Source organism: Fringilla coelebs (assembly GCF_963513975.1).
Source record: "Fringilla coelebs genome assembly, chromosome: 6".
NCBI lineage: Eukaryota > Metazoa > Chordata > Aves > Passeriformes > Fringillidae > Fringilla > Fringilla coelebs.
Window position 1 is genome coordinate 27,524,359 of NC_140034.1, and position 288,358 is coordinate 27,812,716.

The 288,358-nt window shown below is 36.5% G+C and overlaps 1 protein-coding gene across 2 annotated transcripts; it reads left to right on the forward strand.

The window, feature by feature from the left end:
* Positions 1-107,546: 107,546 nt before the first annotated feature.
* On the forward strand, positions 107,547-222,092 carry PRKD1 (protein kinase D1). 2 transcript variants are annotated; one of them, XM_084207529.1, is made up of 19 exons: positions 107,547-107,872; positions 164,371-164,509; positions 179,442-179,573; positions 180,284-180,444; positions 183,138-183,161; positions 192,377-192,587; positions 194,245-194,322; positions 197,227-197,431; positions 199,850-199,973; positions 200,740-200,817; positions 201,399-201,678; positions 203,982-204,034; positions 205,114-205,186; positions 206,103-206,209; positions 206,632-206,793; positions 208,114-208,212; positions 209,256-209,523; positions 218,998-219,083; positions 221,239-222,092. In XM_084207529.1, the coding sequence occupies exons 1-19, from the start codon at positions 107,684-107,686 to the stop codon at positions 221,455-221,457; spliced, it is 2,688 nt and encodes an 895-aa protein (XP_084063655.1). In that variant the 5' UTR covers positions 107,547-107,683; the 3' UTR covers positions 221,458-222,092. The 2 variants fall into 2 exon arrangements, with proteins under 2 accessions (XP_084063655.1, XP_084063656.1); XM_084207530.1 differs by lacking the exon at positions 183,138-183,161.
* Positions 222,093-288,358: the final 66,266 nt, after the last annotated feature.

The window sequence follows — 288,358 nt, forward strand, 5'->3', positions numbered from 1 at the left end:
TGGGGACCAACTAACTGAAAAGCAGCTTTGTGGAAAATGACATCCAAGACTCAGTGAATACAACACTGACTTGTGAAGCAGCAATGAACCCTTGAGGAAAAGGTGGTATCACGGTTAATGGTATTATGGATTGCATGAGGACAACTGTCACTACCAGGTTGAGGCAGGTAGTAATTTTCAAAGATTTTCAATCTTTCCCCTTAATTCAACACTGTTGAGGCCTTCTCTGAAGTATTGTATCAATTTCTAGGTGACTCAGTACTACAGAGACCTGGAGCTACTAGAGAGACATCAGTGCAGACCCACTAAGATGGTTAAGGCACTGGAGCACAGCTTCTAAGATGAGAGGCTGAGCAAGATGAGACTCTTCAGCCTGGAGATGAGATGGCTTGGGAGGATCTTAACAACGTATTTAAATACCTGAAGGAGAATTCAAAGAAGATAGATCCAGGCTCTATTTAGTAGTGCCTGGTGATAGGAAAGTGGGCAAAAACTGAAACATAGGATGTTCCATATGAGTACAACAGTACATGTTTGTTTGTTTTTTACTGTGAGGGTGACTGAACAATAGGACAGGTTGCCCATGGACATTGTGGAATCTCCATTCCTGAATGTGGTCAAAAAACAACAAACAAAACAACAAAAAAAAAAAAAGAAAAAAAAAGAAAAAAAAAAAAGAAAAAGCATTTTGGGCATGGTCCTGGGCATCCTGCTCTTGTTGGCCCTTCTTGAGCAGGGCAGTTAGACCATATGACCTCTAGAGATCCCTTCCAAAACCAATTGTCCTCTGATTCTGTAAATGTGATCTGTCAACTTAATTACTAAAACCTGCCTTTTGGCTTTTGCGAATGTACATACAACTTGGTCCAGAAATAGCTTTAAGAAAAACCTTCTATTAAGAATTCAACTATACCTAACTTTTGCTCCTAAGATCACATTCTGCAAAACAGGTCAACCTAGATACATGATAGAAAGGTACTGGTATGACATATAGGTGAACATGTAGTTAAGAGAAGATGCTCATTTTATATGTATTTTACATATGTAAAGTATAACTAAGTCTGATCTCTATGTAGATTTTTTTAAAGGTACAAACCACAAATAACTTCTGATAATAAAAAGGCAAGAATAGGGGATCAGAATGAAGCGTAAGATATGTAAAAGAGTACTCATTTAGAAGAGGAAAAAAGCAATTTCAGTAACATATTCTATCAAAAAGGCTTTTCAAAAGCTTCATCCTCTATAGTAACATTTCTTTTTTTCCCAACAAATCTATGATTTCTCAGGTTGCAATGAGTCATGTCATGTAACTGAATGTGTCACTTCCAACTGCGATATGATGAGAAACAACATAACAAAAAGTGACAAGATTTAACATGACAAGTAAGAATGAAATGCTACAGTGGTAAACACCAGTTTTCAGCAATTTGGTATGTCATGTTTTTAAAAAGGACACCTAACAGTATGGTTCTCATATAATAATCACAGCTCCTGACAAACAGAATTACTTAGTTTTCAAAGATTCATGTTTTCAGACAACCCAATGGTGATTATATTTTGATATGCAGCTGAAAGATGGATTTTTGGCTCAATTAACACTGATATACCCAAGAAAATTAACCATCACTGTGAGCTAAAAACAAAGGTGTTTACTGTAATCAGCTGAAATAGGACAAACTTGTTTAACCAATAATTGCAATTTATATTATTGATAAGGAGAACTGCTTAGAAGAATAATGTCACTGCTCATTTCACAGCAGCTTGTAACAGCATACGATTTCTTTGTGATATCAGGTATAAGCTATCATCTGCTAGGCAAATTTCCAGGTAAAGAAAAAAAGTAAAAAAAATTTCTAATTCATCAGTGCAGAGATTGAAAATTGAAAACTTTAATCCAGACTGGAACCGAAAAGACAAAAACATTAAATCTGGTAGGCAGGAAGGGAAAAAACAAATTGGGAAGAATCAACAAACTTATAGGAAAGAAGAAGCTAAGTTTCACTATAGAAATTTGTATTTTGAAAAGTTTCAAAATATTGGTTTAAAATTAGTATCTCTTATTTTTGCAGCATAAAAAATATATGAAATATAGGTTACACAGTAAACAACAATATTACTGCTGCTATGTCATAGCATGAAACTGCAGTTGAAATAAAAAAGGAAGTTTGTTAGTGTTCTGAATTAAACCTTTTCTGGATCACAGTGTCCTTGTTTTACTGAGACAGTTTCTTTTATGACATTGAAAGTGTAAAATAAAGACTTTGCTATTAGAAACAGAGATCTAAGTAGTTCCCTCCAAAGAGCTGGAAATATTTCAGTCATCTACTTAATGATACAGAAATCTATGTCAACACTGTCTATCCCAAGCTTGCTCTACAAATTTTTTTTTCATTCTTCAGAACTTGATATTCTAACAAAATAAACTATGATTTTCACTACAGGGTACTTAGTAGATTGTAAGAAGCAAATACATCTTTAAATGTGAGTAGGTCTAGTTCTCTGATTGTTTCAAGATCAAGTTTTCAACCTTTCTGGTGTTTGGCAAAGTTTGTTATAAATAGATGTGGGAAATTCAAGGATTTCTGATTTTCAAAATCCTAAAAAGAATATTCTTTCTTTCTAGATTTTTAAATTTTATTTAACAGTAAACTCACTTGAAACTACCAAAACTCTTGTATTCGGTAAACTTTTTTGCTACCAAATGGTAGAGATAAAGAAGCTAGAAAAATACCCAAGAATCACTACTGCAATTTAATTGCATCCTTGGTGTCTCTGAGGATGATGCATGTATCACCCTCAGTGAACAAGCATCTGTCTGGGTTTTTTTCTATTTTGCAATTACAATCAATGATATGGAAGTCCTACAAAAGTTTTCATTGCACTGGAATAACTTACTTGAGTATGGTCACTGGTGAAACGTACAAAAACAAATTCACAAATAAAAAAGGAATTTATTCAACCTTCAGATCATACTAATGAAGTTTACATTCACTACCAGAAAGGAGCTAACGAAGCCTTTGAACAACAAGAATTATGAGGACACAAACAATTTTACTTAGATCCTATGATTCTTCCCTTAGATGATCACAAAATGCTGCAACTATGTGCCTAATTTAAAACAGACCAACATTACACAAGCCATAGGGCAGGAACTTGGCCAAAGTGCCTAACTGACAATCTTAGTACAGAAATGTGAGCAGGTGTCCCTTGGGAATCTAAACATTAGTACATTGAGACAGTAACTTCCACTGTGTGTGGCTTTTAAAGTTCTGGCATTACAACCTTTGTCTGGAAAGAAAATAAATGCAGACTAGAAGTTTGCCAGACCTAGACAGAAGTAAATACAAACCACTACTCCTTCCTTCTATTACACATTCAGGATTGCAGATAGGCTTACTGAAGGTAAAGCATGTCATAACTATCAACCAGAGCTCTCACATTTTGAGAAATGCCTGTGTTTTACAGCTAGGCAGTCACACTTGCAGGCAACAGTATTACTGCTGTGATTACAATACACTGCAGTGTTACAGGTCACTAAACCATAAGGTATTCAAGCTTTTTCCCCTTCAGTTTGATTGTATATATCTAGGAGAGACACATGCTGGAATTAAAATCTAACTCTGATCCACCAGTCTGTGAGCAATGTTTAGGTCTAAAAAAGATGTTCCATTTAGGTGCCATAATTGTCAAGTACTGATAGCGCCTACCACAGATGGGGAGCTGGTATGGCCATAGCTCCTATCAGCTGCAGCCTTCGGTGCTGCTTCCCCATCCTCATTGCCAGGATTGCCTCTGCTGACACACCACAGTTGTGTTGTTACTGCTGCTTTTCAGACTCTGAGTTTGGAGCAAGAGCTCACATCGAAGCACTTATCTGGTTCTCTTCTTGAGAAAAGGTCTAGCATGTGTTGTCAGTATCTGTTCATTTCTTAGAGGTTTTCCAAAGAATTATGGTTAAGGTCCTCTATCTATCCATAATTTCCTTGAGCTGCCAGAAAGTTTTTGGCACTCCCCCAGAAATATGCTTCCACAAGTTCTGCTAAGATTCTCAGAGCAGATTTGCCTACCTAGAGCAGAATATCAGAAGATGAGCTGAAGCTGTACAGCTAATGTGGAAACAGTGTACCACTGGCTCCTAAATATGAAAGCACACCAATGTTAAAGGCTCTGCAATACAAGTCCAAGACAGCTTAGCTTTTGATCATACCTTTCAGGGAATATTTCCCAACTTTTCCTAAAGTCATGCTGCCATACAGTAAAGAATACAAAATTAAATGTATCTAGAAGAACAAGAAAATAGGAATGGGGTTCTTTGCCCAGGAGTTTGCTTGTGTGGGAAGAAGGACTTTTGGATTCTGACATCTATAGTTAGGCTCTTGTATTTTTTATGGACTTGTCATTAATTAAAATTGTGGAGGAAAGGGGAGGTAGCAGACTATTTAAATTAATTTTTAAATGTGAATTGAAGTTTCCACATTAGTGTGCTCATCATGAAAAATATTATTTTGATATTCAGTAGCAAATGAATAACAGACTTTTAAAAAATTATATGTATTTTAAATTTTGCCTCTCCAGACATATTTTACTGTCTTGACATTTGAAATTTGATGTAGACTACAGAAATATAAGGCCATGAAATGGTCAGTTCTTTGATGGAATTTTTGCTTGGAGTTTCAGCATACATTTAATGGTTCTCAAAAAAAAAAAGGCAAAAAAGCACTTTCAAGGGGCTTAGAAGGACACTTCATAGAAGGCTTCATTTATCATTATCCTTTTCTGTCTAGCACTTTCCATGCAGACAGGAAGATAATGCAGAATGGAGATGAGACCATCCTACTAAGTAGTAATACCGTATTGCATGAAAACACTTTATTGCCTCTATTTGCTCAATTCAGACAGTAAAAGTAAAGCAGTGATCAATAGAATTTCTAAGCTTAACCCAGCCATATGAGATTCAGAAAGAGTTCCTCAGGAAATTCTGTATTAAATGAAAATTCTGTGCAGACAAGGGTAGCATAATTAGCATGCTGCATACGTACCTATAAAATAATTTAATTCTTAGGATTTATGAATTAGAATTCCTAATCATAAATTTCTCAGCAATATCTGTAAATGTAGTGTTTTATTAGAAGAAGGTATGTTGATTCTTTGTTTGATGTGGGTGTTAATTTGGAATTGAAATGCTGTAAAACATGAAAACTATGATCTCAGAAAGATTACCAAAAAAGTACCAATGAAAACACTCCCCATTTCTTCAAAATGACTGAAGAAAATAAAAATGAACCATCTTGCTAACTGTGCACACTTTTGATCCCTTTATTTATCCTTCAGCACCAAATTTGTAAAACGAGGATACAAAGCGATGTTCATCACTCTTATTTCTATGTAGGCTGGTTTTGAGACCTGCATTTTATAAGCCCACTGTCACACGAAAAGAAAAAGCCATTTTAATGACTCAAATTCAATATTGGTTTTTTGAAATGACAATTATATTGCACAAGATATGAGCATAATTTCTAGTTGTTTGAATAGTATTTTGAGTTCTTCTAGATCACTAATCCTACTGTCTTATATACTTGAATATTGCTTAGAAAAATATGAATCTTTGAGGATTTATTTTTATTTTTTTTATTTTATAACCTCTACTGACAAGAATGCCTTTAAATAATTTTAAAAATACAAAAAATTCTTAATTGCTTTTATTTTGATATCTCGTTAAGTGCTTTAAACAATTGGGCTATTTTCAAACAAATGTTTGAAGTGGCTAAGGCTCATGTAATACATGTAATATATTTTTTCCCCAAGATGTTTCTTCTCATCTCTATTTCATGAGGTTTTTTTTTTTTAGTTTTATACTTGTGATCTGAACACATTCACACTGTTGTTGGGTAACTTGTGTCTGATTCATGGACAGGGAGTAAACTAGAAAATTCTAAGTCATAATTCTGGCTTAAAACATATGCAAAAATATATCTATAGTTTTGTCCTTTTATATGCATTTTATAGTTTGTATTAATCTTTATTGTTTATATTTCAAGTCTGCAGGACCTGTTTCCATACACTTAACAAGAGAGAATATAAATCTAATTTTGTTCAGTCCTTTAATTATGACAACGTTTTCATATTTTGTGTCTCAACTGGACTGCCTAAGCATTTTTTATGATTATTTAAAACTTGAACTTTTCTTTTTGAGTCACGCACATAATTTTTAATCACTAACTGTAGCTCATGCAAAAAAAGTAACAGCTTGCTACTTGTATGAGTCAGAATCTAAACAGAGCTATTTAAAAATCATTTGGAAAATGTGTTATTAGCTAATTAGCATAATGTAGTTATAGAGAAGATATACAATCTAACATGTTTCACTGAATCAGTTCATAAACAAAAACTGCAATTAGCTACCATTTCCTTTGCATTATTATTTTCCTTGAGATCCTATCATATGGCCAAGCGAACCTAACAGTGTTGTCAAACAGATTTCAGATGTGAAATGCCATGCTGCAGTTAGAGCACACCTTTCATTTTTCATGTATTACATTCCAACACTTTCTACTGAAACGTTTGCACCAAATTTATGCTTCATGTCTTAATAACTTTATAATTACTTATAGGCATAAGAAAAGATATCTTATTCTAGCTTACTATTTCAACTTAAATTGTCTAGGTTAAAAATCTGAAACAGAAATACCGAGCAAGAAAGAATGATTTGTTTTTTCTAGACTCAATGCTGAGTTGAATTTGTGTTGAATTTAAAAACGCACCAAAATGGGAAAATCATCAACTTCTAATGGCTATTTTAATTAGTTGTAAGAATTTTGCTCCAAAACTGATTAGTTGTATCCATTTGATCATCATATGGATTCTATGTGAAGCAATAACAGATAACAGTCCATAAGGCTTGACTGGTCTCTGAAATTTTCACTCATCTGTGAAATTTAGCATATCTTACAAAGCTTGGCCACATTCTCCTTGAAGTCAGCAGAGATTACAAGGTATGCACCTTCTTCTAGAATCCCTAAACTCACCCGTAAGGCCTGAGAGATTTCAGGGATAATTTCCTGACATTCATAGACTATCTCTACATCCTAGTTACACTATGTTCCCTGGGCCTCTGGAGAAGAAGAATGAAAGGCTTTTAGCGACCATCTAAAATTGCCCTGATCTACACAGACATCTGATATAGTCACATAAAAACCAGCACAGAAACCAGGATGGGGGAGGAAAATGAAACAAAAGATAGTTACATTATAAACGCAAAATAATTTTGGATTTTGAAAATAAAGTTTATAACAGTGTAAAAAAGTGATACCATCTGTGTTCAGGGTGAATATTGTATTTATTTCCAAGAAAAAGGACAAATTTATTTTAAAAAAAATCTCGAGGCCACACTGACTGATGTGTTAGTGATACTTAATATGCCCGTGGTGAGGCCAAATTTTAACTGATTTTAGACTACAGAAGCATCAGGAACATCAAACAACATTTGTCTGAAGCTTTGTAAAGTATTTTTCAAAAAAATGTAGTATAATTGTAAAGCTATTTTAGAGGAGAATACTACCTGTCACTGGGCATCTGTGGTTATTAAACTGTTCCCAACATGTCATCTTTTGCAACTCTGGCTTATGAAGACAGAAAATAATTAGGTTTTTTTTTTTTTTTAAATCAGAGTTCCCAAGCATTTCATCTTGCAAATATCTAGATTTCCTGGTCTTGTGCCTTGTGTTCAGTGACAGTGCTACAGATGGTCTGGGTAACCTCACAGACAATCTTCTAACTGAGATCTTATCCTGATTCTTCAGATTTCTTCCCAAGGCACATGCTAATTGTTTTTTATGACTGCCTTTCAATATTTTCTAGTAGACAGACAACATCCTGCATTATGTTGATTGCAGTAAAAATGAAATTGAAGATTCATTTTCCTTGTTTTTTAGGTCAAGTTTTAAGATTAAATGATGAAAACTTAGACATTAGTAGTAATGGACATTATAAACAAGAAGAAAAATGCTGAATGTACATCCAATTAAAATAAACACATGTATTTAATTAAAAAAAAAAAACAACAAGGCATATAGGCAAAGGAAAATACCAGCAGCTGTTGAGGAGGACTCATAAGTGTAAACTGAACTGAGAGGGAAGGATTGAGGGAATATTAAGGTGAACTCCAAGACTAGTGTTTAATGCTCATCATCTTCCTTTTGCAATGTTGAAATAAATTAACTTCATTGTGAAGAAGGAAGATCTCATTAGTCAGTGGATTTTCTGCTCTTGTCAGTACCTGACCTTCAAATTTGGTCTGCATGGTCATGCACTAGTTCAGACAGCTGCACAGGATTTTGCTGGTATAAAGACCGATTGGACAGTTCCTTGGCAAAATCATGGACATTCTTATGTTGCTCCAAACAGTACTTCCTCAAGGTGAGCTAAAGAACTCTCACTGATAAAGCACTAGTACTGTAAAAAACAGACTTACTGTTATCCAAAAGGCCATCTTCCTCTGAGACAAAAAAGACTGGATCTGAGGAGATCAATATGTAAATCACGTTACTATAATGTACCAGTTACAGTGAACATCCCCAAACTATATACAAGTAGTTAATAAAGACGTTACTATAGTTTTTCTGAGATATTCAGAGTTTCAGCTTGGACATACCATCAGTTTTACATCTTTCATAGCACAGAAACTTTTAACTCCAACAGGAATCACCTTCTAGGTTTAGTCTGCCAACCTAGCCACACAATGTATTTTTTTCATAGTCTCTTTGTGAGGAACAAATTTAAAATGATTTAATGAGTAAGCCTATGTTGTGCAATGACTGGAAACATAGATTCCCTCAGCAATTTCCATCAAAATGCAAAGAATCACTGCTTTCTCACCCAGTTTCTGTGTAATTATCAATTCATTTGGCATCATTGTAATAATTATCACAGTAATTAAAAAACTGGAATTTGTATGAAGACCACAAATCCATGTGCCTAATCCTATAAAATTATCAACAGTCCAAATGAAACATACCAGACAAACTAGTTTCCAGGTTATACTGTGTTTTGGAGATTCTCATGATACCGTAACAATATAAATACATTTTCCAAGAAAGGAAGACACCATTTTTTAAAATACCAATTGAATACTATTTAAAAATGTACATGAAAGAAACACCAAACTCTGTTTGGTTTCTAGAAGCTCTTGCTTATGTCCTAAAAAATCACTGAAATTATTAATTATACTCTGAAAGATGAACAGAACTTTGCACCTCAAATCATCAAAATTAGGAAGCCAGGCTCCATCAATTTCCTTGTATAGGCAATGGAAAGAGCTTGTCCCCAGCGAGAATTCCTAACAGTTCTCTGAGATATACTCTGAAAGAATCTCTTCTCCATTTGCAGTTGCACAGAACATATGGAAACTGTCCTGCTAAAGCAGGAACTATAAGTAGTAATTTTGTCATCACATAGAATAGCCCACTTGCCTGTTTCCAGACAAGTAAATCCCTCCGCAGTATGTTATAGAGAAATCACTGGCAGTGGTGCTTTTTAATTATTGGCTTATTTCACTTTTATCTGCAACCATACTGCACAATTATATTTCACTGAGAGGGCATAGATGGGACACTACTGCTATTACTACTGTAACTGCTCTTCAGGAGCTCATTACCTCCAGGTGCAAGGAAAACCAATCTCAAAGCCCAATTTTTCACCCATGCAAGACTGGTATTATCTGGACCCACAGCTGCAAGCCTGCTTCAGAAGAAGTTAATTTCAATTAACTGGTCCGTTCAGATCCTGTGTTCCACTGGACCTGAGAATCAGGACTTCTATGTAAAACTGAAGATGTACTTGAAGAGGTGTTGAGGTTTAGGATTCCCTCCTTTTGTTTCTTTCTCTCAGGGAATTTTCTCTGTATGTGTTGCCAGGAGACAATAATGACCAGGGTACTTAAGAGAGACAAAAGAATCCACCACGCTCAGGGGTGGAGGCCACTTAGCTGCACTCCTCATAGTTGACAATTTCTCTCAGAGGGCGGAGCTACTGCAGGAATTGGGCTGAGAAAAAAGGGGCTGGGAAAAAGGGGCAGCTGCTAGCTCCTTCTTGCTCACTTGCATTCGGAAGGGAAGGAGGCTGTAGTTGCTGTGGGAAGAATTCACCATCACTGCGAGGTTCTGTCTCCAGCTGCCTTCTACGGTGAGTGGAGAGCGGGCCTTGCACTGGGACCTTATAAACACCCCAGCTCTCCAAACAAAGGACTCCTCACCATCTGCTACAGCTGTGGAGTTTCTGCTGCCTCTTGCTCGCTGCCCTGGCTGAGCTCGCCCTGCTGCTCCGAGGCTCCTGCTGCAGCCCCTTGTCGCCATTCAGCCCGGCCGCCATGCCGCACGGTCCCTCAGCGCCCCCTGCAGGCGCGGCGGAATCACCGCACCCGCCCCGCCCACCGGGACCAGCAGCGCCCCTGCTGGCTGTGCCCGGAACTGCACCGGAGGGGAAGGGCCCGCGGCCGAGCGGGCTGGGGCCGGTCCGGGGCCTGCTTGGGGTTCGTGCTAGAGCTGCCGTGTTTTTTTTTGCTTTATCATACATCCCAGTAAAGAACTGTTGTTCCTAGCCTCCTGTCTTCGCCTGAGAGCCCCCCGTTTTCAAAGTTATAGTAACTTGGAGGGAAAGGGGCTAAATTTTCCATCCCTGGGGAGGCTCCTGCTTTCCTTAGCAGACATCTGTCTTTCAAACCAAGACAAGAGGAAATGCTTTCTCACAATCTAGGAAACCAAAGTAAGAGCTCTTCATTCTTTGCAATGTTTAAAAATAATTCAGACCTAAATTACTGTCTAGGTAAAGTTATTTTGCGCTGGAGCTCTCCAGCTCCATATGGCTAATGCTTTTCAAATACAGCTGCTTTTGAATCTCAATTGACTATGACTGGATATGTTCCTTATCCAAGTTAAAAATTTCTAATGCTTCATTTTTGCTTAGGGAAGGAAATAAAAAAGAGTTACAGCAGTAAAAATAATTAGTGGAAAATTTCAAATATCTATAACCTAGAAAAGATGAAGCCATTTTGAAATTAGGCAAGTATGAGACCTGACAAAATAATGGGGATAGATGATTCTCACCACCTACACAACAGGAGATGAGGATGGAGTGGCTGATAACAGAAATACTGAAATATATTTTGTAGCATGTTTGCTTTCCTTCTAAGTTTGTAAAATCATCACAAAAATAGCAGAATACTTGTAGCAGATAGGTAAGCAAGACTGAAGTATAACGATGAGAAAAAAGAAATAGGTTCAGACTGCCCTTTATGGATCAGAAATAATTAGGCAACTTGAAACTTATGAGTTTTTTTTCTTTAGGCTGTATTTATTCATTGCTTATATATTGACTTCTCTGATTAGGTTGAAGGGCGGTAAAAAAGAAGCAAATAATAAAAGTTTAAAATGGGAGTTCTTTGGAAGATATTTGTTGGGGGGATGCTGTGCAGAGACTCCGAGTCTTAGCCATTCAGGAAGAAAGTTACACTTTGCAAGAAGCATTAGTTAGCTTTTTCTATAACTCACCTGAGATCATTCTGCTTAGTTCACTAAATACATGTTGCCTTGCCTACAATCTACAGAACCTCTTTCCTGTATCTAGTCCATTAATTTCTGTTAAGGATTGGGAGTGGGTTTTTTTTCATTAACTACACGAGGGGTCCCAAATCTGTTATCCAGGTTTTTCAGGTGGAAAAGCTATGTTCCTCTGTCAGCGTTGCCAACGAACCTGCTCACACACACAAACTGGGGCCTGAATGTGTTACTGTCTACTCTTGCCTAAATGATTCAAGAACATCTTCGTTCTGTTTCTGGCAGCTGCTTAGAGGGTGACCTCTTCATACTCCAGGACTGCAGCATTAGCAAGTACAAGAGAAGAAGAAAGCTTAAAGGAGCATTTTTTAATCTTGGTGGAAGAGCACTAAACCCTGATGGAAGAGGCAATGAAGGACTTAACTGCAGGATTTCTATCTCATAATAGGGTAAAATAAGATATTCTCTACTAGATAAGATATTCTCAAATAGATATTACTTTGTCTAGTAGTAAAATCTTAGATGCTATTTCATACACCTGAAACAAGAACTGTTACTGCAGAAAATCCTCTAGACATGAAAAACTGAGGAAATAATTTCTTAAGTTTAGGGGACTTTGAGGGAAAGGATTATACACACTTCAGTGAAGTTTTTGACTACACATTTCTGTCTGGAAAATAAACCTTGTTTTTCTTTTCTCAACAACACACATTTGTTTATTTTCCTCTTTGCACTTTCATATCTAGAGGTTATTTTTCTTGGATATTTTTTGAAATGAAACTAATATTTTGCAAAAGAAATTCCCAGTTTTCTAAGGATTTTAATTTCTTGATGAAGTCAGTTATACTGGATATGTTACATAATAAATGGCAATGCTGTGACAAGAAGATGTAATCAGGGTCAAACAGTCATGTCTAAGTTCATACATGCACATAAATATATGCATTAATAATATTTACTTGCATACATAAACAAAGATTTTTAAAGCAGTGTGCTTATTGAATTGCACATTGAATCTGAACTTGCAAGTGTAATGCAAACAGTGGATCAAAACTCTGCTTGAAAATGCATAATGGAGGGTGAAAAAATAAGCCCAGTTTATATTTAAGAAAAAAAAAAATCCTGCTATTTTAATTATTATATAAGGCGTAAATTGGGATTTAGATTATGCTCTACACATTGATTCAAGATAGCCCGAAACTAAAGTTTTTGAGATTTAATTTTCTGTTGCTATTAATGAATATTACAACAGTAGCTGCCCCCTGTGGCTTAATATAAAAAGCAGTGTATATACCTAGCACAACATTTGCAGACCTCCTCAGTTTTCTGTTTTTAATGTGATGAAAAATTGTACAAGTAACAAAGGAAAATGTCATGGTAACTAAAACATTTCCTATACATGTATTTTAGAGGGAAGCTAAATCAAAGGTCTTCAAAGAATTACTAGGGTTCTTTCTAGGAGGTTATTGACAAATATGTAGTTTGTCTTCTGAGTTTGTGCCTCTTTCACAGATTGGTGTATTTGTGATCCCACAGGCAGGAATAAGTGTCTGTAATTCATTTCTCCTTGTTAACTAGTGTGCTTTTGTGTGTAGGATGATTGACAGCAAACTCGGCTTAGTCCCAACGGATGAGCTTGTTAGCAAAACCCTAGCATCCTATCTCTAATAAAGCATATCAGCAGTACATTTTGTCCTATCTATTAGCCTCTCTGTTTCTTTTTTGTGAAAAGCTGAGTGTCCCTTTGAAGCAATGACAAATAAACCCCTGAACTGAAGTGCTAGGCTGCCTTATGGACAGCTGGATAGTAAATGTCACACCGTGTATAGAATGCCTATTATCAGAGTGAGCCATTTGTTCCATTCCTTTCAGTATCTTAATGTAATACAAAATTGCTAAATCAAGCCCCATGTCTGTGACAGAACATAATTAATGAGAAAGCAGGAGCCAATTCAACACTCTTTATTGGGACCTAATTGGCTCAGGCAACAGAGTTGTCACTCAACAAGAGACTTCCTTTAAAGCAATTTTGTTCTTGGTTGTATTACAGAGCCTATTAAATTGTCCCCTCCTTGATCACACAAAGAAGTATCTGCATGCAATAATTAGCTTTTCCAAGGGGATTTTTTTTAACTCTTTCAATAATAGCACATTTTCAAGCACTGCTGGAGGAAACACAGCACAGGGATATGTGCAGCCTCTGGACTGAATAATTGTAATACATGCATTTTGGGAAAGCCTGTGAGGATTGCATCAAAGCTCTGGCCATAATGGGGTGGCCTGGTTTCAGAGAAGGTTGTAGGTCAAGCTGGGCACCTGATATTGCATTCTGTGCAAACTGTTCAGCTGAAGGAGCAAGTGAAAATATAGAGGTATGGATTGTTTAACTGAGTGCTTGCTTTCTGACAAAATATTAAGCCACCATGAGGAATGAGAGGTCTTATTTCTCAGTGCCAGTATCTGCAGATTCTAATACCACCATCAGTAGCCATTTATTTTGAGTAAGAATCAAAGCCTGGGAGCCTTTTTTCAGCAATTATCCATCAGAATTTCCTGGGCTTTGTGTCTTAATCAGTAAATTATGGGAGCATAAACCAGGAAGTCTATTAGTTTTAAGAGACATTATTTATTTGCCACCCAAAGAACAAATTGGAGTCACACCTTGGAGTTAAGCTATACATAAATTGTACCTAAGGAAGAAGGAATTCTAGAACGTGGTTCTGTGACCTCCAAAAGCATAGATTTCTGCAACTAGTCAAAAGACAACTTACTCAAACACAAAATACATCACTGATTAAAGGTCAGTGATTTAACCACCATAAAAAATGTTCAGAAAGGTTCACTATGTCTGTAGAAAAATTGAACATATTTTCCAGAAAATTTCAGCTGCGGCTACTAAGCCTCATAAGAACTTATTTGAAAATCAGACAACAAAATGGGAGGGATCCTGAATCAGTTGAATATCTCTGTGTTTAGAAAGGCTTATCATAAGTTCAACTTCACATTCTCTGTTCAGTTTGGAGTTAAAGATAGTATTGAAGTGAAGGACATGGCCCATATTTTTTCTCAAAATTGTCACATCATGTGTAACATATTAATAGGTATGTAAATTGCTGTGTTAGTTGTTAGTCTTGGAGAAAGCTAAGTATAAGAAATCAGTGTATTTGAAGTTTAACAATCACAACATTTTAATTCTTCCCTCTTATGTCCCCCAAAGACTGGAATGATGTGACTAATCATATAAATAATAGTGTATTATCACTTATTTTCTCCAGGGTAAAAATTCCAGGGATTTCAAAGGGAATTACAAAAACAGAATTAAAGGAATGTAGGATGTTGTTTTTCCCAAAGAAATGTGTGTTTAATGTTTTATCTGCAGTTATATTAAGCAATTGTGATGAACGTGTTTTGATTTGCACATTTTATGTAGCTTTTTTAGTAGTAGGAGTTCATTTACATCTGCTCTAATATGCAAACTACAACATAGCCACTGCTTTGAAGGCTCAGCTAGAAGACAATACATGAATATATTACAAAACCTATTTTTTTCAAATTTAATAATGTGCAAGACAAGATCCTAAGTGCAAATGCTAATCAGCAATGTCCTTTCACAGGTGATTCATGAAGTCTCTGAAAGCATATCTTCTGAGTGCAGTTTTATTAGCTTATTCTAGTAACGAGTAAAAATGATTACAAAGACTTACATAATCTAATTTTCCTTAATTAATCACATTCAATCAATATTATAAAAATAACATTGTATGTTATGATTAATTCTACATGGTATAGAATACTAATGTGTACTGAAGAATTAAAAAAATTACAGCATGGGCATCTACTGAGAAGAATTTGACAAGTCAAATTAGAATAATAAAAAATAAACATTTAAATTGAAATATTTTACCAAACAAATATTATGTGGAAAAATAGTAATGGAAAAGATATTTTGGGAATATATTCAAAACAGCAGTGATTGAAATATTTTATCTAATGAAACAGTTCTCTGATGTTTAATTTTCATTCAAAAAGTACTTGGGCTCCTAAGTGAATTGCCAAGCTTCTGTAGTTTTGGGCATCATAACTGTATAACATGAGTTGGATGCCGTGCTGTTTGAATATAACACAAGACCAAAAGGCTGTTTCTCATTTCAGAAAATCTTGGTATCCAGATATTAGTAACAGTCTCCTGACAACACATAGGCTCAAGTTAGATATCTCCGCATGTCTGCGCTTGAAAGGTCATTGTCACTGATGACATAAAAATGAGGTCTAATCAAGAGAGAAATATGACATCATTTGGTTATCAGTGCAAACAGAACTAGAATGTGTGATTCCAGGACTGGTGGTTATTAATACTTCAGCAACTGAAAAAAGACAATCCATATTAGTATTGTGTCTCTATTTAATGCATAAGGACAGCATCTTGCATCTACATTAGCTGACAGTGGCTAAGAATAGACAAGAATTAGATGTGTGTTTTTGTGAGCTATATAAACAAAGTTATTATGATGCATAAAAAACCATTGTTTAGGTCTGTAAGTTTTTCCTCCTTACATATGCGAGGACCTCACAACAGATGTCTCAATAAGGACTAGTTTACATAGTGGCTTTGAACTGTTTCCTTGTTTTGATAAACAAAGCATTGTTGTAATTAGTAAATTGGGCAAAAAAGTCTGAGTCAGGACAGAAATCCTTCCATCATTTCTTGTGTCTAGTATTATCCTGTAATAGTCCACAATGTTATCCTAGGAAAACGATGACAAATTCCTTAGCATACAGTTTTCCAGAATATTTTGAAAATGTCATCTTTTTCATGTAAATACTGTCTTCTTTCTTCATCTCATATTAATACTTCTCCTAGTATCTTGGTCCCCAGTTGCATAATTTTACATAGGTCATTATATTTCAGAAACAAAAATATTGAACACTCTAAGCAGTCTTGGATTTCCAGGCACTAACTCTGAGGGAGTCTGCAACCTCTGAATCTGTCATGTAACCAGACTTTTCTTCAGCACAAAGTATGATTAAAAGTAATAACACATGTCATACCACTGTGGCAATGCCAACACAGAGGATGCGTTTCTACAGAACAGATGGTACTTGCAATGCTAAGAAGTCTATTCTCTTCATTTTACCTCATTGTTGCTTGGCTTCTGTGCCTTCTCACACACGTCACACATTTGAAAGTGTGCACAATGTCCTCTTTCTAAAGGGCATGAGCATATGAACTCATATAAACAAGATCAGAATGCAGATTAATTTATCTAGAGCATAATTCAATATAGATTTAAAAATAATAATAATATTTTAGCAGCAGAACCCTATAGCTATTATTTTAACATCTAAGGAATTTATAATTTTGAAAACTGGGAAAGGTAGTACTCATTAAAAAAACCTAGCAGGAATCAGTTCACCTACTATGTACAGATAGTAGTGTGAAATATAGCAGTTTCAAGAAGTGCTGAGTAAACTACGTTACAATTTAGACTGAGCATTATGAAGAATAATTTAAAAAACAAAAGAGGTGTGAGGCATGCAGAATTCTGTCAGACCTTCATCCAAAATTGATACTCTTGTAAAAAAAAGGGACAAAATGATTTTAAGAGTTTTTAAAATATTCACAAATTGGCATATCTGGTATTTCAGTAACTGAGAGTAAGATTGCAAGGCAAGAAGCTACACCTATATGGAACCTAAGGAAAGAGCATTATATATTATACAATCAGTAAAATATCTTCAAGGCCTTCAATTTCCTTCAAAGATATGTAAAACCTCTAAATTAATGTTTTTGCAGATTTTGCAGATCACAAACTGAGGAAGAAAGACTTCAATGTGTACAGAAGGAAGGTACTGTTCTGGGTTATGACTCAGTAAGTCTGCTCAGTAAGTGTCCTGCTCCAGCAGTTTTTCTACTTGTTTATTTCTCAGCACATGAAATGATGTTCAGTCCATGAGCATAATACTCTCAGATATTGTATGAAGAATCAGGAAGAGTTGGAGCAACTTCAGGAAGCAAGCAGCAATAGTCTGCTGTGTATGCACCAAAACTAGTCTATTAAGGAGTGAGTCTGTATATGGTATAATAATAAAATATTGTTTCTTTCTTGATCAGCAAGGGTGTGAATAATGGCTCTGAAAGCCAGCTTGTGCATACTTTTGGCAGACTGAAAATTACACAAATAACCTGAAAATAGGGCAAAATTAACTGCCATGTTATCCGTGTGTTACCTGAAAAATTCTGACAGCCTGCTTAATCCTCTTCTATGGCTGCCTGTGGGGTCCCTGTACTAAGAGATATGTGATATTCAGCCTGAATAAGTCTTGGGAAAATGCTAGCATATGTAGAACCTATATTTTAATGTCATCTTCAACATTCTCCATAATTTTTTCTGCAATCAGTATAGTCTAAAGGGACCTGTTATAATAAAGTGGTCAGCCTGTTACATCTGCTTATCTTGATGGCAAGACAGACAATATTGTTAATTGCATGGTATATGAGAGAATTTTCACAATGGCCTCTACAACACAGTGACTCACAAATTATACAAATATTTTCCTTCATATTTTTTTTCCTGCTAATTGACTTTGTTTTCTTTCTCTTTGACTCATATTCCCAGGAAGAAAACATCTTGTAAATCACTGGCCTTTATTGTATTATGTCTGAAATTTAGGCAGGACACAAAAAGTGGGCAAATATAAATTATTCTGACCTTTTTTATCTACTCATTTAAGGGATCTTGACTTTTTTGAACTTTGCTTCTGTAGACAAGACTTCTGTAGCTAAGAGAATAAGTAGCAATTTGTATGAATATGCCAGGGTAAAATAATAACTTGTTAATCTCAAGCCCTTGGATCATTCCAAAGCAGCAGAAATCCTTGAGGCTTACTATAGTCTCAGTGTTGAACCTGTATATTACAAGTTATGATCCCTGTAAACAGAAGGCACTTTGTCATGTTCCCCCCCATTGTTTTTCTTACTGTGACATTCTAAACAGACTTCTGGGATCTCTTGGCAAATTCAGTGCATTATTGGTGATCCCTTTCCTGGTAGATGCTTCTTGTCAGCCTAGGGAACAAAAAAAATGAATATGAGGAACATGAATAAAACTTCTTCAAAAGCTGACATAGGCATTGACTATGGGTTAAAGTTCTTCCCACAGCTCATCGGTGGGGAAGAAAATGACGTAAGCATTGCACTTCTTTCGACCTTTGGGTACATTTTTCATTTTGGCTAGGAATTCTATGTGAAAAGTATTTTATCATCTCAACAGTTTTTAAAATAACTATAAAAACAGTTCACCCTCAGACAACACATAAGGCTTTATTTGGGAAAGAGAATTAGTACGATAAAGTTGACAGTCTCTCTTTATTCAGGAGAGATTCAGCAAGCTGTTACTACTTCTGTTTTGAACAAGAAACATTAAAAAATTGTTATTTCACTGAAATGCAAGGTTACAAGGTAGACTTTGAAGAGTAAGGAGTTTCTATGGCGCTAAAAAGTGAATGTGAGCATATCTGTGTGCAAATCACCTGGGAAAAGACAAAGTCAGAGAAATAATCAAAATGCCATAGAGACAAAAAGGTAAAATGGCCCTGAAGAAAGACTGGAAATGCCTCTGAGGAGAGGAATCCTGGGAAAATACTGAGAGATGTGAGAAGACAAATTGTCTCTAGCTATTTGATTCATGCTGTGTTCTTAGAAAGAAGGTTTTGTGAATTCTTTGTAAATGAACATGGTCTATCAAATAATTTCTCTTTCCTCTAATGGAAATAGTTCAAAGCATTTCACTGGTTATGTGTTAATATCAAAGGGATGTAATTGCTATTGGATTCTCTTCCAGAAAAGCCACACATGAAACTGTTTAGTGAAAACAGCTTGGGGGTAGAGGCTCAGCTAATCCCACTTACGTAGATATTTAGAAAGGAATTTACATGATAAGACTCTGAACAGTTCAGTGCTCACTATATGATATTTGTGCATGAAGATTTAATAAAGGGTGTGTAAATTTCCAGGCCAAACCCTCAAATAGTTGTGGATTGAGGAGCCATTGTGACAATAATTCATGACACAAAGAAAAATGTTAGAAAATTATATTTCCTATAATTTCTGATTAACTTTTAGGAAAACCCCCTCTGATTATGTAATTTTAAAAGGTTTAAGCTGCCTTAGAATTTTCACTAAGTTCTATCACTTCTCCAGACAAGAGTAAGAAATTAATTGATTTGTAGAAAACAAATTTAAAAACCCCCTCAGTCACAGCAATAATTTGATTTATATGGGAATGTAATCTCCAGACAGCCATCATGTTATATCCAGATATGTATCTTATTATTCTGTATACATAACTGGGATTTATTGAGGTGACATGTTTTTGTATTTATTTTTAAAAACCATGCTATTTTATTAAAATTAATTAGATCTACTGCATTATTAAATATGGAACATAGACCATAATATAATTTCATATAGCTAGACTGTTTTATGTTCTCAGATGGGGTTAGTGAGTAATATAGCACATGGAATTTATGAAATAGCAAAGTTGAACTGTATGTTTATAACAGGATCCTGTCTACCAGCTTTTCATCCCATTCTCTATGTTCACTGCTGAAGAAAGAAAATTATATTCAACATTTTGTAAAATCCAGGTTCTTTATTAAACACTGTTACATGTGTGTGAATTAACTTGTTTTTAAATACTGAAAATTCTTCAAATCAAGGGTGTTAAGATACAGAGAAAAACTGAAGAACCTTAGTCTAGGACTTGAAACTGCTGTAATAAGAGCACCAAGAATTTCAAACACTGTTATGTTCATTAGAGAGGGATTGAGAGATGTTTATAGTTTAAATAAAATAATATCATATAATTAGTAGACTAATGAATCTCATGTAGACGTGACACACATATTATCAATGTCAAATACATAAAGTCTTACAAACAATTAAGCAATTTTAGTAGTCCATTTTGCTAATGCAAGGCTAAAACATTTCCAAGTTTATTCAAGAAGCAGCCAAAACAATTAAATATTTTTTCAAATGTTGTGTTCTTCACAATTTTTCTATTCTAGCATTTGTGATAACTGGAACTGAAACCTGTGGATTTCTTGGTATTTCAGAGTATTAGTACAAAGGAGAACATGACTGTGTGATGACTAAGGAAAATTGTCCTTTGATCAGGTAAAACTTTATATAAAGAAAAGGAACATCAAATTTTTGTAAATATACTGGATATTCTATTCTTAAGTGTTTTAGTATAAATCAGGGTATTAAAAATACTTACACAATTTTAATGTGCAGTTATATTGACAATTATTATTTAAGCAGGCATTAGAACAAAAAGAATTCAGAAAATTCGCAAGGAATGTGAAATATGTCCTTATAAAATTGGTGATTAAGAAATCCACAAAGCCACTGACTTCAGTTTCTCATTAATTTCTTACTCTGTTTCCCTCAAATAGTGCTACTTTTATTTTATGTTGGCCACTCCTTTTACACACTACAGTGTCTTTATCTTCAAACTAAATTACGTTTAGGATTTTAAAAATCTCATTGACATGTAAAACTATTACAAAGATGTACTTCCAAATACTACTCAGGGACCCTGATGGCAAACACGGTGATCCAAACAACTATTATGGCATTACAGCATTTGCTATTCCAAACTGCATCAAGGCACATCATTTCCCATCTTTCTCAGTATGTATTAGTATTGGTTATTAATCTCAAAGACTTGTGGTTTGCTATAGTGTCTTTTTATATATTTCTAGACTTTAACTTAGAATTTTCAAAGTATTAATTTTTTTTTTGTACCTTCTCATGTGAATGCATTGCATTCGCAGACATTTGAAAAAGGACACAAGCTCTTTTCAGCAACTCACATCAAAACCAGTATACAGCCGAGTAACTTTCAAATGAACCCTAGAATGACACATTTGTCAAAGGCACTTCTTGAGATACCAGTTTAGTCTTCCTCATACCACTAAATTACACAGCCATTATGACTTGCAACATGCAAATTAGCAGTCAAGGAAGAATGGAGATTAACTGATGAGATTGCAAGTAATAGCCTCGTAAAATTAATTAGTATTTTGGCTTAACTTTAGGTTCAAAAAAGTCAAGATCAAAATGTTTAATATCTTTTTTCAAGTGGAAGACAATACTTGACATAAACAGCGACAATATTTGACATAAACAGCTACATTTTCAGAAAAGTTTGATTTTTCTCTGAAAATCAGATCCCCTTGTTGTAATGCACCTTCATTGGGTCCTGATTTAATGGCAAATGAGCCATTTGAGCCATGAGCTCTTTGCGTCTTCCTTTTTCCCTTTGTGGTAGGATTGCTTTTTCCCTTATTCGGAACTTTTGTCTATTGTCCTATTGTTTCTACTAGTATCTATTGTACTGCTTCCTGCATTTCTATGCCTTTCCTACAATGAAGCATAGTGGCATTTCAGAATTTTGCTAAAATAAAAATTAAGTAGTAGATACCATCTTTCAATTTTTACACTGTCTGCTAAATAAGGCTTCAAAATTAAAAGCCAAAAAAATCCAATATTATGTCCTAATTTATAAAAATATGAAATATATATAAGTAAAAAACATACAGTTTATGACCGTCAGTATACAAATATGGAACAAGTTTCTTGAATAAAAATACCAAGAACATTTTTATGTGAACATGTGAGTCTTCAATGACATAATAACGGAATTGTTCCATTGTTATTTTCACAGTGCAATACAAAGTACAACCCTGTCCTTTCTTCTGGAGAGCCAGACTCAAAAGTGCAATATCCATACTACCTGAACTTGGAGAAAAGTATTTAAAGCATTTCTGCCAGTCTATAATGATAGTGAAAGCAGAAGTCAGTGCAGTGAAGAATCATAAGGTATTCAGAACTAGTGTTACATTCTGATAACTATTTTATTTCTAGATGTATGTATTATGAAATATTTTGATTTGAATCACTTTGAGGTAATACAGTTTACCTTGTTTCTTCTTTCTGATTGACCTGGAATGGGGACATTAATCATCTTTTACTGATCAGATGGCACTGCTTAAAAATCCCATCATTGACTGCATGCCATCACTGAGGAGAACAGAAAAAATCATGTGGATGAGTCAAAAAATAAAAAGCAAATGTAAAAATACTTCAATCAACCATCAACCATCATACTTTAATAGCATATTATTCTGCGTGTTATCTGGAAATGACTGAAGGAAAAAACCCCATTAAGTAAACTGGCCACCATTTGACAAAAACATTTTCACCTTCTGATTGTGGAGGTTAGTCAAAACTGCAAGAATAAATTGGCATGTCAGATTTATGCATGTGATAAAACACTATTTTATAACATTAGAAATGACAAATCATACAGATTTTCTAAGCTCAATTCTCCACAGTATTAAGCAGAATTACTGGACCCTCCCAAAACTTGATGCCAACTTTCATGGAGAAACTTTCAAATTAGTTGATATTTATTCTTTTTGTTTTTTCTTTTGTGCTGCTTTTACAGACCATGAAATTATTTGTTGAGGGGTTTCTTTAAATACATGATTAAGTCATCTTTTCTGATCTTTTACCAGCATTATCAATGAATTCTGGAACAGTCCGGTAACAATAAATTTACTGGATCTGCATGATGAATAGTAATAACATACTACAGAAAATGTCAGACTTTTTACAGACTTCCACTAAGTGGACAAAAACATTACAATTACAGCAGCTTTCATAAACTCAGCTATTTCAGTAACTAAGATTAAAAAAATAGTCTAGTTGCTTCCTGTAGTCGTTCCTACTGCAATTCCATCTGAAAGACACTGATCTCTTCTCTTTGGAAACTAGTGATGGCCCAAGGGAATGGCATGGAGCTGTTTCAGAGGGGGTTTAAGTTGGATACCAGCATGAGATTCTTCCCTCAGAGGGTGGTTGGGCACTGGCACAGGCTCCCCAGGGAAGGGGTCACAGCACCAGCCTGGGAGAGCTCAAGAAGTGTTTGGACAATGCTCTCAGGCACAGGGTGTGACTCCTGAGGTGTCCTGGGCAGGGCCAGGAGCTGGACTCGATGATCCATTTGGGTGCCTTCCAACTCAGAATATTTTAGGATTCAGTGATTCTATGAAAGATGCTGCACTGAAACACACAGGCAAAAATAAATTGAATTGGATGACTTACTAAAATACATTTAGAAGAGTCCTTGTCAACGTTCCCATTCCTGGGAATTTCAGGTTCTGAGACCTGTTGTGTTTTGTAATATGGCACCTCAGTTTAAAAAGAAAAAAAAATTAAATTGTCCCTTCTGAAAACTGATTAGTAGAAAACACTGACATAGTAAGTTGAAAAATTCTTTCAACAATGAAAACTGAAGATTGCTCAATTAAGTGAGCTGTATTTTCAAAGCATGCATTTTTGTTGAAAAAATTCATACTTTGCAGAGAGAAAAGCAGGTTAAAATCAAAATATGGTGAATTTCAAACGGCTGTTCTGGAGTAGAAGAAGACAGATTTTTCTCTGCCAAGAAAAATGTGCAGTAATCTATGCATCAGCTTTCACAGACCTTCCATCTCCATAAGAAAAGTTCTGCAGACACCAGTTCAAGCTCTGACCTAAATTTTGAGGGAGCTGTACTGAAATCCACCATGGAGGAATCCACAGATTTCTAACTGTTTCGAAGAACAATATATGGCCACTGTGTACAGTATGCAAATAGACTCCAGTTTCTGGCTCTGTGATCTGAGCTATTGAAAAATTAGTCATATTGCTCAAGAAAAATAGAATCCATGCTCACAGTTCGAGAGGATGTCAGTAACAGCTTGTCTTGAATTTCAATGCTGTTTGGACAAAGCCTTAAGCACTTTTTTGAAGAAAACACAAAAAAATTATTGTTTCAATTTATAAAATTTTCTTTAAAATTCAAACTGTCACTCAATGACCCTAATCTTGAATTTAGCAATATAAGTGTCTTGTAGGGAAGTTCCAGCTAAAAAGAAATCAATATTTCAGTATAATAGAGCTATTTCTAACTCCTGTTCTCCAATGAAATGCCATCTTTCTGATAACCAGTCATCTATTTTACATCTACTATCAAGAGCTAGAATTAACATCTTGCTGGGAATATCAAGGCAAGTCTTCACTGACACAAAGGTAAGCAGATCATACATGCTGGAAAATATTTACCCACATTCAAACATGAATTTGGTTTATCTCTATTTGATTTCCTATTGGGCATATTTTCTGTGAATATGTAGATAATCTAGACACACTGTGTAAAACCTTCTTGGCACAGCTTATATCTGAAAGGAACCTCATCATAAAGCCACTTTACAACCAACTAAACTAGGTTTAGAAATCAGAAAGAACTTTTATCTTCTGCTTATTGGTCTACAAGATTATAAAATCTTAAAATTGGTCATAAAGTAGGAAAAAATGTTTCTGGAAATTAAGTGTATTGTAATGCTGACATGACGTATTAATCACAAATCAAGAAGATTAATTTATTACTAAGTATTATGCATTATACAGGTATTGTCACCTCAAATTTGTGCACAGAACTAGAGTTAGAAAATTTGAATGAGAAATTTGAGGATATTTTGAGATTCTTTTGTCAGATGTTTCATTCCATAGAAATCATGCATACTCAGAATCTTTCAATAACGCAGGTTGGGAGGTATCTCTGGATATTTTGTATTCCAGTCTTCTATGCAAAGCAGGGTCAACTTTGAAGTCAGAACCAAATTCTAAAGTAAATTTCCAGTTGAATTTTTAAATATATGCAAGCATGGACATGTCACAACTTCTCTGCCAACTTTGCATCCCATAATTCTGATGTGGGAGCTATCAGCCATTTGCATGAAAAGTAGCATTGAGTGATCTTACAAATGTTCACCTCCTCAGCTCAGTGAGTAGAAAGAAAAAAGAAAGACTGCTCCGACAATGGACAGCTCTCTGTGGACATAAAATTATTTTTCTAATAAGTTACTCTTTTGGAATCTCCCCTGATATAGGAAATATACCTTTAACAGTTACTGAAGACTCAGAAATGATGATTAAAAATGGGCTATAGCTGCTGCTGATTTTAAGGTGTGTTATATCCGAAATAGCTGTCCTTTGGTAAATTTCTGTAAAGGGGGTTGGCCATTAGATTATAGAGTCTTTGAAATGCACAGAATTTAATAGTCCAAATTATGTCTTTCTTTTTTTTTTTAATTCTATATTCTCTAGGCTGCAGATGACTTCCTCTAGGAAAATCATATCAACATCAAATAGGCCCTTTGTCCTTTCACTGTTCCCACTGTAAAATGGACTATAGGAGCTTATCCCCCTGGATAAAACTGATTTAACATATGTGCAACCATAATAAGCACTTCTTCTCATCACCTGTTAAAAAGTTGGAAATTATTCAGTAAAAAACACTTTGAAAAAGAACACAGAAATGAAAGTTATTATTTCTTGTTTTCTTCAAATTTGATGCAAATGTAACTGTGGAAGTCCCCTCAGCTTCTTACTGAAAATAAACTGTGAATTCATTCGTAAATAGACACTGTGACTTTCCTCTTTAGCCTCATGTGGCTGCCCCAAACTGCTCTTTTTGGAGCACACCTGGGTTGCCGAAATGACATGCATCGTATATATAATTTAAAATGGGATCTGTAATAAAATACATTCAAGCATCTGCCTTTGCACTTTGCTTGTACTGTTCTACTGCATCTCTTTACAAGCACTTTACAGAAAACATTTAAAATCACATTGTACTAGTACTGTCAATCATGTAAATTATCTTTCATTTCAATTCGAAAAATGTTGGTGGTGGACTCTGAGTCATTTTCTGTATCATCAGTAGAGATAAAATTAAAGAGAATGAAGCAGAGTCATGAACAAAATTTAGCAAGAGCTATGAAGAAATAGGAACTACCCTTAGATATACTGCAATATTAGAATACAAAATATCTTATTACAACACAGGTAAATGAGTCACACAAAAATGTAAGCTTATAACTATAGTTGAAACTTAGAACCATGGGGATATATATCAAAGACTGAATGTGTGGTTACTACAAAAGTCCAGAGGAGTAAAAGACTCCATTATATTTCTGATAATAATTTTTAAAATGAAAAATTGCAGAAAAGCAATTCCAAACTAATCTATTAGAGGAAAAGAAGGAAAAGAAAGGTTGTTACTAAAAAAATTTCCAACAGAAAGCTTGATCAAAACTTCCCTGTCTACATAGCTTTCAGAAATATGCAAACAAAATTAGTCCAAAGCAGGTTTGACACATGAAGAAAATAATAATAAACCTCCAACATATATGTGTAGATTTGCTCTAGATTGATCACAGTCCCTACAGATGAAGAAAAATTAAGATAATCATCAAACAGCAGCTGGAAATCCAACAGTGTTTTTACTTTTATTTTCAACATATGCTTGTAAATGCCAGTAAATTTTAGAGGAAAAGACAAACCATGATACTTAGGTCTTTATCCTATATAAAAGCTGAATTGGTTTAATAAAAATTCATTGCTTCAAGAACAGGATTAAAAATAAATATATTCACACGCCCTCTAATAAACTGAAAAAATGCTACCCTAGATTTTTGGTTGTGATATCAGTAATCCTGTCAATATTTTCCCCTGCAAATGGCAGGCTAAAACCCCAAACTTTTTTGCATTCATTTAAGCATTCTGAAGCATTTGAAAATTGACAGACTACAACTCATCTTGAATTTTGGTGATTACAAATCAAGACAATACACAGTGGTATTGGCTAAGCTGATAAAAGGGATGGAATCACAGAAATTATTCAGGTTCTATGAACCATTGCTACACAGTCGCTGGGTACAGTGCCTGTGTGGCACTATGTTAAAGACTGAGACTGGCTCTATTTTACATAAGCCAAGGAATGGAAAGAAAGTATTAAAGGGAATCTGGCTACCAAAATGATTCCATCTATTATCTTTGGGAAAGGCACAACTGAAAAAAGGGTGTACTAGGAGAGAAGTCATCTTCAGAGAGAAAAGGTAAAGCAATATTAGGAGCAAAAGTGGTGGAGGAACTTAAAGTGAAATCCAATTCAAGAAGAGAATTTCAGTGCTCAAACATCTGGGGAAAGGTATAGCTACATTAAAAGGAGTAGGATGGTTAATGGTTTGGGCTAAGAGGCCAAGTACCAAATGCTTGACTTTCTGGAGTACTGCCAAGAAAATGCATTTCTTAGAATAATAACCAGGTTTGTCCTAGTACAGTGAATTCATTTAAGGCTCAAGTATATTGTCATAACTGAGATTTTAAAAAAATGCATAGGCAGTAATTCCAAAATGGGTAAGATTACCAGAGAAATGGTAATGGTAGCTGTTCTTTCTCCTAAAGAATATTGAGATTAAAAAATGCAATTGGGCCTCAATAATGGTGTCAGTTCAGGAGTGAATCTGATGCATTAGATCAAGGAATGCAACTGGGGCTTCAGAAATGTCCTTGTTTTTAATTTCAGACTGTAGTATAAATTCTAAGATATTTTCATTGTCACTCATCTATACTACTACTAAAAAATTTCTGGTGAAGTCAAGCCTTTAATTTAACTTTCATGACTCCATGATTAACGTGCTTGTAATGATCTTATTCTTGTGCTAATAAAAGTAGAGTCGCACATAATACTGGGAAGAATGAAGGTCATGGTAGAAGAACCTGGCCTTCTTCCACAAAGGTGGAACAAGAGATGATGTAGGTATCAATATCATACTTTGAAACTAGATTCAAATTGTTTCTAAGGTGAAACTTATACTAATTTCCAAAAGTTCACAAACCCACTACTCAGCTGGCATGAGTCCTTGTTGACAAACCCGGGACTGACTAAGAGGGATAACACAACTATGCTAGCAAAACAAGTATTGAGAAGTATTGGCAGAATTGAGGAATTCTGCCTGCAACTGTCTCGAGACAGTACTACCCTTCATTTTAATATCACAATATCTAGCATGATTATATAACCTAAAGAAAATCCCATACAACTTTGTAGAAGCACAACCCAAATGAGTAAAACTGAAAATATGCCAACCTGCTATTAATAACTGACAGACTTGGATAGTAACTGCTGTTAATAGTTTCTCAGATTGTTTTGGGAAGAAGACAGCATGTCACCAAGCTTCTAGGTAAGGCTAGTTTACAAGACAAGCTAAACAGAAGGCTTGCTGTAGAAGCAATACACAACACTGTCATTACAAAAGCTTCATGTTTGGCAGAACAATCATTCTCCCCTTTGATCCTGGTTTCTGTAAGACCCTGCAATTTTCAGACAGCTATGGCACAAGATCAAGGTCAATAGTATTTTTTTAAGATAACATTTTTAACAAAAGGATAGAAGCACAGAAACAGCCAGGCAGCAGTTGCACATGTGGCATTCATGTTTTGTAATAATTTCAGTTTGAATCCTGCCAATATCACTTCATCTCAAGCCACTTGCTGGGACGCTGAGCACATCCATCCTCTCCTGTAGGCGTTATTTCTACCCAACAAAGAGACTGTGCTTGGCTCCAGAGACTGTTAGTCTTCAGTTTCATGGGCACAAAAACAATTCAAAATGTACTATGAATAGTGAATAGGAAAAAACAAACCCTTAGCTGTCAGTAGCAAGCAAAGCATCATGGAGGGCCTCTCCATTAGTAGATAGCTGTCTTGTAAAAAAAATCCTTGGCAGAAACAGGACTTGGAGCACGTTCAAGGAAGGAAATTTTCTAGAAAGATTTAATGATTTTCCAGAGATTATTCTGAGATTTTTTGACTAATCTTCAATCATTTTTGGTAGCTCACTTATATCTTACAAAATTTCATAAACTTTCTACCTGCAGATTTGGTGGTACAATAGTTACCATCATAAACATTTAAAGATAGTATTTCTGAATAGGAAAGTACACTGGATAAACCTAGCTTCTGTTCTTAAAAAAACCCCAAACTCAGTATGCATAAAGAAATACAGATTAAAAAAAAAGGCTACAATAAAAATGCAGTTACTTAAATCAGAGTGGAAAAATATTTTGGAACATACCTTAATTACATTTTTTTTCTTCACATAGCACAGAGTTCATCCCTAATACTGCTGTGACCAATATTGCTGTAACACAATTGCAGAGCTTGCAGAACATTGTGTGCAATGGAAGATGCTCATGGGCCTTCATGTACACAGATCACTCAAATGCTCAATCTTACACTGTGTGCATCAGATATCCTATTTTTTTCTGAGATCATGTGTAATTTAAGAATTGTCTTCAGCCTTTTAAAGAGCAGTCTGCATGTTCCCCAGACCTAGGGACTAGTATATGACATGACACCCTTCTGGAGGCTCCCCCAGCACAGGTAGGAAGGGGAGGATCCTCTGCAGGTTTAAGAACCACCACATAACACCTGTTCCTTCTAATAAGTATAATAAACTGGAGCAGCAGGTTGTACTTCCCAGAGACAAAATATTCCTTTGTCTGATGTGAAGCTTAACATAAATTATGAAGAAAGATTTCTCTCTCTCCAAAAAACAGCATGGAGAGGTCAATGCTTTTCAATTTCAGCAGAAGCTCATCTTCATCTTTACTACATGTATTTCACTATATTCCTGGGAAGAACACACAGAAGAAAAACACCTGAAAAGAAGCCATATAGCAGCATGTGATGGGTTATGTCTCCAGACTATCTGATGTGTGTCAGTTTAGGGGCAGGCTGTGCATTGAGGAAATAAAAAAAAAATCACTTCAAGACTATCATTGCACCTTTGCTTGTACTCAACATTTGGTAAATTGAGAGGACAACCACGCTATCCTATGAGCTACAACAGCAACAGATGTCCTAAGTATTGCACTCTCAGTACAATCTGGATACAAAGGACTGAGATAGCTTTCAGCACTGTAGAAAAGAAAAGGTTATACATTTGTTTAAATTTATGCTCAGATCCACAAATAATATATTGTCAGCATACACTTCATCATTATGCATATCCTTCTAGAGAAGAAATTCTTCCAGGGACTTGTGACAATATGTACCTTGCTGATGGATTACTTGGTCAAAAACCTGATATTACTTTTCTGCTCAGTGGTACAATGCAGTATGCTCAATACAATAATGGGCCATTATCTCTTGTTTTCTAAAAGATGCCTTGAACTGCAGATAGAAACTTACATCTCATTATAGCCTTTGCTATGTTAATGTAAAAATCCAAAACACTGCTGCCTCTGCTGGAAGGTGGATTTTTCATTTTAGGTTTTTACACTTTGTAAAGCACTACTAAAAGCAAACCATTTTTTGTTTAAAGGAGCTCTACTGACATGGTTGAAAGATTATACCTAAGCTTCTTCCACTGAAAGTGTGCGTATCTTATATCCAAGTACCATGCACTTGCGTCTCAGTTACACTGAATTTCCTTCTAGATTTTAAGTTTTTTCTCATGCTGCCCTCTGATTACCCAAATTGTTGAGTAGTTAACAGTGAACTGAACTGTTTCAGCAATAATGGTGCATTTTACTTCTAGTCTGAGATAAAACTTGTGATCAAGAGGATCTTTAAATGAAGGGGTTAACGAGGAACATATGTCACATCCAAAATCATTCAGCCAATAATTCTATGACATTGGTTTGGGTATTTATTGTATTGTTTAGTCAATTCCTTTGGCATGCGAACCAGGAAATCAAAATGACAGTCTACATTGAGCGTTACAGGGCTACTCATGAAGATGGGGCTTTTTACAGCATATAGTAAGTGAAGCTTTTTCTCCTGCAGGTATCACCATTGAGAACTTTTCTTACTCCATTTGTGTTGGGGGTTAGAAGCTGTAGTTATCAGATGGTGATTACATTAAAAACCCCTAAGTCCTCCTTTTAAATTGGCATAAACAATTGCTCTGGGTTAAGCTGGCATAGTGATGCATAAATTAGAAGGAAGAAGATTTATATATAGCCAATCCTGTCTGTAAGTACTGAATTTGATTCCTCTGTTAAGAATATCTGAGTCACTCAAGTAGATGCATTTGATGGGCATGTGATCTAATTGTGTTACTGCTAAACCTCAAACAGTTGCTATTAGAAGCAAATTAGCAAGAGACCTTTGGATAATTCTACCACTCAAATCAAAGCCTCAGTCAATTAGCCATCTTAATAAATAACAGTTCCCTAAAATGAGACCGGAAAAAGAGACTAAATAAATATGCAAAATCCCTATAAGGTGAAAAATTTAACAATTTTCCAAAGGTCAGGAAGGAAGCCAGGATCTAAATTAGATTAAAGGTTTGATTTTTCTACTCTCGTCTTCATTCAGGCATATTAAAACCAAAATAAATTTTTTTTTCATTGTGATCATAGGCCACATCTTGCAAAGAATTCAGTTCAGCTGCATGCTATGAGAGTCAGGAGGGTAGCTTAAAGCAAAGAGTTTAGTCAAAAGTAATCACCAGGTAACTGGAGGCTTTTGGCTTTTTGTGGCCCTTTAGCTGTCTTGACTGTCATGAAATGAGAATTGGTGCTCTGAACAGGAACAGTTTCCTTCTCCACAGCCTTTGTTCTTCTCTATGCAGAGAATACACATTTTCACATCCATGCACTATAGTAGATCTCTCTGTCCCTTGCCTTGATTTTGCCTGTGTTGTCCCAGCAATTTGCATCATTTAATTTTCTGTAGATCTTCAAGTCAGGCCAGCCAAAAGGATGTTAATGGAGCAAACTAACTATATATTCCATTGCTCTAGAGCATTTCTATGCAAGATTCATGTCTAAGCATGATTCTAAGCAAGTCTTTTGGGAGATATGATGCTGCATATAAATCTTTTTATACTATTTTTTAGGGCAAGATATATAGAATAATTTGAAGAATAACTTGAAATAACATACCAGCCTGTTAAAAAAAAAAAATTAGAGATGAGGAAAAATATGCCTTGCAATTGTGCAAGTGATAGAATTGATGATATTGTTTGGTACAGGTTCTCATGATTTGGGATTGAATCCATATGAAGCTCCCTCATATGCAGAGAAGAAACAACACTTAGCCCAGTGTTGCTGCTGAATAATGCATTTCATACTTGCATTTTAAAAATCTACATTTAAAATACTGACTTGGCTGACAAAAAAATGCCCGGCATAGAGTGGCTCCATTTCAGCAAAAGAGAGCTTTGTGAATACAGACTAAATAAGGAGGATCAAGTCATAAATCACTATACATATGGTTAGTGGCAGCGACATTTTATAGGAATTAACTCACCTGATAGCCTAATTGTGCTTCTGTTACAGACAACAGTAAACTCCTTCTGTCTAACATAGAAACAAAACTGAACTTGTAATATGCTCAGGAATTGATAGCTCTATACACTACAAATTATAATGCTGCATCCCCTTTCTTCTAGCTGAACACACTTTAACACTGTGATTAAATAAATAAAAATATTTTAACAAAACAGTCACAAACTTAGTGGTCTTTTCATCAGAATATGTATTCAGATGAATATATATTCATTTCTTTACCCTCATTTATTACACATAAATGCTCAGTCTTTACTCATAACAGTTTTTCTGCATTTGTAGAATATTATTCATAATGTATATTTCATTCATATTGCAACATAAACAAAATATATATAAACTAATTAAATGAATTTAAAGTTCCAGTTTCATATACTTTTATTACAGTTGGTTTAAGTCTATAAAGAGCTACCTATTAAAAAGTCTTGAGTCGATTCTATAAAAAGAAGTTAAATTTATGATGTTTAGTATTACACATTATACAGTTCCTTTATTTTTTTGCTCACTTGATCATGCTGTGAAAAATTCATGAATATTTAGCTATTAAATGAAATGCAAAATTTTCATTACCATTTTATTGAAAACTTGACATCTTAAAATACCATACATACCATTAGTATTCTAGTGCATTGTCACCTTATTGAAAAATGCTGCTAAAAAACAATACCACCATTCAGAGAAAAAAAAATTGTCCGCCCAAGGCTATTAACTATAGTTCTACACATACATTAGTGACAAATAAGTGAAGCAGCCAATGCTCACAAAAGATGTCACTAAAATGCTAGGAAACAACTGTAACCATAGAAACCATCTCACACTGCAATCTGAACATCTTTTGTCAGTGTTTGACTAGAAATGAGATGCTTAAAATCATTAGGCTATCAAAAAATCTGAAGTCTCTTCATTGAAATTTACATATTTAAATATTTTGAAACCTGCAAAAACTTCAACATGATACTTTCATAAAATATTGTTTCAGCTCTTAGTCCTCAACTATCACTTTTGATATAATAACAAGGATTATAGAGAAAATTACTCCCTCCCCCAAAGTCTCCCCCACCAGACCCTATCGTTACTGCATATACCACAGAAGAAGACAACCTAGGCATTTAAGAAACCCCCAAACAACCCACCATGAAAAACTGAGATAAGAAGTAAGGACAATTTACTCAGCTCTCTTTAATCAAAAATATTCATAGGCATGGCATTCACTATCTCTGCCTGGTGCTTTGATATTTTTTAAAATATCTTCATAGACACCATCCACCCTACTAACAGGATTGAAGATATTGTATAACCTTCATGATATTATGCACAAAATATTCTACAGTCAACAAAATATTTGGATGGGATTTTTTAAATCTGACTTTCAAAAGTTTGAGAACTTTTGAAGATTAAATATTTCTCCATTAGACAAATGGCTTATTATTAACTAATAAAAATGGCCTGTACTTCTGGCCTATAGAACAATAATACAGCCCAGCCTTTCTGTACAGTGACTGATCCTGTCATGTTGTGCTGGGGGAGATATAGGAAGGCAACCTCAGTTCATTTTGCAGGCGAAATCAGTGTTGCAGTAAATCTGTGATAGTCTGAAAATCCACTGTGGAGAAACAAAAGAGGAGCATAAATGGTGATTAGCCCTTTAATACAACAAATTTCAGTGGTACAAAGGACAGCTAATAATGGACATGCTATTGTTTGCAAAGAAGTCTTGCAGATATTTAAGAGAAAAAAAATAATTCCAATTGTGTGTGTTCATTAATTTACCATTTATGAACTATGAAATTTTGGAGATTACAGAGTGAAAATATTTAGTGGAAAATCAAAGGACTGAAGTAACTTGTACAGTTTCCTTCCATTATCTTTTCAATAGGTCCTTAACTTTCAATAGGTACCAGGTGCATATGGGCAGTACTACTTAACCAAGTCTCTGTTATGTAACGTGTAGCTCAATTTCTCTTTTTTGTGGTTTTAAGCAAAGTCCAGTGGCCTTATTAAAAAGCTTTGAGCTGGTCCTTTAAAGCACTGTTTGCCAAAGTATTGTGATTTAACTCTTGTAAAGGAATGTGGAGTATTTCAAATTCTGGCTCTTCTCACCACCACCACCACCCTTTGGTGGTGGAAAAGGTCAGATTTCAAGGTCATCAGTCTTATGCTTTCGAAAGTACTGCAAGATGCATTAGATCTGGCAAGAATGTCTTCTGGTTGGCAAACAAAGGTGTGCAATTTACAAACTAGGAATCTGTTATTTTTATCAGCAAATTAGATTGCAAATTAAAAAAGGCAAAAGAGGTAGAAATGAAGAAATAAATTTATACAATTCTTTACAGGGTTTTTATTATGTGCGTTTTACCAATAAGCTTCACAGAATTAAACAGACAAGAACTGATACATCTTAAATGCCATCTAACTCATTCTGTAATTTATGATTGACTTAACATATACTTCAGGATGTTGTGTATATATAGATATTATGTTACTGAACTTAAAAGAAATAACAGTAATAGAAATTACAAGACGATATTTTCTAGAGGGAATATACATTAGCACAAAGGTAAAAATAATTCTTCATAGGTTTTCTGAAAAAGAATGGCTCACGATACTCTAATGATGATAACTAATCCTTTTGGGATGAACTACTTTGTGCAACCACCCAATCAATTTCATCTAAGGTTATAATGAGTTTTAATTTCTGAACTCAAACTTGTCTTACATCATGTCCACATGTATATTTATACTCCATGTTAGTACTACTCTGTTTCTTGTAGTTCGTTTTCTTCTTATCACACAAATATGTTCTAAGATTAATACCTTACAGAAGACAATAAGAGGAAAAATTATGAACAAGTATCACAACTGTTCTTATAGTTCTAGTAGTGTTTACTGGTTCTGGTATTCTGATAGTGAAATAGCAAGTATCTTGATTTTACCAAGTCAGACTCCAAACTGCTTCTTTAGAATCCTGATTCATTTGTAAAACATGTTTTTCTACTTCATATGTTTTATGGAAATATTATTTGAGTAGGAACCGCTTGACTTATCCTCACTAGTAAGTGTTGGTTTAGTTTTATCAATATATAAGGATAAAGCGTGCACCATAAGAAAATAAAATCTATCACTATATAAATACAGAGATAATATATATTATTAACAAAGTCATCACCTTCTGCAAGGCTGACAAAAAAATTGACAACTTATCACCTTCAAAACCCTTCACATTACCAAAGGATTACAAAAAGCAATAACCCAAAGCATTACAGGGGTATTAACATATCCAAAACTGGAAGTTAACTTGTTCTGCATCCAGTGCTTGTGATGTCTGTATTAATTCTGTTTTTAACTAACTCAAAGTTTTTCTGTCCTGAAAAAAGTTGACACAAAATTGTGGAAGAGCAGGTCTGTTCCAATGGCAGAAGAGGGTTTTTGTCTGATTTGCAGACCTACGTTGTTACTTACAGTCATATCTGATAGAAATCCCAAGAAAAATAAAATAATATTTAAACAATCTCTATATTTATCAGGATTTTCCTGCAGCTAACTGAAAGGTATTTATTGATTATACTGATTTGTTTTACTAAGGAGAACAATTTTAAAAACTAAAGCTGTGAGGTGTGAAATAGATAAATTGTGCTTCTTGCTTTTTTGACCTACCTTGAATCATACTTTGCAACCTATACTAATATTTTTCATCAAACTGAATTCCATAGTCAATCACTCAAGAAGGAGGTATTAGTTGTGGGCTTTTTTTTTTTAAATACCTGTGTATCAGCACTCAAGTGTTCTTCCATGGGTATTTAGTATAAGGTTGTAAATAATCTTCAGTGTCGCTAGACTCCTACAAATCCCTTTTTCGACTGCAAAGTGCAACGGTACAACATCCTCTCATGATTCTGGTTTATTTCAGGTTTTTGGTCTAGCAATGTAGTAGATACACCTTTGCTGATGTGGTAAGTGCAGTGGTTTCCTATTTGTTTTCAGGTACAATTTAATAATTTATTTGCTAAGTTACTCAATAATTATTACTCGCTAACAAGGTACTCAATGATTGACTTTGGATAGATGACTTTGTTCTTTCTTCTTTGGTTAGATGACTTTGTTCTTTCTTCTGGCAGAAATGGAAATCTGCTGAGTTAACATGAAGTGGCTCAATGTTGACCTAGGCCGTATGCCAGATGGCTCACCAAGCCTCTCTACCATCCGCTTTCTCAGCTGGACAGGTGGAATAGAGGTGGAAGACAACTCATAGGTTGGGATAAGCCCCTTACTAAAACAAAAGCTGAAGGCTGCATTTTCACAAACAATGAGAGGAAAAAAAAAATCTCTACTTTCCATTGACAAGTGCAGTTTGGCCACTTCCCCGGAACAGGACTTCAGGCTGTGTAGTGGCTGCTCTGGAATATTAGCACTGGAAATAACAAATGCACCTTGCTTCCTCCTTTTCTTAGCCTTTATAGCTGTTCTGGTGTCATGTGGTTTGGAATATCCCTTTGGTTAACTTGGTCAGCTGGCCTGGTTTTGTCCTCTCCAAGGATCTTGCCCACCCTCAGCCTACTGGTGAGGGGCAGAATTTTAGAGAGGCAGCACTGATGCTGTGCCAGGGATCATCACAAGTAGCTAAACCACTCTTTTATTATCAACGCCTTTCTTGCTACCGATGCAAAGTACAGCACTGTAGGAGGCTGCTGTAGGGAAAATGAACTGGACTCCAGGACATGTCCAGGCTCACTTACTTTCACCAAAGATCATCTCCTAGTGCTGTTGTCAGAGACAGAGCTGTTCCAGATGGCCAAGCTTATTAGTCCAGCCTCAGCAGGGCATGGCTTGGTTATGTCTTGATGAATTGGAGGCCTCCTGTCTTGGCTCATAAAGCTTATTTCAAAGTCCATTTATTTATTTATTTATTCATTCACTCAAGTTTGGCTAAAGCACATTGAACATTAGGAAGAATGTCATGGGCTTATTGGATTCAGTTATGCATTTGTAATGCATTATTCACTTCATTTATACACTTGAATATTCAGTAATCTAAATGATAATTCAGTTCTTTCAGCAACTGATCAATGACATTGTCTCATAACAGTAAATTCTGTATACCCACAACTGTCAAATAATATGTGGATGTCTATTCATATAAATATTTCGTATTTCAAGATTCTCCAGCAAAATGTAACAATAGATTTTTTTTCAATAAAATTGATGCTAGCATACCTAATATTTTAATATAGAGAGGTATTATTCACAGGTTGGTTACTTAATTTATTTCTTTATTCATAGCTTTGATTTGAAAAGATAAATGAGATCATAAATTTGTACTATCTTAATGCTTTTATGTTTATATTTTCAATAAATAGGTAGTTCACATATTTCTGTTTTAAGATAAAATGAAACACTTTACATAAAGATTAATGCTATCTTGATGGATTATGTATACAGTAACAGTTCAGATCTGTGCATAATCATAATTGTTTGATGTTTTGGACTTCAAACTTTATATGCTCTTGTATAATTAAATTACAACATTATCATATACCTGACAACTACACTGACCTGAAACAGTATTTTCCAACCTTTGTGGGTGGGCCTGTCTTGACATTCACAATCATGAGCCACACTTGTAGACACAGTTGTTAGTAAATGGGAAGAACACATCTACCCCTCATTTTCTGCAATAGGAAATTTATAGGAATGCTGTCTGAAGTACAATACAGGTTGTTGCAATTTCTCTTCAGTCAACTTTTTAAATTCCTGTTACTCTTCTGCTCTATTCTACCACACTCACACTTCAATTTTTTTTTTGTTTCACTAGGATAAAATGTCCTTATCCAGACATGAAACATTCCAGATATGTACTGTTATTCCCAAAGTGAGGAGAGAAGACTTTAGGTAAAATCTCAGTCCAGTCAAGATTGGAGTATAAAAGTGCCCCATATTCCTTTATTAGACATATCTATCAGTATCAATCAGTTGAATCTGTATTTCTTGAATCTGTTAAACAGACTTTTGGTATTAGAGTTGTTAAGTGTATTTCCACTTCATACTTTGGTTTCATAAATGCTTAAGGCAAAAAAATTGTTAGAGGATGTAACGACAATGTCTCTGCCAAGACAGATCTGGTCGTTAGAAAATGAAACCCAAACCTGAGCTTTAATAAGACATGATGAAGGAATGCAGGTAAAGATACATTTCAAAGCATGCACATAGAAGAACATTAGTCTGTGTAGAAAAAATGTATATTGCAAGTAAAAAGACTCCACACAATTCATGAAAGAAGCAATTTCCTATTTTTACCAAGCAGTTCTTGAAACGTGCACATCAACCACAAGTTGGAGAAAGGTGACTAATTGTTGCAGGTGATAAAGTAGGGAGCTTGGCTATATTGCATATCCACCTTTCAAGCCTTCTCATATTTAATATTTTTTATTGCTGATATCCAACAGTTGACGAAACCCCAAAATCATACTCTTACCATTTTTTTACAAAATCAATCTAGATTTTAGGGTGAAGGAAAATATAAGATTGACATTTTTGTCAAGTTTTGATATGTCACCATTAGTGCAGTATCTTCATTCACAATTAAAAAAAAAAATCTCTTCCTAACGACTTCATATAACCACAGGCATACCCTGACTATTGTAATAGTGGCTATTTCTGATTTGAAACCCAAAGTGGATGTAAATATCCATTATTTATACCTTCACAGTCTATCAAGTAAGTTTACACCCAACATTTGTGCTCCTTGACTACATGTACTGGTGCTAATGCTAAATAGGTTAAAATATTTATATAATACTCCATTATTAACAGTCTTTTTTCAAGACAATTACATCAGCAAATTTTGTTACTCATGCTTGTATAGAGACTGAAATTTGCAGTGGATCACCAGACAGCCTACCAGGTTATCCTGGTGGCTAACTAGAAAATATTGAAATGGAATTCCAGGGCTTAGCAATATAACATATTCCTTACATATAGAAAATGTTCATAACTTCATTGTTAATGACATAAGATTGCATTCTGATATAGATATTACATTCAGTAAACCACTGGGTAGACAAAGATATTTAATAGAATTTATAAATAATAAACTTAGTTTTGGCTGTTGTTTATTGTCAAGCTCACAATAATGGAGTCAAAGCTTGACTACAAATATGAGGAAAAACACAAGAGTAATTATCCGAGATTTTCACTAAAAAGTATTTTCACTGAATATTTTTTTGATTACATACAATGAACTAAACAAATTTTATTTCAAAGGAATTTGGTATTTCGGTGGCAGATTGCAATCTCTTGCAAACATCATAAAGAGCAACCTGTTTCACGTTAGATATTACTATGCTTTTACTTCTGTAGTAAATCAGGAGCAGGCCTATGTATAATCTCTGATGTAAATATGCTGGTTTTGGCTAGAATAGAGTTCATTTTCTTCACAGTGGCTAGTGTAGTGTTTTGGATTTGTGCTGAACACAGAGCTGATAATATAAAGATGCTTTTATTATTTCTGAATTTACAAAGTCCAGGTCTTTCCTGCTTTTTGTACAGCCCCACTGGAGGGGAACTTGGGGGCACATGGCAGGCTGGGGGGAGACACAGCCAGGACAGGTGACCCCAGCTGAGCAAAGGGACATTTCAGACCATGTGACATCATGCTCAGTGTGCAAGGGGAGGTGTTGAAGGAGGAAGGGGGATGTTTTGAGTGATGGTGTTTGCCTTCCCTGTGGCTGTTGTATGTGACGGGGCCCTGCTCCCCCAGAGGTGGCTGAACACCTGCCTGCCCATGGGAAGCACTGAATTTTGGCTTTGTTTTGCTTTGCTTGTGTCTACAGCTTTTGCTTCCCCTGTTAAACTGTCTTCATCTCACTCAGCCCATGAGCTTTCTAGGTTTAACCTTTCTGATTTTCTCCCCAGTTCCACTTGGTGAGGGAGTGTGCAAGCAGCTGCCCAGGGCTTGGTTCCTGGCTGGAGATAAACCACCAATTCAGGACTTGAGCCTAGTTAGAAAACTGCTGTCCTTGGTGTGGCAGGTTCTGAGTAGGTAAAAAAGGCCCAGTGTCACAAATAAAACAAAATTAAACCTAAGCAAACCAACTAAACAAAATCAATCTGATGTATTAATCTATTTAAGGTTTAAGGTTCAAGTGTTACAGTGATGGGGGACCTCAAGATGTGAGTGATCTTTTGTGTTTCTGGGTGTTCAGCAGAATATTTGGAATTTTAGATTATTTTAGGCTGATGAAATAATGAGTGGAGATGAAGAAATGAGTGGGAGATGAAGCAATGTTCTTAAATGTTGGAGCTGCTGTTTAAGTATATTTGGGGAATCTCATCCTAAATGTTTTTACTATAAGCATAATCTGAAGGACCCCATGGCGGAATGCCAGGAAGTTCTTGGAGTGGTATTTTCAGAAACAGGGAGGCATAATGACAAATAGACCACTGCTAATGTAGCTTCAGCATCTGACAGAGACCTTCAAATTACACCACAAGTATACTTGAATTCATTATTTTTTTATAAGTGCTCTGGATCCAGCCCTCCTGCTACCAGTTTAAAAAGCAGTTTCTCAAAGTGAAATCGAATTCCATCATTAGGGGACAGATTGTTCTAACAAGCTGGATTAGAGCAGCATCAGCATGAATTTCAAAAACTTGCATGGAGCTATAAATATAATGTGCAATATTTTTGCAATATCTAATGTGTTTTGGTCTAATGTTGAACATGCCCCATTGTTAAAACCAGCTGTGTTCTTTCACTTTTCATTCCTATAAAGCTATGATAAAGGCTGTCAAAGCAAACCCTGCAGCACCAGCCTTTCTTGATAAAAGTTCTGTGTACACAGTACACAGTAATCTCAAGATGGAACTTTGTTTCAAACCAGAACAAAATCTTCAGCTAATTATAAGTGAACTATATTAAGCACAAAAGGCAATTTCAATTTATACTGAACAAAGTTGCATTTTACTCTTTCAAAATGCATTTTTCAAGGTTTCTGGAATTAATTGAAAATTCATTTTGGCTAATTTTCTAAGGTTATTTCTTTTATTGCTGTAAAGTAGACTGTGTAATACTGTAACATCTAAATACCCCCCAAAGAAGATTAGTGGGGTTTTTTCTTTGTGTTAATTTGTATTTAAAGCTTTAGAATAAGAAATGAATCATTCTTTTCATTCCTTACATCACATTAGTGCAGCAATCACTAAACTAACGGTCTTATTATGAACACATTCAAAGCACTTGGAGGAAAATTGCCAACAGAAGTTCTACACAAAAATAGGTCTGCTGTTTAAACAGAAGAGGATTAAAAATAAAATTGTAGTTTATAGGTGACTGGTTTAAGTAAAAAAAATATTTGTGCACTTCTATTTGTTTTGACTTTCTTGTATATAGTATAAAGAAAACATGTGGATTTTTTTTTTTAATTCTCTTAGCTATTTTTTGGGCAGGATTTAATGGAATACCATAGAATTGGCTCTTCTCATTTTCCTGAAAGATTTATGACCAGTGGGTAATTCTCATATCCCTTTTTAATACAGGATTTGGCTGGACCCAGGCAAAGACATAAGGGCTAAAATGTCCTACATATATTACCTTGGCTCTGCATTGTCAAAGAACTTTTGAGTGCCTATTTTTTTGTCTCAGAGATGTCAACAGTAAAATCCATGAGTCAGAATTCAATTCACATTTTTGATACAATTGATCATGTCAACAAGAAGGACATTGTTAACTCCTTACAGAAACTGTAGGGTGTCATGTGCCTTTCTCCTTGAATGCAGAATTAATTTGCCAGTCATCTAGCATTTCATGAAGTGGCATCAACCCAGGATGTGAGCAGGGTTTTCCATGAGCCTCTTGAGACTAGGACTGAGTTCTTTATATTCCCTGGTTTGTTTACTGTGGGTAGGAACTGCTCTAATCCAACAACAAGCTTTCTGGAGCCCAGGTACAGGAGGCAAAGTTGATGAGCAATTCAAAGTTCCAGAAATTTCCTCTTGCCTTTCAGATCAGAGGAAAATTTGGGAAGAAACATTTTGAAACCAAGTTAGGAAAAAAGCAAAAGGACTGGAGGAGCAAAGGAAATTTATTTTAAATATATCACATCATCATTGCAGTTTCATCTGCCTACTCTGGGGTCTGCAATGCTTCTAAAAAAATAGGCTTGCTTTCAGTGAGGAACTGCTGAACAGAATTCAGAGGCTGGCAGAAGTGACTCAGAGACAGCTCAAGTCTTCTCAGCAGTGGTAACTGATTTTAGTTCCCTAATGCTAAAGATAAAACTATCTCTGAGGCTATAATATAGGATAAGAGACATAGAGAGTAGTAATTTGTCTTTCTACTATTAAAGGACTACAAGAGATGTTTCATTTTGATGATTACTTCATATTCAGGGGCTATTGAACAGCCGTATTGACACCATCTGAATGTACAGGCAGAGATCAATAGGCTGGTTTGGTTCTTTTGGCAAATGGGAACCAGAATGTGGAAGCTGTTATTTGAGCCAATGTGGAGTCCTAGGCAAATCTGAAATACCTAAACCTATCTCTGGTTTGGCATTTCCAGTACATTGTTAAAAGGAATGCTATTAATTGTGTGAGAAATGAGAGAAGTAAGAATCAGGTAGAACCCAGGGCATGCAGGGATCAGCTGCTCCCCTGCAAATGGTTATCCCATGCAAATTGCACAGAAAAGGCCAAAGAGTTGGAATACCATAGCAAAACACTAGTAGAAATGAAAGAGGACACACACACACACAAGAACACACTTACATACATGATATTACTCTTGTAATTTATTCAATTGTTATTGCTACAAAGGCAGCACTATTCCAAAGTGCACATTAAGAGCAACAATATTGCCTTAATATAGTACTGGTGAATTTTTCTGTCTCCTAAATCAAAACGAATAGTGAATTGCGTGTCGCCATTGATGCTATCGAAAATGAACTGGATAAGCTTCAGAATGGATGCCCTTCTTTGGATGCTGCATTCTTAGGATATTTGGGATGCATTTGATTATGGGTTGAGAACCACAACTTATTTATATATATGCTTAATTTTAAGCACATGGATAATTTCACTCATTATAGTTCAAATATTTATTAAAATTATTTTACTGAAATGGCAAAATTAATAAACTGAACTATACATGCTAGATAAAAGCACCTTTATCAATATTTTCTCTTTCTACTTTAGCTCTACCTCTACCCTCAAGGTGTTCAAAACCAAAATATTGTTAATGGTTTCTTAAGGTTCTAAAGTCTACGGAAAATGAGGTATTATATTCCAAGTTCTTTACCTATTTTTTAAAAAAAATCTAATCATGTGAATTTTTTCCTGTGAAGGAAATTTTTTCTATGAGGTTCAAAATACATTCCTTTCTCCCAAGAAATAATCTTTATCTCTGAAGGCACTAATATTGCCATCTTCTTTCACTTACATATTCCTGCACTTGAGAGAAAATACACATTTCATTTTCCTCTCCAGCTGTTTCACTTCTGTTCGTGTCTTCTTTGAATGTAGAAGGAAAATATCATAACTGTAGCTTCCCATTACATGTAATCTAATTTGAGCCTGATGACACATTTTATTAAGACTTCTAGATGATTGCTTAGATCTTAAAAGACATTTATATTTTTATTTAATCTGCAGAAGTCATAAACACTAATCATCAATTCGTATACCAAATCTTTAGCCCTGCTAGTAAAAAATGTGTTCTTTAGATAAATCTTGCTTGAAATATTCCATTACATCTTTCCAAAAGGTTATAAAAATGTGGTATGCAAAGCAATAAAGTCAATAATTTTCATCTAAAATGTATTTAAAACACTTGGGTCAATTGTATCACTTTTAAATATGGAAGGTACAAATTCACCATGGGAATTATAGCAAGATAAATAAGTACTGGTAAAATTATGGCTCATGATTCAGTAAGATACAGCTTAAAACTGGAGATGCAGTTGTCCATCCAGGTGAGAAAGCTCATATTAAGAGTCATTTCATGGAACAAATGTGCACATACAAGTCTTTTACAAGAGAAGAAGCACACAAAACTAATCAGGTCCACGAAGAGCAAATAAAAAACAAGGGAAAAAATCTGCCAGTCTTACCACTTTGACAACAGGCTTCTCCTTTTAGCCTTGCATTGTTCCTGTTTAGATGAAGATCGACTGTGCTTCTAGGTCCATAATGAATGGCTTGTACATATATGCATAAAGGACTTACTATTTGCACAGTCAGCCAAATATATTATGGATAGATGAAATCTACAGCACTTGCACAGTGAGTTCTGCTATGGCTGGGCTGAATTTTTCCCAGGATGCTCAAATACACAGTTCATTTACATAGCAAGTTCACATAGGTGTATCCCTGTATCTCCAGAATTAGGGTTTAGAGGACAAACTTACAGCTTGGGCAGCATGGTACCATGGCCCTGAGTATGAACACGGCTTTAGCACAGCACAGGTATGCCCTGTAGCCCTGTATCTCCAGAATTAGGGTTTGGAGGACAGACTTACAGCTTGGGCAGCCTGGTACCACGGCCCTGAGTATGAACACGGCTTTAGCACAGCACAGGTATGCCCTGTAGCCCTGTATCTCCAGAATTAGGGTTTGGAGGACAGACTTACAGCTTGGGCAGCCTGGTACCACGGCCCTGAGTATGAACACGGCTTTAGCACAGCACAGGTATGCCCTGTCTCCTCAGAGTGTTCTCTGGGGCACTAATGAATTCCTTCACAGCACAATGGAGGTTCCCTCTGGATTTCTTCACTTCAATCTGACAACTTTAATACTTGGCTCATCAAGAATCCTGCCTTAGGTTTTAAGCCTCCATGAGTGATGCCCAGACACAAACAGAAGCAGCACCCCAACTTTCTTTTAACTCGAGGCCCTATATGCCCTGATGCAGCTCCTCCCAAAAATAACATTCAGAGTAGGAAAACCTGGAGAGATGTTGTGGCACCATACAGCAGGAAGACTGAATATGTGGCATTCAGCATTTCCCCCAGTCTCATCCTAGACCTCTCAGTTTTCTACTAAGGAGGTGGGTCAGGTGCTCTTTCTCCAAATACTGTGTATGGCACCTTACTAGTGGGAAACAGGAAAATTAAGAAGTTTATGGCTCTCAAAAGTTGTAATTTCTGGAAGCTGAAGATAAAAATTATTTTCTTGGCTAATCTTTCTCATGAGCTGACACTTTCATGGTATTTAGTCTAGAGAAATATATTAATTAAAACAGCCTGAATGCATAAGGCCACAACACTGCTAGCTGAGTGACAAAATCCATGGAAAGGTGGCTAAGGCTAATCAGCCAAATGAAAAAATAAAAAAAGTCGGTTAATAATGAGAAAAGTTCCTTGTCAAAATGATACCACTCCACTTCAGTGGAGTGGTTTCCTGAGGGAAATGATGGAAATGCCATCAAAAGAGAATTTTTAAACTGAAGTTGACAAAAAAATGTGCTTCAGGAAAAATCCTGGATGTATCCTCTGCCAAAGAAATGTGCTGAGTATATTTCTATTTCTTAGATTTCTCTGATTCCACATAAGTTTATGCCATGTAATAGAAAAAACCACTGCTGACTATGCAAACCCAAACAAAATTATCTTCATCATTCTTTCTGTATCATCCCTAATAGCAGGAAAGAAGCAGGCAATCTGTTGAAGATAGTGGCAGGTATTTTCTAGTGTTTTTTGCCTTAATGATATAGATTTAATATGCATTCTTGACTATTAAATTAATCTGATTTTCTATTCTTTTCCAAATTAGACTCCTGGCTTTCTTACTTTAACTTCCTTTCTCTAAATCTCAAAAAAACCTTTAATTGTACATGATACATTATAATATGATTCCAATACTTTGAAATCTATTATAATCAATAATGTGGTGAGAAGTTTCTTTTCTCAGACAAATCTAGAGCCAAACAAAAGGCAGATCAAAGATACCACAGCACATATCCCAGCGTGAGGGTGAATTTTCTGTCTCAGACTGTGTTGAAAGACCTCACCACAAAAAAGCTGAACCAAAACTATTCAGGAGTGATTATCTTGCTTCTCTCCATCTCGTTGATGTTTTCCATATATTTTCTTTTTTATTTGTTATTTAAAAATAATCTGTGCTCTAATGGAAATAACATCTTGATGTCATTAGATTGTCAACTTCGTGGGAGATGTCTGAGACTCTGCTTAGCTCTCCACAATTCATTGCTATTCTGTGAAGTGGAATAACACTTCAAGATCTTTGGTGGTGAAGGTGATTTGAGTTTGAAGAAAATTCCCCTGGTTTCCCATGGCGGACGCTGAAAAAGATTAATGTAATCCTAGACTATTTTCCAGGTGTGTTATAAATCTCTGCTCAGTCAGTTCTGCTGCAGTGTCAGGAGAATGTCTGTCACAGAAAAATATCTGCTGCAGAGCAGTTCATAAAAATGAAAACTTTTTCATTTTGCAATGCAACATTACAGAAACAAAATGGCAATTTCTTCATATTTAACATACAGTGTTTTACAAGTATGCTGAATAACAAACAAATCTCCAGAGAGCCAAGTACAGCATTCAGGAATACATTTGGGAAGAGGCCAAGATACGTATTTTTAGAAAATTGCAACGCAGGTAACCAGCCTCAATAGTTTTTACAGACAGGATGATGCCTGACACTAACAGGCTTAATTTTGTTAAGCAAAGGAAAGGCTTATTTGTTCACTTTCCTATCAGCCTGTTTTGCATTACAGTAGTTTGTGTGTTTTAAGGAGATTTTCTCCAGGGAATTGCCTTACTCTGTAAAGAGTACAAAGAGGGTAGAAGGAAAATGATGCAAAATAAAGGCTTTTCCTCACATGAATAATCTGCCTAGTGTGAGGTGGAATTGTGCTAATCCTGTGAGTTTTAAAAGCCTGTACATTTTACATCTTCTTCTGGGAGGTAGCAAAGTGAGACCCAAATCCAGAGTCATAATTTATGAACAAAGCATCAAATGCGAGCAACCTACTTCTGCTGCTGGTTAAAAACAAAAAAATTACTTTAACCTGAGCTAATATAGATTACAAATTTGTTGCTGTTGTTAAGAGTTAGACCTGAACATTGCTCGTGTAAAGTAAAAGCGACGTATAGAAGTAACTTTTAAAAGCAGCTATTTATTGGCGAGCTGCAGCGGCGGGAAGCGCAGCCCCCACTAGATGTCACTGCAGGCCGCGGGGACAGAGAGGCCCCGGGCAGCAGCGCAGGAGCAGCGAGCGGAGCCAGCCCCGCATCCCCGCATCGCCGCATCCCTACATCCCCGCATCCCCACAGCCCCTCATCGCTGCATCCCCACATCCCTGCATCCCCACATCCCCGCATCCCTGCATCCCCGCATCCCCGCATCCCCGCATCCCCACAGCCCTTCATTGCTGCATCCCCGCATCCCCGCATCCCCGCAGCCCCTATCGCTGCATCCCCACAACCCCGCATCCCCGCATCCCCACATCCCCGCATCCCTGCATCCCCGCATCCCCACATCCCCGCATCCCTGCATCCCCACATCCCCGCATCCCCGCATCCCCACATCCCCGCATCCCCGCATCCCCGCATCCCCGCATCCCCGCAGCCCTTCATTGCTGCATCCCCACATCCCCGCATCCCTGCATCCCCACATCGCTGCTCCGCGCCCGCACTGTGCCAGGCCTGGAGCTGGTCCTGTCTCAGAGCACCGGGCCAAGCACAATCATAGTCACTGTAGCATAGGCAACTAGATACCTTTCGTTCAGAAAATAATAGTTTGCAAATGCTAAGCGGTTGGAAAGTTCACACTATTTTCTGTCTGGGATATTGGGAGGTGTGTGGGTAACCAGTGGTAGAAGAAATATGAGTTTTTTCCTCTATGAAAAAAAATCTAATTTTTTAGGATTAGTTTACAAGTTAATAACCAACTGAATAAATGGAGGACGATATGCATTGAAAAATACTTAATTATTTTGGTGTTCAAGCTTCCAAATGGGACATTTAGATGGCACAGGTTTATCTCAGTGGTCTGCAAATATAATCAAAATAGTTTTGTAGGCATGTTGTTCATGAATATATACATTGATTATTTAACCTTCTCTAATGTTGCCTCAAAAGTTATTTAAAATATTATTTGAGTAGCATTCTGTACTTTTATTACAAATACAACATGTATTGGATAGTGTTTTCATAAAAGCAATCAAATTTAGAATTTTTCATGTTGAGAGTTATTTCTGCTTTATTCTTTCACCAAGCTATGGTACATTTGTGGAATGTATCTATGTGCAGGAAAAGGCTGCACTAGGGGTAAGCAAACACAACGCTCCATATGTGTACAGAGAGGAACTAAAGAGAAGACAGCAATGATTCGTGGCATAGAGAGAAAATGTGAAGATTTTTTTCTTTCTGAACACATTGGGAACACTTAAACTTACGCATTCATCTGTGCTAAAGCATGTCTGGACTAAATGTAACCAGCAGGTGTAACCAGTAACTGTAAGGGGCATGTGTACCCATGAGGGCAGAGTGGGATATGAAAGTGTACCAGCAACATGACAGCAAAATGTGTGTACATAAAGGAAGGATACACTGGAATAAGGGAAAGAGAAAGCTGGTTACAATTGTAGGATTGTAGGGATACCTGAAAAAAGTAAGTCAGACAAGTATACCTTGGAAGATTAATAGAATCCTAGAAGCATTTAGGTTTGAAAAGATCCCTAAGGCCATTGAGTCCAACCATTAAGATGTCCTAACCTTTACAGTGTACTAAGGTACATTAAGCCATGCCCCTGAGCACCACAGCTACACTCTTAGTGACTCCACCCTTTCCTTGGACAGCCTGTTCCAGTGCTTCACAACCCTTTAGGTGAACATATACTTCCTAATATCCAATCAAAACTTCCTCTGGTGCAGCTTGAAACCATTTCCTCTTGTCCTATGGCTCATTAGTTGGGATACCGAGACTCACTTCACTATGACCTCCTTTCAGGTAGCTGTAGAGAACAAGAAGGTCCCCCTGAGCCTTCTTTTCTCTAGGCTGCACAACCCCAATTTCTTCAAATGCTCCTCATAAGACTGTGTCCCTCACCTTTTCATAGCTGGAATATCTGTATGGTTTGAGTTCTTTGAATAAAAGCAGTAGTTAAGATCTAGTACAGTGGGCAGATCTCTGTGTCAGAACTTTATGGAAATTGTAGCAAATGGTTTGCCATGCAAAATAATACCAAAAAATTATTTAAATTACTACTGTGTCAGCATGGTCATGTGTTTGGGGTTACACCTTAGTGATATGAAGTCTGTGATTCTTTAATCTGACTTTTTCTAGGTATTTATTTAAATGGAAATGCAAAAGGCATAATAAAATTTAAATATTATCAAGTTGGGCTTGTTTTGGAGACAAGTAGCAGATATTTGGTGATATACCATACCATGTCATTCAATGGTAATTGCCATTACTTTGTCCCCTCATCCATTATATAATTTTTTACTAAAGTCTGTTTAGAGACAATATCGGCCTAAATTAAAATGATCATCTATAATAATCCAGGACTATGTGTCCTCTGTAAATCTAAGCAAATGCTAATTAGGGTGTTGCTAAGAAATATTAATTACCAAATATTCTACCCATAACAACTGTACATGATACCCATTACAATTAATAGGAGCTGAACATGCATACTAAAGAGAAATAAAATAACAAGTTTTTAAATAATTTAACTTGGCTCCCTATAGGAATCCTCTGAGTGGAGAAGAATATTAAATAGAGAGAACACAGGATCATAGAATCTTCAACTTTGGAAAAGACTTTTAAGATAATCAGGTCCAAAAGTCAACCCAGCACTACCACTGTAATCCTTAACCCATGAAACCATCGCCCAGCACCAGATCCAGATTCCTCTTCAATATCTCTAGAAGTGGTGACTTCCTAACTCCCTGGGTGACCTATTCCATGCCTGTTCACCCTAACAAAAATTTTTTTCCAATATGTAAACTGAATCTTCTCTGTCCTCTTAAGGTCATTTCCTCTGGTCTTCTCACTGCAGGCATGGCAGGAGAGACCAGCCCCATGTCACTACAGCCTCCTTTCAGTTGTAAAAAGTGATGAGATTCTCCCTGAGCCTCCTCAAGCCTAAAAAAGCCATTCTTCTTAAGACATAATCTCTAGTCATTTCATGAGTCTCATTGCCTTGTAATTTCAGTTGGTTTTAGTAAGGTTTTCTAGCAGTTGGGACAGTGCATCTTGGATAAATGTGCAGCTGTGCTAAAGCTAATGTGTTGAAAAAAATTTGCAAAGTGAGCCCTGGAGGAGACATGAAAATGTTTCCAGTACCTCTAAAACATGCATGTTGTTTACATTTAGCAGCAGCAAAATACACTATAAGATGCAAAGGTTTCAGTGGCATGAGACCTCCCACAATGGGAGCTGTTCTCCAGCTCAAGGATTGCTAGAAACCATTCAAAAGGCAAGATGACACTGTGGGTATAGGGACAAGCCAAACTGCTACTTGGCATCCAAGCTTTCATTTTTAACAAGTCTTTTGAAAAAACAGTTGTGAAGGAAACTGAGAAAGCGTGCCTCAGTGTAAATCACAGAACAATGCCTTTCTGAGTTAGCACAGAGGTGAAGCAATAGCTGTGATATGTGAAGAGCCCATATTTATTTAGTAAAGAAAACAAGCCCTGGAATTATGGTAAATGACACTGACTCTCAGAGATGAGCTGTTATTGTTCAGACTCCTGCAGCTGTTCCAGCTAACAGTTTCCAATTAGAATGAAATTACTCATAATCAAAACATGGGCCGAAGTAAACTGAAATCCCTAACTTCCAATATAACATGAAAATAAAAGAAAGGAAACAGAAATAAATTTAAAAACCCTACCATAAAAAAAAAATAGAAAGAAATTCACTTCAGCTCACAAAACATGGCAATCTATCTTTCCTGCAAAGAAGACTGAGTTCAATTATGGCATTCTCCCATAGACTAAGGATAACCAGTTCTGCCTCTTAATGCTTGGCCATACATGGTCAATGTGAGAAGTATTGGCTGTTAGCATTCATTTGCTTTTTTAGGCTGTTCCTTTATACCTCAGACTCAAAGGTAGTAGACAGATGGAGTCAACCTGTAGGCTACATGCAGTGAACTGTTCCCTGTTATAAGAAGGAGAATGAACTCCACAATCAGATATAACCAGAGTGTGCTTATGGCAATTCATGTCATTCCTTTCCTTTTGATTACTATTGCTATTTATGAATAAAAAATTCCAGGTTAATGAAACTTTGCATGCTGCAGATGGAAGCAGAGTCTTCTTGAATCTATGATTGCAGAAGGCTATTGGAATAATATGCTTGCTTCAGACTGCTGAAGATATTGCTCTTTTTAATCAACATTGCTGGAATGCTGACATTCCCAATAAAACCACAAAAAATATGAACCAAAACATGTGAAAAATGCTTTGCTTGCTCTCTGGTTTTTACACTTGTCAGTAGCAGGATTCAACATCCTGAGTTGCTTTGCAGTATTTCATTACAGAAGCAGAAAGCAAAAGTTGAAGTGGATCAGCAGAGTCAGAGTTGAGAATTCTTGATAGGTGCATAGGTTCTCAGGGAGAACTTTAGGAGGCTGGAGAGAGAATTTGTACTGAGGTGGTGTTTTGCTTAAATCCCTAGTTATTTCATACTTCTAACAGCTGAGAAGATAGGCTTACCTTTTTTCAGTTTATGTGTCATTTCACTTTAAAATCACACCTTTCAATATTAGAAGAAGTAATATTTAATCTAATGTCTGCTTTCTAGCATTTTTAGAGAAGCTAGAATTAGAGATAGCTCTGGAGTCTATTGAATTACACCCAGCTTGACAAAGAGAGTGTTTCCAAGGTTATGTCCAGTTAAAAAAAAGTGTGAGCCATATTCTCTGGGAGACTTGTCCAATATGTAATTACAATAACTGAGGGCTTAAATCAAGAGAAAGTGACTACATTACAATTCTGTATGGGCATGCCAGAATTTTTTCCCTGCTTTAGGCAGGTTCTAATTAACAGTATTAGAATTTGTAAGTAATACTAACTGCTGTGGGTTAAAACTGTATTTCTCCCCTCAGATATCAAAACAACCTAATGACAAGGGAGAAATTTAAATGTAATTCAAGACTTTAGGAGCACATTTACCCCTTCTTAGTAGAAAAGATGGAAGTCATCTTTAAAAACTGGCAAAATGCTACAGAGCCCACCTAGGGAAAAAGCGTTTAATCAAAGAGAAGAGCTTTCTGCAGCATTTCTTATACTCTCTGAGAGATACCCTCAAGCAACCACTCAATTCACAGACTTGACAGGTGATATTATTTGTGGGAAGGAGCACACAATGGCTGTGTGCTTTATTTTTTGCCATGCAGGTACAGCAACGTTGTCTAACAAGAGAGTAAACCTGGGAAGTCCAAAACTACTGAGTACAGAGGAGAAATAGCCGAAAGTGGAAAAGACACTTTTGCAAAGGACATAGGCTGCCTCCTTTACTCTTTTGTTTTGCCTTCTGTCTTCCTGAGGAAAAGGGGGAGGTGGGAGTCTGTTAAATTTTTTAGCTTTTGTCAATAGGTATGAACAGTAAAGTTCTTGAAAAATAGAACCTATGTGTGCTTTATTGATGTAACTGCATCATTGTTCTCCTGGCCTTACTATAGCAAGATGTTTGCACTGGGGTTGCTGTTCTAAAAAACCCTCTAACTAATAATAAGGAATAATAAGGAACCAAGCAAAACATTATCAAATTTATCAGTAAGTAAATGAAGTAGATTTGCTTTTCCTGTTACTAAAAAGAATCTCATCTAGTAAGACATTTTACTGATTTTCTCCATCATCATTTCTTTCATGGTTTAGTTGATGTATGCAATGTCAAGTTTCAACTGAGCTTAAAGAATCTTTATGCATGAAATTATACAATGTTATATAAAAAACCTGCTTTAATTCTTATTTTCTCTGGAAGCAGCATAAGCTCACAAAAAATTTCTTTCCTCAGTGACAGGACAATCAGTTCATGCTACAGTAAAGGTAGTTCGTGCTACCTTTCACAGTATTATCCACCTTTGATGACCTGAATTGCATTGACATCCAGGAGAGATGCATTTTACAAAGTGAAAAGATATTTTTATTGTAGTTTAATATAACCTTTAAATATAACATTTAAAATAATCATAGTATCCTTCTGAAGAAAATGTCCAGCATTTAACTGAAATATGTGACCAGCTGGATCACAGAGGCACAAAGGGTGAATGGGGTGGCATCAGACTGATGACCTATCACTAAAGAGGTTCTGCAGAATTCTGCCCTCAGCCCTGTGCTCTTCAACATTCTCATAAGTGACTTGGACACAGGACTGGGAAGGATAAGTGAGCAAGTCTGCCACTAATACAAAACTGGGAGGAGCTGTTGACCCCCTTGGAGGCAGGGAGGCCCAGCAGGGAGACCTCGACAAGGGCAAGAGAGCTGGGCAATCACCAACCTCATTGAGGGAAAGTGCAAGTTCAGCAAGGGAAAGTGCTGGATTCTGCACCTGGGACAGGATAATCCTGGATGTACGAACAGAATGGGCAAAGAGATGCTGGAGAGCAGTGCCATGGAAAGGGACCTGGGGGTCCTGGTTGGCAGGAGGTTGAATCTGAGCCAGCAGTGCCCTGGCAGCCAGGAGGGCCAGCCCTGTCCTGGGGGGCATCAGGCACAGCATCACCAGCCAGGCAAGGGAGGGGATTGTCCTGCTCTGCTCTGCACTGGGGCAGCCTCACCTCGAGTGCTTGGGGCAGTTTTGGGTGCTGCAATACAAGATATAAAGCTATTGGAGAGTGTCCAAAGGAGATGGTGAAGGGCCTTGAGGGGAAGCTGTATGAGGAATGACTGAGGTCACTTGGTCTGTTCAGCCTGAAGTACAGAAGACTGGAAGGAGACCTCACTGTACCTTCCTCTGGAGGGGAAGAGGAGGGCCAGACACTGTGTGGTGAACAGTGATAGGACCCGAGGGAATGGCCTCAAGTTGTGTCAGGGGAGGTTTAGGTTGGATATTAGGGAAAGGTTCTTCACACAGGTATTTGGGCAGTAAAGCAGGATCCCCAGGGAATTGGTCACAGCACCAGCCTGGGAGAGTTTAAGAAGCATTTGCACAATACTCTTAAGCACATGATGTGACTCTTAGGCTGCAAGTTGGGCTTGATGATCCTCGTGGGTCCCTTTCAACTCAGCATATTCAGTGATTCTGTAATTAAAAACTTGTATTGTTCTATTTGTTTTATCCTGTAATTATTTAAGTTATTCTGAATCCATTTTATTATAAACCCTTGGTTAGTGTAAGAATGTTTAGAGAAACTTCATTAAAATGCCAGGATATGTACTGGGGGACTAGTAATTGCTTCCTGTCTAATACCAGTTGCCTTTTGCTGACTTTTAGAGAAATCAGAAAATAACTATGTCGAGCATCAGCAGTCATCAGATAATGAATGTCTATTATATTATGATACTTTTCCTTCCTTGGCAAACCAACTTTTTTGCTCACATGATACTCATATAATGCTCAAATAACACAGTCTACACTCTCTCCTGAATGGGCCTGTGTCATTTAAGTGAAAGACATGAAGTAGTTCAAAACATGACATCAGAAATAAGTCTTAAAAACAGAGGCATTTGTGTTCTCTCCAAATATGCACAATATAATGAAGCATAATTTCATGAACTGTATATGGTAGTGACATGGAATCAGACTTCCAGAAAAGACTAAAAAAGGAAGGAAAAGTTGCAATTCAGATCAACCTATGAAAAAGGAAGGAAGGAATAAATCAAGAATCTACCTGTCAAGAGGACTTTTTTTCAGAAGGCAAGTGGGAACTGAGGATGAGACGATGGGAAGCCAGAGGCAGAGGTACAAGAGGCACTTGAATCAGAGCCGTTCCAGACCCTGTAAGTGCATGTTGAGCAACTGAAGGGCTTTACTTACACTGCTAATGGATGGTCCATTACCAGTTAGACTTACAGTCAGTTGCAGATAAACTGCTCTTAACTTCTGAAGAGACTCAGTGTAATCAGCTTCTAAGTCAGCCTTCTCTAGGTGGCCTATTTATTCCTTACTTGGTGACACAAATTTTCTTGAGCATTCAGAATATTTCACATGGACTGTGGTCTTTACAGGCAACTAAATAGAAAGGTTTACCGAAATTTTCTCACAGTCTATGCAATGCAATCTTTCTCTGAACAAACTGAAGGGATGGTGGCACATGAGTGATGCATCCTTGTCCATATGAGGCTTAAACTAAGACATGAGAAATGGTGGTAATGCAGTGTAGTTGCTGTGTAAATTGGTGCAATCTTTCACAAGAACAGCTGGTGCATCCAAAGTATCCCCACTCCAGCCATGAGACAACGGGACAGCTCAGTTCAGAGGGTACTTGCTACATTCACTAGGTACTTTCAGCCTCATAGTCTACTTTTTTTTAAAGTGTACCAAGACTCTCTGAGCACATGAAGGACAAGAAGAAGGTAATAGAAAAAAAAAACCCAAAACATTTCCTAGAACACTAGAACAAAAAAGGTCCTTTGTAATTTTTTGCCTGCAGTAATGCTTGACAAGTGCTGTGAGAGAATGGATTTAGCTAGTTGAAGAAATCAAACCATTTGATGCAGTATTTCACAAAAATGATAAAGTTTATATTATGATGGGACCCAACCTGGAGTTCAGTTTGGAAAATGCTACACATTTCTTGCCTCGAGACATTCTCAATTTTTTTTATTCTTCCATCTGCTTTTCAAAGAAAAATGTTTAAGTAGGAGAAAGGTTGGGACGGGAAGGGGAAGGGGAAGGGGAAGGGGAAGGGGAAGGGGAAGGGGAAGGGGAAGGGGAAGGGGAGAGGAAGGGGAAGGGAAGGGAAGGGAAGGGAAGGGAAGGGAAGGGAAGGGAAGGGAAGGGAAGGGAAGGGAAGGGAAGGGAAGGGAAGGGAAGGGAAGGGAAGGGAAGGGAAGGGAATTAATGAAATCAAATAGAATAGTTGTCTTCTTGGTAAGGATTCACCTGTCCTGTTCTCCTGCTGAGAGTCCTGACAGGGACAACTCACGATTTTTGCAGAGATAATATATTCTTTCAAAAATTTTAATGGAATTAAATTGTTTTTGCTTACGTATCTTTTACATTACTCTATGCACAATATCTATATTTTTTGATGATTATTTAAAAAGTTGTTTGTACTTTGTACAGATGACCTAAAGTTTCTTAATATTCATGTTGTTCACCCTAAGTTATTTGGCTCCTACCATTTAGATGTTGGCTCATTTTAATGTTTCTGCTCCTGTTCAGCTTGCAAACATTTTGAGGAAAGCAGTCCTGATGAGAAAAGCTGTACACTAGTAAATGTCAAGTATTTATAAAAAAGCAGCTCTTCAACTTTAATTATATTTCAAAATTAGATGCTAGCATGTAAGATCTCTGAAAAAAGCAAAAGTTTTCTCACTGTTATACTTTGGGATGCTGGTTTTGTGCCACAGAAGTAGTTTTGAGCTTTCTCTCATACTTTCATCTTTCTAAACTGACCTACCTTAATTCATGTGAGCAGAAATAAATACCTGATCTTCTCAATTAACCAATATTTTCCCTATTCCCCAGCAATACTACTACCACTAGGAAGTGGCTTTGTTATTCTACAAAATTTCATCTTTCTTTTTAGAATATAAAGAGTAGATATTTTGTGTATATGTTTATATATTAAATATGTTCTAGTGTGCTCTCCACACTGCACAAATTTTCTGTGGGAATGCACTGTAGATGCTACTCCCACTTTTTAACCCTCTCAGACCTCACAATGCATCAGAACATCAAGTTAAGGAGAGGATTGCTTTCTAACCACACCTATTGATTCCACATGAAAAAAAATTGTATTGGAAGTCTAGATTTTAAAGATGATGGTTAAATGTTTAAAAATTAAAATGTCTGTGCAGCACTTCCTGTTACTCTCAAAATTACTTATAGTCCTATTCTTTTCTAAAAGAGCTGTTTCACAGATGAATGTCATCAAAAGGCCATGCTCTATACCATTTTAAACTAAATGCCTCCCTTTCTAGCTTTTTCCCCATAAATTTCAAAATGAAATGACAGGTAGAGTTTTGATGTGGAAAGTAGTCCCAATTTATGTCATTCTTTATCCCATTAGTTTTTTCAAGTACAAATATCCTACCAAGATGAAAAATTAATTAGTTCTACTTACAGTATTTAGACAGAAGTAAAGTATCAGTAGTGACTGTTACACTCCTGTAAAATCTCAGCTCCCAAAGCAGGTACATAACACACAAGCCATATTTCTCAATACAAAAATAAAAGCTGTTCATGGTCATGGTCATTAGTTACTACAACTACTAATGGTGGCTGCTGTGCACAGGAGTTACAGAGTTTTTCTCTAAAGTCTCTCCTTAGCCTGAAGGAAATATTTTTAGTTAAAGAATTCTAGAGGCTATTTCTTTATTACAAAATATTTAGAATTATCACAGCTTTCTTCAAATAAATTATTTGAAAATAATTTATATGTGGTTCAGATTTCATTTAGTAATCTGAGAGATCCATTACTACATAACTAGAAAAGTTGCGCTTTAAGTTAAACAAAACCATTTACTTATGCATGTAAAATGCCATGTTCATAGTAGATTGTTATATTAATTGGAAAGCTATCTAATTATCTAATCTAGTACACTTCACTGATTTCTTTACAAATCTTCTAAATGCAAGGAAATTTTCTAAAGTTTTCTCAGGAGATTTCATACAAAACCATCCTAACCATTTTTCTAAAATATTTTCCTTTATACCTTTACAGAAGTCATGGAAGAAACTCTAATTTAGGTGCTAAAACTAGAAGAGAGAATGCCACTGAATGATATACACAGAGAGAAAAAACAATGGGCTGGTTTTTTCTAGCTCACTTAGGAGGTTTCATATTAGATAAGTTCTTCAGAAAACTTAAAATAATGCATTAGCTCCATTCCTTTAGTGCCCCTGAAGATCTCTGTGAAATAACTAGTGGATTCAAAGACACCAGTAGTGTTGCATACCTGAAATGCAGTAGAGGGGAAAAAAAGACCACGTAAATTTGATCCAAATTACTGAATTTAGCTTCACTGTGAGCAAATCAAGATGACAAGGTACTGTCAATTCATTAAAAAAGGTCATTGTTTTGACAGGTTTAATTCAATTTACAGTAATCTGATCAGCCTTCCGAGTGTAGAAAATCTGAAGCTGACTTGGCTTTATCTGTTTTGGCACTTAAACTGTTTATTAATTAATGAGGTGAACTTTGAACATATAAGACAGTTTTCATCATATGGTAGCAAGCAATCTCATAATATTTCCTTGTCAGTACTAGCTTCATATTCTGCTTGCACAACTTTTCCAAGTATTTTAAATGACACTGTACATTCTTAATCCTTCTCCAAATGAATGTTTTTGTCCCACTAGAACTTGTAATGAATGAAAAAAAAAGAATAATTAGGAGTTTTTGTCTTTGTTGACAAATTTGTAATGCTTAAAAATGTAGAGGCTTCTAGCATTAGGATAAATTCATTAATTTTCAAAATCAGTGCAATCCGAAGGAAATGAAAAGTCACACAAAATGCATTGCCTCAAAGTCCTCTTGTATTAGGTTTATAATGAACCTACAGTGTGGTTCACATTTTTTTCCATTTACATATTGCATCTTAACTGCAAAATCCCTACCTGTCCTTTAACTCTGCACAGATTAAAACTGTGAAAATGTAATTGCTTTCTAACAGGGTTCTTATTGCTGTAACATATTGATATGTTCAGATGATTGCATCTGTGTAGACAGGCTATCCTGTCTTTGATAACTGTTGTGTAAGCAGAAACATGAAAAACTTCAGAGTTCATCTTCAGAACTGAAAATATTTAAAAAAATCATTTTTTAAGAGAAAAATTAAGGTTTTTCATTAGTGTCTGATAGAGAACACAGAACAGCATAGGAAATGAAGGTCTGTTGACGCAAGGTTTGTCCAGGTTATGGCAAATCTCTTTTACAGTGCTCAATCTTATGACAGCCACACTCTATACCAGAGCCATTCACTGTGTTTTCAGTTGTGCCCTGACAGTGACAAGGTTTTGGTAGTAGATTTGGAACTCAAAATATTTGTAAAAAATTTGATTGGAATATCCACCTCCTCAAAGTATTTAAGCCAAATGTAAAAGTCATTCCTCTGACATCACTTTTCTGTGTCTGAAAAACATCAGAAGTTGCAATCCTCCTGAATGCTGTTGCATGGACAATCACCAAGTTGCTGATCCTTGTGCTACTAAAATGAGTGAACCTTAGCAGCACTCAAGATCTTGAATTTGTGGCCACAGTTGTAAAAAACATATCTCATGCAGGACAGTGCAAACTCCAAAACTATCCAGAAGCTTAATGGTCCAGGCCTACTGGACCAAGTCACCTATGCCACATAGAGATTTCAGAACTCTGCTCTTTTAGTCTTCCTATTCTGTCTGGTTAAAAATTTCATTTGTCAGTAAATGCTTTCCTCTACAAAGTTTTTCTTCTGGTACTTTGTATTAACAGACCATGCCTTGTGGTTTCTAACAGTAGTGGGGCAATGTTACTGTGTCACAGATAGTTTCTAGGGGCTGTTCAGAGCAGGGATGGCAACCCAACAGATGCATCCTCTTGCCCTAATCTCTTGGATGACCCAGGGACATGTAAACATACTTAAAGATATACTCTTTCAGATGCTTTTTAAAAAGAAAATGAAAGTTAAATTCCAAACCAAGCTTAAGATTTTCTGGCTGAAAAGAATATGTGTGAATTAATTACAGTTCAGCAAAAGAAACGAATGAGACTTTGATCTACAGTTACCTTCGAATCTTGTTTAAGGGATAGTGTCATTAAATTGTTTCCTGGAGCTACATATTTGAATGAGTTAAATTTGTATAACTTATTTTTGGAGGCAAAAATAATTGCTTTTTGGAGGAAAAAAAAAAGGAAGCAAAAAGGATTAAATTTCAAAATTGTTTTCAGGTTATTGTAATTTCTTCTAAGGCATTCCATACTCTGAAATGAAGTAATGTCTACCTCAGATTCATCTGGTTAATCTGTTCCATAAAGGCAAACAGAAGCATGAAACAAACTATTGGAACTTTCAAGGAATATGGGAGAAGAATACAGAATGACAATATAATTTTTCCTCATTGTCAGTGTTTTGGATATCAGGCATTTTCATTTAAAATCTTGTGATAGAAGTACTTCTCAGGTGTAAAATTTTATTTAGGTCAAACTGTTCTTTCTAATGGAAGAGTTCAATCAAACATTTCTGACACCATTACTAGTTAAGCCCTTATCCTGCTTTTTGATCATGAAGTCCCAGAAAATGTTTTGTTCTATTATATTTTTATGTAAATGACATTTATTAGATTGGCTGACTGTATTGTATTGATTAGGTTATCTTTTAAAATGGGTTCACACTCATGGTCTTTCAGAAATGCCAAGACTTAAACAACAGAATGCTGCCTGTATTCCCTTGACCTGAATCACATTAGCATCACTGATTATTTTACTGAAGAGAAGAAATTAGAAAGATGAGGCAAGGCAGTCCTCTGAATAAAAATAATACAGCCTGCCCCCTTGAATTCCAACATCCTTTGTTTAGATTTCTTATTTGGTTACACAAAGGACTTAGTTTAGAAAAAATCAGTTAGTTATTTTCAAACAGTAAAAAGTTTCTTAAGATCTACATTCTGTTCTATTTTTCAGATGACTAGGATAAAAACCAAGGTTCCACCAGAACAAGTTTTTTCCAGCCAGATAGAACCACCGCTTTCAAGAACTGGCTGAAGTGGTTCCATCTGCATTGAGAGCTGCACCTGAAGCCAGTGTTGGAGGTTTTATCCTGCCAACATTTATATGCTGATTACTTCTTTAAGACTTGAGAGTCATTTCCCCAGCAGCACCTGGAATAATTGCAGAGTGACTAGCAAATGAGTCATGAAGGCACTGTTATGTGTGCCAGTCACTGTTCAACTAATAGTTCTCCAGAATCAACACGAAACATCAGCACATGACCTTTTGCTTCACTGCAACCCTGATTTTGTATCCCTCTTACTTGATTTGTTTGTTGATGCTCGTAACAATGACAACAAAAGAAAGACCTATCCAAACAAGATTATTTTTTCCTGAAAAGGAACTATGTTCATTAAAATGAAGAATGAGAGAAAATGCTGCTTAATCCAAAAAGGTTTTATTGAAATAGATGACTACTTATTGGCTGAAAATACCTTTTACACCGACTTGCACCAATTGTGCTTTAGTTCTTCTGCTGAACAGCCACTTAGTTAAAGGTGTAACTTTTAAACAGGGAATAATAACTTATTGTACACAATAAAGCTCTGAAAGAACAGCATTTACATAACACATCCCCATAGATGATTTTCTGATTAATTTTTTTTAAAATGTCAGTGTGAGTATTGCATTGCATCTGGCTCTTTTCATCTGAGAATGATAAATTATTTCAAAGCTATCTTTACATCACTTCATGCAAAAATCTCTCTTTTAAAAGAAAAATTGGGCTGCTTAGTCAGTTTGGGAGGCCAGCAGTTTGTGAGAGTTTACTTTCATATTGGGTTTGTGTGGCAAGATTTTGGAAGCAGGGGGCGGGCCAGCAGTGGCCAAGGGCGAGCCCATCCCAGCACCTGCAGTGCCTCTGGGATAACAGAGCCAAGGGGGAGCCTGACCCACAGCAGCAGCCAGGGAACACACAGGTCAGAGGAGGAGGAGGGGGAGGAAGGGCTTCTGACACCAGTGCAGAGACCTCCCTGCAGCCCATGGAAGGTGTGGTGGAGCAGGTGAGTGCCTGAAGGAGGCTGTGACCCTGTGGGAAGCCTGGGCTGGAGCTGGCTCCTGGCAGGACCTGTGGCCCCATGCGGAGAGGAGCCCACACTGGAGTAGGTGTGCTGGTGGGATGTGTGATTCCATGGGGAAGCCAACACTGGAGCAGCCTATTCCTGAAGGACTGCTGCCCTGGAGTGAAAGAGGGGAAGAGTGTAAGGAGTCCTCCTCCTGAGGAGGAAGCAGCAGCAGAGAACATTTAAAGAACTGACAATAACTCTCATTCCTCATTCCCCAATGCCACATGGTGGGAAGAGGTTAGAGAAAACTACAAGTGAAGTCAAGCCCAAGAAGAAGGTTGTCTCAACCAACAGTCTTTAATTTTATTTTCTGTTCCCTCTCCAGATGAGGAACTAAGTGACAGAGTGGATTTAGTGGGCATCTGGCAGCCAACCAGGGTCAACTCACCATGTTAGGTGTAATAATGTCTAACAGGTTCAGGACAATCACTTGATACTAAGAAGTCCTAACCATTATTAACTGGAATAATTCAAAAACACATTTATCATCAGAGAAAAGTGTGTCAGTGAAAAAACTTCAAATTTTAAAAGCTAATTTTTATATGCACAAATATATAATATGCAATATTTAAATACATAATTTTTATATGTATCATTTCAACAGGAGAATAAAGTACAAGATTTTCAGTAAGGATTCCCATATCCTGATAGATGCCCTAAATTCTAATCTTCTAATTTCTTTGCATTATACCTCTTGTGCTCAGATCACATTTTTCATGCTGTTTCTGGAAGGGTTTTGTTTCTCTCTAATGCAGGATGAAATAGTTTTACAAGCCTCAGAAGTATCTGAAAGATACTGATTTTCTGTCAGGTCCTCATTTAAAAACAGTATTACAGAAACTGCCAAGAAAATCTCTTGTGATGACCACGGAAAGAAATGATGACAATTATTTGTCACCAGCCTAGCTTTATTTTAATGAAAATAAGGGCAAAGAGTTTGGGGATCAGGATAATATAACCAATATTAGATGAGGATACAATTGAATGCTATCCAAGAGAATGGTTCCCACCTGTTCTCTCATTTGTAATGGGACTCAGTGGCTTCAGAATGTGTATAGCATACAACTCTATTGCAAGAGCAGGGTAATTAAATTAAGAAAATGCAAATGTTGTAGGATGTTGAGGGTTTTTTTCACCTTGTTAATCTTCATTTAAAATGATTCTTCAGAGTAGTGCATTACCACAATGATACTTAAGTGATCTTTCTTTGGTTTACTTGACTGACAAAACATAAAGAAGATAACAAATATTCTGCAAAACCCTGAATTCTGGTAACCTCAGGAGTCTGGTATTCCAGCTGTTTCCACCACTATATTTCAAAATATCTTCTCGCTCCTTCTTTTTTGAAATGACCACTTCCTGGTGTTCTTCCATTTTGTCTTCACTCACCACAGAGTCCTTTGGAAGAATCCTGTCCCAGGCTGCTCCTGAAGTGTTCCTGATGCCTGCCATCCCTGACTGATAAGCAGCTACACTGGGACAAGCAGCCACTGCTAGGCAGGTCCTACTTCCCAGGAAGGGAAAGGTGTCACTCATTGTGTCAGTACAAAGGTACCTCACCACCATCCTGGAGCCAGTTTTGAAAATATGGAAATGTAATTATCCAGTGAGTACTCATGGTAGTCTCCACTTAAATGTCGTAATGCTCCTGGTTTCCAAAGCCTTGGAACAGCAGGATTAAGCCCAGAACTAAGAAGAATTAGGCATTTGTGTATGCCAGTTTAGTTGAATAAATGCTTGTGTTGTTTGAAGTTGTACAGAGAAGTTCTCAAATATTAAAGAACAGACACTTTCACAGTTTCATATGTCCTTACAGAAACAGCTTGGAAATTTCAGCTACTGTTTTTTATTCTACTTCTACCACATGACTTAAATCAATTTTACAAGGTCCATTAAATATGCTATAGTTTAGGAGTTGCTGCTCTAGTGCTTGCCTTTTTAGCTTTCTGAGAGACAAGTCAGATCTTTCAGATCAATATTTGTTTCCTCTTTAAATGCTTTCTCTCTCAGCAACATCAAGAAGTGTCCCATGTGAAAAATAGTTCTAATTATGTGTTGTGTCAAAACTCTTCTGAACCAGACAGGCAGTAAAAGGAAGAAAGTCTGGACTTCATTGATAAAAATGGGGAGAGCAAATGGGTGGCCTTTTGACCAACATGAACAGACTCAGTATAAATTCTAAAGCAAAAAAACAGAGGAAGATGTACTCAGAACAACAGGGGACAAATGTTTACAGCTTAGTGTATATGTAAGACTGGAGGTAAGGAAAAGGAAGCTCGTACCCCCTACCTAACTCTCTGAGTCTAAAGCACTCCTCCCCATCTGAAAACTTATCTGCAGGCCACTTGGATGGGACATACAGGCTGTGTTTGGCATACAGGTTGTTTTCTTAAAAATCTCCCTGAGCAATAAGTTCATATTTTCTCTTTTACCTGATGCACTATATACACCTCTTAAAATTCTCATGTAACTAATTTATCATTCTGCTACCAAGACCATAACACTTCTCCCTCATAATTAAATATTTTCAATCTAAATAAATAAGGTTTATGGTTAGAAAAAAACTGAGGATGAATAGCAAGGTGTGCATTTCCTTTCTTAGTGCATCAAGTACAATATTTATATATTCATGTAGCTGCCTGGTTTAAGAGGCTGTCATAAATGGGCTGAGGATACTTATGAGAGGCAGTCATTCAAGGAAGTTATAGAAGCTCCTCCGTCTTCCAAGAACAACCTCCCAATTAACTTCTTCAACACGAAATTGTGAAATTCTTAACGTGATAATACCAAGAAGCACAACATTTGGTGAAGATATTTTGATATGAACAGAGCTGGTAGCAGTAATACAGCAATAATTGCTAGCTCATTTACGGCCTATTTAGCTCGTGCAGTGAACCAGATGAGAACAGCTAATGAGCACAGCTTCTTGCTGTAATTAGTAGAACAGTAGTGGCTCGCAGATGATTTACAGTTTGCAAAAGTCAGTGTATTTACTGAAAAGCTTGTGTTCTCTGTGAAGCTGTGCCGTATGAGGAACTGAGGATGCCATGTTTTACTTTCTAATAAGCCTTAAGATTTGGTTTATAATAACCTCAGAATTCATCTCAATCTAACAGAAGTACAACACTGAAGATTTTTGTGTGCTGTTTCTTAGTCTGCAGTCGAGTCTATCAGAATTTATTTAGCCACTTCATGTATTTTCTTTCCTTTCTCTTGTTGCAGAAATAAATTTTTAAGAAATGGCATGATTCTTGCCCTACTGGCAGATTAAAGACCATTTTATGTTGTGGTAAATCACAAATATATGCGCTGTGCAAAACTAGAATTCAAATAGGTTAAAGAAGGGACAATAATAATGGGAGGAAAATGTTTGCAAAAGATCAGTACTGATATTTATGGACCCCAGATTAAAAACCAGATAATTTTAAGAAAGGATAAGTTCTCTTCCTTTCCTTGACCGTTGAATGGACTGCTTATAGACAAGAATGCAATTAGAAATGTCAGACAACTACACCCAAATGATATGTCCTTATTCTTTGCAGAAATATTAAATATTCTTAAGAAATGTCTGGTTCAGTGTTTCAGATTCACAGAACTCAACAAGGACAACGACCAATCTTGGGTTTCTAGAGTTTTGTCTTCATCATTATTTTTAACTCTGTGAGTGTTGGAGTGCTACTTTTGTTCTTGAAGGAAAGCAACTGAAACTTTGAAACTACTAAGGCCTAGTAAAACAGTAAAGCAGAGGCTTTCCTTTAGCCAAGATCTGTACACTTAAAATCATACCTCTAAGACCAACCAAAAAATAAAGCAGGTGGGAAATAGTAATACCTCATGATGGTGTGTAATTTAGAAAACACATGAATAAACTTTTGAATTAAAGATTGGCATAACTTCTAACTAAAATGTGCTTCTATTTCAAAACACAATCAAGGCAGTGACATTATTCAGCAAATTCAATTCAAAATCACTGGTCAAGTTGAAAGAAAACAGAAGTAACCCTGTTTTAAATTTCAAACACAAATCATCTTTTTAAACATCTCATATTCAGAGTGTCATAAGCACTTCATGATAGTTTGTGTTACTGATGATAGTTTGTCATTCATTTAAGCGTCCAATTATTGTATCTTATATGCAACATGAAAACCTCAGGTTCTTCCTGAGGCTTTCCAAGTCTTCATTGATGTGTTCTGTCCACTATATTGCACTGTCAGGACTGTTTATCACATTTCTCATGCTGACCTGTTTGCTTTATCTTGCAGGCACTACTTCATTATTTAATGAAGTATCATTAATGATTTAATGATTAAAGGAATTCAAATGGAGACATACTAGGTTCACTACCTTAATCGTTTATACTTAATAGCTCAGCAAAACCTTAGCAGTGGTGAAAAGATCACTCAGTCCATATGACACTGGTAGTATCCCCAAGTTAAATCAGCTGCCTACAGAACTGCTCTTGTCAGTGAAATGGGTTTGAGCACCTTTATGAAGGGAGAGCAGAATGTGTTCTTCCAGACTTCTACCTGAATGGGGAAAATGGGGAGGTCAGGCAAGATGATCTCTTCCAACCTCAACCCTTCTGTGATTCTCAGGTTACATATTGTTGGGGTTTATTATTATTATTATTTTATATTTTAGCATGTTGCAAAATGAGAAAAAGCATTTACCTGCAAAGCTCTGACATGCACTGTATAAATTGTCACTTGCTGGCTGGACAATTAAAAGTCAACTATGTACGAAAATACACAAAATAGACTGAGCAAAATTAAGTAGTGTATCTTCTCTTTACACTTCCTACTCACTCTTCTTCACTACTTCTTTAATGTTCTCATTGTATTGCATGCTGGATGGGAAGTCTGAAACGTGATAAAAAGTCCTTAAAATGTTTAGCAGCAACCCTTCAGCAAAATGGTAAGTAGAAAGCAATGATATCTGCACGGTTCACACACCACAGAGAGGCATTATCAGCCCTCATTTGTATGCTAATACAAATCTGCTTTATATAATATGGCACCTGCCCATTTCTAGTTAGGAAGAGTTTTCAGCAAATGTAGCAATATTTGACACAGAGACATTGAATACTTTGTTCAGTGAAACAGCCATAGAATCCCAGAGATTCATCCTGCTTTTAAATACTGTTTGACCAGTTTAATTTTCTTGCCTCTATCCCCTAATTACCATGGCTTCTTTCTTACTTCTGCATCATTTAAGAGGAGGACCAGAATATTTGACTTTCTTTGCACAATTATTTCCCATTCCTATTTGGAAACTTGGGTTGCTTTGCAACTCTATAATGAAAAAAAAAGCTGTCATGGTCAAAATGCAGAAATCTCCCTTTTAGCTGCTGCAAACAACTCTCTCAGTCCCAAACACTACTGAAAATTTTAGCTACAGAGTGTGACTAGTCTGTCATGTTTGACTTAGTGCACCCAGAAGCATTGATTATGTGCTTAAAGGCAAACAAGGGAGAGCAGTAATTTTGCAGGAAATCTGCATAAAGGCAGCTTCCTGTTTACCAGCAACCCCCCTAGATCTTCTCTGGGTTTGTTTTGTCAGTTTTTCTTTTTCTGTCATGTCTTTCAATTTATCTTCAGGAGTGTCATAAAACGGTACATGAGAAAGTGGATAAAAATGTTTTCCTTGTACATACAAATTTTAAGAACTTTTCTCTGTGGGTTTATATGAACAGGGATTTTTTACAGATGTAGCCACTGCCTGGATTCAAGTGGAATTTTATGTGCTTGGTGCAAGTCACTTGGTTTTTATCACTCTGACCTCCACCACGAAACTACATGTAAGTGCAGCAAAACTGTGAAGACCTAGACTTTCTCAGAAAATTGTGTTTAAGAGATTAACAAAATTACTTCCTCTGTTTTTTGTTGTTCTTTTTTTTTCAAACCTTATGCAGGGTTACTGTTCAGGAAATTCAGAAAAAAGTTACAGTCTGGCATTTATTGGAAAAGTAAACACTATCACATACACATCCTACACTATTATTGTATGTTTTATTTTTCCTTCAAATATCCAATTATGAAAAGGTAAAAGGCTTTAAGTTGATGCTGATAAACCATGCCTTGAATTACTTCTACTCTGACATACATAGGTGAATGTTACATTTAGTTTACCCAGAGGAAAATTTAAATTACATTGTATACTATCATATTGAAGAACTATTTAACTATAAGTTAATACCAACCTGCAGGAGTAGGATGCAAAAGAAAGTGTAATCCATTAAAAATGAAGTGTTTTCCCTTGGAACTTCCAAATTTGCAAACACAAAAATAGGCTTTCTCTTTTTGCATTTGTCTCTTTATTTTTTCTCTTTATGTATTGGTTTTGCAGAATTCTTTGTTCCAGCAACATTGTCACAGACACCTCCACAAACTTTCTATTAACAGTATGTTCTGTGAAGGACAAACCACACCACAGTGACATCATGCTCAGGAAATTCCCTAGGACTTCAGCCTGGGACGCTGTAAGAAGAGAGTTATGAGGATGCAGGCTGTCATTTTTCCACAAGCCCCCCTTTAGCCAGTCCACATTTCCCGTTCAGATCAGTGAACTGACAGCAGCACACAACAGGGACCTGTGGTCTGAGGACTCCAAACCTGCTTCTGGAGGAGCAGCCAACCAGCTCAGACTCTTCCTGTTGCTGATATTGACTGCTGACAGCTTTTGGTAAGTGATGGACAACTCTCAGACCTGGCTGGACTCAGCAGCAGGATCTGCCTGGAACCCCATTTGCCACGCAGATCCAGGAAAAAGCAGCTAAAGAGGACTAGAAACTTTGGTCTGAGTCAGTAGGACTGGTCTGTCAACATTTTGATCCCTGTCATTTATAAAAACCTCTTTTGCCTCAATAAGTATATGAGAGATAAAAAATAATTGCCTAATATATCAGGGTGTGTATCACAAATGACATTTCACATGGAGTTCTCATTCATACTAGGACATCATTTTGAAATGGGGAATATTAAGGACTAGTAGTCTTTCAAATAATTGTAGGATTGCTTTCCAGTTCACCACTGAAATGTAATTACATTGTCAAAAACTTACTGTCATAAAAAAATTAATATATATTCAAATTATTATTTTCTGAACATTAAATGATGTGCAATACCTCTCATATTGTCAAAAAGTTATATATTATGAAATCTAAAGCTATTATTGAATGGAATTCTTATATCTCTTTAAATACATAGGTCACCAGTATGTCTGTTATTTGGATTATTTTAAACTAAATTAAATATTAAAAGGTTAATGTAATCCCTAGTTAGAACTGTACAATCAGAATTCAGTTATATACATTGAATAGAAAATTTCAAAGAATTATGCTTTTAAAAATCTTGATATAATTGCTGAATCTGAAAAGAAAACCAAATGACTGTGCCATTTTTGGGTATTTCCAACGCTGTATGTTTTCTCTAAATTAAGGATTCATTTTAAAGAAGTTTCTGCAAGGAAACAAAAGGACTTCAGAGGCAAGAAAATATTTTCTTCACACTTTGCAAGCTGAATACCATTTGAATATGATAGAACTTACATTTTTCATATGTTATTTAAATAATGGTTTTTAGTGCTGGGAAGGGACAATGAAAAAGATTCTACCTACAGAAGTATCGCTACTGACCTTTAAAATTCAGACTTTCATTCATCTAATAAAAGTAGGCAAGAAGAGTAGGTGCTTTTTACAAAATGTTCTTTTTAAGAGTGCAAGAGTCTCTCACAGAGGAGTTCCCATGAATTCCTTGGTCATTCTATCATAATCATTGAAATAGATACTATAGAGTTAAGTATGTATACCTAAAGACTTAATTTAATTGACCCATTTTTTTGGGAATTAAAAAAGTCTGTAGGATTCAAAGTATAATTTAAAAAAAAATGGAAGCTAGGAGTCAACATGATGCACTGCTAGTGCAGGACCATACCTCTCTACCTATTAGATAGAAAAATCAGACAAGTCTGCTACTACAGCACTGTTTCTGCTTTTCTAGATATTTATTATATATTATATCATTTAATATAATTTAAATTAAAATTCTATTTAACTTAATATAATAATATAATTTTAGTTTCTGCTATCAATGCTATGTCCTTCTTGAACTTTCTTAGATCACTATTTTATTTGGGCAACGTGACTCTTAAGATATTACAATTGGGTCCTTTTCAGAGAGATGAATGAGTTATGACTCGAAAAAAAAATTTTTTTTCTAAGTTGTGTCACCAGATGCACTTGTTCAAATGGAAGTATTTTCCTCCTAGAAATGTGCTTGCTAACACCTGGATTTCAAATCTAAATAGAGGTACCCAAAACCTAAAATTGGAACCTTTGGTATTTCTTACTTGAGTTGGGAACAAAAGCTAAGAAAGGAGCTGGCAGAACTTTAAGGAAAAGCTTTCATGCCTGGAGTTGCAGAATAATGTACATAATGATTTCTCCAGTGTTGCACAGTGTGCATCTTTGAGAATACATGAGTCCACCCAACTTAAAGTCACACATGCACAGCAAAACAAGTAATGAATAATGAGATGGTGAAACTGAACTGTCACTGAGGTTGTAATTCTCTGTGTCTCACTTTTGCTTCAGTGACTCTTTTCTTTTAGCCTGAGACACAAGCAGAACAAACAATTAGTGCAATAATTGATGATCTGTGCCTTCAAAGCTTGTGGCAGCCATGCTCATGTTTTATAAGTCTACTAATGCAAACAGCTCTTGTGATTAGCATGCTGCCTTTTGTTCAATGACCGTGCTCGGGAGGTACACCTGTATCAGACAAAATGCAGATAAAATTCTTTTTGATCAATGAATAAGCTATGTTTTATTTCTGTTTTTAGACTCCAATAACACTTATATCTGCAATTGGTGAAATCATTACATACATAGTTCATCTTCTAAAATCTCACCTTGCCCTCTAATTGGGCTGAGTTTTACTTGAGAAATTGTAAAATAATGCTGCAAGTATTAAAAAAACCCCACAAAGTTTATATATCTGGTTTTGCTTTCCTTCAGTTATTCAAACAGTTATGTTTCTTGAGTCAGATTTTATCCACAGTAGTTTAGTAAACTTTCATTTATTATTAAAAAAAATTCCTAGCTTCTTTAAAAGCCAGCAAAAAGCAAAGATCTGTAATCTTATTCTTCATCATTAACTTCTAGGTGAGGATGAAATAAAATTATATGAAAGAAAACTAATTAAACTGGCAAATAGCATGCTGTCTTTCAATTCCTTGATTTAGAGGTTAGGATCAGATAGGAATAAGTCTGGAAAAAGTTTCATCATGGTCTGAAACCATTTCACAATAAAAAGAAATGCATTGAGTGGTGTTCACATTCACCATTGATTTTAAGCCTCTCTAGCACATACACATTTCTCTGAGGCTGCTTGTCAATACTTCTATACCAACTTCCTTTCCTGTTTTAGCTAATAGGTAAAATAAACCTTAATTATGGTTCACATTGTCAAATAAGGAAATGGAACTGCCCTTAGAATCTTATTAAAATCTTCTGGAATCTATAAAATGAAATAAAGATACCTACAGGAACCTGTTTTACATGGATCATCTTTGTTCTTTTTCTATATGATTAATCTATAAAAAAACCCCATAAAAAACCTGTACTTTTACAATAATGGGGGAATCCCTCAACTGAAGTAAATACTTTAAAATTATTTATTTGCAGATATCTAGTTTTTTCAAACTTCTGTACATGCAGAAAGGCCCAAGAAGTTTAAAAGGCCAACAACTGAGATTCTGTAGTATCCCATTTTCAATTCTGCAAGATTTCATTCTTATAGAGAGTGTCACAGATTTGAATATTCTATGTTAATGGTGCTAACGCAGGCAATTCATATATTTAGAGCTCTCAACACTTGTGTCAAAACACAACACACAGTGTTAACAAAGCACTCTGCAGTTCCTGGGTAGACAACACTAAGTGCAGTTATCCACTGTAGGAACAGTGACTTCAGATCTGTGACTTTTGGGTATCAAGGGATCCTTACTGGAGGTTAATTTTCTTCCCTCTGTCATCTACCATTCAGAACTTCATCATCCTTTATCTACTTGCACACCATAAATTCCAATTCTTAGCACATTTGGTGTCCTCGCTCATCATCACTTAAAAGACTGCTCTAAAGATATGCTGCTATGTATTCAAAGAAGCTAAAAATCTTCTAAAAATCATCAGATTACTGATTCATTAAATGATAGCTAATCTGAGATAAAATGTATAGCCACATTAAGGCCAGCTCTGACAAGAAATCCACCCACACAAACATAGGTGTGTCATGAGTGGGAAACACAGCATAAAAATATTGTTTACAACATTTTGATGGTCTTCCTATTGATAGGCAAAATCCTATGCAGCATCATATTAAAACAAAGGGACAAGTTGAGGGGAAATTTAGGAAACAGAAAAATAGATGTCTGAACTTATCTTTCAAATGTTGTTGTTAGCAATTTGTTTTTAGCATTTATACATGAAACAAGAACATTATACAAGACAAGGTTTACACAGCAATGTCTGTCGTGGTACCCAAGACCACAGTTGTGTCAGAACTCAGTTAAATACTTGAGCCTCTATTGCTTTTATTCTTTACAATGTTGTCTGTTTACAGTGAATTTATATATTACCACCTTCAGAATATTTTGTGTCTTTTTTTCACATAGCTAAATAATTTTTTAAAATAAATTGATGTAGAAAAATTCTCATTGTTCAGTTTAACCAGAAAAGCAGATAATTTATGCTCTGATGTATTTCCATTTCATCTCCAGTTGCTCTTATTTTTTTATCTGATTTACATCCCTATTAAAAAGAAGTCTTTGTGATCCAGAACTGTAAATTAAGTTTCAACAGATTGAGTCTGGTCAAAAAATCTCAAAAGCAGTTTGGCCAGTCAGATAAACAATTCTCATACTCAAAGAAAAACAATATTTAGTTTATTAAAAATTTTTTAAAAGTCTCTGCAGGATTCAAAGGCAAATCCAGCATATTACTACACAGAACTATGTATGACAGTACTGGGTTCCTGTTGGCTGTGATATGAAGGATGGTTGGCAAACAATAGCTTAACAAACACGTCAGCTTAATGCAGTATCAGAGGTCCTGCTGTTTTCCATGACTCACAACAGCAAACATGAAAGAGTCTATACAGCTTCAGAGAGTTCTCAGTGATTATTCATAACAGCATATACTCATGATCAAGCTTGCAATATTTTATTTGGTCTCAAAGCTTTTGTTTTGGTGGATTCACGTCGGTCTCATCAGTTTGAAATCTTAGCTCAAATTCTCATGTTCCAACTATTGTTCCCATTGTGTATGCCTGGAAGAGGAGAAAAAGTAGGTGACAAAAAAAGGAAAATTGAACAGATCTCAAGGTGTGACACTTTGAATTCAGAGACCTTTTTTTAAAGCACAAAGTTTTGAACAAAAACTTCCTAATGCTTTTTCAAGGCCAAGGTGAGATTCATATCTTTCTGTTAACAAACTTAAAGGATCCCTGAAATCCATTGGACCTTAAGCTTCTCACATTGATTGAATTTGAACCTCTCTATTAGCATTTGACAAAAGTGAACATTCAATAGAGTAGAAGTAATTTTATCATGCTTGGTGCATGGTTACAGAAGAGCAGTAAGAAAAAAAAAATCCCATCAGCAAACTCTAACTGCATCATCAAAATTTTTTGCTATAAAAATTAAATATCTGAAGACTCTTATTTCTCTTATATCTAAGAAAACAATGTATCCAAATTACATTTTTTACTCCTTTGTGGAGAAGTTTACTTTAAAAAAAAAATCTTTTAGGTAAAGTGAGCACAAAACAAAACTTGTAGAGATTGGTTGCAGAGCTGACATCATTTATTAGCTTGTTTTTCTTATTCGCAGACACGTCATATTTAACTTCAATCAGAACATTCAAATTACATAGCAAGACTTTTTTGTACCACTGCACTTTTTTCTGAAAATCTACTGCAATTACTCTTTTGTAATGCATATTAAACACTAAAAGACAGCATGAGAGGCAGGTGATGAGTTTTCATGTTTTGCCTGGTGGTCAAAAGTTACACAGACCTATCTCTGACCCTGCTTGCTTGCACATCCTTAAATGACTTCCTGAGCAAGCCAGCACATAGTATGTAGTGTTGCCATTAAATTTTATCCTGCACTGCATCCAAAGCAGTGTGGCCAGCAGGGTGAGGGATGGGATTTCCCCCCCTCCACTCTGCTCTGGGGTCCCCAGCATAAGACAACTGTGGACCCACAGCAGTGGGTCCAGAGAGAACCACAAAAATGACCAGATGGCTGGAGCACTTCTGCTCTGTGGAAAGGCTGAGAAAATTGGGGCTGTCCAACCTGGAAAAAGAGACACATCTGGGGACACCTTATAGCAGGCTTTCAACCTTTAAATCAGGCTTCCAAGAAAGATGGGGACAGTCCTTTCAGCAGGGCCTGTAGTGATAGGGCAAGGAGTAATGCTTCTAAAATAGAAGATTATAGATTTTGAAGAAATTATTTCAACTATGAGGGTGGTGAAGCAATGGCACAAGTTGCCCAGAGATGTGGCAGGTGCCCCATCCCAGGGAGAATCCAAGGTCAGGTTTGACAAGGCTCTGAGCAACCTGATCCAGCTTAATATGTCCCTGTCCATTACAAGTGAGTTGGACTAGATGATCTTTAGAAGTTCCTTTCAACCTAAATTATTATTATTATATGATTCTATCATCCTACAAACTGGGGCTGTTTAAATGGTGCTGACCTGAGAGAGTTTAATGTCTTTCCTGGAAAGAAATACCTCAGAAAACCACAAAAACTTCTAGTTCTTGGCTCACCTGGCAAATTAAAATTTTGTAGAATAACCACAAATAAAGTAAAAGGACAGTAAGTGGAAACTAGAATAAAGAAAGGAGTTAAACCAGACAGAAACAGTAAAGTAACTTAATTAGCTATCATCTGTCAGGGAAAAAAATCATTAGTAGTGACCTTAATTACAATTCTTATCCTTCAAACTAACAGCTGTCCCTACAAATGCCAGACTGCTTTTCTCTTCAGTTACAATTAAGCTTGGTCTTGTAAGTTATTTGCTAAGTTTGCAATTGCCCTGGTCTCCAGGACAGCCTCTTTCCTGAAGGCACACAGATCTAGTCTTTGGCTGCAAAAGCTCATGTTCCTGCTTATCTGGTAAACTGAGATTCAGCTGCTACACACATCCAAAATTAACAGGGCTGTAATATAAAAGTATGTAAAGAATTACTATAAAATATGGTGGAGTTTTTAATTAGAACAACTTCTTAGAAAGTAAAAGGCAATTGTGTTCTCAGGGGAAGAAATATGCTTTTTCATTTATTATTGCTAATTAATGATAACTGAAGAGACAGGTCTCAATTATCTCCATTTAAAAATCTCCTGTGGTGATAAAACCCAGTTATTGAACTAGGTAATCCAAAACTTGACAAGACCAAGGAAATTCCTGGTTTTAATGTGTTCTGAATTAGTAAATATATGGTCATGTAAGAGCTGTTGAGTGCTGAATGAAAATGAACATTATAACTGCTACTCCTCACTTTTTTTATGAAAGACAGCCCAAAGTCTTTCAGCAGACCCATTGTGGTGGTTAGCAATTTTAAATAAAGGGGTACCCTTAATTTTTACATTTCAGATTGATTTAGTGGTAAGAGATAATCTCACCTATTTGACAGCAGTTTCCTTGTCACAGCATATGTCATAGCCTAGATTACCACGATACACAGAGCATCACCACACAATTTCAGAAGGCTTTAAGCTTCACCCATACACAGTAACACCAAACCTCATCTGAAGGCTTCAGGCATCTGCCCATGCAGACATCACAACACTCCAGAAGGCTGCAGGCATCCACCCTTCTTGTTCTTCAGCCCAGCCTTTCATACCCTGCTGTTGATGCATGGCACCTGTGTGCCTCTGTTCCCTTTGGGGTTGGTCAGTGCCCCTGGGCACTCCCTGGCTCATTGCTGTCAGTGCTGCTCACCTGCTGCTCACAGCTGTGCCCACTGGGGATCAGGCTGGCCCAGCCCCACTCCCAATCACCACCAACTGTGTGCCTACATTTCCTGACTCCAAACCAAGAAATTTAAGCTGCAAAGAGAACATAAAGGCATAGCATAAATCACAACAAGGAAAAGAAGTATATCTTTTTGTGAAGGACAGTGCATGTGCTGAATGCCTATTTCCAGCAGTGAACATCCTGTTAAACCTTGCAGAGCAGGAGTGATTCATTTGCTGGACCGGTACCTCTTGCTCCTTGTCAGCTCTGCCCTCGTTCTGCAACAGCAAGAGAGTTTGTGCAGCACAGCATGGACATGAGGAAGGCAAGCCAGCCTCATGGGGGAGGATTTGTGTCACACTGTGTTTTGGTCTTGGATTTCTTTCAGGTCCCACCTAGCAAGTGTGAGTCCTCTCCGTGTTAAAACAGATCTAACAATCTAATAAAGCGTGGTTTTACAAAGCTGAGCATCCCAGTGGGCTGAAGAGTTTAAAGTAAATGTGTGACAGAATATCCAGACCAGAGTCTGTTTAGGATCCTGTCACAAGTCGCATAGTTGAAGCTGCAAAAGTAAACAATGAGCAGGCAAGGTGTCAGTTTTGTCCCAAGTAACAATTTCTTAAATAGATGCTAAGTAAATCTTCACAGAATGTTTAGCATATATCTGTGGTTTCCTGATTTGAATGTTTTTTTCAAGCCGTCAATTTAGATATAGATATTCATACAATTATATTTATTTAGTAAGTTCAAGGGCATCTTAATTGGCTGAAGAGAAGGAAGGGAGAAGTAGAGACAAGTGAGGAAGGGTTTCATGATATCTGATCCGATTTTTTTCCTTTTTTCCAATAATAGTTAGTGTGACAGCATCATGTTAGAGACTTATCACTTAGCTGCTGAAATGCAAAGGCACTGGAACCAACACATAAAGTACATCTCAATACAAGTTATTAAAAGAACAGGGGCTTTCAATTATAGTCAATTAAATCAGTTTAGTGAGAAGGTGTTAGAAAAATGCATGTAATTTATCCAATTGTGTACCCTTGTTCCTAAAGTACTTTGAAAGCAGACATCTTTCTTGGCAAATTACCCACTAGAATTTGGAATCAAAAAGTGTTCAAAGTTATATTTGAAGTAAAGACTCGGATTTCTTGGTCACACCTTTATTACTATTTGTCTTCTCCCATTTTGTTTTCCTGCTTTACATGTATTGTAAAAAGAAGCTGTGATGCTAGTCAGTAAAATTAAAAGCCTTCCCCCTGTTCTGTGAAAAATCTGTCCAATAAAAAATTGCAATGAAAATTGATCACTTAATCACTGTGTTATCAAAGCACTGTGTATTCTTAGTCATACTTGCAGCTGATACACCTGAAAATGGGTGGATATCCATTATATGTGTTCTCATCCGGGTAAATGGGTGTATCCATTTCAGTGCCATACCCAAACCTGAATTTAGGAATTCTAGAAGTCATTACAAAGAAAACAGAAAATGTCTCATAGAAAAAGAAAAATCCCAGAACCCCACAAAATAGAATAGAATAGATTATTTCAGTTGGAAGGGCTGTACAGCATCATCTAGCCCATATGCCTGACTAGATCAGGACTCACCAACAGCTAAATCACATAATTAAAGGCCTGGCTGTCTTTTAAACACTGACAGACTTGGGGCATCAACCACCTGTCTTGGAAGCCTCTTTCAGTGCCTGACCACTCTCTCAATAAAGTAATAAAGTTTCTATTATTCAGTCCAGACCTCCCTTGGCTCAGCTTTGAATCATTTTCACATTTCCTGTCACTGGATCCTGGGGAGAAGAGGTCAGTGCCTCCCTCTCCACTTCCCCTCCTGAGGAAGTTTAAGAGAACTAAAAGGAGGCATTTCCCCTCACTTCCTAGGCTTTCTTCAGATCCTTTTCTCTAATACTTTTGCTCAGGTGAGTGGAATTCCAAGAGTGAATGGTGGATCTCTCCTGCATGGATAAAAAAATCTGAAAAATATATCTTCTGCATCTTTCAGCACATGAGCAATTAATAGCGTTAGCATCTTTCTAATCAAAATCAGAGTTCACGGACTACCACATTAATTTATATGGGGGAAACCTAAGACTTGCAGTGTTATTGTTTCAGACAGACCAGGACAAGAATGTTAAATGTTCTCTAAGGGCATAATTAAGTTTTCTGTGAACTACAGATGAATTCAGGTTTGTTCTCTGTTCCTAGTGAAACACTTCATGATATCAGCAACAAGCCTAGTGATTAAGGAAAATATCAGCCTGATTTTTTGTTGTTATCTTTGTGAAGTGCCTTTATGTGACATGCAAGATCCCTGTGAGAAAAAGGTTCACTTCAAAAGTTGCAGTTTTATTTATTTTTTCTTTTCCTGCTCTTATATTTTCTCAATTACTTGATGTTTGTTTCTTTCCTAATTCATTCCTTCCCTCTGTATTTTATTCAATGAAAAAATCTTCATATCTCCCAACAGTTTTGCCTCATTTCCTTCTGTGGTATGTACACTAAAATAATCACTCCTAAGACAGTGAATATGGTTGCTAACAGAACATCATCGGGCTTTAGAGCTAAATATCACAATGAGGTTAATGACAGATGGGAAATGCTCATACATTGCAGTCATGGTTTCAGTCTGTCTGCAAACACAGTTTGCATTACTTTATGTTTTGCTTTGGAAGAACCTCAACAGCTTGGGTTTCTTTTTAAGGTTAAGGTTAAAACCTATGAAATCTGAATATACCATTGCGTCAATACTGAAGCAAAGCAAAGCACGTATGTCCTGTTGTATGGGTGTCTGATTTTCCTTAGCTGAAAGCTCAAGCCAGAGATGTAGATTGTTTTTTGGTTTTGTTATTGATTTTTGAGTTTGTGTTGTTTTTTTTTCCCTCACAGTCAGTAATAGTCCAAAATTCTTGGTTTACTACATTCTTATCAGATATATAACCCTCCTATTTTTCTGAAAAACTGTCATTTTCCATCAGAGGGAGACCTGCACTCCATTAAAATACTTTATCTACAGTGTCTAGGGGGAGATGTCAGGTGTCCTGCCTGGCAGCAGGAGGGCAGGTCCTCAGAGATGGCTTTGGCACTCTTGCATTCAAAGCCATCCATATTACTTGGCCCAGTTCGCCTTAATGAAGATTTTATGCCATGTAGAAGAATGATCACACTGTCTTCCAGGCCACCTCCACATAGGTAACAATTTTTTGTGCTCTCTGCAGATATCTCTCCACTTCTGTCACTATTGTCCCAGACCTTCCTAGCCTGGGTGAGAAAGATTTCTCTTGCACTTTCCTGGTTCTGTTGGCAGCTTTTATAGTAGGCAGCCTACGAACGCCAAATCCTCATTTTACTGTGTCTGGCCTTAAAACATTCAGACCTCAAGCCTTGCCACTCTCAGTAAGTGCAGTTAAAAAAACCCAAACTAGTACACCAATGCTTGGAAGTGTTTGATGGCATGCTATGCCTGTTAACACATGATGCACTGCACTGCTGTTCAGAAAGTGATGTGTGTGACACACAACAGATGCCCCATAGCCAACCCTGAGTAAACTTTGCAAATGGCTGAGTGACTGCCTCAGCCCAGTTAAATCTATTGCTTTGCAGCCCTAGAGATGAATTAGCAAAAGAGGTCCAAGATGACATAGCAGCTACTAGCAAGTATATGTAGGCTTAATTCAGAAGGCAGAGCCTTGAGATCAGTGCTCCTATTCCTGTAGAACTCTAATGGACTGTAGGAAAATAGAGTTCAAGTGAGTACTGGTAAGATGAAGAGGAAAAAAAGCCAACCTGCCTCCTTTAGTAAGCTGTTAAAAGGTCTTCCTTGCTGGGTCTGATGGAGATTTATTCTTATAATGTTACACAGGGAATGGGCATATGGATTTAATACTCTTAGAAATAAGATCTCTCCAACCCCATACAAAGAGGTCCTTTAAGGGTAGCTAGCATGTCTTACATTCTTGGTGCACACAGAGGGGTTAAGAAATCAGCATACTCCATGGCCACAGGGATCACATGGGTAGGATTTCCCCTCAAGAGAAGTATTTGTTCATCCCAGAAGGGAGCTTGCATGTGCACTAACATCTCTGCAGCATGAACAATAGTAGATTGGGACCCTGGCAATAAACGGGGAGTGGGCCAATGCAACAGTGTAAACACATCTTTTGAGTCTGCAACCTTCAGTAACATTCCACGATTCTTCTCTTCCATCTTGTCCAAATGAGCTTCTTTTGGCTTTAGGCCACTTCTCCATGATAATGTCAATGGCTTTAGCAATGCTAAACAGGCTGTGCCTGTTATCTTCACATCTTTTTTTTTCTTTTTCATTTTTTCATTGTTACAGCTGCTCAGCCAAATCATCAACAATTTATTTCCCACAAACTAAATTGAGCCAATAACATTGTAATCCAGTATAAACAGAGAAGCAGTTGATTCCAATTAGGCAAAAGTTTCAGTGTTTCCAGGCATGCAGCCAGTTTGTGGTTTATGAAATTTAACTAAGTTACAGCTTAATCAGTTTGCTACTAAAAAAAAAAAAAAATTATAGCCAACAATGTCCTGATGATAAAGGAGCGTCATGAGGAATGGGTAAAAAGATCTTGGGGATGATTTTTTACTATAGCCATCCCCAGCCACTGACAGTAGGGAATTGCAAAAATAAGAACTTTACCATTCTACAGGTGAACCAAGTTGCATAACAGCAAGCAGCAGGAACAAACTTACAAAGAAGTCTGTCTTGCTGTTGCTTTGCAGTTACCTCAGCGTGGAAAAGAAAGTAGCCAGGCAGACAATTCTCACAAAAATATGCCCCGAGCCTGGTGCTGTAGTTAAGGGAATGAATTGGAAAGCTATTCCAATAATTCAAATTCTGAAAGACAGGATGAGAGCTGGAAAATCTGAGAAAAAATATAATAGTTTAAGTGTTTTAGAATCAACATACAAGCATGTAAATGAAGGTTTAGTGTTAATGAAGTTAGGAAAGACTGAATAACTCTTGATGATACTCTTGAAGAATCACGCTTTATATTCTAATGTTTACTCCATTACAGAATATCAACAATGTTTTTTGGATGGTAATATGGGCAACGCTGTTGGCATAACAGCTGGATAACAATTAAAAAGTGTGGGGTCCATACTCATGCAAAATTCATCACTATAATATTGCTAATAGAGAAAATTCCAAATGACAGTCCTCTTCCTTCATAGCTTTTTTTCGGCAGCACTATTCTGTCAATTATATAAAGGTGCACTGAATATGCTGTGCAAAGTTTAGAAGGACTACTCTAACAACCAGTGCAGTATGGAGAATTTGAGAGTGGTTTAGTCCAGTCAACCCATCTGTTCTTTTTCATTTTCCTAGCTGTGCATTTGGAACAGATTTTCCAGAGAAACTGTGGAGTCTCCCTCACGGGAGTTATTCCAGAACTGCCTGGAAGCAATCCTGCACCATGTGCTCTAGGATGACCCTGCTTGTGGACCCACAGAAGTAGGAGTAGACCCATTCTGATTCTGTGGTTTGTGCTTAATATTTCTTTCTGTTCCTGGTGATCTCCAAAAGACACAGAGAGGTTGGGCTCAAAGAGGAACTTGGCACTTCAAGTTACATTTAAGGACATTTTCAAAATGCAGACACAGAGTGAGAGCTTAAAGCCCAAAGACAAGATTTGTGACAGCAATAAGGTTGTCCTGCTTTACTCAGTGGATGGTGAGGGCTTTCATGTATCACAGAGACCTCTGAGATCAGAATTTGCAACTAAGCATCTCACTTTTACTTCTGTTATTCTGTGCACATATAATCACCCTGTTCTTCTAAGTTCTTCTAAGCCTTCTGATGTTTACATTTTTGTAACGGAGTTTCTCACACATTTTTATGTAAATAATGATTGTTTTGCATTCCTTTCTTTAGGAGGTGAAATTTGATGGACTGTTGGTTTGACCAGTGTGGCTGGACAGGTGGTAATTTCATCCTCCCTTCCATGGTCACTTTTGAAAGTCTATAAATATTGGAGTCAGAAATAAACTATGCTTTTTTGTCTTGTACATTTCAGTGTGTGTGTCATTCCTTTCATGTCCTATTGTGACACAAATACAGAACATCTACTGAGATTATAAAACATTTTGGGTCAAGCTTTCATTGTTTTACCTGTGCTGCAATCTCATTATATTGAAGCAGCTATAGAAGGGTTATAGCACAGCAGTGTCCCACGCTGCTTTTAAGTAAATTTCCTCCAAGTCTCCAGATTCAATGTGAAAGAACAGGGAAGAAAAAAGATTAAACTTATAGGCAATGCTGATATGAATTCTTATTGTTTTAATCCCATTCAGAGACCCCGTTGGGAAAGGTTGCCACATTCAGCAAGAACATCTACAGCAGTCTCTTTTTCAACTACTGTAATGTAATATCTAATTTATCTAGCTGAAATGCCTGAGTTAAGGGTTAATTTAGGGCTTCCTGATTCTTCCATAGAAGATATTATGAAAGTAAAGTACCATAAATGAAAGCCTGTATATGTACTTTAAATTAAAGTTTGTGTCTGTGTAATTGCTTCAACAGCACACCAACAAATCTGTAAATGCAGTTTGAGTAAATGTTATAAACCTAAACACAGCAGCTGTTAAATGTCTTAGCATCTGTAAAGCTTCTTTTAAACACTGGGAAACCTGCTCAGTCTCATGATTAACTCCTTGTTGGGTAATGTGATATAGCATGGATGCACCAACTGGTGGGACTTTTTTGATTTCAGGAGTTATTTTCCCACTTTAGTTGGAAATTTGTTTTTCTTCCTTTTGTGAGGCAGTAACCTAGTGGGATTAGAAGTAGTGTACACATTCTATTTTCTGAGACAAGTTAAAACCATGCTTCTAATACATGCTTTGCCTTATTTATAAATAATCACAATTGTTCTAAATGTTACAAAAAAAGATCTAGGGAACGAGGGAATATATGGAAATGATAAACAGGATGATACCAGTTTATTAATATTATTTTTACTAAGGCTTTAGATAAAATTACTGTTTATTTCCAAACAAAAATCTGTGTACCTTGAGAAGCAGAAAATCAGAATCCTTTTTGGCACAGTAAGTCAACACCAGAGTCAATAGCTTTGTTCTTCATTTATAGAGATCTACCTCTCAAAAGTGAATTATGAGACAATATAATAAATCTACATCAAACTGTCTTTACTTTTATACAAACTGAGTCTTACTGTGTCAGTCTTGTCAACACTACTGAATATTAATGGGAATAAAGTTAATTGCTGGGTGTATAAAGGTCTGATGCAGTCAAAGTGAAAGAAAGCACCTAACAGAAATCTGTCAATTTTGACAAGCTGTAATTTATTTCAACTTCATGATATGTGCTGACACGTTTCAAACCTTACTCTAGTCTTTACCATAACTTTCAATTATTATAATTCACAGCGACATTTGACACAAAGGTTGGGACCTGGTTTACCATATATAAAAGAGTTTACATTTCAGGGAATTCACTTGCTAACTCCAGCATGTATTTCTCATTGTAAATCCAATTGTTTCCACTCACACTGAACATGCACAGTAAATTTTGTGACTTACATGGCTTAAGAAAAGAACCAGCACATTATATTTCAGCTTTTGCTGAAATATAAAGTGTTTATGACAAAATATTTACAGATATTTTAAAAAGATAAAATTTCAGTGTGACTGTACAATTATTAGTAAGTTTTATAATATTAGACACTGGTGACATAAAAGCCTGGTGGATTTTTTGCAGTATTTTTCTAACCAATCAACATTGGTTACAATAAGTGATGTTAGTGGTACCATCAACAGCATAATGGAAGTTAACTCAGTTGAGTCCCTGAACTTTTGCTTCTCTGTAACAGTATAGTTTATAAGAAAGTTGTTGATGAGAATTCAGTTCTTGGACAGAAGAAAAATTCCCAAGATGACTGAGTTTATAGTGAATGTCTCTAGATCTATAACCCTGTTTTTGAACTCTGGGTTTATTATGAGCCTCATCATTTCTAATGCTTAATAACTGTGACTCGCAAATACAAATATCTCTGTTTAAAATGCTATCAATCTAGAAAAGATCAAAAATATTGTAAAGTTCATCAGATGATGCAGGCTATAAGAAGAAATGTGCTTCCTCTAAAGCATCAACCTTTTCCAAAGATTTAAAATTCTTCAGAAGATGCTATAATTTTAGTAGTAGCACCTGTGAGTTATGATTGCTGGGTATCCTTTTAATTAACCACACAGCTTTATTTGTCTTGACTGTACCTTTGCCTTCTCAGGCCAATAGCTTGTCACTAAGCAACTATCAATGTTCTTCCTGCCATAAAAGTGCCTTTCAAGAGAAATATAATCTGCATTTTCACAAAAGCTCCGAATTCCAATTTAAATCACTGAGATCAGAGTCAGTATTTTCTTCTCGCTTCTCAAGACAATTGCACCAACAGTGTAGAGACATTTAGAGAACCATAAACAGACAAAAGAACAAAACCAACAATAATAATAGTAATAATAATAATAATCATTATTTCACAGGGAATAACAGAGAGACCTATGTAAGATATCCACTTATCTTCTCTCAACAGAGCACATTTTCAGCTGCTTCTAAAACATCAACTGGCTTTACTGAGAAGCTGGTGGAGCCATCCACAGCATCACAGCAGGGAAATCATACATGGAGGACTGGATGAAGCTGAGATATTGCACTTTTTGGTTTTTTTTTTGTTGTTGTTAGGAAGACTTTGGGCTTTCTCTGGATTCCTATCATGGCAGAGCACAGAATAGTAAGCCGAAACCATTACTGTGTGTCTATTAACATAGATAAGTGATAGATGTCAAGGAATGGTTTTAGAGGAGAGAGTAGTAGGAATGTTTTCTATCAACCACAAAGACTGAATCTAGAAAAGTTTAGGGTCACCAGAGGAAGGGAGAAGTGCAGAATAGTTTGCAATATTTTAGATATAATTTACTGATATGCTTTTTTCAGTAAAAACTGTAAAGGGAAGGTTTATGAACCTGGGGTTGAGTCTTACATATGCTTGTTAGCCAGAACCCTTTCTGTCTTCCATTCTTTTTGCAGCCATTTGTTTTTTGTCAATACAATTGAACAGAAAAAAATAAATGTTGTAAGTACTGCAGTTCTCTACAAACATTTAATTATATACAGGAAGAGGGTCTTGATTTGTTTTCATGATAAAGGACACTAGTTTTTGATAGAAATATAATGGAATAACGCTGTGGCAAAATCATGTTGCCTTAGTGGACATCTCTATTGTGCATTTCTCTGTAAACTTTATTTGAAATACTGAAACTGTCTTACAATGAAGGCATTTGAATGCTTTTTTCCCCACATCTTTTTTCTAAGTGGTGCTAGAACTGTTAAGATTTTAAAGTTGCATATCAAAGATGTTCATGGTTTACATCATTATTTTTAGACATACAGACATAAGAAGAAAGAAATACTGTAAAAAAGACATCTGAATCTGAAAATACAGATTCATGTATGCGTTTTTTAAAAAAATTGGGTATTCCAGAGAGGATTCTCCATTTCATTATTTGCATTGCTGCACTAGAACTTCAAGTTCACATAATAGATGAAAAGCAGTGCCTAAAGTGACTATATGAGAACAGTAATATCTAAAAGCATTTTTTTTGTCTTTACAGAATAATAAACATTAAAACATGGAAACTATTAACCTGCAATTTAGAACTGAAGCAAATCTTTAGTGCAAGTTACATTATAACCTCTCCATTATGTCCTTCTGAGTATCCCTAGTGCCAAGTACCCATTTAACCAGGTGATTAGGCCAAGGTTTCTGCAACCTTTACCAAAGATACTTCTGAAACAGTTCCCCTATGGCAAATGAGCAAATGCAATACATTCCAGGATTAATACATTTCACATGTCCTCCCCTTCTGAATTGTTTCACTTGAACACACATACTTACTGAAATGCAGATTGCTTAGAATGTAAGTCTCTGAAGTATTGTTCTTCTTAGCTAAAAGGATCTGGATGAAACATTTAGGGCTGATCCTGGTTTAATTACCATGATCTGAAATCATTTCAGCAGACACTTGCAATAAATCCCTGCATATAACAAAGCTAGTTTTAGCAGATACTTGTCTGGAATTCATGATCTTATCCCACTGCCTACTGAGCATATGTCTGAATAAAAAATAGTCCTGAATTTCATGTTCACTAGAGCAATAGTGTGTCAAAGTTTGGAGTGATGTAGCACATGACACTCCTTTTCCTCGCTGGCTGGCCCTTCCAGCTGTGGTTTTGAAACATGCTTATTGTTGTAAGGTAAAAGCTCCACCTTTTTTGATCCTGAAAAGTGTTGTTACTGAGAATTCAATTTTATTATTACCAAGAACTTCTTTTAGTCATAATTTCTTAGCACTTAGGGAATTAAGAAAAGAATTCAACATTTGTCCATGGGATCAAATCTACTTATACATAAACACCTTGTAAAACTGCCAGAAGACATATATCTGAACAGCAAGATTTTTTTAAATTTTTTTTTTTAGCTAGACATGCTAGGAAATGTTATGCTTTTAATAAGGACCTGGCTTGTTTTCAGGCTCATCTTTTTGTTAAGGCAGAACTGAAAGCAAAAGCCTTGGAAGTAGTTAGAAAAACAGCGTAATCACCAAGATACCATTATCCTTTCTCTTGTAGCTTTTATATTTGTGCCTCTCAAGGCTATGGACAGCAAATTACTCATGTGATACCTGAGCTGCATAAAGAAGATTGAGTCTGGGCTGTTAATGATCTTTTTCACTCTGTTAAGGTGTTTCTCTGTAAAAAACTCACATGTAGCTCAGATGCTGGGTATCTATTATTCCTAGGTACCCAACAAAATACAGAGATGGAAAGTGTCCTTCATCTTAGATCTTAGATGCAGTACTGCTGAAAGAAATCTTATTTCTGTGTGAAATTTTATTTTTTTGAACAAGGAGTTGGTTTTCTAGGACACCAGATACAACTTGCAGAAAAACATTAGGTTACTCTTTAGTTTTTGGTAGCAAGTGACACGCATTACTAAATACCTTAAATGAATAATCAACTTAGATGAAACAGAAATTTTGGCTAGCAATTAAGGTGGTGATTAATAAGAGTATAGACAGGCAAATTATTTACACAAAAACATGATTATCCACGTAGTATTTTTATGCTTAATTTAAAAAAAACAAAGGGATTACGGAACCTTTACACAGTATTTGTGGGGAATCACTCAAATAGATAGTGGTGATCCCTTTTTCTAGTAGGTGCCAGAAGATGCACATCTGTGGGGAAGCCAAAAGCACAGAAATCTGCCTGACAAAAAGTGAAAGAGCAGTTCTGATTGGGAAATGTAGAACGAGCAAACATCTGCTTGACATGGATATTAAACTTGGGATGGTATTTGCTTAAAAAAGAAAACAGTATTTTAATATTTCCTCTTTTGCTGTGGACTACCCACATCACTGCTTGGAATAATGTGCAAAACATCCTTCAGGCACCATTTAACCTATCTAAATGCAGAAGGATGGATTTGGAATGCTATCAAAGCACATAAGGATTAAAGAACCATTCTGTTTCAGCAGCAGCACAAGACCTGTTTTTCATTATGCATGTGAAGTGTTTAATTTGAGCTGGTAATGGTTAACCAGGTCTGGCCTCGAGCTATGGAGATCTGGGGGAAACATCCATAAACAAAATCCCTTCTATCACCCTTCAATTTTTTCTTTTCTGGAGTCAAAGAGAGAGAGAGAAAAAACATCTCTGGAAAATATGAAGATCTCTTATGGGATCTATCATTCTCCCTGAAATTGCAGAGAAAAAAGGTAAAAAGCGGATTGCTCCTACTGAGAAGCCTAGCAGCCTTAGGATTACCTGGACTAAAATTGCAAGGAATACCTTCCAATGGAGCTGGGAGTTAGAGGTGATCAGGGGAGCACACACAAAGCATTAATTAAAAAGGTATCTTGGATGTCTATGGTTTACAGGTGTTCAGGTGCAGGTGGTTAGCTTTGCACGGAGGGATCCCAGCCTTAGCATGGGGCCCAACTGCATCTCTCAGATGAAGGGAGTTTGCCACTATTCAAAAGGGGGTTTGCATATTTAATCAATAAATGACACTATTAAAATGCATTTATAATTCACAATAAATGAGTTTGTTTTAATAAACAAATAAATATTACTTCAATAAGAAAATAACTAATATAGAATCCAGGCCCTGTGTATGCTTCCAAAAATTAAACTAGCATATACACAGTTCAAGCAGAAGGCAAAAGTTCAAGATCTTCTTTGCCTAAAGCATTTAGATTTTCCAGTGAGAGTAACTATTGTCCAACTCTGTCTGTTAGTGGCATACAAATTTTAAATATTTCCTATCCCAGTGTGAGAAAGAAGAGATTTAATTTTCGAGGCTGAAAATAATTTTACTGCTTATTCATTGCTTCACTGGTAATGTGATAAATTATACTGTTATAGGTAATTAAACTAAAAGAAAGCAAACATAGAAGAATAAACATATATAATTTCTTCCTCAGCAACAGAGTCTAGAAAAGCATGACAATTTTAGCCATAAATTATTCAGCATGTAATACTCTCAGAGTACCTTAACAATGGACAATAAAAGTGTGTATTATTACCCAAAATTAAATGGTACTCAGAATTATAGCTTTATAAATGAACCTTCCCAGGGCTGAAAATTCTATTCCATAATAATCTTTTAGGAATTCAGCAAAACCTCCTCAATGACAACTGGTGACCTTCTTTGTTTTCCTTTCAGGCTTGTCATGGTTTGTTTAACTATAGATTTAAAAAAGGTAAACAGACAATTATTTCTCTTCCTTTTTGCAGTTGGATCTGATGGAAACTCAGCTTACCAAACAATTGATATTAGACTTTCTTGTTAACATGCAGGCAAAATACTGCTTCTCATATCAAAATGCATCTTGGGAAGTCTTATTTCTTAGCAGCTGCAACTAATTCTTTTTTTCTTTCTGTTCCAAGTACTTTGGAATTAGTAAACCAAATCAATTGATGTTTTAGTCAGACTGTTCCAAATCCAGGGGCAACAAAAGACTAATATACATCTTTACATTTTAATGACTTTTTCTGATTTTAAGCAGCCCAAGTGACCATACTGGAGAGAAATTACTGTGATTTATGGGACCTGAACTAAAAGTCAAGAAGAGATGAAAATGGACCTAATGTAATTTACCAGTGTCTTAAAGATGAGATGTCGATCAGAATAAAATCACTTTAATTACAACAAGACCACTAGTCTATGTAAGTGCAATTTTAAAATACTGTAACTATTCTGTTCTAAAGAAGTATAAAAATAAAGATCTGAACATTATTTGTCCGGCTTCAGTTGTACTCATTGTACATACCACAAAATGGATGGTCATGTGGAATGGGTCAGGAAAGATGGCAAAGGTTTTTCTTACACTTGATTCTTAATACTTGTTTAGATTAATTTAATATTAAATAATTAACAATCTGAAATTTTAGGAGGTGAAAACCTGAGTTAAATTTTGACTTCTATTTCTAAATAAAAAAATAAATGAAATAATGCATGTTGAAGTTAATTTAAAAATTTTTCAAGTAATAGTGTAGTAGAATGATACATGTATTGGCTGAACAGTCAGCATAATAAAACTTAAATGCATTGTCCTTGTACTTCCAGTAGATGGCAGGTATAGTACTTCAAACTTTTTAAAAGTCATAAAACTCTAACTTTTTAAACAATAATATGCTATTATCTGGGAAATTTTACTTATAACTCTTTACTTACAACCCTTTCCATATGCATGTATTTTTACATTTAATATCGTTATGGAAGATATGCCAAGATGAAAAGAAATGTTTAATACAAACACATTAAGTACTGAAAACAAATTATAAATTAATAAAAATAGAAAGAACACACTGGACAACATGCATAGAGAACTGGAATGCTCAGAATAATATTCACAATAAAATAAAAGCCACAAATGGCAATCTAAAATAGGCACTTCAAAACCTTTGGTTTTATTTTTATTTTTCATAAATCTGCCTCTTTCTAATGTAGTGGTTGTATCTTTTTCCATAACAGATCTTTCAATTTTCTGTTATGGGTCACTGCAAAACTAAGAACCATGTTATGACAGTCAAGCATTTATAAATTCAGAGATTCAAGCAGCAAGGTTGTTGGTTAAACCAAGATAAACAAACACACGAAAAGATGACTTTTTATACTGCAAGATCAAGTTATAAAATTGTGCTTGAAGCAGAGGAGTTCCTCCTCTCTCAGAGCACAGAACAGCTAATATTCAGTTACAGATTAGGGACAAAACCTTTAATTTTCTTTCCATTGTTCAGTGTATGACTCCCTGCCTTGTTCACTGCACATTGCTACAGCTTCAAACTGCTCTGAAGCCTATCCTGCCAGTGCTTTTCTGTGTGCTATTCCACTTCATAGTGTCATCAATGCCACTTTTTCTTGACCAAGTTTTGGTTAGTTGGCTTTCTGATAGCATCTCTGTTTTAGAAAGGGGGAAACAGATGCTTTGAAATTAAGGTCAAAAGTATTTGGAAATGTTCCTTGAATTGTCTGATGGTTTTCGGTAGTGGTGGTACATGTTATGCATTATAATAGCACAAATATGTCAAAAAGATATTTTTATTAATTTTTTCAGTCATGAGTGCAAGTTGAATGCAAACCAAGATAATTGTACACCTGGTGAGTATTTATGAGATGGATGGTTTAAAGGAAAATATTAATATAACACACGAACTGCCATAAAAATCATCACCTAAACAGACATTTTCAGGCAGGTTTCCCCATTATCATAATGAAACCATATCTTGTGTTCTTTCTATTCTGTGCCTCATTCCATCTTCTGCACAAAGAGAACAGCACCTACTTTTTAGTCATTTTCTGTGGTTGTCCACTGATTGGTCACACAGCACTGAAAGAAGGAGTGGAGTAATAGCAGCAGCATGTTTACTGCCCTTGGTTTCTCATCACAGACCCACCCTGTGAATATTAATTATGCTGTCTATTTCTGGTTGTGGGCCTCATGTTCCCCAGCCACCTCTCATGAAATTTCAGACAGTTTATCTTTGTACTTAATTAATAAACTCTTCTGTCCTCTAACCAATATTGGTGTTCATTGCTTTTCCTTTTCATTTTCTTTCCATCCAGCCTTCTCCCTGGCTTCTTATGTCCAACTATCTGCTAGACTATTTCACTTCTTCTCCCACATTCCATGTCAGGCCAAATCATCTTCTGTAGTTCTTATCCCTCTGCACCTTCCCTGAAAACAACGTACTGGTATCTTGTTTCAATATTCCTACATAATCAATGTTGACTTTTATTTTGAGTTTGTTTTTGTTTCAGCAATTCATTGCCCATCTTCAACATTCCACAGTTTAGACACCTGTGTCCTTTCTCCTGCCTATTCTTCTGTCCCTTCATTTCAGTTTTAAGATACCAGACTTGAATGAGATGCCTTCCTTATTTCTGTTGCCTGAAAACCACAAAACAAGGCATGGCACAATATGATGAAATGAACCAGTAAAAGATGATCATGAACACATCAATACCTGTTATGCTCTTCAGTCCAGAGCCTAATATTGACTTTCTAAATGAAGAAACTCCTGCAAGGAAACCTGGCTGTTGTCATGTACTCTAAAGTTTGCCTGCTCAGTTCCAGGGTGAAGATGGCAAAAGCCCCATCTTGTCAGTAATGAGGTGTGAGAGACATAAGCAATGATGGCATCAACAATTGTGAAACATCTAGTGAGAATGCATAAAGTGACATTCCCTAAAATCCTGTAAAATCCCTAAAATTACTTTAACAATTTTCCTATTTAAAAGAAATGGGAAGACTTTTTTTTTATTAATAAAATACTGTTAAATCTCCTCTTCTGTTTATAAATCTGTGAGTTCCAAAGGTTTTCAAGGAAAAGATTTGGAAAGTTTTTCCCTTGACTTCATTCTTGGAAAACATGCAATTAGTTTTGGTTGAATTACAAAGTAAATTCTCATGCAGGTGCCAAACATGAAAGACTTCAGTGGAACAAATAAACTAAATAACGTTGTATGACACAAATAACTGAGAAGTAACCTTAGTAGAAAGTAGAAAACCTTGATGATAACCAGGTCTGCATTTAATATGTGTTCACAGAAAGCACAAGGTAGCCACAGGTTTTAAAAAACCCCCACTGCTCCTACCTTTCCCAGTGTTTCATCTGCACCCTGCCTATTTCCTGCCTTGGCCATTGCACTGAGCTTGGATCACAGGAATTGTTTTGATTTGGGTAGGAGAGTGATTTCTAGTGAAGACAATTACGACTTTAATGCAACCTTATTTATTTATCAAGAGTACAAAAATTTTCTCCTTTGTACTTAGGAGTTACAATCTTTGTCTGGGCTGCCGTGCCCCAGTTAACAATCAGAACAAAAAGCTGCTTCCAAGCTTGAAATTCTGCAGCATTTCATTTTTTGTGATACACTTGGCTGTCCCCTCACAAACATAGACATGACGTGCAATACAATCACTTAATACGCATTCAGATACAATTTTTAAAAAACATTGAGAGGTTGCCTCTAATTATAAATACAATAAAAAATATAGGTACCAATTATACATCTGCTGCAAGTGTTAAAGTCCTCAATAGCCACTTCTACAAGAATGTGAAACCAATACTAGCTTTTTAAAAGTGGATCTTCTTTAAATAAAAAATAGTGAGTTTGCACATATCATAAAAAATTCTAGCTAATCAGTTTCTATTTAAATGAGTTACTGCATATACATGTTACATACAGGCTACGAAAAATAACAAAAGGACACTGTTTAAATGTGAAAAGGACAGTTTTCTTTTTGGATAATAAAGATGCTCAATGATGATGAAAGGACATGATTTTTCATTAGAACTAAGTAGCAGTATTAACCTCAGCCATCTTCTGGGTTTTTTTGGTCACTTGACTTCACCTGGGAAAAATAATCTGTCCCTAAAAATATAGAAAGAAAAGGTGAGAAATAAAAGAACAAAAGACTTCAGGAAGTAGGCCAAAACAAACAATGTTCACTACCTAATAATACTGCAAGACTTTGTCAGCCTGATTCAGTCCAGAGCCTTGAATCTATTCCCTGTGAACATATTACTGTTAAAAAAAGAGAGAATGGAGCTTTAACATGGCACTCTGTAGTCAGTTTATTTCACAAGTGTTGAAGGCTAGTTGAGAAAGTGGAAAATTTTTGAAGATCTTGTCACATGCTCTAAATATGTCAAACAGATCTAGAACTAAAGCTTTGAATGCGTATTTAGGGATAACACTATACAACAATAACTTTTTTTTTTTACACTGCTCTTGCAGCATGGTAGCAGAGAATGTATCCTGACTGCTTTGCCTTTGTTTGATTATCAACTGCAAAATATTCCTGAGGAATTAATTTCCATCACATTTTCCTTCTTTCTCATATTGCCATACAGGGGCACAAAACCACAGAAAATTGCAAAATTCTCCTGCAATGTAAATCTTCAATATGTCACTAGCATAGAAGCAGTAAGCCCCACAGAAGATGCATAGTAACATATGATAAAAATTAATTCAAAAGAGAACAGCAATATCTGAAGCAAATTAATTTATGTAATATCCTTTGTACTTGTGTGAATATACTGCCATGTAAATTTTCAGTAAATATGATGAGATTTTAAAATTCCTGAAAATTTTAAAAAACCCTCCACCCAACAATGAAAAAACCCAGAAATTACCTTGTTTGTTTAGTTTCAATAAACTGCAATGGGATACTGTTCAATGCTACTAGCAGTCTAGGGATAAGAAACCCCCAAATAACCACAAGCCCCACAAAAACAGATGCAAAAGCCAAACCCTAAGTAACCCACAAATTGTGGTGGTCAGTACTTTGAGTCCTTTTACTGGAAAACTGCACCAACAGTTTTACTACCTTCTTTCCCCTGAAATATTAAGTTCAGTCTTTTGTCACCTGTTCTGTCAGTGGGACATAATAAAGATATTTTTTCCCCTCCAAACAAAGATATCTAACTGAAATGTTCCACATGTCTGGTGGAAATGGGCCTGGCTGAATAATTTTTCCTCTCTTCTCTATGACAAATGCAGCAGAGAGTATCACTACCTCTAGAAGCTCTGCCCAGACAGAGCTGTAAGGCAGCCCAGGGCTCCTTGTTTACATGTAGATGTCAAAACCAAGTTTCCTGTTCTCTAGAGGTTTAGGCCAAAAATCTAATCACAAACACATGCATGGAAGTGGTAGCCATCAGTGTTAGGAAATTAGGTCATTGAATTATAAGGAAAAAAGGTTCTGAAGTAGACATTTACTGGGATTTTCAAAATCATTATTTAAAAAACAGCAGCTAGCTCTCTCTGAAACGAAGAGTGTGACCAGACTAAAAAGGCCATTTTGAAAACACTAAAGTTCTTTTAAAAAATTATGAGTGCTGGCAGAAACTCCCCAAACAATGATAGCAGAACACAGGACTGGAGAACATGTTTATTCAGTGTGCCTGTATAGACAATGGAGAGAGACAAGAAGCCCCAGAGGCTGAGTTAGTTCATAAAACAGAGAGTGCCTCTCTCACCACTGACTATATAAGACACCTAAAATAATTCACTTTTCTACGTGCATTGAAAAACATGGTATTCATCAGAACTAATGTACAAATGGATCTCTAATTTGATGAGTTCAAAAAATTAAAGGGGAAGGATGTAAAGTAGTTCAGTAGTAGTGTTGACCAGATACAGGATTTTGGATAACTTTTCAATAGCACTGAAACAGAGAAGGAGCACTGAAGCAAGAAATCAGATATTAACTAACTTAATGTGCATGGCCTTAGATATCTGGGATCTTATTAATTCATTTGTTTCTGAAGTCACTGTCAAACTTTTCCAGAACAGAGATGCTATTAAGAGGGAGTAAAGAGAAAATAATTTTCCTGATATTACAAAGATGGAAATTTTATATATGAACAACAAATGAGTGCAAATATTTTCAGTCCTGAAAGGTTTCAATGGTTTCTTTAATGTGAAAAAAAGACAGCTGAATGAAGAAAAGAGGCATTTGAAGGGTGTGGTGAACTGCCTCTAGCTGGACACCAGATGCCCACCAAAGCTTCTCTATCACTTCCCTCCTCAGCTGCGCAGAGAAGAGAGAATATAAAGGAAGACATGTGGGTCATGATAAGGAGAGTGAGAGACAGCTGCTATCACAGGCAAAACAGGCTTGACTTGGGGAAATTAGTGCCGACTTTGGCCACATCCACTTGTTTCAGAGAGGGCTCCTCCACCATCCACAGGTGGATTTCTACTCCCTGTGGACCCCACGGGCTGCAGAGGCAGAGCCTGGCTCACCACGCTCTTCACCATGGGCTGCAAGGGAGCCACTGCTTTGGCACTTGGGCACCTTTCCCTCTCCTTCACTCATCTGGGTACCTGAGGAGTTGTTCCTTTCAAATATTCTCACTCTTCTCTTCTGACTTCTGTTGGTGGTATGCAGGTTTTGCTCTCCCTTCCTAATGATGTTTTCACAGAGGTGCTCCCACGGTCACTGCTGGGCTCAGCCTTGGCCAGCGGTGGCTCTGTCCTGGAGCCTCCTGCCATCCCTTCCTCTGGGAGCTTCCCAATGCCTGCAGAGCCCCCACTACCAAAACCTTGCCACACAAACCCAGTATGAAGGCATGAGGTTACTATCACCACAGATGATCCTGGCCATGCATTTATTCTTTGAGATTATAAAGCCTATTTGCCTTAATCATCACATCACCATGGATTTTGCTGTGAAACACACTTTGGTTTAACTCTCTCCAGTACTGAGTAATACTCCCCTAACTTAGGGAAGTGATTGTGTTAAAATGGTTTGGAACCATTTCATTTGGAACCAAATGAAAGAAAAAATAATAGTCTTAATTTTGAATTATTTGCTTGGAAACTAAAGTCAATGAAACTATTTCTCTTCTCACATTAAAGTGCAGTTAATTGTCTGTAGGTCATAGTTCTCTTGCATAAACCCGGAATCTGCAGGTTTTGTGCATAAACTAACCTATTAATTTTGTCTTTACCTCATTATTCAATTTTCAAATTTTCCAGGATAACGATATCCAGCTGCCATTACATTATGGCAATTCTTGCTGTGAGCCATGCTAACAAATTTTCCTGTGTCTATTACAGAGTCTCAAGTGTCACAGGCTGGAATGTGACATAGTTGAATATTTCTATTACAATGATTTTTCAGTCTACATGTTTCAATGCTGGTTTTTTAATTATGCTTCAGAACTGGGCCAGATCACAATTGTCTGATTTGGTCAGGGTGTAGTAAAAAAGAATTAAATATATCTCTGCTCATTTAGTTAAGAACTGCATGTAAAAATGATATGAGTGAGCGTTGCAAAACAGATAATTGATAGGCCTTCATTATAATCTCTTCTTATTGCTAACCACCATTTCCCCCAAGGCAGAACAATACCAGTATTATGGAGGTTTTTGATGCAAAGCAACCCATGTACCATGTACTAACCTTTGATCAGGAAATATGGTGGTTCTTAATTTTATTCTGTATCACTGCAGTTTAATTGACTGCAAGTGAAGTGGTGAATTTATAGAACAAACTGCCAGAAAAATGCTACCCTGAGTGGGCCATTCTTTGCAATATGTATATTTGAATTAGAAAGGTCAACTGCATCCAGAAAGAATGCTTAGAACTTTTGAAATTGAGTATCAAAAGTGTACAATGTACATAAACACTAGAATCTCATATGAGAAGAGTCGTGTTGGTATAAAAGCTAGTTTTCAAGTGTAGAATATTTACAAGATCTCAAAGAAGTATGAAATTCTTTTTTTTTTCCTCTGCAGAAAGATTATTGTCTGTGGAAATGTCTTTAAGCAGACTACAGCTAAGTCCAATCTGTTCTTTAGCCAAGATCACCTAATGGTTCTTTTCAAACTACTTTTTAAACATCTGTTTATCAAGAACAGACATTAAAATTTGCTATCCACACTTCTTGCTTAAGTGTGATACCTGAGATAAACCCTAACTGGATGAATTTATTGTAAGTTTTATTACATGCACATATGACTGACATTGTTGAAGATTATTGACTGTCTGCAAATATTTTTGTCATTAAAAATACACAGCACTGTGGAAAAAGAACAGAATAGGTACGCATATCAATGAAAATTTATTTAAAGTTGAAAATAAATTTCAGAAATATTTTTGAAATCCCTGTCTTAAATTTATGTAGAGCTTTCAAGGTATTGAGACTTAAAAAGAAAATATAATTCCATAGACCCAGCTAAAACCTTGAAACTACAATTTCAATATGGTAAGAAAACCCTGTCTCTCTTCTGCAAATAACAATCTGTTGGATAATGATGGTGAGCATCATGTGATTCCTATCCCTCCAAACATTTGTTATTGTATTCATGAAAGGAATAAGGGAAGTGGTCTCAGACCTTTGCAATGAAACACTTCTGTGACAACAGCTGAACTTTATCCCAGGCAGAATAAACTTTTGACGAAGAGCTCTGGCGGAAATGTTGAACATCTATCTTCATGAACAGCATGCAGGATAAATAATCCAAGTGATATTATTACAAGAAGCACTTTGTGAGTGTTAACTAGAGAATTCAGAGCTTAATCCAGTTTATTACCATATATTCAACATAAAGATTTAATTTAATCTAGTGTTACAGATGAAAATTTAAATATGCCAGACTCAGGAAATATAAAATTGAGGTTCTCACAGCCATTGGCATTGAGCCCCTTAGCAGAGGCATTGAATGTTATTAGATCAATGCTGTAAGGATATGCTGCTGGCTACAATGCAGTTAAGTGACAGGTGCTGTGAAAAACATAACATTCAAGTTCCCAGCTTCCCCACACTTTCCATATCCTCTTGAATTAATATAAATATTTGTAATGAATATAATATATGGCATTCCACACTGAATTATTTTGGCTTTTGGAAAAAAAGATAATTTTTTCATTGGAAAGTACCTCTGTAATCTACCAACTACTGACTAAATTTAATGAGGTGCTATATGCTAAATGTACTTGAAATCGTTATATTAATAGCTGATATTTTCAGTTCCTGCTTTGTATAGGTTGTCTATTGCAAAATGCCTTAAAAGGTAATGTATTCTAAACTTTAATTGAAACCCATGAGGCAATGGGATTTGGGTTGATGGAAATGAGAAAAAAATGTTTTGTGATAATTTGCTTCTCTCTTTGCCCTTCAAGGTCCCTAGAGTTTCCAGCAGAGCTTTGTACCTGTATGCTTTATATTTGCTTACTTGGAGATACCATGTTGCTGGTAGAGGATTCACATAATTTATGAAACATAACTGAGTGCATTTAACTGTTGTGGTGAATACAGAGAAGGAACCTTATGATGGCAAACAGCTGCAAGGGTCTACAGTGCACAGAGATCAACCACCCTAATACTAAAGATGTGAGTCACTGAAAAAATATAATTAACTATTTCCTACACCACATCACCTGAGATTAGGTCAAAGTAATACAGACCAGCTGTTTCATGATCTCCTGACCCCAAACATCATTGCTGCAATTAATATGGACCAGCCAGACAGGACCACCTAGAATCCTAATGAACCAAGTCTTAGAAAAATGCCCGCTCTTTGCTAGGTCTGTGAGGACTTTCAAATCTCATTGTCTTAAAGAAGGAAGATACAAATTACCTAAAACTATTATGTAATCAAATTTCTTTAATCAGGTTTATTATAAAACGCTGACTTGTAAGACATGCATTCAGACATTTGTGAGGAGCTCTCGGCGATGCTGTGTGCTCAAGCCTGAAAGGAAAGCAGCAGCTGAAGTTTTGCCCCAACACATACACAGGCACAGTCTCCTCCTCAGAGGAGAGCATTTTCTTTTTTCTAGGTAGGAGGCAGGTGGGGGGCAAGTGGTTATTGAGTTAATTTGGTACTGGTCATACCTAAATTCAATTCCCTGCTCTATTACAGAACAATGGGGTCCATAATTTATGAGAAATTTTCTCAGCTGTAAAGCACAGATCATTGGTATGAGATTCAGCTTTAAATGAATTAATTTGCATCTCTGTAGCTGGCTAACTGCAAAAGTATGACTCTAACACATATAGTATGTTCTAATCAAGACTGCATACCTTTGTTTTCACAAAGTATCATGAATTAAAAATACGCTCCATTCCATGCCACTCAATATGGAAGTAACAGTCTTGCTCTGCTTTGCAAAACTGCTGTAAAAAAGAAACAGTGGTGTATTCACATGACATAGGATGAACATATAGAACCCACGTTTGGAAGACATTCACATAAAAATTTGTCCATTTTCTTTATGAAATTCAAAGGGGAAAAACAAAAAGAATGTGACTTATTTCTACGTTTGATTTCCACGTGCAGTTTTAAATTTTTTTTTCCCAAACAATCCTTTATTCTGGATAATATAAACCATGATCAAGATCAGATTAATTATGCATTTTTTGGATATTCTTATGTTTGCCCATCTTTACTTCTAATTTCACACTGCTATATCCTTTTGCATCCCCAAAAACCATTATTCTAATCGAGTTACTTTTAAGACCCTCTTCACATGCTTCATCGTGTCAAGATCCATTAAATTTAAGCATAATCAAACACAGTTAGGAATCTGTTTGAAATGTCTTTCTACTGTACCTTATGATTTCCTTGTTTATTTAACCCTGGGTGACAATGCTGCAGCATTGTGTAGAGCTTCATGTTGAGATGTTTGTCTGTTATGACAGGGAAAAGATACACATTTTTCTCCCTGCGATTAAGCCCAAATTATGGTTTAAATAAAAGGGCCTTTTATTACTTGAAAAAGTTCACCAACTAAGTCTTTTTTACATTTAGTTGGTGTTTTTATGTTGGAGTAAGATACAAGAACAGAGGTTTTGTTTTCTGAGTGCATTTAGTTCTATGAGGTTATCCTAAATCAACATCTGATGCAATTGGTGTAAGAGTGAACTTCTATTACTTACAAGACTTGCATGGAACAACTTTCAGCGTTCATACAGTACCTAGTGTGTTTTTCAGTGTTTTATTAGTTGAAAACGAAAATGAAATGAAATGTTTCTTAATTTGAACTCCAAGCTGAAAAGCTACGATAAGGAAAAGTTAATATTGCAAGGCAGTGACAGTAAATGAAGGGAAAGTATAGTTTTAGTTATCATAAAACAGAGTCTGCTCTACTGTTAGGGTCAAATTTTAAAATCTGAATATTTTCATGTAAGAATCTATGATGTTCAACTGTAGTACTCCTTGCAATGATTTTTTTTTCTGTGAATCTTCTCTCTTTCCATTTTTTATCTCCCTATCTTCTACAGTTTCCTTGTGATCCTCTGCATCATTCCATTCCTTCATCCTCTCTCCTCCTGTGTACAACACTAGGTTTCCCCATAATGTTATTCTTAGCTCTGGCTTTTCAGTATCATGCAGTGAACCTAAAGCAGCAGCAGTAACCAACATCAATAAATATCAAAAGATCAATGATAATTTAGGTAAGACATCAATTGATTCTCTGCTCCTACACACAGTCTCTCTTAACTCATTAAATCATCATAAGTGAGGAGACTTGCACTTAAAACACAGGAGCAGAGTTTATCGACTGTATTATATCTTTGTCTCAACCTGTTTTACCTGGACCTGTGTGTGGTCCTATTATTCATGCAACAATCAATATATAATTTAGGTTAGCCACAGTTTTATTTATTCAAATGATATTGGATGACAACGTTGTTGTTATAAATGTATAAATATAAAATATAAATATCAAACCACATAAAAGTATGTTAAAACTGGTCACAGAGAGACTAATCAACCAGGCAAGATCAGTTGGGATATTTTTAAATATCAGAGCAGAAATTCATTAAACATTTCAGGTATATCTAGCAGTGTCAGTTTTAAAACTACTTGTAAACCCATGTCCTTTCTGTACTATCAGACACTGTTTAGCTCACAAACAAGACTCTGTAATCCTTACTTTCTCTTGGCCACTCTGCTTGTTCTCTACTTTGGCTCCATAAGCTTTGGACACAGATGTTGATGGATAGTTAACATACTCTTTCCTCGGGCTGTATCCACTCACAGAAATACTAGGACAATGACACCTATTCCTACAGGTTAAAATCATGCATCAATTACAGCATGCATATCTGATTCTGCAATGGCAGTATTTTCATTCCCAGGACCTGATGAAGGTCCCTTTTAAACTGATGAAGAACTTCAAAGACAATGAGAAGGAGACCTGGACAGTAGTCACAAAAATATTAGTTCTGAGTAACAGTACAATACCCTCTTGATGTGTAAAAGAACAAAGTTTGTAAATTTGTGATGTTCGTATGTACTAATTAGAGAATAGTGCTTCAAGAAATCTGCCATTATAATTAAAAAATAACTAAAATTCTGTATAATTGATTTTCAGTTGCATACATCTTTTACTAATGGGGTTATCACTCTAGTTTCAAGAAAATTACCAAAATGCAGCAAACACACTAGCTGCTTATTGAAAATTATGTCCAGCCAAAAACTGAAAATCATGCTATCATTTCTGAAGAGGAAATACACGTTATTAGAAAGTATATAGCTCTTGGACCCAGAGATTTCAAGTCACTGTAGAATTGTAAGACCATTCAGGACTGTTCAGTGAAATGGTAGTATGCAAGTGACAGAAGAGCGTCCTTTGCACAGGATACTCTGTTCAGAAATCACCTAAGAAGTAGCATTAAGAAATTACTGAATTAAACCTGTGCTTTGTCTTCCTTTAGGCACAGTGACTACCTCACTTCAGTATTCCCAGAATGGCAAAAATGCTTCAGCAGTTTCAAGCAGCAGTGACCATCTTGTTCCAGGAATACTGTGCTTCTAAGAACCAGAGAGGACAATTTGCACAAATACGCACAAACAATGCCAAGATACTGATGCTTAGCTGAATGCATCAGTTATTCTATCACCAAGCCATAACAAACACCCTCAATTCAGACTTTGGGATAAACAGAGCCTGACCTATGCCAAAATTTTTCAAGTATTGTGAGATCAGTTTGGTACACAGAGTAAAGAAAACCAAAGAAACGTTTTCCCTCTCAAAGCAGAACACTTTTTGCTCAAAAAACCAGAGAATGCAGATATTTGACATAAAAATGCTTTATCCTGCAATATTTCAGATTCTATATTAATTTTATCTGCCTTTTACATCCATTATCAGTTTGGTTCAGGCTGGCAAAACTGTTTGCTGACTATGGAAGCCTATCACTGGGGCAGAGTTTAACTTCCATTTCCAAGATATAAAAAGAGAAAAAAATCAGAATTTTTTGTGATCCATTTATAAAAAACACTACATTGAGTTGTATCAGATTATTAAACTTGAATTTTAAATTATTAGGCTTACTGTTTTTAAATGTTTTGTACCAATTATCTACAACATTTCCTAGAAAGCCACGGAAGATAATGGTCCTTCGCTTTTAGAAATGATGAAGCATTTTCAGCAATTGGAAACATTCTTTTTAAAAAAACCAACAGAATCAAAACAACAAACAAAAAATCTGGAAGATTTACTGTATTCACAACAACCATTTAGATCCTGAAATGTTATCATTTTCTCATGGACATAAGTAGCTTATCGGAAAATCCCTAACCAGTTGTACAGCTAACATCTGCTTCTCTCCAAATAAATACCCAGGAGCTTATCTGTGAAACTATGCTGTCACTATTTCAGATATCAGCTCCATTTTACTTACCACTTCAGCCCTAACACAATACCAATCCCAGATTCCGTGACATTTGCATTTCCAACCCCAGTATCCTTTTACTTTCCATCACAGTCTACACAGTTCTTCCCAAATTTCCTTCCATTGTATTTACCAGTCAGTTTTTCTCTTTTTTCCTTGGTTAATTAGTTTTCAATGCTTTGCTTTTGTTTCAGGAGAGAAATTATAGGAGCATTCAGTTTACTTAAAACATCATTTCAGCATCTGAAAACAGCAAAGAGAAAAAATGTTTTCCCTTTTGTAGACCTGTCTTTAATAAAGCACTTTTTGCTGCTTAGTAAGAATGCAAATAACACAGTCTGTATTCAACTGTAGAAACAAGACTTGTTCACTTATTAACATAAACAGATTTGGCTGCATATTCAATGTTAAACTCTTAGTCTATATAAAGAACATGTAACTCACCTCTAGATATGAGAGCTACTCCTCATAAAATTTGAGGTTTCTGCTCTAGCATAGAGGGGTATGAGTAGATTGGGAATGTGTAAGATGAATGAAGTGAAAAATTTTAGGGGCAGAATGCAAAAATGGGTATTGTTGGCCTGATTCAGCAATGAAGTGTCTTTGCCACTTAAACATTTGATCTGTTGCATGCTGAATAGATAAATTTTCAAGGATGAAAAATTGTTATCTTCATTAGTGGCTTGGAAAGTAAACTCTTCCACAGGCTCCTGCTCTGCGTTGAACTGCACATGGAGTCCAGCAGAAGTGCACGTGTGAAAGTGACCTGAGGCACAAAGGATTTATGCCAAATCACTTTCTTCCTAGACAGGTGAAGATTTCCTTCTGAGAAAAGATACATTTCTTACAAGGGAGAAAGAAAAACTACTGTCTTTACATCCTTGAATTCATGTTGACTGTCTTTTCTGGATCCCATTAGGAACATAACAAACAGCTAAAGGCAGATATCTTCCACTCTGACCTTGGGAATCCAAAGAAGTTACCACAGTACTGAGCCCAAAAAGCTTGTGAATAAACACTCAGTCTAAACTTGCAAACATCATTAAAGGTTACTTGTCACTTTCATGGCCTATTTACTCTTATGACTACTTGTGAAAATTTGAACTTTCAGTTGAGCTTTCTATCCAGTGACTACTTCTTTTTACTCTTTTTTCTTTTTTCTCTTCTTTTCTCCTTGCCAAGATATACTATACTATTGAGCATATTGCCAAGCAATCTATTTTTCAAAATACTGATCATAGAATGAGATATGATATTCTACTACCTGCCTCAGAAAACCAGCAGTAAACATCTCATTGTAATCACCTCTCTCTTTGTAAACATACAGAAACTAAATTTTAGGCCAACAACTTTACCCTAGAAACTTCCACCATCTAGGTGAAACAAACGGACTTAACAGAATATTCTCCATTGTTTAGGCATATTTTGCATTAATCTTTGCTGGCTGTTTGACATTTTTAGAAATTAAAACATTCTGTTGAAAAGATGAAAGATAAATGGACTGTTCAAAAAAGGACCAGTTACATCACAGAGAAAAGCAGAAAGAAACAAAAACTTTATGAAGGGGATGTTACTCACTCCTGATGAATAGAACAGAATACCACCTATGCAATGCAGAAAGCTGAAAGAAGAGAAGATCACAGGTTCAGAAACACATCAAAGTGGAGGGTCAGCTCTACAGTGCATGAGAACATACAAGGACCACTATTCACCCGTCCTAGTCTGGCAATGTGGAGCAATTAGAAGTAATATTACAGCCACTGTACCTTGAGGGCAGCTTGGAGATGCTTTCATAATGTGATGTAACAGTGACATCCTCTGCTGACTGCCCTGTTCCTTTACATAGCCAGTCGCATAAACTGTGTAGCCATGTCTGGAAAACTCATTTTCCCCCTGCAAGCTTGAACTGTACTGCTGGATTGATTTGTACAGGTGCAGTAAAACCTAAGCTTCCAGTGTTTTTTGCACCTGTGCATGTACAGATAGCAACCAGGCATGCACTCTGTATGAGGTCAGATACTGCTGTGAATGATTTTTTGCCTTCCCTGGCATCAGCACAACAATTCCCTGATCTGGAAGGATCATGAAATAGATGACATTTCAGTAAGTACAACAGGCCAGGTTGTACTCAGGATCACATCATGTGGTTCCACTGAATCCTTTTATAAATGGCATTTGTATATGACTGGCTGACACAGCGCTGGAGAAATTCTGCTCTCAGCTATTCTGTTTACAAAGGTGTATTCAACACAGCTGACCCACTAAACAAACAACTCAGCAACCTACAGCTTTTAAAAAATACTGTAACCTTTCTTTTTGAAAAGAAAAAGTTTTATCTGTACAGATGATGTAGAGCTGCAGGCAAGTCATGACACATGAGCTCTAGCACTTGATTTCACATACATGAGAAAACCAAGGACATGTAATTCTCAATATTGATACTGCTACCTCTGCTCTGGTTATCTGAGAATTGCAAAAGAGCTGTGTCATGAATGAGTGGTTTAGGTTGCTCAAAGAATTGCCATCAAATACATTAGCAAAAGTAGGTTTGATATGAATTTGTAACAGCACAACTTCACGTCTGACGGCAAGGTTCACTTTATTACTTACAATATGGATGAAATACACAAAAGCAAATCGATTTCAAATTAAACCTGCCTAGAAGACACAAAAGTGTGAGCCCCTCCCATTGAGTGTTTAGGTTTCATTTTATATCCTTTAATATATGAGTTGTTGACTACGTCTGAGTCAAAGATTCGAACTAGCCACGTCTGAGCTCTCATGGGGAGTTTAGGAAGTAATCGGGTCCACTCTGAACCTCAGATTCACCGATGATGCAGGGCTGCAGGATCTTCTAGTGCGCTTCTCCCACGTTGACTCCTGTATAGAAAAGCTGGCTAGGTCATGGGGTCATGGGAAGCTTGTAGTACTTCCCAGGCCAGAAATAAGCTGACAACAGTAAAATGGGTCCTACTAACCGGATCAAAATAAAATAATGCTGCAGGTGTAAATTTTGGTCCAAAAAAAAAAGCAATTTGCAATGAAACAAGTTGTAAATCAGATCAACTGCTGAATTTTCAAACGTACATGTATTATTTTCACACTACCTGTAGTAGTTCAAACAAACCTACAGGTACCATGTACAACTAGCTTAAGAGTTTTTCGGTTGGTGTTTCAAACATTTACAGCTCCCATTTCCACTGACTTTGCACATCTTCAAGAGGAGGTTTTTAAGACTAAATATTGCCCTACTACGAACGCTGCTTGTCCAAACGGGTGGGGCTTGCACGGATCCCAAAAGCTGGGATGAGTAACTCATCCTGGTTTTGGGTAGCATGGCGCTGCTCCTCCTTAACACACACTGTATCTAAAACTGGAAGCTGGTTTAGAGCAGAGATGGGTGCAACCGGTCCCTTGCTTCTTCTCAAAACGCGCGGGGACGGCTGGAAGCAGCGGCACGATGCTGACCGGAGCGGCCGGCCGAGGCCGGGCAGAAGAGCCGGAGTCAGACGGGAGCTCCTGCTTCCCTGGCACCGCTTTCCGTCCTCGGGGGCAGCTCCCGCCCTGCCCGGGAAAGGGCACCGTGCTGCCCGCCAGCAAGGGAAATCTCCGGCTCTCCTCGGGCTCTGCCTCCACCTGCCTCTTGAGGTATTGCCCAACGGGGATCGCGGGGAAAGAGGAGGCTCTCAGCCCCGCCAGCACCGCAGCCCACTGCCCGGGCAGGTGGAGAGACCAGAGGCGGCTCAGCCGAGCTCCACCGCGGGGAACCAGCCGGAGCCGCTGCGCTCGCTGCTGCCCGGGCCGCCTGGCAGAGCACGGCCGCCGTTTGGCGGCGGAGCGGCGCGGCCCGGCCCGGCCCGGCACGGCCCGGCCCAGCGGGGCGCGGGCCCGTCCCGGCGGAGGGCGCGGCCCGTCCCGCCCCCGCGCCGCGCACGGCGCCAGCAGCCCGAGCGGCGGCACCACCTCGGCGGCGCTGGGCTGGGCTCCCCCCGCGCGTCTTTCTCGCCGCCTTTTCCTGTCTGCATCCTCCCCGGTCCTCTCCCCCACCCCCCTCGCCATTTTCACCCGGGAGAAGCTCGGCGGGACTTTCCTGAAACTTCGCGGGGAAACTCGCCCGGCGCCTCCGGGGCAGCCGCAAACTTTTCGCGGCGGCGCCCGACTCTGCCCCTCCGTCCGTGACCCCCCGGCTCCGGCGGCGGCTTCGGCGGGAAGTTTCCGATGAGTGCCCCTCCGCTGATCCGGCCGCCCAGCCCGCTGCCGCCGCCGGGCGCTGCTGCCGGCGGCGGCGTCGCCTTCCACCTCCAGATCGGGCTGAGCCGGGAGCCGGTGCTGCTGCTGCAGGACTCCTCGGGGGACTTCAGCCTCGCCCACGTCCGGGAAATGGCTTGTTCCATCGTAGACCAGAAGGTAAGAAGAAGGCCCCAAAGCAAGCCCCCTCCCCGCCATCCCGGACCCGCTGCCCGCGGGCGCTGTTGTTGGCTGTGAACTTTCCTTTCCCGGCGGCTCTGCTCCGGGGATAAACGAAACACATCCCAACTTCCCTGCCGCCGGCCCCACTTCCTTCCCCCCGGCGCCCCACTTGTCTCTGCCGTGCCCCCCACGACCCCGGTGCGGAGGAGGTTCTGTGCGGGATGCTCGCATGCGAGCTTGACTTTTATTTTGCTGCCAGGGGACGTAAGTGGCTGTGCGAACTAAAAGCCGTTATTAAAAACAAACTCCGGCCGGATCTATCCGCTGCTTTTTAATGCTGCGGAAGGGGGGGCGCGGGGGGCAGAAAGCTGTCAGCTGTGATGGCAGCGCGGCGCCCCGGGGCAGTTCACGCTGTCCCGGCCTCTCCTGGGAAAGGAAAGTTTCCACTTAAATAAATAAATAAAAGAGGAAAAAAAAAAAAAAAAAGGCAAACAGTAACAAGGAAAAGCCAACCCCGACAGCCCAGGATTCAAAGCGGCGCGCAGCTTTTCCTTGTGCCGGGCAGCCCTGCGGAGCCGCCGGCCGGGGCTGGGGCCCCGCGGTGCCGCCGGACGGTGCCGGCGCTGGGGGCGGGCGCTGGACGGGGCTGCGCGGGGCGGGCGGCGCCGGGGCAGCCCCCGGAGCTGGCAGGTGGCCGCGGGAGGGGACTGAGTCAGCCCCGGCTGGCGGCTGTGGGTCACTGGGCCGGCGGCGGGGAGCCCTGCGGGGGTGGCAGTCACCGCAACCCCTCCGGAGCGACACCGTCGTCAGGCGCGGTTCACCTGCGCTTCGGTGAAACTGGCGCTGTGCGCTGAAATCCACCGGGCTTCTGCCTGAGCCGCCGCTGCCTTTGTCTTCTCTGATTTCTCTGTTTTGACAATCGTGTTGTATAATAAAGTTTTACTTTATACGTGTTTGTTGTGTGAAAGGCCCGTAGGTAAAAGTATCACAGTGATTGCAAAGGAGAAAAAAGCCAGCCTAAATATTCAGGATGATTATAATGGAAAAAAATTCTTCCTCTTCCCCCTTTGTTTTTACCGAGGTAAAAAAAATTCAGACAGGGATTGATTTTTTTTTTTTTTTTGTTCTTTAAGTTTAGCCTTTACCTTACATCTCTCCGTAGATCATCAGCCTGAACTTCACTGAATAGTGGAACTCCTTTTTTGTTGAAGAGCAACTAATGAAGTGTTTTCAAAAAAGTATAAAATATGCATCCTTTTTTCTACATTTTGCATTCTTCATAGTTTAAGGAATGGCTACCTGCTTTTTAAAATTAAATTTTGAAGAAAGGTATACCATGTTTGTTTTTAAAGCTAGGCCAACATTTGCCACTTGGTCACATATATATCTGAAACAGCTTAAATACATTCCATATTTCACCATTCAGAAGTTATTGTGCTAGCAATAATGGAAAAGCTAGGATGTATTCATTGTTTCTTTTTACTGTTCTTGAGTAGTTTATTAATTAATGGGTTTACTGTAAGCTTGATTTTAAACCTCATTTCCTAACAATGTACCATTGTGTAAAGAAAACTAAATGTGCTGGCCTGTGCTCAAACAGTCAACCTTACTTGAGTGAGTACTGACATAAAAATTTTGAGCACTAGTTTGTTGCAGTTTCTTAATTGCATAAAAGAGAGCATCATGTAGCTGCTTCTCTGCAGGGCACACTTGAATGAGGAACTTTCTTCTAGCCACAGTTTCTCATAGCTGAAATATCTGCTTTCCTAAGGCTGTCGAGAGGGAAGTGGCTCAAAGAAAGGGAAAACTGGAAGAAAGATAGGCTTTGGTTTGTTTGTTTTCATTTTCTTTTCTTGTTAAATTGTGGCCTCTACCTCCTCCACCCTGCAGAGCAATTCATATGTTATTTAGTCCTTAGGGTCTCCATTTTCAGCTTAAGACTGCAAGTGTGTATACACTATATAAATGATTTTATTGTTTCACTAATCCTGGTGGGATTGTTTGGATATTCAAAGTTACTGGGCATACTGGCAGCGATTTAAAAAAAATTGTGATACCTAAAACTGTTACAAGATAACTATTTGTGTGTTGTAGGTTCATGATTTTATCTTTTCCTGAAATGATTTGCAATGGTGTCTACTCTTGATTTTATAACAAAGATGTGTTTGCTTATCACAGTCAAGCAGGAGACTACACTGTGAAGAATTTTATATTGAAATCTCATGCTATTTTGGAAGTTTCTCTGGGTCTGTAGAGTAGTGGTCAACCAGGTAACAATTTCCTTCGAAACTCCTATTTGGTCTGGACAGTTGAAGCAGTATATAAGGATGAGAAGTTGTGGTTTTGTTTTTCTCGATGGTTGTCATCTTAGACTGCTAAAATCAACACTGTGTCTGTAGTGTGCTGTTAAATATTTAAGCAGTCCTCTTGCACACAGCTTTATTTTTAGGATTGTGCTGACTTTTCTTCAGTATCAGAGTCAGATGATCTGCTTATAGGGAGCCTCTTCTATGGTGATGTGGGCATGCCTGATTCAGATGATTATGACCCTTACTCTGCATAGGTTTATGCACCCGTTTAATTTGCTCCTGCTCAAAATTTATGTTAAATTGAAATAAACCTCTCAAAGTGTGCAGAATGGAGCATAAGTAGGCCTGGGTAGGATGTTAATAGAGTGTGTGTGTGTGTATAGATGGGTGTATATACATATAGACACTCTATTTCTATATCTTTATATGGTGGTTTTGTATATAAATGATATACATGTGAGCTCACATGTATAAAACTTAATGCTATGTATAATTTAGAAGTTTACATTTCCTTATAAACGTGTATTTGCATTTGCTTACATTAGAGTAACTTTTGCACTTCAGATGCTGTCTTGTTTTTAATTTTGGTAGAGAGTATAATTATATTGGTGGTCTAATGTACATGACGTGTAAAACAGAATGAGCAAAGTGTGGCTTTTCCTTTATTTTCCATGAGAGGCATTCCTTCAGAAGTTTTATCCTGAGGTACCTGTAAAGACACTTCCTTTACAAATCTGAAGATTAAACGATACATACCGATTTCTGGCATAAATTCAAACACATTTAAATCTGTTAAGAAGTGTTCTGAAGAAAACAAAATTTGATTCCTTTGAGTTTGTGTGTTTTGCTTGTCTTGCTTAGACAGTGACATGAAAACCTTGAGACTTGTCAATGTGGGATTAGTTTTTCTTCAGTTAAATGGATCTGTAGCATTTAAATGATGATGTAGTTGACAAGAAATGAGGATCAACTTTAAAATATATGCCAGTGTTTGACTTCTAGGCTGACTCCCCCACAAGAACGGCAGGAGGATATTGTAAAATACAGTCTTTGTTTTCTGAAGACAAATAGGATGAATTATTGCCCTTTTTGCATCAGCTGCTGCCCACAGTAAAACCACTTCTCCAGGACAAAAGTGTAATGCAAAGTGCACTTCAATTGTTTGGAATTACCATGTTACCAAAGATTTTTGGTACTAAAAAGAGAAATAAAGTAATCTTTATTCAACTTTTTAATACAAATTCATGCAAGTTTAATTTGAAGGGGATATTATTATTTGTATTTTGTGTTTCTTGAAATTCTCTGTCATCATTATAGCTCACATGTGATGAGTTGGGGTACTGTAGTGGCGTTGCCAGGTTTTGGAAACTGAGTTCTCAAGCGAATCCATAAGGCACTGTGATATGACTTGAGAATGTGTATTTTATAAAGTAGCTCTTAAGTCAGCTGTTAAGATCATATGCTGGCTTAGGCCTGAAGACTTGGAAGTTGTGAGGAATACAAAAATCATAAATACAAGAAAAAAATGTGATCAGCAAAAGAGGAAATAAGATCTGAGCTGCGTGAGCTGTATCGTTCAGAATGATTTATTAAAGTGGTGTTGAAGATGGTTCAGTGGTTTGAATAATTCTGCAATTTTATGGTGGGGGGAAAAAAGTAATAAAGAGAGAGGCCATTTTGGGAAAGGGAAAGGACAAAAAGAGAAGTACTTGGTTCAAGTAGCATACTGCAACTGGAATACTGTGCCCAGATTCATCTTTATGTAAGGTTGTCTGGTGTTAAATTAGGAGAATTGCTATAAATCGAATCAAAAACCATTTAAAGAGTGTTTCTGAGAATTGAACCAAACACATTCAGGAGCGGGTATGCATTCACTTTTGCTTCTAGTTGTCATTATAAGGAAAATCTAACTTATTCTTCAATAAATAAAAAAGGAAAACAAAAATTAACTCAGTATTGTTTTCTCAGGCTGGAATCTCTTGTGGCCTGAGCAAAGAAAAAAGAAAACCTTTTCCAAAGGTTGATGTGAAAATATATTTATCTTTTTCTGCAATGTTTTTAAGCAGTCCTGGAAAACATGTGGGGTTTATTTATATGAATGATGGGGGTTTTGTTTGTTTGTGGGTGATTTTGTTTGGGTGGGTTTTTTTGTTTGTTTTCCCCCCAGACCTACACCACATTCTCCTAAAATAAACAAAAGCCTGGTGGTAATGAAATCAATTCCCTTAGAGTCAGAGAGGGACTCAGTGTACATGAGGTACTATAGAGATTTTTAGCTTCAGGATAAACAGAGAAACGGACAGGTTTTTACTAAAACATGCTGACCAGGACCCATGTATCTTCATCCAAACATACAAATGTAAGCATTTCATATGTTCACAACACTGTTGTCTATGTTCTAGAAAAGTTATTACAGGTGTGGTGTATTTTTGTCATAGTTAAATTCTCATGGTGTCTTTTACTGGTGTGCACTGGTAACAAAGTTTTGGTTTTTTTGGGGTGAAGTGAGTTTTTCTCAGCGCTGATGTTTTCCTCTGTCTGTGTTGTGGAAGTATCAAGTTGTTGAATTGAATTTAAGAAATGCAAGGTGCCTTGTTACTGTGCACATCAACATTTTCCAAACTCGAGGGAGACTTTTGATGTTTACAGTTTAATCCTTTATTGACTTTACATTTATTGTTCTCCACCCAGGAAACTGTGAGTCGCTGTATGTAACATTAGTTTGTAGCTTAGTTGTAGTTACTTTTGAACCACATCAGAGAAGATGATAGTAAAATATAACTTCAGTGAAAGGGAGTCAGTCTGAATTAGTTTAAAGGAACTGGGCTTTTAAGAAATGTTAACTCTGTTATGTAATCCATCATGCATCCAGATAAGGAAAATGGCTTTAATACCACAAACTGTGTAGAGCATTTGGGAACTTCCTAGCTAATGTTTAAAGACTGTTGAATATATTGTCATAGAATAAAAAATAAGATGGAGCTTTAGATAGAGGACAGGCTTGTAACCAAAGCACTTCACATCTTAATTTTTAAAGGAATTACAGGAATTTTTAAAGGAATGTGTTGATCTTGTGTTATTTCCACTGATGCTTTCCCCAGGAAATACATAATTTCCATAATGATTTAAAGGAAGTAGAAGATGAATAGGCATTTGAGATACTTCTCTCACTGCTGATGAGATTCAGCTCTGTTGCTGGCGAAAGGATGGAATTTATTGAATGAAGTTGCAACATTTCCCAGACAGAGGTGCCATGTGGAAATAGTATGGCATGTGCTCAGTGAACTTGGAATACCCAAGGTCTGACTGTCCCATACTGAGTGTAAACCACATGATGACCTGAGAATGCACAGAAAGCCCCGTGTGTCCTGAAAGTGTGGTGGGTTTATGTGGTCTCTGCTGTGGATCATGTGCAACACCCTGGCATGTGTCAAACCCTGTAAGGATTTGCTTGGACTTTGACTATAGGTGTTTTCCTGCAATTTCTGGAAATCTTTCACAAACATCTGAAATGAACTTGTTCTTCTTACCTAGATTTTCTTTCCCCTCCTCTGTGTTTGGAGAAATCTGCCTGTACGGTTACCATATGTTCATACTGTGTTTACTTGCAAGGAAACAAACACACTTAGGGAAGTCTGCATATTTTTAATTTTGATGTCTTATTTTTACTGTATTTTGTATATGAAACTATTTCAGTTAACAACTTCTGCCAAATGCGTGTTTGCTTTTTTTTTTAGTGATTATGCTAGCAATTATTTTTAAGATACAAAAATGTAAAATTAAAAATTAGAGTAGAGACAATTCTTGCTCTCAATGTACTCAGCGTATGTCTCAAGCAACCTGTGATAAGCACATGCATTGTTTGTAGATTTTTTCCAATTACAGTTGTGTAGGTTATCTCTGGCCTCTTGGCTGGTTGACATCAGACGTGTTTATGTTGACATTATGTAATATGGTTGCAGTTACATAGTTGCAGTCAAGTATATAATTAAAATGCCTCTTTCAAGTGTTTATCTGAAGTGCAGGTGAGCTGTCCTCTAAAATACTTGGTTAATCTTCCCTGTAGAACAGTGTGGCTGTATGTATATGGAATATCTTTATGAATATCTTTAGTCAGTGCTAGCAGTTGACTTGTATACGTTTCTTGCTGCTTGGAGGAAGACTTCCCTTTCTTCCGTGGAGCTGTTGCGTGCCTTTTGCATACTGTCAAATTGTCATTTGTAAAGTCTTCCTCCTTATGGTGTGTTCTGGTAAAATCATAGAATGATTAGTGGTTGGAAGGCACCTTGATGATCACACAATGGGTAAGGTTGCTCAGAGTTGGCTTCTGGGCTGCAAGCGTACATTGACAGCTCATGTTGAGCTTTTTGGACCACAAGCATCCTGAAGTCTTTCTCCACCCAGGCTGTACTTGGGTGGGGATTGCCTCTACTCAGGCAGGACCTTGCACTTGGCCTCTTTGAACTTCCTGAGGTTAAGCCCCCATTTAAAGCCTGTCAGGGACCCTCTGGATGGCTTCCCTTCCCTCCAGCTTGTCAACTGCACCACACAGCTTGGTGTCAGCAGCTAGCCTGCTGAGGGTGCTCTCAGTCCTAAAGCTGGTAAAGATGTTAAAAATTTCCATTTCAGTGCCACCCCCTGAGCAGCATCCACTCCTCACCTATTTGTGCTTTCTGGTGGATATTGAGCTGGTCACCACAAATCTTGAGTGCTATTATCCAACCAAATTTTATGTGTCAAAGGTCCATCCATTAATTCACATCTCTCCAGCTTACAGAAGAGGATGTCCTGCAGGACAGTGTCAACTGCTTTGCACAAGTCCATGTATGTAATGTCCTGTGCTTTCCCTCATCCACTGCTGCTGTAGCCCCATTGTAGAAGGGCACCAAATTTCTCAGGTATGATTTGCCTTTAGTGAAGCCATGGTAGCTGTCACCAATCACCTTATGATTGTCCATGTGCCTTAGCATAGTGTCCAAGAGGAGCTGCTCCATGATTTTGCCAGGCACTGAGGTGAGAAAACAGTTGTTTCATTTTTCCATATCAGACTTGAGTGTCACTTTTGCAGGGTTGATGGTAGAGGTTCTGCTAGAAAGGCTGCCTAAATTTTGTAATCCTGTCTCACTTGCTACAAAATAACCTGCTCTGCTCTGGCATCCCTTTTGTTTACATTTTCCTTGCTTGTGGTTTTGGCATGAACGTCGAGGATTTTGCAGACCAAAACAGATTTCTTTCACAGGCTTTCAACTTTTTCCTTCTTCATACACTTTTAGTTCTGCTAAATAAGCTCTTGCTTTTTGAGAATTTTCTTTCTTTTTAAATATTTCTATCCAGGAAATGGTCTAAAATAATGGCAGACTTGTTGTCACTCAAAAACTGTGTTTATGATTAAAATAAATTGTGCATATCAGCTTTTGATCATTGAAAGTATAGAATATTGATGTATGCTCTTCACGAAGTAGATTTTTGCTTTCTAAATGCTCTTCTAGTTTTATCTGCTGAAACAACATGTAAGGTTGGCAGGGTAGTGTAGTGTATCACACTGTGCTGAGATAGTACTGTGGATATATTGCAGTGATTTATGCATAGACATAAAGTTAGGCATAAATTAAAGTGTATATCTCTGTTGTCTGCTTTCTCTTCCTCCACCTATTTTGTGGCTTCCTTTTTCTTGTTCCTTCTATGTGTTTTCTTCAGCTGATGAAAAATTTGTCAAGAGGTAAGCTTTCACTTCTCCAACTATACAATGTTTATATTCGTGTTATGATTGTATCTCTTATGCAGCCTGTTGTGTGTGCCTCTTCTGGAGTCAGAACCACGTCAGAAGCAGTATATTATCACATTCAAGATATAAACATAGGTAATTATTTTGATAAAAATTTATCAATTTTTTTTTTCTAATTAAGAAGTGTGAATGTACGTCATCTAATCTGGTTCTTGGCTGTTTTCTAAGAGAAGAAAGGTGTTTAGAGACTTTCATTACTGGTGGGCGTAAAAAGGTCTTCCCAATGTGACTTTAGGCACAAGGTGTGCACTAAGATCTAAATAAAGATCTATACTAAAGATCTATTGAGAGAAGCTGCAAACCATGGCCACAGTTGCCAGCTCTAAGCCTGTACCTTGCACATTTTAAAAGAGCTGTATCTGAACATGTCCTATGTAGTCTGAAAGAATGTTCTATTTTGTCTTTCCTTCAAATAATTTTTTAAATAGTCAACTTTGAGAAATAATTTTTTCTCAAGTGTTAGAAGGAGTTTTTATCGACAGCTTGTTAGATGCAAAAGCACAGGCAGGACACAGCTGGGTCTGGGAGAAACATTCTGGCTGTGAGGCCCTTTGCCTGAAAGATGCTTGTCCTTAAAAACCTCAAATTGCCCAACCTTTCCTTCTGAGAACTCCCTTTACATAACAATAGAAATACTAATGTATGTGGGCCATAGTGGTCAAGCAGACCCTGCTCTCCCCCTGTCCTTATGTAATTTATGGGTGCTAGCCTAGGGTTTGATTCAGAATGAAACATTTCTTAAAGCCCCTTAGAACCTTGGGCCACAAAAACTTCTCAAATTGTGTTATTAATCCATGGAGTGAGGGTCTGTGCCATGAAGGAAACCTCACTGATAAGGAGATGACAGTATGAGCTGATGTTTTCTGTTTAGCTGTAATAATTTTCCCATTTTGCTCTGAGGTTCAGCCCCCCCCTTTTGCATCAGCTTTTGAGGGCTGGGTTACAGGTTTGCTGTCTGTTGATGTGACAGGACTCCACGTGTGCTGATCATGCTGTCTAATCTTGTAAGTGCTGTTCTTACCTCTGTGAGGATTGTGTTGCCACCCAAAATCAAGTACACCTTGGAAAACGTGAAAACACCAGAATAATAAAAACGCACGTACTGTAGATAGCTGAAAGGTTGAACTCATGCCTTTGTTCTGTTATATTTATTATACTTACCTCTAAATAGAAGGAATGCAGCAAAATATGTGGAATATGAGTAGGAGTCTGTTCAATTCCAAACCCACATGGTTTTCACTGCATTTTTTCCTAAAGAGTTGGCTGTCCTACACTTAAAAAAAAAGTTGAGTGAAAATTGAGACAATCTGGTCAAAGTCTATGTGTGCTCGTGGGGATGGAGGGAATTAAGTTAGGAGAAAAGATCTCTTGGTTTTAGACTATGTGATTTCCTGATTTCTGGAGGAAAATTAAACATTGCTGTCTGTATGTTAGCTATGTAGTATGTCTGTAGTATGCCTGCAGACCATTTTAACACAAGGCAAATCGTCGCAGCAGCAAGAGTTCAGGTAACTGTAACAGATTGTCAGGCAGAAGATATAGTAAAATCAAATAGTTCAGAAAATAAATATACTTGTCCTCTACATCTAGAAATGTCTCTCTGGTATATCTTTAATCTATGTTTATGATCATGTGTCATGCCCTGTGGACTTGACCCAGGGCTTGAGGTGTTTTTCAAACCTTACAAAGAAATGCCAGTGTCCTGACTTTCAGTTCTTAAACTAGCTTAAATGATCATCCAATGTAAACCTCCTCTTTCTTTCTTTCATTTGACCACTTTTATTTAGCAACTCCCACAAAATTGGGGAGCTTCTGAGCTGTGTTCTGGTCCTAAATTGGTTCTTGATGTGAAGCTAAACTCTTCCAGCTGGTGACAGAGGCTGAAACCAAGAACTGAGAGTTATGGTTTGAAAGAAATTCAGATTGAACACTAGGTAAAAATGTCTTTGATAGGAGAGCAGTGCAGTATTGCAGCAGGTACCCATAGAGATGGTGGAGACTTCATCCTTTGTTTTTGAATGTGGGTAAACAAAACCTTGTGTTGATGATAGTTCAGCTATAAGAGAGAAGTCAGACTAGAAAACTTCCAGAGGTTCTGATGTTTCTGTGATTCTCAGAGTACGCAGTGAATCTTTGTTTATATTTGTCCATTTGTCACATTAATGCCTAATAGATATTAGGTGGCCTGTAGTATAATAGAACCTTATCATATATTGCTATATTTTTGTGTTCAGGGAAGAAGTTCCTCCCTTCAGTACTTTGCAGTCAAGGTGTAGCGGACAGGTGGTGATTACACCACATCTTAAACTGCACTGAATGATATCTCAGCATATAAACCCAGCAGTTCATTGGCAGCATCTTTGAAAAAAACTCCTATGAGAAATCCATCTTAGGTGGTGGGCAAAAGCACAGTAATTCCTTAAGGAAAATTATTAATAAAAACTACACCAATCCTTTCCATATGAAATAAAGACCTCAAATCTTACAGATTAGACATAGTTGGGCAAATGGCCTGCTGATTTATGTACTGTTATGGAATGGTGATGGGTTGGTCTGTGCAGAGATGGAAGGAAGGATGGATACAATGAAGTAACACACCCATCTGTTGCAAAATTTGTTTCAAATGGAGCAATGTACAACTTTTCAAGGAAGGAAGATGATACACGGCTTGAGAAGCGAACTGATGAGTACATTTTGATTTATCTGTCTTTGCAGGGAGGACACATGCATGTTAGAGATGTTTTGCAGGGCAGAAGATGCATTATTTATTAGGGCTTAGCAGGAAGAACAAGGTAACAGCCCAGCTAAAAATGGTGTTTGTTGTATTGCTTCTGGTTTTAACTTCTCTTTCACCTGTGCTTATTTTTCCTGTGCTTCCTAACAAGTTCTTATTGACTGGTGACATTGTATAATCTAGGCATCTACAATTAATGTCCTGGACTGGTAGACAGTTGAACCTAAAATTTGTGTAGTTCAACCTAAAATTTGGCTGCTGATTTTTCAACATGTTTTTAATGTGCTGTGCATTCCCAGTTAGAGCATATGTGCAATTGTATGTTTAAATTGAAGAACGTTAACAGCGCTTGGTAACATTCTGAGCACTGTTTCATACTGCAGTCACATAGTTGTGTTAAATACCTTGGTCTACACAGAAGGAAATAATTTGTTAAAAAAGGGAAAAATAAATTTGTGTCACTTTTACTAACAGTTGAGTAAGTCTCATTTTTTTGGGTATAATATAGTGAAGGGAGTTTAATCCTTTTGAAGACTGGTATGTGGAACAAGAATTTCTAAACTTTTTTTTAAAGCTACTGAATATCACACCTGTTTGTTCAAAGGTGGCCTAAGAACAAAAAGCTTAATCTCATCAGTTTAAAAGGTCAGCAGATATCTGCCTCCCTATTTGAGAGGTAAATAATCAGTGTGTAAAACTTGATAGAATATATTTGGAGGTGCCTCAGGAAAAGATCTGAAGGGAAAAGTAATACACAGAATATATCTCCATCAATTGTTGGTGAGTGAAGGTACACTGTTTAATTCAGAAAGCATATTTTTATTCTGTTAACTGAATTTTTGAGTAATAATGTCACTGTTTCCCCCCTCTATTTAGCAGTACAAGAGAGAGTTTCTGAAAACAACAAAAAATTGTTACATAACAAGAGGAGCTTTCCAAAGAGCAAGTCAAAGCTTAACTTCCATCTTTTGAATAGGAATGCATAAAAATCTTTCACTAGTGTGGCTTGATTGTTATCCCCTTCTTTTCCTTATGTGTTTCAAACAAAAATGAATGTTGAATATCATTGGCCATGTTGAAAACATGCCTAAATGAGTACAGATAAACTACCGGACAAGAGTTAAAAAAACTAATTGAAACTACACCTTATGATAACTACATTTATAAATATTACTATTTCCTTTTATTCCAAGAACTATACTATTTTTTGATTCCAAAGTTTGCATTCAGATTCTTATAAAATGATAATCAACCACCTCTGTGAAAATTTGAAAATGCATGAAGTTTTAAATTAGAATAATCTGTATTTTTGTTCTTTCTTTGGACATTAGTGGGGGAATGGGAACAACTGACAGGTTATTTGAGTGGACACTATTGAAAGAACTAGATCTTGGTTTTTTTAAGATAATTGAGTTGCTTTTTATTCTTTAATCCCTGCCCTCTCATGCCCAGGGTTTTTGTTTTGTTTTTTTTTTTTTCATATTTATCAAGTTCAGTTACATTTAATGAAAAACTAGTAATAGCAAAGAAAATTTAGTTCTGTTTTTTACAAAGTGGCCAACATCTGGGTAGAACAAGGGGCCAAGTGGTGGTACTGAAAGTAGGCTGCCTTGGAATTCAGGTTTTTACTTAGGAGAGAATTCATATGGGATGCAAACATTTCAACAGGCTTAAGCACAGAAAAATGTGTGTCAGAATTCACAAGCTATTGTGAGACAAATACTTTGAAAATTAAGCTTTATTATTAAATAGATGCAAATCATTGGGCATCCTTGGATTTAGTTTTGCCTTTTAGTTTGCCTCAGCAGATAACACTAACACTTGTGTTCTCTTGTTACATGTAAATTCTTAAATATTGATAGGATATTAATATGCTTTCCTAAATTAGTTGTTTATTATAAAGTCTTTTCATTGACAGAATATTAATATGCTTTTCTAAATTAGTTGTTTGTTATAAAGTCTTTTCATCCCTGTGCTGCTGGGGGGCTGTGCTGCTGTTGTACCCAACACTGCATGTTTACTCAGCTTACAGCATTGGCTCCTTGGAGAGCACGCTGATATAAAGATGAAATTCACCTTCTTGCAGGTTTTGGTAGCTTTTTTGAGCTTTCCTGTGGTACCTGCAGTGTTCAAAAGTTTAATTCTGGAATCAGTTTGGACCAATTAAAGGTATAGAAAGACTAGTCTTCCAAGTTGATAAATAATCTAAAAGTTCTAATAAAGATCTAAGTGATCTGTTCTAGGCAATATTCTGAGTTTTTACTGTCTTACTTTTAGACTTCCCCCTTCCCCTATCTGGTCACTCGTATATTTGGTATCTACACTCTTAAGTTTTCAGTTTTGATTACTTGGGTTGTGTATGATGACAAGGATTTCTGAGCAGTGTTTAAGTCATTTACAGGGCTGCCAAGTGCAGATGAGGTCTGGTGCACTCAGCCCAAGAAGGCTCTGGGGAGCAATTTTGTGGAGAAAGGTAGATAAATGGCCAGGAGATTTCCCTGAGTGGTGTTTTACTGTCACTGAACAGTATATTGGCAACTCTTGTTCCTGATTTTAGGTTATTATCAACTTATAACGTTTTTAATTACAAAAAGAAACCAAAAAGCCTTTGAATACATACATTTAAGTAAATTGTTGTGAGGGGAGGAAGTTTTAAAAGTTTTTTGGTTGAATTTTTATTCAGGAAAAAAAGTGAGGCACACTTGTTCTTCATGTAATATGTATCTATCTGCTCTGTGTCTTCAGGTGTGTGCCAGGTTGTAGTGCAGCCAGGTGAGCAAGCTACTATTGCTACAAATACAGATTTCAGCTAGCAGCTCCAGAAACAGAGGCATGATTTGAAAGTGGTTGTTTGTCTTAGTAGGTTATTTGTTTTCTTCTGACAGGAGGGGGGAAAAAAGATCTTTCCACCACTTTACCTGTATTTATTTTCACATTTCAGTTTCCTTGTGTGCAGACTTGCTTATGTCACACAGTTTCAAACAGTGTTTATCTTCTACCCTCTGCTTTCTGAAACTACATTGATGTGTCTCAGCTGTCTTTTCTTCTGCCAAATCCCTAACTAATGACAAAAAGGTGCTTTAAAAATTAATCAGACCATTTCTGGGGGAATGAAAGAGTGATCTGCATGTAATCACTTTATCCAAAGAGAAGAAAAATAGTCAAACACATTAATAGTAGACAAAAAAGCTTAAGACTTAGAAGTTGTATTTTGTTAAAAGTTCCTACAGCTCCTCAATTTTATTTTTCAACCTGTTTTTAAAATGTATTACTACAAGTGAATCAAACGTGACTCATAAATCTGAAGGCATATTGGATGTAGTTGTGTTAGAGTATTCAAAAATTTCTTGAAATTCAAATATTGAATTTTGAAGTGTTTATAAAGCTGTGTGGCATCATGGTTTTCCAAGCAAAATGTTCTCATTTTCCACTTTTTTTAGTCCTACTTAAAGATTTGTAAATTAATTATATATTTTTATCTCTTACCAGCAAGTACCAGCTTGATGCAGGTAGGAAATAAATGACTAGTTTGTCTTGTGTTTTTTGTCCTACTGAGTATATGTTGCAGTTTTTTTCAAGTGTCATTATTCAAGTGTCATTATTCAGTGCTATGCTGACGTCCTTTCTTGATTAAAAAAAAATAATAAAGGTAGTCTCAATTTCACTGTAGCTGACCAAGAAAAGAGCCTGAGAGAGTTGAGAGAAGATTATGAATTCTGTATTTTTCCTCATGTGTTTCCACTGCTTGGTTTTATATATGGATTTGAATGAAGTTATGGATCATCTGAGACACTAGTTTATCTTGTCTGGATTATGTGGAGATCAGTTGTATTTTCCCTGAAGAATGCCTCTACCTTACAGTTTTTTTGGTAAAATCTGGCCAAACTTTTTGCATACTGATGAAATGTGAAAGTGGGCTAATTTTGCACGCTTTTTCAATGATGTTTTGTGCAATCTCTCTAGAGACCTTTTAAAAATCAATTTAATATAATTAGGATTTATCAACAGAAATCCATCCATACATAGGAAAATTATAATGTGATCTCTCCTCCCCAAAATCAAGAAAGTGAAAATCAGTTCAATGAACCTGAGGGTTACATGAAGACATTTCAGTGACTTCTTATCCTATCAGTAATATCAGACTTCTTATCTTATCAGTAATATTCTCTGTATGGGTTAAGTAAACGGGATAGCTGTTGAACCATGCCTATTCAGTCAGCTTGACATCTGCAGCTTAAAGCTATCAAATCTGTCTCTCAGTATCCTGAGTGGTCTCCTTTTTCCCATTGGACAAGTTTCAGAAAAGTGCAGCCTTGACTTTTGCTAAAATATTTAGGATGTCTCCAAGATCAGTTAGACTTCGCTGTATGGTAGCAGGTGCAGATATATTGCTTATAGTAAGGCATACTGTATTTCAGTTGTAAACTGATTTAAGTTTTTTGTATTTGTAAGGTTGCTTCTTAAAAGGCTGGAGAATCCTTCTGGTTGAAAGCAGCAAGCTGGAGGGATTTTCCAGAATCTTGTGGTCTAAACTGACCAGCATGTCTAAAAACGTGCAGGAAATTGCCATGCTTTAATAGGATAAATTGGTTCATGCTTCACATATATTGGGCACTTTATGATATAGCAGTAAAATGTACATTTAAAACCTTTGGTCATGTTATTTATGCTTACAGCCGTAAATCTGAGTAAAAACTAGATCCTCTGAAGTTTTCTTCAGTTTGAGCCTTTTGTTGTTATGATATTAGTAAGCATCAATGCTTATGAAAAAGGGTGTGCAAGCTCAATGGGTGTGCTCATCATATAGTAAACTTAATTTGTTTGGTCTTTGTCTCATGAAATGTGGAGGGAATCTGAACTAGAGTTCTAATAATTTCTCATTGCATCAATTTTTTTCCTCTCTCTCCAATTAAAAATGGAATTACATTTTGTGTGACCTGCTTGGGATAATCGTGAAGCAGAAGCTGTGTTGTCATGACATAAGAAATCAGTTGAGTAAGCAATGACCAATTCAATTAGAATAGGTAACTTAAAATCAAAAGTAGGGGGGGCAAGGTGAGAAAAAATTGCTGGAAATTTGTTTGTGCAAGGGCAGTTTGTTTTTGAACTACAGAAACTACAAAAATACAGGTCTAGGTTAGATATGTAGCGTTTTGGAGCATTTTGGTTTGTCTTTATGGAGATGGGATTGTAGAGGAAGAATTCTGCAGCAAAATTAAAGTTTTGGCTTACCAAATTAATTTAGATCAAAAAATTTTTACAGCTCAATCTGAGGAGCATGACTGAAGAGTATCAGTTGCATTTTTATTTCCAGCTTTTTGTTAAGAGGATGTAATTTATTCCCATAGACAAGCATAAATATTACATTTCATGCAATGGACAATGTATAATTAAACTCAGGAACAGTATGCTAAAAAACATACAAGGAAACAATTCTAGTCCAGAATGAGTCTTGTGTTTTAATCTTGACTGTGTTCTTCCAAGGAGAACAAATTTGATTTAAACTGACTTGGAAAACACTGCACTTTTACTTTGCTTAGAGTTTGAAGCTGTAAAACTTTAATGTGATTTGACTTTACATTTTAAGAATATAATTATATTTAAAGCAAGACTTTTACTGAATATAGATATAGAAATGTCCTTAAAGCTCTCTGTAGCTGCCACAGATTTTCTCTTTCTGTCACTATGAGGATAGTCACCTGCATTCCTTAAAGTAAATTAGGCAACAATAAAATAAATACTTGAGCCTGGATGGAAGTGGTCATTTAGATCTGATCTCAAAGCCTTGAGAAATAGTTGCCTGTGAACTTTTTAATTTGCCATACACTTCCAGTGTTAGGTTGTTTTGTGTTTGTTTTTCCATCAACTGTTTGCACATGCATGCTTCTTGCATAGCTCCCTGAATGTCAGCCAGCACTTGAGGGCACTTGAGATTGTGTATCTACAAAAGGAATCTGTTTCCTGGGGAACCTGAAGTTTTTTCTTCTTTTAAGTTTAGAATTCTTTTTGTGCAAGCCCAACAATTCTTTCAGAGCTGTAGAAATACTTAGATACTGGTTTTAGGAGACACAATTAACACGTGAGTTCTTACTAGTCAGTGCATGTGCTGCTGTAGCTGCAAGAAACTGCCCTTGGAAGAAACAACTGTTCAGAGCCTCCCCAGTGTTAGATGAGTGAATAGGATTTTTGGAATGAAAACTAGGGAACAAAAACATAGTGGAATTTACTGACTGGAATAATGCATGAAGAAGTGTACCCATTAAAAAAAAACCTAATAATATCTATTAAATTTTCTTTAACCTTAGAATAAGATACTCTATAAAATGTGCAAACTGAGGTTGACCTTTGAAAAAGTAGGAGACAATTAGGGCAGAGCTGTAAAACTGTTGACATCTGGTTCTTTATGCAACATCTGTATCTGGAACCACTTACATGCTATGTTCTAATTTATTTGCAATAGCAGAGCAGGAAGTCGTGTTTGTACAGCTCACTGCACAAATACATTGAAGTAGTGAGTATCTGGTAGATGTAAAGTGATAGGTCTGTGCTAGAGAAGGCCAGCATGGAAGCACAGAATGTTCAGGGGTTAGAAAGGTCCTTAAAGATCATCTAGTCCCACCCTGCTGCCATGGGCAGGGACACCTCCCACTAGACCAAGCCTTGTCCTCTCTGGCCTTGAACACTGCCAGGGTTGGGGCACCCACAGCCTCCCTGGGTTATCTCTGGGCTCTCTAACCACCCTCACAGTGCAAAAAGTCTTTCTAATGTCTTTCTATTATGACACTCAAGCTTCCCCTCTTTCAGTGTGTATCCATTGTTCCCTGTCCTACCAGTGGAGTTCCTGATGAAGACTCCCTCTCCAGCTTTCCTTGAGATACTGAAAGGTTGCTGTGAGCTCTCCATGCAACCTGCTCTTCTTCAGTCTGATTTGTTGCAAATCTTGAAGTGTATCTGGTGAATAAGGCAGGGAAAAAACTGGCAAAAGAGAAGAGATAGTGGTATAGTTTATAAAGTTGAGTGCCATTTTTTTGTATTTCTCCCCATACCTGCTGCTAAATTGCTTTGTGGAGCAAGTCAAGTAACTAGTACTGTCCTATTGCTTTCTGTCTGCTCAATCCTGGCTTGCTAAAGCATCAGAGCCTGCAACTGCTACTTCAAGAAGTGCTTCATTTTGAATGAATTAAACATGATATAACAAATACAGACTTATTTTTGGGCGCAAGGAAGGAGCAAAAGGGAAGAAAGTGTTGTAGCTTTATCTTCTAAATTACCTTCCATCACCCTTCATCTCTATAACCATGTATGTTTATATAACTATGTATTTTTATAACTGTATATATTTTTATACCTGTATATATAACCATATATATTTATATAACTGTATAAAAAAGTGTTTTCCCTTAGTGTTCATGCTGTGGCTCTAACCACATCCCTTCCTTGTATTTTGTGACACAGAGGGTGTGCCACCTTCATTTCTTGGTTTGCATTTGCTGCATATAATGGGAAGTGCTTTGGAAGGCAGACAAATGTGTAAGATCAAGCTGGGCACAGACAGCTACTTTTGGCTTACTCTTCCTTGGACTAAGTTCCTGACAATTGACAGACCCAATCACATTTCTCTTTCATGTGCCTGTTAGCACAACAATATTTTTTGAAAATATTAGTATACTCTAGCAAACAGTATCATACAAAAGTAATTGAGAATTTTTTTTCAATTGTTGTTTAAAAAAAGATCACCATCCTCAAATAAGTTGCTCCATACTGTATCCAAACAGTAAAGGGAAAACAAACCAATTAATTCCAATGGATTGATGGAGGCATCACAAGTTGTGTAATTATAAGTGTAGTGACTCAGTAGTATGGTCCTGCAGAGCAGATGGAGTTTTCATAGACAGCCTTAATTTTGGCACTTTCAATTTTCAAATGTCTGGCTTTGCAAACTTAAACATCTTTTTGTGTATATTCAGATACATATACTGTTATACTGATTCAGAAACATACAAAAGGAATGGAAGTTATTTGTACCAATGTCCATGTGCTTTATCACTGGATTTGAAAAACTGAAATGCTTCTTACAGTTTGCCAATTAACCTACTAATCCAGAGAAATATGTGTAATATTTTTGTTTTCATCCTGCAGCTGGTCATATCATCACTTTCAGTGATGAAATATTCTGTGTTTAGAAGATATCTGTAAATGCTTCATATTTAGAGAAATTCTGAGAGAGTGTTGTAGTTAAATATTTTTGCCAAACTGTAATAGTTCAGGTGATCAAACTTTGTTTCTCTTTTACTGGGTCATTTGTTGAACAGTATAGCAGAAGAAAATCAGTGCCAAAAAAAGGCTGCTTGATCAAATCATATGGTTCTTATGAATTACACTATTTGTACCTTAGATTCATACTCAGAAACCATTCTAATTTCTACTTAGGTTCTCTAATAAAATAGATATTGTATGCATTTTGTTTAAGAGCACTAGTATCTTAAATTAATGTATTTTATATAAAATTTTCTCCCACTATATGGTATCCACTGCTAATGAGTGGCATAGTAAATTGACTCCAGCCTCATCATCTTAGGTCAAGTCCACCCATCACTCCTTTCAGTGACTTGGAACTACATGGTGCAATTAATTTGGCTTCTTCTAGGAGATGAGATATGTTGGCTGTCCCTTCTGCAAATCTGTGCAGGCCTTCAAAGGCCCTTTAAAATGGATCCCCAGAGCAACTACTTTCTGTACTAGGAAAAAGGTTTAAAAAATTTCCTGTCTCAAGAAGGACATTAAGTGTGGGTGCTGTTACTGACATTCCTCTGCTTAGAACATCTGCAGCAGGAATTCTGTTTCCTTTCTCCTCAGTTGCCTTCACTTATTTTTGCTTAAGGGAGGAACACAGGAAATGGATTGAAGTGACCGTCGCATATGCAGCTCTGGTGGTGAATAATTAAAATGTTTATTTTGGGTTTTTAAATTTTATTAAGTGATACTTTGTTTTTCTTCTGGTCTCCCATGCTGCACCAATTTGCCTCTTGGACCTAAGTGTTTCAGTACATCAAAGATCTCACGAGTCAGACTGGCTGTTTGTCTATCCCAGTACACTGGTCTCCAGCAGTAATAATTATTCATTAAGGAGGCGTCTCATGCCTGGCCCCCTCTTATAAGCTTATTTCTCATGCTGCCCCCCCCAAGTTCCTGTCATTTATTAGGGGTTTTAGAGAGCATATCCATACTTATTTCAGGATCAGCTTTGGACCTGTGGTCCATTTATTTGTGTAATATCTTCTTGATTCTGTTGATACTTCTGCTTCCACACTTTTTTCATATATATCTGTAAAAAAAGAGCTTAAAAATTTTCTGTAAGTCTTGTGTGCTCTCTGTGTAAGGAACCTGAGGCATTTCTTGCTAGAGTGGTATTTCCAGTTAGGGGGAAAGAGTTGTCAATTCTTGTTAGGTGGAACATTCTGAGAGCAGTGTGTGTAAACCTTTTTCTCCCATTTTCTCGTATCTCATAGTCCTCTTAAGTATTTTGCACTGTGTTCTGGGAATACACTGGAAGGTTTTGGAACTCTGGGCCTGAATAAAGTGAATGATCAATGCAGCCAAATCAGTTGGTCAGTTGTGTCACAACTGTGCCTTGCAGGTATTCAAGAGTTGTGTGTTCAGTTTTAAAGTGGGGAAAAGAGCAGTCGTCCTCTGCCTTGTGGTGGATAGTCTGCTTAGGCTGATTTGGTATGGGCTAGCTGGGAAGTTAATGAAGCATGGTTAAATTATCTTAGCCACATTTGATGCTGTAACTGTTAATTTTTAGCTCTTCTCAAAGTAAAACATGTTATTTCAGCCGTAATGTGAGCATCGATCATTTGTTTGTCCATCAATCAAAATTCATCATGACTTGGGTTCTTTGGTCCTGAATTGAATACTGCAAGAATACCAGATTTTTCAGTGTATGTTTTTTTCCCCCAGGAAGCCTGAAAACCTCAGTACATGTGATGCCTCACTGTGATAATGTATATAGAAGCCTCCTTATATTTACCATAATTGTTGCTTCTGAACAAATTATGACAAGTCTCCTTCCATTTTTGGCTAGGTGAGGGTATCATACAGGAAAGCAACAGTTTCCAATTTGATATTTGTCATGCCTTTGTTTCTAAGCTTTGTCCTTCCTTTTTTTGTATTTCTCCTGGCTGTACATTAAATGTTTCTTCAAATTTTGGGCTTTCCATATGCATCTCTAAGGCATCCTAATTCAGAAAAAGATGTAGAAAGAGATATAACTGTATACACTAGCAAACATGCTTGCTTTAAAATTATGTTTATTAATGTAGGTAAAAAATAGCAACTGAATTGTTCAGATAGAAGAGTTTCTGGATGAAGCAATAATCTGCAGGGTTTTTTGTATCCTGATGTATTTGAAGTTTGCATTATTTTTGCGACTCAGTTGATCTGATGTCAAAAAAAGAGGGACTTGGACAATTACAGCCATTTCAGATGAGGAAATAAAGGGAATGTCTGTGCTGCAGTCATGCAGAGATTTGCCTTGAAGGCCAGTGAGGATTTATGCTGCTCACAAGGTGGTAGGATGACTGTACGCTCTAAGTGGCAATGGATGCCAAGGTTTTTATGCATTTTTCTTTCCCCTCTTATCCCAAAAAAGGTCACCCATTAATTTTTACATCTCTCTCATCAGAATGAATACTTTGTGACATGTGCTGTACAGATATGGTTCCACAGCTGAAAAAGACAATCTGGCAGGTTGTTTTGGTTTTCAGCTGTTTGGCTAATTGCTATGTATGGACAAAACAGTAAGTGGAAATAGAAATATAACATATGAATTTTCATTATCCTGAAATAAAAGCCCCTACTCAAACACTGTATTTTAGAAAAAACAACAACAAAAAAGATTTTACCTACTGATAGAGGGGTATTTTTTTTTTCAGGGTGTAGATTATATTATTTGTATATTTAATGTGGAATTAGTGTCATATGATGACCTTTCAGCTTTTGAATCACTTCTTGCTTGAAAAATAATTATTCCTTAGAAGTTTGGCTATGTAGCAACAAGGCATTTCAATATGAAATTACTGTATTTTGTTTGTTTTTTTTTTTTTTGGCTGTTGCACCTTACTGGGGTCAAAGCATATACTATTTTATATTGAATCTCTTAAAAATGTTTTGGTTTCTGATTCTTTTTCTCTTCTCCCTTATGGTAAAAAAAATTTCACACACTGTGTCTTACAAAACTCCTTAGGAAATTTCCTTCACTGTCTTCTAAAGATTGCACTTAAACGAAGAAGGGAATGTACATACACTTGTTTTATATGTGTCTGGCTAATGTGCTTCAAAAGTGTGTTTAAAACCTGTAAAAATTTTAAAACATAAGCCTTTCTTCCCAGAGTCTTTGATCTCTCTGTTTTGACATACTGCTGTAGATAGAACTGACCTTACATATGGACTGTGATGTCAAATGTGGCATGAAAGTGCTGATTTTAAGTTACTATTACTTTCAATATTTTGTCTCTGTTGTGAAAATTTTACTCTTTGATGCTTTCTTGTAAGTGACAGAGTCATTGCATCACTCAGTTCCTCGTATTTATTCATGTTTGGAAAGGACAATTATATTTCAGTCTTTTCTCAGTTATGTATTTTGAGATCAATGGGCAAAGCTTACAGGAGTATTCCTGGTAATAGTAATAGTAATTAGCTATTAAAAAATTATTTCTATTCAGAATAAGAATGGGTGATTAATAAAGGGTGTAGAAACAACTAGTGCTATGAGGGCAAAGTTTATATGTGGAAAATAGATGTTTTAAAGATGCATATTTAATCATTCTTATAGGAATACAATTAATGTGTTACGGTGCATATCAGGAAAAAAAAACTTTGAATTTTAGTTCATATTAGTTCTGAAATCATCAAAGGAAAAGACTGATGCTTTAGGCTTTACTATAAACAAGTGACATTTCTGTTTGGATTTTGGAATGCTAACATATATCTTTGTGCTATTATGTCTCTTTGTCATAGGTCATGTACTTGACTCCTTGCATTCACACCTCTTTCAGTGACGCACAATTGAGTCTTTATGTAAATTCAACAATGTCACCGTTTTTCCTTGTTTCCCATGGTGTATTGCTAAGCAACATGTGTACAAACAACCGTCTTTGCTTTCATTTTACCTCTTTCCTGTCCTTCTTCAGCCCTCCACTTCACTAAATAGTGACACAAGTTTGAAAGGTATGTATTAGCTTGTCAGGCAAAACAGTGGTTTTAGTTTGTAGTCTGTGAAAAATGAAAGATGCAGTAGATAGTGAGGATTTTGGATGTTGGGTGCTCTTCAGTTTCCCTACTTAAATATTGATCACATTCCCAGCATTGACTTTATTTTCCTTGCAATCACCTCTTTTTTTTTTTTTTTCTTTTTTCTTTCTTTCTGGAAGCAATGACTCATTAGGGTATTTTTACACATCCTCAGCCATATTCACTGAGGAAAATAGTTTGGAATACTGTTGTTCTCATGTACACACCTGTTGTATTGTACCTGCACTAGGTGTGGGTAAATTAGAGATGTGTCTATTTTCTATATTGCTAAAGACATTTTATGGCACTTTCTAGATTCCTGAAGTCTAAATGGTAGAACATGATATAAGTGTGTGTGTGTGTGTGTGTGTGTGTGTGTTTATGTAGAGAGACAGAATTTCCTTTAACTAGAGTTTATGGTGTATGGCATTTTACATTCATATATAGCAAATAGATTCTGGTGAGGGAATTGAGGAGGGAAACCTCAATAGTCAACTGAATTGAAAATAGTCAACAGAGTTGAGAAAAATTGGAAGAAAAGGGCATGTTTTCTTGCCTGAGCTATCACTAAAGGCAAAACTCAGGAAGGGGATATATTCAAAGATGTTTGATCAATTTCATTTTTATTTTCTGAGCAATAACTTTATTTTTCACTATTATTTTACTTGCATAGTGAAAAGAATGTCTGAGATTGCCTTGCACTGTGTGGACTTCCCTGCTTATGTATTGCTAGGTCTTTATGTGGTGGTGTGTTCTGACTACCTCGTCTTGTTTTTTCTGGTTTTCTAGAAAGAACCCTTTCAGAATTTCTGAGTATGAGTTGTCATTGCTTGTCCTGCTTGGACTGGGAGCAGTTGAGTATACTGTTTACTGATGGCTTGCTTTGTAACTATATGGGATTTTAAATCTGGTATTAAAATCTGAACTGCTTTCTCAGATTTTGCCATTAAAATTATCTTACAGAACTGAAATCTTGTACATATTTGATACTATCATTTGCATGTAACATGTAGCTGGAGGGGATCACTAGTATATTTATTTGATTTGCAGTTCCTACTTTTATTGGAAGACTGATGATAGCCTTGTTCCTATTTTGCCTTTCCTTTTATTTTTTCCATTTTTGAGGAGAAAAAGAATGTCTTTCCCAGAATGTTTGATTATACAAAGGTGAACTCCATTATTCTTCTCATTTGATATTCATCAATTTGCATGTTAATGTTTTCAGTGGAGACTAAATATGCTAATTTCACAGCTTCTTAGCAGATTCCTTAATCATGAAGATATTTATTTGTATGTTTAAAAAGAAATGAGGTAAACTGCCAACATTGCTTCATAAAATTATGTTACAGGTCAATCTGAAAATGATGACTGCTGCAGGGGCCTTGTCTCCATAGGGACTAGAACCAGCTATCACTGAAGTTGAAGTTAGCTGTAAGATTTGGGCTGGTTCTGGGCTGATTGATTTCTCTGTCTTTTAGCTGTGGTTTATGTAAACAGTTAAGCAAATGTTCAGGCAGCAAGTCAAGTCAACAGGTCTTCCAATCTTTTTTGTATATGTTCTTCAAAAATGTGTTTGTACACGTAGTAAATATAGGCAGCTTCTTTACATTCAATTGTGATTAGATGGATAAGGACTTTAATGCTTTTGTCTGTTGTAAAATGGTGTTAGCATGATGAAAGCCAAGAAGCAATGTTTGAGAATTAATATATGTTAGAAAAACTAAAAAGGTGTTGGTAAGACTTTCAAAGCTTCTCTTATGAGGCTAACTGAATTTTTTGCTTGGGGTGAAGTCAATTCCCTCAATTTCTGCAGAGATAAGACTCTAACATCAGGGTGCAATGAGCTAAAATGCATTAAAGTAGTAGTACAATTAAAATGCATTAAAATAGTAGTACAGTTAGCAGGTTTGCTGTCCTGGTAGCACTGTAATCAGGTCCACTGGAGGGTTGGGAGGATATTTGAGATATACCTGAAATACATTGGGCTCTTCTGCATAGTGAAGGGGGGAAGTAAGTTTCAGAAGACAGTTTAGAGTACCTCTGTTAGGATTTGCTCTAATGGCCTGTACTACCTCTAATATAGTCACCTTCCTGGGCAGCTGGTGGTGGTGGGACTGAGTCCTGTTGAATGACTGGGAACTCTTTTAAATATATTGAGAGTTTTTTCATAATAGTATTAGATCACAGAGCAGTTTAATTTGAACTGCTTGCAGAATATTATTTCTAGCACTTGCTGGATATCGTTTGTGCCACATTATCATTGTATTTAAACTTGATTAATATGTCTTCTGACTTAATTTTCTTATACTGTATGGTAAATGCTGAATAATTATGTCTGTAAATTCATGCAGTTTAGAGCTTATTCATTGCATTTCATAGTCAAATTTTACAATCGTCATTCAAATGTCCTCATTTAAATGAGATATGCATCTCATGAGGCTATCCCAATAAGAAAAATTTAAATAAAATGTATGTTGTCTTGTCATTATGATCTCTATGAAGAGGTTTTTCTCTTCAGCTGTGTTTCAGTGTTAACCCAATTCTCCATAGTAATCCCAGTAACGTTGTCTCAAAGGAATAAAACATTAATTATATGTTTTTTCTTTAAAAAGTACTCCAACCTTTAAACAATCTATCTATAATATGTCTTAAGCCCTGTTATTAGTGTAGTAATAACTAGTTGAACCTTGACTAAAGGCTGATGTCTAGAATTGATATTTTGGTGCTCCTTAAATTAATATTTGGTGCCCCTTGTTGCAAAAAGATTATGAAGGCAGACTGATACCATACAATCTCTTGGAGCTTAGTTAACACTTAAAAAAATCACATTTTTAAAATAATTTCTTAACAGGAACAATATGGTAACCTTCAATAAGTAGATTTGATGAGGTGAATGCCCTTTTCCAGACCAGATTTCAAATAAGACTAAGTAAAATCAATACTTTAAAAAAAAAATGCGTTCAGCAGAAATAAGTGCAGTTTGCAACAAAAATACTTTTCCAAACCATTTCTATGAACAGACTAAGACAGATTTTTATTCTCTAATCATATGTTTAGGGGGTCGGCTATTTAGCAGATTTTTAGCTTTCCAGATGCTCAAACAATGCGCTCTTAAGTACAGTATCCATAGATTATCCCCAGAATGCTGTAGATTAGCTATTTTAAGATTTGAATTGTGACTAAAAGCTGAGAAAAAGCAACAGCAGTTGCAGTTGCAAATGTGTTGTCTCCATTAGCTCATTTAAAATGTATTTATCAGGGAAAGAGACAAAGTAGGCTGTGTCTGCATGTAACACTGTTACTTCATTAATATTTTACATACATATGTGTGTGTCTATAAATAAAACCTTTATGTGAATTCTGTCAACAACAAAGAGTATCCAAATGAGAGGCCGGTTTTGTTTGTTTATTTCACTAGGAGGGCAGTACAAGTTGTGATCACCAAGGACTGATTAGCAAATTTTGGACAATAATGAACATAGTTACATTTTAAGTAGAGCTTCTTTCTGTTTGTTTAGATGCTCAGAATTTTACAGTTTTGGCAGATAGGTTATTTTACTGAACAGTGAAATACAGTACTTTTAATTTGCGTTAATTTAGTAATTGTAACTGTTGCAAAAATATTTTTTCATTGAATAGTTTGTAACATGTAATTTTTAATCCTTAAAATTAAGGATAACATATGTTTAATTTAAGATAATTTGCTTTAAGTGTTTTTCTTACTAACAAACTATACTTGCTGGATCTATGTCTTGCTGGGCTACCTGATTTAGCCAACTTAATGCAAATAAAGTTTGAAGCTCTGCTTCTTAACATCTTTAGGTTGAAAAAATCTCTCATGGGGTGACAGCTTCCTCCCACCACTGTAGCCCCCCAGTTCCAAAAATAACAGACCATGCAAACCCAATGCAGTTTGACTGCTCTCACTGTAGAGAGCACTTGGATTGAGGTGGAACCTTTCCTCATGCAGCTTCTACCTGTTGCCCATATTTTTCTGCATGGCTCCTTGTGAAGAGGGAAGTTTCTGTCCTCATTGTACCTGCCCTGTAAGTACTCAAATATCAGTATGAATGGGTTAGTACTGTTAATGGTTTTGCCTCTGTTGGGGAGTTTTCACCCAAGTATCTGGGACACTGCAAAATATAAGTTTAAAAAATATACCTCCAAGCAAAAATACAATAATTAAGACTTTTTTGCACTTCCAAATTTAAGATTATGTAATATCAGCATGCTGAAAGCTAAGCCTCATTGTTTGTTGAGCAGTCCAGCTGCAGTTTCTGGAAACAATGGTTCAGATACATCAGATTTCTCTTGTCAGCCTATAAGCTGGTCTTATTACCAGCTGTATCTCACGTCCAGGACTGACCACGAGTTAAATGCACAGAGGAGTTGGAGGCAGCGAAGTGTCAGCTATCAGTGGAGCACTGATAACCATCTGAAGAGTATTTAAAAAAAAAAAAAAGATTGTGTCATTTTTTCCATGCCTCACATTCTCTAATATGAAAACATTTTTTGCTCTCTGTTGTTTGCTCAGAATAACACTGTAAGCACTGCTGGGACTATAGGGCTGCTCTTGTTGCAGATAACTCACTTGAAATGTGCGTGGATTGATTAAAGCGCTGAAGTGCCCTGAGCGCTGGCTCCCAGCTGTGCTTGTTCTGATTGCTGCTCACGGCGTGTGCTGGGAGCCTGGCTCATGGGGAACTGGCAGGCATTTGGCATAACCCTGCTCAGTACTCACTGTGTAATAAAACTGGTAATAGGGAAAAATGGCCTTCATGTTCTCAGGTGTGAATGGCTTTCTGAAAGAAAAGGAAAAACCTGGCATTACCACATAACTAAACATCTCCACACTGAATTTTCATATACTTTCTATATATAAATGCTAGCTATATAACTAATAGCACAAACTAGATGGTTTACTGAATCATGTTGTCGTGGCTGAATTTTTCCTCAATTTTGCCTATTTTTTTGTAAGATATTGTGATTTTTTTTTTTAATTTTTACTGAACTGATCTTACTTGCATTCTTGTTTACTGAAAAATACTGAAGGCAACATGACAGCAGTTTCTGAAGGAGGAACATCAGTTGTTTTTTAGTATTAATCATTACTATGAAATTGGAAATTCCAGAAGGAATCTTGTTATAGGTGATCATATTTTATTATTAAGGTGCAAACTATGTTGCTGGTATTTAACATGGGCAGGTGACTGGCAGTGATACCAGATCATCCCATTGTGAGACTTAGGAGGTCAAAAGACTGTAGTGAAGCCATTGTGTTAATTGTTGGAGTTACTAAATTTGATCTGCTGATGACTGAGCTCTTCATCTTGAACGTAATGAATACTTGGCACTAAACAACTATGTATTATTTATTCAAATCTTTCATCCAGAAAACTAGATCATTTTCTGGGCTGATAGGAGAAGAGTGACTGTGAGTATAATCTATGAGCTAGATATGAGTAGAACCAGTCAAGGAATAAATATCCTTAAATATACAGAGAACTGGATTCACTGAGTTTTCAGCACTAGTTCACTGTAATTGGTTACAAGTTTGTACTTATTGTATAAGTACTGATTCTGACAATAAATTTTTGTGTGATGTGAGTGAAGAAAGCTAAGACTAGTCCTTTATATTATGGTGTGTTTTTTCATTTGAACATGTGGTTTGGTTCCAGCTAAGAATTTTCTGGCTTCTTATTTTTTATAGTACAGACATATTTCAGATTTTGCCCCGCAAAGAGAGAAACTTTATGCAAACTAAACAGGCTTTTTTCTTTTAGAAAATCCAGCTATTGGCTAGAGTCACTGTTTTGAAATGTGAAAGATTTCTCACCAACACAGGGTTGGATTTTTCACTTAAATAAGCTTCTCAGTGTTGTTACTGAATGAATAGTAAACTTACAATCTGAAATCTGGTAACTGTTCCATGACTTTATTTTTACTTCTACATGCATTTAACATTGAAGTTGAAGTAGTTGAAATTAATGTTGTAATTCAAGAGCTGTTTAGCCAACCCTCTTGCTAGCAAATAGTTGGCAGTAATAGTTCCACTTTCTTCATTAGCTTTTAAGGGAATTAGATTTCAAATAAAGTTAGTAATGAGAATGAAGCCCCAGATTTCTCCTGTAATGATCATATATGACTTAAAATTCTTGTACTTAAAAATGGGATTGAAACTAGCAGCAGTTCAGTAAAATTGCTTGCACTTTCCTGATTAGTAGATGAACTTTTTGGAGATCCCCATTTAGTACGAAGTGCTAGGCCTAAAACTGCAGAATGAAAGATGGCTCTTATCTCACTGAAGCTTTGCTGTCGTACCTTTCAACTTTCGAGCCTGCCAGTGTGTGTGATAGAAGGCATCAAAATGTGTGAGAAATGACCCAAATGCAGAGCTGTTATTTGCAGTTATCAATACAAACTGTTATTTTGCCATAATTGACAGATGGTTTTGCACTCTAATATCTGTTTTTAAGGATATTTTTACACTGATTTAGACAGAGTTGTGTGGCGGGTTGTGGGGGTTTTGTGTGTTTTTGTGTGTTGGTTTTTTTTTTGGTTTTGTTTTGTTTTTATTGTGCGAGGATATTTTTTTTTTTTTGTTTTGTTCTTTTTCCCCCTAAAGCAGCAGACACAAACCCCACAAATTAATGGCACTCAGCAAGAAGGAACTGCACTGTAAAAAAAATTGGAGGCATATAGTAACTAATTGTAATTTGTTATTTGATCTGGGGAGCACAAAAGCCAAAACACACTCTGAACCCTCCTAAAAGTTCTGGTGAATAGCTGGATGTTCTAGTTTGAAATACAATTTTTTCTTTCTGTAAAACTCTGTAAGATCTGAAATTTATTTTCCTGCAGAGAGGAAAAAATACTTGAGAATTTATAAAGCTGGATAAGATGAAAACGGATTTGTTTCTAGTTCCCTTGGCAGGCTAATTTTGCTGAAGCAGTGACAAAGTCTGCTGTTCAAGTGACTTCACCCAGTTGTTCCCTCCTGTCCAGTTATTTACTTGGAGTGAACAAATGGTAATTGTAGCTCTGCTTAAACACTGGCATTAAAATTAATGTATTCTTAGAAAGTTCTTATTTTCATACAGGGCATGTCTTGTTTCCCTTAGGTGTACCATTTCAAAACTAGTGTCAGGACCAAAAATAGATTTCTCCAATTTGGTGTAATTTCCACTTGAATTTTCTCAGAACATTGAACTGTATATTTTAAAATGAAATTAAAATTTTCTTGATTGAAAATCAACAGTTTACAGTTCATTGCTTGAGAACAATGAACAGTAGCCAGATGTTTGCAATATAGAAAAGAATTGCAGTTATTAGGGAGGAGGATTTTAGGGTTTGCTGGCCTGTTATGAATATTGCAGTGTTTCAGTGGAGGGTGTTACTTTTTGGGGAGCTGTATAAAAACCCACATGGTTTGCAATTATGTTCTATTACAGAGAGTTTTGTGACTTCCATTGTGCTCCTTGGATAGATTAATAGATGATCTTTTTGCCTCATGTCTTAACTGTTGATAGATAAGAAGATAATGTGAGCTGTAGAATAATATTTCTTCAACACCATAAAATTTCCATAGATCCTTTACCTGGTGTTAATTACAGCAGAATTCTCCTATGGGAAGAATTTAAGTGAGTGGCTTGAAACATCTTCTCGTTATCAGCAAGGTTTTCTTCTGAAGATTGCTTCTGCAAAGTAGAAATACAGGAAGCTTGGTTGGCTGTGGAAACTGTGGTGTTGCTGTGGCTCTTGGGTGAAATGGTGGTGGAATTAAAGAACCTACTGATAGTCTGGGGACCTACCTAAATCTGGACCTTGGTGACCTACCTAAATCTGCGGCTTTCCATCTGAAATGGGGATTTTTTGTGGAGAATAGAAGAAAGTTGATCTTAAGAGACATTTAAGTGAGGTAAAATGATAGGGTGCAGGTCAGGGAGGCAACTGTTTGAAAGAAATCCGAGAGGAGAAGAGGAGCAGAAAGGAAGAGTCGTGTAAGATGAGAATCACATGGTCAGGAATGTTAAGCTAGTGAACAACTACAGGAAGTACAAAAAAATGAGCTCTGAAATGTTTTATTTTTGTCTATGAAACAAGCCATATTAGGTATTGTGGAGAGGAAAAGACAAAGCCCACAAAGAAACCCCAGAAGCAGAGGGAGATAAGAGGCATGAAGGCAGACCATTTGGGAATACTGGCTTGTCACCATTACTTCATGCTACACACCAGTATGAAGGCCATGTTCCCTAGCATGGCCTTCTTGTATAATTGCTAGTCCAAAGTTATGCATTTCCTGAAATTTCAGTAGAAAACTGTCACCCAATATGTTTAGTTTCATACACATGTGCATAAATATACATATATATATATAGTTTTTCTCTTTGTGTTTTTATTGCCTTTAACCCACTGAAGATCTAATGCTTGGAGCTGTCACAGGAGGTTGCTTTGTCTCGTCTCCTGTCTGTTGCTATAAATATTTCTGTCATAATCTTAACAACAATCTGTAATGACACAAAATTTGCCAGTTTGCAAAAGTATTCTCAGAGCTACATTTATGGGCTAACAATGAGTTTGGTATTAAAAGAATGAAGAATGAGCCCCAGAAACAGCTTGTTTGAGATCTAGTATCACTTCCTACCCTTGCATGCATGGTTTTTTTTATACTGTGGGTTGTTGTTTTTTGGTTTTTTTCCCTTCTCTGTTTTGTATACCTTCTGGGGGACTACTGGAACCTTTGTGCAGGGATTAAAAAAGTGATAAAAGCAAGTGTTAAATATGTTGGTTCTTTATGTAAACCAGAGTTTTAATATGATGAACAGCAACACCTAGCCTTTAGGCATGAATGTTCAGCTGCTGAGAGCTTCAGCATTAGGTACTAATGTGGGCATTCCTACCCACTGCCCCTTGCTGTAGTAATTCCCTGTAACTTATTTACTTTATCAAAGACACCAACTCTAATCTGACAGCATTTGCAATCTGCCAAAGTGTAAAACTGTCACAAGATGCATTTACATATATAGCAGAATCTGCATAGCTGTACAGGAGGTGAAAATCAGTCGATATAAACCTGTGTCAGTGAAGATGGGATTTTGTGTACAAAATCTGGCAAAACAGTTTATCAAATTTTGAGCTGTCCTTGGTGCCGGATGAGAAATGGAAAATTTCATGAGGAAACAAATGACAAAATTTTGTATCACTTTATTATAGGACAAAGTACAAACAGCAGAGTAGCCACTCAAGTATTAAAAGCTCACAGTACATGGATATTAATCACTGCCTAGAACATGTTGGTAAATTATAATTCTCTTTCAGAGGCTAGCTATTTTCCAAGGTGACCATGCTTTCCTTCAAAGCCTTGGCTTTATTTTAGGGTTTGATATCTTGATATAGTTGTTGAAATGCTCAAAGAAGATAAAAATAAAGCAAGTGAGAAATCCCAATCAATTTTATGAAACATGAGGATCAGACTAATGGTGTTGATTTTTGTTTTGGTGTTTTTTTTTTTTTTTTCTTTTGTGTCGGTTTAGTTTTGTGAGTTTTTTGGTGGTTTTTTTAATGTTTTCTGATATCTTTTCTAAAGATGAAATTTGGATTTCTGTCACATGCACAGATAAATGAGTCTATTAGCAACACATGTACCTCAGAATAAAGTTTTGTGCTATGACCTCTTTGTGCTTACTTATATGTAACTTTCTTTTGTAAAATAATATATGAGGACAAAAAAGTTGAGGACATCTGAAGTGTTGTGCCCCTTTTTGCAATAGAGGAGTTAAAGTAAGGACAACTTCCATGATATGCCAAATCACAGGCAGTTTGTTACCTTTCCAGCTGTTTGTCATTTGCTCCATGTGGATCAGCAAAGATGGAAGAGCCATGCTCTGGATTTTAGTGCTCCTTCTCTGCTTGCATTTGGAAAGATGCTACCCTTTTAATATTAGTTTATATCCTGAAATATCCCAGTGATACTCACAGTATGGGATGGTGTCATGAAGACAACTGAAATTTAAACCCCAGGAAACCAAGGAATGAAATATTATTTTATTTATGTATACATGGTCTATGCTGTTACTGGAATATAGGGTGGAAACTTTGGCAGAGCAGCTGGTGGGTCAAGGCACGTGGCAGCAGCGTCCTGGGCAATCCCAGTGGGGAGGCAGAGGCAGCCAGTGCTCAACACGTGACAGAAGCTTTGTAGAGCAATGCTGTTCTAGTAAACTCTCTTCTTGCATGTGGCAGGAGCAGCTCTTACTGCTGATGAATTGGTTGTGGACTAATAAGAATGAAAATGTTGAGGGATATAGAAGTAGCCTGAAGCTGCAGTTTGGGTGATGCGAGGCACAGGCTGCCTATTTACAGAAGTAAAATTGTTAAAATTGTGCAATAAAATGCTTCAGATATTAAAATACAAGGCATGTCTCTGAATCCTCTGTCTGGTAACATTATCAAGTGAAAAATGAATGTTGCATGGTGGGACTATAAATACACATCTATTGTGCTAAATTATCCTGGATGGAGAGTAACATGTGGAATTGCATAGCATCACATAGCTTTTAAATGCAAACTTGTGAAAATTGTAACTAATAGAATCATCATTAGTTTCTAAAATTACTGTTTCTATTAAAAGTTGTTGAATTCACTGACTTTTTTTTGGTCAAAATGTAGCTGTTTTTGCTAGATAAAATTGTGAGTTGTTGCTGAAAGTGGAGTGTCAGGAAACTGAAACTTTGGAAAACAGGAGATGAAGCATTAACCACCATGCTGACATAGGAAGGTCAAACCCTTAATTTACTCACAGTTAGCTTTACTTAGAAGGTGGAAATACATGTGCTTTATATTGTAATGAGAATTCATGTAGATTTGTTCCAGACTCACTAATTAAGTACCACTTGAAATTAATGATTGTTTTATGCTGAAAGCATATTTATATTTTTTCTTTTTTGTTGTGGCAAGGGTTAGTCCAACATGAATATTTATTATAACTTTTCAAGTTATTTAAATTTTACAAAGTGCTTTTTTATTAGTGCTTCTTTAAACAGTTTGTTTTTCCCATATCAGTTTTAGAGTAGGAATGCAAGAAGAGATTTTTGTTGGGATACTGAAATTGAGCAAAAAGTTTATTCCTTGTCCCCCCTGAGAAAACAGTGTGAAGGGTTTTTTGTTTGCTTTGATTTATTTTAATGTTTATAGATTATGTGTATAATTTTTTTAGTAGATATCAGACCATGTGCCTTGAAAGCATCTGGGTTATTTTGTTATATAGCTGGATAACACATCATGTATCTCACCTTCAAGTTAGTAGTATTTAACCTTTCCATTTCCAGTACTTTCCATTACAAGAGACATTTAATGGCATATGCATTACTCATGGGGATTTTGAATGTATGTTCTTCAGGTGTACCCTGTCTTTGCATAAAAGCACTCAGAAATTGCTTCTAATTTTTCAATAACAGATATCTAAGAAGTGGGATGGTTGATCATAAAACATTCCTGTTTAATGGCCACCTTAAATTTAATAAACCTGAAAACTTAGGTAAGTTCTAGATTTGGTAGTGTAATATAATTACTAATATACTATAGTTTTTTTCCAAGACTGCTACAGAGAGAAGATATCTTTCGATTTCTGTCCATCACTTTGGAATAAACATATTTCTGATACTTTTAGGCGCTTTGCAAGAATACTAGGTTAAAATTTGTAAGCAAGGAATACAGAGGAAGAACTTACAGGAGAATTAGTCAATATAATGCATAATTTATCTTGGACTGTGCTTTTAAGAACAAAAAGATAATACTTTATTATGTGTCAGACCATTGAGAGGGGACTTTGGTAAGTAAAGGAAATAAGAATTTTTCTTTTCCTCATCCAGAGTATTTACATTGTGTTGCCTGTGCATTCAGCTTTAAGATCTCATGCTTTGACAGTCCATGGTTTCTGCTGTTGGCTAGTAGAACTGACTTCATTCTTCCTATGTATTTTGTACTGTTGTGAGACTCAAAATCTGTTTTACAGGTGAGGTGTATAACCTGTATCATTAACACAAAAAATGAGTGATAAATGCTTTCCCCAGCTACCAATACAAACAGAAATGTTATAGTGCAATGATGACTTACAGTGAACTCTAGTATTATGCAAATATGTCTTTGTCTTGTCTTAGCAAAATGTATCTTAAAAAGGTGATAGACTTTTACTTTAAAATTCTGCTGCACTGGTTTTGGACCAGGTGGTCCAACAGTAATTAAATTTGTTTGTCCATTCCATCATGCTTAGTGTTCTCTTTTTGTATCTCAGTCATGCTGTTAAAAGATGCCTCTGGTAAGTGCCAAGCAACGTAAGCCCCTGTGGAGACTTAGGTATATTATAGAAGGTTATGATGTGAGGTTGTGGACACTATAAGCTTGGATCATCAGCTCTTGTATGGCTTTAGATTTGAAAAACTTTCTATTTTCACATAATAGATTTGAAAGACAATCTGTTTTCATGTAATAATATGAAAAACAGGTGATCTGACTGCCCAAGTATTTATCACTGTGTGTACAGCCTAACTTCAGTGAGTCTTTGTGGTGGTCACTGGGTGAGTGGGACAGGTGAGAAAGGCCTGGACTGCCAGGATGTATGCTGACTGATGCTGTGGTCAGAGTTGGTGCTTTCCTCCAGTATTCTGTGGTTGAAGAACCCTTACTTTTCCTTTTTCTCAAGCTTAAGCTGCAGGCTGCAGCCTGTCTCCTAGGCAGGACTCTGCTACTGCTCCATCCTTCTGCTCTTAAGGAAACTTGTTTGAACTTTCTGTCTTGGGCTTCTTAGCATTTATGTTTCTATTCAATGTAAATTTTGATGTTGATGTGTGAAGTAAGACCTAAGTGCTGGCATACCAGAAAGATGCCAGTGTCTTGGGGAGGTTGGACTGTGCATTGTGTTCTGGTTTGTAGTGGTTTTCCAAAGAAAAATACTGGTCCTGTGCTAATGGGATCTCTTTCATCTCTCTCTTCATGCTTACAAATACTAAGCCTAAACATATTTTATTTTGTGTATACAGGCATGCATTCAGATGTAAACACACATATATGTATACGTGTATATATCAATGTTTAAACTTTTGTCATCTACAAGAGAGGGCTGGGGAGGATGATGTTAAAACTTGTCACATATATTCCGCTGGGAATGATTGCTGTTGGAAAGTCTCTTGGGTAAAATAATGCAGCCAATCAGCTAAAGTTCTTACTGAATTATTTTTACTTTTCCTATAACTCTTTCTGTCTGATGGCACTTAAATGATTTGATGTAGTGTCAGTGGACTCTGCTCTGCAATGGCACACATCCACTGATGGATAGATGCTCACTTGTTGCTGTGGTAACCCTGTTCTGAGGAGCAGGAGAACAAACAGGGAGAACTTTGTATAACCAGGAATGCCAGAGCAAAATGAATATTCCTTAAACCATCATGGATGTTTTAGAGATCATACTCGTTTAAAAGAGAAATGCGTGATTTGACTTTCTAGAAATTCAAACTCGATTTTGGTTTTAGTTTCTTAGACAGAAATGCAGCATTGCTTTGCCTTTTGTTTGCATCAAGGCTGAAGTTCCCACGGGGAGGAATTTCGGGCAGTAAGTGGTTAGGTGTTGTGTCAGGTAGCTTTAGCAGGCAAAGAAATACACTGTTTATTCAGAGGGCACTCAAAAGTTATGTGGTGTTAGTGTCGCCTCTGTAGCTTGAGGGGCTTAAAACACAAAGTATTAACTGAATCCCCATAGAGAAGTGTAAACCCCTCAAAGATTGATTGAAACCCCTTATTGTTTCTCAAGCTGTGACAAAATGCTGCTGGTTGTTTCTGTGCAGTGGTATTGCTAAGCATGTCTGCCTTCATTGTGGTGTAAACACAGGATGTGGCTGTGCTACTGTAGCCTCTTTAAGTTTGGTTTGACTATTTTCAAAGGTTGACTAAGATGGTGTTAATGCATAAAACTGCCTTTAAAAAAAAGAAACAGTGGATCATTCTTCAATACTGTACTTTTTTCAAGTATAAGGTTAAGATGAGATACGTGTAACTAAATGCAGTGATGCTGCTCTGTCAACTCTCAGTCTCAATCAATTTGCTTCATATTAGTTTTGAGTCTCTTTAGATTAAAGTTGATAAGCATGTGGGGGGAGTTGTCAGATGGAGATGAAAGATATGAGGTTATGAAAATAATTAGGAATAAATTATTTAAAATACGAAATTAATGTATGTTATAGAATTTAAAATTACTAAAATTATAATCAAGTCAAAAGAAACTATGCAACCATGAAAATTGCATAAGCAGATTTAATAATTCTCATATGAAGAATAAAGAAGGCATTAATCAGAATTTTGTAACAGTTGCCCATTGGTATGGGAAATTGCAATATCCAGCCCTTTGAAAAAGCTCTACTGTGACACTAGAAAAGAATAAAACTTAAAGCAGGAAGTAATGACAGTTTGAATGATATTTGAAATACCACAGAAGGAATGGATGTCAGTGGTAGCAATGGAGCTTTATTGGAAATAAGCACTTTAGCCTGGTGAAAATAGCACCTCTGTTGTAATGGCTGAAGGCTTTCCAAAGTATGAGGGAAGATTTGTGTTGTTTCATGATGAAATTTAAAAAAGGACAGAAAACTATGGTCTTTGACTTCTGTGGTAAGAAGAGGTAACATTTTTGCATTAACTGATATATTTGGTGCATTAACTGATATATTTGGTATCATGCCAGCCCTTCATTAGGGTTAAAACATCCAAGTACAACTGAGAACATCTGCTCTGCATTTCTGTTAGTTGTGTTAATCCAGTTTTCAGCGAAAAGAAGCTTGGAACCTGTGGGCAAAGAGAAATATTAGCAAAGGGAGTGGCAGTAAGCTTGTCAGCCTGTGGAAAAAAAGGGAGCAAGACAAGTAATGATTGCTTGTGCAACACTAAGAACTGTTTGAAGTTCTACCTCATCACAACTGCAGCACTAATTTATTTTTCTTCACTTCTTTCTGCCAGTAGGTCATTTGCCAGCACTAAGTCAGTCCAGTTTGGGATTCCAGTTCACCTGTGAGATGGCACCTCAGAAATAAATCATCTGTGTACAAAAAACTCACTTGAACATTACTATTAACAGAAGTAGCTTGTTGTAAAAATACCTAAACAAAATTTTCATTTAGTATATAGATAGTGAAACAACAGAGAGAATATAATAGATGTATTTCATATATATTATATATTACCATGATGTAATGCAGCTAGGTATATACAAAAGTTCTTAGGTCAATAGGAAAGAGTTTCTGGGCTAATGAAAGTAGAATTAATGTTTTTTGTTTTATATATCTATTAATCTTTAAGAACTTTCTGGAGGAAAGCTACATTATTTGAATTATTATTAAAGTATTTGCATCTAGTAAAAGTTAATGCTTTCTACATTATTTCTTTGTCATAAGCCAGTATAAAACGTGAAAATTTAGCTCTGGGAGATTTCAACAGATTTCAGCTTTAGTATTGGCATGGTTCAAAAGATTTGACATTGCTTCAGCAGCTTATTCTTTATGCCTACTTCTAAGAGGATAAAACTAATTAAAAGATTAGTAATAACTTAGTATTTTGGTAAGATTAATAGCAACGTGGATGTCTTGGGGTTTTTTGGGTTTTTCTCCTCCATAAACTCTAAATAGGATTGTAGAATGGCAAGGATCTCCTGTGTTAGTGTCTGCCATTGCACACAGTCTAATGATTTAACTTGTGTCATAAAATTTTCAAACTTGATTTTTAAGAAGATTTGGGTTTCCACTCCTGGGGCTTTACTTGGAAAAACTGTCCAAAAGATAAATATCTTTGGAGCTATGGAATTATTTTTAAATATGCAGCATGATTCTCTTCCTAGTCACCTGGTAGACACTTTTGTTGGCTGTATCTTGGGTTTTCTTGTTATTTTCCTTCTTTTCTATATTGCTTCCTCTGGAAGCTTGTCTTACTTTCTTTTTCAAGTTCATTCAGACAGATTTACCAAGCAAAACTTTGTCTCGCCCCAGAAGATCCATTATGTCTTTCCTAAATTCTGTTAATTTTATCTTATTTCCAAAGAATCTATTTGATATTTAATTTATTTATTTATTGGCAGAGGAGTTTAGGGATTATGCATTGAATTCTACCAATGCTTTTTACTAAAGCATGAGCAGATCACTCTACTGAATATGCTTATAGTCAAAGGTACAGATTTTTGTCTGTAGAGGCACATCTCCATTCTCATGTTTAGCTTCTGTTGAAGGTGAGGTCAGCTGGCCATTGTTTAACAATAAATTTATGCTGGATAAGAGGCAGAATGCTGATGTCTAATTTAGTGAGAGATTGTGAATGCAAAAGTTGTTTCTGAAGGAGTTTATGATGTGTTCAAAAGAGAGTTAAAGAGGTTACTGGACATGATCTGACTATTTTTTTGATTTTCTAGTCTAAATCAGAATTTTATAAGTTCTGTTTTTCCTGATAGAGTGGGCAACAATGTCTCTGCAATGCACTGGTAACACATGTGGAGTGTATGAGAGGACAACAAGAATCTGGTGAAGCAGAGCTTTCCACTGCCTTTCACAAATTATGAAACTTACAAAACCCTAATGGTAGAAATACAAATTATATATGGCATGTATCAGAAGTCAGGGTACAGGTGCTGAAAGTCTTTGGATTTGGTCCATATGTATGTCTGTCCCAGTTTCTAACCTAGCATTTCATTTCCTTTTGAGCACTCTATAACAGCACTGGATTGTCTTGTACTTTTGTGTCTCATTTTATGTACATTTTATGTCTCCTTCATTTATGTACATTTTATGTCTCCTTCATTCCTAGGATATTTGCTACACCTTGTAGGTGCTAGTAGCCATACAAAAGATACCCCTGCCTAGTCAGGTCTGGTGTGCTTGGATTTTATCAGACTTATTAAAAAACAAAGAGTTCTTTTGTGTCTCATTGCTGAAAGGATAGATTGGCTCATATAGTCATTAATATATTAAAAAGAGTGAGCATGGCATAAATAAAACAGCTAAACAAAAGTAGCAATCTTAGAAGTTTTTGAATTTGAACTGTCAGTGGCCTTTGATATAATTGTGGATAGAAATGTGAAATATATTCTCCTTTTACATTTTCAGGCCTTGCAAAGAACCCTAGTCAGATGACAGAGTCTGAAATGTTTCTTTCTGCTCTTCTTTAGGGGTAGGAGAGGGATAGTTGTTGAATATGAGATTAAGATCTTTCTTCATTGTAATTCTGAAATCTGTGTTCAAGGAATTTTGTATCCCAACTTAATGTTCTTGTTATTTAAATTCATCTTCAATATTCCTTTGTTTTTCTTCTTCCTCTGATCATAGTTGTGGAGGTTAAACAATGAGAATCAATTAGTGAAAATAATCAATGTAGCAAGTTTGCTGTTTTTATTAGGGAAGAAGCTCTTTGAGCTGATTATCTACTCAAGCCACTGTAAAGAGATACCTTGTATGCTTGTATGAAGACACACACTCACCTTTTTTTAGTACACAACAATTCATTGTTAAAAGATAGATTTTAAAATACTCTCAATTTCAGTGGTCATTTTGCTGTGTACATTTATTTCAAAATCTCAAGGGAATACATTTGTGTAAAATGCTGCTGATACATGGCAAGTTATTCAGCCATTGTGGTTGGCAGGCATGGGACCCTGTGGTTTGGTGGCTTCTTATATCTTTGTGCAGGCACACACTACAGACTTTGGAGGAAGGAGAAGGGGGGAAGGGAGAGGTTTATTTGTTTCCTTATGATTATGTTTTTATTCAAAAAGAGGTGATAAGCTTGGTGGTTTTTTTTTAATTTGCTTCTTGCTATTTTGAAATTTTCTTCAAGAACCTGTTTCAGAGATGACTGCTGCATTTGAAATACAGAATTGGGTGTCTCTTTGAAATGCCATTCTGTTTTGAAAGAACACCTACCATTTAAGTAAAATTATAGTGCTCTGAAAGCAAAAAAATAGTCTTTTGTCACTCCTGTATATTTATGCATATTTCATTTTAAACAAAAAGGAATTTTTTCCAGCTTGGCAGAAGTAATCATTGGCAAGTTTTTATTTTTTTTTAAACTTTTTAATATACCAGTGTGAAGACTTCTCTTTCTGTTTCATATTTAATCTTAACAGCATGGAATTTTTTTTTTTTTGTAATAACTTCAGCTTTCTCATAAACAGACCCAGTTCCATTGAGGATTAAATGATTCCATTGTTTTGGTTGTGTGGACTTTTGGGTGAAATTAAATGCTTTTCTCTTGGATCCAGCTGTAGTTCAGGGGAAGGGAGGAGGAGGCTGATGTGATGTGGGGAAGTTGGCATGGACTCTTTGGTTGTTATACTGAGTGGGCAGACTAGCTATGAGTGATCTGGCCAGCTTTTTTTTTTTCTTTTTTCATGAGACAACCACTGCAAAGTGGTCACTTTCCTCCACTTACATGGTTATGAAATCTTTAGAACAAAAAAGAAACTGGGTTGTATTTAGGAGATGATTTAGCAAAATACAGGTAAATTTGCAAATTGGAAACATCCTGAGTGATGGTGAGGTATGACAGATGTATTATTGCACCAAAGAACATTAAACATTTTGTCTTCTTCCCTTTAAAAGTAAATAAAAATACACAGTTACAAAGAATACTTCTAGATTATTTCCAGACTACTCAAACCTTTTTATATCTGTATTTTCAGCTCTATCATTCTAAGCATCCAGTTATTACAGTTTTCTCTGTAATTTACCTTTTTCTGAGTGGTGTATTTTTTTGCATGTTGAGGGAGATTGCCTGCACAGACTTCTGTAGGCTGTAAACAGAACTTTTTGCAGCACCCAGGTTTGTGGCTGTGGGCTGAGATGATCTTCAGTCTCTAATCAGATCAGTCCAGAGAGGGAGCAGTGGGAGGGAAGGGAGGGGAATGGTCAGAAAACAAGAAGCACAATGCACATGTGCATGTAATTTAAATATGCACCTGCCCATGGTGCCACGTCTGTGCATGCAAAATTGTTCCTGGCCCTAGAAATTTGGTCTATATTCAGATTTGGCTTTACGTAACAATACGGGCGTTTTATTTTGACTTCTTTTTGCTACTTGTTAATTTTTGTTCTTTTTTTTTGCTGGGTTTTGAATGTGGATAATAAAAATCCCTTTTTCCTCCATGCATAATTGTCAATGATGATGCTGGTCAGTCTTTTGGTGTGGAAAATGTCATCCAATATACATAGAACCTTTGCTTATATGCATCCATTTAATGGAGAGATTTGACTTTTTTTAGCTTTCTTATTACATTTTAAGTTTTTTTGTGGTACAGGGTACAAATGCTCAGCACAGCAATAAGAAATGAATGTAAACCAAATTAACCTAGTTCCTAAAGGTCAATTTTCACTTACATACATAAGAGCAATGACCAGATGCTTTTACAAATCATGACCTCAGCTGTTATTTTACCCTGCTGAAAATTCCAGAAAGTCACACTGGTATGTCAGTGCATTGTATCCAGTTTCAAGTGCTCATTTACCTTATTGGAGCATGGTAATTAATGACCACTGTATGTTTCTAATGGTGCATTACCTTAAGTGAATCAAAGGTGACATATCCCATGAAGAATTCCTCAGTGACTGCTTTAGGGATTTGAAATGTCATTTGTTGTTACTGAAGCCATACATGTTGGCAGTTCAACTCAGCATGCTGGATCACTGCAGTCAGATCAGAGCGTGTTTGAAATGTTTATGGCTTTGTTCTCACACAGTTGTGCACTTGCTGGTTTTAAAGGCAAAAAATAATTGAGGCAAAATTACCTGCTGATAATATGTTATTAGTTGAGTAAAAGTACTTGTTGGTGTGAGGAAAAAAAGAGAAGCCATTCACAAAGCACATATATTACCTCTACAGTACTTTGGTAAACATTGCAAGGACAACCCCCCCTCAAATTTTCTTTCTGCAGGTACAGCGGCTCTGATACAGTGAAATAGATATTTTTGTCATAATAACACATCCATCTATTATTTCATGGTTTGATTATGCATAGTAAGAATACTGCCACTTACAGAGAATCAAAACAGTTGAACAAGCAATGGGAAACTATTTAGATTTATATATCTAAATGATTATTTAAATGTTTTTATGATAATAGTGACCCTTTCAGTGTTTGTGGAGAGAATAAAGTATTGGAGCTGATTGGCATGGAGGGTGTTGTGTGGCAGTAGATGTTTTGGTGTGGAGCACCTTGAATTCAGTATTGGGCATGGGAAACACTGGTGTGTTTCATACATAAAGCGTGTAGAGCAGAAGCACCCAGCTGCAGCTGCACTGGCTTGGTTTGGACTCTGGCATATTGTCAGAATCTGTGGGCCAGGAGTCTCCTTGTGAGGGGCACTGAGAATTTGTGGCTTGCTGCCATACAAGTCAAATGCCTGTGGTCAGAACTAAATGGATTAGCCACCACTCTTTTTGAATTTAAAAATGGCATTACATTTTTTTCTTTAACTTGTCGCTTTACTTGTTGCCCCTTCTGCAGGGACGGGGGAAAATTTTTGAAAGTTCAGACAACAAAACTCAATGTTTTTTCTTGTCTTGCCAGGAAAGATATGTGTCTCAACTATGAGAGGAAAATTCAAGCAGTTTAACTGAGTTTCTTGATTTTAAAATGGTGGTGAATGAGGCTAGCTGCATTGGTCCCTCTGTTTTCCTTTCATCAGAAGTTCGTCTCCTAATGTTTTTACTCACTTTTGTAGGGTCATACAGCCTCCGGGACATAGGGGTGTCTGCCCCCTTTGACTGTGAACTTTACTGCCCATCTTCCTGCCTCTGATCTATTCCAAAAGACAAAGGTGGCCCATGAACACCTAATTTTGTATATTCCTTCTCAGTTCATGAGATCTTGATCACTCAGCTGCTGGCAATACAATCCCCTGCTCCCTGCAGACTACTAGTTGCTAGGATCTTTGTATATTAAGTGTCTGTCTTTTCACCCTGGCTGGCTGGGTGCCAAATGCCTGGGACTTCAAGCAAATAAGATTATTTTACAATGACTCGTTTGTTTTTAGAACTTAGAATGGTTTCTTTATCTGTTAAATGAAGGTCTAAAAAGTTTTCTTACTTCTTGACAGCTGCTTTTTCTCTGGCAGGAATAGAATTTTGACTTTGCTTGTAGTGCTCTTCAAATACTGTGGTTAATGCCAAAAACTTCAATTTCTCTATAAAAGGCAGGATGGCATAATTTCCTTGCTCTAAGCGATATATTTTTAATATGGTATTCTGTATGAAAATACCCTGTGAACCAGAAGCTTCAAGGAACTGATTGACCTTTTTGTTCTCAGTGTAAATTTCTTCTCTGCATCATTTATAAGTTAGCTGTTCTGATTTTAAGTGAGAAAAAAACAATCTTTATTTAATGGCCTTGTTTAAACAATTGTTAGGAAGATGACTATAAAAGAAGAAAAAAGAAGCTTTCTTATAAAGTTCTAGCATCAGTTGTGGAACACATTTCTGCAACTGAAAGTTGTAACACCGCTCAATGAATAAAAGTGCATTAAAAAAGACTTGTTTAAAATAGAGTTTTCAGGAAGGCAGGAGCCAACAGTTGAAATTAAATATTCAGAGACTTGATTAAGTCAATATCTTTTCATAAAAGCATTTACAATTTTTTTAGCAGCAGGAGAACTTCTATCTCATATCTCACAATAGGGAGTAAGCTACCTAAAGTCCAAAATCAGAGGGGAAGAGCCATGAGAAAAGTTCCAGTCCCTTGTGCAAACAATTGTGTCAAATATCTTCTCTATTGTAGCAAAAGAGGTGAAATTTAATGGGTGTGAAATTCTATACTGGAAAAAGTAAGTACTTAAGTAGGGCAATATGGAAGTGGATATTTGAACAACCGAACCCATGCAGGAGTTTTGGGTTGACAGTGCTCATTTCATGTGTTAGATACATGATTTCAAAGATGCACATCCCAGACACATTAAACTCCAAGACAACTTTTGTCTTGATGTTTAAAAATATTCTTGAGGCAGATAGGTCTAACTGAAACTAAACTGTCAAATAATCTGTCACTACTAGCTGGATGGGGGTGGACATGTATTCACCCACGCTGAGATACAAATACTTCCCTTGTGAAATGTGGCAGCTATTTAGGAGCTCTGCACAACTGTTCAGGATAAAAAACGAGGAAGTATTTATCCAGTTGAACTCAAAATGGGAATTTTAGATAATCAGAATGGAAGGTCACAGGAATGTGATTTGCAGTAAGGAACATTAAACTGTAGGAATGTACATTACATCGTTTTCTTACTTTGCACTGACAGTTGGGGAGTTTTTTATGTCTTACAGGAGAGATATAGATTTTCAAAGACCCAAAAGGATTTCTTCCTATTTCAAGTCAGAATCAGCTCTGTCTGCTGTCTTTGTCTAACCTGTTCTGGGAACATCCAGTGTTGGAGATATTACATGGATCTTCCAAAATACATTGCTGGTGTTTAAACTGTCCTTTTCTCTTAATATTGAACTTTAATTCATTCTATATGCTCATATTTCTGCCTATCTAGAGGCAGAAGTAACGACTGTCAAAGTTTCCTTTCTCTCTTTCCTTTCTTTCTTTCCTTTCTTTCCTTTCCTTTCCTGTCTTTCACCTCGTCTTAACATCTTGCCTTTTGTAGCACATTCTGAAAATTTTTTCTGCTGATCCTTGGACTGTCTTTGGACACACAGAACTAGACTCTGTGTTACATTTGAGGTGCTGTCAATGCCAAAATGAGTGTCAGGATAATTTCAGATACCTGTTGTATTAAATACCTCTTTTGATGTCCTGAGACTGAAAGAAAAGGATGTTCTGAGAAGAGTCCTAAGAAATCTGTTAGCCTGACAGTGAGTGTTGTTGCAGAATATGACATTATAGTATTTTGTTCTAATACTTTTTTGTATAAGAAATTATAGGAGTTATCTAAATTAACTCCTTTTTAAATAGAGTGTCTCTATTAGAAGCAAAAATCCTATAATGTGGAAATAGCCCAGCCATGTTTGTTTTTCAGTGAGCACTTGTTTTTGATACTTAAATTAAGCAAGAAAAGAAGTTGGACCAGCAAAATAATTGTTGTGTAATCTAATTCTACATAGCCTCAGCTGCTAGAAATTGGAAGATGCAGTTTCTTTGTCCGCTAGGCAGATGAATCAATAGAAAATCAGATTTCACTTTCTAGTACTGATGCTTATCAGAAATGATCAAATCCTGACCTGCCTTTAGAAATTAAACAGTTTAATCTCCTGCTGCCATGAGCGGGAGAGTATGTCTTTCAGTTCCTTAAGTATTCTATTAGCCCTTCCTGAATCCTTTTGACAATGGCCTAGTTTTTAAATTTTAAATGCTAGGTATGAGAAGACTTCTGATTGCATTTATATCACTGCCAAAACCTGAGTTAGTAAGTCCATATGCTTTTGATATTCCCCAGTTTATGGCAAAAACTTGAACACTACACGTGTTCAAGTACATGTTCACCTAATGATCTGTTATACTGGCTAAATTTCATTGCTGCGTTTTAGAATAGAGACCCTTTTACATCAGAGCAGTTTATATTCCATGTTTCCACATGTCTGAAATAATATTTTGCGAAATCTCAATCTGTGTCACTGTAAAGCTACATTTGCATTTTCCTCATTACATAACCAAGTTATCGAGTTCTGCATAAGCCAAGGCAGTTAAATAGTAATAGTGTCTGTCATGTTTTCATTTGCTCTCTTATTTTGAGGAGCCTACAGCTCTGTGTCCCTTTATGAAGAGCAGCAAATACGTTTTCTTCATCTTGATTACTCTAGAACCCAATGTCTGACTTTTCAGCTATTTCAGTTTTGCTTTTTTGTACTTGACAATATGTGTGCAGCTTTTGTGAGTCCTCTTCAGCGCCCATATCAACTGATGCTGGAGTACAAAGTGTTTAATCATTAGCATTCAATAATATCTTTCCCTGAATGGGAAAGTGATTGATAAATCTTTGTTGGTGATAGAATTGTTAAAGTTCTTTTTGTTCCTAAACTTCTAGCAAAACTTTTAGTGTGCTTTAAATCTGCTGACAGTGATATTTCCACATTACTTTGGGCTTCTTCTTTAGTTTTCTATGACTCTAACATTTCTGTTTATATCTGTTGCTATCAAGTTTCTGTTTTGAACATTAGAATTCTGTACGGATGGGGGACATACCTTAAAAGCTTCTTTTTGCGACCTGGCAATTTCTGTGTTTAATGCAGTGTTTTTCTGAAAGCAATAAAAATAAAGAAAATTATCCTTAAGGCTTATTCATTTACTTATCTTTCGTGTGTTTCTAGATTAATAGAAGGCTTAAACATGTGTTGAATCTTTATGCCTCTTTGTGCTGTGTGTTCCTGCAGTGAATACATACAATTAAAGGAAGCACTGGATGTGAATGTTCCCATTACAGACACAGAAACTTTGTTGTGATCTGCTTGTGATCCCCTTCTCCTTTCAGTGGTTTCCATTTCTTTACTGACAGTGTCCTAGTATCATGATTAGGAGTCCATTCGAAAAGCTGTACACTCCACCTTAGAAACGTTAAGGTAGGAAGGTGTGGAACCCAAATAGCCTCTTCCCAAGTGATTCACTCTCTAGAAGCCTATCTATAGATTTTGTATTATTATATCACAGCTGCCATTTCTTGTCACGTTAAAAAAAGAAAAAAAAAAACTGATGTTATTTTCCTTTCCCTAAACAGGTGCTTGGTAAGGGAAATCCTTTTGGGTGTTGTAGACAATGAAACTCAGACTTCCTATGACATGGCTTACTAAGAGCTACAAAGCAATGCTAAATCTGCATAAAACAATAATTTGCAGGCACTTTTGTCCTAATGTTTTTTACTAGCTTTTATGGATAGCTTCCTCTTAGTGTTTCGGAATAGGGAATTAATGTGTACAACATGGCATTATGAGTTGTTTATTCTAAGTTAGTCATCTGATGCACAGTACAGACCTGGTTCTAGGTATGTGTGCTCATGCTTAAACTGGTGTCCAACATGAGTGCCCTCAGCCTTTTCTTCTGCTAGAATTCCCTCCTGACTATAGTCCTTACAGAATTAGGGAGCCCAGTAACCCTGTTACTTGGTAGTGTCACTTTATGTTTTATTATTAAGGATGTTAGTTACTAATAAATGAAAGTTTTATCCTTTATTAATAAGGATCCTAATTATTAGTAATAAATGGAAATAAAACTGACAACTAAGGAGCAAACTAATTATTAGTACTAAAAACTGAACCAGTATGATCATTAAACATTCACGTTTCTATCACATTCAGTATGAGAGTGCCCTTTACAAGTGTTTTTCTAATGACTCTTAGAGTATTTCCTGAAATATAGAATTAATATTGGGAGTGGATGAAAGAGTAACTAATTTTCAGATTCTCTCTTAATATTTTACCTAGTGTGTGGCAATTCTGCTTTTTCAGGAGTAAACCACATACTTGGGAATTACTTTATTTAAAATAGTATTCTTGATCAGAGTATTTTGTTTTCTGTTTCTGTGCAAAACCAAAAATTATTTTTAAGCAATTATGCAGACTGGCATCTATCTTGAAGGAAATGAAGTTGATTTTGAAAGTACAGCAGAGGTATAAGGAAGTGAAAGGTCTCTTACCTTCATTAGATCTTTTGAGATCTCTTACCTCAGGAGCAGAAGCTTTGACTGCATGTAAGCAGTTTGTGTTGTGCAGTCTGTGAAAAGATCAAAGACACTTGTTCTACATCTGTGTAGTCTGTTGAGTGAGGTACGTGACTGGTGACTGAGTCTCCTGCATTGATGTAATACATCAATGATGCTGAAACGCATCTGGTGGTAGACTCTCACAGAAATGGGGGGTTTGGGGTTTGTTTTGGTTTGGTTATTTTATTAATAGTGTATGAACTGGCTCTTGAATTGGGTTCCTTTCATCTTTTTAAAATTAGGAATCCCAGACATAGTATATGGCATAGAACTAGTAAGACTGCAGGTTCAGAAGCAGTCAGTACTTGTGAGCAAGGGGCTCTTTAGATGTTTATATGTTAATGGAACTAGGAAAAAAAGCTTGCTTTTTTTTAGTGATTCATCATCCTTTTTCTGCCTGTTTGCTGAAGGGCATGAAAGTTTCTGCTCCATTTCTCAACCTCCTTGGTGAGAAATGCAATCTGTTCGTGAAGTGTCTACATAAATGGATGCCTGTCAACAATCTGGCACTTGTTGTCACGTTCCTCTCCCAAGCATTTCACAGGATGCTCCATGATTCTACACTGGGGTGGACAGTGTTGAGCTGCACAGAGAATGTGTACAGGAACTGTGGGAGCCTTTCTGCTGAGGTCCCCCTGGTGTCTTAGAGAAATGTGGCATTAATGGATCAGGGTAGATCTCAAACCCTCAGCACGAACGACTGAGAAGACAGAGACTCGAAGTGGACTCCCTCAGTGCTTCTGCCCATGAAAATTTTCAATTAAGTAATGCTGTATATGCAGATGTGGGAGATGTGGTAATATTTTTGCCACCAACGGGATGCAAAGACCAGTTTATATTCTGTGTCTCTTTGTGATTGAATTACTATTACTTCTCTAAATGTTTCTATTGAATTACCCTCTTAATCTACATGACAGAGCGGTCAGCTGTACAAGTGTGCTTTGATTTGCGTGGCACATTGACTTCTAGAATTTTTATGTGACAAAATTGAGTGTTTTCTCAATTTCTGAGTTATTGAACTTATTCTTTCTTCATGGCTTCTTGACTCTGCATTGTCTCCATTCCATTGGAAGTTGTAATAGAATATTCACAAGATGCTGAGGAAATAATAGTAAAAAAGATTAGTCTTAGAGAAGACACATTATATCTGAGAGACAAAGGCTATTTTAAATTACCCTTTTATGGTATTAATGAAGATCAACTTCCAACACATAATCAAAATATTTTTGGTAACCCATTGCGTGTGGTAATTCAGAATAAAGTACTTCCACAGAAGTTTCAATGAAAAATATATCCAATGTTTTCAATGGAAATAGAGATGTATTTCTATCTTGTGATAAAACAAATAGAGTGACACAAATTTTGCTGAAGTTCTCATTGTTTGAGAGAAAAGTGTTATTATTTTAGGTTTTTCATGTTCAGTTGCCATGGTGGATTGACCCCAGCCAGCAGCCACTTGCCAGACACAGTTCAGGAACAGTGGCAGGAGACTCAGGTCTGGTTGCTCTGAACTGGGAGTTGTTCAAGTCTGCACGGAAGTAGCATGAGTAATGTGGTGTGTACTCAGTAATTTTGGCAGTGAGCAATTTGCATGACAGAAGGAAAACTGACATACAGTGACAGGAAGCATAGGTAGCAAGAGAACCTGTTTGTTTGAAGAAATACAAAGGAAACAACTCCTACCCTGAATGGGCACAGGAAACAACCTGTACTAAAAAAGGCTAACAAATAGATTGTTCAGAGATCAGGCTCTCTCCAGAAAAGCCATATTTCTGTGTTTCACCATGGCCATATTTTTTTCTTTTTCATGGGTAGTTCTGTGAAGGAGCTTAGCCATTTTTTAACTCTGTGGATCTTCATTGTTCCACAGCCAGTCCAAGTCAGTGTGTGTGGGCAACATACTCAGTTCCTGATCTAAGAGAGATGAAAGAATCTGATTTCTGCAGCAGATCACTGCTGCCGAGATAGAAAAATATTTTTATGTACATATTTGTTATCTAAAATACTGTTTACACCATAAAGCAGTCAGTAAGTTTGGTGTTTTCAGATGGCCCATTTGGAAGCTGCTTACTAATGGGTATTCTGCAAGTAACGAGTCCTTTATTAAATGTGTTTGTACATCAATCATTGTAGTAAAAATGTAAAAAGAATAATGAATACTGTAAATAAGGAATGATGCTGCCACAGTAAAGCATTAAGAAGCTTAACTGATGTTTGGAATGTACCACATGGTGATAGTTCTCTGAGGTTGTATCTAAAAATATATTTATAAATAAACTGAAATGAGGATACAGGCTCAAGCATTGGCCCAAAATCACATGAACTTTTCAGTTTAATTGCATGCTTCCTGATACAGTTTGAACTGTGCCAAATCACATTCTTTCAGATGATGCTCAGACAGTTGGGGTCCTAGCATGTGTAAGAGACCATTTAAAATAAGGAGTGGCAATGTCATCATCTCCCTGCTTCTGGGGAAAGAAGTCATCTGTGTGGCAGTGAGCCACTTCCGTGCCACTTAGCTGTGGATCCAGGGAATGGTGCCTGGCTGGTACAGTCAGTGTATTCTGAGTAACTTGTCTGTTTCACTTAGCAGTTAGATTGGAAGGAAGCTGCTGATACATTTTTAGGAATGCAAAGGCAAAAATGGGATCAAAGACCTTTATTGCTGTTCCCATTCACCACTTTAACCCTAGTGAATCTGGCTCTTGGCTATCCTCAAGGGTCATGAGACAATCAAGGTTTTTCCTGTGTCTCTCTTCTAAGTGTATTTTCCTTGCTCTGGTCATCTCTTCCTCACCTTTCAAGATTTCTTCTGTTGCCCCTTTGCCTTTCCAAATCAAGTTATTTATTGATCCATCATTTGTCTGTTTTTCTGAACCTGTGACAAACGGATTTGACCTGAGCCTGTCTTGGGTAGTACTGCAATATAGGCGGCATCAAGTTGATTGGTACTACTCATATTTTACTTTTCCTTCCTGTATAACTGAAGACTGCCTGAGAAAAATAAAAAAGAAGGGAAAAAAGATAAGGAAATAGTTTGTTGCCTGTCCTTGCTGTTTGTCTGCCTGGAAGTGCAAATGCAGTTACTGGAAAGGTCTAGGGTGAGTCACCATTTCTGAGATATCTTAAGCACGGAATGTGACATCCTGGATTGAGGTGGAGATGCCACTGCTGCTGGAACAAGCTCCACCTCCTGTTTGTACTCAGATGTTGCTACATATATTCTGTATAGCTGTGCTGCAAACTTTGTTTAAACTCCGGAGTTTGTGTTACTTTGTAGTAACTGAAGTGGTGTAAATGTGTAGAAAGTCTTTGAACACTGATGTTTCTTACAACAAAACCATGAAGTCTTCTGGTATTTTCTCTATGCATAAGACTAATATTTTCATGATAGCGTTGGTAAATAGAGCCTTTTTAAAATCTCTTGAGTTTTGCTAGTGAGTTAATAATGACTGCCACAACCAAGTGAAAATTTAGGCAATCCTCTTGATGAAACATTGGCTTTTTCAGTGTCATGATTTTGCTGACCACTGTAGGTAAAGGAAATTCTGACTTCTAAAAATAAAATGCACTCTTATTTTAAGAATATAAAATAAAAAGGTTTCAGTTTGGTTGATATGATTGTTGAAGTTTTGTACATGTATGTCTTTATACTAAAACAGGGATATTGATGTAAGAGTATTTATTTACTTATTTATTTATGTATGTTAGGGTCAGGTCAACAGTCTTGTTCAAGTTAGACCAAGGTTACTTGTGTTTTAGCCAGTTAACAAACATTCAGTGTGACTCAGCTTCTCCACATGCTGTGAAGACATTGTTTAGCCCACAGCCCTTATGTGTGCTGGATCAATGTCTTGGTGCTGTAAAAGCCTTCCAGGTTTTATCAAAGTTTTTGTTGCAGGTGCTGATATGAAAATCACTGAGGGCTTCTAAAAACCTAACTAATCTAGAAGAAAAAAACAGCCATCACTATAAGAGACAATTAAATTTGATTTTAAGGAAAAGTTCAATGACGACTGAAAAAAGTAAAAAAGTAACTGTCATGACTTCCTAGAAGAAAGCAAGAGAAACTAACCCTTACAGAAGATGTGCAAAATTGTAGTAACATAAAAAGACAAAAACAGGAAGATGACTTTTTTCTTCACTCTTAGCAGTGAGAATCTGTCTGCCTGTATGTTTCAATTTTATTATGTCAACAGAAGTATTTTTGTAAAATTTTCACAGCAACAGACTTTTTTGACTATTGGACTACATTGCTAATTGAAGTGACATCATCATTGTTTAGAGTATATGTTTTCCAGTTCTTCCAGGTTAAGTTCTTCTGCAGAAGAAATTTATTTTTCATGTGCTTTTCATTTGACATAGCTACTGAGCTAATCTTTCTAATACATATTTATTAAACCAAACTAGTGAAGTGTTGTCTCACCTTAGAGAGTTTTATCTTTCTTTGAAGTTCATTTCCATTCTAAATTGTGGTTTACCAGAAAAGGAGGCAGAGTAGGTTTCCATTCAGATGATTGTGTACATGAATTGTTATTATTAATTAATTTTTGAAAGCTTCACAATTCAATTTGGAAATATGCTGGCATTTAGATGCATAAGTTCTTGTAAAGTTTCAGTCTCTAATAATAAAACCATTCAATTGTCACAATAAACAGAGTTTTAAATAGGACTAACATTTTCTTCTCTCAGCTTCTCTTTGATCCTTGTTTTGAGAAAGACTTAATAACAACACAGTTATGGATGTGCATACTTCTGCTTGTATTTGCATGTGGAGGGAGCAATGCCATTGAAATTACTGATTGGTGTGATGGAGAGTGGATTAAATGAATTATTGAATATTTATAATTAGTCATTCTCGTTATTGAGATTTGAGTCTACCTTTTTTTTTTTTTTTTGTAGTAACGATTGAAGGCTTTTTAATTGAAAATCCAGAATTTTCATAATCACTTGGCTTCTATATGGTTATTGGTAAAAAACTTTGGGTGGATTTTCTTGAGATATACAGTTGCTAAGGGTAAAAACACTTCAGTGCTTGCTTCTGTGTTTTATCTGCTGAGGAAAGATTGGTGCTGAGGCTCCTTTTACCCCGTGTTTTATGGATGATCTACTGCCAAAGCGCCCACAATCTGGGCAATAAGCAAATTTACTTATAAGAACTTGAGATCCTGATCAGCAGTCTTTTTCGTCTGAAAACATAATTTTATTTTGTATTTCTTTAAAGTTTTATGGGTAGATAATCATGATGTAATATTTTTAGAAAATGAAAGAGGAACACAGTTTCAGTGTGCTTATTACAGGTGACTAGTAGCATTTCCTCTTTTTACCATGAAAGCTACTACAATATCATATATGTTCTATACAAGTGTTTAGACAGCATTTCTTTTAATGCTCAGTGTTTGGAATAGAAGTCTGTTGTTTGCCTGTTGCAGTTTTACTTGTTAGTAAATTTATTTTTTCACTTGTATCTGCTCATATTTTGTTTCTGCTTATTGTTGGAAAGGGATTGGTTAAAACAAGGGGGGAGAACTCATTTTAGAGTGTTTCCCTTTACATTTTCTTAAACAGAGAGAGGAGGGTACCAAATAAATAACATCAAGACTGGGGATAGACTTGAGTTGATTTAGAAATTTTGCTAAATTTTAAATCTGGAACCTAGAATTGCTGGTAAGGGATCATGTTAAAAAGCTACTATTTCTATTTCTAAAAAGGGGGCGGCAGGACACGTTTGAAATACACAGCTAAACTGTGGCAGTTAAACAAGTTATTATGCTATAAAGGTCATTTATCCAGTTTCACTTGTAAACTAAAGCACTTTGACTGAAGCACACTGTTTCATTTTGCTTCTCACTTGGAGCAGGCAAACAAGGTGTTTATGGACAGCTCTGATATCTTAATTGCTACTGATGACTTGTTAAGCAGCCAGAAATACATCCTGTTTCTGAACCCTGTGTAAACAAGTCTTCCACTCCTGATTCTTACAGATGTACTGTATTTCCTCACTATGGCAATTATGATGACTCTAGTAATTTATTTAACTCCAGTAATTCTGCTTTAAGCAGCTGTTAAACTCAAAGAAGGACTTCTGTGAGTATTGGGGAGTTTAGCTCCAATACCATCAATTCCCTGCTTTATCTCATGTTTAGCAGAGCTGAATGCTGTTTGTGGTGGTGTAATACCAAGCATCGTGGCTTCTTTGTGTTTACTTTGGTCTGTGCATATCAGCATTATTGTTGGCAATAATTTTATTGAAGGAATTTTTGTCACTGTTGCAACAGTTTGTCCTTATACAAAGTTTGAGAATCGCACCATCAAAATGACTGTTTTGACATGAGAGTAGTGTATCTGGGCAAAACTAATTCAAACAGAAGATATTTCTTGTATGTAATTTATCAAAAAAATGCTGTGATTGAATTTACTTTTTTCTACAGAATAGAATAACTTGTACCTCATGATACACATATTTCTACATACATATGTGGTATGTGTAATATTGCAAATACTTTTTAGGTAGAAAAAGTAGAGCTATTTGAAAAAAGCAAATGGAATGGGAATATAAAGAGAGAGAGCAAGGAATTTAAATCATAATAAATTTAGAGGGAAATGCCTCTGGTATTCCTGAAATCCAGTGAAATGAGAAAAAATTTTGCAGTTTTTGAAAAGGATCAGCAGTTCCCATTTTGAAGAATATTTCACTGCCTCTATAAAAGAAAATTCTTAGGAATGCCACTGTGCTTGTATGTAACTTCAAAACATATCAGTTTATTTCTCTGGCTGTATTTGTCATTGTGTTTTTTTCATTGCATGTTGCCAAAACATGGAGTAGTGCATTGATGTAAAATTGAGTGGATTCTTTTGTAACATAGAAATGGCTTCTTGGTTGTGTTTTCAGAACAAAGTCTTAGTTCTTTAGGCTGGGAGCATGAAACAAGGGCAAATATTTTGCTTCAGAAAACAAAAAAAAGGAAAAAAGTTACCTAGATAATAATCTCCAGTGTATAACCTCAAAGTTTTAAAAAAACCTTTTTTAGTTTAAACTGGATTTAATTTGATATTGAAACTCCAATTTCTCTGCATTGAACGAAATTATTATGATTAAATTTTGAAATATTGTTTTGAAACATTGTTTTATGTGCCTGGTAACTTCAGTCTCAAAAAACAGATATTTCATATTGAGTTGTCATTTAAACATTTCATCTTAAGCGGAGCTAAAATATATTTCTTCTGGCTTCAAAGCATCTTTTGGGCAGACATCTGGGGAGAGATCATAGAATAATATAATATAGACTAGAAGGGTGCTCCAAAGAACATCTAGTCCAAACACCTTCTTCAGGTCTAATTGAATCATCTTACTCAGGAACTTGTGTGAGGAAAAAGTTACCAGCAGTGGCTGCAAGATACATTTACTTCTCTCATTTCCTAGTGGATACTGCATTGTTCACAGGAAGAGAAAGGCAAATGAGCTTACTTGCTTGGTGGAAAAAACATTTCAGAATATAGTGACAAATATTTTCATAGATGAAAAAATAGATATCGTATTTGATACTAGTCTGACAAGTGGTCCAGTCTGCCCTCAGAATTTCATGATACATTCATTGTGTTTTACAGTTTTGTATTTTACAGTTATGTGTTTCACAGCATAGTGAATTCTCATGGGTTTGTGTTTGCAGTTTCCTGAATGTGGTTTTTATGGAATGTACGACAAAATCTTGCTCTTCCGCCATGACCCTACCTCTGAAAACATTCTCCAGTTGGTGAAATCAGCTGCAGATATCCAAGAAGGAGACCTAGTTGAAGTTGTCTTATCAGGTAATTAAAAAGCAATGAAAATCACTGTCATTCTTTTGTAAATGAAAATATCCACAATAGTTTTCTCCCAATTAGATTTTGACCCAGCATAGGTGAGAGTCCATACAACCAAAATTTCCTTTTTCTTGATTCCTTTCTTAGACATATATAGGCATATTATGCCTTTTACTTAATTTTTTTCCTGTTGCCCTGTATATTTTGTAACTCCTTTCATCCATATTACTAGTTAAGCAACAGATTAACTAGTTAGTAGTGCTAATAAGCTAGTTAACTAGTTAATATTAACGTTAATAAGCTTTTTTGCTTTATGTACAGTGCTATGAAAATGTCCACTGGAAATAGAGTAATTGCTTTTTCAAAGCCCTGCATAATTATGCTTGCCAAGGCTGCTCTGACTCTTTACATGATCTATTTTTTTAGATTATGAGAGAGCACAATTATGTGACTCAAATATAGAAGAAGTCTTTGGATGTCATTAGGTGTCAATAGGACTTGTCAAAAGCTTGGCTGTAAGAAGATACAAGCTTTGTGACTCGGCATGGTGCAAAGTTGCCTGGGTGTGCAGGAGAGTGAATGCTGGAACCTTAAAGATGTAAAGGTGCTATTTGGCAAGTAAAACTCGGAAGATGGTTGAAGGGCTGAATTTTTGCAGTTGAAAAATGCAGTTAGAGCATCTGGAAGGATGCTTAAGTACAGAGACATATATGCCAGATGAAAGTAAAAATTGCAACTGTAGAAGGGTGTAGGGTTAGTGAAGAGGAAGGCCAAGTCCTAATGGATGCTGAAATGAGTGGAAGTTAGGTGACATAATCTAAGCTAACTGTGCTTTTAAACATAGTTTTCTTGTGTGGGACCCTGCTCTATAATCTATGTTTAGAATAGGAAAAAGTGAAATAAGGAATAATGCATGTGATTCCTGTAAGTCATCATTCACCTTTTCCATATCAGGAAATAAGCTTTTCACTTTCAAAAAGATACCAGTAATCTAAACTTAATATTTCCCACAGAACATAATTACTCCACATCAGTAATTGTGATGCAGTGAAAAAAGTTAACAAGGGCTTCAGTGCTTTATTTGATGTATTGTTTATATGAAGTGTAGATCACATACCTTCTAGTTTGCCAAAATCAGGCAAGTAGCTGTTAAAATCTGTAGGCACAAAGAACTGCTAATGAAACTTCTAGTATGTCATGGCCTGACTGATGGCACTATTACAAATTAAAACCTTTAGTTAGATGTCTCAAATTAAACATGTTTCCTCAATAAACACTTGAAAGCATTAGTGTTCTCCCCCAAATGAGCTTAAACCAAATGCAGCAATTCATTTTTGCAGACTATCCCTGTGTTGTGTAAAGAGGGGGAAGTATTCCCAGTTCTGCAACACTGAAAATGAGAAAGAAATGTACAAACAATCTGTAATGTTTAGGGAATTATTCAAACTAGTACAGGTAGTTTTTTATTGAAAAATATTCAGACATAGTTTAAAAATATTATGGATTTTGACAATAGTGCATATCAAAGTAGCTGTATATGGGTTCTCTCCTTTTTAATTAAAGGACAAAGTCTATCTAAATAGAGGGCCATAAGAAGTCTTTTTCATTTTAATAATATGCACTGAAAATGTATTTTGAAGCGATTAAAAAAAGCCTTCTGGAAACAGAAGAGACTGGCCTTCAGCACTGCAGTGTATGATATTGAATGCTTGAGTGGTGGAAGGACAAATGAAATACAATATGTGTTCAGATGCATATGCTGAGCTGATCGAAGTGTTTTATTTCTAGCCTTCATTACAGAGAACTAAACAGAATATACATTCTAAAGTTCTGTAAATTCAAGGTATATTATGGTTATTGTTTTGAGTGTCATATCCAAACGAGGCAGTAGAACACATTGTTACTGCTATGGCTTTGCTGCTGAAAACTCCTTGTGCTTTGGGTCAGCATCCCCTGAGGCGCTGATATCTGATGTCAAAAGCTGTACTGATTGACTGCATTCATTTTTTATTGCTCAGCTCAATACTGTTCAGAGTACAGAAGGCTGAACTGTCAGTCCTTGTGTTCAGGGTTATACAATCAGTAGTATGAATTTTCTTTTTTTCATTGTAGTTTACTTAAAACTTTATTTAAAAAGCTGGACCACCCATGATTTTTTTCCCTACTGCACAAATGTTCTTGGCAGTTTAAGGATTAGTAAATATGATTGTTTTCTGGTTTAGAGCATATAAGTTCTTGAAAGAGCTGAAAATTATCTACAAAAACTTGCAGGGGAGAGGTGTTGCTCACTGTAGCTGAAGCACCTTAGTCTGTTTTAGTGAAGGAAATTGTATCTGTAGATGTCATGCAATGTAACTGAAACAGTTTATGTTAGAGTAAAAGATTTCTGGTGAAACATGAGACATTTACTCAGCTCATATTGCAGCCCCTGCCATGCTTTTGTATTCCTAATGAAAATTATTACTTGCGTTTTGCATTGGTGCAATACAATGTAGTATTTTAATGGACTGCAAGAATCATGTAATGTGCTGAACAAATGTTGTGTGTCTGTCTGCTGACTCCTCCAGAGGAGATAAGCACAGGCTGTTGCTGTCAGCCAGATGAATTGTGGTTCAGTGCCAATATAGATTCTGGCATTTTGGAACTGAAAGGTCAAACATTATTATAAGAGTGGAAGCAAAAGTGTATGTTGAGTGTATGAGATTTGGTTAGCTGCACACTAAAAGAGGAAAAGGGAATTTTTATTATGAATGTAGTAGCCCTAAAAAATAGATAGTTTTACTTCTATTATTTTTTCCTTTTATTTTATGTATTTTTAAAAATATCTGTTTGAACACTTTATTTATGGGATTCTGATAGTGTTTGTATAGGAATATGGGAACACTTGAGACATTAGAACCAAAAATTTGCATGTTGAATACATTTGGTTTGAATCCTGGGCATTCATTGAACATTATCACTAATACCCTTCTGGCTGTAACATATAACTCACCATGTTTCTGTTTTCTTAGCTGTGTATTTTCTATATTATTTTTTCTTCAAAATATTGGAAAGTTTTGTCTTCAGATACCCAAAGGAAGAAAATTCCTTACTGCTTCTGTGGGAATCTCCGCTAATGTGTTCATTGAATCCAATATACACTTAGCTCTATGCATTTCAGACTGAAAAGGATCTGAATCTTTGTAGAAAGGATTTTATCAAAGTGTATTTGTAGGAAGGGTTCCTTTTATTAGAGTACCATCAAAAATTAGTAGGCAGCCCAGAATCAGGAAGCAAGGGACAGAAGTGGCAGTTGAAGGTACAGTCAAAGATGGGTGGAAATGAGTAGTCAGTCATTCAGAACACTGAAAGGAATAGAAATCAGAAGTAACATCTTTTTAATCTTTTTAGATCTCTCTATCTCTCTCTCAAATGTAGTTTTCCTGTTTGCTCAAGAGAAGGAAGCATATTTATGTAAAGTGAGTTAAAGCTAAAAAATGTCCTTCAGTCTTGATGTGATCAAGTAGTATTTGCTGAAATCCTCAGCTGGACCTCTGAAAAGTTAACTTACATGTTCCACTCATGAAATGAAGGATGCAAACATTAATTACCTAAATAGCATAATGTAAAATTCACAGTAAATTTGAACAGAATGGATTATTTTTGCTGTGACAAACTCTCTTCTTTAAGTTAACTCCTAGCTTTTTGGAGATTTTCAGTGTTGTTTTGACTAGCTTATAAAAATAATTTATTTCAGCTGATATTTGTTGATGCCAGTGAACTGGTATTAATGATGGGTGCTGTCCTTTGTACCCTTTCTTTGCAGAGAAGTTAAATAGTTAACAAGTTTTTACTTTAAGTTGTTACATGAGATCTGGAAAGTAGATCTGTTAGCCCCTTTCTGAAATGAATGATGTGTTGAAGATATTATTTAAAGCTGTCTGTAGATGCAATTGCCACCCTTCATCTGTGTATCTGTGACTTTTTTCAGAATAACTGGATTTGTTGTTTTTTTAAATGGAGGCACAGACTCTATAGAACAAGCTGACAGATGAGAATTGCTGTGCTTCTGTACATCTGTATTCTTTTTTTGAGTTCTGATTTTGAGGACTTCAAGGAAACAATTACTTTAGATGTCTTTAGACTTGTTTTGTCAGGGTAGTTTGTCCTGTTCTGTACCTTGTTCACGAAATTTATTAAAAACTGCTCTGTAAATTTGCCAAGTCTATTCATTATATAGAGGGGAAAAAATGGTATATTTACAGTTTTAATATGGATTTGTTTATAAAAAATCTATCTTGTTTTTACTGGGCAAAGTTCCATTGAGATGTAAGAGCTTTTTGTCTGCTGCTGGGAAGCAGACAGTGAAACGTTAGCATCTTGTGTGGATTAGTGGAATGTGCTTCATCTGCTTGCTGTGACCAGTTGTGCTCAACTTGGCAGGATTCCTGAAGCAAGAAAGTCAAATAGCAGCTATTTTACGTTCCCTTGCTGAGCTGATGAGGGCAGGAATTGATCCAGTGCTTTTGTTAAGAAGCTGTTTCTGTTGTAATATCACATGGATGGTAGATCACCTGGTTGTTAGATGTGGACCTTTTATTTTGATTCAGCACAGTATATACAGCCTATGGTAAAATATACTGAGCTGAATAAAAGCTGTGGATAGCTGTACAATTACAGTAAATGCCATTTATCAACACATAACAGGATTGTACTGTTAGTTCAACCTGAGATGAAACACTGTGATATTGTATCTCTGAACATAATGCTATAGTACTTACATAGTTGGTCACAGTTTGTGATTTTGCTTTGTTGTGATTGAAGAGCATCCTTCTCTTGTTGCCTTCATGGCTACGTTAACATGCTGGATTTTGGTGTCTTGAGAAATACAAATATCTTTAATCTGTCTAAGATGAACTCTTTAGCAATTATTCTTCCTTTGTGTCCTTTCAATTTTCTCTGTATGTCATTTTTCTTATTTCTATAGTGATAGGGCTCATTCATGATTAGGTTTAAGTTGGTTGATTTTATATCCCTCACTGTTCATTAGTCTAACATTGTTCTTGGGTCATGAATTTCAGATAGATGACTGTGTTTGAAGTTGTCAGAGCTGAAAGATTCTTTCCTTTTTTTGTTTATGTTTGTCTTATTGTCTTTTTTTCCATATATAGCTGTTAGTATCTGGACAGTGCCTGTGTATGAGAGGTCACTGTTCCACTGCTACCTAATAGATCAAACATCCAAACATCTATAATTGTCTGATTTTTTGAGAGAATACATTTTTGGTTTGTGTGGTCTTTAATGAAATTGTTGGTTCATTTGAGATATTTCACTTGGTTTTCCAAATTTAATGCAAACACTTTCAGTCCAAATGCTCAGAAAGAAACGATGCTTTCACGAGAGAGCAGGGTAAATGCTCAAATGGATAAATAACTGTTTCTGACTTAGGAAGCCAAGGGTAGAAGTGCATGCTATTTTCACAGAGGAAGCAGGTTACCAGGAAAGTACTTAAGTCTGTGCTGTTAAATACATTCATGAATGATCTGGAAAGCATTACAAGTAAAGTGTCAGGTGTAGCAATGGAACAGAACATGGCTTGTAATGTCCCTGCCCTTGTGTCATCCACCTTTATCACCTTCTCTGCTTCAGAGAATGCTGATGTTGCTTTGAGAACTCCAGGCTTAGTGGATTTCTGTCTGATCCAGTAATTCTTATGCTTTTGTATTCCTATGGCTTGATTTCACTGAAAAAAGACATAATTCATGTCACACCACTTTAACAGGCCTCACCTCAATAAGTTGTACAGCTGGCTTTTCAAGAAGAGTGGAATTGAAGCTGATTAGCTACATTAATTGCAGTTAATGTGTTAAAAAATGCCTGTCAACTTCCAAAGTGGACCAAATTAAATCTTGATTTTATTTGTATATTATCTTTATTTCAAAGCCTCTGGAGTTTAAAAAAACCCTTTATTTTCCTTAAAGTATTAGTTCAGTGAGGCAATTTTTTTTACCTTTCTTATTAATTTTTTCTCAGTTTTCTTGATATGATACATATCACATTTACCCTTTTAAAAAAGATTTTAGATACTGTAATTTTGACTGAGTTTAACACAATCCACTTAGTAACAGTAACTCAATATGTTATTCAAGATTAATACTTCAGCAGCCCCCATGTCAGCTGATCCTTTCTCAAAAGACTTGAGGTGATGAATGAAACTTGGAGTCTGCAAAAGTTGCCCAGTGTTTTAATGGATATTTGTGTGCTCATTTAGATTTACAATGCAATGCTATAATCTGATTAGCATTTGGAATCAATATGGAAGGCTTATAATTAAAAAGGCACTGATGGAAAAAAGTGCATGATAATAAAAATCATATTTTCATTAAAGGACTTTGTTTACTATTTTACAAATTTATTTATTATTTAGTCTTTTGTTACATTTATGGTATGTGAAACTTATATGTAGCTATAAATTATTTCACAGGCTGTCTTTAATAGCACTTGACCTTTTTTTAAAGATACAGTGGCAAAGTCCAAATTTCTTTTTGTGCACCTCATCACTAAAAGTCTTCAAGCATATACCTTCAATACATGTGTGTTTATTTATTTAAAGTTTATATATGTAGCTGAAGTTACAATATTTTTTTATTTCTGTACACTAGGGGTTGTCTTTTGCACACCCAGAGGTGTGTGTACCTCCCTTTGGAGACCACTGCTATAGGTTCAGTTGAAGTTGTATATAAGGAAAAAAAAAATTCATCTCTTTTTGAATTTTTAAAAAATATTTGGGTAAGAAACCTTCAATGAATTTTTTTTCTCCTTTTCACAGTTCTTCATATTCTGCCAGTTGTTTTTGCTGCTAACACAGATTTTAATTATAAACCTGCTACCATTCAAAGAATTCTCTTTTCCTCACCAGCCACCATCCCCTTTCATGAAATAATTACCTCCCCAGCAGGTAATTCTCACTAGCTACTAATTTAATGGGGAGCAAGCCTTGCTTCAGCTAAGCATAAACCTCTTTGGTTTGTCATACAGGGTTTTGTTTGATTGATTTGTTCTATAGTTTCTTTGACCAGTACATGCTTGAGAAACATTTGTATCAGTATGTTTGTTAAATAACAGTAGTGGTCCTGAATAGACAGTAGCTATAAATGATTCAGCACATTGAAAAATGAAGAGTAACCCACTTGGAATAACTTGGCCACTTGGAATAGCATCAGACAATTTAGATACATGGTCAACAGTGTATTCTACACTGCTCAGATGTATGTCAGGAAAAAAAAAAATCTAAGTGTTTGGAGATTTCTCTCTGCTTTTTTTGTTTTTCTGAAGTTGTTGTCTCAATAACTCAGTGCTTCAGTAGGCTTCAAATTAAATATGGCTTATGTAAAAAATACATCTTTCAATATCACTGTTGAACTCATTGAATTTATTTCCATTGCAGAGTGCTGACTGTGATTTTGAAAGAGCAAATAGAAATACACAGTCTCATAGTAAGTTCCAAAAGTTGTGTTTGCACTCCTTCGTGGTAAGATACACATCTTCTTCTAGGAAGTGCTTGAGGTTTGTAGCTAAAAGTGGTCTGAGTATAAACAAGCAATCCTCCTTCCCTTGGGGAATATAGCAATTTGAAATGGCAGCTAAGGAGAAGGAGCTCAGGAGCTGCCACAGATTGCTGTCTGCTGGTTTTTATATCTCGATGGTAGTTGTGACTCATGTCTGGAGATATTGTCATTCCAGCTGATAATCTGCCTCACTCTGACTTTTAAAGAGGCCCCAAGAATGTTTCTGTTAACATAGCTAAGATGTGACTTGTTGCCAAAAAGAAGTTTGGAAAGCTTTCCTGCTTCTCAGGACATGAAGACTCCTATCACTGTAGTGCAGAAGTTATTCTGCAGCAGTTTTGTTTGTTTCCTGGTTTGTTGGGTTTTTGATTTGTTTTGGGTTTTTTTGTTTGTTTGTTTTTGTTTGGTTTTTGGGTGGGTTTTTTTTTTGGTTTTTTTGCTTCCTCTGCTTCTTGAGTCCAGTAAAGTCTTGCTCATTTCCTCTCCAAACAAAACAATTCCAGTCTTCCAGTCTTTTAATCTCTCTTTATGTGTCTCTTCCATGCCTCTAGAGGTTTTCCTCATCTGTCACAGCTGTTTAAAGCACCTGAACACAGAATGTCATATGGGGAATATTAGTATCACCATTTCCTAGTGTTAATTTCTAGTTATTTATGTGCATGGGTGAAATATTGAGTAAACATGTTGTGAGTAGAACACTTCTGTTGTCTTCAGTGAGAAACTAAACATTTTCCTCATGTAATTTTGACCTTCTGATCTACCTGGCTAGGCACTGGAGATGCTTCTAGGATGAGTCATTATTGAAGTTCTGTCAACAATTTTTAAAAATCAACCACAATTAACAACAATAATTAATTAATTTCTTCCAGGTTATGTCATCTTGTGCATTCCTTTATCATTTTTAATTTCCCATTTCCCTTTTCTAGTGTTATCCTAGAAAGATTCAAGTGGGGCTGAGAAAACTGAATGGTTCTATACAATCTTGCTTCTGTTCCATATCTCTGATGGTCTCACCAAAGATCTGAGACCTTAAGAAAGCATTATTAATCAGATAGACACTAAAGATATTCCAGAAGTGGTCATACTAGGATTTGTTGTTTCACCAACTTTCTGAGGCTTCAGGTGAGGCTATCTGGCATTTAATTCCCTTGGGTCCTCTTTCTCACCCTTCTTGAAGGTGGAGATGACACTTGCCCACCTCCAGAATTCGGGCGTTTCTCCCAATCACCATGATCATTCCAAGATTGTTGGGAGTGGCCTTGCAAGGACATCAGCCACTTCCCTCAGTATTGCTGAGTGCATCCCATCAGGGCTTGTGGACATCCAATAAAACTATGCAAAAAAACCCCCAAAACAACCCACTTGTGTTTGTTCTGTAATGGTATATGTTTATAAATTATTGGGGTAATTCTAAAAGAGATCTAAGCCTTTGCAGATGGGTAACAGTATAGTTAAAAATAATTTAATGTATGCAGAGGTGGTTCCTTCATTCCTTACTGAGTTCAGCATAAGATTGTATTTTTAATTCCATTAGACTTTTAGCCAGTAGCATTTATTCACCATATTACAAAAAAAGAAATAAATTTTAACCTTTTATGAAAGAAACTTGTGGAAATTAAATATGTTTTAAAAGTGCTATTAATTCTTTTTGAGCACCTCTTCTTTTTGAGCTTTTTTTCAGAATCCTTGGAAAATAACTGAAGATCATTAAAAAAAAGTCAGAGGAAATAAAAAATGTAAATAACTCACAGCATTTACTTTAAGATAATAATTTAGATCAGTCAGAGCATGGAAAAGGAGCAAGAGACTTTTTTTTTTAATTTGAGGTTGCTCCTTCATGCCAGTAGTCAGAATCAATTTTGAACACTGCATCAATAGCTCCAGTAAACCTGCAGAGTATTTAATTTTGTTTCCTGTGCTAAATTGATACCTTTGCACTGTTTTGTGATTAACAGGGCCTGAAGCTGTGAAGTAAGGTATTGCTTTTTTTCCACTTGGGTGAGAAAATGGGTAAATCCATAATGAAAGAATTGTGTGATGGGATTTCAAATGAACTTAAACCTAGTGAGCTATACAGTTTGTAGATTTGAAACTGTGAAATCTTTCACAAACAAATAGACGTACCGAAAAATCGAACTTAAAAAATTCAGAGTGTACAGATGAATCAAACACACTGACTCATAAATGTTAATCTTTCATTATTATTAAAATTCTGAGCTAGCACTGGACAAATGCTTGCAAATTGTTTATTGTCCCCCTCAGTTTATTACTGAAATCTCAGTCACTGATGAGACAGTGCAAACACCCCATAGTGAATCTGGACACTGAGACTCAAGAAGGAAGGAGATGAGAGCCTTACTTGGATGCCTCCTATGCTGGCTCATTTGCTCCCTTCCCACCCTCACATTTGCCAGCTTCCCACTGCCCCTCTCAGTGAGGAGGTAGCTGCTGGCCAAGGGAGGTTGGGCACAAAGTCTTGTTTGTTCATGCTGTGTCACCACTTGCAGCTGCCAACCTTGGGCATCATTGATCAAAACTATGGTGGAAGTTCTCTGGCCTCCATCTCTCTCTGATCTCTGGGATCTTCCCCTATTTCCAGCATCTTCCCCTTTCTTTCTGTCATTGCTGTTTGTTTTTGGACCTTGCTTTTCCTTTTCCATGGCTTTCTGGACACCCAAGCTCGTTTCCAAATTAAATGGTCCAGGTGCAGCAGCACAGCATATTATCAGCCTTGTGGCAGGTGATTCAGCTTCTTGTATCTCTCTCTGTCACTGGAGGGTTGAGGACATGCAGCTTTTGATTAGTCTGGGTATTATAAAAAGATTGCAGGTAGCCCGTACCAGTTGCATTTAGAAAGTAGCAGGCTTCTGCTCAAGAGTTCCAACTTCAGTTCTGAAAATGTATCTTTCCCTCTGTCCCCACCTCCTACCTGAATGTCAATTTAACATTCCTAATTAGAACTGGTTTTGCCTAAAGCATTGGGATAAAGCAATAATAGGTAAAGAAAACAAAACTAAGTTTATTGTATTAGAAGGATTTTCCCTGTATGTAAAATCTAGAATGGTAAAATACTCACATTCGTATCCAGAAATGATTCAAATTTTCCATATTGAAGTTACCCTACTTCAAAGCAGAACAAATAAAGAAACAGAATGATTATAAATGTGCACATGTATAGATTTGAGGAAGTGGTTAGTTAAGTTTTTAATTCAGATTTTAGGACAGAGATCAGATATGGAGTCTTTGGCCTGTATGAACTGCCAGAACTCTGCTTACTTAACTTAAATGAGACTCTGGAAACTCCAACTGTATTTGATTGCCAGGATTGGAACATTGAAAAGAGTAAAATGGTTTTCTTTCTCTTAGTCCAGCTGAGCTGTATACTCAGTCATTAATTGTTATTGTTTAACCAGGGCCTGAAGTTTAGTAGTGTATAGTTGTGAGTTATATTATTTTTTTAAGTGATGGATGCCAGCACTTCTTGTAAGGACAGACTCAAGTTACAAATGCCTGCGGGAACTCAACAGAATACATTACTCTTAAATGCATTCCAAATGGGAGAAGGTAGCAGGAGAATGCCTGCTTTTCCTCACTGCAAGATATTGCTAGTCTTGTGATTGATGGATTCTTCTGCCCTGAGAGGCAGGGATACAAGATGACAGAGCCCATTATGTGAAGCTCTGTTACTGATAGTAGCAGGATCTCACCTCTGCTTATAGTTCAGAGCACTTTTGGACTTGGAACACAAAATGGTGAAGTAAATAATTTGCCTCTTTCTGAATGCAAGACCTTGCCTCTCTGACTTGCAATGTTTTACTTTCCAGCTGAGCTGAATGATAGGTCTGCTACGGAGCCTGGAGCAAGGAGTGCTAGCCATTAGCAGCCAAGTCATTAATAGACCTGATGAAATAGTCTTGTCAAAACTGTTGCAGTTTCAATGCCTGTGTTTTGGTGATTCTAGGAAAGCTTAAATTGATGATGATAAGGTAATCAGAGAGTTAACAGTGCAACTGTGTCATATTAAGGACATAAAAGTGCAAACTTCTCTGCAGAGTGATTAAGTTTTTTATGATGTGCTTATAGCCATATTTGCAGACCTCCCTTTTTTTACAGCGCAATTTTACATACAGCCACAAAATTGTCTTCACCCCATCAATACTCTGTCAAAGCAAAAAGGTAGTCTGATTACAGAAGGTTTTTACCAAGAAAGGCCTCATTTTAATTTGCAAAAAAATACACATATCTTTCTCATCAGCAGGGCTTTGGGTTTGTTTTTTTCTTTTTTTTTCAGTGAATAACAGGAATATTCTGCAGGTTAAAGCTTTGAACGTTAATGGCTATATGATAGGCTTCCTAGAGATGTAATTTAAAAAAAAAGTTGACTGACTAGATGGTAGGAAGAAGTTTGAAAGGAGGATCTAATTTATAAATCACTTCCTAAGGCAAAACTACTCATGGGAGATTTTGATTTCAGGTTTGCTTCTACAGGGGGAATTATATATACTTCTCACAATCCCCAGTTTTTTTAAAGCTATTTCAAGACAATGTATTTTTAATTAATTTTCTAAATTATTAAACTAATTGAAGTTAATAGAGTTGCTGATTTTTATTAGGCTATTTGTGGTTTTAGTGCACTGTTCATATTATTTGTAAAACTACCCAGTAAATCAATGTACAACTCCTCTCCAGTCTTCTAATTTAGTAAGCATCATTGATTCAAAATAGAACTTGAATACAGGCATAACATTAGGTTATTCAATGCAATTGTCATAAACTTAGATGCATTAATCCTTTGCTAGATGGAGATGTGGAGTATTTTTATTGTACATATCCCTTGTTTTAATAGTGTTTGGTTGTTACTTATATGCTTCTAGAAACAACCTCAGGAAAGTCTATTTTTATAAACAAAAAGTTCACATTTCTAAAATTCACATATATGTTATCAAAATTCATGGCTATCATGTCTTGAGGGTGTTAATAGTAGAGTCTTCCTTGTCTTCTCCTAGGAGAGCAGTGCATATCACTGAGTAGCTTGTTTCCATCAGCTTCTTGATTTTATATTTCCACATGTAAATTTAAGGTAGAGACACAGTAGCAAAGAGGGATATACTGCAGTTCTATTGGAAGCTGGTAGTGCATAGTGTTCTAGTTTTGGTCCATATCCTTTAAAAAGCTCCCAAATACATGTATACATATCTTTTCCACGATCATTTCATTTGCAAAGAATCAGAGATGTAAGTCATAATAATCTTCATAAAGCTGTAGGTAAATATGCTATGCAAAATCCATGAAAAAAAGTCTGGAACAGAAGAGATGAGGCTTGAAACTCCAGATGGAAAGTCTGAAGGAAACAAGCAGAGAGATGGGAAGGCTTAGTGATATGTTTATAGTTGAGTTCCTCAGCAGATGTCGTAGCATGGTGTAGTGTGTTGTGTGACTGGTGTTTCCAAAATGCTGAAGACCATGTCTTCACATATATATCATGATTTCATAGACCAGGCTAGAGAAGAGGAAGTGAATTATCAAGGGTCAGTATGATTTGCATCTGTAATTTGGTCTTATCCAGCTGCTGACCTATCACAGCTCAATTGGTACCCATATGTGGTAGGACCAGAGAGGTGTCTGCTGCCTGACTGTGACAACTTTTCCTCCTGTGGCTGCATGCTGGTGATAATACAGGCCCTGAAAAAGAAATCCTTCTTGAACTTCACAGATCAGTGATCTACTGGGTAGGTGTTGTCTGAATTCCTATCTTCAATATGAAATTAAAGAGGGAAGTTAATACGCCTGTATTTTGTTTTCTTTGTGCAAGTGAAGTATATAAACAAGTTTTAATAACATCAAAATATATTTTAAAGCTTCCTGAAGTAAAATCACTAGAAATCTGTTCAACATCTAAAATGTGTTCTGAAGGAAGGGTGTCAAGAAGCTGGAGCCAGCTCTTTTTGGTGGTGCCAAGCAATAGGACAAGAGGCGATGTGCAAAAGCTGATGCATGGGAAGTTCCACCTGAATAGGAGGAAGAACTTCTTTACTGTGCAGGTGACTGAGCACTGGAACAGATTGCACAGAGAGACTGTGAAGTCTCCCAGACCAGAGATACTCAAGAGCCATCTGGAGCAATCCTGTGCCGTGTGCTCTAGGATTACCCTGCTTGAGCAGGGAAGTTGGACCAGAAGACTCACTGTGGTGTCTTCCAGACCCAACCCATTCTGTGATGAGCTGTGTTTTCTTGTAGACCAAGGAGAGCATTGTCATTGCAGGTTGAGCATTGTCTGAACAGTGAATTTGGCCACTGTAGTATGGAAAAAAATAGAAAAATAATATACTTGAACCAGTGTTTGAAAGCCCTTGAGCAAAAAATGTGCCTTACCTAACATTTTTAGATAAATACAAAACTATTTAATTTAGTATCATGATAATTCTAATATGTTGGACTGTTTTATGAGGTCCTCGTGTTATGAATTAAGTAAACTTTTGTAATATAGCTTTTTATGATATAATACCAAGAGAAGAAAGGGAAATCCTGAAATAAAAAAACCTGTTACATGATTTGCATTGTTCTAGTAAAAAAACATTTTGAAAAAGTGAAGTTTGATATGATTGGAATCATTGGATCCTACTTTTGGGCTGGTGTTCTAAATACTTTTGTTAATAGATCTCAGGACTGGTTGAGACTAGAAAAGTATTTTTCTGTGGACGGTTTTGAAAAAGAGTAGCCAGTTGCAGGCTCATGTCACTTTGTAAGAAATGCACAGCCATCCTCCGGGTTGCCCTGCAAGGTTTTTTCCTCTATTGAAATGTGGGTATATCATCACATGTTTTTTTTTTAAGCTCTAATGTATGTTTTTAACTTGTGTGATCAGTTCACTGATGCCAACATAGGCTGCTGAATTAATTATACGAAGTTATCAGCAGAAACAGACAATTTCAGATGCACTTCCATTTGTCAAAAAAAACCTTGCAGTATTTCTTTACTGGATGTGTTCAGTTTATTTAATGTACATACATCTTGAAGGTGTAGTGAGTAAGCCTGTAAAAGAGTATTTCGAAAAATTCTTGACGTTTGATAGAACTGTGACAATTTTGGTAAATGTTGATATGCTGTTATACTCCTGTTTTTGATTGGAAAAATGTTGTCAGAGACGTCATTGCTGCAGGTTTGTTAATGCAGCTTTATGCTTTTTCCAGTGGTCATTGTAATATGCAGGCATATAATCACTCTTTTTATCTTCAAAGTATTATGCAGTGAACAATTCCAAATCCAAGGTTCAGCATCATAGTGGCCAAAAGGAGTTTTGCTTTGTTCCCTGGTGATACCTAAGAAGTGAAGAACAGTAGTTGTGTTACTTTTTATTTATGTTAATTTTTTGTATGATCTTACTGCTATAGCTTCTGCTACATTTGAAGACTTCCAGATCCGGCCCCATGCTCTGTTTGTTCACTCCTATCGGGCTCCAGCCTTCTGTGACCATTGTGGAGAGATGCTCTGGGGGCTGGTGCGTCAGGGACTCAAATGTGAAGGTAAGCTGCAGTGAGATGTAATTTTTCAGTCTGAAGCAGTGACTTTTCCATTCTACTTCTGTGTCTGATGCTGCTTTTAAATTAGTTAGAGACAGTAATACCTGTCAAAGGAATTAACTGATTAAAGAACTTCTCTTTTTGACTGCTCTGAGGCATCTTAGATGTGGCTCTGTAACCTTGAGTGTAAAAACCTTTGGTTGATTTGTAGTTTTAAGAAAAGTCTGCATGTCTTACTCTTCCCTTACAATTTTTAATGAGCTTGTGTCTTGCAGTAATTCAGATTATTTAACTGAAGTCACTGTCAATCCGTATGAAGTTGTAATAGCTAAGTTTTCTCACTTTGCCACACCTGTTTGACTTCTGATAGACTAAATCCAATAGAATATACCATTTGCAGTGAGACTTCCTTACCTTCCAAGTGCTGGTCATAGAAATGTCCTGCACTTTGAGACCATAGATTTTGAAAAATCAGAGAAAAACCACTGGTTGTATATGTATCTGTTTGGAGCTGATAACATTATCTCTCTAACAATTTGCTAGAATAATAGAGTGGGGTAAAAGGAAAAGGGTAGAGGGAAAAGTTTCATCAAAATTAAGGCTAACGTTTTTGAATTTGTGTTGTTTTTGAATTTGTGTTGTTTTTGAAAAATCCAAAATTACTTGCTTTTTTGACTAGTAAGCCATAAGCGGATTTAAATTTTTCTTTTCAGGTTGTGGTTTGAACTACCATAAGAGATGCGCGTTTAAAATTCCTAACAACTGCAGTGGCGTACGGAAAAGACGCCTGTCAAATGTATCCCTGACAGGAGCCAGCACCATTCGGACGGTTTCTGCGGAGCCCTCACCCAGTGTGACGGATGAAGCCCTTTTGGTATGGCATTCCCTAGCTGTAGAGGCCATGGGAGGAGCTGAGAAACAATGATATTTAGTGCTGTAGAATCTGGTTTTGCCTGTTACGGACTACAGAGGAGGGTGGTATGCAAATTATAAATTAAGGGAAGGCATCTTGACGTAAAAGGGAGGTCACCAGCTTAAGGTATGTGGGTTTAAGGTATGTGTCGCTTCTGATACTCCCAGGAGTCTCCTCATTTGTCAAGAATTAGGTTATTTTTAAGGCCTGAAACTGCCACCCTTGCTAATAAAAGTAGTTGGATCTTGAAGGATCTCTTCTGGAACTAGGTGTTGAATTTCTTCTGTATCGGACCATTATTTCCTTGGCTTATTAAATAGGAAAGGTTCTCCTCGTTAGAGCACTGTGACCCAGACACCACAGCACTGAACTGAGTGTCTGTCACAGTCAAGGCTGTCGTTAATTAGTTGGAGCCTGTGTATTTGGCATATTTCTGGGTGTTCAGAAGAAAGAAGGAGAAATCTCCATCAGATCCTTAAATGGCTCTTTGTGGTGAATGTATTTATATGTCTGTATTTAGATGTTTTATACACAAAAGCATGTAAATATACAGTATACTTGTACATGCATTTATATATTAGTTTTCTGAAGTGAAAGAAAAACGTTGTTTGGAGTAAATTACCATGATACCTGTTTTTTATTTTTAGCATGTTTGTTCTTTTTAGCACTCATGGTCATAATATACTTGAATAGTTAAGATTTTACACAGTGTATAAATGAATCCACTCCTAAGTGAAGGTTTTGAAAACCTTAAGGTTTAAAAGAGAGGAAAGAATTTATAAGTACACACAACAATTATCATGTTTTCCTCTCAATTAGAATATTAAACTTATTAAACTTGACATACTAAAAGGACACTATTGCAAATTATGTAGACATGGTGTTAGATGCAGTACCATCTATGAACCATAATTATGTACTTATGCCACTGATTATCATTAGTCTAAAGCTACTTGGAAATTAAGGTTAACATTATGAATCTGTATTTTTAATTGAAAAGCTGCATAAATGAGTAAGGTGCTTAAGTTCTGCAAACTACAGCAACAAATGTTTACGGATTAATCATAATTCTCAGCAGGTTGTTTCAGAAATTACTTAGGCCATGACAGAAAATTTTGAGGAAGATTTGGCCCTAATTTTGATCTCATTTAAAAAAAAAAAAATTTCTTAAAAAAATTTTATGAGTGAGCATCCGGGTATACCATCTATAAATAATCACTTCATTGTACAGTTAAAATGTAGCAAAAAATTTTCAATTTGAAAACATTTAAAATTATATGACTGTGTTTTTTGCTGACCCATTCTTATACAAAATGCCTGTTTTGCAAAGCTGTATCTTTCAAAATGTTTGACAGCATTAAAATTGCCAGTGAGGAGATGCAGTAGGTGTCTGCAGGCTATACTTCTCTGAGACCTTGTAAACATTGGAGTCCCTGTGTTGATCATTCAGAACATCGCACATGCTCAAACACGTGCACACCCAAAATAAATACATTTGCAGTAGGTAAAGGGATGGGCTTGGAGAAAACAAATAATTTTCTTATCTCACTTTTATTCCATGAAATCCTGGTATCATTTACCAGGTTTTTGGAAATGGTCTCACACATGGCTTCTATATGTCCTTTGTTCTGTTTAATTTTTTTCCTTTAAATGTATTTCCATTCCTGCCCTCCCTCCCTGCTTTTTTTAAGTGCCATGAGCTTTGTCAGTTCTTGTGTACCAGATCTGTCCTTTGGACTCATTTCTTCTGCAGTGCTTGAGATAAGTTTTATGACAGTTTATATGGTGAAGCCAGTCAAACCATGCACTTTGGAATGTCTTTCATTTTTCTACAGTCTGTGTGAATATACTGAAAAACATCAACTTTGTTCATAAAAATGTACCATTCATAAACAATATTGATGTGTTACTTGAATCACTGCTAAAAAAATATAATCTCTGTTATAGCTATCAGTTCTACAAATAGAACTAAAAAAAATGTATTTTTTCCCCTAATTACCCTGAGAGTCAGAGCAGTTGAGAAAGAATAATTTCTGGAGATCTTTGATAGATGTAATTATCAAACTGAGTTGTTTCTTTTTTTCTTTTTGTTCATGTTGTGTGCACCTGATAGGAGACACAACATGCAAACTTGACTTCTGGAAAAATTGCATGTGTAAAGTGAATAAGTTATGCCCCATCTTTTGAAATGTAATCTAAAAATCTTTGCAGGATAACGTGGAATCATGCAAAACGTACCTATACTTTAATTATTCTTGCATAGGGAACCACAGAAACAGTTTCAGTTTGGGTAGAAATGTTTTCATTAGCCAATAAAACATTCAGTTTGACCTGAAAATTGAATGGGGATTATATTTGAGTACAGCTTTTAAAATCTACCTCCAAAGAATAAAATCTTCTTTTTATTCTTAACTTAGTAGTGTAAAACTCATCAACAGAAGTACTAAAAACAAAGTAGAACTAGGAGGATACAATACAACCCAGATTTTTATATGTGTCAGCTCAAATGCAGTTTTAAGCATTTATTCAATAAAAAAGAATGGAGTATAATATGACCCCACATTCATGCTTGCTTCCAAAATAACATTATTTTCTGTCTTTTTCTCCCCCTTATTTCTTTGTTCTGTTTTCTCTTCTTTCCAACTACCTGTCAGTCTCCTGTCAGCCCTGGCTATGAGGTATGTACTGAATTTACTCCCTACCATGCTATCAGCAGCATCCTCTTTTATGATTATCAGTATGACTTTGAAAGCATGCAGGAATTAAATCAGATTAATAAAGTCCAGATTCCAAAATGAAGATCATAATTCTTATGCTAAACAGTAAAATTAGTAGCCATTAAAATATTTCAATACAAAAGTGACTTTTGATTTTGTAGGCATGAAAGAGGTCATTGGTTAGACTGAAGCCCTATTTTATACTGATAGTAACACATGGGGAAAAAAATTAAACTTCACTTTCAGGACTTAGTAATTTACTGGAGTAATGTAGAAAATTAACATTTTATTTTTAAGCTGAACAAACCTCACATTCAAATGTTTACCAGCAATAAACTTCTGACACCATACTACCATTGGGGTAGCTCTTTCTTTCAGATATGGTTGAATTAAAAAATTAAAAAAAAAAAAATTAAAAAGAACCCCAGGGTTCTATATTTCTGTAGAAATAGCCATGTACAGTGTACAAATAAGTTACAGCTCTATGTAAAAAGAGTGTCAAGTCTGAATAAAAAATTAAAAAAAAAAGTGGGTGATTAATTTCAAGGGTTGCTCTCCTTGACTTTCAGGATGGATTTTCTAGAGAAGTTTGGTTTGTGATTGAAGTTTCAAAAGCTTTTGATACTAAGAAGTGTTGGCATCTTTCCCTTGCAGCATGTATTTTGGATGCACATGTTAAAAATTCTACATTTTAGAAATACGACATAGTTAGTCTGAGGACTATTTTGTTGTGCTAAAATGAAGATTTCCATGGCCACCAAGCATCTATTTCTTTGAAATAAATAACTTTATTTCCTATAATCATAGAATGGCTTAGGTTGGAAGGAACCTTAAAAATCATATGTTTCCAACTCCCTACAATGGTATAAGGTCATGTTCCACTAGAGCAGTTGCTCAAAGCCCCACTGAACACTTCCAGGGATGAGGTTTCTATTTCTTCCTAAAATACATTCTTACTGTGTGCCCCAGAATTCTAGCTCCCCAGAATATCCATAAAGCAATACAAATATGTATATATAAACCACAGTTTTTGTAATATCTAAGATAATTGAATTCTAAATACAGTGCTGTCTGATAAATGATGAATTCAACAATTTGGATGATGGTGCTTTATCTTAAAGTAGCAGTAATTAAGGGTAGGCATTGGAAAAAAAAATTGTTATTTGGAGGAAAAACAAAATTGTATTCCTCTTGTGAAAAGAAAATGTGTTATCTATCTATGGTTTTGCTTCAAAATACATTTATATGACACTATAGTATTTTATATCTATTTTTTAATGTATGTTGCCATTATTTTGGGAAGTTTTATTTGTTTTCTGGAAGTAACGAATATAGTAAGGTCATTTTATAAACACACTTGAAGTGATTTCTCAGAAAAAGTCTAGCTGAGCTTTGCTTTAAAATAGGAATGGTGTGTTTCATGGGGCATAGGTAAGTGGACTGTTACATATTATCTTTGCTCTTTGCTGAAAAATCGGGATTTACAGTTCTTTTTTGCTAAATAATTTAAAATGTGTATAGTTTTAGTTGAAAAGACCATTTATGTATCACTGACAGAATACAAAGTGCCAGGTGTTGCTTGCCTGTGTAGATTTGTAATAAGCAGAGCTGGCTTGAGGCTTTTTAGCTATATATAGAAGAGTGATTCTGCAGAACTAGGACAGTGGCTGCTCTGGGAGGGAATGGTCTTGAGTCGTGTGTGGCCATTTTCCCTTCCTTCCCTGGCACCCCACACTTCATACAGATGCCCTTTTGTCTTAGCCCACTGAAATAAGGAGTCCTTGTTTCCAGTGACTCAGAAATAGCCACCCTAAGAAGCCTTTGTTTTCCACACTCCTGCAGAAGAGGCATCTCCTTTTCCCAGTCCCAGTCCCTACAGGGTCTTGTGCAGAGACTCCCTGCCCAGCTCACTGAACTGGAAAAAAAAGGCCCTTGAGGGAGGGAATAAGAAAGTGCTGGGGTGTTGCAGCTGAGAGCATCTTGGTGCCTTAAACCACTTCTAATTACAAATCCTTTTCTAATGGCTGAAGTAGAGTTCATTAGACCAAAGATCCTCAAAGGCAAAATTAATATTTTCTTTTGAAGGCACTTGAGTTAACTGTGAATTAATAGTGTTCTGTTATGTTTTATTCTTGTCACCCTCAAGTTACCTTTCCATGCTCCAGTGATACACACTGCACATTCCTCTCTGTCTGAATGGGAATTTGCTTTCAGTGTGCCCATATGTTTAATAAAAACCCCTATGGATAGAGCCTGGAGTTTGCTCCAAAACCTAGAGTTTATTTAAAAATAATAGAAGGTGAAATAGAGGCTCTAAGTAATTAAACTGATCCTAAGTAGTGTTCACATTGATCTAGTGCCAGATGCACCAGGTGAATATAAGGTCATGCACTAAACAGAACTAAGAATTGAGAACTCAGTGAATCTGACACTGCAAGTTGAATATAGGAATTTGAATTAATTCCACAATCCTTTATGCATTTTTTAATTTTCTTGCCTTTTTACAATAACTTAAAATAGTTAAACAAATTAATGGTCAAAATCAAAAAGTATTTCAAATGTAGTTCTCTTAAAGTGTTGCATATCTATGATATTCAAAGTGGTACATCTAAGGAAAATTAGAAGCTAAGTTCTTGTAGTTTCTAGGTACTAGCAAAAGGGTTTGCACATATGGAAAATTGCCAAATGCTGCAGCACACATTTTACTTCCTGTCGTATCTCTGAGACATCATTCATGATTGATTGGGTTCTTGTGGATTGGTACAAGATCCCAAAACAATATGCTGAGGAATAATGGGAATTGACACAACCTTTTATTGCCCGTTATGGGGCCTGGGTGTGTTCAGTGGTGCTTTCCCTCCCTTCTAGTATATAATCTTGTTTTTCTCTATTGGTAACATAGTACTGCCCCCACACTTACTGCAGGCCTCATGGAGTAGGTTTGTCTGTATCTCCTCTGTCCAGAGCCAAAACTTTCCAAACCAGTGTCTGTGGTTAAGCCTAAAGACCTGCCAGTTATCCCTGATTCAGTAAGGATGGTATGTAGACAGTGACAGATGGGACACATTTATACAGGCATTGGGGGGGGGAAACCCCAAGATTTTGTATGATAGGATGAATCAGAATAGTGCAAAGACTATCTGAAGGGTTTTGTATTGAACTATAATTTGGCTATGATACCTTTGTGTCATCATGTGTGCTTTTTCTCCCCTTTTTATTAGCTTTATTCAGCAGGCATAGCGAAGCTGCCAGGTCTGGCTTCTGATGTGGGCATTCTAATACTGCATGGTACTTAATAATGAACTTTTTAATTAATATACTTAAAATAATGAAGTACATGATACAGGATCAAACTAAACCTAATATTTTTTAATGAACTCGTGTCTGTAAGATGCTGGAAAAAAAGCTTTGTGCTATGTAAGTCTTACTGTGGCTGCTGGTACTAGTAAATCCAAAAAGAAAGGGCTTTTGTTTTGGGAATCCCTTGGTTCTGAGGAGTCAGCATAGTCCTACAATGCCTCCTGAAACCCAGTAATCTTCTATTGGTACTTTCCAAAATAAGGCAGGTTACAGACAGAGCATTCAAACCACTGTCTGCTGCTCTTGGTGTCTGAGTGGAAGAACAGTGTGTATAATAATAGCCATCTGTGGATAGTTTAATATTAAACAGCTTGTACTGAAGTCAGTTCTTTGATGTGTTTACACACGGGAAAGTGAAATGTTTTTCAGACCATAGCTATCTGACTGTGGTGCTTGTGGGATTAAATCATACACTTAACTTAGAGAGGAGTGCAAGAAGCCTTGAAAGACAACACAGTTGATTGCAGTCTAAGTGTGGTATTTCAGTATATTTAACTGAAGATTTGTTTCTTTGAATTCACTTAATTGCAGTCACATAGTTTAATTTGTAAAAGAAAGTCAACATTTGCATTGCATTAAAAACAAGAGTTCCTGTGGTTACATAGATATCTAGCACCTCACTTGACAGTAGCTTCCTGTGAAGAAATTGTGTATGAACATATTAAGGCTTTATCCTCTGCCTTTAATATAGGAAGGAAATGCATGTTTCAACAAGTCTGTTTCAACACTAAAAATGAAACTTCATCCAAACAGTTATTGCTGTTTGTTTTTTTAAAATAGACATCACTTTTCTCTGTTGTCTAAGTAAATAAAAACCCCTGGATCGTAATAGTTTATTCTTTTGTTGAGGCAAACATTTCAAAATTGTAGGAATACTTTTGCTATTTCTGATTGAATATCTCAGTTTAAACTACAGGAATAATGTTGCAACACTTCTTAGATGTTGAGCCTGAAAAAGGTTAGCACTTCTTGGTGTAAGTTTTGAAAAAAACATATATTTAGGAGCGTATAGGTTGTGTAGCCAGTTCTCTTCTGAGTGAAGGTTACTGACTTGAGCATGTTTCCACAAGCATGATTGCCAAAATGGAAGTAGTTGCTTTCTGACTCTTACAGAACATGAAGGTTTTGGTAAAGGTTTTCAGAGTCCCTGGGATGTGTTTAGTAGGACTGTCAAAACCTTTTAAAAGGGGTGAGGCAAACAGCAGTCTCTTTTACATTTTAGACTAGCCCATGCAGCTGGATTGCAGAGCTGGCCCTTGTCTTTGTTCCCAAGAGCCCACTGGGTCCAAGCAGTCAGCTTTTATTGCTTCCCTTTAGTCCCTTCAGCATCTCCCTACAGTTTCTTTGATTTCTGTGCCTGGAAGGAGTAGATGTGAATGCTACAAGAAGGTCAAACTCATGCAGGTAATAGGAACAACTTAATACATTGGTGGGGAAATCGGTATTTATTTCAGTTTCTTAATTGCATTTTGCAGTGTATTTGAACTAGAAAAGACAGGAAAGATCTGCTGAGCTATTTTTAGCTTTGGGGGACTGTGTTCTTCCTGCAGTGACTGTACAAAGATTTTATGCTTCTGGCTAATGTAGGTGAATTGTTGTGTCTTCTAGTAGCTTTCAACAAAGCTCACCAGAACTCACATGAGGCGATTCAGTATATTCCAAAAATTCAAAGAAATTGAACAAGAAGAAGCAAACCATCAGTTAAATAAAAGTCATGGGGCGTGCCCCATGTTGGGGAAAAGACTGGCACATCTTCATTCTTAGAATTAAAAAACCAAGCTTTTTTTTTTTTCAAAGAGTAAGCTGGGTTCTATTAGATATTCTCACAGTTAAAACATAATTGAAGTATCTGGATGTGATCAGTGTCACTGGCTTAGTTTGACAGTCCAGTATTCACTATATGCACACATTTCTTGGTGTTCATTGTCACTTGAAAAATCATCTCTTGAGCTCTTAAAGTATAGATTACCTTGCTGGGATGATTGTTCTAAAGGACTATTTAGTATTTGGAACTGTGCAGGCTGTTAGTTTCCATGGTGTAATCTGGTTAAGCAATCATTTCCTGGGAAGTTTCCAGACTTGCTGAGTCAGTAGTCTGGCTGGCTACCAGGAAAAACTCATTTATCTTTCTAACAAACCGGGCACGCCAGCTGAAGGAGAAGGTGCTTTGTGGAGGAGAGCCTTGCTTTTCCAGTGAAAATAGTATAGTTCCTGGTTTCCTATACTTAAAATTGTGGCATCTGATGCTGGGAGTGCTAGAAGTTAATGCTGAGGGATCTTGACAAGACTTTTGGACAAAATTGGGAGGAGAAGCTTATCTGGAAAGAGGGAGGAGGTGCCCTTCCTAATCAGTCAGTCATTGGAGGGTGTGGAAGATGCTCCAGCTGCCATGAGTTATCTGTCACCAGCTTCCCTTCCCAGCAGGAAGGGAGCAGGACCCAGGGGGCACATTGCCTCTGGTTGCAAGAGGGAGGGAATGGAATCAGGCATGTCAGGACTGGCATACAGGAGTGAGACCAGATCCATGAATTCTGATGTCTTTTCTAGCATGGGAGAAGGTGAAACTTGGCTTTACCTCTTGGCCTGAAGTCACTGTAAATCGAGAACTGCTGGTGCCTTACATGGTGTGCTACGGTGATGGCATGTAGCAGCCCAGCTCTTGTGGAATGGCAGAGAAAAGCTGGAATACTTTTCTCTATAAATTTGACTTGAAGACTGACATCTAACAGCAGGTTTTGCAGTGTTTTATCTTTTGTTTAGTATGCATTGCTGCTTGAGCTGTAGAGAACATTTACGAATTACTAATAAAAGCTCAGTTAACTGTCTGTTCAGGAACACAACTTCACAGCCATGTGAAATGAGACTAGAAGTAATTATTTCAGAAATTATAACTGTGCATTGACTAATACAAATTTTGAGAAGAAAACCCTACCAAACAACACGACAAAAGCTTTATTAATGATAACTCTATGTGATCAAGGCTGATGGTATGATGAGTAACTGTTTCAGAGTTATCTCAGAAAAAATCAACTCATTGTAGAGCATCTAGAATTCACTTTTTGTTCAACCTGACATTTTCTCAGAAACATACACTAGCGTATTAAAAGTGAAAAATTTGCCATCAATCTGAGCAAAACATGTAGCAAATAATTTGTCCCACATTTGTACTGTACCACACCTGAGATTTGATCAGACATCTAGGTCAGAACCAAAGCTGTAGGGAAGACTGTCTCTCTCTGTTAATCGTAAGTGCCCAGGATGAGTCTCAGTACATTTCAGCAGCACTACCGAAGTTTCTAAAACCTGCAAGGCATTTGGTGAGGAAAACAGCCAAACCAGCTTTCTAAAATCCTTTAAGCATGAAGTCACCTAGGTAAAAGTCATTTGGACTTTGCTTTTAGCAGTATTCAGTTGCCAAAATAATTTTTGATTAGGCAATAATTTGGAAAATGAAGACAAAGAGTGATCATGGAAAATATGTTTAATTTAGATTCTATTAGTCAGGATTCTAAGAGAGATGATGGCATTAGGAGATCTTTGGATCACTTTTACTGCAGACAAGAGTAAGATTGTCAAGGAATAGATTTAGTAATAAGAATGGTAAACTGAATATTAGTTTGTTACAGTGACATACTGGAAGCAAGCACTAAGAGGAACTCCTTTCCTTACATATTCCATCTCCTTTTCAGTTAAACTTCATTTTAAGAGACTAGCATCACTACCTGCAAAATGTCCACCAAATGTCTGGATTAAAGAACGAGAGCAAGGTGTTGTGACTAACACATTGCAAGTAGTGATTAGAAGTAATAACCCTTTAGGAATTTTTTTTATTCAAAAAGAAAATATTTACATTAAATTGTAGTATGCCACAAGTAAAACTCTTCTTGTGGATGCTGAAGAGCAAACTCAGAGCTGACTTTCTGGTCATAGGGTAGGGTTGAGGCTGTAACTTGTATAGCACTGAACTTAGGACTATGAAGTAGAATCAGTTTGGACCAAAATTGTTTCTATTCTACAAAGGCATAAAACTGCAAGAACTGCATCTCTGTTTCTCACTGCTCCTTGTCAGCTTTGCCCTGTCCACAGACACTGAGGGCTGTAATTTCCAGGTGGCTCATACTAGGTGAGCAATGCAGTTTGTGCAGAATATGTGGCTCATTCTTCAGCCTTCCATTTTACAGGCCTGGTGATGTTGACTTTGTAAAACTTAGTGCAATCTGCCTTAGAAATATTAGGGGAATTTTATTACTAGTTAACAAATATGAAAGAAATTTAATCTCAAATTGAGACTAATTAATTGTTTGGGTTTTTAAAATATGCATATGTGCTTTGCAGAGCATGAAGATTTAGACCTCAGGAAGTAATAAACCCATAATATCAGAGTATGTACTCAGAGTTTTTCCAGTTTTGTTTGTGATAAAGAAAAGAGAGATGCTTTCTTCTTTCAATCTAGTTTCTTTGTGGTGGCCATATGTACCTAGCTCATACAATGTATTTTGCATATTTTTCCTTTATTTGAAAGGACTAAGTTAGTACAGTGGATCTTTATGCCTCTTGGAAGGGACACCTAATTCTACAGTATAATCAAAGAATTCATCTTTGCAGCAAGAAATCTCCATGAACTTAGTAAGGAAGAAATTTTTTTTCCCCCCATGGCAAATACACTGTGAAGGCAAAGCCAGGAACTAATCCCTTAGGTGGTTCTGCCATTAAAATGACTTCTCAATTCCTCTTTACTCCAAAAGTCTCAGATAGAAGCATTCAAAAATGTATTTTTCTATGTTTTGATGACTGGGAAATAGCAATCAGATGGAGGAATTTCTATAGCATTATGTGTTAGTATCTAAGCAGCGTTTCAAGTTAATGTCTACCTGAAGGTTCAGCTACTACAGTTTTAGAACAGTGCAGGCTCACTCTGAGGGATTTGTTTTCTAGTGTTCAGTTATCAGATTATTTGTGGATGATAATGAGAAGGTGTTTTAAATAATCAAGCTGCATTTCCTCACTTTTTTTTTTCTCCTTTCAGTGTTAATTGTGGGTGTAGTTTGGTTGTTTCTCAAGGGCAAGTGTTAGGAGAAAGCAGTTTTCTAGGCGAGTTGTTTTCTGGGTTAATTATCAAATGTACATCTAAATTTAATAGAGAAAATATGGTAACTCATTTATTCTACAAATTCTTTGGATTTCATGCCTTAAACTGTGTGTCTCAAATTAAAAAAACCTCTATATATATACACACACACACATATACAATAGGTATTTAAAAGGGTGTGTGTATATATGCACACACACCTTTAAATACCTGTTGTGATCTGTTGTGCATAATCTAAATGTGGTAAGGTTAGCAATAAGAAAAATTACAAATAAATAGTTTTTCTATCATTAACCTACAGGCACCTACGTTTTCTATCATTAACCTACATGCACATAGAATAATGTAATAATTTTTTAATGTTTATACAAAAAATAGCCCTTAAAGTTACTTTTGATGTAAAACAGAAAATAAGAGGTAAAAATGTTTTTTATCAGAATGTAAGAAGCTTTTCTGAGAAATTTTAATGAGCATTTTAATTTTTTTAAAAAAACCTGTTTCAGTCACAATATGAAGGAAATGATAGTAGTGTTGGCAAAGGTTTTGTTCAGTGCCATTCAAATTTTTCAAAAGCAGTCTGAGAGGGGTATGATGTATGTTCTATTAGTGTGTAAAGGCACTTACATGACTTTTTATGACATATGACAGTGTTATCGAAGAGAAGGAATATATGAATATGATATTCTTTAAAAAATGAATACAAAACTCCTTTTTATTTGTTTTACAGCAAAAGACACCATCAGAATCATACACTGGGCGGGAGAAGAGGTCGAATTCACAGTCCTACATTGGACGACCTATTCAACTAGACAAGATTTTACTGTCAAAGGTTAAAGTGCCTCATACTTTTGTCATCCACTCCTACACACGTCCAACAGTTTGCCAGTACTGCAAGAAGCTTCTCAAAGGCCTTTTTAGACAGGGTTTGCAGTGCAAAGGTAAGTAAATGTCCTTTAGGAACATAAAAGCTAAGCATAATAAAATTAATAAATTAGTGTTTGAGTGGTTAGCATGTAGCCTTATTCATGATTTCCTCACTAAACTGTGTGTAGGCACATGTACAATTACACTGGATTAAGCTGCAGTCAAAATTACAGTAATTGGTGTTCTATAGGAGCTGGCTGCACAGCTGTTCATTCTTACCCTATGGTGTATGTGCAGTAGCTCACATTTTTCATTCAGGTGTAAATGATCTTGTATTTGGCATAAGTGAACCTGTGCTTACAGCAGAATAGTTAACAAAATGGACTATGTTGTTATCTTCATTGTTGCTGATCTACAAAGTCCTGTGTGTGAATTGAAGAAGCACATGCCTGAGCCTCAGCTGCTCAGTGTTTTGGGGAAGTTGTAATGGAAGTAAAATAAGATGGGGTTATATGAGAATTTAAACCCATATTTTTTCAGTGTGACTAATGTGCTCTCAAGTGTCATGGCATTGTGTACCTTAGTAGGTACTGAAGTGAGTCAGGCCCCTTGGATTGTAGCCTAGATTGCTGGCTCACCTTAGCCAGCCTTAGCCTGGAAATGCAAAGCATTGTGCATGCTATGGGGTTGGAATATTGGCTAATGGAGGCTTAAAATCACCTTACTTCTATTACAATAAATAATAACTATCATAAAATTAATCAGTATACATTGTGTTACTTCTTTAAACCCTGCAAAATTCAAAGTTGCATTAATTTAACTTAAGGTGTGATTCTGATGCAATTTAACTACAGCAAAATATCTATCAAAGCATCACCTATTTCAGTTCATTTTGAATCCTGGTGACCTAAGCAAATATTAACCTAATTAAAAAAAAAAAATTATAAATATAAAAAAATTTATCTGTAGTTTGGCACTTCTGTGCCTCTAGTTGGTGTTTGGATCAATCTTAAATAATTACAAGGTATGGACAGCCTTAGAATATTTTTTCCTTTCTGTCTCTGGTTTTCCTGGTGTGTTAGTAACTTAAAGCTCTTAGTTTAAGTAAAATGTATTCAAAAGTCAAAAGAAACAATTCCCATGACATGTAACGAAGTGCTATTTACACATATGAAAGAAGTAAAAAAAAAATATTTGAAAAATAGTGAAAGGACTGAAAGAACCTATATTTGCAAGCTGTCCAGAAATTGCCTTGTGATGTAAAAAAACAAATATTTTCTCACTTAAAATTGTTGGCTAGGGTTCTCCTGTTTCAGTTTTCAGCCATCAGTACTTCCTGTGTAGTCAGTCCCTTAAACTGCAGCTGATACACTGCAGCCCATTCTGCTTCTTTCACTGGAAAGGCAGCTCTGGCTTTGGAGCCAAGCACTTGTGTCTCCTCATCACTTGCCTAGATGAGCTGAGCACCACTTTGGCTGCTGTAGTGCTGCTCCACCCAGCTTCCCTTGGAAAGGCATTTTTTTACCCTCAGAAACGTGCTTCTAGCATCTTTGTCCTGTCCCTTCCACTGACAGGCAGCAAGCATGGAGCCAGGCAAGTGCGCACTCTCTGAACATACGACTTGTATTAATGAAATGGTAGGGCTTCATATCTATAGGCTGGGTAGCAGGAAAATATAATTGTGTCACAGAAAAAGAAATCATTTGGCTGTATCCCCTTTTCACTTATCAGACTGTAGATTCAACTGTCACAAACGCTGTGCTCCTAAAGTGCCAAATAACTGCCTGGGGGAAGTTGCCATTAATGGAGGTAAGTTGCATTAACAATTGTTCCTGTCGTTGTTTAAACCATCAGTTAAATAAAAGAAATGTAAATCTGTGATGTGCACAAGCACACATTTTTCCATTGGCTTGGGAGTGGCCTTTCTTCTGCAATATTTCTGTTGTACGGCGAAGATGAAGTGTGGGAGGAATGCTGCGAGCAGATCATGCACCATCCCTTTGGAATGTTTCTCCCAAATTGGTAGCACTGGCAGGCAGGCTGAGCTCTGCCCCAGAGGTGATGTCAGCAGCCAAAGGGCCCTGCCAGAACAGCTGGTAAGTGCAGAATGCCAGAGGAAAGCCAAAAGCCGCGCAGGAGAAGTTGGCATTCACCTGTCAGCTAGAAGCACAAGGTTTTCTTTTAATGGGAAGGGAGAAAAAAAGTGGTTATGGATGATCTTCCTGAGAAGGAAAAACATACCTAGAAGAACTAAGAATGCCCTTCAGAAAAAAATCCCACCATTTACCAATGGCATAAAACTAATCATACTAGTTGCCACCAATCTGCCAATTTTCCCATGCATGTGCTGCTGGTTTCGAGTCAAGTGTAAGGGTGTATGGGTAGGCTTGACAGACAGTACTGGAGAAAAAAGGAGTGGCTGCAGATGAGTTGTTGATTGCCTTGAAAATGTCACTTTCCTGTGTGATAAGGGAATGAGAAGTGTGGTGAAGTGCTGAGTTTCTAAAGTATATTACTGTGTTGTCAGCCTAAACTGCTTCTGAGGTTAATCAAGTATTGCCTTATGATGCATTCTTTTTCCTTTAAATCAGTGGTCTACTTTGTTGAAGACATATCAAGAAATTCCAAAATTAGGAATATTAGCTATTATTTTTCACAGTATTTCTTCATAGTAGTGTTTCTGTATCACTATGAAGTTTTTATGTTCAATAGGAAAATTCCTACAGGTACTAAGTATTCCACTTGAAATGTGACAAAGTTCATGATCTTCTGGAAAGTAGCTGATATCTTCCTATTGAATGTCATTCCTGATGCACCTCTCATTGGACTCTTGGAGTCACTGTTATGTTTTTCTTTTTTTTTTAATCTTGCACCATTTATATCTCACTTAACCACTGACCATCCCACAGCACAACTATTTCTTCAGGAAGGCAAGTAATGTTGCTAATGGAAATTTGTGGTTTGGTTTTCAAAAACTAAAATACGCATTATGAAATGTTAATTCCATTGATAGGAGTGTAAAGTTTTCCCTGAAATTTGTAATCAGAGAAAGTAACTAAATCTGCTTATAAATGATAAACATTTTTCCTGCAGAGATGCAGTTTTAGAGATTGGTTGTGATTGATCTAAAGGGCTGTGAAAAGACAGGAAGGAACATAAACTTTGTTTCTGCACAATTGAATTGATTGAACAAAATTTATATTTGTTTCTGAATTACTCTTCCAAAGTCCCTCTTTCCATCTGAGGCAGGTGTATTTCATCCCTACAACACACCCCTCTGCCCTCTCCCCACCTTTGCTTCACAAGCAACATGCTACTTTTGTTTGGACTTTCCTCCTGACACGTGAATCTGATGCTGAGCTGATGGGAAGTGATAGTTTGTCTCAGGAAAGCTTGTGCAGAGTCATTTGGGGTAAGAACACATATTCTGGGCTTACTCCAAGTATATTCCTTGAAGATTGCAATCTTAAAATTTATAGAACTTGGCTTTTATACACCAAATCATATTCTTAATATGATATACATAGAATCCTCATAGAACTCTGACTTGTGTGTCCTGAATGATTGATAGAGGGTCCCTGGGATTAGCAAAGCAAATTTGGACTTGTATCCCATTTGTGTTTTCTCAGTAATTTGGTTCACATTATTTTCAAACTTAAAATACAGTATCTGTCATTTTGTCCATCTGCTGTGCGATGCATCTTCCCTAAAATAGTAAGTGAAAGAAGAGTTGAGTAATGAAATTCCAAGTGTGGTGTCATTAGTAAATGCATTATATACAAAATGTAAGGAGTTATTTTTATCTGACTGTAGGTTTATTAAAAACAGATAATTTAAAAGTGTTGTAGGAAGAGCAATGAGAGAGAGAGCTTTGCACTGTGGAGTATCATTCATGGCTGAATGACTGGTTCTGCTGGAGATGAAGTATGTGTCTCTTAATCACACATCAGTAATTTATATCCAAATATCTTAAGACTACTGGACATGAAAACAAACTTTTCAGATGTGCTCTTCTAATTTCAGTGAAATGCTATCAATTCCAAACATTTTGCTGTCAGACAATTCAATGTGCTTCTTCTTGTGTTACATTGCCTACACTGGCTGTCAAGAACCTTCCTCCACACAATTAGGCAGAAGTTGCTAGGAGAAACTATTTGATGTGTTCTGTCTGATTTTAACCTTACTTCAAGTTTCTGAAACATTGCAACATCCCAGAGAAACCAATGCTTTCTTTACCCTCTGACTGGACTAATGATTTTATATTGCAAATAAATCCATTCACAAGCAGCAATGCAGCAAAAAATGGTTTCTTACTCTGATCTTGCTTAGGCATATTTAATTTAGAAACAGGAAAGTTTGATATCATTTAAATGTAAGATGGAGGATGCTATTAATGTTTTGCCATAGTCAAATCAGTTAAACCCTAAGACTTTAGTTTTGGTGCTTGTTTAGTATTTATTTTCTAATGCCAGGGAGCACTGTTTCAGTGGTATTGATTATTGTGCTGTTTTGTACAGGCTCCACAGAAAACACTGTTCCTGTGCAAAGGAATATACAGTTCACATTATAATTAATTGTCTACTTATATTGTCTAGATGCAGGCAATAGACTGCCAAAGAGAACTTGAGTTTTTTGGAAGCTTAAAATGTGCCAGGATGTTGTAGTTGGAGTATCACATGTTTTTAGATAATAACTTGAGAAATGGTATTCCAGACCTTCTTAGTCCTGGGGCTGAGTCTGATGTGGTCATGGAAGAAGGGAGCGATGACAATGACAGTGAAAGAAACAGTGGCTTTATAGATGACATGGAAGAATCCATGGCTCATGATTCAGAGATGTCAATGACAGGATGCCATAGTGACAATGGAGAAATGCAGGATGTTGATCTGGATCACGATGAATCTAACAGGATGATCAGGTGAGCTGGGCAGTGAGTGTACCTTCCATCTTCCTTTGTATTTATTTGTACAAATCATGTCTAGGGCTCAAGAGGAAATGCATGTGGTCACTATTCTCACTCATTTCGAATGGGGAATGCTGGTGAAATGTTGTGAGACTGCTTCACTGATTACATGCATTTGTAATTTAAGAGAAGCTTTATTGTCAAGTTGAAGTAGCATTTGAAAACTTTTGCAAAAGTAGTTCATAGAAGTCTGTTCTTGTATGAAAGTGATGTGAAACTATTTGTGCATAATTACTAGTAAAATATTTATTTATTTATTGTTTACTTATTTTACAAGGCATTCTTTCCCTGGTTTAACAGCGCAGTGCCTGGACATTTAGATAAATAAACAAAATGTGTAAGTGGCTATGGTATAATTGGATCTAGATTGGTATTTTTAGATGCCTTTATTAAAAAGGAAAGTTGGACAAACTTAAAGTAGTAATTTGAAGCAAGTTAAAAAATAGATTACTGCTTTGAAATGACTGTTCAGGAAGGAAAACAGGAACTGAGTTGTGCAATGTGCCTCAGAAGTAAATTAAGAGAAGAAAAATTCACTTATTGGAACTGTCCAAATAGTATGGAAAAAATAGGGATTATTCCTTGTCAGGGCACCTAAAATGAATAAAGGAAATTTCAACTGTAATTCCCTTGGTGCAAGGGATCTATACCTTTAAGGGATCTAAACCTTATAAAACATTTTTCTTTCACATGTCTGTTTGATCTGCAATTTCCTGTTTTATTTTACTTCCTGGGAGTCTCTCTCAGTAATATATTCTTATTTCTTATATGTGTTTCCTTATTTCTTTGTTACTGTCATACACCTGTTGCACTAATAGAAGGCAATCCATTTCAACAATATGCAGTTTTACTTCATGCATCAGTAAACTACTGCCGTATTTGTCTGCATAGATACGTATGATACATGTATGATGAGTAGACACCTTGTATCATTGGAATATGAGCCTGTGCTTAGATCACTAAATCACTGTCACAGAACACCTTAAATTTCCAAGTTTTATGAAGCAGACAGCATTGCAAGTTTTCAAAATAAAAATACCCAATTGTGCTAATAAAACATTTATAACTAAGGTACATGTTTTATTTATGTAAGAGAGATTCCTCCAGAAATACCTCTCTGCACTTATTTCTAAGGGTAGTTTCGGTATCCATGGATATTTTTTAAGTGATCTAAATAAGGCAAATAAAAAGTAAACCTCTTGTCAGCACAAGAATAGCTAAATAGAAACTGCAGATGGTTAAATCATTTTTAGGCAGAAAAGAGTTATTAACTCTATGTTATATACTTAATTAAACTTTCAGACAGTACTTCCTGCAATTTGGTGGGAAACTACCAATTCATAAAGTTTATTTCCAGGATGCATTACAATGAAGCAGGGCCATCTGCAGACACCTACAGTCACAACAACTTTGAGAACTTAACATATTATCCTTTTGCTAAACACTATCAGCCCTTTTTTGCTGGAGTTGTTGCACCAATAGCTTTGCTAGCAGGGCATAATACAAAAGCAGTGCTGTGCTCTGTTTTCCCAATGCAGCGTCACTTTTAAATTTCTGCCAGAAACAGCCAAGTATTCATGTCTAGGACTGAACAGATTGAGTCCATATTCCATTACACAGAACCTGCTTTAGGAGTTGTTAACTCCAACAGCAAGGATGATGGGCTGGGTTGCCTCTGGTTACTACCAGATTTTATCTGATGGTGCTATCAGGCATGCTGTCACATTGCCATGGCTTCCCAGCTTACTGCGTGTTGGCTGAATGGTAGAAAGCTGCAGTGTGCATACCCCACAAGGCAACAGGGTTCCACTTAAGTCTTTAAGTGTAGAGCAGCTTAAATCTCTCTCTGGGAGGTTCCAGCAGATTCTCTGCTGTGCCTGGCCAGGGTGTGTGCAGCTGGTCAGCTGGCATGTTTTCTACTCTAAACTGGCATCACTCCATTGTGTGTTTGAGCCCAAGCAAGATCACAGGACAGTAATCTAATGGATAATGTCTATGTAAGTTATGAGAGATTCAAGATCAAGTACTGCTCTGAATCATGCATAGCACAAGCTTGAGCAATGGCTCCCACAGCCTAGCTAAGGCTCCAGTCATTTGCCCATTTTCTTAGCTCATCTTCAGAAATATTTTTGGAATAGTGTATGTAAGCCTTCCGAAGGTCTCTGGCATTCCCTTTGTGTAGTATTACAGCCTTTTTTCTTTGTAATCTCAAGATCCTTGGAATGACAAAACAAAATAGCGTACAAACCAGGTCTGCTCACAATGATAAATGTAGATATCTTCTGTGTGTGTATACTTGTCTGATTTTAAAGATTTTTTTTTTCTGTCCAAAGTTATCTTCTTTTTAAAAGCTTTTCATGATTTGTTCTTAAGCCCTTCAACCAGCAACAATATTCCATTAATGAGAGTGGTACAGTCTGTGAAGCACACGAAAAGGAGAAGTAGCACAGTAATGAAGGAGGGTTGGATGGTTCACTATACAAGCAAGGACACACTGGTAAGAATTGTTACAGAAGACCTGCCTTCCAATAAATGTTATGTTATAGTATAGAATCAAATTCTGACAATACTCAGGTAATTTACAGTCACTCAAGTAAGGCATTTTTTGCAATTTTTATGATTCCTAAAGTCCCAGTACTTATCATAACTAGGACTGGCACTGCTTGTAAGAACAGAAGACGGTTGAAACATGCAAAAACCATATCTGTTGCATTATCATAGGCAGACAAGTGAAAAATAATTCTTAAGGAGTTGAAACATAATGTTAAGGGGTTCTATAAAGTAGCTGTACTTTCCAGCTGCACTTTCCCTGATACCTTACTGCCAGTTGAATTGAGACTTTTGTAAAGTAGGTCTAGTGCAGAAAAAGGCTATTTTCATTCTAACCTGCTAAAAAAATGAATAAAGCCTGCAGTATGTCACCTTCAAAAGTGAGCTGGGGTGTTAGAAGGGATGCAAAAAGAAATTTCAATTGCTTTAGGATCATGTATATCAGCAAACTGTGCTGAATGTAATGTAGACTTCAGAATGGCATTTTAAATTTTTTAAACTTGTACAATTTTAACAGAGCTATTCCTGAAACAGCAGAGCTAGAAATAATAAGAGGTCTATAAATTCTAAATTCAATTAGAAAGTTTTTATTAAAATCCTGTAGTAGTAATTGGGTCTTTATTGTAGTACATCTCTTCAAACTAAGGAAACATTTTGGCAGTGGTGCTTTTGCAAAATGAACATTTCATTAATTTACTCGTTTTTCACTGCAGAGGAAGCGACACTACTGGAGGCTGGACAGCAAATGCATTACACTTTTTCAAAATGATACTGGAAGCAAATATTACAAAGTAAGGAATATTTTTCAACCTCTTTCCATACCAGCAGAATAGAGGGACTAAATTCCTAAATTGATGCTTACTAAAAATACAATAATAGTGTAACTTCTATCTAGGTTTTGGTTGTTTTTGTTGTTTGTTTTTTTTTTTCATTACTTAAGCTGTGTATGTGTGTTCTGCTTTTCAAAACCAAGTCTGATCAGAAAGTTGTCAGCTCATGAGGACCTATAAGATGTGTGTTATGGAAATGAAAAGTTTTTCTATGAGAAGTCAACAAGGTTTTATTTTCTAATGGAGTTTTCTTGATATATGGATGGCCCTGCTTTTTCTCTGAAGGTACCTCACTACTCTCTTTGATAAGTTCAATTAAATAATTAAAGTTCTATTTAGTCTTGAAGAGAAACATTTAGTATTTTACCATCAACAGTCATCTGTGTGACAGAGTTTCAGGTTACAAGAGGCTTTTTGTTTGTACGAGAAGCTTGTGGTAAAAGGCAACAAATGATATCATAAACTAATCAAAAAAAGCTCATACTGAAGTTCTTTATGTTGATAATCTTTGCACAGAAAGTAAATTTTTTTTTTCTTTTTAGGAAATCCCATTGTCTGAAATTTTGTCTCTGGAACCTGCAAAAACTTTCACTTTGCTTTCTCAAGGAGCCAATCCTCATTGTTTTGAAATAAGCACAGCAAATATAGTCTATTATGTTGGAGAAAACATAGACAACCTCTCGAGCGTGCCGCTGAATAACAGCGTTATCAGCAGCGGCGTTGGCATCGATGTGGCACGGATGTGGGAGATGGCAATACAGCATGCCCTGATGCCTGTCATCCCTAAAGGGGCATCCTCTGGGTCAGGAGCCAGCCTGCACAGTAAGTCTGTTCATTTCCTCCATTTCTGAGAAGGAGAATCAGCTCTCAAATGGCATTGCTCAGTCTTCTGCACACATTGAAGGGATGCATTGCTCAGCTGGTAAAGGCTGTTCTCTCATGGGTTGTCACTTGTCTTCCATATTATTTTAAAACACCACGGTTTCTCATCCAGGTGTTTTCAGTTTACAGTAGGACATCTGTCTGTATTGATATACAAGATGTAGATGTTTTAGTGAGCAAATAGTTATGAAATAATTAAGGCTTCTAATTTAAGTTTGAGTTGCTGGTGTGAAAAATAGCCTCCTTGTGCAGAGGGTTTGAAATTTTCTGAGCTCCACTTCACAACTGATAGATTTTTTTTCCCATCCTGACTGTAATTTGTGTTTCTAGCTGTCTGCAGAAGCAGCTCTTCAGTCTTTAGGTCACTGTAGCACAGATTATATGCTCCCTTTCATCATATTTGGCTGTACAGCTGCCTCAGACATTGTCCATGCTGATATGAAAAGAGTTTAAGTGTGAAGAACAGCTGTTCTAGGCACAACAAGGCATGTGTGTTATCCAGGACCAAAAGGACTGAATATATCTTAGCTTCCAATTTACATACCTTTGTGTAATTCTCTAGCAAAGGTGACAGTTCATGTAAACCAAATATGAGACCTGCTTAAATCTGTCTTGGGTACTGAAAATAAAGTAGCACAGAGCAAACAGTTCCTCACTATGAGCCATGTGCTGCTGTGGTTGCTCTGTACTTCTGTTCAGCCTCGAGTGTGTCAAGAGGATTTGGATATGTCTACATAATTTGGATTAGACCTTTTGTTGCAATATGCACCCACTTTAGCACTTGACATCTGGATGCTATTAATGCAGCACAAAATGCTAATGAGACCACAAGCCCTTCAGAAACCAAGTAACACAACAGGCTGTGGCATTGCATCTCCAGGCACCAAAGCTCACATATCAGATTAGATCAGCAATGTCCTTTGCTTTCTCGAATGGGATCTTGTGTAAAATAGTGTCAAATTCTGGATGTCATTTCCATCAGACTAGTTGCCTAGTGCCCCTGGTTTGAGTCCAGTGTAGCTAAACAAATCACCTAAAATACTGGACTGGACATGACAGCTGTCTTATCTCCCTCTTGGGAAGTTTGAAAAATTTCTCTACAAGTCAGTGGCTAACTTTGGGTTATATGTGCAAAAATTAAGGTTGTTTGAGACCTTTAGAGCAATTTCTTGTGGACAATGAGAATGATAGCAACCTTCATTTGCTCAAAGTCTAAGACTTGTCTTTGTCCATGCTTTTTTTCATGTAAACACAGCAGTACATATATCTGAAGACAAATTGGCAATGATTAAAAACCTCTCCATAACTGAAACATTCTATGCCAAAATCAGTCCTCCTAAGGAAAGGGAATGTTACTCGTGTTACTTACAGCAACTAGGATTAGTGCTGATGGGTTGTAGCAAGTGTCTTCAGTGTGTAGTATAGGCCTTACAGTAGGGAGCACTTTTTCAAAATTTTTACTGAAACAAATGGAAAGTCAGCATGAATGGGATTCTACACAGAAGTTGGAGACAGAAGGGACCGTGCTCTGAAGAAGCATGCTTTCCTTCCCAAAGTATTGTCTTTGTGCAATGCAGTTAGCAGTAGGCATATTCTGAATTCTGACTCAGAAAGTTTGCAGTTCAAGTGCTTATGACATGCCTGTAACCTCCAAAGCTCCACATTGATAGAAGTTGGATCTGGTGTTTCTTGTATTACAATGCAGGTGCAAGGTTTTGTTTCCATTATGTCTGTTTTAAGTTTTAATAATGTCTGTGAAGCCAGTTGAAATGTGTATTACTGGTAACAGTATGCAGTCTAATTTGAATGTGTATTTGCCTTCATTTGAATAGCATCAAGTATGTTGTAGGTGACTAAATAAATCAAAATTATTATTAAATCCCTAAATTAAATCACTAAATAAAACCAATTTAGTTGCAGTTGTTACTTGGGTGAGATACAAAGCCTCAAAATAGAATGGGAAAAAGCAATAAGAAGCTTATTATGAGACTTCACTATTAAAAAAAAATTATTAATGAATTGTATAATTCTGGTTTTTCCCTACACTGCAAAGCTGTTGTTAAATTCATGTGTTTGTGGGCTGGTATAATTTTATATTAGCTGGTAGACAGACGAGCTGACCTAATTGGTCCAATTTCTAGAGCTGTCAGTAGATACTGATGTAATATGAATGTCACTTCCTATTACTACATGTTTAAACTAAAAGCACAGCAATCTAAAGTATATTTTGCTTTCTTCCCCAGGGGATATATCCATCAGTATTTCTGTGTCAAACTGCCAAGTCCAAGAAAACGTGGTGAGTGTTCTCTTGATGCTGGTGCTAGACATGCTATGATTAAGCTGGCAAAGTCATTGATCTGCTTTTCAGGAGGAGTGTTAGGGGAGTTCCCATCAGCCATTTCTCACTTACTTTAAAGAAATTAGCAAACAATTAGCTTTTTTAACTTTTGACAAAAGCCATCTTTGTGGCACCTTTTCTCGAGATGCAAGAATTATGTATGGGTAATTTCACAGGCTTTAACTGTGGGTCTGTGTAGGATGTTAATTACCAAATGGAAAGGCCAGGTGTAGAAATCACTAGTTCATGGAATTTGTCAACTGAACTTTGTAAAACTGACCACAAAACTTGATAAATATACCATTTCCTGTCATGACTGAGAGATCAGATATTCTGTGTTGTACAAAGATGAAACTCTTTGTATGCAAAGGAAGAGTTGCATGTATCAAAACACATACATAAAGACTTCTGAGTTTCTTCTACTCTAGGACAGTTAGACATAGGTTGTATAGTCAAGTTAAGCAATTACACTGCTTGTTTTCAATCTCATGGCAGATGGAAAAAATAGATACTCCCTGCAGCCAGCTAAAGCTTTGGGACAGCTCTGGTAGTTGTCAGAAAAAGATTGCAAAAAGATTGCCTGCTAGGGATGTGTCCATTTGTTTCCTAACAAAAAGTAAGACAGCCTTTATTATGAATTAGACACTCTTTTGCTCTGTTGTATAGGCTGCTGGTTAAATATCAGGAAAATAAAACTGAGCTGCAAGATTGGGTGTTTGAGTCTCCCAAATGAATCTGCTAACAGCTTGTGCTTTAGCCTGTGTTACAGCACTGAGAAATAGTGAGACATGAGACTGCCTCTCTGGCACAAATGGAACATTTTACCCCTCTCAGTGAACCTGTTGAAGATTCATCAGCTTTTACAGCAATTACAGTCACTATGGCTTGTAAGAAAACACACCGGATATTTTTGGCAGATAATGTATTTTAAAATGTACTGTACTAAAAGGATGTTACTTCCCACTAGAAAAAGCAAATGAAATACAAATTTTCTTTCCATATTCTTAGGGCTTAATATCTATTGTTTGTATAAACAGGATATTAGCACTGTATACCAGATCTTCCCAGATGAAGTATTGGGATCAGGACAGTTTGGAATTGTTTATGGAGGTAAGGCTTTGGTATGTTTGTACAATTGTGCTCAAGATAAAAATTTTCTTGAATGGGGAAAATATGTGGACTCTGAAATGCTTTGTTGCAGAAATTAGGTGTTGTTTCATTTAAGACAAATACGTTCAACAAAATATATGTTTATATTTTGTGTTGATGAAGTAATTTTGTAGATTGAAGCTTTCTGCCCAGTGGTAAGTCTGTGTCTATCAATAGCTTCATATTGAGAGACACTGTAAGTTCTGTTCTTTTTGAGAACTGTTCTCTTTGAGAACTATAATGCATGAAAAAAAATATTATTCTCCCTGTGTGTTTCTTTACATATTTCAGTGAGGCATTTTTTTGTTTCTTCAATAGCTTGTTAGAATTGTTTATCTTTTTATTTTCATATTAATTTTTCCTCTCTCTCTTTCCCTTTTTTTCCTGCATTTTTGGGGGATGTATTGAGGTACAGCTGTTGTTTGAGACAGTGTGAAGTGAGAACTAACAACAAATTTCTCACTGAGGTATCTCTGACTCTCTGATAAGCCTGGGACATGCACTAACATGCCTGAAGGCTATCACATATTTCATTATTTGCTGGTGTGGAGCTACCAGTGAAGGACTAAGCCTACAACCAGCCAGTTGCAGCTTACACATGTATGAAAAAATTAACTTTGCATCCATACTGTTGGAATGTAGAGCTAACTTTCTCATATATTTGTTTCTTACATGTTTAAATGGCTTTGTCAGGTGAAAGTAAGTTCTGTTGTCAAAGGGTAAAAAAAAGTGAAATGACAGAAAACTTTTAATGTCTTATCTGCAAACCAGCTCTGAGGTTTACTTGGTTATGGACATTTGTACAACCCATGAAAAGGGAGCACTTTTCGTAATTAATCATGTTAATTGATAGACAGCTTTCGTTTTTTTAATGCAGGAAAGCATCGCAAAACTGGAAGAGATGTTGCCATTAAAATAATTGATAAACTAAGATTTCCAACTAAACAGGAAAGTCAACTTCGTAATGAAGTTGCCATTTTACAGGTACTTTTCTGTTGTTTTTTACTGTGTTAGCTCCATTATTTATTTCTGTAAATATCAGATGATAATATAATGATTTTAATTTATAATTTCTAGTGTCTTTGCAAGAATATTAGTATTTTTGCTGCATATTTTCCATAGAATGCCAAAACCAAATGTGTCAGCAATGTCACACTAGGAGTTACAATTTCTGCAGTTTTAAGCACCAGACACAATAAGAAAAATGCATGTTAAACTAATTTGAAATTCCTACATTCTGCTGTACTTCACCTAGAAATTTTGTTCCTGTTGTCTACAGGTTAGGCACACAAATTATGGAATACTGAAACATTGTCTGGTTTAGGTGGGGGTGTAAAGTCTGAATATGCAATGATAAAAGCTACTGAGCATATTGAGAAATCTAAAGCTGTATTTATCTTTAATAGAATCTTCATCATCCTGGGGTTGTAAATCTGGAGTGTATGTTTGAGACACCAGAGAGAGTCTTTGTTGTTATGGAAAAACTCCATGGAGACATGCTGGAGATGATCTTGTCAAGTGAAAAGGGCAGATTGCCAGAGAGAATAACTAAGTTTTTAATTACTCAGGTAAGAAATTAATTATAGACCTGGAAGGAGATTTGAGGTCAGTTGCTATCACTATGTTTCTTATGTTTTCCTTTTGACATAATTTACCTGACTGGTTTATGAAAATCTGAGTAAAACAGGAGTGGTAAACCAGCTTTCTTTACATTGCTGTACATTACTATCTACATTATAGATAGTAAACCATTAAGAGGACTTAAAACTGGACACATGTAGAGCTGTTGGCTGCTGGATGGAGGGGACATCAACCTACAGTTTCTCCTATGATGGAAGAATTAAGAAAGGAAAGCACTAAAAGCAAACCATTGGAGAACTACAAAAAGAAATTTGAGCCTCTTGAACTGCCTGAGATCAAACCACTGCAGTTCATACTATGCACTGTTAAACCTATTTTTTGTACTGAGATTGGATCTCAGTGCTACCTGTGTCTGAGTCTGGATTCCATTATTACTTCTATTACCAATTTGGTGTGGGATTTATTTGAGCTTGCTGTTGTTATATTGCTGTAATATTATCATACTGTTTCTTTGGCTGCCCAAAATACTGGTTTAAATGTAGATACAGACATCAGCAGTGAGCCACCTCACAGTCAGAGAAGCCCATGTTTCAGCAGTCAGGAAAAAGGAAAGTAGCAGAAGCAACAGTATTATGGTGTTCATTATTATAAATTCCTTATTTGATGTAGAACTGAACAGCTTTCCTAGTTTCCAGGCTTCAATGGGCAAAACTGCCACCAGCTTTAGAATTTGATTTCTTCTGTTCACAGGTTCATTCAGCCTCCTCACCATTCACTGCTCTAATGCAGTGGCAAATTCTGTCAGCCCCTGACTAAACACAAGGAGTTGAGTTAAAGCCACACAAAAAGGATGGGTATCTGTCACACTGTCACTATATTTATGTGTATGTAACAGAACAGAAATACACATAACACTCTCCATTCTTTCTGTCATCAAGAAAACACTTCAATTGGATCATATAATATTTCTGTGAATGTTTTTAGTTGAATCTAGATATGAAAGGTCATTCTGTAAATATTACAAAAAAGTAAACAAATACTTAGAACCCAGTTTTTAAAAAATGTTTATTGTGTAAACTCTTGGGGAGGAAAAATATTTGATGCAGTGAAGCATCAAGAAAACTTGAGGCACAGCATTTTGGTTTTTGTTGAGTTTTTTGGGTTTTTTTTTTTCATTGTTGACATTCTTGTAAAAGGTACATTCTTGTTGAATTGTTTTTCTTCACACCAGTCCTTGCTTCTCTGGTCACTGATACTGTTCAAAGAATATAAAACAAACAACCATAATTTGATTTGTTTATTCACAGATCCTTGTTGCTTTAAGACATCTTCATTTCAAAAATATTGTTCATTGTGACCTCAAACCAGAAAATGTGTTATTGGCATCAGCTGATCCTTTCCCACAGGCAAGTAGAAAATGCCCTTTCTTAAGAGAAATTGTTGTAATTAATAAGTGTTTATGTAGCCTTTCTGCACAGAATTTTTAGATAAGAAAAAGTTGATCACTTATTCAAACTACTTCATGAAGATGTTATGTTTGAAAATCCTTGACTCTTGTCATTTCTTGAACTAGATATAACTAAAATATTGAACTAGATTTTCACGTGTGGTATAGCTACTTGTGCGATCATTTCTAATTTGCTCACCATTAAGCACAAATTACTTGGCTGGTTGATTTGCTCCAGAAAGAAAATTATTTTTCTGAAAGTTCGGGTAGGGCTCATGGAGAACAAGAGCTTCTCCTTTAATTCTATAAATTTAAATGCCATGTCGATCACAGGATATTTAAATACACATTCTGACTGGTTTTATTTCTCATTAAAAAGTATTTTTATCAACTTCTCTTACCTTCAGTCTACAGAGTTCATCTATAATTTCCCTCAATCACCCATATTCAAAATTAGTGCTATTGATAATTTTAAAATAATATCAGTATCAATAATTGGAAGGGAAGGGCCTATATTGAGTTAAGTGAGAATTTTCAAGCTGCTTAATCTGTTATTTTTTAAAACTCAGACAAGGAAATTTGCAGAGAGGCAGAGTATAACTAGATCCACAATAAAATAAAAGTGGAAGTTGAAGAACTAAATTGCTTGTTTTAGGAAAAAGCCATAGGTAAAACATTATTTCTGTTTGCTGTGTTCTTATGCTATGAATGAAAAGTATTACTATTTATTACTACTTTCATCACAAATCTGAGCTGTTGAGCCTATCCACAACTGTGTTTTATTCATGGACTGAAGGAACAGAAGAGATACTATGGACTGGTATTCCACTCTACTGTTTCAGTGGAATATGAATATTCCTCTCAAAGAGGAGTTAAAAAAAAAGTACCCTTGAAGGAACAGTAGAGATGCATCTTGCAACTAATTGATGATAGAAGTTCCCCAACTCTTTATTTGCTAATAAAAATAATATATGTCTTACTATAGCATTTTTTACTAAACAGGTAAAACTTTGTGACTTTGGCTTTGCCCGAATCATTGGAGAGAAATCATTTAGGCGTTCAGTCGTAGGAACACCAGCCTACCTTGCTCCAGAGGTTCTGAGAAACAAAGGCTATAACAGATCTCTGGATATGTGGTCAGTGGGTGTCATCATTTATGTAAGCCTCAGTGGTACCTTTCCATTCAATGAAGATGAAGACATACATGACCAAATCCAGAATGCTGCTTTCATGTATCCGCCTAATCCATGGAAGGAAATTTCTCTTGAAGGTAATACCTGTTTGTGGTTGTTCTTATTTAAGTGCTCAAAAGATTAGATGCCTTTTGCTTTTATATTTTTTCCTGTGCATAACAGAATTTAGAAAAAATAAATTCCAGTAATGTAATGTGTCTGTTTTGTGCTATCAGCTGCTTTAGACATTTCCTACAGACCACCTATACACTGCATATGACATAATCTCCTAGCATGGAATCCAGGAGGTGTTGAAGGAGGAACATAACCACCTACAGATGAGATTGCTGTAGAATCTGTGGGGAGCTTAAGCTGCTGTTAATTGGTCTTGTGTAAATTCATTTATGTACCTCATCTTTCAGCTCTATTTCTTGTTCTGCTTGTTCCAGTAATTGGGTTTGGTTTCAATTAAATGCTGTACTCTGATATCTTTGTGTGGAGAAGATAAAAGTGAACAATTCCATAGATGACATTTCAGGAACAGTGTGAGAAAATGTCATACAAGAGAATTTATGCAGGGGGAAAAGGCTGGGAGATAACTGTGAGACTTTTGAAAGTTGAGTTCTGGTCAATGGCATCAAAGACTTTTGATAAAAAGCAAAAGAACAATGTGACTAGTTCACTAAGGACATCTTTAAAGAAGGTAAATTAGTTCTATTAAAAATGTGTCTAAACACAACTAAGTAGGGCATTTCAAAAAACAGGCATTTCTGGTTTCACTAACATTTTCACATACGTAACATTTTAGGCAATTTGGGCATTTAGGCAATTTCCAGAATTCTGCAGGACTGTAAGTCTTAAAGCAAAGAAACATTATAAGCATCAGGCTCTTATATCCTTTTCTGAATTGTAATATGTGCCAAACTGAATTACAATATTAGCATTTATAATTTCTGGTATTTACAGTACTGTTTTTCTGCTTTTCAGGTGATGTGTTTAACATACCTGCTAAGCATAGTTTAGAGTAGTGTGCCTAATGCTTACTAAATATTACAGCCATATGAGATTCTCTTCTGAAAATGCTCTGAGAGCATTGTTTGTTATTTTATCTCAGTGGCAGATGAAGTTTGAAATCTGTTGGAGGAAAAAAAAAAAGCTATAAATCTGCACAATTACACACTGAAGTTCTCCTGAACCTCCACACACTTTGATATGTAAGCTGACAGAATCTGTTGGCAGCAATGCTTTATCTGTCGCTAGAGATAAGCAAACAGCAATCAACACAGGGGAAGCTGCAAGAAATTGTCTCCCACAAGTTTCTACTGTGGTAGACAGAAGATCAATTTTTGTGCTCAGAGGTGAAGATTCAGTAGAGCACCTACAGAAAACTCACCTACTTGGGTGTTATCTCTCCATTCGTAGAATCACAGCCTTCATTAAGAGTTGATGGATACCAGGCTGCAAGCATGCAGAAGGGAGGGAAACACACTTTAATGAATTACTAAATTAAAATCTGTTTATACATTGTGATTTTATTACATGTTTTGGACTGCTAGGTGATGAACCGCTCTATTGTGCTAAATGAAAACCTGGAAAATGTGTGAAGAAGATTCCATTTCATCAGGGAGTTGAAGTCTGGATCTCTGTCCAAGTATTACTTGAAAAGGCTGATTTTTAGAGCTCAGTTTTGAGCTCAAATTCCATATTACTTAGGGAAAATAAAGGGATGTTTTTCTCATGTCCTGCTTCACTCTCCTGCACAGCCTGTGGGAGGGCAGGAGCTGCCCTTGCAGACCTGCTGGCTCCATCCAGTTTCTGTTACCTCTGGCAGTGCAGCATGGTTGAAATGCAAACCTGTCCTGGTGTTTTAACACATCTAATCTGGATTACAGTTCTGAACAGTGCCATGTTAATTAATGCCACAAATCACTGGATCATTTAGGGGACAAACACAGGTTATTTTAAAGGTTTTATGAAGGAACTTCTGCATGCCTATTGCAAAGATTTGTGCTAAGGAAAGGTGAACAGCAGTTAAACCTTCTGGGTCACGTCCATGATGATCACTGTGACTCAGAGAGCCAAATGTCTAAAACTTCTTGCAACTGTAGCTATTCCAGTGCTCTCTTCAGACCACTGCTCATGTAAAAAGTTTAAGAATGGCTAAATTTAGTTATTCCTATCTTCTATTTTTATTGTAATCAGAGAGGGAGAAGCATATATTTCTTTGAATTCAATAGACACTGCAGCAGTTAGAGTGAATGATGCTGTGTTTAGCACCATTTTGGCCTTAGTGCACACCACATGCTCTTCTTGATACTTCCTAAACAACACCATATTAATTTGTGAGCTAGTAGCAAAACTTTAAAAGAAAAAAAAAAAAGAGAGTGATCATATGTAAACAATGTGTCTGGAAAAGTAACAGCAATGGTAAAGTAGCCTTAATATTCCTAATATATGTCACTTAGTCAATTACTGGTCTTTAAGTAAAATTGGCTTTTCAAATTTTAAATTGCACTGATGAGGTGATAGATTAATAAAAAACACATGACCAATTTAAACTGCATGGTAATAAAAATAATGCACTGAATGTCTGTCACATTAAGAGGAAAAGCACATGGTGATAAGTTGTATTTTGGAGGAAAAGTGTGTCATATTGGGTAATATTCTGGTCAGTGTTAATTTTCTTGATAGTAACTTTTTCTGTAGCATTTTATAGCAATTCTTAAAATCTGCAGTCACAAGCCAAGACAAAAGACAGAATTTATTTGAAGATAATATTTTCTGAATGCTTAATGTTTTTAAGTCACCATCAACAGTTGTCTTCTCTGCCAGACATTTATATGGTCTAGTCATTCACTGAGTCCTCTCTTTCCATAATGTGCCTCTCTGATGTCATAACCCCTGGATTAATTTCATCAACTATTTCTGATGACAAATGTAGCTTTTTTGTGTAATGCTTTGTCCTTCCTTTTACCCATTTAAAGGTAACTTAAGAAAATGAAGACCTTTCAATTTTGTAGGTCTCAGATTTCTCCATGGGAAATTCTGGTTTTTACCTAAGTGGCTGCATTTTTCCATGTTTTCCAATAACTTCATCTTTCAAAAGAACACATCCCAAGACCTGATTCTGTTTTTGGATGTCTAAATAGGATTGTAACACATTACTGGAGATAGGTAGTTTTTGTAGTAGATGTTCATTGCCCAGTCTATTTCTGCTCTCTCTTCAACTTTTGTCAAGCCAGGCTGCATTTCTAAATTCACTGAATTTCTGTATGACAATTTGAACTTAATTCAGTCCTCATTGTGGCATTTTGCTAGGTACTGATATAGAGGAATCTACTTGCAGAATTCCTATCTGTTTTATAGCTTTAAATTTCATATGTCTTAAACATGGAACCTGTTTTCAACAGCTTTACTGTTTTCAGTTTTGACCTTCCATTCTACCAAATTTGCATAATCTCAAGAGATTTATTTTTACTTAGTTAGGTGATACAAGAAATAAATACTGCTAAATATTAAGATAGAACTCCATGATGGATTTTTTTCTCTCGACCTATTAGTATATTTTATGTACTATGTCTTCACTGTGGTAGATATTCTTTTCAACTGTATGGTCCTAAAATGTGCTGTGTCAAGATTGGAATTATTCATAGTGTGTTTCATTCTTCTGTCCTGTTTTCATAAAACATTGTATTCATAATTTTTTTTTCATCAGCTACCACCAGCACAGCTATTGCTACTGACCTGATGGGCTGTGTGATGTACATCACACATCGTTGATTAGGTGCTTCACATTACTTAATATTATTAAAATAACTTGGGAAGAAACAATGCCATTCCTATCATGCATTAAATTTGGTCATGGTGTCCCTGTTACAATGCTTTGCAGTAATAAATAAATACCATGGCTACCTTTGAGTCAGTATTTATTTATACTTCTTCCAACATGATGTGAATAGAAACTCTGAGTGCTTCACACATTAATGAGAAAGTCACATGAATGAGTGAGCATTGAGTATGTGGAGGTCAATGAATGTTATAGCTCAAAGATGCTCTCTGCCTCTGTAAATGTTTAGCTAGCTGTTAAAAAGGAGGTCTTGGCTCTTCTTACACATTTGCTTGCATAAATTAGTATTAGAAAACCTCTCTTGTAGGATACAGCTTAGAATTGCCAAGGATTTCTTTTGAGAGTACAGCTGAATCTATGTGCCTGAAAATCTCAGCCAGCTGAAGATCATTTAATGCTAAAATAACTGCATGTACACTGGAGCATTTGTCAACAAAGCTGTATTGACTAGCAGCAGGAAAGGGATTTGTGTGTATGAAAAAATTATTATAATGATGCCCTCTAATCAATTAACCTATTCTTAGAAAAATCCAGAGTCTAGGAAGTCCTGGACCTCCTGTATTAGTGGAAGCAGCTTAAATTTGTACAAATGATGGCAGTAAGAGCAGGTAGTATTCTAGGTGTACTTTAAAAATTCTTAATCAATTATAAATTTATCATTAATTTAGGACTGCTTTTTTCAATATCCTTAAGGTGATTTTTTGTTTATAACTTATGTAAAAAGTTAAAATCTGTAGGGAAGAACTAAATGAATTATATGTTATTATATTATATGTAATAGGGTTTTTCAGATATTTTGTAAACTTCTGCATTTATGTACAGGGCATATCGTAGCTGAGTTAAAGCAGTCATTCCTGTGAAAAGCAATTATTGTGTTAATTTGATACTTAGAGTGAAAATTTGGCTTTGTCCGTACTACAATTAATTATTTGCCATATTAATAAACTTGCATAAGCAGTGTAGAGTCATGAACCTGCTGACTGTGGAGATTCTTTCCAATGAATTGAAACTAAAGAGCCATCTTTCCTAAAATCAAAGGGATACAGAGCTTTCTAAAGTTTGCAGTTGATTTTTTCTGTCGGGGATTCTGCTGAATGATCACCTGTCTAAAAGACAGGTACTCATTCTACTGGAGTAGTTGGCTAGTTTATTCCCTTTAACAAAGTCTCCAGCTCCTGGAACTTTGTAAGTCCTCGACTGACTGTTTACACTATCATGGAAGGGAAGCAGGAGCCCATGAAAAGGTAAACAGAAGTCTATAAAAGTGTTAGAAAAAGCACTTCCATAATGCTCTTAAAACTTTCACTCAGGTTGCCTTCTTGGTCATAACCTGGTGCATTCCTGTAGATTGTGTGTAGAGCATAGGTGGTCTTTCTTAATGCTCTGAATCTATTTAATTTTAGATTTTACAGAGGAATACTATAAAATTTTATAAAGCTCCTAAAAAGTCTGATAAGGATTACTTTTAAACCTGATTTTTAAAAAAATCAGTAAAAATTCATGAAAATACTTAAAAATACTGTGTAGTTACTACTCTCTCCTCAAAACTGCTTTATCTTCCTAGATAGACTATTTAATTTTGTAACAGATAATGCCCAAATTTGGCCCCCTGAATTGTATGTCTAAAATAAATGTTAATGCCTTCCAAATTTTTATCTTCAGTGTTTTTAAGTAGTATAACTCAAAATTTAATCATCAAACAATTATGTGTATTTTTTTTAATTCAGAAATTGAGTTAACATGAATCATTCATTCATTTTACATTAATTGAAGCCAGACTAAGCTTTGTAAATAGTGGCTGTCAGGATGCTATCAGAACAGGATGGGGGGTTTTGTGAATTTAAACACATTAGGCTTTTTAATTCCAGCACTCACAATGTCATTATTAAACTTCCTAGATTCTTCTTTGCTTTACTGCACTGTCCTTTTGTTGCCCTGCCTGTATCTATCACTTGCATCTTGGCTTCTGTTACTCAGACAGAACTCTTACAGTTTCAACAAGTGCCATTTCTTGAATTGCATGATATCCTGATTAATAGTATCAAATACTCTTTGCTGTTGAAGCTTGTGTTTTCTTCCTTCCATTAAGTTTGAAAACTTTGAGTAATTAAGCAAATAAAATTGTATCAGATAGTTTGAATTTCTACTTCATGTGTACTGCTAGTGGTCATGTTGCATTGCTGCTTATTTATTTATTTGTGCTTATTTCTTAAGAGACAAGGGATAGGCAAAACTTCCCTGGCAAAAAGAACTCTAGATAAAAAACTGAACAAAACAGCAGAACTGGTTACAGAGACAGCAATATTCCAGTGGTGAAACAAGCAGACTGTCTGTGTAAACTGTTCTCAGCTGCTCAGTACTGACAATTGTAACCATCCAGGGAAACTGCCTTTTCACCCTCATCATAGTTTTTTTTTTTCTCCCTGTCTTTTTTTGTGCACCTTCTCCAGTGATTTTTTCTAGACCAGTGTCTTTCTGGTCTGTTCAACAAGCCATTGGTAATTTCCCCCAAGAATACAAAGAAATATGTTATTACATGTAATATATCCTTGTCCTGAAGTGAAAAAAGGGGCGAAGGGGCCCCTCGTCCTATTGTAACTTGAGGGTAGTTGAATAGCTAAATATGATTTCATCACTTGTGAGGCTCACAGTCATATCTGCTTCCAGTGGGTTGCAGAGAAGGAATGTAATAGTGACATTATCAACCCTCAGTGGCAGGAAGGACATTCAGTAGGTACTTCACAGTTACCGAGGCACATGCTGGGATATGTGCACCTACATCACAGCAGTTACCAGGACAATCAACCCTTTCATCAAGTTCTTGACCTATTTTTCAAACTGAGATTCATAGTAAATGATTGAAAAATGAACTCTGAAGATCATACACACCCAAATACCACTGGAAATAATAAAGAAATGGTAGCTCTACTAAATTCACATTCAGCACTGGCTTATATATCAAAGGACAGACTGAAGTCTTACTGTAATACTGCTGAATTTAAGCGTAAGTTGGGCAATGTTGCAGAATATGCTGATGTTTGCTGATACCCAGATATACTGCAGTGGGTAAGGGACTATGTTTTCCTCTCTGAAACATCAGATAAAAACAATGGTCACTACTTTTTGATTTCAAAACTGTCGTGTATGATTGACTTCCCAAGCTCTTCCCCAAAGCTTGGAACCTGAGAATGTCTCCTATAAATACAGAGGAAGAAGATTAACCCCACTATTTTAGAAAACAAATGAGTTTTAAGAATGATGCCATCTGTCAGTAATGGTCCTACTGCATATCCACTGACTTTCTTTTCCTACATACAGTTCACCAGCATTTTGAGAGGGAACACAATAAACACGAGTTAGAGAATTTAGCATTAACTGTACTTGATGCTAAAAGAGTCAGTAGATAACAATCTGTTTGTCCACAATAGAAAACTAAAATTAGGACCATCTGTTTCAGGAAAAGAATGGCTCAGAGCCTCTGGCAGTGCTTTCTTTGTCAAAAGTCCTGAGATTTATTTTCTATCATTCCCATGATTGCTTTGATTTCCAAGACAGTATCCCAGGAAGTCAGGGCTGCTTTAGTGATAGTCTCCTATTGCCAAGAATAGGTTTGTCTGTTAAATTAACTGTATAAATTCAGATAGACTGCCATGTGCATTCCCATTTTCCTGGATATTGTTTTCATTGTTCTCTGTCCTGTGGCAGAAGCAGTCATAAAGCCCTAGATGGCAAATCGAGCCTGCAGAGAGGAAGTCTCTGTTAAAAAAGAAAAGCTTTTCCATATTCTTGTACAAAATACAACCTCAGAGATAATTGTTTTAGAGAATTGTGTCCCATCTCATGCTCTTAAAGCAGACAAGATGATTATTCAGCTCTTTAATACCCAGCTGGCAACAATATTCATCTGACGTGTTTCAGACCCGGTGCCCCTCAGTGATGCCATGAGTCTGTGTTACTTTCAAGGCCATCTTTCCCTGTCACCATGATATAAACAGAGAAATAAAAATGTAAACCAGCATACTTTGGACATGCTAAGGGATAATGTGATGAAATGGAAAAATTGCAGGAATATTATCATTCCTTGTGGCTAGTCAGTTATTCTTGAATAAAAGCAACTTTCCACCAGAACTCATGCTGAACATTTAGCACCACCTAATAGGAGTTAACCTTTCATTATAGCCTCTTTTTTTTTTTTTTTTTAATGTTTTTCTGTAATTGCATTCAAAGCTCAGCAGTCTCCTTACAGAGATTTTTCCAAATGGGTCGCTCGTTGCAGTTCCATGCGCTGGTCATTGGCTCATGGCTCTCATCCCTTCAGGCACCACAGCACACGTACCTACAGGGTGAAAGACTTGGCTTTGTTCAGCCTGGAGAAGAGAAGTTTCCAGGGGAGGCCATATAGCACCTTGAACTACCTAAAGGAGACTACAAGAGAGCTGAACAGAGACCTTTTTCAAGGACATGTTGTGATAGGATGTGGGGTAATTGCTTTTAATTGAAAGAGGACAAGTTTAGGTTGGTTATTAGGAAGGGGGTGGATATTAGGAGAAAATTCTTGACTGTGGGGGTGATGATACAGTAGGACAGGTTGCTCAGAGAGGTTGTGCATGCCCCATCTGTGGAAGTGTTCTAAATTAATTGAGCAATCAAATCTAGTAGAAGGTCTCCTACCCATGGTACTAGAGTTCTTTAAGGACCTTTCCAACCGAAACCATTCTGTGATTCTGTGAACCTCAGTGAATCATTGACTCCAAAACCATAGAAGTCATGAAATTTGTAAAAGACGCCATTCTCACTTTTCTGAAACTGCCGACTGTTGACTGGCAAGTAGAAGCAATGCTCAAAAAGAATAGTAAAGTTCAAAAGAATAGCAAAGTTCAAAAGAATAGTATTGCAAGACTTGATGACTTATGAAACCTGATTTCTCCACTCAGGGACTGGGACGGTGCTGCTATCAGTTATAAGTGACACTGAAAGTCTCAGAAAAATATATACGTATATATTGTTTACTGTGGTTCCTGAAGAATACTGTTCTTGGGAAGAAAATGTTAATGCTCCAAGATTTGGCAACAAGGGAATATTTTTACTCAAAGTGACCTTGCACCTTGCTGCTAAAAATGTTGGTGTAGGAAAACTCCATTTATTATGCCTATGTTGCTCATTCTCTGCCTCTTTTGAAAAGCAGAATTCACATGTAGAGATAACACACTCTCACAGACAGGCTTGAGCCTCGTGCTGGGAGCAGATCACAGAAGCACAGCCTTGAGATGAACTGTGGATGCACACAGCCCTTTGATATATCAGGGCAGGCAGTGCCCCCCTTCTGCCAGGATGAGCTGAGCCTAGCAGAGCTGCTGTGCCCGTGCCTGTGCAATGGAATAAACCTTCTCCTTGCATTTCAGCTGTGGCTTGGTGGTTGCCTTGGTTGCCTCCATGTGTCAAATCACACAACTGTAGACCTCACATGAGTCTTTTTTCTCTTGAGCAGGATCCGTTTGAGAATTATTTTCAGGCAACTGTTCACTAAAACAGTTGTAATACCATTAGGAAGGGTTGCATGGGTGCCTTCAGGTGCATTGACATTGACTGCAATTTGTAAAAAGCTGGAGTAAGAAGGGATAACTGCCCTCTTTTTACAACTACCATGTCTGTGTAGCTCTGTTTGCATGTCCTGGCTGAAACAAATACATTTGAATTAACATTTTCCAATATTATTTCTTTTCAGCTATTGATCTCATAAATAATTTATTGCAAGTGAAAATGAGAAAGCGCTACAGTGTGGACAAGACGTTAAGCCACCCATGGTTACAGGTATTTCTCCAAATTTCATGTTTTTACTTTTGCATAAACATATAAAAATATAAACATATTAAAAAATCTTCATCTTTAAGCACAGTAGAATCTAAGAAAATCTACTAACCTGAATATGATTTTAGGTCCTTAAAAACTCGTGCTTTTTCATCAATTTACCTATGGTTTCTCATTAATTTCTGAAGTATTAGATTGCAATACTTAACAGCCTCATGCTGTCAAAATATGTTGAAAAATATTTTATCATTTTTGTCTACTTAGAAAATAACGTATATTAAAAAACTCCTTGTAGTCATTTGACTTACATTATTTCATTGCCTGCAGTTTACTCTGATTCACATCTTATTAAAATTATTCAACGGGCTTTCACTTCACAGTCATCACAAAAACTAATGAAATTCTGTGCTTGCCAGGAAAATACATTATTCACATTCAGCTGAATTCTTCAAGTAAAAACTGAGATGTAAGGAATTTTTAAGGTGCTAGCAGTCTCTGTCTTGTGCTCACTATATGATATGGTTATTTTTTTTATCCTGGCAGCAGCCAAATCACTGCAAGTTTAAGGCCTAAGACAAAGCAGTGAGGAGCCAGGGTCTGTTCCAGCATCATCAGCTGAGGAGCAGGGAGGCCTGGGGGCAGCCCAGGCCAGGGCATGTGTCCCTCCCTGGAGGTGACAGTCAGATCTCCCAAGGGAGCTTTGTTTGCATCTAGGAAAGTAATCATGGCACAGGCGTGGCATAGACCAGATTCATAATCCCCAATCCCAAAGGAATCTTCATCAAACCAGAAAATTGAGTCCTACTTCAGTATGTTATAGCTGATACTGTGTCTCAAAGTAGATGGTGACCTTCTGGTATAAGAAGAAAAGGGCTGTAACTGCCCATGCTGCGCCCCACCTTTCCCAGGGACATTTATCTGGAATTTGCTTTCTTCCCTTCAGATTTCCTGTCCCTCACTAGTTTTTTCCTTCAAGACCACTCTTCTGCTTGGCAACCATTGCAGAATGCATTTGCTTGAGTCTTTGGGGACCAGAAGTGTCTGGGCTGAGGTCTACAGCAAGGATGCTGGCTGTCTCACATGACAGGACAGGGTCATTCTCCTCTAGATCCACTTTTATGGCTTGTGTAGTAGTGAGTGGAGGTGAACTAGGATTAGGCAGTTCAGCAGCAGCTCTAGTGCCAGGAATGGAATGAGTCCTCTGTCTAGAAGAGTCCTACCTTGCAGGCTGAGGAAAGATAACAGTGGTTATTTTTCCTTACAGGGCAGTGAGACTTAGTGGTGTTCTCTGAGAGGATGACTCTAAGAAAGTGCCCAAAGTATATGCAATACTGAAGATGAAAGCTTTATGCATTTACTTTGTTTAGGCTTTCTGGTGCTTTGGCAATGTGGTTAGGATCGTGTCTTAGGCTCAGGCAAGGTGCAGGAGAAAAAGGAAAACTGGATACAGGATCATGAGGAGAGATTAGTCTGCATGGGGTTAGGATTGCCCTATTACTGCAGCTTCATGTGTGCTTGGGGTGGTAATAAGAAAAGAAATTATTAAACTTGCATACTGCATGATGGTCTAAAAAGCATGAGACTCAAACTAATTTCCATCCTTACATTTGACTGTCAACATGGAGTTCCAAACTACCTTAATGTTTAGCTGTATATGTTTCTTTGAGCAAAGCAGTAATTGCCCAAGTTCAAAAAAGATTTTTCTAGCCCAAGCTGAATTTATGTTCTGCATTATTATACTGAGATACAGACTTAGCTGTCTTGACTGATACAGAGCACTAGAATGTATTTGTATGACTTAAAGATGTTTCTTCTTCTGTATTCATCTTGTGACTAGAGGGAGGAATTGCTTTACCGCCATGCCTCAGTTAGATATTATCACAATCTACACATATCTCTTACATTTTACAAAACAACCTGTAACAGCTCAATACTATAATTATGACAGTTCAATTAATTTAATTTATCAAAAAATCCTCTAGAAATGAAATTTATATCTTTAGGCAGATTTCACATTTGTATAAGATTTTTTCCATTCTAGAGGAATAGGGATGACCTTTAGATAGCTGAGTTAATAGCAGTTTGAATGTTATTGATAGCAGAAGGCAGTATAATTTCTTTTAGGAAATCTAAAAGTAATAGTGCTAATCTTTTTCAGGACTACCAAACCTGGTTAGATTTAAGGGAACTGGAATGTAAAATGGGGGAACGTTACATCACCCATGAAAGTGATGACTCCCGATGGGAACAGTATTCAGAAGAACATGGATTGCAGTATCCAGCACACCTTATCAGTCCAAGTGCTAACCATAACGAAAACACCAAGCTAGAAGAAACAGAGATGAAAGCCCTCAGTGAGCGTGTCAGCATCCTTTAAGTTACATCCCCTATAATCTGTCAAAACACTGTGGAATTAATAAATACATACGGTCAGGTTTAACGTTTGCCTTGCAGAACTGCCATTATTTTCTGTCAGATGGGAACAAAGCTGTTATGCTGTTACACTGTTGATATATCTGAGTTGCCAAGACAAATCAACAGAAACATTTTTGTGTGACCAACTGTGTTGTATTTACAAAAGTTCCCAGAAACACTAAACTTGTTATTGTGAATGATTCATGTTGTATTTAATGTATTAAAACCTGTCTCCACGGTGCCTTTGCAAACTAGTGTTTTTCTTACTTGAGCCTCATTTTGGTAAGAGAGAACTTTCCCGGGAAGATCTCGGGGGTATTTTGTGCATCGTTAGTATTGTAATTGTAAGCAAACTCTTGAAGAGTAGATTATAACTGCTGTTCTGTGAACACTTTCTACCATTTGGATAAAAGCTTTATTTAGTGTTCTAAAAATAGAAAAGGCAAAAAATAACGAATTGCATAGAATTGTACAGTTTCAGGTAACCTGTGTGTGTGTATTTGTATGTTTGTGTATATAGATACACATGCACACAGTATAACTTGCTCTTAAGCCTAAATGCCTTAGTAAAATATAAACTGCAGCATGTCAGTTGTATTTCCCCTTTTCTTAAAATATTCTTCTCTATTATGAATATTCTCTAATATGTACATTCAAAAGCTAAATAATGTGTTGACTTTGTGTATGTTTTCAATAAAAGTCTTGTTAAAATAGGTTCATTGGTGAGACTTTCTGTTTAAAATAACCCTGGAGTGGCACCAGAAGTACGTAGAATAAATTAATTCGTCATTAAGAAGACAGCGTGGAGGTAGGTGGGAAAATGCTGCTGGATAACCTCTGTTCCTTTCACACGTATTTTATAAGAACCTAATGGGTCTGATTTTGTTCAGTTTTGAAACACACTGAGGGAGTGGGGAAGTTGAGATGCGTTAAATGAATTTTGGTTTTTTGAGAAATGCACTGCTTCTGCTTTTCCACTGAGTTCCACTGAACTGACAAGGTCTTTCTTGCTCCTCTTCCCCTGAAGACTTCAAAGATAACTAATTGTCATTTCTAGCAATTACTTAGACTACCAATGCTAAGCCATTTAGTTTTAACAGTGAGAGATATTCAGACTGCACTATAAAAACATGTGACAGAGGAACTCACTGAAAAGCTGAAATTTATTCTATGCTGTTGTCTATCTTGGAAAAAAAACAGGTAATGTATAGGTATTGAAGACTGAGGTTGAAAATGAAAAGATGCATTGGGCTAGAGGCAGAAGTATGCAAAGATAAGAGCTAATAGCCACATATGGTAAAGCTCCACTGCCCAAATATTGGCTTTATGTTAGAATCATGAGCTCTTCATTAGATAAATCTGTTCTTTCATTGAAGAAGAGCTTTGTCCTGAGAAAATTCTTGCCAGCTACATAACATCACTAAAGCCAGAAGAATTTTTCTTCTGTATTTTGCACCTCTGATGGATAGTTAGTATGTACTATAGAGGAAACAAAGAAAAGGCACCTCTATTCAAACAGAAAAAATGATATTCAAAAAAATTTAAAAGTATTGTGTAAAATTATTTATAAATCTCTTCTCCTTCCTCCCCACCTTCTTTCCCTATTCCCACTTCCAAAAAAACCAAAATCCTTTTCTGCTTAAGGTCTCTCATAATCATGGCTTTTTGACATGTTCTGAAGCAGCTCTTGTTGGGCAAGGTCAAATGTGTCGACTATTCTGCCATGCTGTATTTTCTGCCAAATCTATATTTTCTGTCAGGATGTTCCTACAAAACTAAATATTGGCTAATCATTGGCCATTGTTTATTTTTCTTTCAGCCTTAAGCTTAATTTTCATGTTTACTTTACAGTCAATCAATTGACTGTAAAGTAAACATGAAAATAGACTTGAGCTGAGTATCAAATTTTCTGTTAGTAAAAGTGCATGTGCTTGAGTATATTACAGGTGCACTGGTGGACTCACAGATATAGAAAGATTACATCTATTCCATTCTATGAGTACTTCAGGGGTCAAGTCAAAGAAAATAACTTTTCTAAGAGGAAATTAGAAGAATTACCAGAGTTATATAAACTTTTTTCAGATGCTGATATCATGACTGCTCATAAGGACTCCGAATATCACAGAAGTGCCTTAATTTTTTTGTGTCATTCCCTTGGTATTAAACAGTTACAGATTTAGAGCTCTGCTTTCATATTGATCAATTTAGGTGAGTTGGGATTTTAGTAGTGACTTGATTTCATTTACAATTAATGTACTAACTCTTGAGCTAAGGTAGTTTTCAACAAAAAATTCTCAGAAATACCAAATAACCTACTGTCTTCTTAATCATGGACAGTAGTGTAGAAATTAAGTGAGAAAGCAAACCGCTGTAACTTTCAACAGCATGTCTAAGAAGGTGGGTGACAAAAATACAGCCTGCAATTTCCAGTGAAGAAAGAACATTGAGTACTTCTACTAAACCTCAATGTCTGCTGATTTCTTCCATAACAATGGTTGGCATGCACATGACTTTGCTAAGCACAGACCTGTGTTAATAAACTTTTTCAATCTCATGGAGCACTTTCAATAAACTGTTTGCCAGTGGAGCAGAGACAAAAGTAAAAATAAATTTCTATCCTGAGAAACTTTCTAACTAGCCACTAAACATGGTTTCCAAGAAACTCTTATTACTAGGGGCACATTTCACTTTTTTTCCTCTCCATGCCTGTTTTATTTTTGTGAGGGTTTTTGAGTGCTGAAGCTTGCTTCATCACTTTAAGAAACTTGTGCAATATTCATTGCTTTTCAAAAAATAATCTGCCTTTAGCCAATATAATACATTAAATTTTTCCCTGCTGTTGTTCAAAATTATTACACTGTGAAATTTGAGTTGTTTGCATTTCAGCCAGACAGATGAATTCACTGATTCCTAACTCGTAGCCTAAATGGAACAGACACATCAGCATCAAAGTGTACTGAAGCAAATCTAGGGTGGTGTTGTTCTGTATACTCTGTATACTTTTTTTTTTTTTTAAACACAGGAAAAAAGAATGGTGAGCTACTCTGGCAATATTTCCATGGCTTTTACCATTTTCCATTAGGCCAACAGTTCCTGCACATGCATCATGGAAGAAAAACCAACAGTGGTTATGCTGCATAGAAGTGTTGACCTATTGATGGTATTTCCTTTTCTGCCACACCATATCCTGTGTATATCAAGCACAGGTGTACAGGTGAAGACATGTGTGAAGACATACATCTGAAGACACATTTATTGTGTCAAAACATAGCTGTGGTGTGAAGAGAAGTATCCAACAGATACTTGGAAGCCAGAATTTCTGATTTATGCGAAGTAGCCATTTTCACTTCTACAATCTTTGGTAATTCAGAAACAGTTTATCCAGTGTCTTGTCCAGTTGAACTAAAACAAAGTGAGCAAAAGCATGCCCTTGTGCAATTTGTACAGCTCAAGTGTCACCATCCATCTGTCCATCCACATCTTCACATCATAGAATGGAAAGGAATTCCCATCAGTATGCCTTTCTCTCCCATTGTCTCACATATGTATCAGACTTCCTCATTTTTATCTTAGCAGGATCTCTTCAAAAGCAGTTGGATATTCTACTTTCCACATTTGGCGTCCTCCCTACTCATACTTTTCTACCCCTCACTCCTGAAAAGCCTTCCTAGAGTCTCTTCCCAGGAGTTAATAAACAGCAAATCCTGTTCTTGTGTCAAAACAGTAGCTATCTGTTCTTTGTCTTAAAAACAGGTGGTTGTTTTGTTTTGTTTTTTTTTTGTTTGAAAGATTATTTCAAATAAGCGAGAAAGGAAAAGGAAAAGAAATCTACTAAGCAAATTTAAAGAATTAATCACTAGGAAGGTTAATCCCCATATACTTCTTCAGTCCATAAGACTGGGCAAAAAGATTAGAGTTGGATAACTATGAATTATTGTGCAGTATTATTCAGCTAGATGTACCAAAATATTGGCAACCTGGAAAAGCTCTACTTCATGCAGATATTTCAGAGAATAGTACCTGTAGTTGTTTAGCACCCCAAACTTAGCTGAACTTACCACTTTCATGGAGAAACTAGTAAGTTTTATTTTTTCCCCTAGAAAAATAGATCAAAATGTATTCAACAAAGGAAGTCAGACACATACTGCACTGGCCATCTTCTGCCTCACCAGACCTGTGGCATCTGAACTAAAAACTCATATTCCTGGGATTTTCCATGCATATGCCAGGTGGGAAATAGCCAAATCAAATGTAAACCAGAAGAACTCTCTTGGTAGATCAAGCACTTTCCAGCGGTGACAAATTTGACATGTGAGTGGGATGCAATTTCACTTTGCTTTTTGCTTACCTTGTTTCTAGCAACTGGAGGGAGTCAATGCTGAAATTGGAGTCTACTGAGTGAGCAAATATTTGTCTGTGCTTCTTAATGTAACATTGCTTTATTTCAGTGAAGAACAGGGAGCACACATAAGTGTAAACTATTTTCTTGCCTTACTAAGCACATCTACAAGCTTGAGCATCACCTGTTAACAAATAAGAATTCAATATAAGTCTACTTCAGTTTCAGACTGAAAACTTGCTCTTTTGAAAGGTTCTATGAAATGAAATGTTTTGCATGGGCATCCAAGCACTAAGGTCCTAAACTAAGGGAGTCTATCTATTCAGTGAGTCTGGAGAACCTGAGGCCTCACTCTGCAGAAGTCTGCTAGGCAGGGTGCCAACCAGGGGAGCTAAAGGAAAACAGGCATGATGAAAATGTGCCTTTAAGGCAAATGCCAAAATCTGTAAGCATGTGTGTGCTGCCAAAGTTTGACAAAAATTGGCAGATTCTGTTGAGTATTTCTATCAAGACAAACTATTTTTCAATATAAATTTATGATATATTTGCCAACTATAACTTAAATAGTTTTCTGTATAACTTCCAAGATGAATAGTGACTTATTGGTAATGACCTCTGACACTTTTAATGGGGACTGTTTTTTCAGAGAGTCCTAATAACTGCCCTGTGAAAAGCAAGTAGATGTTATTGCTCCTCTGTTGACTTAGGCATATAAAAACATGAGTTATTTGAGCAGTTAGGTCACCGAATTTAATACATGGAAACTTAACTGACATATTCTTAAAAAAATAAAAATTGACTTGAAGGACCTGGCTCATATTTACCAAGTAAACAGCTGCAGCATTTTAAGATGTTACTGTCTCAGCCTCCAGCTGTTTGTTACTGGCCTTATAACAGAGCAAAAATAGAATATTTCAACTCTTCTGGCTGACACTCAGAAGAATCTAAGCACAGTTTTTATCTTAATGTTTAAGTTAATTTTTCCAATTGTGAATTAGAGCTGTGATGCTTCATTCTGCCATCTCTGCCATCTGCAAAAGGGGCAGGAAGGAGGGTGAGGGGGTTCTGCTGCTGTAGCTGAGTTTGCCAGAAGTCACAGGTCAGAGTGCTTAACTGTATTTCTCAAAAGTGAAATATGCTTGCAAGCATGAATCCCTGAGGGTTTCTAGGTATGTCAGCCTTCCTGATTTCTTCTGAAGTAGGATTTAAGGTCTGCACAGACTAATTAGGCACTGTTGCGGTTTTTAAGCTTGCCACTTTTGCTCGTGGCATTGTACTCTATGCTGACCACAGATGACCACTACGTGTTATGAATAGGAATCCTAATAAAACCAATAACTAAGGTGATTTTAAAAGCCCATGCTCATGTAAAATGTGTCCACAGGCTTTACTCTGTCATCTGCCAAATGGAAGTACAATCAAGAATATGCAAGAATATGCATGGCACTAAATGGTGAAAAGCTAGAGCAGGCATTTGGCTCACAGATCCAGACTGGAAAACCTCTAATATGCAAAAAAAGACCTACTTGTAAAACGTAGTGGCTGTAGTTTTTCTTAGGGAAATAAGGAGATCTAAATAAGGAGCACTTTTAATGTTTCTGGGTTGAACTTCACTTCGCCTTTATCCTAATGGGAAGTTTTGCACATCAAAGTTCCATCTGGAAAATGGGCCAGTTCAAGATTAACTGCTTTCACTCTGATAACGGCATTTTCATATTCATTGTGGTCTGAAAACAGCCTCTCTTGGCTAGAAAATAGATATGTATGTATATGCATACACACTAAAATTAAATTTGGGAGACTTCCTACTAAACAAACAGAGTCATCAGAAAGTATTTATTTAAAGCTCAAATATCCCTTCTTGTTCTCAGAACTCAATGAAACATGAAGAAAAAATCCCACTGACTGTTGCTTTCAAAATCACTACATTTCAAGAAATTCAGAGAAAGTTTTAAGATTAGGAAGCTGAATGCATACATAGAGAGAGAAGAGCACAAAGCAAAACTGCTAGGTATCCAGTACACCTGTTCCCCCCTTTGCAACAATTGAAATGCACAATATTTTTATATATTCTAAAAAAAATTTATGACTATTAGCCCTTTGCCTGTGAAGAAGAATACAACTGTTTGAGCTTCAGAGCTGGGGTGACACAGGTTTGTGTGCATGAACTGGCTTGCTCTAAACAAGCTCACATTAGTAAAAAATCAGTCTCAGTACAAGGGTACCTACACAGATATTATCCTGGCATATCTTAGTCTTCTTATGGATTACTGACATTTGGAAAATGCAATATTCAAAAATATGCAGGAATGTACAATATTCTCAGTCAGCTCCTCATTATGTTTCTATATTTAACTACATTTGTAGATGGCAAACTGACAAAGAAAGTAAATGAATGACTTGGGCACAGAGACCAGTAACCTTGAACCCAAAGCAAATAAAAGGCAGGCACAGTAAGTGATATATTCTCACATTTCCAGTTAGCTTAGATGCATCCAAAGACCCTTAGATGAGGTGTTCTGTGGGAGGCAAAGGGTATACTGTGTCCATAAAATGTGAATTATATTCCATTTACAAAAATCTCTTTGTCACACGTTTGAAGTACCCATAAATACACAGGCTCCCTGTAAGTACAGCCACAGCTGCCTCAGAGGTCACAGTGTCTGTAGGCTGGCTGCTGAACCAAGGCACAGCCCTCCAAGTCCTAATGGCAGGCACTAGTTAGGCATGCCAAATCCATGTATTTCCAGCCTTGTTTAGCACAAATTTCCCAGCTCGTTGCTAACAAAGTACTGTGACAAAGTGGAATATAGTGTCATAGTATGTTAGATTAAACTCCTCCTGTGCGTATCCTGTCTCTGTGCAAAATGTGGAGCTCGAGGTAGTGAAGAACATCCACACAGAGACTTGTCTGTCAGTGATTGGTGACAGCAGCAAAATCCTTCACAGTGCTGTATGGAAAAGAAGCACTGTTACATGACATAGTTTACTCTTTTGATCAAGAGGACAGAGGTGTCAGTGACTGTACCAGAAATAGAGATTCTACTGTGTCTTGTTTCCCAGCCTTCCAGTCAAAACTGACCTTGTTTGTCGCTGGAAGCATCTTGTGACTGGGCTCCAGTTCCTGGGGCAGGGGGCACTCCCTGCCCTTCCTTTAAAGGCCTCAGGGCTTTGCCCTTGCTCAAGCCCTTGCGGTGCCTTTTTCATCTCACAGACCCACTGTTTCCACATTTACTGTAGATCTGCTTTTGCTTGTGAGGAGCCTCAGGCAGCTTTTCGACCAAAGGAAGGAGACTGTCTTCCAGCTCTTCCACTCTTATAGCAGTCAGCATATGAAGATAATAACTCCATGATTCTGAGGAGCAGACAACAGAGTGTAGGCAGGGTACTGCACAGGATGCAGGACTAGTATTATAAATGCTGCAATATTCTGCATGCTTAGGAACTCTCCTATCACACGCATTTAAAATCTTGATTCACTTATTCCCTGTCTAATTGGTTTTGAGCAGCCTTATTCATGTATTCATAGCCTTAAGGGTGATGAAATTAATTTATTACTCTCAATAATCCTCTCTCAATATTTGTACTCTTTTGTTGGCTAAGCTGGGGCTTTTACCAGTAAAATTATATTGGCACAGCTTCTAAAGTAGACATATTTATGTGAGCACAAAAGTATCTTATAACTGTAGTGGTTAAATCCCTACTCATACAAAAACAGATATACAAGTATCTCTAGATCCAGACAATATTATCACTTGAACTAAATTCTCATAAGTAGCTCAACTTTACTGTTCAGACAAAGCCTTAGCCTCCTCTTTCAAATCGCTTTGCCAAGTAGCTGTCATCATTTTATGATGCAAACAACTATGCATTTGCCTGAAACCACCGAAGCGATTGCCTCTGAGCCAAGTGGGTAATACCACAATTCCAGATTGAACTCAAACCAGTGATCAAAGACAAAAATGCCAGGGCATTGCCAATTTTCTGAGCCATCCAGTAACTATTAGCTTATGTTGTCTGATTTGCATGATAATTGCAAAATAAGAGGCTGTGTGATTTTACTCCATTACCAATATATTTTCACCCTTTGACCTTTTTGAGGTGTGGGGGTTTTTTGTGGTAGTTTTTGTTGTTGTTGTTTGGGTGTTTTTGGTTTTTTTTTTTGGTTTTTTTTTTTTTTTTTTTGTAGATACGTATTAACAACTTCTTATTCTCAACCCCCTGCAGACTGTAACTTTTACACCGTGATGTCCGGGTAGGAGCCGTGCTCAGGGAGCGCCGAGCGCGGCGGGGCACAGCCGAGCCCGCGGCACCGAGCCCGGGCGCGCCTCCCTCGCCACCTCCTGGCCGGGCCCGGCACCGGCACCTGCGGCGGGCGGCTCCGTCCAGCGCCGCCCATCGCGCCGGCTCCGCACCGCTCCGGCACCGGGGATGTCAGCGCCAGCCCACCGGGGTGTTTTTAATGTGAAAACGCGGTGATTCGCGTTGAGATAGGTACTAAGACTCCTTCTGCCTGATGCCGGAATGCTTTGGAGCTTCCGCTGCTGTTAATTACTCTGTGTGTCAGAACAATAAGGTTCCCCCTGCCTGCCATTTGCATAAAAAAAGCTGTAAGTTCTTTTTAAATATAGAAGCAAACGCCAACAGCTAGGAATTGATATAGTACTTCTGGCAGCTTCTAGTCAGCAGAGGTCACGGAGCAGTGCTGTCAAGCAACTTCCAGGCAGCCACTTCCAACTAAATTATAAAATAATGTTGCATAGGAAGACAGCTGAATGTCCCACTTTCAGTTCAAAAGCATGAATCCATAAGACAATAGTAAGATACATTCATTGAAATGATGAGCGGTTTAATTGATAATTAATGTTGGGCAAAAAGTGGCTGTGAAGTTAAAAGCTTAGCTTGCTTGAAAAAATATTTAAACAATTTGAATATCAATAGGATCCTGAAAGCTCCTTAGAAAAGTTGGGCAATGAAAAAATTGCATTCGTGAGTAAAAATTATTCTGGTTTAATTCCATCCAGAGAAGGCGAACACAATATTTTTTATCTCTAGATCAAAGTGATTTTTCTTTGAAATAAAGAAGCATGTTTGGAAAGGCAAGTTAAAAACCACAGCTAAACCGTAATGAGATACACTTGGGAACATAAAAAAGAAATAGGATATTCAACTACCTACAAGTAGATGGCAGCTGATTATTGCTCTTAGACTTCTTTTACCTGATTACTTTTTACTTGATATTCTTCCTGTTCGGTCCTGCATCTTTTTTCCTTCAAACTCTTCACTATCTGGCATCTAATATATATTGAAAATGTTGACAGTTTACTTTGTTATTTACCATTCTGATTGTAATGTCTCCCTAAGTATGTTTTGAAGTCTTCAGCTGTTTTTTTGCACAACTAGATACCCAACAGTATCAAGTACTTTAACGCGTAGCTCACATCTGTCTGTCATTAGAGTTCCCCAAGTAAAAATTCTGCAACTTACATAATTTGACCTTTCCCAGTAAATGTGCAATTCACTTCTCCATTCCCTTGCAAATTGTTCTATTGTAATCCACACACTATTTGTGGCAACATTTTCCCTATTTCTTTGACTACCATTTCAGCTTGTCTGCACATTAGGCATCACATGGTCATAGAAATAGTCTCTTCTTCTGGAATATCTTCCGGCATGATTCTCGTGGGACTGCTCCCAAAACTGGCCATGGTTGGGTCCTTTATGAATTCATTGAATAAGACCTACTTCCTGCAAAGCCTTTGTGCTGGAGAGTCTTTACACTTGTCAGGGGAAACTAGAAGTGGTTTGGTTCTGGATTAATTTTGCATCTCCTTCTGCTCTTTGTCGGGGAAGATTGGGAGGATGGCAACAGGATGGATGCCTGGAAAAACCTGACAAAATAGGTGGCAAGTTAAAATTCAAGACTTCTTTCCTCCAGTCAAAAATACAGAGGTTTTGGCTGATTAAACTGTGGAATATGATAACACTGCTCAAGTACAGGATAGAGTAAATTTAGTGCTGGCTTCTGAGCATAGAAATGTGAATAAAAACAAATATTACATCAAAATGGGATCTGCACAATGAAGTCCTTCACAGAATACATGCTAATTCCTGCTTCTAAGTGGAGGTTACCCACACATTCAGGAGGCTATGTTTCTTCAAAAGTAGCTAACCTGTCATCCTACAGAAATTTGTGTATGAATCTAAAGACAATAAAAGCCAAATTCACCTTCATTAAGAAATTCTCCAGTTTAAAGACACTATCTCACAAGTTGCCTACTGTGTGGTTCGGAACTTAGTAGTAGCCCTCTGCAAACTTTATTTATTGATCTTTACAGAAGTCATGTGAAGATCAAACTGCCGTCACTCCTGTTACATATTCTTTCTGTTTGTTAAAAGCATTGAGATGCATCTCAGTTAAGCATCTTTTTTCACAGTAACAGCCTAGTCTGGCAGAGCCAGAAGAGAAAGAGCACTATAGAAAACAAATTTCTGGTATCTTTGCCACAATGCAGCTGTACTAATCCTTCTGTATCAGTGAAAGAAATTACTGATTAAGTTCAGGAAAACAGTTTTCTCCAGTGTAGTATCATGGAATTAGATAGATTATTTGTATATTTCACTTATTCTGCTGTGATGTCTTAGTATTTCTGAATTCCACCACACTTTATTTCTTAGATCTGAAAAGTGAGTCCTTGTAAGGCTCTGGACACAGCATTCAAACATTACTAGTCCCACTAGAAATCTGAAGACATATTTCTTATTGATCTAGGCATGCCATCAGTCTCTTCCAGTGTATACTTCCTTTGTTTGTCAAATATTCTTAACCCACTCTGAATTGCACTGTTCCTTCCCCAAAGTGTGGGGCCTCAGGACCTGCATTGGTAGGCAGACTCATTCCTCTCTGTCAGCACCATCTAACTTGATTTTATATTGTTTGATACTTATGGAAGAAATAAACGAAAGCAACTTGAGCAGGAAAAAAATAATCTTTTCCAAAAGCACTGGGTCTGTGTCCTGAAAGTTCTGTTCTAAAATACGCCGTAGTTTAATAAAAGCTTGTTTCCTATTTGAATATTCCTTATTAAATAAGAAAACAGACACTAGCAGACAAAGCAATCTAAGTTACTTTGTTTACCTCTTTTCAGGGGTATGGTATTAAAATGAAAAGTGTAAGAAATTTGTGAGGGCAAGGATTAGCTTAGCAAATTGCTACCAGGAGATGGCACCATTAACAAAATAATTTGAATGCCACAAATGCGTTCCTCTCGACCACCTCTATGTTTGAATGCTTTGGCAACTCCAGGTGTTGTCTGAGCGTGATCCTGCATATCATTTATCCAGGCAATCCTTGCATGCCAGCAATCCCAGGAATGGTGCAAGCCTCCTGTTCACTGCATCACTGGTGACTTTTTTCTCCTGTTGGCAGATCAGGATTTACCAAACACAGGAAGAGGCTAGGAGATTCTGGGCAACGTTTTCCTCTCTGATAAGTATAAACTGATTTGGAAATAGGACTGAGGAGATAAAGGGGTATAATATATATCCATATGTAATGGGTTGGGGGCTTTATTTATTTATTTTTAAATTTTATTTTATTCTGCCATACATAGGCTGCCACTAACTTGCATGAAGACCGAATGCAGTGTCAGAGAAGGGCTGATGTGAGGTGGACTAGCTCCAATCACAGCTGCAAAAGCCAAATGCAAATATTTAAACACTCTTTCCTAGAGGCTGAAGGTATGACATTGTCATCCTTCCAACATCTCCAAAGAACAGGACTGAATGATTTTATTCCCTGCAAGCCTGCAGGGAATCCAACTTAAAATGACAAGAATTTCAAGGCTCTGAGACCTTATCCTACCCTGCTCTGAGAGCATCCCTGTGGTCGAATTGGGTCTGTGAAAGGTGAAGGAAAGATTTTGGTTGACGACAACAATGTCAGAATTTCACCTGTTAACTGCAGACAAACTGGAGCTTTGCACTCACACAGCTTGCAGGATCGAATCCCCAGTGTGACAGGAAGCAAAATATTTGCCATGTGTTTCATTTCAGTTTTAAGCACTTCAGGTTTTGAATCCTCTCGGTTAAGTAATTGATGTTTGAATGCCCTGTCTCCTGCTTGGTATTTTAAAATAAACCTCGCTACAGCACAGATTATGAATCAAAACAGCTGCTGAAGCTGAAAGTGTACTTAAGCAGCAAGACTGCTCTTTGTGAATCATAGTAACTAGTCTTACATATATTACTTCAGCATCCAGGGAGCTAAATTTCATGTAGTTTAGTTTAAAAAATCCATTATATAGATCTGGTGGTTACTGATTTTTTACATTTTTTTTCCTTCCTTTTTTTTTTAAATGTCTCCCCCATCACTTCCTGCCATAAACCAATGATCTAAAAAAATCCCTTTTTATCAACATCTATTGTCAAACTTGTGTTTTTCATATGCGCACCATATCAGATTATGAATAAATCTTTTGTCTTTTGCAAATAAATTCTTTGTCTTCTGCAAATACAACCAGAAGCCATCAAAAATCAATTTTTACAAGCATTCCAGTAAGCTGGTTGCAAGACAGTTGAACTCTGTCATAGAAGCCCCTCCACCCACATTATCACTTGTTCATTGGTTGCATGGTGGACTTTGAGGGGGCTGAATAAAGAAAAGAAAGCGAGGGCTCAAAATTAGACATTTTAAAGGGGTTAGGTTAGGAGCTGTGTCTATGTTTCACTGTGGAGAAGCCAGGCCATGAAAACATGCAGGGGTAATCAATTTCTCTGCATTAAAAATTGTGATGAAAAGACTAGATACAATTCTCTTGAAGCGTGCAAGTGCCCATGTAAAATCTAGGTACAAAAAACTTCTCTACTTAAATAGAGAGGGAGGTGATTCTCCCCATCTCCTCAGCCCTGGTGAGGCTGTGTCTGGAGTTCTTTGTCCAGTTCTGGGCTCCCCTGATCGAGAAAGACACGGAGTTCCTGGAGAGGGTCCAGCAGAGGCTACAAAAAACTTTAAGGGACTAGAGCATCCTTGTTATGAAGAAAGGCTGAGGGGGCTGGGCCTGCTCAGCCTGAAGCAGAGAATGCAGAGAAAAGATCTCATCAATGCATAGGAATATTTCAGGAGCAGGTGTCAAAAGAAAGGGGGCAGAGCCTTTTCAGTGGTGCCCAGCAACAGAACAAGGCACAATAGGCACAAACTGAAACGCAGCAAGTTCTGTCTGAACATGAGGAAAATCTTCTTTACATTGAGGGTAACAGAGCACTGGAACAGGTTGTCCAGAGATGTTGTGGAGCCTCCTTCTCTGGACACATTTAAAATCTGCCTGGAGATGGTCCTGTACAACCTGCTCTGTGTGAATCTTCGCCAGCAGAAGGATTGGACTAGATGACCTCTAGAGCTTCCTTTCAGCCCCAACCATGCTATGATTCTGTAAAATCAGAAATTATAGAAGCCATTGCTCAAAGCACACAAAGTCAATCAGAATGTATAATAAAAGGAGCATAGTAATTGAAAATAAACACTAGGCACTGAAAGCAAATTAATGTAGAGTCATCAGGAGTCCAGGAGGCAAAATTACAGTATAGTGGTATTTTATTCATCAAAGAAACAACCTAAATGAAGTAAAAGTAGTGTAATGATGTCAAAAATTAAAGAACTGGGGCAAAATTCAACAGCTGGATAAGTAAATGGAGATATGAGCAAAGATGTTCTCAACTTTTTGCTATCTACAGTGAAAAGGGAAATAAAAAATTGTGCATGGTCTTTGTATCAACCATAACTCAGAAAGCATTTTTTGTCTTAGCCAAAAGCAGCACACAGAATGGTCTCTGGCTGCTTGGAGCCCTTAATAAATGTTATAGTATTAATCAGTCTTTCTACTGCACAATGATGAGCTACAGCAGCCCTTGTCTTTCCTAACTTATAGCCTTACTGCTTACTAAACCTTTGTTCTCTGAGCTTCAGCAAACCCCCTAAACTACATGTTTTGAGATGCTATGTCCTCTAAAAAGCTACATTTAGTGCAAAATATACCTTACTGCACACATTCATGGCAAAAGACAATGGAGTCAGAGCTCTCTGTACATGCAGTGGGTTTATCTGCATTTCTGCTTGCAGTTCAACATATAGGGAATAATGCTCAAAGACATTTGAGAAAATGTGCTTGGGTTTTTCTTCCCTTGCCTACTATTTTTAGTGGAATTATTCTTTGATTATTACATCAATTTAAATGAATGGGGAGGGTACAAGTTACAGAGTTGAAAGCAGGACCAGCTTTAGCTCTTAGTTTCTACTGGCCATTCATCTGAATGTCATGAGGGAATCCAGCCACTGAATGCCTGAATGTTTGGAGTATCTGGAACTGATGGGAAGCCTGAGCACTGCCCTTTAACCTTCTGGCCCCTTGGCTTACTCTGAGAGTCCCTCAGAAAAGCTGAACCTTGCTGTTCAACTTCCTATCCCAGCAGTAAACTCAAACTCCATTGTTACTTAAAGTCCTAAATCTCTCTGAAAAGCGAGCTCTCTGCTTTACAATTTAACCCTTCAAGCACCGGATCAATGGTGCAATCAATTTCCACTGGAGCAAAAGTTTTCTCCTCCTTTTTTAAAATCGGATTGGTTTTTACTTAATACAATGGAGGAGGTTATAAAGTTCTGGAAAAAGAACAAATATCCTAAATGTAATGCCATGTTTTATCTGTCCCTATTTATGAAAATCTTGGGAATTCATTTGTCTTCAGAACGATGGGGAAAGACTCTATGTCTTCCCTCAGCAGAATGCCACATCAGCTCCATGCCTCTCATTCCACCTGCTGCAATTTGCAAGCAAACTGCTATCAAGAAGGGATTCCACTGCTAGAGCAGCTAGAGCTTATAGTTGTGGGTCTTGTGTCTGTGGTCCCTAGAATAAAAGCAGAGGAGTGAAAGTAGGGAAACACATCTTAGACTTGAAAACAAGGTGGATTTTGCAATCTAATATGATTATGATTACATTCTGGAAACTATGCATTGATAGATTTACATATTATGTGCATTTTTCCAAGGAGAATATAGAATTAGTAAAACACTCCATCAAAGCAGCAAATAATTATATAACTAGACAAGTCAAATTGAAGATTGTGTTGCATACTAAAAAAGCCGGAAGGGTTGTGGAACAACTAGGGCAACCTTGCTGTGAGGAGGCTTCACTGAGTTAGCCTGAGTTAAGATGGAACAGAGGCAGTAGTGTGCAGAAAGTGCAAAAGCAAGGAGGTAGAGTCTCAATGAGAAATCCAGAAAACAACAGGATGAACGAACAAGGATGAGGCTCATAGAGATAATTGCATTTTTTTTTAACTCGAGAAAAAATGATACATATAGACACTCTAATTTCTTCCACATGATGTAGAATCTTGTCCTAGTTTTCTTCCCTATCAAGTGCAAAACCTTTTGGTTGAATAGTGTGCAAAGAACTTCAAGGCTCTCATCCTCATTGAGAGGCTGGAAGTTGTTGGTATAGTACCTATGGAACAACTCTTTTCCACAAACTTCAGGCATTAACTTCTGTCTGGTTCATTTTTCTGTTCTCATTTTTCTCTTTTAGAGTTTATTCAAGGAGAAAAAGAAAAAGAGAAACATTCCACGTGCTGAAATAGAACTGCACTTCTGCTGACCCTGATCTTTAGGTCTGACAAAGAAATCAGCTGTGCCCTCAATCATTCCCCAAGCTAAAAGCACTTACATTCAAGAGCTTCAGTGTAAAAAAATCAGCTAACCAACAAACAGGCAAACAAACAAAATGTTGATTGGTTAACAGTGGACTATTTTTCAATTAGCTCTTAATCTCTGTAGTCCTGGCCAAAATTTGATTTGGAGACCAATCAAACAGTCACAAAAGGCTCACCAGCAGTAGTGCAAGTTGTACCTGAAAGCCATTGAGGCACACTTTGGTTCCAGGCTTTAAATAGACACACTTTGAGGCACGTTTCCTTCTGCTCCAGACATTTACCAATAAGTCTACTAAGCTCAGTTTCTCTCTAATTTTAGTTAATTGTCACATTTACTAGTGCTTCTCCTTGCTTATGTTTTGATGCAAATTTTAGTCTGGATTGCAAAACTTTAGGTCCATCTGCCCATACAAAACCCTATGACTTTAAACAGAGCTGCCTAAAAATAACAGAACTGGGGTAATGTTGAGAGGCTTTCCTTTCTCCTTCCTACCCAATTCACTAACAGAAACTGATGACTATTTTGGAAACCAGATCACCAACATCTAGAACTCTGGAATCTCAGGTCAAATCTCTGAGTGTTCACTCAACTCTTCACCCTTCCAAAGTACCTAATGAAAGTAAACATGGGGCCTCAGGATGAAACCTTGAGAGAAGAGCACCTTCCAGCACTAACTTAAAATATCTCCTAAGAGTTCAGCCATAGCCAAGTACTCTGCTGGTGATCCTGAGCAAAATTTCCCTTCTAAATTTAACTGTCTTGATAAAGGCTTCTTCTCCCTTGTAGGAGTCTGTATGAATGTAATCTTTGAAGCTGTAAATACAAGTGGTCAAATATTCAACATCCGAAGTTTTTTATGCAGAATTTTGTTCTAAGTGTCAGGAGTACCCATCCAGAAAAAATAAAATAGCTAAACCACAAACAAAAAACCCACCAAAAGAAACTCTATGAAAGTTTAACAAACTTATGTTTTCAGACAGATTGAAAAAAAAAATCAGTTTTCTTTTCCAAGAGAAAAAGTTGAGGCCTGCAACCCAGTAGTTTTTGACAAGCAGTATTTCGTGCTACTTAAAGGTTTAGTTAGATTTTCTCTGATTGCTTTAATCAAAGTAGGCAAGCCAGTTCGTCAAAAAGGGTGTGATCATGAAAGGCATATATTGTATATCTGGTAAATATCTTAAGTATAAACAAATTAATTATTAGGAAAAAAATTCTTCACTGAAAGCATGGCCAAGCATGCCAATAGGCTACCCAGGGAAGTGGTGGAGTTACCATCCCTGGAAGTGTCCAAAAAACCATGTAGATGTGTCACTAAAAGTTTTGGTTTTGTGGTACAGTCGGCTGTGTTAGTGGCTGGGCTTGATGATCTTGGACATCTTTTCCTCCCTTAAAGATTCTATGACATAATCTTTCATAGTTATTTGAAATGGGGATGACAAGACACACCTTCTAGTGAGTGTTGTAGTGGGACAATAAAATGGCATTTTTTCACCAAAGTTTACGAATAAGATAGAATTAAGAAAAATAAAAACCTTTGATAATATCAGATCCAAGTTATCAGAATTGTTTACCACTTATAGGCAGTTCAGATACACTAAGATCTGAATAACTTCCAGAGAAGTGACACATTCTTGTTTTTACAAGGTTCCACAGCTGTATTTTTTTTCCAAAGTACAAAGAAAAGCAGAGAAAATAAAAGCCAAACCACTGGGATAATCATTCTTCTAAAACTGGATTAAAATCACAAAAGCAATCAAACAAATTGTAATTGAATCAGTGTTTACCAATAATTTTGCTATATTGTACCTTGAATTTAATTTCTATTCTCTACATAGAGAGCTCTCTCTTTTTTTTTTTTTCCTATGTTTTGTCCATACCAAATATTTCTTTCTTCTTCAGCTTTTTATCCCACAGTGTGAGGCCTAAAAGCTCCTTCTAAACCACAAAGGAGCCACGTGTACATCACTTGCACACAATTTAATGGAGAACAGTAAAATGAATATTTACCCTTTACTCATCAAACGGTGCCTAAGACATATCTAAGAGTGTATGAGTGATGCAGCCTTCTGGGAAAGGAAGGCAAGGTGGGGTAAGGCAAGTGGAGGAAAGCATGGAAAGGCAAGGCAAGGCAATTTGTTCACAGCTTTAAGGTCTGAATGACCACCTTTTCTTCTTAAAGTTGCATTATTATTTATTATTGATATTATGTTAATATTACATTATCACCTTTTACTCCACCATTTAAGGATCAAAATGTACAAATAATACCTTAGCCTCATGGCAGCTGGTCAGCAGGAAAAGAACATTTTTCTGGAAGAGTTTGAAACCCATATAATAACAGGACCATTTTAAGTTTCCCTCTTCACATTTGCTTTGTATTTGAAACACCTTATATGCAGCTGTTATGTGACAGAGATTATAGTCTGATTCTCACTAGTTTATGATATTTCCATTACTCCAGAGATTTTACAGAAACTGGAGAAATCCAAGGATGGAGACTCCAATGGCAATGCATAACAAACAACCATCTCTGTCACTCTTGTATCAGCACAATTTGTTTTTATCACTTTACCCTAGGAATTAAAAGTGAAGTAAATTAATAAAACTCATTACAGACAGAATTTTAATAACTGCACTCATTAGCATATCTGAGTTTGTTCTGTGTATTAGCAGAACAAACTAGGCTGAGGAGTAGCAAAGAGCACCTGTCAAAACAAAAGAGCTTCACGCCTCACAAGTTTAAGCCCCAGGTAAGAAACTCAGCCTTGTGGATAGGCTGAAAAGATGTTGCAACCTGAAACGAAATAGACTTGTAAGAGAGAAAATGAGATCCCTCTGGGTGCCAATGGTCCTCTGTTTGCCATGATTAAATCCTCTTTGTTTCATTACATACATCAGTGGAGAAACAAACAATGAGATCAAGATAAAGAGCTTGCAACACATCTTTCTCTCTTTTCCCCTCTCCATCCAAATTGCCACCTTTTTCCTTGGACAGGCTTAAAAGAATTGCCTTGCTCAAATAAAATTGATGAGACCTCTGAGCAGGTGTACAAGACAGCTTTTGGCTTTAAAAAGTGCGAAGCACTTATGTCAATGACCTGATCAAATGATAAGCATGCTGGCTTCCTTTGCTCTCTAATTAATTTTCTCTCTTGAAGAGAATACCTAGCATTGCATGATGCCTAAGCTAAGTCTTTAAGTCTTAACACCAGCTGAAAGTCAATGAAATAATGCTTTTCCAGGAAAATAAACTATTGTGGAGTACATGCACCTCACCAGAGTATTGTAATTCTCCAGCTTGGACCAAATGTTTATTTCAGCAATTGTCTTAAGTATTGTTAAAACAACATAGAGTTTCATTGTTAATGCCACACAGAGTTTCTTTGTCTAAACATAACAAAGATGCTGGCAGCAGAGTGGCTACATAAAGCTGGCAGGAACTGGAGTCAGATAGACATACATTTTAATTATCTCTTTGAATCAGTAACTTCATTCAGAGACATTTATTATCACGTACTGTATTGTAAAGCAATTACAAATAATTGTGCAACCTCTTCACAAACACTGATTTCTCCCTGTAGAAGTGGTATAGCCCAGTGAGGGAGTGACCAGATCAAGTAATGAGTACACACTGAAATAATAAACAACCCTTTGCACTTTATTTTTACTGAAGGGGAAGGAGTTAGCATCAATACTGTTCAATGGTAATATACATCCCATAATGCTGAAGTGCAAAGCTGAATGCTAAAAATGAATGCTTCTTTAGCAGAGGTTGATTGTGAAAGAATAGAGTTAACAAGCAATTTGTACTTAGGGATATTATCTTTTTGTTTTGTAAAGTTAAAGTAGTTTGCAAAGCTTCCTCCTCCTTAACCTGTTTCTATCCTACAAATGATATGGATGTACTACTTCTGTTAGTAAAAATATATACAGGACAGACATCACTGCCAAATTAGTGTAGAACTAATTGCAGTAACAGTTCGTGTTATTGAGGTAAAACTGATACTCAGCTTAGGTATCCTCGATGAGGTGAGATAAGGGTTCACTCAGGTGCAGATACACAATACAGTTGAAAAAAAGAGAAGCTAGGCTGGTCTGATAATTACACTTTTTTTTGTTGATGACTTCCTCTCAATGGAAGAATAGGATTCCACGAATGAAGTATGCCTTACTGTGTTTATTTACCCACACACACTGGATACCCCACAAGCACCTGGATATAAACAGTTCTTGCTTTCAGACTATGCTTTGGCCTCAGCCTATGGTTACTTTTGCTGACTCTAAGGAGCTCAGAGTCATTAAATATTATTTGTACAAACATCACCAACAACAGAAGAGCATGCTGTAGAGTTAAAAGAAATACACAAATGAAAGAATAGGAATGGAATTCAAAAATTAACTGATGGTAAATAAGAAGAAAATTCTCACTGGACTAAGCTGAGCAAATTTTTGGTCTTTTGTTACTTTAACTGTCTAAGTCTGAAATTGCATGAAATTTATAGTTCGTGACAAATTTTTATTCAAGATTTGCTTGTGCCCTCAACACAGTGTAACTAACTTCTAACACCCACCTATAGTTAGGATTTTAAACTAATATAACATAAAGGACAAAGTTGTGGTGATCCTCCTAGGGTTATTTTATGTAATTTCTCTGATCCACCGGAACAGCTACTGCTGAAATAAGCATTTCATGGTGAGCAAAAGTAGGGCATTCATGCTGAATCCAGTGGGATGTGGCAGCTTCTTTTCCTTGGTTTTGCAGTCTACCAAGGGACTAGAGATTCAATAGTTTGTGGCATCAAATATTTGGAATTTCAGCTTAGGATTTCAGTTCTCATGGAACCCTGAGCTGACCCAATCTTAGACAGTTCTTACCCCTGCAGTGACCACTTATGACCAGGCCATTGTCCAGCTGTATCACTGCTGTATTGAGATGTAAAGATAAGAGGGCTGAAGCAAAAGAAATGCAGCATAATTATATATTTTATTTATTATTAGAGGGTTTTTTAAATCTTTCAGAGGGAAAGATTAGCTGTTATGAATTTTTAAACTGGAAACACTAATCCCACTGAAGAGTTTTAGTTCTGCTGTTGCAGAAGCCAGCCACACTCAGAATTCATACTTGATTTCTCTGTAAAGGCATAAAATAAGAAAAATTTAGATTCTCTCTCCTTACAGCACACACTTACCATCTAAGGCAGAAAGGATAAAATACTTCAGTGGACATAAACTAGTAACTTCATTTAGGGAAACTGGCTGTAATATGGCAGCCAACACCCAACCACTCTGATGGGAATCTGTTGTTGTTATATCACAAGGGCTCTATTGTCATTAAAGTGCAAAGGTTCCATATTGCTAGAGTTTCATACCTCCTCAATGTTTCTCATAGGCAGCTCCTCTAAGCACTGAATCTTCCTCCTTCTCACAGTAGCCAGCTAACTCCACTTCCATCCCAACCAACCAATCCATTCTTTTATAACGCTCTTCTTCTTATTGGCTACAGCTACAGGCCTGTTCTTAATCTCTAATAATGGCTAATCTCTAATAATTGGCTCAGCTGCAACTCCTTAAGGGGAAAAATTACTTTCTATATTACCTTTATTTTCTTATACTGTACCCCCTACAAAAATCTGATGGATTGTTTTGTTCCCACAGGATGATCCAACAAACTGGCCATTCCATTTCTTTTGCATGACCCTGAATAGTCAAGGAAGCTTCATTGTTCATCTTACAATTCCTGTTTGTTTAACTGTATCTACTGTAGGGATAATCCATTACAGAAGCAAGCACTTCTATTTCCCCATGAAGATGCTGGCATTAATACATACCAGAGAAGACAAAGCTTTTATAAAACACAGCATTTCAAAGAGAAATACTGAAGCATGTTTTTAAAAATGATAAGAATATCAGTCATTTTAAATTAGAAAAGGACCAATATTTGCATTTGTAACAAGAGAAAGTTATGGGTTTCTTGCTTTGTTTTTTTTGAGTTATTTTTTTTTTCCTTTGAGAAGAAAGATGCAGAAAAGGGCACTGTATTAGCTAAATATTGTACCTTGGAACATCAGTCATTTTCTACTCAATAATACTGAAAGGGTCTAATTTATAAGTTTTTCCATTTCTCTGTTATGCTGGTTTGTAAGTTCTGACATTGCTACTGGTATGTTAATGAGAAGCTAGTGTTCCATTAAGAGTAAACCATATGCTCTACCGCATACTGTGAAAGAGAAAGCATATAATGTGACTGTTGCCTTAGTAACACATTAATTCATTTTGTCAGTGTTGGCACAGATCATTTCATTTATAAGAAAACAAGTATAATAGTTTACCACATCTATAATATTTACAGTGTTTCTGTTACAAAACAGTGACAAAATGAGTTTAAAAAATAGAGTTGGGATAGTATTATTAAAATATGGAATTTGTGGTAAAAATGTTCCCATACAAATTAAAAATAAGATTGGTGTAAATTTCTTTTCACATTATAGCACCAAACTGTTTGGTTTTTTGCATATTTGTATTCCACTAATAATATGCATAAAAATATAGTCCATGAAAAGCCACAAGTACATTAGCAGTTTTTAATGAATGCTAAACAAAATATTTCGTACAACAGTTCTGTTAAGTTACAACCATTAAAACCTAATTGTATGTTAGTGTGTTATTCATAACAAAGCTAAACATTTCTCTCTTCTATCTGGTCTTCCAGATGTTTCTTGGAATTTTAACACTGTTAAGATGCTGTAATTAAAGTATCCTGTTCCCTTAAGTGATCATATCTTACATTTTATTCATTTAAGACATAAGTACATAGGAATAGATATATATATGTGTGTGTGTGTGTGTGCAGACATAAATTATACTTAATGTGAATTTAGGGACTGCAAATATTTGATAAGGAAAAAGAAATGCAGGAGGAGGAAAGGTAACTCCTCTCATTATAGTCTGAACCTTCAGAATGGTCTTGGCCCTACTTGTTCTTAGATTGTTGTACATCTGTAAATGCATGTTTTTAACAACAAACATTTTACATCTGGAAGGCACACTGAGAACCTTATACTAAAATAAACAGCATTATATTTCAGATACCACTGTCATTAAAGAAGTATTTTTCTGGTGTGACTACTCTCAGTTGCACATCACAAAGAAGCAGTTAATAAGTCATCATCAATGTTTACAGCTCTTTAGTTATTTGGACTAATGCACATATCCTATAATGGTTCAGTACAATTCAATTTCTTGTCACAGTTTAGATAGTGGGGCAATTCACTTTCTCAAAACTAAAGAAGAAATAATTCTTAAACTGTTTTTGGACCATACCTAGCAACTTTGTAATGATGTGGAAGTTTTGTTTTTTTTTTTTTTTTTTTTAAGAGAATTTAGTTAAACACAATTATGGAACTTTCTAATGTATCTCACAAATTATTTCTGTCAAACCTTATTAAGTCTTCTGAACAACATTGCAAAAGTTAAAAGGAAAAACTTATGGTAATATAACACACCACAATTTGCCTCTTGATTACAATCATGGAAAGTACTCAGAAACATAGAAAACAGCATTTGAATACTATATCTAATTTTTGTAGCTGCTTAATATTTTATTTTATTTACTGAAGAATAAAAAGAAATCTGATAAGTCTGAAATGAAACTTCTTTTAATTGAAGGTACTATAGCCATTAACTTGCATTTGTCACCTGTACAACCAAATTCCATTTCTAGACTAAGATCTTAATATTTTTTTAATTAATATTGTGCAATTCAAAGATTAATTAATATGACTGCTCATATTGGATGGTTCTCAAACAATATAGGTAGCATATTTAATAATCTCCAGATATAGCAAATAAACCAGAGATAATTATGAAGAGCTAATAGAGTAGCTAAAATCTCTTTCTAGATGCAATACTACAAGCCCAGTTCTGCATTACAGGTAGCTTTTTATAGATGTCTGCTAACATCCAGTGTGTGGTTAACTTGGCTGAGGAAATCAAATGTTGCATTTTCTTAGCTTCAAAAATGAAATTCCATGCTGGAAGCTAGATGTTGTACTGATACAAGATCACATGGTAACACTGAACACTTCATATTCCTAATGAGCATATCTAATAAGGAAAACAAGAAGGAGAAAAGCTTGTGAGCATGAGGGCTGAAAAACTTTTATGGGAGCTATGCAACACATTTGATCCAAAGACTGTATAGTGCCTCACAATCAGATATCACACCACCAGTATGCTAGGAGAATCAAATAAATAATCTCTTAGTGTACATACAGAAAGTATGAAATTAAGAAAGAGTAGTGACTAACAGAATAAATAAATAAATAAATAAATAAATTCTTTACCTCTTGAAGAGTGCAATATCAATTACTTTCTAAAGTTCTCAGGACTCTGAATTTTTTGAATACTTTGGCTCTGACTGATTTCTGACTACTTAAGGTAATAAAGAAAACTCAGTATACCTAATTTATCACGTTATTCTTTTGACCTATGTATGGAAGATATTTTTCATTATCAGACAGAATGGTGTATTCTCTCTTTTAGATGACTTTGCATGTTTCACAACTGTTATGGAGAAATAAGATGATTAAGTATGATTAGAAACATATGTACTAAATACATACTGCACTAAACCACTACCATAAGCTTTCTCTGCAGAAGTCATTATATTAATGTATATGAAAGCTTAAATCAATGAATGAAAGTTTTCTAGCTACAGCATATCACCTCTTATGCAAGGTTTCAATATTGATTACTATTTGATAAAAAGCATAGTTATGGGACTTTCTGTAACAGTTATTATTGTCAGTCTCTTTGTACAAGCCAAGCTAACTAACAGTGGAACATTTATACAAATGGTTCCAAAGATAAAGACTATTTTTCAAAAGTGGCTACTGAAGTTTAGAACACAAGTATGTATTAGAATATCATTGAGGAAAGCTATTCTCAAGAAATGTGCTTCTCTGAGCATTCACTTTTAACAAGCAACAAGATCCAAGTGTGTCTATATTTAATTGAATATCAGACTCTTATCTGAACCCAGACCTGGGGTGAACTTTGCCCGGATTTCTTCAACATCATGGACATGAAAGATTTCTTGCATTTCTGCTGGACACCTCACATTGCTTACCAGTCCTTTAAAGGCAAGTTAAGGACAATTTTATTGTCCTACTTCTTTGAAGGAAACATGTGGCCGGGTAAGTAGATGGAGCAATGCCTTCTGCTGAGTTGCTGATGCTAAATCAGCATTTAAATCCATTTCAAAATATTGAATACTTTTGAAAATCTCTGTCAGAATTTTAATTTTATGTTTCTCATTTAGTCAGTAGCAAGCAGAACTTTGACCTGTGGAATGCAGAGCAAATTCAGATTCATGCCAAGAGGTTTAAGTGGCGGCCCCAAGGTGTTCTCTCCAAAATGAGAGTGTGCCCCTTAGACACAGTCACTGCTAACCAACATATCTACTTACTTTAGACTGCATGTCCCCTGCTAATCTTTTTTCAAGCATTTTGGACCTCACACTCGCTGTGTATAACACTATACACTTACTCTACGTGTGTATAAAAGACGGGGCTAATGTTTCAGCATTCCTGATGGGGCACAAAGAACAGCCAGGAAAAGCAAAGAAAAGCCAAGTTTTGTGTTGGATTCTCAGGGGAAACATGCAAAGCCTAGTTCTTCTCTAGTAACTGACCTGAGTACTGGCAAATACCATTTGACAGCTGAAATTCAAACAAATTATTTAAAATTCTTTGAAACTAAGGTACAAGCTATTATAGTACCCGATAATTATCGTCTTAATTGTTGGGCATGTCTCAAGCAACATTCACAGCAGCAAAACTTAGGTGGCTTCCTGCAGTGTTGGCCTCACCATAATATGCCATTTCACTTAAAAAGCACATTGTGAACAAACAGTGGTGTTCTGCTGTCTTGAAGCTGTCCCTGCATGCTGGAGGGACAGGACAACCAGCTACAGCAGCTACTGTAAGAAGACAATCTGCTCCTTAAAAGCAACTCTTTTTTTTTCACTCTGGCTCTACCACTGCTTTTGTCCAGAGCTCATCAACTAGATGAACACAGTTTATGAAAAACAATTAGTAAAGAAATGAGAAGCTGTCATGAAGGATAAAGAATCTTAAGTGCAACATATAGTGTTAGAATGTTTAAAAGCTATCGTCCTCTAGTCAGTGGCAAAATGTTTAGTTTGTGACAACCTTGCAATATGTCCATGATAGCATGTAAAGCATGTAGTAGAGCTAGTTCTATCTGGCACACAAGCATTCTAACTTGCTTCTGACAGCCAGATCACCAGAAGCTTATTTAGATTTAGGGGGTGGTGGTGATGAGTCTTTGCCAGTTGTAGAAATAGTAGCCTAACAACTTGTAATACATATAATTACTCTCCATATCCCCTGGTCAGCATATCTTCTGATATGTAAATTAGATGGAGCAAGCAGATGTATAACCTAGGAAGCATTCCAGATTCATCTTGATAAAAGTATGGTATTCATACTGGGCAGGGTTCCTTTGTCTATAACAATGACACACCAAAAATACATGCAATGTAAAAATAAAGCTATTGATCATTTCCAGGGGTACAGTCTACATGGAATATTTTTATTCCACCTGTCATATCTAATAAGCAGTATTATTTGTCAGCATCACACTAAGGTAAATATGTGACAAAAACAAAGGAAGAGACAACAGAACCTGCAAATATAAAGAAATCCCTACAGCTTTTGAATTTACCTAAAAATGAGAAATTAGGGAAACGTGAAGACAAAAGTGGCAAAATTCATGGCTAAAGGAGTTATTTTATGTGCATTTGAAAGATTTAGAGAGCTCTCTAGCTACCTAGCTAGCTACCTACCTACCTGCCTATTACAATTTTCTCCTGCACAAACACTGAATCATAGAAACCCAGAATGGTTTGGGTTGGAAGGGACCTTAAAGATCATCCAGTTCTGCCTACCTCGATATTCCAAGCCCTGACACTAGATAACACAGAGAGTCCTAAAGGAAGTTATTTTTATTTCTTAGGGAAAGGAACAGCCATGGGGCACTTAAACCACCCTTTTTCTTTTTTTCAGTCAATACTAAGGCCTACTGAGCCTTTCTGGTATTTCAGCTAACTTCTAAAATAGTGAAAATTAACACACACCATCTATGTTACCACTTGTACTTACAGTAACATAGGCACAGTTTTAGGGATTTGGGTCTTTTATTTGGTGGGCGGGGGGGGGGGTTTGTTTTGTATTGGGCTCTTTTTTGTCTCTCATGATGGTGCTTATGCTTGTGAAGTGAACTAGTTTTTGGGACATATTTAGATTTAGGAACACTGAGTAGAGTAAATCCTGTATTTTAGGAAACATCATGATTTGGCATATTGTCACACACAGGAAAAATCAAACCTTTTTCTTAAGATTAACTTGTTGACACAGCTAAGATATCTTTATAAGAAATGATTTTCACTTTTTAATGATGCATTTGAAATAATGTACTCAATGTGACTGTTGAGTGCTGTTATTCTTTAGGTATATTATCAGAGCATTGTAAAAGAAGAGCATTTCTTTGCTAACTCATGGAAAAACAGTGGATTTTTTTCTTCTTGGCCAGATTCCCCAAAGAGAATTGAATTGCAAGGTATGACTTTTTCTTTGTTTATACATTTGTTCTATCATATTAGAATGTATTATTGTAATGAGGTTAAAGCTATCATAAATTTGAAATTATTTTTCAATGCAGATGTTTTGGATCAAACCAACTACTGCAAAAGCATTCCATGAACTTACTGCTGGAATGTTTCTGGATGCATTCAGGCTATCTTGTTTTAGTATCAGCAAATTCAAGTAATTTTATTTTGCTTTAAATTACATGTCTAATGCTTATTGGGAAAAATATTAAACAAAGATAGGCTAACCTGATTATTTTCTTAGTTTCTATTAGGGCATGCAGTGTTTGGCTAGAATGTTTCTAATGCAAGCATAAAACATGTGTGTATTTATTGACCTGATTCGTTCTACTGAATGTCCAAGTGAGTGCTGGGCACTGACACAGAAAATAACATTTTTTTCTTACTAGGCCATCGGGTGGGGAAGGGCATATTTTTCTTACTTTTCCAACTTCTAAAATTCCTAGTTTTCTTAACTACTGACAGTTCTGAGCTACAGCCTGCATTCTGCCTTCTGCATCTTCAGACTAACCAGGAAAGATTACCTTGACCTTCTTTTAGAAATATTTCCAGAACTGCCTTAGATGAGCTGTCAAATAGAGGAACCCTTCTGAAGAAAATTTTCAATTGAGTGAGCAAACTAAATAGCATGCAGTGCATATTTATAAGCTGGACAGTTTTCTACTGTTCCTATAAGCTTTACAAGGGAAAATGTTAAATAGTCATTTATTTATTTATTTGTATTAGCCTGATACTATCCAGGAGATGAATGGACACTGTAAGAATAAAGAATAACTTTAAGTGCTCTCAATGCACAGGTGATGAAGTGGTATGAAATTCAGCAATTTTGTCACAACCTAAAGAAAATGATCTAGAATACATAGGGAGATTTATTAGATAAAGAGACAACTAATAGGTTCTAATATGTGTAAATAATTTTGTAGTTTACCTGAAATTTTGAGGAAAGCACTTTCAGTTCAATTTACTAGTCTGATCTTTATATAAGTCTTTTCATAGTTCAAAAAATGTTTTAATGTTTATTTTATGGATAATGTTTCTGATTTCTAAATTCTCAGCATAGCTTTCTCTTTGATCTGTTGGCAGCATCTCTATTTTTCAAATTGCTATCTAAATAAGTTAAGTTTTCCCATCATATCTTTCTTGTGAACAGCATTTTAAATCCATGGGAATGAGAGTTGCATCAGGTCAGTATTGCTGTTTCTTCCCTTAAAACCTCAGGCTTAACAAGCCAAACAGAAATTAAAGAGAGCCTCCTATACACAGAAGTTTAATCTCTAACATTTCTGTTGCTTATTTTCTATTAAGATCTCAATATTAGTTGGCTGAATTACCACGCAGGTGACTGAAAAAGTAATATCAAAGGAAAAACTGCTTGCATTTTTTGAGATAGTCACCAGAGGGCATTTATGGACTAAGTCAAGATAAATTTCTGCATTCACTGTGGGAATGCTGAGAAGTGTTCTGAATGACACCTTTTTGCTATCAAAACTGAATCTCTACTTTTATAAATGGAAAGATTTGATTTAAAATGAGATCTTAATTACAAAGAGGAAAGAAAGAGAGATGACCAATATAATTTTTGGCTTCTCTAAAATTATTCAACTGCATTATAGATGTCAGATGGCACGAATATTCACACCACCATGGAAAAAAATGTAACAGGAAAAGGAAAAAAAAGGTAGCAAACAATGTTTTCTTTCTTTCATCATTTTAAAAATATGTAGTTGGAGGAAGAAGATAGTTCTTTTTAAGACTACTACAATGGAATTGTAATAGCAGTAGAAGTAGGAATAGAAGTAGAGCACTGTTGTTTTTTTAAGAGACAGTTTCATCTTTTATGTTGGAAGATGTGCTAATTATTATAAAATAGCTGCCTTTCAGTGAATATAATAATAAATAGTCTAATAAAATGATGACAACTTTGAGGAAATAGTTAGGGATCAGATATTAAAAATATCTGCGATATTCAAAATGTAGGGGCAGGTCCAGAATATAAATTTGCTTAAATAATGATAAATTCATTATTAACCAATTTTGACTATCGGCTTCTGTGAATATGTAAAACTCTGTGTTTTGTGTATGACTGTATTTCATGATGAAATAATATCTTTAAAATACCTACTATATCAAAAAGAATGTCTTTTTTTCCCAGTTCTCCCAAAACAGAGGTCTTGTCAGTATGGACTGTATAAAATAGAACTGAAATCCTTAAGAGACACGCATAGACAGGAAACTGCCTAAAAAGCAAAGCTCAGCTTTGATAGTGGAACTAATACTGTGGAAACTCAAGTCTTATTTTTCAATAGAGAAGTAAATGGAAAGAAAATGCAGGGTGAAAAATATTTGCAAAATTAAGAGAAAAGTCCTAAAGATCAATTAAAGAAAATAGTTCACTTTTTTGTGGATATGTGCACTCTCCTGAGTTCAAGTTAGTAGGATTCAGTGAACATTATTTTAGAAAACACCTGTTTTAAATTTCACATTGTTGTTCTACCTTTATCATCCAACTTTTTTTCTAAAGAGATCACAGGCATTGGTAAAAATAAATTTGAGTCTGAAACCTTTTGCAGAGAATTGCCATATATTTAGTAACAAACAAATCATGCTTTTTTTGGTAACATGGGTATATTACATGCTCTTTTTTTTCCACACTTTTTTTTCCCTTTGAGAAACACTATACATTGTTTATATGTTGCTTATTTCAAAGCAGCATTTTCATATGTATTTGTAAGCCAATGCTTTCAGAATGTAACTCAGAGCAAGTCCAAAATGTTTCTCCATTTGTATTGTACAATCACACTAGGGTAGTGCATGCCATTGCACAATGTTTTCAGTTTCCTTTCATCCCTTGAGAGTGAATAAAGATAGTCCTCCAAAGGATCTACACCAACTAAAAATTTTAACTTAAACAGCGTAAATCAGATATTTCCAAGTTTAAAAAAAACCCACAATAAATATATTGACAATGTAATAGGAATGCAAATAACCAAAATCATATACTTGAAATAATGTAGTTGCAGCCAAAACCTTCATTTGTATGTCTCAGAGAAGTTTTGAGTTAATGCATTTAATGGCTCAAAGTTCAGGAGAATCCTCCTGTTGCAGCATTGAATGAAATATCTCCAAATAAAAGGTTACTGCTGGCAATGCCTTGCTCTTCTATGCCACCCTGAAGATTCAGGTGTTTTCAATTATGCTTACAGTAGCAAAAGGGAGGTGAGTTGCTACCTTGGTGGTTTACTCCAAGTTAACTATAGACCAGATCATAACAGAACTGCATTTAAGCTAGAATAATGAATTACATGGTAAGAGGATACCTGCTGTATTGCACAGAACAGCCCAATTTCCTGACTGTTACAATGACATTACTGGCAGCAGAAAGGAGACATGATTTCTGAAATGTCTTCTTGATGACCATGCAATTCAGTGGTAAAAATTTCATTTGAACTACATTTAATTTATTCTTATTAAAAGTATCTTCCCAGAGGCTGGTTCTTTAATAATGCTACCACATTCAACAGATAAGCAAATTAAAATTAAAAAGACATGTTGAAGTTGATGTCTTCTTTCTTTGGCTACATAATCTTTCAGAACTGTGAATTATATAGTAGTCTCTTACCTAGCTCTCTGAAAGCAGTGTGACACTGCATGGAAATCTGCATTACACATGCTAACTACTTTGAAGTAACTAGTTCAGGAATATTATAGATTTATCTACATACATATGTATATGTATATGCACATATATATATATATATATATATATATATATGCGCCCATGCATGGAAGCATTGCCTCTATAGAAATATATGTTGACAATTGTCAATTGGCATTTTTTCCTTCTTCGTTGTATGTATCCAAAAGGCCAGATTTACCAAGTTAAGAAATAGCTAGGAAAATATTTTTTCAGAATTTTAATAATGTTTATGATTCTTGATTCTTTATAAATTACCTAATTTTTATAAAGTTATCATAGTCCTAGAACACTTGTGCCGCAAGGAGCTATGCACCCTCCTAAGGGAACTTGAACACATGCAGTCTTCAGGTATATCACTTCATGAACAAAATTCTTGGTGAATAATTTGTTTCTCTGTGATATAAAAAAGCTTTTAACCAGGCTACTGTGTTGAGAAAGGAAAAGCAGAGTTTGGATTTTGCCATGGAAAAGAAATGTGACTGCAATCAGGAAAAAGGGACTGAGAAGACAGAATTTCACACTCTGGAAGAATGGGAGAGATCTAATGAGAATTATGTGGAAGACAGTGGGAAAAGAGAAAGCAGAGGAAAGAAAACAAAGAATCAATGGCCTCTAGGACTTGAGAAAACAAGGTTAGTGAGACACGAGGACAGTGCAGAATTTCTTCAAGCATTGCATTTCAACAAAGTAATCATCACACATTTTCACGTGAAAAAGTAGCATATTATATAAACAATCTAAGGTTATCTTAACTAGTCATTAACCTAACCGGACAGACATAAGAGAAAAATGAATAAAAGTGATATAGGATTACTAAAAGTGAGACAAGGAAGATTTGGCTGAAAACAAATTGTTAAGGTAACAGATTACCCATTTCTCCTGGGATTTGAGCAGGATCTGATACTACTTAGCATTTTCATTAATAACACTCACCAAAAAAAATTTGTTTTGAAATTTTCTAATGACATGAGAGAGAGATAATCAAAGCATTCCACAGGACAGCATCCAGATACTAAGGACCGAAATTAGAGAAAGGTGAGGAAACATATTTGATAAACCATTAGCTGGAAAAATCAGAGGAAGCGAAGCACTTCTTATCTTTAATTGATTCCTGTTCATTGCCAAGGGGATAGATAAAAAAGCAGAGACAATCCTCTACTTTACCAAATTTGGGTTAATCAAGTATTTCCAGAAAAGCCATGTACCTGCTAAGGAACATGAAACTAGTAGGGTCATTTTGCTATTGTTTATAGCTGTGGTCATCCATAGTCACTGGAGATAAGCTCCTACTGAAGCTGGTGAAGAGAACTACTGGAACCATTTGAGGTGGATTTTACAGGATGGGATTACTAGAGATTGCCTTGGTTAGTGCAGATAGATGAAGTACAGAGAGATGTCCCAAACAGTTCAGGAGCATGTGTGAATACCAAGAGCACCCTGCCTGCAGTGCAGGCAAGCTGCTTAGCCAGCTTTAAGGGCTTGGTAAATGTGCATGTATCTATTGCTTGTCTGGGTGGTGCCATTGTGATGGACAAAGTGATTCTGAAGCTCCTTTCCAGGAACGGCGGCAGAACTGAATATAAACCTTGGCACAAGTGGAGACAGAGCCTGTATAGGCCTGTAGGTGAAAATTGTTTGTTCTTTTTGTGTTTACTAGATGTACAACTGCATGGAATTACACAGCATGGCTAAAACATACAGCATTCGGATGCAAAATAACCCTTTTTCTCATCTAAGCTCTTCACTTAGAGGAAACTGTAAACTGTAAGCCATGGCATTTGTTTCTAGTCAGACATGCTCTAATCCCCATGATTATGGCATTCCATCACCACCATTAGAGATTTAGGGTGGAATAAGAGGAATTTTACTGTAAGAAGTGCTAAATGCAGATTTTTATTTATATTGATTGAAATAAATATTTTTAAAATATTTTTTTTAAATAATAGTGAAGAAGCATGAACAGAAAGAATTTTTGGATGCTGTAATTTATGACTTCATAGCTGACAGATTGGCTGACAAAGACTGATGATGCTATGGATAATAGATCTGTTCCCATCTGTGGGGAGAGAAACACTTTGAATGGCAGCTTTGGAACCTCTCTGCTAGACAAAGGTAGCGGCAGAATGCTAGAAATATCTGAGGTTGAAGTGGAGAGATGAGCAATTGAAAGCTTTAGAGGACTTATTGTCCTTCCAGATAGAGAAAATAACAGTATTTTTTCCCTTTTTTTCTCCTGTCTATGAAAAGTGAATATAAATTGAATCTAAAGAATATTGAGCGCACTGATTTGTTTCACAGGGATTCTCACCCAGTGGGTCAAAATGAGAGCAAAATATCCATGAATTAATTCAAACTCACAAACTTTTTTCAGCAAAGCACTAAATACCTGTAACTAATTGTATGATCTAAAAGCTATTATTGACAGTTAGACCACTGTTTATGAGTACAGGGCCTCTGAAGATTGCCATCAAGCACTGAGGTTTTTGTTCTGTACTCTCTTGCAGAATTTGCAGTGATGTTTGAGGAGATTTACCAGACATTCTGACATTGTTGCTGTTGAGGTGATCCTCTCTTGTAGAAGGGCATTTGTGGACAGCAATTTCTCAAACACTCTCCCATGGTTGCTGGGACTTCTTTGCAGTCACTGAGTGTGGCATTCAACTGACCTAACATCTGCTCTATAAACAGCTGTCCAGCCAGCCTTGTGCTGTCATCTCTATTCTTTTTCATAGCAGTGGAGAAAGGAAGGAACCCACTGCCCCTAGTTAGCTGCTGTGTTTCTCTGCTAGAGATTGCCCCCCTTTCAGGGGAGCTGGTCAATGAAATGGAGCTTTGCATTCCACATGCCATCACAGGTACTGCAATAGCCACCCATGAGCCAAGGCAGCCCGCTGTGGTTTGGGCTCTGGGCGTACAAATTAGCTTCTCTTCCATCTCTTCTACACTGGAAACAATCAGCACAGGAACAAGATAGCTGTGGACTGCAGCAACACAACACAAAATATCACAGCACCTGTACTTATGCTATACAAAGCATATGCCTTCACTTTTCTGAGCATCTGTTTTCCAATGCATAGAAAATGGTTAAAAATATTTGTCTGGTAAGAATGACTCTAATGTGAAAAAACTTGCTAGATCCCACTCTCCATATAATTCATTAGGATTTTTAAAATACTCATGAGTCCAAATATGGGTATGGAAGGACATATTTTTCAAGTACTAAATAACGAATAATGAAATTTCATTATTTTGAAAATGTTATTATTTCCTTCTGAATCAATTGCAGAATAGAAAATAGATTTTTTTTTTTTGCTGTTGTTGAAAACAAATAATACCTTTCTCATGAGTATTTTGCCCAGTTCTAATGTTTCAGGAGCAGTGTTGGATGCTCAAAGCATTTGTCATATAAAATAACACTGCTTCAACTTTCAAGCCTGCAATGATAATAATTAATACTATCAGTACTTTATATTCATTGCAAGTACCAGTAACATTAGTGACATTGTTAAAAGTTCCTCATCTGAATGCTGCTGGGATAGATGAAACACATGATTTTGGATAATAATGCAGTATCATTTAAACCTGGATTTACTTGCCACCATTTTTCCTGGCTTCTACATCAAATGGTGCTTTGTTGAGATTATTTTGGGACCAAAAATGTTAACTATTCATTGGAATGCACTGTACAAACTTAGAAACATGATGAATAGTATTTTAGGCACAAGCATTTTAAACATATCTGTTCTGTGTTTAAATGTCAGAACAAAGCATATTACAGGAAAAACACCTACAAATGCAAAAATGCAAAAAAGCCACAAAATATGGGTTAAAAATTTCCATATTTGATCTGGGTAGCAAATTATAGAGAGAGCAAAAACCCCCTACGCATAACCAAAGCTGCCAATTCTGGATCTTTCAAAAAGCAAGGGCAGGATACCAAGTACATGATTCTGCCTTGTGCCAAGCAAGCATCTATGAAAATGTCACCTTTATGCAAGTGAAACACAAAACGAGTAGAATTTGCCCTTAAATGTGAGGGGGAAAGTGTTCTGAAAATAAACAAATTGCTTTTTACTGCTAATTAAAACATGAATCAATAAATATTTTCAAAGTTAAATAATACTGTTCCTCTCAAGCTGAGCACCAATCTGCTGGGCTCCAGCCAGGAGAGAATCTTTTCTAGCATAGTTACAAACAACTGATGAGTGGAGCTGAAAACAGAAACATGAATACAACTTTCACAGTAATTCAAACAAAACTGCATGACTTTTAACATATCATTTAAAGGTTCTTTACTCTTTCCACCTTTTTCTATAGTGGTCAGCACATTGCTGGTGAGATAATGACCTACAACGCGCAGTCAGATTATGGGAATTAAGATGTCAGTTTCAAAATAAACACCAGTTGGTTCAACAAAGCCTGCAGCTAGGATTATGTCAGGACTAGGAAGACATTTAAAACCCAATTGAAACAGACTTACTGTTTCTGAACAGAAAACATGCTGTAGCATCCTGTTTTACTGTAGACTTACCAAACTGCTGTTGCTGGCTCCCTGAAACAGATTTCTCGGGTAGAAAGGTGGTCAAGACAAAGTCCTTGCTTTGGATGCAGAATCTGATCAGATTCTTATTTCTTGTCTTCTTGCACTTGATATGCTTGGTTTTCCCACAACTGCTTTCCACAAGTGAGTCTGTGATCCCAGAAAGAGATTCTCAGTTAATATCTCCTGCTCTGGTTGCTTTGCATATTGATTATGGGATAACATTCCCCGCAGAGAAGTGTAGCAGGGACAACAAGGATCACTTGAATTATAGAAATGTAGCTACTAAGATTTCAGAATTAACCCATGATACTTACTGATTTCTCAGGAGTTAAACCATGACATGTTTGTTAGTTACATGAGAACTTAGCTTAATCTAAGAGTACTGAAAATTCTAAGAAAAAGTTTGTACTGAACATGATTAGACAACTCTACAAGTTTCTTTTTTCCCTCTTGCACTTATTTTGAACATAAGAAACAAATTAAAACCTCCCAACCCTCCTATCCCCAACTAAATTTTAAAAAGAATGAAAAAGGTCTCTATACCTGAATTGGGGGAAGTTTTAAGGAACACTATATACCAGTTATACACCATTAAAAAAAAAGAAAAAAAACAGTTTATGTTATCCTTTAAGCAGCACTGTAATATGAAGAAGGCAAATATTTTTTATTAGTATTTTCTTTCTATTCTGGGATACATTTGTAAATTCCTAATCAAATAAAGGTGTGTCACCTATGAAACTGTGTTGTAATATCCCTAGAAACTGCCAGTCGCCATAGATGTTTTAGCCAAAACCCTTACTAAGCAGTTTCAATTTAAATGCAGATTCCTTGAGTTGCTGGTCCTGAGTTTTTGTGGTAGATCTTACAAAAATATACATGCTCAACCCCTTTGTGCCTCTAAACCCCAAAAGGTAGCTGTATACTAGCTATTCTGGACAAATCTATCACATTATATTTTATGTCCATTAGAGCTTAGACTAGACAACCTCAAGCAGTGTATACAGTACATTCAATTTCCACAAAAAATATTCAACAGAACAATCAGACCGAATTATACCTCAAATAGTCTCCCCAGTCACTGCTGATATTATTTCAAATATCTGGATTTTATAACAAGCCTGTTGATTTAGGACTACCTACAGTACTTGAAACTTTAGTCAAACAGTTGGAGATAGATTTCTAAGTCTTATTACCAGGCATGGAATGAAGGCTTCAACCCTATTCAGCTATCCTGGACAGATTTCTAGCAACTACAGGAGAAAGAACGCTCTTAGCACAGACTGTTCTGGCCAAGGATTTACCTATGGCTATGTCTGATCTCTGCATTCAAACAGAATGTTCTGGATTCTTACTCTGCATCCCAGCCTTCCGCTCAGTCACTCTGTCTTGGCTGTCTCAGTTTTGCTTGTCTACAGTTCTGCTACTCCTTTGTGGGTAGCGTGGGGGTATATATATGTACATTGCATATATATTTTGAAGCACTTGGATGGTGGGTTTTACAGCATTTGGATGATGAGTGCTAAAAAATACTGAGCAGTATGTGAAGTCAGGTGGTAGGGAAACATCAAGAACAGTAAGTGGCAATGATAGTAGTGTCAGTGGGGTGATGGCACAGCACAGGCTTAGGGGCCCTGGGCCAGCTCGTGGTTCTGAGCGTGTTTTTGGAGGCAGCATAACCTCTGCTTTGGTGTGGTTATCAGCACAGGATAGGGGACAGCCATACAGGAGTGCTCTGGAAGGTATAATGGATGGGAGAGCACGTGTCCTGCCAAAATATTTGAAAGTCCCCTCTGTGGTAATCTGAATGTGATTAGGTGAGGTTGAGATTCAAAGAATCAATTGGTTAGTGAACCAAAAGAATAAACTGGCTTTTACACCACGGTCATTTCCATTGTCTTTTTGAGAAATTGTGGCAGGGTACAAAGAAGGTTACATTATGCAAGCAAAAATAAAGAACAGTAGAATTTATAGCAAATAAGATTGTTAAATCCTGCATTAATGAAAATTTCAAAGAGTTGCTGTAGCTGTTGCATGGCAGTAGGAGTAGGCTGAAGATGATAATTTTAAGAATAGAGATATATTATTAGAAAGATCATTGCTCTGCTTACAGCTGCATCACTTCAAACATACTTAATGGTGCACTTTATTATCTTTTTTGTTTAAGCATAGGGCAATGGCATATAGGTAAATAAGCCTACCTCTCCCTCTCCCTTTTCCTTTGCTGTGGAATATACTACCTGCATGCATGGACTGGAACACAAGGCATTACCTCACTTTCCAGGTAATGCACAAGGAATACTTTACAATTCCTAAATGACTGTTCCTTGCTTGATATTAGTACTTTGCCTTTCAACCCTCTCTTTTCTTTTACAGGTTACTTGTTTTCACTCCTTTAAAACAGGGACAAAATGAGTAATGTGATGGATTAAATGAAAGCTGGAAAAGGAAGATGAGATTAATTTTTGTGCTTTATAGAATATTCACATGAAACTTTAAACAAGAAAAATCAAAGAATACAAATAGGAATACAATGTAAGAATACTCATAAGAATACAATGTAAACACAAATAAAAGGAAGATTTCAAAACATTTATTCTACTACAGTGGGTCATATTTGTTCTTAATACAGAAACTGAGGTATAGAATAATAGCCTTGAGGTTTTAAAAAGAGGTTATAAAAAGGAAATCAAAATGTTGCAATGCTAAAACTGTAAGAGTTTCAGCACTTTTGTTTTGGCCCCTTTATGCATGTATCATGATAATGGTTCCTTACTTCGGCCTACCTATTTTTTGTACAGTCTCTGACTCTTTTGATAAAATATTAGTTATTCAAAGTGTGGTCTCCTTTTTTTTTAGTATTCACCACAGATTTGTTTTTCTGCATTTTGATGTACTTGCTGCAGCATCTGAATGCTATAAAAAATTTAATTAATTTATCTTCACAAAGTTCTGTGAAGATAGATGGTGTTATTATCCCTGCTCTGTAAGTGACAACCTTGGTATAAAGAAATTATTGATTTAACTGAAAAAGATGTGTCTTCTCTGGAAGAAATTGAGTAGGATTATCTAGTGAATGGCTGTGTCATTATGCATTTATATCGAAGTATTAATTGCAACATTTAGGAAATAGACCATCTTTAGTTGTTTTGATTCATTAAGTGAGAAAACAAACATCTCATGTCTAGAACAGTTTCTTACTTCAAAAAAAGGACTTTTATGTCAAAAGGAAGATTTCTACAACACAGTAGCTGCTCTTTACGTGAACCAACCCTGGTCCATGTATGAAATGATTAACGTCATAACTACTTTTTAACTGAGAAGAGCAAGGCTCTCTGGACATCTCTTTTTGACCCTGATTGTAGAAATAAAGATCAATTGACTCTGCCTTTGCTTTCCATGTCCTTGCTTTTTCCTGGTTATGCCCAATCCATTTCTCCCTTCAGCCCTGCCTCTGCAATTATCTGGTACCAATGTACAGATCCCATTCTCACCCATAAGTATGTTGCTCGAGCTTCTGCTACTTCCTCTGTTTTTTGGCTATATTTCTGCATATTTTGAGCAAATGTTTACTTTGGTCAGGACATACCCAACTCTGCCCACATAGCATGCCAACCAAAAGGGACAATATGTGGAGATCTGGAAGGCCATCTTCATTTCTGAGATTGGAGATGGACTGCCCAGGGAGAAGGGCGCTGATTAAAATCTGAGTGTGAACTCAGATTTTTTTCGCAGTCTTGTAACAGTATGAATTTGAAACAAATTTCAATAGACACCTTAAATGTGTATGAGGTGGTATGTACTGGAGCATCTGAACAAATGAACTACAGTGACTCAGTAATTTTATAACATGAACCAAATTCTTTAGGGGTGTGTTTGTCTTGTGGCGGTTTGTTTCCATCTACTAGTTTAGGAAGCAGCAGCTCTATTGTTTTTTTTTAATTTATATACATGTGCATGTATGCACACACAAATAATTAAGTATAATTAGCTTGAAGTAAAATACTGAAATGTCAAATTTAAGGCAGAAATCTGGGTAGGGTTCACGTAAGTTTGCTAAATTTTGGCAAAGTACCTCTTTTAATGGAAAAGAATTGAACAACCTTATTTCTGGCCATAGTACCTGGGACAATGAATCATACAATTTAAGCCACTACATGGAAATTCCAGGAGTAAAATTCTCTGAGTCCCTTTGTATGCTTGAGTAGCCCTTCTTCCTGCAAAAAAATAACAGTGGACCTGCAGATGTTATTTTTAAGGCATGGACTTGTTTATAGCATTGGAAACTTTGCTGTCTTGCATCACATTATCAGTCTATCTATATCCCATCCTCAATGCCAGCATTTTCTGTTAAATTATTTCAAAATTATAAACACATTTTAATTAAAATTTCTTGTATGTTAGTTTACTTTGCAACAGATTTAAAAAGAAAATATTTTAATTGTAATTTTCTATCTTCTTTTCTTTTTCTTTAATGACAATAACACTTTTTATTTAAATCAAACCAAACACTTTCCTGTTTATTGACTTGATTGATATCTTTTATTGTTGTTAAGGCTCAAACATTCCAGGGATGAAGAAATATTTTTAAAAATTAATGGATTAATTTGTTTTCCAAGAAATGTTCACATTACAGTTTTCCAAGAAAATTTGCAGGGTACTGGGCGTCTAGAAATCATCTGCCTAAGGAAAAAAAACAGTACCAAATGAAATATTTTCTTCATGGCCCATTTTCCACTGAGGTGCTCCCACCTCTAAAAGAGTTTTCAAAGAAACTCTTTGTTTATTAATTTAAAACAACTTTTCAGATTAATCCCTTTACCTCTCTTGATATCTTTCTGACAACCTCCTAATCTCTTCAAACTGTTGGTTAAAAAGTGCACCACTAAATCAGCCTGTCATCAATTTTGTCTCTCACCACAGTGACTCAAAGAGTTGCATCAGCTAGATCATTTAAAGAAACCACAACTTTTTAAAAGAACATCTGCTGCTGTAATTTATAATGTATAACATAATCTGACATCCAAATTTGATGGAGTTTGGTAATGTCTTCCAATAACGGGTTGTGAGAGATTCTGTCCTGGGATGCCACAAACAAAGAGGCAATAAATTATTAAGAGACGCATCTACCAACCTAATAAGAAAAAAAGAAAAATAATCATCTCTACTTTGAATACTGACAAATATGATGCCATGCAGACTCCTTTTTAAACAGCCTGTTTTAATTTTAAGTATGTGCTGGTTTCTCAGGACATAATTTCCTGAGATTAGTGAATATGAATGAAAGTGCTAAGTGCTGACAATTTGAATTCTCACTTCTTTTAACACTCAAGTGCTAAATATTGCCCAAACTTTTGCTAAAATGTTAAGTATCTATCTTTTTTTTCACTGGTAAATTACCGTTGATTTCAAGATCTGACAGCTACAGCCATAGTAGTAGGAAGAACAGTTAGTGTATAGAAGAGGTAAATTCCAAATACTGATGAGGAAAAAACATCCAATTTTCATGAGGAAGCAGAGATTTCTGAGAGCAAGAGAGTAAGGCAATGTGGGCTCAGTCTAGGCAGAAGCATCCGAGGAGCGGAAATAGGGTGGGTAGTGAGCAGTAGTCTGCAGAAACGATAGCATTTCCAGGGACAAATTCTCACTGAAAGTCTGTCATTAAATCAGTTATTTTTGTAACTAAAATTCATTGAATTGTTTGGTATCTACTTGCTGGGTGTGCAGGTACTGTAAAGAGATGAAATTGGGATGGGAAGCCTAGAGGAGCTCTGCAGAGATAAAGTGGATTAGATAAATGCTAGTTGCATTTAGAGAACTGCTATTAGTACCATCTGGCAATGAAAATATTGGTTGCTATCATGCAATTGCACTGGAACGTGGGTATCTTTTTTTGCTAGCTTCCTGTAAGTGGTCTGCTATGAAAAGTTGCTTCCGATGCACACGAACAATAACGAAAAGGAGGAAAGGGACTGGTGGAAAGCAGGTTCATATTTTTTAATGGAAAAGTTATCCACTCAGCAACAAAGGTGGTGAAGTTCCCAGTTTGAAAGTACTTTACAATCAGAGGCCTCATCAAGAGAGTCATTTTCAAAAAAGCACCACACTCCCTCATTGCAAATGAATAAAAAGCTGAGAAAACAAGCAGAGAATAAAGCTACTCTCAGCCTGGGGTTGGCTCCGTAGTGTGGCCTAAATCAATCCCCATCCTTTTTTATGCAGAGTGCACTTACATGCTGATGTGATGGCACAGATTTGTACAAGAGGTCCCTGGTTTGGTAACTTAAAAGAGGCTTAAACAGTTCTTAAAATACTTTAAAGGAGAAGGCATGTTGTCTGCAGTAAATACAAATGTATACTGCAATTATAAATGAGCATTTCTTCCCATTAGAAATAAAATATTATTTCTATTTTTCGTGTTGTATTGATTTTAAAGAAATTGTATTCTCACAGAATCTCCAGATCATTACTCATTTTTATCCTTGCAACATAAGACATTGTAGGAATAAATGGTGTCTTTCCAATATGAGCTATGCAGCAGATTGTGCAATCTTCATTTTCCAGGACTTTGTACCCTTAGTACACACTGTCAATAATCCAGTACTATGATTACATTAAATTAAAATTATATAAAAATATTTTGTGTGAAGCTAGAAAGTTTTGGTTCCTTTCATTTGCCTACTCTCGACTGAGTCTTTTAGGGCTTCCAGCACTTCACCAAAACACTTTTTTTTAAATGACAGTTTAGTGTCTCTTATATTTAAATGTCTCCAAAATTATGCTTGAAGAAAAATACAAAATATTGCGAAGACTGTAACAAATGGAAAAAGTGTCATCACAACTATGTGAGTCTATTTTAATTTGCATTTCTGCACATCATTTTAAAAGAAAGTTATCTTTTCAAAATACAAAATCAATGGCCAATGCCCTAACTAACCATGAAGTGGGCACTATACTGGTGAATACCCTGAATTATCAATCTGCATCTCATGCAATGGGTCCTGACTGGTAAGCTTATAGGAATAAAAAGCAGCTGTACTAGGTGGGATGTGAAACTGAGTGTATCATGTTACATCAATATCCTAAAATTTTCCATCTGAACAGGATGTGGAAAATCGGCTTATCAATTAACAGATAAGAAGTCTATTAAAATACTTTAAAGGATCCTAAAAGATCCATCATTTAAAATATCCATCTTTTAAATGTGGCAGTACAGTACCATAACATGACACTCCTACATCATGATTTTGATGATGTATAGAACAGATAATGACAAACATCAGCTGCACTGCATGTGTTCCTCATGATGTTCATAAACCTTAGTTTAGGAATGCACATATTCAGGAACTGGCAGAAACTGTGTAAACTAGCAGAGATTAATGTACCACAAAATAGAATAAACTTTTTTCATCCCATGTACTTCTGCTACTAGAACTAAAAGCTGCATATATTCTTTGAAATAGTCTGCTATCTGTTTGGAAGTTACAGCAGATCCCCTTAGCTAGATCAGAAAGCGTATTCGTATTCTAAGAGTGAATTCTGGTCAATTTAATTTGTGGTTACTAGTTACCAGATTAATAGTAGCATCATTTTTTTTGTTCACCATTACCAAGAAAAAGCCCCCAAAAAGCCCCTTTACCATAAAATCTACCATTTATTTATCATTTATCCACCTGATTTCGGCAAAGCCAGATCACCATATTTAAACGCCATATTTGGAACTCTTGAAGAACTTCATGTTCACAGATGTCATTATGAGGACTGTAAATTTCAATCCTAATTTGTACCTCTATGAATCTATCTGTCTACTCTATTGAAACATGGTAATTTAGGAAAGAATGAAAAACAGGCAGTGAAGATCTGTTGCTTGAATGTCATTATCTGTCACTCCTTGCTTCACTTATATGGCCAATTTTGAAGATCATGCTGCTTTTTTATACTTGCTGGATATCCATTCCTTAGACCTCATTTGCTTGGGTGGTTCAAGCTGTCAAGTGCTCAGAGTGTGTGGCAGCAATTTTGCAAATTCCCTGAAGCGCTTAGCCCCTATTTCATCTTTTATACAGATGACTATTCCTGCTTACCTACAAAAGCTTTCTATTCAAGAAGAGATTTTTTTTTGTCACACTATTTAGAATCCAACTATCTCAACTGACTCTAACTTAAGATAATGTAATTAGCAGAATGTGATTATTTGCATAGTTTTCAATGTGTGTTGTAGTACAGAATATTTATGGTAGCAAAAATAATATCATAATTGTGCTAATAAAGCAATATTTTATATTTTTATATTCAAACTTGTAACTCTAAAAATATAAAAGGATATCTATTTGAAATTTTCTTATAGAAGCTATTGCTGAAATCCCACAATGCGTTTCAGGTTCAGAGTTTAAATTGTCAAGATTAACCAGACATCCTTCCTTTACAAAAACAAGGGTTGTGTGTCCATCTCTGGAATATACCTATTCCCAGTCAACACCTCCCATGACCTGCTTGTGATACACTCCTTGTGACACACCTGTCAAGATTCTCTAAAGTCTTGACATAGGTGCCTATGAAAGACTGAGATTTACAGCTCATGCTCTCATCCTTGACTTACTCTCAAATCATCCCTTTCTGTTTTGTCTCGCTGTATCTCTAGAGGCCCAAACATTTCTGATACATTTTGTTATAATGACTGAAATATTTAACTGGAAGCTAGAGAATATAGGTGCTGGGCTCCTATATTCAAACCTGCATCTGGCAACAAAGCAGTCTTAGGAGGGACATAATTTAGTCCTTATTGAGCTGCAAAGAATTCAGAGATCAAGACAAAGCGACAACATTAATTCTCAAACCTGTGATGAGTATTTCCCACTAGAATAGTCTGAGTAACCCAGCCCTAACCTGAAAAGGTTGAATATTTTTTCAGACACAGGCATGGTCCTTTTTCATCATTATTGTATTGGGTTTTGAGAACATTGTTCTAGCCTCCCACTATGTAAGAATTTTGCAGGAGGATAGGTAACCATTGTTTTGGGATAGTTCCAAATTTACTCTGTTCCCATATAAAAGAATGAAGTTCACCTCTGGGTGAGAAATCATAATGAATTTCTCCAACTCATCAATTTGTATTGGTTTCTGTGAGCTTATAGGATTTTGAGCATGTTTTCAGGGAAAAATATATTTTTAATTTCAGTATGAAATCTTATATTCCGTCTAGTGTCTCCAAAGAACAGTTATCTTTTAAGAGAGCCTTAATAAATGAGTGGGGCAACATTTACAAAGTACCATTTGTTCATTCTGCAGCAATCCTCACACTGTCTGTTAAATGAAATTGGCCTTCACTTCTGTTTCTGAATGTGATGAATGGCGTCATTCAATAATATATGTTTGTCGAGTTGCAATCTTGTGCAGTGTTAAGTGAGGTTCAGCCTGCATATAAAATATATTCTCTAATAAAAAAAATTTAAAAAACCAAACAAAACAAGACAGGAAATGACAGGGAAAAACTTTGATGCCACTATAAACACTATCAAAATTACAGAGATGACATGAGTCATTGGGAGTGTTGTTTCACCTTGTCCTTGCTGTGCACAAACTGGTAGGGCAAATTGTACCTTGGGGTTTAAATTTTTAAAAAATATCCTTTCACATGCAAAATTCTTTTTTTACTCATGAAAATTGACATTTCAAGGCATGAGTGGAAAAGCAAATATATATACTTATATGTTCTAAATAAAAATATTCAGGGCACAAATACACAAATGCCTGTTCCTGGATGAGGAACCTGTTCGCTTCACATTTTCAGAAGAGATGTGAAATTGTAATTTATAATGTAACAGCAATTTTTGTAGGGTTTTTTCTTTCCTAAAAAAAAAAAGAAAACTGGCAGGCCATATACTATCCAGTAATTTCATGCTGAATCTGATTTTTCAGAAATATTTAAATAAGGTTGTGGTCTTCCTTAGTGAGTAATGAGAATCCATCAATACTAATCACAACTGTTTAAAGCACATTCATTGTAAAGCGCAAAAATTTAAAAAAGACAATTAATGGCATATTGAGTGGATCAAGTTTTATTTGTGCTAAGCCTACTCTCTCAGGAGCATTTTCTATTAACATTGCTTTCTACAAGTGATAGAAGTTTTAACCTTGGTGTAGCAGATAAGCCATTGATCTGTCAGCAGACTTTTCCCTACCTCCCACAGTATGGCGCTTCAAAAGTTTGTTTGGAAATGAAACCAAATTCTATGTTTCCTCTACAGATGGTTGACCTCTTTCAGTTAGTGGCTGCATTACTCATTTAAACAATTATACAGGTCAGAATGGTGTAATCTAAATTATTTAGTCTCTGAGTGTTTTTCAGACACCACTGACAGTCCGAGAGGATCCAGCTGCTGGTTGTACCTGGATTTGAACTCCAGAAGATAACAGAGCTTTGGTTAAGAGTTTTAGTCACCATACATTGTTTCATCTTCAAAAACACATACCAAAAGCAAACTGCTCCTAAGGAACTCCAACTGCGCAGGTATCAAAACATGCCAATAGCAAGACTAACATTTCCCAGACCAAATGTTCAAAACAGTTTCTGCTTTATCTAAAAAAAAATACCTGGATGCTCCTCCAGCATGCAAATCTTAAAAATACCTTTTCTTGTTTGTCCCCCACAGGGAGCAATTCAAGTCTACCAAACAGTCTAGCAAAATATTATGATAACCTTTTCTATCCTAATTTGTACTGGAGGCTGTGTGTGTGCTAGGATCAACATTAATTACTGTATAACATTTCAGCTGTGTAGTTCATAGAAATGTCAGGGAGTTAGCTAAAGGGGATGTGGGGTCCTGATATCAGCGGGGGGTAAGTGGCCTCAACCATTGTGCAGCATGCGGATGATGGGAATTTACAAAAATAGAATCCATAACTGAGGTGTTAAAGCTAACTAACCTCAATAAAAAGTTCTTTTTCACCAAGAAAACCATCACATAGATAAAGTGTTCGCAAGCAATTACTTGCATTTTCTAATAAAACCTAAGTTAATAAAGTCTGGAATCCAACAGTTAGCAAAACAGACTGTAATAATGATTCTACATAATAATTGATCTACTTTGTTAAAGTTAATATATCAGTTTGAATTAATGCATTTTAAATTCAGATTCCTTTTGCAGCTTGAATCCAAACTAATTACAGGTTTTAAATTGTCACTAGTAGGAGCTCAGCCAAGGCATATTTCCTCTCTTCTTTAGTTGCACCCTGAGAATTCATGAATCAATTTTTTTCTGGGTCATGACTTCGCCCCACCAGGAGCAGAGAAAACCCTTCAGTGTGAAGAAAATTTAATGGCAGAGATCCCAGTACAGGCAGAATTTGCACGCAAATGGCTAGGAAGTAAATGGCAGGGGAACTTTCCAATGTATGAGAAAGAAACCTTAAAATCATTTGTAGTAATCCAAACGGCAGTGAATTAAATAAATAGTTTTAAGCACAGCAGTATCCATGTCTGTCTTGGCAATTTAGGATTGTTGGATGATTTAAGAGGGCTGCTTTTGCAAGCCTTTTTTTTAAACAGTAGAGGTCACCTTAGTACAAGTCTCTTCTAAAAAAACAGCCCACAACAACAATAAAAAACCCTTTTCTACCCTGATAAATTATGCACTTAGAAGTACTCACAACTTCCTTACAATGTTTTATATAAACTTAAAAAAAACCAAGATTATATTGTCAGTTTAATTTCATTATATTTTGCTATAGGGATTATTCAATATGAAAAGAGGAATTTTTTCTAAATACATTTACAGTTTTAATCAGTAATCTACACATACAATTCATTCAAATATCTGAAAATTGGTTTGTGTTTTAAGCTTTACAATTATATAAAGATCTGTCAGGACTACATATTTTTTTGTCTTTTATATTTACCATGGGGAAAAATGTGACAAAGTAATTTGTTTCTTGGGAGGAGATACTCAGACATAAATTGCATCTATCAAAATTCACTCATCTTCATTAAAAAAAAAAAAAAGCATTCAGAAGCCTGACAAATCAACAAAAGATTTAGTAAATTAGCATAAAATATATCCAGCTTAATACAAATTGACAAAGCTCTTTCTACAGTATTTGTTTTCATGGCATGGCTACCTTTTATCAGCGTTGTACCTAACATCACCTTGGAAACTGCTTTGTGGAAAAGCTTTACCAGACACTGAGAATGAAAGCAGAAAATTATTTGTTAACTACTTAGAAGATTCTATACATAGTGAAGGAATTTTTATAATAATTTAAGAGCATTCAGAAGTAAATGCTTTGCAAAAGAAAATCTGGCTGTTTAAAGAGATTAAAGGAATTCTGAAGAATGGCACACAATATCTTCTTGCCGTACATATAAATATATTCTTAATTATTAAAGTAGTATTTTGTTTACACTACCAGTATTACCAAATTTAAATGGTGTGAAGTAACTGTTTTGGCAATCGTCTCTACCAGATAAGGTTATTTAAATAATGCACATTAAAAATCCTACTTAATATCTCGAGATTATTATCTTTGTACATTATCACTTCAGAAATGAAATGTCTGGGACATTCTTAAATGCTATTTTACTTCTAAATCACTCTATTAGATTTCCTGCTTGAGTGATTTGTGAAGAAAACATTACATATATATTTTTTTCTGATTACCAAACCGCATTAGACACAAAAGTCTACTTGAAACTAGTTTACAGTTTAAAAACAGGTCTAATAACAGGTGAATGCTGAAAAATATGCAAACAAAATGGCAGACATGAATGACTTCATTTAAGGCATAATTGCTTCTCATCAACCCAAGAAATCATGCAGAAACAGTCCCTGTTTCAGCCAGCCAGAGAGAGACTGGAGAAATCACTCAGGCATGGATTCTAAATGGAAGGTCCACTCCTGGGTCTCAGCCAGGGAACTGCTCCACACACAGATCCAAGCCTAGGGACAATAGTCCTTAGAATCACAGTTCATCATAACAGATAATTATACAGCAAGTAAAACAATAAGGTATTTTGGCCTTTCAATGGATAGACTAATTGTGGACTAGGGAGTTCTGCCTGGGAGGCATAAAACACACCCCTCTGTGAGTCATTTTATTGTGGTGAGGAGTGGCATGAATTTTGTGGAAAGGGATTTTAGGAACTGGTGAGTTCCATATGTTGTTTTTTGCTGTATGTCTCAGGCACATAGCCAGAGTTTCCACGCACACAGCTAGAAGCTTTTTTTTTTTTTTTAATTCTTCCCACTTGCCCATTTAAATGTTTTAAGGAACATTATATTTTCTTTCCCCCAGCAAACTCGGTAGCAGCAATTATTTTTCTCTTTTAAGCATAATAACATTTCAACTTGGATAAGGTGGAAAAAACTATATTGGTCTTTTCAAAGGGAAAATATGTTAAGATTACATATTTTATATATGGTTTTCATATCAATGAATTCATAACACTGGGTTAAAATACTCCCTGAAACTATTGTGTACCATTTGTTTTCTGGATTGTTTGTGGAGACAAAAAACTGAAGAAGGAAATACATGTAGTTCAAGACAGAGCAGCTTTTGAATCTTTTTAAATGTGTCATTCTGTTTTATGCTCAGCCAGTTCTTTTTCTTCTCCTTAAAAAGATGACAAGCAAGCAAACTCTTTTCTAGCAAATAAAAGTGTTAGTTCTTGGATGCCATGCAAAGAGTGCAAATGCATAAGAAGGCTGACCTCCTGCACTAGGAAACAAGTACTCTATCTCTGCAATTTGTGCAGCCCCACTGCCAGCCAATTAACTCGAAGTTGAGTTTTGACTCAAACTCATGACCCTTCAATCCCCACAGTCATGTGTTACATCTGGTATCATTGAATTAGTCCTTCCATTTTGGCTTGCTTTTTTTTTTTTTTAAACCGTCCACTTTCTTTCTGCCAATTTTTTTTCTAACCACTAATGATGATTCAAGAAGCTTTCTACAGTATCTGCATATTTGTTTGTTTTTGAGTAGAGCTCCCTTGGAAAAAATCTGGCATACATTTTTTTTTCTAAGAATACCATTCAATTCTGCATTTCATGATACCCTTTTTTCCTGTTCCGTACTATAATGGTGACCATTACATCATGTACCCTGAGGGCTGTGCTTAAAAAGAGAAAGGATGGTGAAATTAGCAAAAATAAAAGGAACTCCCTGACTTGAATTCACAAACTGTGCTTGTTTTTGTTAAACAGAACAAAATCTGCGGTGACGGTAGCAAGTTCAATAACGTGTAGCGCATACGTTTTTCTCTCAGCTAGAAAGCACCTTCCTTAAGAAACGCTTTTAAAATATTCAATGTAAACTACTGAAGATACTCATATTAAGTAGTACTCCCCAAGCTGTGAGTACATTTCTCATTTTATTTTTAGCATTTTTTAATGGAATACAATTTATTATCTGGAACCTCTTTGCCTCCCAATTATTTGTAAAATTTTCTTTAAAAAATTCTGGCGAAATGAAATGAAGCAGTTGATTTATTCACTTTTCCAGAAGTCAGACCTGAAGAAATAGAGAGTTGAAAGTACATTTAGACATTTTTATTCAGGATTGCTTTTCTGAGAATCTCTCTTATGCTAGCAAAGTACAGTGAATGGTAGCTACGGTCGGCAAATACATATCATTCCAACGGTGAACGTGTAATCAGTCTTTAAGGGCTTAATACATTCTTTTTTTTTTTTCCTCATCATGTCTACACTGGATTTCCTCACTCAGCTATTGTATGTGCACTGCTTCATCCTTATGTCAGTATGTCTCCATGTAAGTCTTCTGCTTGCCTTTTGAAACTAGTTGAATGTATCATCCCTCATATATGCGCACACACATGTGTACGTGTGTGTGTATGTATGTGTGCGTACGTGTATCCAAAATAAACTGAAAAAAATTACGCCCATGTCAGCTGCGTTAGTGCAGCAAAAGCGGTCACATTTCAAATGCTTTTGTGCACATAAAGTATTTTTGTGGTTACTGTATCAAAGTACAATAACATCGTTGTATCGTATACAGCAAGTTTTATAAGCACCGCTGAAAAATAAATGCATTATTATTGAATGATGGGATATTTAAATATAAAAGCAGTTGAGTGCCCTATCAGTTTCCTCTTAATATTTTGCTGGTACGAATGTTTTTCTGACTTCTATATCACACATTTGCTAAAATGAGCTCTGCTAGATATCAGTTTGAACACAGGCACAATGTGTCTCAGTCAGATTCATAAAACAGATAGCTGAACTAGAGTTTGACTTTTGACATCAACAATCTGACTTCAATATTTCTCCACAAAAAGAGACTTCTGACTCTCGTCGCTGTTTCAGTGTGATGGATAGCTTTTCAGCTGCTGACAGCAGTGAATGTAATAAATGTAATCATCCACACTGGGGGCTGAATATTTCTATTTTTTAAGTTTTCTGTCTTGTGCATTACGAATGACAAAGTAACACCTGCACTATTACAGTCCCTCCTTTCCTACAAAACAGAAATACAAAAATATTATTATAAGTTGTCTATGTATTAATACTTCAGTGCTAAATAAGCTTTTAATTACCTACATTTGTTTTTTTTCTCTACGAAACACTTGCAGACACAGAGCTTAATTTTAGCTCTGTTTGACTTCTCTGATCATCTGGGTTTTCATTGTCATTGCTTCATAATAATTTAATGTCATATATAATGACATAAAACCAGAGAAAACCACAGAAGCTGCCAATCTGAACTGATCTAAGTGCTCACTAGTATAAGCATAGAAAAGCCTGATTTGTTTGTGCCAACAACATTCAGCGTGGTCTATAACTGGGCTAGTGTTCCTTTGCTATTTAATTTTCAAATAGTCTTTCAGTGTACAGTGTAGCTGCTTAATCAGAGTGTTTTATCTACTACAATTAACAAAATGAGTGAATGTATATATTGGCAATACATAAAAAAAGTATTAAATTTATGTTTACCATTTTGTCAGCTAAACATTTTACCATCCTGTTTTTTCCTCTCGCTTCATCTATAAGCAGCTATTATTATGTTTGCTACTGAAAGTGTAGAGCTGAAACACATGCCTAATTCAAAATTAGTTCTGAACTTTCATTAAAAAGCTTTGCAGAGAAATATCTTTTGTTAATGAAAAACTTATTTGGAAGCACATAAAGCCACAGTTTGCATTTTCCCCAGTCTCTGAAAGCAGTGACTTATTTTACTTTACATCTAATTAAAAGTTTATGGAGATGCAATGGATTTTTGTGCAAATTAGAATTAATTAGAGTTATTAAGAAGCCATGAAAAGAAGGATTTGAGAAATAGTGAGAAATATTATTTAAACCCTAATGGAATTCAGCGAAACCCACAGGTCTATTACAGGTCCCTGATTTGCCAGGATCACTGCAGGGAATCTAACATTAATAAGCACACTGGTAATTAAATCATTTGTTACTTTGTCTGTAATGTTGTAATGTTTCACTGATACTCTGTCAGAGCTCTTTGTGCAGATCAGAGCTAATCAAAGGTAATCAATTTTCAGCATTTGAAAAATCTGTAAATGATTATACATTCATCAGATCATTTAGTGGAGTGCAAGGAAAGTGCAATGCAATTAATCTTCCTGCATGAGGAGGAATTACCACCACAGAATTCAACAGTTATAATTAATTTCATTGTCTTGCTGTGAATTTTGATTGCTTTTCTTTGGACTGTATAGTACAAATGATGATTCATTGCAAAGTATTTGCAAAGCAAACACACCAGTGTGCTATGCAAATTAAAGTAGCTGTATAACAGATAGGTTTCAAACTTCCTATTTACTCAGGGTTGTTGAGTACTAATTTGCCAAATAATTGCTTGTTAACTTTATACACTCTTCCTCTGAATATTGAGATTGGTAACCAATATAAATAGAAAGCGCATGCTGTTTGATATCTCATGGTAAGTGTTTGAAATACTAGTTAGCACTTAAAATTGTACTCAACTAGAAAAAAACATAATTTACAACATATTTTTCTCAAACCATTCATTCTACCTTCTTTAATATTTTATTTGGGTTTTTTTAAGTGTGAAGTTCACTGAAAGACAAAGAAGACATTTTGTGGTTTTACCACAAACGGCCACATAAGCTTAAATCAGAACATTTTTTAACCATGATTGCTTTAATGCTAATTTTCCCTCATTCAATTACTAAATATCAAGTAACTTTTTCAAGATATTATCAAATTATAGTAGGCAGTATGGACATTTCTAGAAAAATCATCTGGGTGCCAAATACCAGTGTCAAAACCAAATGTTGTGTTCAAGGTTCCCATACCAAACTAGAGCCTACCTGAAGGAGCTGGAGAGCTGAGCAGACACTTTAGCTTCTTTAAATTCAGCTATAGGTCTGGAATTTAATTTTAGACTTTTGTAAAAACTAGAGGCTACAATCAATGATTTGCATGATTTGCTCATTCTTAGTAAAATATTAACAGAGGGATGTTCAGATTTGAGAAATGCCAAAATTTCTTTTAAAAGGGCCAATTTATTTCAAAAAGTGTTGAATTAAGCTTTGCAAACAGAAATATGGGAATAAGAATTTATGGAGAGTAGTAAAAATGTGTAGCTGCAAACTATACATTTAATATGCCCATTAATTTTTAGGTAATTTCAATCTTATTTTAAAAGCCATAATACTTAATGAATATTGGGAATTATGTGCAGACATCTGGTTAGTCATTACTGGCAGCATTATATGTTAGGTGCTGCTTCATTTATAATCAGCTGGAAGTTTTTCATTGAAAAAGGTAAAATACTACAATATTGCACTATTTTGCTCTGCACAAATGAGGTTTGGTAATAGTCATGTATAATATATGTACGTATGTCTATGCATGTATATATGATTATGCAGCATATATACAACAAATATTCTTCAAAAGCAAATTCTTCCATTGCAGTCTTTATGACAACATCATGAATAACACATGATTTATTTAAATTTAAACACATGATATTGGAAAAAAGAGAGACATTTCAAAGAGAATGTGAAGATGGAATGACAGTCTCCTTTCAATAATAAATAGTAAAATTTAAACATTGTACAGATAATTAGTGTAAGAGACTAACAGAAGACAGCATGAGAGATGTTCAGAATTGAGAAGTGCCAAAATGTGGAGCTGTAAATCCTGATTGTCTAAGTGTTTCTGAGAGCCCTGGAAAATTCTTAGAATGAATGCACACAGAAGTTTGAGGCATTCAAACTCATCTTTTCATTTCAACCTACTTGGTCATGACTGAGTCAATAGGCTGAGTCTGACTCAATGTTTGCAGTCCACAGCTGAAATTGCAGACATATAAATCTAGATATGAAGTAAATACCATTTTCAGAATTTAATGCTGAACAGGAACATATTCTGATGCTTATAATCTGTTCTGATAGTTCTCCACAACTCTTAGAGATTTTTTTACCTATTGCATGTTTTCTTGTATCAATGAAAACTAAAACAAAGACAAATCTTGAAATTTAGATAGTAGGGCATTGCACATATACAAGAAGTCCATGCTGTTACTGTTTTCAGAAATGTCTATTTTTTACATGTCATTAATAGTTTCATCATCTAAAAACCATTGACACGCACATCTCAAAGAGAAAAACCCTTCTTGATGGATATTTGGTTTATAGTGGATTTCTATCTTTCCGTGAAAATTCCAAGGACTGCAAAATTGTACAGGGAATCTTAGAATAATAAACCTTTCCATGTTACAATGAAAGCATTTTCTGGCATTTGAGCTGGTTTGGACCATCCTCATAAAAGAATTCAATATAGATTTTTTCATGACAACTGCAGGGAGAAACTACTGAGAACAAAATATTTAAGCACTTATCAACAAGAATTTTCATTTGTATCTGAACAGAGGCTGAGAGGTTAAAGTGAAAGGCACATTTTCCAACTTGTCGAGTTTGTTTATCTTACTGTCACAAAATCTTCCATATTTTATTAGGGATGAATCAAGGGCAATCAGCATGATATTATTCAATTTGGACTGGAGGTCCATACACCTTGTATTTCTTTACTCCACATTTGTTCCAGGTCATGATCTTCCTGTAACATAGGGCCTGATAATGATGATTTTCTCAGGTAAAATGAGGAAAAAGTATTATAAAATGTAATGTCTCCCAAACCCACACATGCACATTCTCCATTCATGTATATAGGTAGACACTTTTCTCCTCATCTTCTCATAACAGATATACTGCTTCTTCATTAAAATTCTTCATTTTCTCTGACTGTATGGAAGATTTCAAAAAATTCAGATTTGAATGAATGATGAATGAAGAGAATTGTCAGTTTAGTGTGGCTTTATGGATATCCCCGAAATGTACACTGACCTCTCATTGGCCCTATTCAGTACACTTTTCTTTGTCATCATAACCTCTGTAAACATCATGGAAACCTGCAGCCATTCTATGCTCCAAGCAGTTTAGCTTGTCTGAATTGCACTATGTTCACTTTTTGTAAGTAAAGTATCCCATATTTAAGTTCATTTTTTTTTATTATTTTGCTTTTTCTTTTACTTCTTTCAATGATCTTTTATTGTCTAAAGTCTAGATTTCTGCCGAGTTTGTGAACTGCACTTGTCAGAGTATTGCCCACAACTTTGGGTTCCTTTGTTGAAGCTGTAGAAATAAAATGAATAGTATAAAAGCTTGATGGCATCTGTGGATAGGAAACTCATTAAAAGCCTCAGCCTTCTGTTTTATTTCTAACCACATTGCCCTGTGGGATTTCAAGGTCTTGCAGGATGAAACCAGCAGGACTCATTACTTCTAAAACAATGTTTAGAGTTCTATTGGTGGTGGAATGTTCTGCCAGTCAGGTAAAAAACCTAGGCCTTTATCCTTCCTGGGACAATACCAGGCAGCTCAGAAGCTGCTTGGAAAAGTCATGCTTTTGAATGCAACTGCAGGTGTTGCTCCTCAAAGACTGTTGGTACCCTCCTATGCACCCTTCAAAGGAATAATAGAAAATTCACTTTGGGATTCAAATGGAGTCTAAGAAAATTTGAAATAATAGGAACAAACTTTTGAGACTTCCTACATTTTTCCCACGAACCTATGGACCATGACTAATACCCTGAGGGCAAAAAAACATCCTTTTTCCCTCTTACACAGGCATAGAATTCATGGTGTCAGATAAATAAGCTTCATGACCTCACCTTGTTTAAGGCTACCATTCAATTACTAGCAAAGACTAGTCACCACAGTGGGAAAAGAGTGTGGCATTCTGATTGCTCACATTAATTAGAAATGGTGCAAAATTTATATCATAGAAGAGTAAAAAAATTTATGAACTCTCTTCAAAAAACAAATTAAAAACACTTGGCCAAAAGTAAGTAGCATTAGTTTGAACAAACTGATGGCTCACATTTTCTGTGCAATTAGAAAAAATTATGAGAATAATTTAATATATGATTAAAAAAGTAAGGACCTTGCACGTGTGGAAGTGATTTAGCCTCCTAAAGCAGTTTCAAAGCTGTGTTAAGTAGAATTCCTTTTAGAGATTTTCCAAATTATTTATATGTAATATCTGAAAATTTCAATCATTTTGTAAAAATGTCTAATGCAGTAATAATTAATAAATTTTGTACAGTGGCAAATATTAAAAAACATAACTCTTGACCGCATATTGAAATGCTATTTAAAAATTCAATGCTGCAGTTATATAAAACAATGTGATTTATCTAAGCTGCAAAGAATTACACATGCAAAACTTAACTGATAGATGATATCTTTAGAACTTTAAAATCTGAGCAAACATGTTTTGAAGAAAAAATGTTTAAGCCACAAACTCTATAGATTATCAAGTTACATAAAGACCAAATTCACGTAGTTCATAAAGCAGCAAGATAGGATGACACATGGAAGAGCAGAAGAGAGCTGAACAGCAGAATATCTGTCTTGTGTCTAAGAATTAGATTCCTTCAAGAATAAGAGTAATGTCAAATAGCTACATTACCAACATAGTAAGTGCAGAGATGCTCTTTTTTGAACAAGTTTCCCAGCAATAGACTTATTAAAACACAACCTAATGAATACGTGTCAGTATTTAAACATTTAATATATCAGGAATTAAATAGAAAGATATTCTTTTTTTTATCAACTTCCAAGATGACTTTGCCAAAACAACTCCACCATTGGTAAAGCTGTTTTTTCTTTTGTTTTTTTTCTTTCGCTGACTTTATGTTAGCTCCTGGAGTTCTTCTATAATATGTCACTATTTTGAATTTCTAAGGCATTCTTTTTCTATAAAAAACATCAGTAAAAGTCCAATCTGTAAACTGCAAACTTGTTTCCTTATGATTCCGAGTTGCATACTCTTAATACAAGTGGGTCTAAATGGGTCATATCCTGCGAGGTTTACTTACTTAGAATTTGAAGTTCTTTCTTTTTCCTATATTTACATGGGTAACAGGAAACCACAGCATTATTTCTGGTGGTAAATGAGGGGGCTGCAGACTATTGGATGAAAACAAATGATGGCCCTCAAAAGAAGATACAGTTGGGAGCTTTGTGTAATTCTTTCTGCATTACTGCTCCCACAGGACCAGCTGAAGAGATTACCAACCCCAGCCAACCCCGCTGTTTGTTGCCATCCTCTCGCCAGAGAACACTGCCTTGCCAGATCCACTGGTTAAATTACTTGTGTGATCACTCCCTAATTTATTTCAAAGAGACTTGGTTAGCAAAGCAGGCAAGCAGAAACAATCTATTATTTCAATGGTTTATGCTGGCTCATTTTAATTTTAATAGCCTAGAAAACAATCTCAACAGCAACTCAGCCAGGAAAACTAAGGATGGCAGCTACTGAAAGCAGTCTTGGCCTGGTGAACTTCAGCAGCTAAAGGAGAAAAGATACTCACAACATGCAGTTTGAAACCAAGGTCCAGCAAAATATTTAGGCACCTCTGTGCTTAGAACACCTGGATCACCCCCCTGCTTTAAATGGGGCTACTAATAAACTATTACCTCTGACAATCATGTGATTTTTGGAAAATATATGTCAGTGCATGATATTTATATCATGTAATTTTATATATGAAAATTAAACGTCTTGTTTGTATAAATCTTCTAAGCTCTTCCTCTAGTCAATAGAAGAACCAGCTCCAGAAGGGCAGCTCCCCAGCTATCTGTGAAAGGAGGTGTCAGCTGCCTTCTGAAGATGCTCACCACAGAGGTTAGTCACCCCTTAGGCTGGCATATGCAGCCAACTTCTAGGCTGCTGAAGGTAGGTGAACTGAATTGTATTCTACCTGTACCTCACCAAGTGGGCCTGACAACCACAGCAATGTTGTTTCTGGAAAAACATTCTTAAATAGGACAATCATCTTTACCAGTGCCATCACACCCTTACAATCCATTTTGGAAAAAAATAAAAAATTTATATAGTAACTAGTGTTCATTTAGTATCAGAAGTCAGTATTTCATCAATATCATATGCATATATATATATATATATATATGTATATATATATATATTACTGCCATTACTTATTACTTTAACTTCCTTTATGTCAGTAGTTTCCCTGGTTTTAAATAAACTTTTAGATTGCAATTAGCTTTTCTAATAATGTGCACTGTCATGCAAAACCCATACATTTCTTGGGATTACCTGCATAGATGCATGTAGATTAGCTACATATATGTCTTCATATATAGAGTCACATGAAAATAGACATTTTTAGAAATATAGAAATGGTATTAAATGTTTGGAGTATAGCAAAACAAATTTTACAGTCTTAGTTTGAAATATGCTATCCATATTTATTTTAAAATAACTTGCCAGAAGGTTCTGACTTTCTATGGCCTTTGATCACACCCAGCATACAAGAGTTAAAAAGATTCTTTATCATCTCAGAAACTCCTTTCGTAATTTTAAATCAACCTAAACTTATATAGTACAGTTCTCCTAAGTGCTGTAGTCGCTTGCAGCTCAAATCCAGTGAAACTGCCAGTTGTCAAGTACTCAGGTGAAGGTGAATTGAGAGCTTTTCAACAAATAATGGAGAACATTATAACAACAGATTAAAACTGAACAAGGATGACTTCATGAAATCATCCCTCTTTTGACAATGTTCATTTGATTTCACAAAATGACAGAATCAGAGAGTGGGTTGGAAGGGACCACAGTGGGTTATTTGGTCCAACCTACCTGCTCAGGCAGGGGCATCCTAGAACACATGGCACAGGATTGCATCCAGATGGATCTCAAATATCTCAGCTGTGGGAGACTCCACAACCTCTCTGGGAAATCTCTTCCAGTGCTCAGCCACTTGCACAGTAAAGAAGTTCTTCCTCACATTCATGTGGAATTTTCTGTGCAGCAGTTTACACTAACAAAGGGTGATTATTTTTCTTGCTTGACAAGCTTAAGCAAGATCAGAAATTGTATTTTATAACAGCATTTTTCTTCATTCATCAAATGAATAGTGTTAATGTATCAATACATGATGTAGGATGTAATTCTAAAACCTTTCTTGTACTTTAGGAACCTGAAATCTGTGGAAGCTGCCATATGGGGGAACACCATTAGTGAGGAACACAGTTACATTAAGAATTCACAAAATACATAGTGTTTTAGAACATGAAACATAGATGGAGTTCAGTTACTGAAAATATATATCTCTGTGGTGCAGTCTCATTCTAAATGGATGCTGCTCCTTGCTCCAGGCTGTAAGCTTTCTGCAGTCAGCTGTGGATGTGATAGGACTTGCTTTTACAGAATCGTTTCTCTTATCTGTAAGCAATCCTCGCTCGGACAACGTGAGAGGCATTAAGGGTGTGTGCAGATGAACGAGTTACCCTCTGAACTTATGTTTCTCATACTCTGCAAGAATTGCCTGCAACACACTTTTATGCTGCGTTGTACCACTCAGAAAGAATACAAATATGGAGTAGATGACAGGAAAATAGTTCATAACACCTTGCATTGCTGATAAGGTGTTTTTCATCTTTCCATAGCGGAGGTGTCCTGCTATCTCCTGCTTAAGGCCAGTTACTCTTACTCTGTTGTGGTTTGCTGGTCTCAAAAGGAAAAGTAAACTTTTTTTTCTTGCTCATAACAAATACAAAACTTATTCAAATTGATGAACCGGACTTGGGGTTTTTATAACTCTACAGTCCTGAAATACTTTGCAATGATCTTTCTCAATTATTAAATCCAGTGTTGTGTATATGTATATATAGATATATAGAGAGAACTTTTTAAAATACTGATTCAGTGTTATCCCTATACTGTGCAATTATAAAAAAGTTATTCCTTTGCTGAGTTACCCCTGCCCAGATAGTCAAATTAAAAATCACAGTTCTGTTAGAAAGAGAACAAAAAGAGAGCATGCTGGAAAGTATTAAATCATGCCGCTGAGTGGATTGATACACACAATTAAACAATTCAGGTCAGAAGTGCTCATGACTTTCTTGTTGACAGTAAGCTACCACACAATAATTTATGGAATGTTTTCCATCATCTCCAGCCAGCTATAAAAAATTACTTCCATCCTGATGGATGATGGCCTTGATTATCTCCTATAAAACTTATGCCATGCAATATGCCTATGTTTGAAATAAATTAATTTTATTATGTTAGGCCTCAATACCTGTCCCTCAATATCCTGAGAGGGTCAGAGCTGTCATTGGCCCTACATGAGTTTCTTCAAATGTGCTGCAGTCACCCACACCAACCCTATTCTCTCACTTGTTTCCTAAGTTGCTGCTCTTTCTCCTTATTGGAGTCACTGATCTGCTGTGTTTTTACTGACAAAGACTGAACTGACTCAGTTCCCTTAACAGAGGTAGTCATGTTTGATACCTCACAGTTAATGCTGTAAATTAGTTTAAGCAATAGCGAGGTGTAAATCTTCCAGAGTGCAAAGAAAATCTGGTTTCAAGTTAACAAACCTTACTTTTTATTCAGAACTAAATCTGCACATTTTTCTTGGAGCTGGAGCTGCTAGATTGTAGGAATAAGTTTTTCTTCTTTTTATTTCTTCTTTAACCCAGAAACAGGGGAAAGCATGGTCTGGAGGAAAAAACCAAGAAAAATCAATTCTGTGCAAAATTAGTTTTCATATATAGCAGCAAATATAGACTTGTCTGATCAGGAATACTGGCATTTTAGAATGCCCTGAAAAGAAGTATGTGCCTTTTTCAGTCATTTCTTTGAAAGCAGAACTGAACTTAGTGTGTTTCTTCTTCTTGTCACATTTATTAATCATTAAAGTTTCTGACATGTTTTCTTATTATTGTTTAATAGTAATGTCAGTGTTAAACCATAATATAGGTGTATACATCTGTTGTTTACTCTGAGATGACTAACTACCATATATAAAAATTCATATTAAAAATAAGTGATAACATACCAATGAAATAATGATTTTCAAAAGCCCTCTGCCTTTGAAATACATTAATATATTTAAATAAGAAAAGAGATCACAGTTCCATATCCTACCACTGACACGCAGAGAAGTAAACAAAATCGAGCTGGGGAACAGACCTGCATAACATACGGCTCAAGGACTTGGTGCAGCCTGCAGATCATCTTTCCTAGCCTGCCAGCTATTTAGCAGCAATGTGTACTGTCAGAAAAAGCAGGGTGTGCACCCTGGCTGGGCTTTCAAGCAACCCTGTAGCCCTGTGCAGTGGATGGAATGTGTGTCTCCTGGCCAGGCATGTGGGTGTGTGGGTGGGTGGACATTTTTCACAGGAAGGGAAAGGTGAGAGACGCTGGACAGTCATGGCAGAAAGGTAAACTCACTGATAGCAAGGGAGGTTCTTCACTGGACCTCATCTTAATGGAACAGATTCCAGTTTGCATGCACGGTTTGGTAATTTCAGAATTACACCCATCCTTTCCTCCATAATGCAACATCTGGATTGAGTCTAGCAAACTCCCAAGGTGAATGAATCCCCGTGTCTGCATGATAAAATTTTAGACCACCAAGGAAAAAAATGTTTGATACCATGTAAGTGTTGCGTGCCTAAGTTGAATGTAAAATTTCAGGGCACGTAAAATCGCCTGCGCTCACAACTTGCTAATAATTTTTCTTGTCATCTTTGGTTATATTGTTACATATAACACTTTACTGAATTATTCTTTTTATTTTTTTTAATGGTTGTGGTATTCTAGAAAAAAATTTAAACTTTTTGGAATCATAGTAGTACTTCAAAAAGCAGATGAACTGTATGAGCAAGAATACTCTTCCCAAATGTGGCTATCTCAGGGTGCTGAGGAATTAGATTTCCATCTCAAAGGCAGTTATCTTGACATAACAGATTACTGCTGCCAAAAGAAAAAAAGCAGTATTTTCCTGTCCTCTCATGCTTCTCTCCCTCTTTCTGCCACTTTTAGTGGTTGTGAGCAGTTAAATATCATATCTCACAGAAATTGAGCCCAAGAACATGAATATACCTCTGAAGGTGGCTCCTTGGGAGTGCTCCTGAAAGCATTCTCTGTTGGAAATCTCAGACAGCAGCTTTCTCACACAGAAGTTTCTCTCTCCATGGCCCTGAATGCCACATTTTCAGGAAGGACATAAAATCAGCTGGGTAAGTGAAAGAGAACAATGCACCTCATGTATCCTTAGTGTAAGCAAATGACATATGCTTTTTCCCTTCCATTTCAGCATTTCTGTCCTCTATAAACATTCTCAATCATGTAGTCTGCTTCGGCTGTCATGAGTAAATGCTTGTATTAGTACTTGTCCACAAAATTTAATTGTGAACTACTCTACACACGTGAAAATGGGAAATGCTTAAACTGGGAGGTTGGACCACATTAATATCTCAGCCCTCCTTTTTTGGCTGCAACAGGCCAGGTGAAGACCCCAGTGAGGCCAGGAGGGACAAAATTTGCCACAAGAACATGAGCTTTCTGGTCTGTCGTGAGATATCAAGGAAGCACACTTTCATCTTGAATGTCTTGAGAAACACATCATAGTGTCAAGTTATAGTGTGCCAATGATGAAAAAGTCTCCTCGCTAACAAAAATAATTAGAATCATCCAAACTGTACTTAAAGTCTGAGGTTGGTTATTATGCCAACAAAATGAGTGATCCTTCAGGGAAAGATGTGGGCAGAACACAGAATTGCTGAAATGAGTCAAGGGACTTTAACTGTAATTGTTATATGTTCTGCATCCGACAGAAAAATCATAAATAAAAATCCAAATTAGCTATTTCCATTCTTCAGCATTGAAATAAAAAGCCTAGAGTGACAGAACTTGGTATTTCTCTGCCAATGAGGCTTTACGTAGTTTTTTTTCTGTTTGCTTTCTCACACTTGATTGTTCTCTTGGTAGTGTTTCACTAACTCACTGTTATCTTGACTGATAATGAAAGCTCCAGAAAATACAAACACTTTTCAATTCCTTCTTTTTTGCTTCTATTGCATTGTAATCCCACTCTGAAGCGCTTTTTAAAAATTATTTCACAAGAACAAAATATAATTAAAATATAATTACAGATACATTCATATATCCTAAAAGCTGCCTGCAAAACGTAGCACTGATACTTTATTTGCATTTTAGATTGTTTGAAAACGTCTCTACAGTTACCTTGTAAAAACTTCATACCATATGTGTTATTAGTCTAACACTGTTCTCTCATTTGAACTAAGACAAGTAGATACTGTCAGATACTAGACTGGTGAAAATAACTTCAGTGATTATGAGCTGAATGTTTTCTATAAGCTGTTTTTCCAAGCAAAATTTGTGCTGATGTATCTCTAAAGAATTTAAAAATTATACATCTGATTCAGAAAAGACCATATAGTGTTCAAATGTGCACAAGAGAAGTTTGCCTTTTTATTTGCATATATCTCATAAGTATGCCTAGAAAATATTACTTATTTACATTCATCTTGTTACTTCTGTATAAAGGGTGCAGACTCCAAAAGGACATGTTTCTCCAGTATAACAGGATGTATTTGTTTATTTCTGCACAGTGTTTGTGCCACTGCAGTTAAATTTGCAGCCCACATTTTGAGGATATACTACTCAATTTGAAGTTCTGATGTTGATTTTCTTATCCATGTTTTTCCCCTTGAAGCAAGATGAAAAATGTTCCAGCAAAAGCATAAGAAAGTTATTTTAAGATCTTTGAAGAAAAATTAATATGTTGTGATGATGATATTTCATCTTAATCTGGCATCGCCCAGACTTGTCTCTTTCAAGGAAGGGAGGACATCTGGAAATGAGTGAAAGCCACAATAAAATAAGATTTTTTTACTGAAACTGAAATATGATGGCATAGTTGTTTCTTGACAGTTATATATTCAATGAGTAGGAATAAGTGGTATGATAAAGGTGCGTGATTTATTGTTATATGCAATTACATGAGCTACACAATATTGAAAATTTACAGGGAACTAAACTGATATTTTAGAAATAAAAACATGAAATATGCAAGGATATTCATAGCCTAAAAGCAAGAAAAAAAGCACCTCTAAGTAGCTAGAGAAAAATTCAGCGAACAGGGATAATAACACTGTAAATTAATATGTTTTCTTTGGTGTGATTCTGATTCTCATATATAGTGCCTAGAATACATGAAGGGAAAAAACAATTTTGCTTTGATATTTGACTTTCATAATCTCTGCCTCTCAATGCAAAACATGAGTCTGACTTAATTTCCTCTTATTTGGGCAATGCAACTAGTAAAAATAAATATATACATATATACTAAATCTCATGTGAAACACATATATAATTCTGGACACCAATATTCAGAAAAGGTAAATTCAAAGTGAAAAGGGGCAAGGAGACACTAGTAGGATGAATGGATGATTGGTGAGCTGATTTTTTCTAAAGAACACTGAAAGACCTTGCTGGTTTGTTTAACCAAGCAAAGTAAAGGTTCAAAATAAAATCATTTTTACCTATAAATTCTTCAGCCAGGTATCAGGGGAAAGGACGAACTATTTAAGTGATGTTGGCAAAAGAGCAGTCAGATATAAACTAGCCCTGTGTAAATTCAGGCTAGAAATAAATAGTATTTATAAACCTGATTGTGTTGGGTTTGCATGGCCAGGTTTTGGTAGCAGAGGGAGCTACAAGGGTGGCTTCTGTGAGCTGACAGAAGTTTCCCCCATGTCCTGCAGAGCCAATGCCAGGTGGCTCCAGGATGGACCTGCTGCTCACCAAGGCTGAGTCAATCAGGAATTGTGGCAACACCTCTGTGGTAACATATTTAAGAAGGAAAGGAAAAAAAGTTATTGTACAGATGTACTTGCTGCCAAAGAAGAGCAGAGTGCCAACATGTGAGAGGAACAGCTCTGCAGACACCAAAGTCAGTGGAAAAGGAGAGGCAGTAGGTGCTCCAAGCACCTGTGGTGGGAGCAATGGTGAAGCAGCGGTGCCCCTGCAGCCCACGGAGAACCGCGGGGATGCAGAGATCCACCTGCAGCCCACGGAGGAGACCCAGACTGCAGCAGATGGATGCCCAAGAGAAGGTTGTCAGTCCAGGGGATTCCCACTCAAGCAAGCTGTGCCTGAAGGACTGCACCCCATGGAAGAATGACCCACACTGCAGTTTGTGGAGAACTGTTGCCCATGGGATGGACTCATGCTGAAGAAGTTCCTGGAGGAATGTTACCTGTGAGAGGAACCTCATACTGAAGCAGGGGAAGGACTCCTCTTCAATGAGTGATGAACTGACTGTAACCCCCATTCCCCATCTCCCTTCACTACTGGTGGGGGACAAAGAGCTTGGGAAGAAGGGAGGGGTGAGGGAGAGGTATATTTTAAGATTTATTTTACTTCTCATTATCCTGCTCTGATTTTGTCAGTAGCAAAATTCAATTGATATCCCCAAGCTGAGTCTGTTTTGTCTGTGACAGTATTTGGTGAGTGATCTTTCTCCCTCACATATCTCAAGCTATGAACCTTTGTTATATTTTTTATTCCCCATCCAGCTGTGAAGGTGAATGATAGAGTGGCTTTGGTGGATGCCTGGCATTCAGACAGGGTCAGTCCATTACCACTTACTGAATTCATGATCTGGCCATCTCAGGATGTCATGATAAAATTACATGGAAAATAGGAATTAACAATTTAAAAGAAATCTTAAATGTTTCCAGTGTGAATTTCATTCACCAGTCTTTTCTACAATGATTGAAGACATCTTTTTAGGAGCAACGTTATTTAACATGGGTCACAATCACCTATGCAGAGTTTTGGATGTCAAATTGAAACATCCCTCTGCAGCTTTTACAATCCTTCATTATTCCAAATTTTTTTAATCTGTCCTACATCTTCTAAAACCAGGTTCCTATTTGCCAACTGTTAGAATATAACACTTTTTTGGCAATAATACAGATAAGATCTGTTGTCTGCATAAAATATTAACTATTCATAAATTAGCATCAGATAAAATATTCTACTACTTAATATTGGAAAAATGACACCCCAACCAATATAAACAACTGAGTTACAAGCTGCATTTACTCGTGTGTGATAGCAGTCATCTATGCCTGTTGCCTAAGAACTAGTTATTGCAAAGGCCTATTCAAAGGACACTTCACCCACCAGCCCCTTCCCCTTAGGTCTCCTCTTTTAAAAAGTTGCAGATTTTCAGAAAAAGATTTTTTAGGAGTCTCAATCTCACTTTTGTGCTGCAAAAACTATTGGAAAGTAAGGAAGTCTTGGTTTGAGTAACACCACCTACAACATACGCCAAGAAAGAGGGCAGAGTGAAGGATTGGTGTTAGGCACTGCACTGCTGTGGCCTCTCTTGGGTCATGAGAAACAGAGGGAGGAGGAACCCCAGCACAGATCACTGACCATGTTCTGATGAAAATTTTCTCAGTGTACTCCTTGAAACGCTTTGCAAAGTATCTGGTCTTGACATGCCTGTCTTACTGGCTGACAGGGGTAGATGAAATCA

What these genes read in the sequence shown, in the direction of transcription:
- PRKD1 (XM_084207529.1), top strand. Translation starts at nt 107,684, where the DNA reads ATGAGTGCCCCTCCGCTGATCCGGCCGCCCAGCCCGCTGCCGCCGCCG. An exon ending in TCAGGGACTCAAATGTGAAG is followed by an intron (nt 179,574 to 180,283) that starts GTAAGCTGCAGT and finishes TTTTCTTTTCAG; the next exon opens with GTTGTGGTTTGAACTACCAT. An exon ending in GTTTGGAATTGTTTATGGAG is followed by an intron (nt 205,187 to 206,102) that starts GTAAGGCTTTGG and finishes TTTTTAATGCAG; the next exon opens with GAAAGCATCGCAAAACTGGA.